This window comes from Caenorhabditis briggsae, assembly GCF_000004555.2.
Source record: "Caenorhabditis briggsae complete genome, chrX, whole genome shotgun sequence".
Classification (NCBI taxonomy): domain Eukaryota; kingdom Metazoa; phylum Nematoda; class Chromadorea; order Rhabditida; family Rhabditidae; genus Caenorhabditis; species Caenorhabditis briggsae.
Genome location: NC_013491.2, coordinates 8,698,887 through 8,979,584, shown reverse-complemented (window position 1 = coordinate 8,979,584; position 280,698 = coordinate 8,698,887). Strand labels below are relative to the sequence as shown.

The 280,698-nt window shown below is 38.1% G+C and overlaps 58 protein-coding genes and 1 non-coding gene across 59 annotated transcripts in view; 32 read left to right on the top strand and 27 right to left on the bottom strand.

The window, feature by feature from the left end:
* Cbr-ceh-18 overlaps nt 1-9,172 on the top strand; it is a gene marked incomplete at both ends in the record, with an annotated part of 9,342 nt that extends 170 nt beyond the window's left edge. Inside the window, 6 exons of the mRNA XM_002644391.1 lie at nt 1,153-1,307; nt 3,630-3,748; nt 7,675-7,853; nt 7,925-8,619; nt 8,666-8,983; nt 9,047-9,172. Coding sequence (XP_002644437.1) covers nt 1,153-1,307; nt 3,630-3,748; nt 7,675-7,853; nt 7,925-8,619; nt 8,666-8,983; nt 9,047-9,172 — 1,592 coding nt within the window. The remainder of the gene's footprint in view (nt 1-1,152; nt 1,308-3,629; nt 3,749-7,674; nt 7,854-7,924; nt 8,620-8,665; nt 8,984-9,046) is intronic.
* Nucleotides 9,173-10,393: 1,221 nt separating this feature from the next.
* Nucleotides 10,394-11,606, top strand: Cbr-ttr-48 (the record flags this gene model as incomplete). Its single annotated transcript, XM_002644390.1, has 5 exons — nt 10,394-10,485; nt 11,060-11,157; nt 11,202-11,274; nt 11,321-11,402; nt 11,457-11,606. 5 exons carry the CDS (start codon nt 10,394-10,396, stop codon nt 11,604-11,606), a joined length of 495 nt encoding a protein of 164 aa, XP_002644436.1.
* A 3,486-nt stretch (nt 11,607-15,092) lies between these two features.
* On the bottom strand, nt 15,093-16,260 carry CBG14295 (the record flags this gene model as incomplete). The annotated part of the gene is made up of 2 exons (XM_002644389.1): nt 15,093-15,542; nt 16,240-16,260. The coding sequence occupies 2 exons, from the start codon at nt 16,258-16,260 to the stop codon at nt 15,093-15,095; spliced, it is 471 nt and encodes a 156-aa protein (XP_002644435.1).
* A 16,924-nt stretch (nt 16,261-33,184) lies between these two features.
* On the top strand, nt 33,185-36,050 carry Cbr-fkh-9 (the record flags this gene model as incomplete). The annotated part of the gene is made up of 4 exons (XM_002644388.2): nt 33,185-33,424; nt 34,228-34,366; nt 35,536-35,814; nt 35,863-36,050. 4 exons carry the CDS (start codon nt 33,185-33,187, stop codon nt 36,048-36,050), a joined length of 846 nt encoding a protein of 281 aa, XP_002644434.2.
* Nucleotides 36,051-38,291: 2,241 nt separating this feature from the next.
* CBG14291 lies at nt 38,292-46,138 on the bottom strand (the record flags this gene model as incomplete). The annotated part of the gene is made up of 8 exons (XM_045239527.1): nt 38,292-38,492; nt 38,588-38,776; nt 39,018-39,152; nt 39,202-39,288; nt 39,341-39,481; nt 39,531-39,726; nt 39,775-43,888; nt 43,951-46,138. The coding sequence occupies 8 exons, from the start codon at nt 46,136-46,138 to the stop codon at nt 38,292-38,294; spliced, it is 7,251 nt and encodes a 2,416-aa protein (XP_045095383.1).
* An 869-nt stretch (nt 46,139-47,007) lies between these two features.
* On the bottom strand, nt 47,008-47,490 carry CBG14290 (the record flags this gene model as incomplete). The annotated part of the gene is made up of 4 exons (XM_002644386.1): nt 47,008-47,139; nt 47,186-47,250; nt 47,304-47,388; nt 47,437-47,490. 4 exons carry the CDS (start codon nt 47,488-47,490, stop codon nt 47,008-47,010), a joined length of 336 nt encoding a protein of 111 aa, XP_002644432.1.
* A 1,702-nt stretch (nt 47,491-49,192) lies between these two features.
* Nucleotides 49,193-49,609, top strand: CBG27657 (the record flags this gene model as incomplete). Its single annotated transcript, XM_045239526.1, has 2 exons — nt 49,193-49,259; nt 49,377-49,609. 2 exons carry the CDS (start codon nt 49,193-49,195, stop codon nt 49,607-49,609), a joined length of 300 nt encoding a protein of 99 aa, XP_045099497.1.
* Nucleotides 49,610-50,650: 1,041 nt separating this feature from the next.
* On the top strand, nt 50,651-53,041 carry Cbr-erp-1 (the record flags this gene model as incomplete). Its single annotated transcript, XM_002644385.1, has 10 exons — nt 50,651-50,713; nt 50,823-50,964; nt 51,010-51,278; nt 51,383-51,475; nt 51,544-51,582; nt 51,670-51,759; nt 51,808-51,908; nt 52,594-52,690; nt 52,744-52,845; nt 52,937-53,041. 10 exons carry the CDS (start codon nt 50,651-50,653, stop codon nt 53,039-53,041), a joined length of 1,101 nt encoding a protein of 366 aa, XP_002644431.1.
* Nucleotides 53,042-53,765: 724 nt separating this feature from the next.
* On the bottom strand, nt 53,766-55,200 carry Cbr-abu-10 (the record flags this gene model as incomplete). Its single annotated transcript, XM_002644384.1, has 7 exons — nt 53,766-54,041; nt 54,086-54,175; nt 54,221-54,274; nt 54,322-54,621; nt 54,662-54,820; nt 54,872-55,102; nt 55,159-55,200. 7 exons carry the CDS (start codon nt 55,198-55,200, stop codon nt 53,766-53,768), a joined length of 1,152 nt encoding a protein of 383 aa, XP_002644430.1.
* Nucleotides 55,201-58,177: 2,977 nt separating this feature from the next.
* Nucleotides 58,178-59,119, top strand: CBG14286 (the record flags this gene model as incomplete). Its single annotated transcript, XM_045239525.1, has 3 exons — nt 58,178-58,234; nt 58,514-58,810; nt 58,862-59,119. The coding sequence occupies 3 exons, from the start codon at nt 58,178-58,180 to the stop codon at nt 59,117-59,119; spliced, it is 612 nt and encodes a 203-aa protein (XP_045095382.1).
* Nucleotides 59,120-60,135: 1,016 nt separating this feature from the next.
* CBG14285 lies at nt 60,136-63,522 on the top strand (the record flags this gene model as incomplete). The annotated part of the gene is made up of 9 exons (XM_002644382.1): nt 60,136-60,189; nt 60,240-60,371; nt 60,640-60,759; nt 61,702-61,955; nt 62,019-62,100; nt 62,307-62,802; nt 63,057-63,141; nt 63,193-63,403; nt 63,448-63,522. The coding sequence occupies 9 exons, from the start codon at nt 60,136-60,138 to the stop codon at nt 63,520-63,522; spliced, it is 1,509 nt and encodes a 502-aa protein (XP_002644428.1).
* Nucleotides 63,523-64,815: 1,293 nt separating this feature from the next.
* CBG14284 lies at nt 64,816-65,104 on the bottom strand (the record flags this gene model as incomplete). Its single annotated transcript, XM_002644381.1, has 2 exons — nt 64,816-64,941; nt 65,051-65,104. 2 exons carry the CDS (start codon nt 65,102-65,104, stop codon nt 64,816-64,818), a joined length of 180 nt encoding a protein of 59 aa, XP_002644427.1.
* Nucleotides 65,105-72,911: 7,807 nt separating this feature from the next.
* Nucleotides 72,912-74,973, top strand: CBG14282 (the record flags this gene model as incomplete). Its single annotated transcript, XM_045239523.1, is given in 7 exon segments — nt 72,912-73,262; nt 73,281-73,329; nt 73,377-73,642; nt 73,775-73,843; nt 74,077-74,146; nt 74,424-74,573; nt 74,825-74,973. The coding sequence occupies 7 exon segments, from the start codon at nt 72,912-72,914 to the stop codon at nt 74,971-74,973; spliced, it is 1,104 nt and encodes a 367-aa protein (XP_045095381.1).
* Nucleotides 74,974-76,543: 1,570 nt separating this feature from the next.
* Nucleotides 76,544-81,065, bottom strand: CBG14281 (the record flags this gene model as incomplete). Its single annotated transcript, XM_045239522.1, has 12 exons — nt 76,544-76,692; nt 76,742-76,925; nt 77,430-77,779; nt 77,827-77,968; nt 78,016-78,129; nt 78,176-78,343; nt 78,919-79,261; nt 79,309-79,493; nt 79,514-79,625; nt 79,828-79,931; nt 79,958-80,094; nt 81,008-81,065. 12 exons carry the CDS (start codon nt 81,063-81,065, stop codon nt 76,544-76,546), a joined length of 2,046 nt encoding a protein of 681 aa, XP_045095380.1.
* Nucleotides 81,066-88,118: 7,053 nt separating this feature from the next.
* CBG27656 lies at nt 88,119-88,330 on the top strand (the record flags this gene model as incomplete). Its single annotated transcript, XM_045239521.1, has 2 exons — nt 88,119-88,128; nt 88,203-88,330. The coding sequence occupies 2 exons, from the start codon at nt 88,119-88,121 to the stop codon at nt 88,328-88,330; spliced, it is 138 nt and encodes a 45-aa protein (XP_045099496.1).
* Nucleotides 88,331-88,441: 111 nt separating this feature from the next.
* Cbr-fkh-2 lies at nt 88,442-90,021 on the top strand (the record flags this gene model as incomplete). Its single annotated transcript, XM_002644378.1, has 3 exons — nt 88,442-88,553; nt 89,246-89,647; nt 89,696-90,021. 3 exons carry the CDS (start codon nt 88,442-88,444, stop codon nt 90,019-90,021), a joined length of 840 nt encoding a protein of 279 aa, XP_002644424.1.
* Nucleotides 90,022-94,423: 4,402 nt separating this feature from the next.
* On the top strand, nt 94,424-96,082 carry Cbr-tag-18 (the record flags this gene model as incomplete). The annotated part of the gene is made up of 5 exons (XM_002644377.1): nt 94,424-94,518; nt 95,212-95,302; nt 95,561-95,808; nt 95,858-95,991; nt 96,042-96,082. The coding sequence occupies 5 exons, from the start codon at nt 94,424-94,426 to the stop codon at nt 96,080-96,082; spliced, it is 609 nt and encodes a 202-aa protein (XP_002644423.1).
* A 232-nt stretch (nt 96,083-96,314) lies between these two features.
* Nucleotides 96,315-98,280, bottom strand: Cbr-aex-4 (the record flags this gene model as incomplete). Its single annotated transcript, XM_045239520.1, has 8 exons — nt 96,315-96,377; nt 96,536-96,605; nt 97,134-97,235; nt 97,293-97,352; nt 97,406-97,523; nt 97,618-97,708; nt 98,108-98,210; nt 98,258-98,280. 8 exons carry the CDS (start codon nt 98,278-98,280, stop codon nt 96,315-96,317), a joined length of 630 nt encoding a protein of 209 aa, XP_045095379.1.
* A 773-nt stretch (nt 98,281-99,053) lies between these two features.
* Cbr-nlp-1 lies at nt 99,054-99,715 on the bottom strand (the record flags this gene model as incomplete). The annotated part of the gene is made up of 4 exons (XM_002644375.1): nt 99,054-99,113; nt 99,164-99,319; nt 99,367-99,558; nt 99,608-99,715. 4 exons carry the CDS (start codon nt 99,713-99,715, stop codon nt 99,054-99,056), a joined length of 516 nt encoding a protein of 171 aa, XP_002644421.1.
* A 7,841-nt stretch (nt 99,716-107,556) lies between these two features.
* CBG14274 lies at nt 107,557-111,282 on the bottom strand (the record flags this gene model as incomplete). Its single annotated transcript, XM_002644374.1, has 13 exons — nt 107,557-107,650; nt 108,015-108,094; nt 108,155-108,234; nt 108,338-108,501; nt 109,250-109,400; nt 109,447-109,543; nt 109,609-109,698; nt 109,746-109,821; nt 110,608-110,734; nt 110,781-110,864; nt 110,910-111,005; nt 111,049-111,190; nt 111,238-111,282. The coding sequence occupies 13 exons, from the start codon at nt 111,280-111,282 to the stop codon at nt 107,557-107,559; spliced, it is 1,326 nt and encodes a 441-aa protein (XP_002644420.1).
* Nucleotides 111,283-113,431: 2,149 nt separating this feature from the next.
* Nucleotides 113,432-118,750, bottom strand: CBG14273 (the record flags this gene model as incomplete). Its single annotated transcript, XM_002644373.1, has 9 exons — nt 113,432-113,650; nt 114,042-114,129; nt 114,180-114,342; nt 115,105-115,255; nt 115,484-115,620; nt 116,194-116,365; nt 116,413-116,511; nt 116,589-116,726; nt 118,409-118,750. The coding sequence occupies 9 exons, from the start codon at nt 118,748-118,750 to the stop codon at nt 113,432-113,434; spliced, it is 1,509 nt and encodes a 502-aa protein (XP_002644419.1).
* A 1,103-nt stretch (nt 118,751-119,853) lies between these two features.
* On the bottom strand, nt 119,854-128,079 carry CBG14272 (the record flags this gene model as incomplete). Its single annotated transcript, XM_002644372.1, has 7 exons — nt 119,854-119,964; nt 123,805-123,870; nt 123,914-124,030; nt 124,220-124,388; nt 124,759-124,881; nt 127,799-127,927; nt 127,979-128,079. 7 exons carry the CDS (start codon nt 128,077-128,079, stop codon nt 119,854-119,856), a joined length of 816 nt encoding a protein of 271 aa, XP_002644418.1.
* CBG28485 lies at nt 127,177-127,249 on the bottom strand. Its single transcript has one exon. It is a non-coding gene (tRNA).
* A 3,968-nt stretch (nt 128,080-132,047) lies between the features above and the next one.
* Nucleotides 132,048-135,825, top strand: CBG14271 (the record flags this gene model as incomplete). The annotated part of the gene is made up of 7 exons (XM_002644371.1): nt 132,048-132,149; nt 132,197-132,448; nt 133,145-133,909; nt 133,980-134,476; nt 135,113-135,288; nt 135,342-135,505; nt 135,664-135,825. The coding sequence occupies 7 exons, from the start codon at nt 132,048-132,050 to the stop codon at nt 135,823-135,825; spliced, it is 2,118 nt and encodes a 705-aa protein (XP_002644417.1).
* A 2,583-nt stretch (nt 135,826-138,408) lies between these two features.
* Nucleotides 138,409-142,697, top strand: Cbr-tag-278 (the record flags this gene model as incomplete). Its single annotated transcript, XM_045239518.1, has 15 exons — nt 138,409-138,432; nt 138,557-138,663; nt 138,760-139,079; nt 139,128-139,242; nt 139,289-139,744; nt 139,791-140,638; nt 140,681-140,829; nt 140,852-141,225; nt 141,268-141,369; nt 141,414-141,621; nt 141,667-142,011; nt 142,061-142,141; nt 142,189-142,343; nt 142,401-142,523; nt 142,571-142,697. 15 exons carry the CDS (start codon nt 138,409-138,411, stop codon nt 142,695-142,697), a joined length of 3,534 nt encoding a protein of 1,177 aa, XP_045095378.1.
* A 490-nt stretch (nt 142,698-143,187) lies between these two features.
* Cbr-tsp-17 lies at nt 143,188-146,236 on the bottom strand (the record flags this gene model as incomplete). The annotated part of the gene is made up of 8 exons (XM_002644369.1): nt 143,188-143,262; nt 143,853-143,936; nt 144,027-144,236; nt 144,701-144,814; nt 144,936-145,037; nt 145,898-145,972; nt 146,016-146,120; nt 146,168-146,236. 8 exons carry the CDS (start codon nt 146,234-146,236, stop codon nt 143,188-143,190), a joined length of 834 nt encoding a protein of 277 aa, XP_002644415.1.
* Nucleotides 146,237-151,160: 4,924 nt separating this feature from the next.
* Nucleotides 151,161-152,018, top strand: CBG14267 (the record flags this gene model as incomplete). The annotated part of the gene is made up of 5 exons (XM_002644368.1): nt 151,161-151,188; nt 151,236-151,380; nt 151,436-151,589; nt 151,638-151,766; nt 151,815-152,018. The coding sequence occupies 5 exons, from the start codon at nt 151,161-151,163 to the stop codon at nt 152,016-152,018; spliced, it is 660 nt and encodes a 219-aa protein (XP_002644414.1).
* Nucleotides 152,019-153,146: 1,128 nt separating this feature from the next.
* Nucleotides 153,147-154,404, bottom strand: CBG14266 (the record flags this gene model as incomplete). Its single annotated transcript, XM_045239517.1, has 3 exons — nt 153,147-153,270; nt 153,320-153,809; nt 154,317-154,404. 3 exons carry the CDS (start codon nt 154,402-154,404, stop codon nt 153,147-153,149), a joined length of 702 nt encoding a protein of 233 aa, XP_045095377.1.
* A 2,845-nt stretch (nt 154,405-157,249) lies between these two features.
* Nucleotides 157,250-157,879, top strand: CBG27655 (the record flags this gene model as incomplete). The annotated part of the gene is made up of 2 exons (XM_045239516.1): nt 157,250-157,293; nt 157,756-157,879. The coding sequence occupies 2 exons, from the start codon at nt 157,250-157,252 to the stop codon at nt 157,877-157,879; spliced, it is 168 nt and encodes a 55-aa protein (XP_045099495.1).
* Nucleotides 157,880-159,365: 1,486 nt separating this feature from the next.
* CBG14263 lies at nt 159,366-160,601 on the bottom strand (the record flags this gene model as incomplete). The annotated part of the gene is made up of 3 exons (XM_045239515.1): nt 159,366-159,489; nt 159,539-160,040; nt 160,514-160,601. 3 exons carry the CDS (start codon nt 160,599-160,601, stop codon nt 159,366-159,368), a joined length of 714 nt encoding a protein of 237 aa, XP_045095376.1.
* Nucleotides 160,602-163,026: 2,425 nt separating this feature from the next.
* On the top strand, nt 163,027-163,686 carry CBG27654 (the record flags this gene model as incomplete). The annotated part of the gene is made up of 1 exon (XM_045239514.1): nt 163,027-163,686. One exon carries the CDS (start codon nt 163,027-163,029, stop codon nt 163,684-163,686), a length of 660 nt encoding a protein of 219 aa, XP_045099494.1.
* Nucleotides 163,687-171,563: 7,877 nt separating this feature from the next.
* On the top strand, nt 171,564-174,774 carry Cbr-tag-52 (the record flags this gene model as incomplete). The annotated part of the gene is made up of 9 exons (XM_002644365.1): nt 171,564-171,755; nt 171,811-172,026; nt 172,505-172,688; nt 172,738-172,898; nt 172,948-173,124; nt 173,176-173,503; nt 173,557-173,637; nt 173,684-174,051; nt 174,586-174,774. 9 exons carry the CDS (start codon nt 171,564-171,566, stop codon nt 174,772-174,774), a joined length of 1,896 nt encoding a protein of 631 aa, XP_002644411.1.
* A 643-nt stretch (nt 174,775-175,417) lies between these two features.
* Nucleotides 175,418-176,519, top strand: CBG14259 (the record flags this gene model as incomplete). Its single annotated transcript, XM_045239513.1, has 5 exons — nt 175,418-175,444; nt 175,491-175,556; nt 175,602-175,685; nt 175,742-175,878; nt 176,318-176,519. 5 exons carry the CDS (start codon nt 175,418-175,420, stop codon nt 176,517-176,519), a joined length of 516 nt encoding a protein of 171 aa, XP_045095375.1.
* Nucleotides 176,520-176,805: 286 nt separating this feature from the next.
* On the top strand, nt 176,806-178,151 carry CBG14258 (the record flags this gene model as incomplete). Its single annotated transcript, XM_002644363.1, has 5 exons — nt 176,806-176,928; nt 176,980-177,091; nt 177,167-177,301; nt 177,563-177,668; nt 178,091-178,151. 5 exons carry the CDS (start codon nt 176,806-176,808, stop codon nt 178,149-178,151), a joined length of 537 nt encoding a protein of 178 aa, XP_002644409.1.
* A 2,307-nt stretch (nt 178,152-180,458) lies between these two features.
* On the top strand, nt 180,459-180,914 carry Cbr-snet-1 (the record flags this gene model as incomplete). Its single annotated transcript, XM_002644362.2, has 4 exons — nt 180,459-180,529; nt 180,582-180,681; nt 180,729-180,852; nt 180,901-180,914. 4 exons carry the CDS (start codon nt 180,459-180,461, stop codon nt 180,912-180,914), a joined length of 309 nt encoding a protein of 102 aa, XP_002644408.2.
* A 1,483-nt stretch (nt 180,915-182,397) lies between these two features.
* CBG14255 lies at nt 182,398-189,773 on the bottom strand (the record flags this gene model as incomplete). Its single annotated transcript, XM_045239511.1, has 17 exons — nt 182,398-182,705; nt 182,839-183,088; nt 183,135-183,408; nt 183,455-184,273; nt 184,319-184,447; nt 185,122-185,275; nt 185,322-185,430; nt 185,502-185,669; nt 185,733-185,855; nt 185,913-186,113; nt 186,159-186,324; nt 186,369-186,751; nt 186,781-188,612; nt 189,204-189,317; nt 189,365-189,490; nt 189,534-189,656; nt 189,704-189,773. The coding sequence occupies 17 exons, from the start codon at nt 189,771-189,773 to the stop codon at nt 182,398-182,400; spliced, it is 5,349 nt and encodes a 1,782-aa protein (XP_045095374.1).
* Nucleotides 189,774-191,172: 1,399 nt separating this feature from the next.
* Nucleotides 191,173-191,277, top strand: CBG27653 (the record flags this gene model as incomplete). Its single annotated transcript, XM_045239510.1, has 1 exon — nt 191,173-191,277. The coding sequence occupies one exon, from the start codon at nt 191,173-191,175 to the stop codon at nt 191,275-191,277; it is 105 nt and encodes a 34-aa protein (XP_045099493.1).
* A 2,909-nt stretch (nt 191,278-194,186) lies between these two features.
* Nucleotides 194,187-194,411, bottom strand: CBG27652 (the record flags this gene model as incomplete). Its single annotated transcript, XM_045239509.1, has 1 exon — nt 194,187-194,411. The coding sequence occupies one exon, from the start codon at nt 194,409-194,411 to the stop codon at nt 194,187-194,189; it is 225 nt and encodes a 74-aa protein (XP_045099492.1).
* A 770-nt stretch (nt 194,412-195,181) lies between these two features.
* Nucleotides 195,182-196,082, bottom strand: CBG27651 (the record flags this gene model as incomplete). Its single annotated transcript, XM_045239508.1, has 3 exons — nt 195,182-195,299; nt 195,731-195,802; nt 195,853-196,082. 3 exons carry the CDS (start codon nt 196,080-196,082, stop codon nt 195,182-195,184), a joined length of 420 nt encoding a protein of 139 aa, XP_045099491.1.
* Nucleotides 196,083-196,174: 92 nt separating this feature from the next.
* On the top strand, nt 196,175-196,427 carry CBG27650 (the record flags this gene model as incomplete). Its single annotated transcript, XM_045239507.1, is given in 2 exon segments — nt 196,175-196,231; nt 196,245-196,427. 2 exon segments carry the CDS (start codon nt 196,175-196,177, stop codon nt 196,425-196,427), a joined length of 240 nt encoding a protein of 79 aa, XP_045099490.1.
* A 391-nt stretch (nt 196,428-196,818) lies between these two features.
* Nucleotides 196,819-196,917, top strand: CBG27649 (the record flags this gene model as incomplete). The annotated part of the gene is made up of 1 exon (XM_045239506.1): nt 196,819-196,917. One exon carries the CDS (start codon nt 196,819-196,821, stop codon nt 196,915-196,917), a length of 99 nt encoding a protein of 32 aa, XP_045099489.1.
* Nucleotides 196,918-197,773: 856 nt separating this feature from the next.
* Nucleotides 197,774-198,780, bottom strand: CBG27648 (the record flags this gene model as incomplete). The annotated part of the gene is made up of 4 exons (XM_045239505.1): nt 197,774-198,010; nt 198,151-198,381; nt 198,495-198,632; nt 198,685-198,780. 4 exons carry the CDS (start codon nt 198,778-198,780, stop codon nt 197,774-197,776), a joined length of 702 nt encoding a protein of 233 aa, XP_045099488.1.
* Nucleotides 198,781-203,396: 4,616 nt separating this feature from the next.
* CBG27647 lies at nt 203,397-204,978 on the bottom strand (the record flags this gene model as incomplete). Its single annotated transcript, XM_045239504.1, has 3 exons — nt 203,397-203,588; nt 204,653-204,776; nt 204,848-204,978. The coding sequence occupies 3 exons, from the start codon at nt 204,976-204,978 to the stop codon at nt 203,397-203,399; spliced, it is 447 nt and encodes a 148-aa protein (XP_045099487.1).
* A 2,116-nt stretch (nt 204,979-207,094) lies between these two features.
* On the top strand, nt 207,095-207,613 carry CBG27646 (the record flags this gene model as incomplete). Its single annotated transcript, XM_045239503.1, has 3 exons — nt 207,095-207,196; nt 207,244-207,393; nt 207,446-207,613. The coding sequence occupies 3 exons, from the start codon at nt 207,095-207,097 to the stop codon at nt 207,611-207,613; spliced, it is 420 nt and encodes a 139-aa protein (XP_045099486.1).
* Nucleotides 207,614-208,346: 733 nt separating this feature from the next.
* On the bottom strand, nt 208,347-208,850 carry CBG14251 (the record flags this gene model as incomplete). The annotated part of the gene is made up of 3 exons (XM_002644360.1): nt 208,347-208,577; nt 208,632-208,753; nt 208,799-208,850. The coding sequence occupies 3 exons, from the start codon at nt 208,848-208,850 to the stop codon at nt 208,347-208,349; spliced, it is 405 nt and encodes a 134-aa protein (XP_002644406.1).
* Nucleotides 208,851-210,740: 1,890 nt separating this feature from the next.
* Nucleotides 210,741-212,255, bottom strand: CBG14250 (the record flags this gene model as incomplete). The annotated part of the gene is made up of 3 exons (XM_002644359.1): nt 210,741-210,907; nt 211,966-212,077; nt 212,127-212,255. 3 exons carry the CDS (start codon nt 212,253-212,255, stop codon nt 210,741-210,743), a joined length of 408 nt encoding a protein of 135 aa, XP_002644405.1.
* A 1,555-nt stretch (nt 212,256-213,810) lies between these two features.
* Nucleotides 213,811-216,809, top strand: Cbr-sax-1 (the record flags this gene model as incomplete). The annotated part of the gene is made up of 11 exons (XM_002644358.2): nt 213,811-213,861; nt 213,908-214,016; nt 214,064-214,203; nt 214,257-214,464; nt 214,992-215,146; nt 215,195-215,359; nt 215,409-215,526; nt 215,574-215,686; nt 215,733-215,931; nt 216,008-216,126; nt 216,768-216,809. The coding sequence occupies 11 exons, from the start codon at nt 213,811-213,813 to the stop codon at nt 216,807-216,809; spliced, it is 1,419 nt and encodes a 472-aa protein (XP_002644404.2).
* A 1,905-nt stretch (nt 216,810-218,714) lies between these two features.
* Nucleotides 218,715-223,666, top strand: CBG14248 (the record flags this gene model as incomplete). Its single annotated transcript, XM_045239502.1, has 14 exons — nt 218,715-218,966; nt 219,075-219,199; nt 220,126-220,276; nt 220,323-220,427; nt 220,486-220,605; nt 220,667-220,918; nt 220,968-221,356; nt 221,659-221,996; nt 222,042-222,569; nt 222,614-222,734; nt 222,779-222,895; nt 223,002-223,078; nt 223,464-223,545; nt 223,591-223,666. The coding sequence occupies 14 exons, from the start codon at nt 218,715-218,717 to the stop codon at nt 223,664-223,666; spliced, it is 2,733 nt and encodes a 910-aa protein (XP_045095373.1).
* Nucleotides 223,667-228,594: 4,928 nt separating this feature from the next.
* Cbr-gst-11 lies at nt 228,595-229,619 on the top strand (the record flags this gene model as incomplete). Its single annotated transcript, XM_002644356.1, has 5 exons — nt 228,595-228,727; nt 228,825-228,917; nt 229,050-229,165; nt 229,218-229,322; nt 229,452-229,619. The coding sequence occupies 5 exons, from the start codon at nt 228,595-228,597 to the stop codon at nt 229,617-229,619; spliced, it is 615 nt and encodes a 204-aa protein (XP_002644402.1).
* A 468-nt stretch (nt 229,620-230,087) lies between these two features.
* On the bottom strand, nt 230,088-232,505 carry CBG14246 (the record flags this gene model as incomplete). Its single annotated transcript, XM_002644355.1, has 7 exons — nt 230,088-230,181; nt 230,234-230,334; nt 230,383-230,641; nt 230,689-230,838; nt 230,885-231,024; nt 231,072-231,170; nt 232,272-232,505. 7 exons carry the CDS (start codon nt 232,503-232,505, stop codon nt 230,088-230,090), a joined length of 1,077 nt encoding a protein of 358 aa, XP_002644401.1.
* A 226-nt stretch (nt 232,506-232,731) lies between these two features.
* CBG14245 lies at nt 232,732-236,179 on the bottom strand (the record flags this gene model as incomplete). The annotated part of the gene is made up of 9 exons (XM_045239501.1): nt 232,732-232,825; nt 233,120-233,223; nt 233,441-233,549; nt 234,616-234,762; nt 234,834-234,980; nt 235,034-235,115; nt 235,151-235,178; nt 235,229-235,327; nt 235,955-236,179. The coding sequence occupies 9 exons, from the start codon at nt 236,177-236,179 to the stop codon at nt 232,732-232,734; spliced, it is 1,035 nt and encodes a 344-aa protein (XP_045095372.1).
* A 4,334-nt stretch (nt 236,180-240,513) lies between these two features.
* CBG14244 lies at nt 240,514-243,679 on the top strand (the record flags this gene model as incomplete). Its single annotated transcript, XM_002644353.1, has 8 exons — nt 240,514-240,743; nt 241,006-241,271; nt 241,321-241,676; nt 241,733-241,889; nt 241,938-242,299; nt 242,347-242,488; nt 243,131-243,212; nt 243,466-243,679. 8 exons carry the CDS (start codon nt 240,514-240,516, stop codon nt 243,677-243,679), a joined length of 1,809 nt encoding a protein of 602 aa, XP_002644399.1.
* Nucleotides 243,680-246,396: 2,717 nt separating this feature from the next.
* Nucleotides 246,397-250,194, top strand: CBG14243 (the record flags this gene model as incomplete). Its single annotated transcript, XM_045239500.1, has 12 exons — nt 246,397-246,489; nt 246,533-246,592; nt 247,284-247,439; nt 247,487-247,735; nt 247,906-247,999; nt 248,276-248,448; nt 248,493-248,805; nt 248,894-248,976; nt 249,021-249,244; nt 249,500-249,662; nt 249,711-250,046; nt 250,093-250,194. 12 exons carry the CDS (start codon nt 246,397-246,399, stop codon nt 250,192-250,194), a joined length of 2,046 nt encoding a protein of 681 aa, XP_045095371.1.
* Nucleotides 250,195-250,961: 767 nt separating this feature from the next.
* CBG14242 lies at nt 250,962-252,438 on the top strand (the record flags this gene model as incomplete). Its single annotated transcript, XM_002644351.1, has 6 exons — nt 250,962-251,023; nt 251,070-251,172; nt 251,567-251,680; nt 251,732-251,849; nt 251,896-252,060; nt 252,104-252,438. 6 exons carry the CDS (start codon nt 250,962-250,964, stop codon nt 252,436-252,438), a joined length of 897 nt encoding a protein of 298 aa, XP_002644397.1.
* Nucleotides 252,439-252,781: 343 nt separating this feature from the next.
* Nucleotides 252,782-255,631, bottom strand: CBG14241 (the record flags this gene model as incomplete). The annotated part of the gene is made up of 6 exons (XM_045239498.1): nt 252,782-252,803; nt 252,879-252,982; nt 253,033-253,251; nt 253,819-253,926; nt 254,518-254,641; nt 255,423-255,631. 6 exons carry the CDS (start codon nt 255,629-255,631, stop codon nt 252,782-252,784), a joined length of 786 nt encoding a protein of 261 aa, XP_045095370.1.
* A 1,454-nt stretch (nt 255,632-257,085) lies between these two features.
* Cbr-cgr-1 lies at nt 257,086-259,381 on the top strand (the record flags this gene model as incomplete). Its single annotated transcript, XM_045239497.1, has 9 exons — nt 257,086-257,186; nt 257,231-257,295; nt 257,342-257,535; nt 257,649-257,867; nt 257,914-258,024; nt 258,073-258,218; nt 258,796-258,865; nt 258,914-259,009; nt 259,232-259,381. The coding sequence occupies 9 exons, from the start codon at nt 257,086-257,088 to the stop codon at nt 259,379-259,381; spliced, it is 1,152 nt and encodes a 383-aa protein (XP_045095369.1).
* A 1,132-nt stretch (nt 259,382-260,513) lies between these two features.
* CBG14239 lies at nt 260,514-267,003 on the top strand (the record flags this gene model as incomplete). Its single annotated transcript, XM_045239496.1, is given in 17 exon segments — nt 260,514-260,615; nt 260,665-260,918; nt 260,970-261,157; nt 261,389-261,518; nt 261,566-261,788; nt 262,352-262,619; nt 262,659-262,786; nt 262,838-262,939; nt 263,257-263,703; nt 263,755-263,783; nt 263,798-263,981; nt 264,030-264,122; nt 264,565-264,700; nt 264,754-264,819; nt 264,882-265,000; nt 266,345-266,450; nt 266,831-267,003. 17 exon segments carry the CDS (start codon nt 260,514-260,516, stop codon nt 267,001-267,003), a joined length of 2,748 nt encoding a protein of 915 aa, XP_045095368.1.
* A 2,562-nt stretch (nt 267,004-269,565) lies between these two features.
* CBG14238 lies at nt 269,566-270,201 on the bottom strand (the record flags this gene model as incomplete). Its single annotated transcript, XM_002644347.1, has 1 exon — nt 269,566-270,201. The coding sequence occupies one exon, from the start codon at nt 270,199-270,201 to the stop codon at nt 269,566-269,568; it is 636 nt and encodes a 211-aa protein (XP_002644393.1).
* Nucleotides 270,202-276,650: 6,449 nt separating this feature from the next.
* On the bottom strand, nt 276,651-278,472 carry Cbr-ckc-1 (the record flags this gene model as incomplete). The annotated part of the gene is made up of 7 exons (XM_002644346.1): nt 276,651-276,723; nt 276,774-276,847; nt 276,893-277,041; nt 277,487-277,712; nt 277,756-277,882; nt 277,928-278,178; nt 278,344-278,472. 7 exons carry the CDS (start codon nt 278,470-278,472, stop codon nt 276,651-276,653), a joined length of 1,029 nt encoding a protein of 342 aa, XP_002644392.1.
* Between the last annotated feature and the right edge of the window lie 2,226 nt (nt 278,473-280,698).

The following is a 280,698-nucleotide window of genomic DNA, read 5'->3' as shown; positions in this document are numbered from 1 at the left end:
CCAACCAACGGGTCGGAGGTGATGATCGATGTGCTTCTTAGGTTGCAGTGTCGTGTCCGTGGAGCAACATTTTTTTATTGAGAGAAACGGGAATAGTTATATTGGGTGATAATTTTTTCTAGTTGGACGGCAGACAAGTTCTATAAAAAATTAGAATTGCTCATACTGTAGGTGCTCTACTAGGAGCATAGATTATACACGCACTTAAAACTCTAATATCTCAGTTTCTATGAGTGATATCAAAAATCTATCAACCGATAAAATAGTAATAATATTATGATCAATGATTTATCATTGAAAAATGTCTTGCTCTCTCACCAAGGGACCAAGATAATTGACCTTAAATTCTATAGGCGGCTTCTATTAAAGCAAATGTGGCAGTCAGATTTGCTAAGCACTAACTTCCAGAATTAGACAAAAACGTCAAATTTGAAAGAAATCACTAGAGTGGTTAGTTTTTTTTTCAAAATTTCCAGCGTGACCATTTTTGAGGGTACCTGTTTTTTTTTTAATTTGAAAAAAATATTTGTCATGAATGCATTTTATTCGAAACCGTTAGATTTTCAATTATCTAATTTTTTAACATTTTCAGAATAGGTTGAACATCTGAAAAGTCACGGTTTTGCTTTAAATTATTCTAAAATTAAATTTTAAGTTTCTTTGTTTCAAAGAAATTTTGAAAATTCTCTTCAACTAATACATGTGGTTGTATAATCGTGATCCGCAATCAAATTTTTCCAACTTCAGAATTTTCGATTTTTTCAATATTCAATCTTTTATAGATTTCTCTAATTTTCAGAAAAATTCCTATTGATTTTTAAAAATTAGCAATTAATTTTCAAAGTACATAACACACATCGTTATTATAACTACTACTCTTGATTCCTTGATTCACCTCCTTATCTCATACTATTCAAGTTCCTGTTTCTTATGAGATTTCGAGAATGAAAAAAAATCGCATCGTCATTCTTGATCAGTTTATTGATGCAACGCGGAAAAATCCCAACGAAAAAAAACTCTTCGCTTTTGCTGATGCTGCGAATTTGATTGACATTGCGAAAATGAGATAAAATGTTTAGATTTGCCAAGGGGGATCTTCAAATGAATTGGCTGATGTCGCACAACAATCCCATGTATTGTCCCATTTTTCAGAGTCCAATGGCAGCTGCCTTGTCACAGAACGTGTCAGTCCATCTTTGTCGGGTTCGAGTCGACGGAAAAGTCGGCCGGTGAAAAGGATTATCACAGAAGACGACGAAGAAGGAGAAGCAGAAGTAATCCAGGCAGCACCCGAACCGCCACCTCCAGTGGTGGTAGTTGAAGAAGTTAGTTTTATTGTTTTCGGTTTCAAACATCATTTGTAAGTAGGTGATAATGGTAATTTTTGAATCTTTAAATTTTGATAGCTTTCAAGAAGCTTGAAAAACTGCAATAATTTTGGGTTGAAGCTGAATCAAAGTTCTAGTCTTTATCATTCAATTGGGGCTTTCTTTTTTTTTACGAATTTCCTTTCTCATTCCGGCCATCAATTTGTCTTCTCAAGATTGAGCGCATAGAAAGTGTGGGATAATGCAATAAAGGGGTGACTAAAAAGTGGTAAGAAGCAAAGGAAGAGATGCGGGTATCGAGATAAGCTGGTTCGGGAGTTGGACCTTGTGCATGATGGGCAAAAAGTAGGACGAAGAGGCCTCGTGGAGTGCTCTGTTTTTCGTTTCCCAACCAATACTCATTTTTTTCAGGATTAGTAGTCTAGAAACTTCCATTTCAGTTGTTTTTTGAATATTCAGCTTGTGATATTTTGTGAATGATCCGTTTTGTTTCGGAAAAAATATATATATATGTTTTCAAAATATCTTTTGCTTGACTGTAACTTGTGAAAAAACTGTTCAAAATCTCAATATCTGTTGTTCTTCTGATTTTTTTTTTCAATAGTTGTCGTCATTCAAAATAAGTTCTGAACTATTTCAAAACTAAAAAAATTCAAACAGTCCTATCGATCAATACAAATACATATTATTCATATTTTAAATCCAATGAATAATATTCGCTAATCGGATTCAAACAAGATCACCGTTTTCGTATGGGTCAGTGCGCAGCATTTCAATTCGTAGTCGCCTAAAAAATTATTCTGGGAGTAATAATTTTCTCGTAGACCAACCACCCTAGGAAGAACAAAACTTGAAGTTGGCGGAGTCTCAGAGCCAATCATACAACAATATTTTTCAATGACTATCATGACCCTCCCCTTGCCGAGTAATTGAATAAGTAATAAGCATCGTCGTTTTGGTGGTGAAGATGAGAAGAAAAACGACCACGACGACGACGATGACGAAAAAAAAGAGAAGAGATCCTTTGGGGGCAAAGGCGACACTGCTCTGGCGGTCCATTCGCGTGTGCATGAGTGAGACGACCTCACACTGAATGACTCGAGTTTTCTTTTCGAGCCCTTCCACAATTTTGCTTGTTTTTCACATCGTTCCATTTCCATTTCCAGTTCGTTCTCCGTTCCTTTCTTCTTCATCTTTATTTTTTCAATTGCCTCTCAGATTTATACATGGGCGAGGGCGAATATAATTCTTGCTCGCCGAGTTCTTGCCCGTTCCCTTGAAACCCCCGGGTTCTTTGGATGGACCCTTGGCCTATTTTGGCGCGGCTCCCTCGCCTTTCAATGTTTTTTCTGGGAGCACCCACTCTAGCAGAGATTCCTCTCCAGTCCGCTTCTCGATGCAACATTTGTTGCATACATAAAACAGGAAAAAAACGCCGCGAAAAAAATAGCGAGGGAATTTGAAAAGTGAGAAGCTGCAAGTGTAGTAGGTCGTTTCTGTTTCTCATTGGGACCATCTAACGACTTTTTTTTGTTTTCCTATCCCACCCTTTTGCCTCTTTTCCATTCGATTTTATTCTTCATTTTGCAACACTATTTCCTGTAAGCTGTGGTCATTTGTCGGCTCTTTGAACCTCTTTGATCTTCGAAAATCCAACTGATCAGTCGAAAAACTATCCTTCGTATACTGATAACTATCGTTTTCAAAATTCCAAAGAAAACGAAGGGAAAAGGGTTATGGGTGAATATGCAAATAATAAAAGTATTGTATTTTCCCGCTCAAGTCATAAACTATTAAAAAGCAGAAGTGCCACGAAGGTGTCCATGCAAAACTGATTTTTTTCATTTCTCTGCATTCTTCCCCCTCCCTTCTCCCAGCTTCTTCCACACATTTTCTCGAGAGTGTTATTCTCAAATTCAAAGCTCTTTTCAATCCCATTCTAGTGATTGGATTTGCATGGGGCAAGAAAAACTGCTGCAAAATCAGGGGGCTCCCAATCAGAATGGAGTAGTGTGGTCCAAAACTTGTTCTTCTCTAGCTTTTTGCCCAAAAAGTACATCTTTCAAGTTCCCTCTCTCGTTTTCCTCTCAAAAACTCTACCCAACTATCTTCTTCTCTTTTTCTGATTTATTCTATATGGTGACTCTCTGGTTTTTTTTCTGCTTGGGATCCTTGTGGTTTTTTTCAGTTTTTAGTTGAGTACTACATTTTGAATTATGTATTTTTTGAGATGAATTGTACTCTCCTGGAAACAAACAAATATTTCCAGTAAAATTGAATATTAAAAATTGAAAACTTCAGGAAATTGTACAACCTCGGGAAGAAATAAAATGCCCAGCGATGCATCAGGATGCCGCGGAACCCTTACTGGCATCAATCACACAGTTCGTCAATAATGAGATTAATGAGCACAATCTACAGTGAGTTTAAACTTTTCAAAATTCTTATTGCACTTGAATCTTCAAGTTTATGGACTTTTGAATCTCCTTTTTCGGTTTTTTGTTAAAATGGAAATTTGATCCGTTTCGAAAAATGCGCATTTGCATATTCATTGAGGAATGGGAGCCGGATGTTTCAGAATTAGTACTACTTTTTCATAGAATGAAAAAAACGAAATAAATCAAGCTAGGGACAGTTTGAATTATATAAATATAGTAAAGCGAGAATATTTTTGGTTTTTCCAACTTTTCCCATTGAAATTCCTCTCCTGGGAAAATCCTATGCAATCTGCATTGAAATCGCCGTGAAAAAAATGGGGAAAAGACCGATTGCATTTTTGAAAATTAGTTTTTTTTTCTTAGAAGTTTTTTGGAGCGAAATCTTTGAATCTTGAGAGTTCGAAAAAATTTTCAATACAAAACAAGCTGAAAATTAATCCAAAATACAGAAATCATTAAATCTTTCCCGTTTATATTGAAAGGAACCTTTAAAGATCTTTTTGCTCCCGACTACTTTTTTCTGAAATTTTTTGTTGCTCTGCAAGTGGTAATTAAATAAGCAGAAGCCCCTCCTTACAAAGAAGACGTTTTTGCTGCGCTGTAAGAAAACCTCCCCGACATAGGGCACCTCGCACTAATTAAACGGCTGTACATAATTTTTTTTTCATTGATGTGTGTGTGTGTGTGTGTGTGTGTGTGTGTGTGTGTGTAGTGAAGTAGATTGAAAAAGACGAGGGCCGATAAAGAGCAAGGCGAGTAATCGAGTGAGAAATTATTTCAGCCATAAAGAATTTCCCTATTCTATTCCCATGCATCTTCACCCATTTGACCCGGGAGCCGTATGTGAGAAGTAATGTGTTAGTGTCTTCCTCTTCTATTCGAAATTGCTCATTTTTATCTCATCATCTTCGTTTGCTAGGTGTTCGGACAATTACTTAATTGTTATCCCAATAGATTCATAAGACGAAAAATACAGTAAATGCTCTGATAGAAGCCCAATTCCATTTTGAGCTTAACAATCTCAATTCCTTTAAAAGATATCAAAAGTTTGAAAACTGATAAATTCATCATAAATTTACCAATAATATATCAGTTCACAGATTTTTTATATCTCTCATATGAACTGAGATAATTGAGTTTAAAGTGCACTGATAGGGTGACTTCTATTCGAGCATCTACAATATGTTTTTTAAGAAAGATTCCGAACCCTCGTTTGACATAGGGAAATAGAAAAATTCTCAAAACCAGAAGGACCCTGAAAATTGAATATTCCAGTTTCTGGGAATTCCATACTGCTACTAAACAGGCGTTCACAAAATACTAATGACCCATTCATCATTCAAAATAGCTCTAGCAAAATTTCTCAGGAAACTTGAGACTTTGTCGTTTTTACCAAACTTTCTCGATTTTTTGAAAAGTTCGTGAATAAAAATAATCCAGAGACTACCGGATAAAAAACCAGTTAATTTGCGCGTTCCATTTTTAGTCATTTTCACACTCTATCGAAAATTGAAAATTGGTTTTGAGAGAGACAACTGAGGGGGGAGATCAGCATTTCAATCTACTACTCGAATGTTGAAGAGACAGAGAAAGTCCTAGTCTGAAATTTTGTTATGTATGTTTTTTTGGAAGACTAATCGGATAAATGCAATTATTCAGGGTTTATTCATGACCCCTTTTTTCATAAGTCTCTCACCGTTCAAATCCATCACGAACTCTTACTTTGACTGTTATTGTTTCTCCTTCCCAGTTTTACAACTGTTCTCCATACTAATTAAAGGTTCCAATGGCATAGTAAGAGGACGGAATGCGTTCAATTCCAGTTTTTTTTTCCGCTTCTCCTTTTTTTGCTAAATCAGATGCCATACATTTCGAATCGAGACCGATTCCGAATTCATGGATTCTTTCCTCCATTCTCACATTTCCTTCTCCCCGTTTTTCTTCTTCAGACCCAATCGTCCCCTTGCGTAGTTCTTTTTGCATTTTCATGACTAAATATAGGATGGAAGGAGAAGGTTTTTTGAAAATGTAGAATAATTACATCAAAAATTGGTTTGAGTACTCGACAAGTTCCCTTTTTGGTTCTCTCTCCAGGTGTGAAAGTGTCGCATACATTTATGCGGACGACGTCCAATAGATAGAAGGGAGTTCATCAAAAAACCTGGACAATTATGAAAATGGGGCCTCAAACATTACTGAGGTGACGGAAAAGAAGGCAAAAGGTGTTGAAAATATTGAGAATAGTGAGCGTGAAATGCGAAAATTCATAGAAAGTTGCATAAATGCTCCGGCTCTCCGACTAAACGACAATAAGTCAAGTTGGTGCGCACCCAACTGGATAGGACCAACACCTTTACATAATTGGCTCCCTTCAATGTTTCGAGCGGGCTTGAAAAAAGTTGTTGGTGTGGTGCCAAAAATTTTGGGTAGAAAAAAATGCGTTTGTTGCATTCCATTTGTCACTTTCCGCCATTTTTCGTGTCCTCCGTGACTTGCCTTTTCGTTTCGGAAATGAGTATTCTGCCAACAAGTCGAGTAGAGTCATTTTCTTAGTTAGAAAAACGTTGTTGGTCATTGTTGACAAAAGTCAACAATGAGAAAAACTCCGCGCGCTTACTTTTTTCGAACTTCGTTTTTATTCAACACTGAGCAATTAGAATTAGGTTCCTAGGCAAATGTTGACTTATGTTACAATTCTCTATGTTTGAATTTTTCAATTTTGCCGCATAACTAGAAACGAGACAACGAGCATCATAATTACAGTAACCACGGTTGGTTGAATTTGAACGCAGCGAATATATATTTTTCTGACTTTCGATACCTGTCTACCGATGCCCTCAAAAAATATTGTTTCGGGTTATACGTGCGTATGACTATAAAAAGGATGCGTCGTATTCAACATCATCGACGCACCATATACGAAAAAAAAATTAATGCATCATAATGCACTCTATCCACAATGAACGCAACATGACGGCGTCGTGAGGGTCATAGAAATGGGTTAGGAGGAACCTCTTCCGCATATTTATTGTTGGCCAAAACTTTGAAATTCATAAGAAATGAGATGTGACTTCTAAGTTGTCCCCCGGTTTTTTGGTTTGCGGTATACGTTTCTTTTTTTCCCTAAATTTCATTCCTGCCCGAACATTAAGCATCCAAACTTGGATCTGTGAATCAAAAGATAAGAAGCGTGTTCTCTGATTTGTGTCTACGAATTTTAATCCTCATAATACAACTTTCTTTTATTTTTATGAAAAGATTTATTGACGTCAGTTACATTTAAATTAGTTTCTCAAAAATGCTCAAAAGCCTCAGAAATCTGTTGCTGAGCTACACATTATGCAAAAACGTTGCCGAACTACTAAGATCATGAATATTTCAATGCACGCATGTGCTGCAATAAGAGCAAGAAGATTTTCCACTTCTCTAGTTGATCTTCAGTTACAGTTTCTGCTATTTGATACACTAAAAAATTTCTCTCAATTTCTTATGCCAAAAAGTTTCACTCAGTGAGCCGAACTTCCGTTTTTTGAATCATTTCGAATTTTGTGCATGCACTTTTTGGCGTTAGAAAATGTTGTATTCTATTTTCGCTATTCCCGCTTTTTCTTCTGAAAATATCAAAAAGAATCCGTTCCCGAGTTTTCTATGCATTTATTTTTGTGCGTTTGAATTGAACTGCGAAACTAAACAACAAAGAACAATACAAGCAAAAATTTTAATTAAATTAGGGGAACATCTTTTTTGTTTGACTAAAAGCATACGCATGATACGGAAGATTTTAATAATATTAGTTTTATTTTTTTAGAAGTCTCCCTTTCTTCTTCTTTTTTTCTGGTAGAACACCCCCAATTTTCCTTTTTTCTCTCTTGCTATCACTCCCTTGGAACTTCTGTTCGTTATTTCAGCGAAGACGAAGGCAACACATCAGGCGAAGTATTCACCAACGGCAACAACGTCGACGATATGGACCAAGTCCCTCTTGGGACAAACGACTTCCTCAAAAAAGTGGCAGAGTTACTACAGGCAAATGAGAGCGGGACAATAAATGCAAATTTTTTACAAGCACAGATAAATTCATTAAAAGGTGAGTATCATTTTCTATTTTTTTTATTTTGTGTTTTTTTCTGAAGAATCCAACGATAATTTAAGTTTCAGATACGGGGGAATCACCTCCTAGGACAACAAATGGGAATGGCTTATTAACACCTATAACGACACCTTTATCACCTCTATTCACATCACCAGAACAATTAAATACACCCGAGAAGTTGTTACAAGCAATGATGACACCTTCATTAGGGTTTTTGGGAAGTAATGGATTGGGAGCCACCAACACCGGCCTCCTCTCTTCTCCACTAATTGCTCCAAGCCCAACTCTTCTCCATTCGCTGATGAGTACTCCAAACACCCCAACAGCTTCAGTGACACCAAAAAAGGCAGAGAACAGGCCGCCAGTCGTAGCACAAACACTGAAAGCTTCGAAGAGGAGATTGTTCGACGACACCTCGAAAATCGAAGCCGCCAGCATGAGTGGAGAAGATAGAATTGATATGGATGAGCTTGAGGCATTCGCACAGACATTCAAGAAGCAAAGGATAAAGTTCGGTTTCACACAAGGAGACGTCGGTGTTGCACTTGGAAAGAGATATGGAACCGACTTCTCGCAAACGACCATCTCCAGATTCGAAGCTTTGAATTTGTCGTTCAAGAATATGTGCAAACTGAGACCACTTCTCAAGGAATGGTTGGTGGATGTCGAGGTGCAGATTGAAGGAGGAGCCACTGTAACAGATCTGATTGATAAGAAGACCCTTCACAACGGAAACCACCACACTCCTCATCACTCAGATGTAAGATTGTCGTAGAGATTTCTTCAAAATAACTTAAAAATTCCAGGCCCATGAAATTATTCACTCTTCCATCGCTTCAGTGAACGCTAACACCATTCTTAGCAGAGACCAACACGTCAAGAGAAGAAGGAAGAGGACCAATTTGGACATGAACCAAAGAAACGCTCTGGACACATTCTTCACCATCAACCCACGTCCAGATCATGATAAGATGACTGATATTGCCAACACTCTGGAACTCGACAGAGATGTTGTCCGAGTTTGGTTCTGTAACAGACGCCAGAAGATGCGCAGAGTGGATGAGCCAGTAGAGGGAGAGCTCCTTACACCATCAGTGAGCCCAGTCTTCCCACACATCTCATCGGTGAGTTTTTTTTCTCAGATTCATCTAGAATTTCCTATATAAATATAGTAGAAATAACTTCAGATGACTGCCATGGAACAAATCCAAGAGGCTGCTCGTTTGGCATCTTGCCAGGCTAGCAATGATGATAGTGATGGAACCTCTGGAAGTCCAGATGCTCCATCTAACGATGGATGCTCGGACATGTAAATTTCCCAAACTCTCCCAACCCTCTCTTGTCACATGAATCTCCACCTTCAATATTTCCCCACAAGAAACGTACCTCACCACCTCATCGTTGTTCCGGTAAACCCTTTTCGATCGTTCAAACCATCCACATTGGCTTTTCTTCTACTCATCTCGGTTGTCTCGTCCCTCAAGCATAACATTTTTGTTCAACACCAATAATTGTTTTTTTTTCGAACTCTTTCATTTCATTCCGGTTGATTTTCTTGATTTTTTCCCGGTTGCCTTTTTTTAAAAGAATAGCAGTATAATGCATTTACATCCTTTCTGATTCGCTTTTACAAACTACAAATTGCTCAGGTTACTCTTCTTTTGCGTTTTTCAATAGATCCCTCTCCTACTATATACCTTTCCCTATTTGGAACGGTATCGTTGCCCCCCCCCCCCCCCGGCCTTCTCTTCTAGTAGAACTTTCTAGCATTATAAAATTATTTTGAAATGTGAATATATGCTCTAAAAATAAAACAAAAAGAGCAGCTTTTATACTTCAGACGCGGTTAGTATGTTTTCTTTTTTTTTTTCATAGTTCTCCCTGCCATTTTTTGTCCCGTTTACAGCTTTTCTCTCGTTTTGCATTTCTCATAAACTTGCTTTTATTCTGTGTATTTCTGTATTATATCCGGTGAGAATATTTTCTTCCTAGGTTGTCCCCGTTTTTGGTGTCCCTTTTCTCTGTTCCCGAATTGTCCTGGTGCATATATAGTTCCGAAAATTTATGAGTGCTCTTTTCCCTTTAAATTCGGAGCTTTTTTCTTTTGATAGGGTCAATTTTTATGTAACTTTTCGAGAACAGTTTTGCCTTACAATAAATATATATTTCAACTGATCACTATTAGTGTTTATTTTGAAGAAGAGTGCTGAAAACGTCCTATTGACAGAACCATTGGTGATAAGCCAAAACGAGGTATACATCAATGTTTGGTCTGTCAAAACGGCACGAAATTAGCCTGATAAAAAGTGAAACGTACAGTTCGATCACCTCATTTCACAATTGTTTTCAATTTTTTCTCGAATCTTAAAGTTCTATTTTAAATGTGTTATTTGAGGAGCCTAAACTATTGATCGGGTTGAACATGTCAGGTGTTCAAGTGAGCATTGGTATCTTCTTCTCAATTGATCTCATCCAACACAAAATCTCAAAGCATTTCTCCCAATTCTCACGTATTTCAGGATTCTTCACTAGCCATGAAATTCCTGATTTTATTAGCTATCATTTTACAAATTGCGTTGGTTTACTGTGGATCGGAGTTAGATGTTCCAACCAATGTGCACAACAGGTATGAAGTTCAAACTCACACGGGAACTTCAACATCTTGTAATCATAGGTTTTAGTGAAAACTTCAGGATTGGTTGAGATCAGCTTATCTAGACAATGTTAGAAATTCTAGAATCCGTTCACTAGTTTCAGCCAAGTTACATGAGTTTCCGTACCAAACAAAGTGTTCTCAGTGCAAACGGAATTTTCCGAAAATGATTTTTTCAACTTTTGGGGCGTTTCAGAACATGAAATTTACTGTGGTGTAGTTGAAAATATCTTATTGCAGACATTTTCTCAAAATCAATTTTCCAAGTGTTCGAATTTCTTCTAGATAAATCAAAGATTAATTTGAAAATTTGAACAAAATTTGTAAAGGGTCTGAAATATAAAATTTAATTCGATTATAAGTATAACACAACAGTTTTTATAATCTGAAACGTCCTAGAATTTAGGATAATCGCCTTTAAAAACCTTTTTTGCACTAAAACCACAATTTTTGTTACTGAAACTGATGTAAATCGGCTGAAACTGGCGAAGGGATTCCAAAATTTTCAAAAGTGTCTGGGTAAGTTTTAGTTATTCGACTTTTTCAGGTCGATGTCCATCAAAGGGCAACTCTTCTGCGGAAGAAAACCATTTGAAGGCGCTAAAGTTCGACTTTTCCGTGTCTACCAACCAAACGCCGCTGATAGTAATTTTCTGATTTTTCTGACATTTTATAGTCTATTGTTTCAGACATCGCTGAACTGCTCGATGTAAAAAATACCTATATCACTGGAATGTTCCAAGTGGAAGGAGATACCTCCAGGTACGATATACTTCTTTCTTGATACTCTTAAAAAATGCACTTCTAGATTCCCCCGTACCAAGACAGAAATCCAACCATACGTTACCATCCATCATAACTGCAATATGAACAACAAAGAAACGTCGAATGTATGTTTAAAATTTTTAACTGATTGAAACCAAAACAACTCCATTTGTTTTCAGCAAGGCTACAAACGGATTGGAGTCCGTCTACCAGAAGACTATGTGACACTTGGTACCAAGGCCAGAAAGGTGTACGATTTCGGAAAACTCAATCTCGAATTGGAGTTTCCAGGAGAGACTCACGATACTAAATTCACATTTGCTGATTAAAATTCTTCAGTTTCCCTCTTGAATTTTTTCAGAATTCAGAATTCGTTTTATTTTTAAGTAAAGCTTTTCATTTTTCCCACAACAGTGTTGTTTACTCAATAACTTCCATGTTGTTGTTGTTTGCCAGTGACTTTGTTTTCCTCCTTTTTTAAGATTTTCTCAAATACATCACGCATGTCGCGATCAGAACAAGAAAAGATTTTGAGATTTTTCAGAAGGCCACACTTGAGAAAACAAGAGTTCTCACGCTGAGCTTCCTGGTGACTTTTTTTTGCGATCTTTGTTCGTGTAGCGGCCAGTTGAAACTGTTCATTTTATGAGAGTTGTTATTGCAAGATGTGAGGGTGTTTTCAAAAAATACAACACTTTGAAAGCTATAAAATCATTGCCACCGGTAGTTGTGCTTTGTGTTCCGGTTTTAGAAGACACAGGATACAATGAGTTTCTGGATTTTTTGAACATTTTTTTAAATTTCAAGCAAGTAAGGTTTGTTTCAAGCATTCCAATTTAAATTTTCATTAAAGCTTTCTCGTATTGTCATTATCAATTATTGAGTTTTGAGTTTTCGAGTTCAAATAATCAAAATTAGCATTTTCCAAGATTTTAGAAATTATTAAGTACGTGTTTAGAATTCCCGCATATACAGAAGGTGATTTTAAAAACGGTTGACTACGACATTCTCGAACAGGGATAATATTTATAAACAGAAGTTCAAAATATTTAAAAGGTAGAGAAAGATGTGAATATAATATTATCCATAAAATTCGACATAACCTCTATCGGAAGAGCGTGCCCTTCTAGTGCTCCAATGTATCTCCGGAACGCCTTGATATCAAGAGACTCTTCCAATACAGGTGTTACGGTAATTTTAAACTTCAAATTCAATGGTTTTCACCATTAGCAACAAATACTTTCAATCAATTGACTTATTGTTTTCGAAAAAAGCCAGCCGCGAATACCGTAATAAAAACTTGCAATCGTCACTACCGTAATGAACAATAGCCTGTCGTAAATACCGTAGTACAAAATAGTCAAACACAAATACCATATTCAAACTACCCCCACAGTCACAACTGGACAACAATAATCTGATTTTTTGAAAGATTTTAACTGCATATCGGTAGGTAACATTATGCCAAAGATTTTATCCGTTCACAGACTCTTGTTATCGATTGGAGGAATGGAGATAATTGAGCTCTGAGGATCGGGAGTGGCGTTTCTGTACCGTTAGTGCAATAATCACTGTTTCTGATTGTTTTCTATGATCAATCTCAGTTCCTTTTTTTCACTAATTTTGTAACAACATTAGTTTCAACTTCTGGAATATTATTTTCCTTTTTCAATATCCATCTTTGACTCTCTTACAGTTGTGTTCAATTATTCTTTTAAAATTTCAACCTTGGCCAATTTTCAAATGTCCCCTCTACCACTTTCGTTTCAATTTTCTCCAGTGCTCGAAACTAGAAAAATGTGTCATTTGGGTTTTGAAAAAATTTGGAACAAACACTTTGTGCTTTTCCATAGAATCGTTTGTTGTTGTATCATTTCTCCCACTCCCATCAACAGCTGTTGCTCTTCTGAAAAGTTGCGATGTATATTTTTTTTCGTTGCTCGCAAAAACTCATCTGTCCGGGCGTTGCTAAAAACAAAAGTCACCACTCGAAATCTTGAATTACAAACAGATACACTTGAGTCATCACACCTGACACGATGTTTCCGACATCTGAGTAGGTTCCCTGGCGCCATGCCAGCTAGAATATTGCTCCACCCCGATGGCGACAGTTGGTGTTGTTTTTGTTTTACCATCATCATCAGCATTGCAAATGTTCTGTTTGAAATTGAAGATCAAAGGACCCCGTGTAAAAGATGAAAAACGAAAACGGATAGGTGTAAGAAAGAAGAATTGACGACGTTTTCTCACGAAAAAAAAACAACAAAAAGCAACATCTGTCAAATTGTCACGCCATACCTATTTTTCATTTTCCACTTTTATTTTAAATACAATCCGCACCGTTTTCGGCTATCTATCTTCCTCTCTCCCTGCTACATTCCTCCACTATTTCAATTCATTTTCCCTTGCAGGGAATTGAAAAAAAGAGATTGGAATTCAGCAGGAAACTGTAGGCGTTTATATGTGTGTTTTGTCACATCATCAGTCTGCAAGAAAGAAAAAGAGAGATCAAATAGGGGAAAATACGAGAATGGGATAGGGCAAAACAACCCACCTGTTTCGGTTTACGATCACTTCTGAAACGAAACACAGTCGCAAGGTATTACAACGAAAAAGCTTGCGCACCGCAGAATGCAACAAAAAAAACATGACCAACCAGGTACTTTTGGAACATAAGTTCCGCATTCGTTTCAAGTCGCAATTATGTTTGTCAAAATAAAAAAAGGCTTTTGCCTCCACTTTTTATCGGCGTCATTAGGAAAATTACACTTGTTTAGGATTTGAGAAAAAAGTTCAGAGAACATATAGACTTAGAAAGAAAAAGTCACTTTGCATTACATATATTCAGTAATAAGATATACAAAACTTCATTTTCAGCTTATGTGTTAGCCATTTTCACCAGGATTCTTAAGCTCTGATGTTAAGATTTCGATCACTTTGAAAATTTTGAAGGGTGTAAAAAAGACATAGATAAGAAAATTTGCACTCACAGAATTTTTTAGAAATTCCTAGTTTTTCAGCTAATTGCCAACATTTGTCATTTCTTTTTGACCCGTTTCGACACTTTTTTCGACACGTTTTGCACTGAAAACGTGGAAAAAAGAGGAATCTCTCAGAAACCGGCAATTAGCTAAAAAACTAGGAATTTTTAAAAAGTTCTGCAATTGCAAAGTATCTTATCTAGGCCTATTTTCCACAGTCTGAAAATTTCAAAATAATTGGAAACTTGACAGCCGAGTATATATGAAAAATTAAAGAGAAGACCTGTGAAAATATACAGTAACTGTTTACTTTTTGATTCTTTGAGCTCTCTCCGCTCTCCAGACAGATTTCTGTTCCTTTTACAAACATATCCATAAATTTACCCTAAACTCCTGGAAATTTTTAAACCTAAATTCCTGGAAATTCCTTTCTAAGAATTTACGACTTCTCAAAATTCTGAATCTTCAATTCAATTCAGAAAAAATCAGACGCTGCCACCGAAAAACAAACATATGATACATTCTTGTCAAGTATGAATTTTCCTCTGAATCTGGTTCTGAATCTCATTAGTTTTCTCAGTTTACATGCATTTCCATATTTTGACATTTTCTCCCCGTGTGTTTACCCTTCACTCCTTGACTACCGGTTTGGATCAAAGCGCTTGTGAGAAAAAAAAATAGTTTCTGCTTAAGTTAGAAACATGTACCAAGCAAAATCTTGTTTTGATGTTGCACAAATAAGAAAATAATCGGAAACTTCTAGCACAACTACTAAAAATAGGTTTTGATACGGTAGAATGCAAAAGCTTAATTTGAAAATAAAATTTTGAGGTTCTAAGTTTCCGAGATTCTGATGTTCTGAGATTCTGGGCTTCTGAGATTCTGAGATCCGGGATTCTGAGATTCTGAGATTCTGAAATTCTGTGATTCTGAGAATCTGAGTTTCGGAGATTCTGAGATTTTGAGATCCTGAGATCCTGAGATTCTGAGATCCTGAGATTCTGAGATCCTGAGATCCTGAGATTCTGAGACTCTGAGATTCTGAGAAACTGAGATTCTGAGATTATGAGTTTCTGAGATTCTGAGATTCTGAGATCCTGAGATCCTGAGATTCTGAGACTCTGAGATTCTGAGAAACTGAGATTCTGAGATTATGAGTTTCTGAGATTCTGAGACCCTGAGATTCTGAGATTCTGAGATTCTGAGATTCTGAGATCCTGAGATTCTGTGATTCTGTGATTCTGAGATTTTTCTGATACTCCTGGAATCCGAGATTCTGAGATTCTACATATTTTGAGAAACATCTGAGCTATATCTGAGCTTTGTTATCCCATTATACCAAAGACCACCAGATCAAGTTGAATTTCAATCGTCATCAAAGACCCGACAAAATTATCATCAGTACGGTAGACAGACCTTTTGGGTAGAAAAAAGTGAAAATCTGTGATTGATGCCCTTGTCTGATTTTTCCTTATTGGCGCGTCAAAACACACAAAGATAGACTCACTCACCTGTCGACGCGGGCCAGACAGAAAGATACCGTTTTCGTTTGAAATCATCGCCTTCTCTTCACCCCCACCACGTCTTCTTTGCTTTCTCCTCTTTCATCCTTTGATGAATAAAAAGTGTCGAAATTCGGAATGGAAACACACAGAGTCTGAAACCTGTTTGAACCGCCCCATGAGATTCTAAGAAGATTGAAAGGATGCTTGTACTATATCCAATGCACTTTCACCTCCTTGGATTTTAGAGAAAAACATGCAATGTAGTAGTCCTTGCTTCACCTCCTCTCGAAAAAATGTCAGGATGAAGTAGACGAAGAAGATTGGTTTCGTCGATTGTTGTGACACTCCCCCCTTGCCTCGCTTTCGACAGTTTGATGATCCGAAACTTTCGCTCGCTCAACGAATTCACGGATTTTCGGTTGTTTCTCTATGTTGTCCTTTCACTTGAATGTAAGTCTGCGGTGTCTTGCACTCACCTTTTTCAAAAGTGTATCCATGTTTCGATCCACTCTCTCTTTTATCCCCCTTCACTTACCACCCAGATTTTTCCGATTCAAAGCAACCACGAACTAATAACAAATGCACTACATGCCTCCGCGCTTTTCGTGTGTTTTTTCTCTACCATCCACTCTGCCAGATAATCTACACTTTTGCTACTTTCACGAATCCTCCATCAGCTTTGATCGTTCGCTTTTTTTCCTCCTCTCCAACGCACTCTTCTCAATTATTTCCAAATGCTAATCGTCATCTAATTGATATACCATAGTTCCTCTTATCATGATAACCACAACACACATACATCGTTCTTATGATCGGAAATTGTTCGTTCCTTTATCAGTTTGATAACCTATTTGAACGTGTTCATCGATAGGACACAGGAAGTGGAGAATGTTGTTTCAAACCTTTAAAATTGTTTCTGTTTCCTTTTCAAATTCAATGTCAAATGTTTTGAAGTCCTTGAAGGATACGCCTGAAGGGGGTAGGGCTAATAGTTGCAATTAACCCTTCATACCGTATCTGATTCAAAACAAATCTCACATCTGTTTTCTCAATCTCTTCTCTCAGACTTGATCTGTATGTTTTCATTTTCACCTCACCGCACAATTACAGTTCAGTTCGGTCTATTCAAGCATGTACATGATGTTCGTCTCGAGGCAATATGCGTGCTTAATCTTTTTCTCATTCTTATTCTTCTTCTTAAACTTCACATCTACGTGTTGTTTGGAAAAGAGGAGAGAAACAGTCTGAACGCCACCTGACTCATCCTTGTAGTTCTGTTTTTTTTTTCATCCCACCTTCGTCGTCAAGGTTGCGATGCTAAACACGTTTATGCCAAAATAAACAGTTTTCGCTCTTCTGAGAAGAAATCCGCCGACACATTTTTGCTGTGTCTGTGTGAAGGCCTTACCATCCTTGAGAAAGTAGAGACTATTTTTGAATGTCTCCAGAAAAGACAAAAAAAAACTACATATAAACAAAAGGCGAGGTCATGTCGCATCGGTCCGAACTCATAATTCATTAGGCGCCCCTTTCTTCTCCTTCATTTTGTAAGACATCTGTTTTTTTCTTCTGGCTCCTCTTCTTTTCTCATTCATTAGACGCGCAACATTGTAAGACGCTTGTTTTTTATTTCAATGATCTCAATATATTATTGTTCAATTTATTATTAATATTATTAATCTTGATACCGTATACCTTCTGATTCATATGTTATGTTAGCACACAAACAATCATATTTTGCTGATCAAGCCCCTATTTTTCCCTGTTTTTTGAATCGTAACATCGTTATATGCCTCTAGAGCTATCAATCGTTCGTGTCCATTTTTAAACTTCTTCTAACGCACACAAATTCCTTTCTCTCTGATTTTTTTGGTTTGTATTCCTATAATTCAAGGAAACCGGCAAAACAGGGCCTGGCCCGGCCAGGGCCTGGCTCGGCCCAGCCAGGCCTGGGTTTTCTGAAAAAATTTTCGGGGTCAACTGAAAAAATGGACGATTTTTCTGTCAAGTAAAACACTTTTCAAGATAAAAAATGTCCATTAAAAAATTTTCAAAAAAAAATGTGAAAATGTTTCTGAAATTACAATTTTTTTTTCAAATTGAAGAACCCGGGCGCTGATTTTGCAAGTATGCTTTACTATTAACATTGAGCCAATTTTTCTCGATTCTTGTAAGACTTTTTATTATTTTAAAGTTCTCAACAGATAACTTGATTATCAGAATGGCAAAAGTATTTTGTATGTAGACCACTTTTTGGTATCTTCTTGAAGAATCGAGATAATTGAAAGTGTAAGGGCCTCAATACAATTTTTCAAAATTTTATAACATTGTTACAGTAGCTTATTGTATATTTTTAACTGTTTAGAACTTTTATTGCAAAAAATGTCTTTTATCAGCATTTTTCAAATACAAAATGATGAAATTTTACTAATTCGAGTTAGTGAATTCTCATCAATCTCATCTGATTTTAATTTGCTTTGGTTTATATCAAAAGTTAGATCAAAACAAATGATTTAATAAAATCTTCTGAAATTCCTAGGAACCAAAATTTTGGTCTCTCAGAAATAAAATTCATCAGACTGCTCTAATTCCTTTTTTTCATAACATTTCCCCCGATTAATCACATGTTAGCTTCTTTGTCAATTTCTTGCTAAAACTTCACATCGTTTTCTCTCTGCAATTTGTTATTTCTTATTCTTTTTCTGAACAAGGCGAAGCTTTTTTTCGTGTCTCTTCAGCATTCCCATTACCGGTAACCTGTTCTCTCTTCGCTTACTGTTGTTTTTTGTTTGTTGCAACATTTGTACTTGCCTGTACGGCTTGATCCTGTCTTTTCCGATCCAGGTACAAACTTTTGAGTCATTCCTCAGATTTCTTAGTCATCTTTCTGTACGAAAGTCCCTGGAAACGAAGTTTCACGTTGTTCTCAGCGCGACCGTATCGCGACTGTTGCGTAATACTTCCAAGCTTCCCAGGATCAAGTTTTTGTTGCTGCTGCTCTGCGCTGCTGACTATATATTATTTGTTTTCTGTAGCCACCGGCACAGGCGTGTTTGTCCTTTCGTTTTTCTTTCTGACGTATTTTCTTTGGCCAATTGTGCTCTATTTGTTTCTTTTCCGGTATTCGTCTGAAAAAGTTCTCTATGCTCGCGTTTCACGTTGGGACTGTTGATCCATTCTTTGAAATTGGGAGCCAAAAAACGGAGCAAAACACTCCAGGTGTGTGAGAGAGATGAATGGAGAGAAAATGTTGGTGCTCCGTGCGATTCACGTAAAATAGGAAAGGAGAGAGTTTCGAATTTTTTGCGCACATTGTTTAACTTTTGCCCTCGGCTGAGTAAACAAAACACGGTGCCATAACATATTATTGGCTCACTGATTTTTGAGCTTACAATTGCAAAAAAATATCAGTTGGAAGACTATTGTAGATCAAGTTGGATAGATCAATAGTTTTAAAAGTGTACAACTATCAGTTTGAAAAAAGATAACAATATATGAATTGAATTGAATAATACCATACTTGTCAAATCCCGGGTCAACAAAAACTTTTTTCCGGCCCGGGTAGCTGATTTCGTGAAAAATTTTCAGAAAATACTTGTTGATTTCCATCTCAAAAAAGACTTCCTGAGATTTTCTGCTCTAACTAAAGTATCAAAACTTTGATTTTTAATGAACATTTTGCGAAAACTTCGGAAAATTTCAAAAAACTTCTGAATTTCGAAATTTCAGAAACTGACCCGGGCCGACAGTGCCGGGCTTTATTGACCCGCCGGGCAGGGCCGAGCCGGGTCATGGCCGGAGAATTTTTCATTTTGACCCGGCCCGGCCCGTCCAATGACAAGTATGGATAATAATGGTCCCAGATAATCTTTAAAAAGTTGAACAATGACATAAAAAATTGCCAAAGATTTTGAAAAACGTGAACGAGAAATAGGGATATCGACAGATTTTGATAATTTTGAATCTTGAAAATTTAGATTTTAGGAAATTAGAAATTGAATGACTTGGACTCCCCAAGGAGTGTATGAACAAAATCTCAAGGAATATTTTTATTTGCCTCTCCACCTTTAAATCGAAAAATCTTTTAAAAACTTGAAAATTTTAACATCGCTTCGTGAGTTTCTTCTAAATTGATCTACAGTAAAAATCATTTTTGGAAGACAGTTTGAGTTTCGACTTCCACCGATCCATTTTGGAATTTTCAAAACATTTTCGATTTACAGTAATCCTTAAAATTTGATTCTTCAAGCCAATCATTTTTCCCACTTTCTCCTCTAAAACTCAAATTCGTTCCTAGGCCATGAAAAAGAATAAAAATCAAATTTCGTGAAAAACTCGAAACACCCACACATGGAAACAATAATATGCAACCAAAAAACAATGAAGCGTTCCCATAACACGACGTACACCGCCCCCATTCTCTTTTTTGAATATTCAAACAGTTTTCGAAGCTTTCTAGCTTCACTTGTTAGTTTGAAATTGATACTGTTTTGGTATTGGGAGGCTCCTTCTGACTCATATTGGACAGGACGTGGCGACCATTGCAATGTTTCATTGTTCGTTCAGGTTGACTGGACAAAACAAATTGAGCCTTGTTTTTTATTCTCAAAGTTTTCTAACACCTTCCCAATATTGATTCGTCTAGATCCTGATTGTGAGTCATAGATTAAAGTTGAGTTTTCGATCGCGTTTTAACTAGAAGTTGAACAAATTCCAACTAGAGTATTTGTTTCATGTTCAAATATCATTTCCGTGTTTTTAACAGGTAATTATGTTGTATATATGTGTGTTTCGAAAGCGATTAGTTTGATTTATGTGATTTGTAAGGGCGGCGAGATTGTTTCATGAACTAACTGTATTGTTTCCGCCTGATGACAAGTGATGGAATGTATGTAGATGGTTTTTTTTCACGGCTACTCTAGAGATAGAATATCTGTAAAGAAGATAAAAAATATTTGATTTGTTTCTTTTTTCTTTTCTGATGAAGGGGAAAATGATGAGAGGAACTTCACACTTAGCTGTTTTGATCAGAAATCACTTTGGACCCGATTGACTGACTCATTATTATCTCCCTGATGTGTTCAGCTCATTCCTTCTTTTTAGAAGACTCTTTCTACTTTTAATCCTTAGGCATGGAAAAAATAACCCCCCAACTTTGTGTATCAATCAAATGTAAGTACTTGAATACCTCCATCGATGACAAAAACAGTGTCGAAAAATCTGTAATTTTTTTCACCGTCGGTCTCTCGTTCAATGTTGCCCGATGTTCAACCTCATTTCAATGTTTCGAAACCAGTTCTCAACATGAAAAACCCTTGTTATTTTTGCTGTTTGTGTTTCAAAAAAAAGTTTAACAACCTGATTGGTATGACCGACCCCGAATTGACAGTTTTTTTTCCAAAATCGTCCCTCAGCGGTTAAAGAAAACGACCACTTGTTTTCTCACGTGATCATCATCAATTATTATTATTATTTCTTCTCCTTCCGAATGTGAAAAGACAGCGTACGGTTTGACACTTCAAATTATCATTTTCAAGCTTCTCTCTTTGTCATAATTATTTTGTGCTCCGCAAAACAAACTGTAAAGCGTTATCTGAGAACGACAGTATGTCGCCAACGTCTGAAAACCGGAAAAAGCAAGAAGTGTTTTGAAAAAGATGTTGGGAAGTTCAAAGTTACAGTACCCGTCATTCAGATATACAAAAACGTATTTTTCAGTTAATCTTAACCATTTTCAGAAGTCTTGAGCTCAACTATTCGATAAAAATTTTGGAGGGTATAAAACAGACCTAGATTAAACACTTTGCATTCACGGAATTTCTTAAAATTTTTTCGTTTTTCAGCTAATTGCCGATTTCTGAAAAACGCTTCTTTTTAGTCCATTCTTGTACAGAAAACGTGAAAAAAACAGGTCTCTTTCAGAAATCGGCAAATAGTTAAAAAACTAGAATATTTCAAAAGTTCTGCGAATGCGAAGTTTTCAGTCTTGATCTGTTTTATACCCTCCAAACATTCTCAATATGATCGGAAACTTGACAGTCGAACTCCAGACTCTGGAAATGGGTCGAAACCACCTAAAATCAACACAAGTAAACGTTTTTTTTTTCAATTTATTGACCGGTACTGTATACTGTATCTTAAAATTCGCAACAGTAATTCAGGAATAAAAAACACTAGCAATTAAAGGATTAACAATTTCATGAAGAAAAGCGTTCATGTTCACATTTTTTAAATATCCCAATATTCCAAAAAATTTCCTTTCTCTCATATGTTTTTTTTACATTCGACTTCCCCATTTTTCTCAAGCCTTTTGTTTGTTTTCGAGCATATGGAGCATGAGAGCTCACTAAGAAACATTTCGAAAAAAAATTCCGGCCACAGATCATCGCTACAGTAGAAGAGGGACTTTTTTCCAAACAATTTTTTTCTGCCAAAAACAAATTTTTTCAAAAATTCTCAATTTCTTTCTTTTACTATTACAAGAACAGAAGAAACTTCACTCTGAAACCACGAGGACCCTTTATTTTTGTGAAATCGGATACTTTGTTTGTTTCTTTCAATGCAATGTTTTCAAAAAACCAGAAGATACGAGCCGTTGTGCTAAACAAGGTGGTCGTGGAGAAACAATTTCTTGTTTTGAGCTTTTTTTTGTGTTAAGTCACTGGAACATTTTGATGATCTTAGGCACTCCCTGAATTATTAAATTAAATGTTTTTTCCAACATGTTTGTTGTGATTGAGGTGGTTTTTACATTATTTTCCGCGTAGGTCATGTTGTCATGAAAAACAAATGGAAACTATAATAGAACAGGTGTTTTGACATATTTTTTCCATAATTTTGCCCAAACATCATATCCGACCTCTGCTCCATTTCAGGTTCTAGATGTGGAGCAACTTTCTTTCAGAAATTTGGATTCATTTTCACATTTGTTTTTAGTTTTCTGGTAGGTCCAACGAACAGATAGGAACTCGATGCTATTCTCTCTTTTTGTTTTTCAATTCCTTGATCACATAGTTAAAGTTGTCGGATATCCGATATCATCAATCTTTATCAGTGGTCCCCATCCTTTCTTTTTGTTCGCATGCATGGAACGACCGCCTCCGGGACCCCCCCCCCCCCCCAATCTGCAACACCACGAGTCGTAGTAGTATTACACTGTTTCAAAAATTCGCTGTTTGTTTCGGGATAATTAAAAGCAGCAAAAAGAGATAGGAGATCGAAAAAGATTGAACAAATTTTTTTTCTTCGTGAAATTTGATGTCAAAATTTCTAGCTCTTTTGATATTTCGGTGTTCGTTTGCAAGTGAACTTCAAGACGAACAGACCATGACATTCGTTTCGTGTAATCTGTCTAGGATTAAGACGGTGTGCAGAATTGTTTGGGGGATTCCTCAGATAATCTGATATAAAAACAGAAGAGCATAGCATCTAAAGGTGTGTGTTGTGAACATTGAAGTACTTGAAGGATTACTGTAGCTAGTCTTTCGAGTTGTGCGTCTCGGTTTTATTTTGGCGATCTTAAAAAATAGTATTTTTTTTCGTAACTTATATCCTAAGAATTAGAGCATTCTCCATGGTTCATTCCAAAATTTTTATCATATATTCACCAATATATTATTGGTTTACGAATGTTTTATGGGGTTATTCAGGGAGTCGGCAAAAAAGGAAAACAACTCCGCGAAAACTCGGAGAGTGAACCAATCTGGCTGTAATTTTGGGGAAAACTGGAGAAAACTATAGGAAACATTTTGCCAAAGTTTGGGATCAAAATATCAACTTTGAAATTTTGTCTGAAATTCAAGCCAAATTTTCAAAGTCGATATTTTGATTCCAAATTTTGGCAATATGTTTCTTATAGTTTTTTCAGGTTTTCCCGAAAGTTTCAGCCAGATTGGAACACTCTCCGGAGTTTTTTTTTCCTTTTTTGCCGACTCCCTGAATGACCCCATTATATCTTTCACAGAAATACAAATGGAAATTAAATTTGACAGTTTGGCGCGCTTTTATTAGAAAAAAACATGGCATTCGCTATCCTTAAATTTCATCTACCGTAATCCCACAAGTTAAAAATATTCAATCATGGGACATTGTATATGCTTTCCATGTTATTTTTACACCAACTAAAAACTTCAAAACAGTGTGTCAAATATATTATTGCTTTTTTCAACAATAACAAATCGTGGTGCCCTTTTCAATTCATAACCACTTTCTATTCAATGTATCGAGCTCCATAGCTAAACTGTCCTCATTTTTTCAAATTGCGTTTAATGCTTTTCTCTTTCCTCTCCATTATGTTTGCTCTGAAACATTGTTACGCCAATAATTACAAACTGAAAAAATAAACAGTGTTTTTGCTCCAACTTTTTGTATTGTATAGATAAGCAGGACATGAAACATGTTGTTAAAAATACGCTTTTGTTTCCTTCCTTTCTACTACAGTAATCCATCGAGCAATGCTCAGTGAGCGAAAAAATGTTTGAGCTCTACTAGGTGGCGACACAATTCTGAAAGCTTTTCGAAACGGAAGCCCGGTTTTGAAAACATTGTGTCCTTCATATGTAGTACAAAGTTGTTTTTCAAAAGCGAGGCTTTTTTTTCAATTCAATGCCCCCAAGTCGTAAACTTAAGTACATGACATCGGGGTGTAGGACCAACATGTTTTACGACCCCATGGCAATCAACGTAATCCACAAATTCGCCATCTTGATCTTGAATCCTCTATTGAACATGTTCTTGTGAAGCTACCACGCCCCTTTTCCGGCTCAATGTCATTCTTACCCAGACCACTGGGACCACACGACTTTTGCTTCTGGAAAACTCGCTTCGTTCTTGGCAAATTGAATAAAGTAAAACGATGAGTACTGCCTGCTGTTCACCGATGAGACCCCATACAGCACAAAGAGAGGTTGTCCAGAATAACGGAACGCGTCCTTTGAATGCATGACGCTGAAAAGTGTTTTTTTGCGAAAAAACGTTTCTTTTTCTTCTTCTTCTTGTCCTTCTATTCCACTTCTTCTTTTTTTTGTGTGCTCCATTTTTGGGTTGGTTCTCTTTTGTCTCATTCATCCATGCATACATATTTTTGTGCACACCAATAGAACCAATATGTTTTTGGTCAATACGTCTCCAAATGCCGCTATTTTAGAGGCTCTTCAGATGTTTTTGTGGGAGCAGAAAAGGACCCTTCACTCAAAAAACGTTACCAGTTCCATTTGGAGACATGAGAACGACACATAGTCTTAAAATTTCTCTCTTGTTGATTTCTTAGGACTCATTCTATTTCTCTTTTCCCCGTTTTGGAATTTTTTGAGTTTTTAGGATAGCAATTCAAAACTGAAATTTCAATTTTGTTTCTAGTATGCTGCCCCATCTACCGTAACGCATACCCGCCGACCCCAACAAACACCACTACCAGAACTATTCTCTGTTCAATTCAAATGTTCTATAACAACACAAACACGGCGATCATGGCGGATCAAATCCCGCTTATATGGTTTTTGTTCTACAGTTTTTTTTCAATTTGAAAAAAGTATAATAATCCAAGCCAATTATTTTTTTTTCATATTTTATATTTCATAGATTTTTTGAAAAATGAAGAACGCTTTCAGGAACTTGTTGTTCGTCGGGAGAGTGTCCTAAGCCTATTAGGGATACACACATATACATACATGCATTACGTACGTGTGTTTGATTTTTAGAACTAGTTTTTTTTCCTAGTCGCAGGAATAAAAATACTATGTTGCAATTTTCCCTTTTACATGTCATCCACGCAGTCAATTTCCCATTCTTTTCCAGAAGTTGGAATGGTGTTTTTTGAATGTTTTTTTTTGTAGTTTTGATCTCAAAAAAGAAATTAAAAAGTAGAGATTTGAATTACTTCAAAGGCTTGACAGACCAAATGTTTTGTCCAGGTACGGGTTGTTTTTGAATGGCGTACAATTCATACTTCACGCTCCCTCCAAATCAACGCCCATTCTATATTTGCAACATGGAAGAAGCCATATTCTGATCTTCAAAAACACTCATATTATTTTTCCTATAGATAATCTGATTTCACTTGTTATTATTTGGGCGGAGTTTGTGTTTTAGGGATTATTAAGTTTGGAAGCCTAGGTTACAACAGAAATCACGGGAAGTTTTCTGATTTTTTCAACACCCAAATAGGAAGTTCTCAAAAGATACTTCGTGAAAATAACATTTCGCGGTTTTCTGACACTTTTAACGACTATCCTATCCTATCTCTTATTCTTGCATCAAATTCTCAAATTCCTCCATCGGCTCAAAAAGAACTTTTTTGCTTCGGAAAATCCTTCTACTTCTCAAGTGTTGACGAGCGCAAAAAAATGTGCATACATCTCAAAAAAAAAGTTTCTTGATCTTCAGCCGTTTCTTTTTTGACTAACAACACATAAAAAAGTAGAAGATGTTGAAGAAGAAGACGACAACGATGATGAAGAAGGAGAAGGCGGAAAAAAGAAACCCGGGTCCCCCTATTCCTAGGAAAGACTAGAGAGAGGGACGCCTATGAATATTTAACGAACTTTGCTGCGACGAAAACACAGTGCTTTTTCAGGTCCTTCCAAGGTCTAAAATGTGTAAATATCCCTTTTCTAGAAAATTTCAAAAATTGCAATACATCTGTGATTGGTTCAAGCCAAGCACGAGAACAGGTGTTCGACCTCGGCACTATACTAATCATGCCTCGATTTCTGATTTATCCAGCTGTAAGATGTACCATTGTATCAATTTAATAGAATTCCCACAATATATCTCTTATTTGTCATCCTTCTCATTTTGCTCCTCCTACAAAACCTAAAAAGTTTTCATTTCAAGTTATTTAGGAACGTCTCCTCTGGCCCTACAAACAGTAGCTGGCCAAATCTTGGATGTACATCACAATGTCGCCGACAACAAATCAGATTTTCAGTGAGAAGCCGCCGAGTATCCAGGTGGGCTTTATTTTACTGTTTTTCTTTTTCTTTTTCCTGACATCATGGAAGAACTAATCTAGAGCAAATTGTGCTCCTGAAGATGTTTTGCTGAAGTAATTAGTTTTTTGATCGCAGTCTCTGCCACTTAGAAGAAAAATAAGGTCAAAAAGCATTTCTGTGTTTTGAACTCATTTTCAGCTATTTAACGACTTATAATGAGTCTGAAAACGTATTATAATTTATGCTAGGATCCTAGAGTTTATTCTGGATCTAGTTCGGATTCTGACTCATGTTCCACAGTTTTCCACGTGTGTGCCTGTTTTTCTTGCGTCAACGGAAGGATCGGGGGAGCATTAAAAAATGTGTTATTTGGCAAAAATGTTTGTTTGTATTTGCGTCGAGTTGGCACAAAACGGGGCAAGTGTGTATGTATGTTTGTAGATGTTTGTATGTAATTGTGCTGCTTTGAATGCAAGGCAGGGCCTCCTATGAAGCATCGGCAGCCAGCAGCAGCATCGGTGCCCGTTTTCGAAAGTAAATAAATGCGCTTTTGCCGCAAAGGATAACACTTGAAAAAACCACTCCTAACTACCAGAAAGCCGAAAAAAACTTTTTCGCTCTCACTGTTCGAAAGGCAAAGTGGATCGTTCCAAAGATCTGTACGGTGATGGTGGCGGAGAGAGAAAGAAGAAGCCAGGAGACGACGTAAGAGGGTGAACTTGGAAAATTTCTAAGTCGGAAGTGGAAGAAAATGAAGACGACGCAATTTTCACACATTCATTGGGCGATGAAGTAGCAAAAATAGGCGAGAAGAAAAAAAAAACATCGTGGTTTCCGGAAATAACCTAGGTGCATAGAACAAGCTACTCGGTCATCAAGAATCGAAACCACTTTTCAAAGAGATTTTTTAGAGAAGTCATATCCTTCATTCATGTCTTCCTGGTAACGCTGTCAGATTCAGAAGGTCCCTTCCCTTTGAGCACATTTCTCGAAAAACATGACAAATGCATTGTTATTCAATAATAAATTCTCCCATACTCTTGAGAAACTTCTTCTCACCCCCAAAGTTTATTTATAGTTAGGTTGCGCAATCCGCCAACCATTGTTTTGGCAAATACAGTCTTGACGGGTTGGCAAACTTACTTACTTCTCACACTGATTCTTAACCACCACTCGATATACGAATACAAACACTTGAGACTGTGGTGGTTACGATGTAAGTAGTATAAACGCATTTTTCTTGTATTGGAACCGTTTTTTCTTATTTTCACCTAGTCGATACACCGTAAACAGCAACCTATTTGGGCCTCTGCCAACAATGTTCCTCGTTCATCACGCTCTGATCTTAGTTAACTTTGCGGCGGGTCTTCTCCTAAAGTTTTGCTATCTTCTTGCAGTTTTTTGATTCGGTGTAATTTCTCTCTCATCTGCCCACTCGTTTTTCACCTCCCACCCCTGACGACGTTGTTTTTGTTTCCGACAACTGTAGGTGTTTAAAAAAATACCCCGCGACGATATCATTTGGAACTATCTCTCTTTTTCCCTCACAGAGGATTATATATACATTTTTGTTTGATGGGCACGCATGGCACAGTATTCTTTTTCTCTGTTATTTTTATTTCAATTGATGTGACATCCGATTTCAAAAGTTCAATCATACTTCTATTTCGATATGATTGCACTTTGCCGCATTTTTTCACTTTTTACACCTGATAAGGAAGAAGTTTTGACAGAATCTTGTGATCATAATAGTGAAAGTGTTGATGACGTAGAAAATGAAGTTCAAGTGGTTCCAGATTCTTATAAATTGAAATAAGGCTACTGTAGCCGACAGGAGGCTTGAATACAAATCGCTAACATTGGAAGCTTCTCAAAATCTATGAATACAAATTAGGAGAAAGACAGATCCAGAATATTAGCATATTGAATTTCTGGATACCTACTATTATCATCAACCTGTCCCAAATCAGTGACGCATATCCAATGATGTTTGCCAATACAAATATCCGTTTTGCGTAGTTCTTTTTTCACGCTTAGGAGCGCAAGACACTGTAGACGGGCGTCGCCTAAGTACACGTACGGGATGAGGGCACACAGTTTTCCGCGTGGAAATGCGAGCGCGATGGGGCAATTCTTTTACCGCGCGGACAGAAAAAAAAACCCGAGGGCGCGGGAGAGGCGCGTAAGGAAGCAGCAACGGCAGCAGACGGCAAAGAGCGCGACGAGTGAGTGCCCCCGAAAAAACCGGGTTCTGGTGTTTCGAAATGTTTATTATTTTTTTTCAAGAAAACTGGTCGTCCCATCTGTCGCGCACTCTGAAGCCTACCTCATGTATTTGCCTTCTCCTCCCGGGCGCCACCCGCGCGGCGGCGCCCCGCCAATTGTAGGTAGCGCTTGAAACATTCCGATCCCGATCACGTTGACGGCCGTGAGCATCTGTGCTTTTGCTTATTTTCTCATTTCACATTTTATATGATTCTAGGATCTTCCGTTGACTTTCAGTAAAAGTCTTTCACCCTTTCCATGTTCTCATCAAAATAATTTCGAATTTCAAGCTTTTCTAGCTTGCTCCAATGTTTTCTCTATTTTTCCCAAAATTCCTCATCGTCTTCAATTTTTCATTTTTATGCTTCTCCTATGTCATTTTTGTCGTTTAACGTCGGTTTTTCGAGCTTCGTTTGCCTAGCTGGCGCCTCGACGGTTTGCACGTCAAAGCAAGCATCAAGTCGAGAGTGTTATCTGTTTTTCTGTTTCTTGTTTCTCCACTGTATTATTCTAAAACCGAGTTTCAGCTCGTGTGTACGTATGTAATCAGTGCTTTTTTTTCTGCAGCGAGGTAATAACGCAACATTTTAATGTCGTATTATCATCGCGCGATCGTGGACTGTGTCGCTATTTTCCCAAGCTGATAAGAAGTGCACTTTGTTTTTTTTTTCGTGTAATTCTTGTCTCTGATGAAAAACGCGTGTCTAGATGACGAAGTACGTTGAAAACTGAACTGTCCTTCTAGGTACAGTAACCTCAGGGCATGACAATTGAATTGCGAGACAGGCGTTTTTTTCCAGACACTCCCACCAAGAGCAACAGACCGACAATGGCAAGGATCTAGTGTTTGTTTTGTCGCAATATTTGCCAGATCGGACTGATTCACTTGACGTACGCCGATCCGTGGACTTTTTCTCTGCTTCTTTTCAAAAATTGCCTGCGAGTGAGAAAGAAACATGACAGAATTCTTACCTCCAAAAAAAGTGTCCTTCATCCAAAAATTTTTGAAAGTTCAGCAATAGTGATGTCATGTTTCCCTCCAGGCCCGACGCTTTTGTCTGAGTACAGTTGTCTAGCTGAATGTGTCAGAGCCACTGTTCCAACCTTCTTCAAACCAATGTTTTCTTTCTTAATTCTTCCAGACCTATGTATATTTTCAGACCTCCCATATTAATTTTACTCCGGAAATTTATCATTTCCAGCGCTGTTGATAAGCTCTAGTTTCTCAAATAAGCTTCCTAATCCTTGTTTTTTTTTATTAATATGATACTTTTGCAACAAGAATAAGCGTCAAGTTCGAGATCTTTGAGAACATCTAATTACCCAATTTTCGTTCTGCTTCTTCATTTTTTTCTTGTGTCATCTCCCTCGTTTTTTTTTCATACACTCGATTGGCGTGTTCTACGCTGCCTTCTCTTTCACCTGGCTTTTCCAAGTAGCGAACATCGGAAGAGATAAATTGAAGTGGGGGTGGCGACAACAGAAGTTGTTTTCCTTGAGGACTAGAGAGATAAACATCTTACTCTCTGGATCAAACAGATATAATTGCAGGAAAGACATTTTCGAAGACCATCCAGGAAAAAAACGGAGAGATAAGAAAAAGAAGGGGCTAAAAATTTGTTCTCCTTCCGTTCTTCTTTCGGGTCCCAAAAATTCTTTAATTAACTTTCTGTGGAACGACTAGGTTTACCCCCTAGATAGACCTTCTTCTTGAACCTTGCTTTTTTGACCCTTCGTCATATTTTTTGAATTTCGATTCCTCATAGTCCTGCTCTCCCCGCCCCTAAATAAAATTTGCTTCGGCAAAAACATGACCATCAAAAAAAGACGATAGAAACAAATTTTGCTCCTCCCGTCCTTTTCAACCATTTTTTTGTCCTTCTCCTCCCCCCATTTCTTTGAAAAACTTTTTTGTTCGCCTATTCTCTCGTGTTTTGCGACCCATGCGTGAAATGGGCGTGGCCGTCGCGTCCATCAGGAGCACAACAATTCCTCGACTCCCTTTTTTCTACATATGTGTTGTTCTCATTGTTATTTTTTTTCTTCTTCTTCTTCTTTTGGACTACTCCTCAGAACTTCAACTACACGTTTTTTCTCATTTTTCTTCCTTTTGACTTGGTCCTGTGGACCCACACCACGTTTTCTTCTTCTTTTTTTCTTCTTCTTCTTGGTTGTTTTTTTCTCCTAGGCTCCTCCCCTTTTTCTTCTCCTTTTTCGGTTCCTGTATTCTGGGATGCTCGTGGAGCAGCAGCAGCAACTAATAAATTAAATATTCATTGGATGAAAAAATGAGGAAGAGATATAGAAGGAATGGCCTTCCCACACACTATGATAGAAGTTCCTTATTCATTCGCGGACTGGAAGAGATAGAAAAATATATATCACTTTCTCACATCAACCCTTATCTTCTTTTCCTCCGAACTTCGATCTTAAAACTGGTGATGATGTCCTGTTTTTGTCACAAGTTTAAGTGTTTTGACATGTTTTTCTTACTATACTTACATCATATGTTTCTTCTACTTCTTATCATCAAACCTCTCAATCAAAAGCTGTAAACCGACTACAGTAACCCTAAATTGCGTCTTGTTTCCTAGGTCTTGTTTTCAAAGACTGGGGTTCGAAAGAAAAAATTTTTTGGTTAAAAAAATGCTCCATCGAAATTTGGACCTTTTCTGCTCCAGAATTTTCATTTATGTGAAAGGAAAAGGGCGAAATGAAAATGGAATAAACTGCGACAGTGGAGAGCAAAGAGGTGTTTTCGAGGACAAAGGACAGAATCCTGATGTTTTCGGGAAAGGACCATGTAGTCCGACTCCAGGCGGCCGGGGTCTCATTTTTCCAGGGGCTGTCACCCTATTTCCTTCCATCTGTTTTTGTCTGTTTGTTTTGCATTCAGTCAGGCATGTATGCACCCGCAGGCAAGCAATTTGAAACGTTGGTGGGGCTCACACATGGACACTGGGGTCCCGACGAGCAAAAAAAAAACTCTCCACTAGACCCCCAAGGGGTCATCCATATTTGAAAACAAAAACACTTTAGAGCGAACCACTGGACATTCGGATTTTCGATTCATATTGGAAGAAGGAGCTATTGCAGACAGAAGATTTTTGGATTTCAGAGTGCGAAAAGCGCCTGGGATTTTAGTGAAAAAAACGAGCAGCTGCAAAAAAGAAACAAACGTTTTATTGTGAAATGATTACAACTGATTTATGTCTTCAAAACATTCTGGGATTGCTTTTTCCTGTTTTTCTCGCCTAATCTATTTTTTGCTCTGCTTCTATTTTTCTTCATTTGCCAACATGTAGGGATAATCCTCATATTACTCTATTATCCAAACCAACCAAGATTTCATCCAGGGGTTACGGTAGCTGTCTCTAACATCATCCACCTGGAAAACTTTTCCTGTTTTTGTTTCGTTATGTTTTGTGTCGGATAAAACGGAACATTGGGGAGAACAAGCTTGGATAAAACCCATGTTTTCTGTTTTCTGTATGTGTTTTTTTGCTTCTCTCCGCCAATTTTTCAATTTCCATCCTATCCCTCCTTCTCTTCGGGAATAAAAATTTTCATAGAAAGGAAATGACCACGGAATGTTTCGAAAATTGAATTTGTTCCGCTCTACCAATTGGCTGTTTGGCCGTTTGAGTCCCGAGCTTCCCGTCGTGGAAAAAAAACGCTAAAGTTCTTCCTTGAAACATGCAAAGTGTTTTGGCTTCTTCAGATCCCAGAAGTAAGATTTTACAAGTATCTCCAAGTCCAGGAGGATTTTGAAAACATGCATAATTTATCCGATTCGTGATGTCACACACTTGGCACAAGTTTTTCGAGTCAAGGAAAAAAAAAGAAACTTTATCACTTCTCACTCTTTCCCCTAAAAACTTGATAAGAAAGCACAGCAGTTTTGAGCTGAAAAATCATACAACATCACTTTTTTGTATGCTCTGTTTCTGCACATTTTTTTCCGTATGCCAAGTCTCCGCCCATTTCGGCAAACTGTAGCAATAAGAGGTACTTGCTCAAAACATAATAACACAACTCCCACCAGCTCTCACACTTTCTCTTTTTGCTCTTGACTCGGTTTCATTCTCTCATTATCAATTTATTCTCCGATCTACGGAAATCAAAACTTTTTGATTTCTTTTTTTTTCTTTTTTGATTACTCATTGCTTATTCAGATGTCTCAACTCATTAACATCTACACTTATTCAAAGTTACTGTTTTTCAGATGGAATTACTGGCGTCCACCATCCAGATGCCCTCAGCCTCAGACGCAATGATGAACACAGACAGCTCGACATCACCTATATCATCACAGCCGTCACCGATTCAGTCGCCCCTCCAGACACCATTAGTAGCAGCCACATCAGACGGATTTGAACGACCCTCCCTATCCTATAAAGATCTTATCATAGAAGCGATAGATAGGAGTCCGGAAAAACGGTTAAAATTGAATGAAATCTATCAGGTATGTTGATTGATCTTCTTCAGAAAAAATTCAATATTTTTGCACTTCCATTCAGACTAAAGTAGGTGAATTTTGAGCTCTGGTAACGTTCAGAAAGACTGAATTACTTTTACTCGGTCTCCGCTACGGAAAGGGCACCAGAACTTTCGGACGAAAGACCCGTCTAGTCATGTTAGGACTAGTAGCAGCAGAATTGTTATTCCTTCCGTCAACTCCGTGTTTTTTTGAAATAGGAAGCTACCAGAAAATTCTGCACATACACACATATGTATAAACAAACACCACAAGTTTGGCACAAATCCACTAGTTTATTTTCCAATAAATCGAAAAACAAACACACCGATGCTGAAAAAACAGCGAGAGAGAGTGAGAGTTTTGAAACAAATCACAAGTTATTTGAGTGACAGAGAGAGAGAGCTCGATTTTTTTTCTATGTCAAATATTATGCCGCGACTCTTTAACCACAAAGTTTTTCCTCTCGTTCCAAAAACCCCTCATGATTTCGAGGCTGTTTTTCATCAAATGTTTGTCTAGCTACAGTATGACACAAGGCTCCGAGAGCATTGATGCAAAAGAGAGTCTAAAACGGCAAAATGAAAAAGGAGTTCGAAGTTCAGGCAACCATGTTTGCTTTTTCTTTTCCGTGTGTTTAAGAACCGAGTTGGTTGAAAAAAAATAGGCAAAAATATGAAAACAAACAGTGCTGACATTGCCAAAATATTATTTTCCCCCGAGTCATCATATTTCAGTGTTTTCCTGATGACTCAACCCTCAAACTGTGAGAAAACAGAGTTTCTTTCCAGGTAATCCGATTGCTGCACCCTTACTACAGACACCGGCCCGACCAATGGGGATGGCAAAACTCAATACGACACAATTTGAGCCTTCACGATTGCTTTGTCAAATTGCCACTCAAACAAACGTCTGCAAGCGGAGTTGTCGGTACGTGGAAATACATTCTCCCTTTGTTTTCATACACTTTTTATCAAAAACATACAACACGATTAGAATAGTACGCGAGGCCTACTATCAATTTGTCCTTCTTTATTTTTTTTCATGTGATTGTTTGAAAATGGGCTGATTATCAGCGAAGGGAAACAAGTGAAAAGGGAATTACACGGGGAATTGTAGGTGATATAGTGAAAAAAAATAGTGAAACCTTCAAGTGCGGCGGTAAAACTAAACAGATAGCAATGAGAAGCATACCTATAGCACAAATACTTTAGTTCAAGAATCACTTTGGGAAAAAAATGTTTTTCAGAGAAAATTTGTCTGAATGATTCATTAGGAAGTACATTAAATATTCAATTATTTTTTCCGCGTTCCAGAGCTAAAGCTCAATTACCTCTTGCCAATTTACTTGAAAATAGAAAAATGAGACAATAAACGTTGACCTTTCCAAACGACAAAACATGTTTTTAATTTACGAACCGAGGCAGCAGCTGCGATTGGTCCCAGGCTCCCAGGCTCCCTTATTTTTTTAGTATTGTGAAATGGATATGTGTATTGGCGCATGTCCATCCATTTTTGTAGTTCCAGGGTTTTTATAGATATATTTCTTGTGTTCTATACCAGGAAGTCCTTTTGGTCAAGGAGATAGACCAGTGTTTTTGTTTTGGCTGTTTTTCCTTCTTCTCGTTGAGAATTCTTCTTTTCTTTGTGGCGGGCTGATGTGTATGTTTGTTTACCAGTTTTGAGTGACGCCCCGATCTTATATTCTAAAGTTTCTTGGGTGGCAGAAGGCAAAGCAACAAACAACCAGCAAAAAGAACTGGAGTGGGACACAATAAAAAAAGAAGGGATTCTGAAAATGAAACTTGAACCTATTTTTTCTTCATCATCTTCTCCTTCTTTTTTTTATGAGCTCTGCAGGAAGGGTCAGTGAAACCCGAGAGAAGAAAAAAATACTCACGATAACATAAGCAACTCGCTTTTTGTCATCATCTTTTTCTAGTTTAGTAGTGGGCGCCGAATGTTTACTAGGAAAAAAAAAACGGATGGGGTCAAAAGTCGGGCCATGGCATTAAAAACAAGAAGCAACGACAAACATCATCTTGAATAACATCAAAAATGCATCTGAAAATATGAGGAAAATATAATTTATTTTTCAGGACATTTCTGGACAGTTGTACCTGAGCTTAGCGACAAACAAACACTCCGAAGGAGGAATCGTCAAGCACCAAAACCAGTCGCCAAGAGAATCGATACTACACGAACACTATCCAGAGATGATGGTAGCTCGGGAAGCGGAGATTCCTCTCCAAGCCCATCAAACCCATCCCCACCAAATGAGAATCCACAGAATCCATTGTTGCCAGGACTCAACGTTTTGGAACTTTTGAGCAATATGGATTACAAGGCTGGACTTCTTCAAAACAGCTACCGCAACAGTAAGATACTCAAAGCAAGCTTATCATTCTAATTATTCGATTTTTCAGACTTGGTCCAAGACAACCATGTTAACATCCAGAGCCTTCTTGCCAACACTTTGATGCAAATCAACCCACAGCTTGGAGCTCTCCTCTCTTTGGCCAATCTCAACAACTTGAACCAAAACCAGGTCCCAATTGGAAGCCCATCCCTCTCCCCAATCAAGACTGAGAATCAGTCTTTTCTTCTTCAGTAGGCACTGATTCTTTTGGAAAAATCATTTTCTATGCGTCGATATTCTTCATCATGTTGGTTGTGCTCCTTTTAGTTCTGCACATGCATTGATCTCGTGTTACCAACTCAAATCCTCCGTCTCATCGACCCCTATGAACTGAAATCATCGTTTGCTTTTTTTCTTTTTTCAGCCCTTTCCTATACCAACCGTCTCTTTTCTATGCACCAAGAGTCTTCTAGACCTCAATTTCTTTAATTAGTCTTCGCTTCTTCTCCCCATTCTTCATCTCAAATCCCATTCATTCACACAGACAAAACACAAACACACATCAGCAGTGTGGACCCTAGCGCCCCTAATACTTGTAGTTGAAACACGAGTCTCCACACGTACTCCTGGAAATAAGCCTGGAAATAAGTTGCTTTTTCCATTCAATTTACTAAATTAGTAACCATCTCCCATCCCCAATCAGCTCGTTCCAAAATCTCGCTGTGAAGTCATACCAATCCTTTACACTTTATCTCTTCTCCCCATCCCAAAAATCCTTTCTAGCTACAGTTCTTCTTCCTCTGTTTTTTCTTCTGCCTATCCTTATTCTATGAACCTGTTCCTTTTTTATGAACGCTTTCCTTCTATGCACCAGTTGCCCCTCTCATCTCTCTTCTTCTGTCTTTACTGTCATTCTTCAAGGCTTTAGCCTCACCGTTGTATGTGTCGATTCGAGTAGTATTAGTATACCCATTGCGACTCTATTGTGCTGAGTATCCATCGATTCACAACATTCACACCGATCTACTGAACTCCCCTCCTACCACTACATCATGGAATCATTGATTATCCACATACCCCTATTTCATTTCATCCCTTCCTGAATCAGATTATTATATTAGTCCCTTCTAAACCGTGTGAACTCTCCGTGCTACCGGTTCGATGCACCATCACGATCGTTTCTGAGTTTTATACCAAATCAAAATCATCAGATCCGTTCTTCCAATCAATTCCTATTCTCCTTTGTCATTTTTTTTCAAAAAACAACCCATTTTTCATCATCTTTGTCCTCTTTTTTCTCCCCCCTGAACCAATTTTTTTTATTTCGAAAAACTGTTTTTTCTTCCTCTTTAATTGTATTTCACAAAACCTTTTCTCCGTGCGGTTTTGTGACTTTCCTTTCTTCTTCCGTTTTTACTCGACTTTGGAATAAAATTTGAATACAAAATAAGTGGTTGTTGTTGTTGTGGTTGACAATTCCATTTAAAAAATAGGGAAGGACACAAACTCTTTTTTTAAGGCCAAAGAATTCTACTTGTTGTTTACAGCCAAAAAATAGAGATTCCTCTATGCGAGAACTCTGAACCTTGAAACTGAAAAATTCTACTCCCCGGAAGAGACCTTTCAATGTTCAAAAGTATGTTTTCAGAAGTAAAGGCGGCAAAAAGTACAAGTCTATTGTTCTTCCTTTGTTTCGCTTCACAGACAGACCCACTCATTTATGCACATACTCAAAAAAAGCTAGAAAAGTTTAAAAATAAACACAGTGAGCTCTGGAGGAGGGGGAAATGTACAGAAGTTGGTAGCCTAATAAAATTGCTACCACTTGCAGAGTAATTTTGCTATTTCATGAATAGCAAAAACTATTTTGCCTATTCTTCGGGTCAAAGTCACTAAATTGCCCATGACGTAGATCAAAAACGTGCAGTTTTATTTGGAAAAATAAGCACCTGTAGACACAAACATCAAATCTAGAAAGAGAAAAAGAGAAAGAAGCGTGTTTAACAGAAAAGTTAAGATAATACAATGGGGTTTTTGTTAAGAACAACATATACTAAGTTTTCAAAATATATATGTATACATTTCTAGTCATTCGAAAGTTTGATAAAAAAGCAGTAATAAAGTAAAAGTTTCAAATTTGAAAAAAAAAGAAACTTGTGGGATTCCTCTAGGCGACTAACGAAGGTGCAGTCTAAAAGAAAGCTTCAGGAATTAAAGAATTGATTTTTTTTTCATATTTATGAGGGAACTTCAACACCTTGCGAGCAAAGGTTTTGATGAAAATTCCAGGATAGGCTGAGAACAGCCAGCTTATCTTTAAACGTATGTAAATTTAAGAATCCGCTCGCCAGTTTCAGCACAGTTATTTTTCTGGGTTTCTCAGTATCTAAGACATTTTATAACATGCAATTCGTTGCTTTATATTGAAAGTTTACTGAAATTACATATTCCAGATTTTATAACACTTAATTATATTTTTATCAACTTTTGAACAAATCAAAGTCGTGGAGAATTCGAAAATTTGAGAAAACTTGAGAAAATATCTAAATATGAACTTTTACCTAATTCCAAGTATAGCACAACAAGTTTTGTGTTTCTAAAAATCCTAGAAACTAAAAAATCTTCTCTGTCTTGCACTGAAAACCGATTTTTTTGCACTAGAACTGATATAATTCGGCTGAAACTGGCAAGCGGATTCTGAAATTTTCAGGGGGCTGTTTTTACCTTTCCTGAAATTATCATCAAAATCTAAAAAGATGTTGAGGTTTCCTTGTCATTCAAAAAATGGTTACCTGGAAAGGAATAATATTTCGACACTTGAGTTCATCTTGATAAGACATGATATATCCTCCGGTAGAGTTTGATACCAACGGTCGGAATGATCCGAATTCACTGCCTTCTCTAGTCTCCACAGATCTTCCATCAAACATCAATGGAATCATGGCCTCGCATTCTTTGGATTGTGGCAATGCGTCAGATATCTGTAATCGATAACTCATTCCTTTTATGAAATTTTTTTTCGCTTAGATGACATTAAACTGTTTGCTTTGATTGCCAAATTGGGTACAGGTTGAGTCATTAAAAATACACCATATTATGTTTTCTGATTATTCTTTGATGATTTTTCTGATAAAGGCCTTGTTTTCGCAAGGTGCATGACGTCAAGGAAATTCAATATGGCGTGACTCAAGGAAACTGGAAGTTTGTAAGAAAGGGACTCACAATGGTTCTTCGTTTGTCCAATAAGTTGCTTCCTGCTTTCTCCTTCGAATTGGCAATAAATTGTCGGGAAATGAAACCATGAGATTCGGCATCCATTCCAGGTTTCCATCCATCTTTGTACTTAACATCAGCAGTCTGAATATTTTTTTAAATAAAATTCATTTTTGATAGTTCTAAGACTTGCCTGTCTTCTAATAGTTCCATATTCTCCATGTGGGTGGTACGTAGTTCCCTTTGCCAGCAACGGAATGATAGAGTTACTTTTACCTTTCTGAAATACCAATTTTCTGAATATGTGTACAAGTTTTCACAGCAACTCTTACATCCATCAAATTGAATACATGATGATCGACGACATCCTGATCAACAGCTCGTTTGCCACCAAACGGTGTCATACCACTTCGGTTAGCACATTTACTCTCGTCATTCCACAATGGGATTACTGTCTTTGAATCTACGGCTCCCTGAAATTTAAGAAAATAAAGTTTCTTTTCTGAAATTAATAAGACAAACCTGTACAAGTGGCTTCTCACCAAAGTTAATATCTACATTCGCGTCTCTGCTCTTACCAAAAGCTCCCATTCCTGAAAAATTATATTTATCAATTTTAGAAACATTTTTTGAAATAAAAAATCTATTGAACTCACCTTCTTGAGTAATCAACGCTGCTGTTTGCTCCCATGGTATAACGAATGGAATGTAGACTTCTCTGAAAAATTGATTACGTTTTTTTTGAGGTGATAGCTTCAAAACTCACAGTTCTCTTGGTTTCTTGGCATACCGAAGACCTGGTGGTATCCTCTCTTCCTTGTTCCTTTCAGCGATTGTTTTCTCTTTGGGTGGCATTGGAATCGGGTCCTCCATCTTCTTGATCGGTGGAATCCACTTGGGTGCCTTCTTCACTACCGGCTCTGGTGTTGGCTCTTTTTCCGGCTCTAGTACTGGCTTCTTCTTCTTCTTTGGTTTCTTTTTATGCTTTTTAGGTTTCTTCTTCTTAGGCTGATCATCAACTGGTTCCTCCTCCTCTGGCTCCTCTTCATCATCTGGCTCTTCAGGTTCCTCTTCATCCTCTTCATCAGGTTTCAATGGAACTGTGAAGTCGGCTTCAGGTTCATCTTCTGGCTCATCATCTAATTCCCATGGTGGTTTCCACTTCTTTGGTGCTGCTGGCTTTGGTGGCTCTTCTGGTTTTGGATCGGTTTTTTTAGGAGCATCTTTTGGCTTCGGCTTGTCTGTTGGTTTCTTTGCTGGTGCCTTCTTTGCAAGTTTTGGATCTTTAGACTTTGGTCCTCCAAGTGGATCGGCGGGGTCTTCAGAATCAGGCTTCTTGGGAGCTGGCATTGTGAAGTCGGCTTCAGGTTCATCTTCTGGCTCATCATCTAATTCCCATGGTGGCTTCCACTTCTTTGGCGCTGCTGGTTTTGGTGGCTCTTCTGGTTTTGGATCAGCCTTCTTAGGCGCATCTTTTGGCTTTGGCTTGTCTGTTGGCTTCTTCGCTGGTGCCTTCTTTGCAAGTTTTGGATCTTTAGGCTTTGGTCCTGCAAGTGGATCGGCGGGGTCTTCAGAATCAGGCTTCTTAGGAGCTGGCATTGTGAAATCGGCTTCCGGTTCATCTTCTGGTTCAGAATCCAATTCCCATGGAGGCTTCCATTTTTTTGGTGCTGCTGACTTCGGTGGCTCTTCTGGTTTTTTCGGAGTTTCTTTTGGAGCGTTTTTGGGATTCGGCTTTTCAGCAGGTTTCTTTGCTGGAGCCTTCTTTGCGAGTTTTGGATCTTTTGGTTTAGGACCTCCTAATGGATCAGCAGGTTCTTCAGAATCAGGCTTCTTAGGAGCTGGCATGGTGAAGTCCGTTTCTGGTTCATCTTCTGGTTCAGAAACCAATTCCCATGGTGGCTTCCATTTCTTTGGTGCTGCTGGCTTTGGAGGTTCCTCTGGTTTCTTTGGAGCATCTTTTGGAGCGTCTTTTGGTTTATCCGCAGGTTTTTTCGTAGGAGCCTTTTTCGCGAGTTTGGGGTCCTTTGGTTTCGGGGCGTTTACAGGTTCTGCAGGGTCTTCGGAATCTTTAGGCATCTTTGGTGCCGGCATGGTGAAGTCCGCTTCAGGCTCGTCTTCTGGTTCAGAATCCAATTCCCATGGTGGCTTCCATTTCTTTGGTGCTGCTGGCTTTGGAGGTTCCTCTGGTTTCTTTGGAGCATCTTTTGGAGCGTCTTTTGGTTTATCCGCAGGTTTTTTCGTAGGAGCCTTTTTCGCGAGTTTGGGGTCCTTTGGTTTCGGGGCGTTTACAGGTTCTGCAGGGTCTTCGGAATCTTTAGGCATCTTTGGTGCCGGCATGGTGAAGTCCGCTTCAGGCTCGTCTTCTGGTTCAGAATCCAATTCCCATGGTGGCTTCCATTTCTTTGGTGCTGCTGGCTTTGGAGGTTCCTCTGGTTTCTTTGGAGCATCTTTTGGAGCGTCTTTTGGTTTATCCGCAGGTTTTTTCGTAGGAGCCTTTTTTGCGAGTTTGGGGTCCTTTGGTTTCCGGGCGTTTACAGGTTCTGCAGGGTCTTCGGAATCTTTAGGCATCTTTGGTGCCGGCATGGTGAAGTCCGCTTCAGGCTCGTCTTCTGGTTCAGAATCCAATTCCCATGGTGGCTTCCATTTCTTTGGTGCTGCTGGCTTTGGAGGTTCCTCTGGTTTCTTTGGAGCATCTTTTGGAGCGTCTTTTGGTTTATCCGCAGGTTTTTTCGTAGGAGCTTTCTTTGCCAATTTTGGATCTTTTGGTTTTGGAGCACTTACAGGTTCAGCAGGGTCTTCTGAGTCTTCTGGTTTCTTAGGTGCCGGAACAGTGAAATCTGCTTCAGGTTCATCTTCTGGTTCAGAATCCAATTCCCATGGTGGTTTCCATTTCTTTGGCGCAGCTGGTTTCGGTGGCTCTTCCAGTTTCTTCGGAGTTTCCTTTGGCGCATCCTTTGGCTTATCTGCTGGCTTCTTTGTAGGTACTTTCTTGGCAAGTTTCGGGTCTTTCGGCTTAGGTGTACTAACAGGTTCTGCCGGATCCTCGGAATCTTCTGGCTTCTTTGGAGCTGGAACTGTGAAGTCTGCTTCAGGCTCGTCGTCTGGATACTCTTCCCATGGCGGCTTCCATTTCTTTGGTGCGGCTGGTTTTGAAGGCTCGGCAGGCTTTGGTACTTCCTTTGGCTTTTCCTTTGGTTTATCTTCCGGCTTCTTCGCTAGAGCTTTCTTTGCCAGTTTGGGGTCTTTTGGTTTCGGACCTCCTAATGGATCAGCAGGTTCTTCAGAATCAGGCTTCTTAGGAGCTGGCATGGTGAAGTCCGCTTCAGGCTCGTCTTCTGGTTCAGAATCCAATTCCCATGGTGGCTTCCATTTCTTTGGTGCTGCTGGCTCCGGTGGTTCAGCTGGTTTCGGCGCTTCCTTTGGCTTTTCCTTCGGTTTGTCTTCTGGCTTCTTTGCTGGAGCCTTTTTGGCAAGCTTTGGATCCGTTTTCTTTGGTCTACCAAGCGGGTCGGCGGGATCTTCCGTATCAGGTTTTTTGCTTGGTGCTGGAACAGTAAAATCAGCTTCCGGCTCATCCTCTGGTTCAGAATCCAGTTCCCATGGCGGTTTCCATTTCTTAGGAGCTGCAGGTTTAGGTGGTTCAGCTGGCTTCGGTGCTTCCTTCGGCTTTTCCTTTGGTTTATCTTCTGGTTTCTTCGCTGGAGCCTTCTTTGCTAGTTTTGGATCTTTCGGTGTTGGACCACCTAGCGCATCAGCTGGGTTTTCTGTATCTGGCTTCTTGCTGGCTGGTTTCGGCTTGTCGGTTGGCGCCTTTTTGCCAAGTGCTGGTGTTTTCGATTTCGGACCTCCTAATGGACCAGCTGCGTCTTCAGTGTCTGGTTTTTTTGCTGGAGCAGGTACCGTGAAATCAGCTTCTGGCTCGTCATCTGGATCATCTTCCCACGATGGTCGCCATTTCTTTGGAGCAGCTGGTTTTGGTGGATCCACAGCTTTTGGTGTATCTTTTGGTGGAGCAGTAGCAGGATTTGGCTTCTCAGCGGGAGCTTTAGTACTGAGTCTTGGATCCTTCGCAGTAGGTCCACTTACTGGTTCAGCAGGCTTTTCAGTGTCTGGTTTCTTGGCTGGAGCTTTCTTTGCCAAAACGGGAGTTTTCTTTACCGGTTCCGGCTCTTTGACTGGCTCAGCTGGCGTATCATCCTCATCATCGTCAGCCTCCCATGGTGGTTTCCATTTTTTCACTGGATTCTTGACGGGAGTCACGGGAGCTTCTGGGAGCTTTGGATCCACTTTTGCAGGTACTGCTTTCTTTGGAGACGGGTCACGTGGTTTAGCGGCAGCTGGTTGCTCTGGATCTTTAACAGGTTCTTTCACTGGCACGGCCTTTTTGGGTGATGGATCTCTTGGTTTTGCTGTAGGCGTCGGTTCTTTCTTCTTCAACGTTGGAACCGGTTTCTCTGGTTCTGGAGCAGCGACTTCCTCGGCTGGATCTTCATCTGCTTCCCATGGAGGCTTCCATTTTTTAACTGGATTTTTCACCGGTGTTGGTGGAACTTCTGGAGTTTTGGCTTCCGGTTTCACTGGTGCGACTTTCTTGGGAGACGAATCACGTGGCTTTGCAGGAGTAGTAGTTTTGGGTTTTTCGGACTCCGGCTTTACATCGGGTTTGGCTGCTGGAGCTTTTTTAGTTAACACTGGTGTTTTCTTCTCTGGCGCAGTTGCAGATACATCTTCAGCAGGTGAATCGTCGTCCTCCCATGGAGGCTTCCATTTTTTGACTGGGTTCTTGACTGGCGTTGGTGGCACTTCTGGAGTTGGAGCTGGTTTCGCAGGTTCTTTAGCTGGAACAGCTTTTTTCGGAGAGGGATCTCGTGGTTTGGCTGCAACTTTTGGTTCCGCCTTCGGAGCTGCCTTAGGTTTTACATCGGCTACGGGAGCTGGCTCTTTCTTTGCCAGTATTGGAGTTTTCTTTTCTGAAGAAGGTGGTGCTGCAACTTCCTCAGCTGGATCCTCATCAGCTTCCCATGTGGTTTCCATTTCTTCACTGGATTTTTTACCGGGGTAGGAGGCACTTCTGGAGTCTTCGTTTCTGCTGGTTTTGCAAGAGCTGCTTTCTTTGGCGATGGATCTCTAGGTTTTGCAGCAGGTTTAGACTTCTCTGGTTCTTTTGCAGGTGATGGAGCTTTCTTGGCAAGTGAAGGGGTCTTCTTGTCATCCACAGGCTTAGCAACATCTTCCGCAGGAGAGGTACTTGAAGCTGGTTCAGGTTTGGCTACAGCTTTCTTTGGTGAAGCATCTCTCGGTTTGACTGGGGTTTTCTCGGGAACCTTGGTAGATGTTGGAACTGCTTTCTTTGGAGAAGGATCTCGAGGCTTGGCTGCTACTTTTGCGGGTTCTGGTTTGGGAGTATCTTTGGGTTTTGCGTCAGCAGCAGGAGCCTTCTTAGCTAATACTGGAGTTTTCTTTTCTGGTGGTGGTGGCGCTGCAACTTCTTCAGCTGGATCCTCATCTTGTTCCCATGGAGGCTTCCATTTTTTGACCGGATTCTTCACTGGAGTTGGTGGAACTTCCGGCAACTTTGGCTTCGTTTTGGCTGGCGCTGCCTTTTTGGGAGAAGGGTCTCTTGGTATAACAGCTGATTTAGCAGGGGCTGATGGTGCAGCTTTCTTTGGAGATGGATCGCTTGCTGAAGGTTTAGTTTCCGGCTCTTTCCTCTTCAGCACTGGAGTTTTCTTTTCAGGAGGAGGCGGTGCTGCGACTTCCTCAGCTGGATCTTCGTCAGCTTCCCATGGTGGCTTCCATTTCTTCACTGGATTTTTGACTGGAGTTGGAGGAACTTCGGGAGCCTTAGGTTCGACTTTAACTGGTGCTGCTTTTTTTGGAGAGGGATCTCGAGCTTTGGCTTTCGGAGCCTCTTTAGGTTTTGCGTCGGCCGGAGTTGGTGTCTTCTTTGCCAGTACTGGTGTTTTCTTCTCGGGAGGTGGTGGTGCAGCAACTTCTTCTGCTGGATCCTCATCAGTTTCCCATGGAGGCTTCCATTTTTTCACTGGATTTTTTACCGGAGTCGGAGGAACTTCTGGAGTATTCGGTTCAACTTTGACTGGTGCGGCTTTCTGGGGAGATGGGCCTCTTGGTTTGGCAACAGGTGCTGGTTTGGCAGCCGGAGCTGTGGTTTTCTTCTCGGGTTCTTTCACTGGCTCTTTCTTTTTCAAAACTGGTGTTTTCTTTTCTGGAGCTGCTGGTGCTTTCACGTCTTCAACGGGAGCTTCATCTTCCTCCCATGGCGGTTTCCACTTCTTAACTGGGTTTTTGACTGGAGTTGGTGGAACTTCTGGCTCCTTTTTCACTGGTAACGCCTTCTTTGGAGATGGATCTCTCGGCTTGACAGTTGTAGCTGGTGTCTTCTTTCCAGGTTCTGCAACTGGTTCCTTCTTTTTTAATGCTGGAACCTTACGTGCTGGTGGCTCGGCTTCTTTCACTTCTTCTGTCGGCGTTTCATCTTCTTCCCATGGTGGCTTCCACTTTTTGGCTGGATTCTTAATTTGCGTTGGTGGGACAACTGGTTCTTGTTCTTTCTTAGCAACAGCTTTCTTGGGAGAAGGATCTCTGGGTTTGACTGTTGTTGCTGAATCCTTTTTCTTTAGAACTGGTGTCTTCTTTTCTGGAGCTTTCGGGGTTTCTTTCACTTCTTCAGTGGGCGTTTCATCTTCTTCCCATGGTGGCTTCCATTTTTTGGCGGGATTTTTGATTGGAGTAGGAGGTACTACGGGTTCTGGATCTTTCTTGGCAACTGCCTTTTTGGGTGAAGGATCTCTGGTTTTCTTGGCAGTCTCCTTTGGAGCTTCTGGTTTTGGAAGTTTCTCTTCCATCGGTTCATCTTCCTCCCATGGCGGTCTCCACTTTTTTACTGGATTCTTGACAGGTGCTGGAGACGGCGCACCTGGAGATACTGCAGGTTTTGTAGGGGCGTCCTTCCGTTTCAGACTCGGTTTTTTCTCCAACTTTGGTGTCGGCTTCTCTTCAACGGTATCCACTTCCATTTCTAGATCTTCTTCCTCATCAACACTCTCCCATGGCGGTTTCCATTTTTTCGCCGGATTTTTGATTGGAGTTGGCGGAGCCCGACTCATTTTGTTCTGAAAAATATCATGACGACAAGTGCCTTTGTGTTCCAGAGGTGATAGAGATACGAGAGAGCACCAGAGAAGAAGGACAAGAAAAGAAAAGCAGAGCTATATGAAAAGATTGATGGGTGAGAAAAAGCGATGAAAGGAATCAATATTCTCATGGATAATAGAGAACAAAGAGTTTCAAAAGATTATGTTTTTTGAAATTTGATAGAATAGAAACTAAATGTTTAAAGGCGAAGACGTCATGAAATGTGTGGGAACTTGAAGAATAAAAATTCATAACAAAGAAAGAAATTTTCAGATCTGGCTGTGTTCAGCATATCCGTTTTTTTTATAATATTCAAAATAAAAGCTTAGATTTTGAAATTTGAAATTTTTTACTGTAAAACGCTACTGTGAAACAAGACGGTTTTTTCTGTCTCTATCTTTCGGGAGTCGCAGAAACCACAAAGAAATACGAAGTTCTATGTGTTCTTAACCCCAAAAACAATAGATTCAAACAAAAAAAAGTAAAATCTAACCCGGGTCGACGCTCTTCTTTCGCATGAGATCATAAGGGCGCCCCCACACAAGCACGTTGAGCATCAGGCTCCTTAGTTTACACCGTGCCGTCGCCGTCTTCATTCCTGAGGAGAGAAAGGAGGGAAAGAAAATGAGCGAAAACATCGAAAAACAGAGAAACACCAAACGTTTTCGCTTTTTCTGTGTCCATTGATTTATCCCGAATGATGACATAAAGTGATATAACAACAACATACAATTTGATGTGTCGCTAAGACACGTGGCAATCAATAATACAGAAAAAAGACAACATACAAATAGGTAACACACTTGGGGGTATAGGGTATAGAGAAGAGAAGGTATATTTTTCAGTGGCCAGATGCTTCAACGGTTGTGGCATATTTGCTAGCATCATCAAGACGTTTCTGGAAGTCAGCATCTGTGTAGGAACGGAATGCGGACATATTCTCACAGTCCTTTTTGTTGAAGGGAATTTTGTTCTGGAAGTTTGCTCTATTTTCTTGATAAGCTTCTTATCAAACTTACTCCAATCTGGGATCCGGCAGAGTCGAAGCAATCAAATTGATATCCGGAGCACGATGAGGTCTCGTCTGAAAATTAATTACATTATAATATTTCCTTGAAATTTATTGAAAAAATTTACCATTTTCGTTGTACTCGCGGTTGTAAGCGAAGCAGAATGGTGGATCGTTGTACTTGCGGTTCTTCTTGATGACCAGAGTGAGACCCTAGATATAAAAAGCGATCTTATAATCCTTTCTGAGAAAAAACATTACCTGAACCATCGAGACGGCAAGAATAAGGAAGAGAGCGAAGGAAACGGCGTTCATCGCGCTGTCAAAACTGTAAGAATGATTTCGGGCTGGTCGGGGGTTTCCGACAGTTTTCCCACGCAAGCTGTTCAAACCATTCTCTTTTTCGTTTCCTTTTCGGCTTTTTATATTTCGATTGCCACATGCAAGTTAACACGTATTTGAACATCAGTTTTTTGCAAAAATGTTTGAGTCATTAGTTAGTTCAAACATCCCCCGGAAAGTCTATGTTTTAATCGGAAATGGTGTTTACGCGACTGTACATCAGGATTTCTTGTGCTACGGAAGCAATTAAAATTGTGTAGTAACTTTCAAACTATCAGAGCTCGTTCTTCTAACAAGTGGCAGTGAGGAAAAAAAAAGGATTGGATGAAAGTCACTTTTGTCGATATTTTCAGAAACAAAATTCAATATTTTTGAGTTCAACATATTATTGAATTCGTGATTGGAAATTTCAAATCGAAATACAGTATTTTTGCATTGGAAATGGTCTACTTCGAGTCTTTAAAAAATATTACAGACTTTTTGTTTCCGTTGCTCTGAAGAGTATAGAGTGTTTCATACAGAAAAAATGACAAGTGTTGCTGAACTTCTTATAAAAGTCCAATCTGATGAGATAATCTGTGGGAACCAAAAATGTGCAAATTTTAAAATTAAAACTGAAATGATTATGTCTTTGTGAAGCCGATCGTCTTTGAATCTGTTCAGAATAATTTGGCAATAATAAAAGTAGAGCTCTGAATTTGTTCAGTATACCTATTATCTGATTCTGACAAAAATCAGAAAGAAAACTAGAACATTTTTTCAGGAAAACATATTGACCATTTTCCACTGAAAAAAGTAGACATACATATAATTTCTTCTTTCATTCTTTTTGAAAGGAAGTATTGCAAGCTTTGTAGTTTATTGGTACTTTCAAACTTTTGAGCTGAATGTAATACTGAAACAGTATCATTTCTCGTTTATAAAAATTGCGAAATACTAGTTGCCCGAAAACGTGGGAATTCTGCAAATTCATTTATGAAATTATACAAAGTTTTTTTTTCAAAATTTTAGATCGGTCATCTCTTAATTGCAATCATTGAAATTTTTCATTTGTTGCCACCTATCTGGCAAAACAACTAAATGTGTTGCACACCACTTTATTGTACCTCCTTCTTGACATGCAAACGCGCTCTATTGTGTACGAATTATACGCTGGTGTTTTGTGTTTTCTCTTCCGAATATAATATTTTCGCGATTTTCAACAGTTTTTACATTATTTTTTCAAAATTTTCATATTTCAGACAAATTCCAAGGTCATTCTCCCTATTCAGTTTGCCGGTTGTCAATGAAGATTGGTTATGAGCAGAAAATGGGAATAGTCAGCATGCGTCTGCCACACCTATATATAAAAAACATGTTCACATCTAAACTTGAAATCTGTGGAACACGTTTCCAGTTTCCGGTGGAATTTTCAAATTGCTAAAATCAGAATCAGCAAACATTAACGAGGTTTGATACATTCTTACCACTACAACAATTTTCCTCGTTTCAGACCTTGATTTTCCAGATCGCATTCGGAAATCGCATTATTCGACTTCCGTGAAAAGGAGTAAAATTAACTCAAACCCATAGTGCCTACAGAATCAGACAACCGTATCGTCAGCAAGGAACGTAGCAGTATCGCTTAACTTCCACGTCCCAAATGAGCATGGAGTTGTTTCGTAGACTTGTCTGAATGAAAACACCTGGAAAGAGAAAGTATGTGAAAATGGGCCGGATATGGGATCAACCAAAAAAAACCGGTAAGCTTTGTTTTAGACTTGACTGCCTCTCCATTTTAAAACTACAGTCAGGCCGAGTACGGTTCGAGGGATTCAAATACACCGAAGGTCATGCGTACAGCCAACATTTTCTTTCAGGACACGCAATTCTGTGGGATGCACAACTCAGGGCGAGTTTACACGGATTCTTCACAAAATTTACTGTGCATGGCTTCAAACAAGGATTGTGCTTTGCTCGTGATCTGGCTGAATACGGAACAGACAGTCCACATTGGAAATCAAGTTCGGAAAATGGATGCTTTGGGAACAATATCTCCGATTCAGACTCTGATATGACTCTGTACAGAAAAAGGACTGGCCAAAACCTCTAAAACTGCAAATATTAGTCTTTTTTTTCAATTTTTCCCGTGCTATTGAACAGTAGAATCGAAAATTTTCATTCTTATCCTTTTCAATTTTGTTTTGTAAATTTTGCCAATAAAAATTTACAAAATTATTCCGTAATTAGCTTCATTTCATTCCATTTTCACAATCTTTCCCCGATTTTCCATCTCTTTTCTACGCGAAAACGTAACGCGTCAACGTTGTTTGCAGGCGCGTTTTGCGATTCGTTTGCACACTACGTGCGCCTCTCCTTCTATTCAATTACTCACCGTTTGTTGTTGTTGTCGATTGCTCACTACCGAGACTATTGTCTGTTGAAAATTTCTATTATGAAGATTATTCTTTGATATATTGTGAGTTTTTTATTTTCACTAAAGTTTTGTCATACTGAATAAACAGTATAATGCACGAAATTTTAGTTATTGCCAAGCACCAAAAAAGTGCTTGTCGGAATGTTTTTCCTCATTAATATGCTATTCAGAAACTTGAAATCGAATAAAAACTGCACTTCTCACAGATTTGATTGCATGTATAACAACCCCGTTTCTCACAAAATGTAACATCTTGAATTGGTGCTCAAAAGGAGAAAAAAATGGATGCACGAATGTTGAGAAAGATGAACGACCTCTTGCGGTTTTTTGTTGTACACGCATCTTTTTTCGTTTTTTTTTTTCAAAAATTCGTCTTCTTCACCACTTGTTCCGTCACTTTTCGTTTCCCGTTTTTCTCTTTAAAACGGCACGCGCAGTCGCGCATCGATTTTTTGTGCCTGCCTCATAGTCGGGCCCTTTCCTCCCCTCCCACCAACACCGACATTGCCCATCGTCTTCTTCTTCTTCTTCTTCTTATTCACCCCGTTTTTTTCCAGTAATGTCGTCCTCCTTTATGTGTGTGTGTGGATGCCCCTACGTGTGTGTGCCAGCAACCCATATTTTTCTGTTTTTGTCTCATCCTTTTTTTCCCTCGACCCGAGATTTTTTCCTCAGTTTTAAAACTTCCTTTCAGATTAGTGTGACGACGTCTCAGCCATGGATTTCAACTTCAAAAAGATTGCCAGTGATGCTGGAGGATTCTTCAGCAGAGCTAAGCAGGTTCGTTGTAATTGGCGGGTTTTCTTTTTTGGAATTCTAAGTTCAATTTCTTCAGTTAGGGCTTATATGGACTCCTATAGCTCTCAGAAATTCATTTTTCTTGTTTCAGCTCACCGAAGAAACTTTTCTGAAAGCCGAACGTACCGAACTAGACTCACATTTCGAGAATCTTCTCAAACGTGCCGATAAGACCGAGGACCATACCCGCCGTCTTCTCTCTTCCATAGAGAGTTATTTGCAGCCAAATCCAAGTTAGTGATTTTCAAAAAAGATTGCCCCTAAAAGGATTCTTGCAGCCGTCCGTATGGAAGAGGTCTTTTACGAAAAACTGGAACTCAAAAAAGATGGAGTTGTACGACAAAACAATCTCGAGCAACTATCCACAGCGATGACCGAGGCTGGCGAGACGTTTGGAGAGACCACCCCATATGGAACGGCTTTGTTGAAAGTCGCACAGACCGAGAGCCGACTGGGACAAGCTGAACGAGAACTTTGTGCTCAGGCCGCAACAAACACTTTGCTCCCAATCCGACGTTTTTTAGAGGGCGATATGAAAACAATTCAGGTGAGGGCTTTTAATGCATATCCGATTGGTGCCCTCAGGCCATTGCGCCCTCTCCCTATGCACCATTAATCTACATCCGTTTGTAATAAAAAATGCTATTACAGAAAGAAAGAAAGGTCCTCAATAGCAAACGACTCGATTTGGATGCATGCAAAAGTCGATTGAAGAAGGCGAAGAATGTGGATACTCAGGCAGTGGTGAGTATTTTAATTTGGGACGTAGTTTGCAATTAGGGAATCAAAAACATGTTCAAAAACGTTTTCAGACCAATAGTAAAACCTCAGGAGGGTTTACGGTTGAGCAGGTTTGTTCAGATGTTGTGATAGTTTCTTTTTGTAAAAGTGATTGGTCTTTAAAAAAACTTACCTATTACCTAGTTAACATTTTCCAGGCGGAAGCTGACGTGCGTGTTGCTCAGGCAGAATTCGATAAACAATCGGAGATTACTAAGTTGCTTCTAGAAGGAATTCAAACTGCACATGTAAGGTCTCCCTTCATTACGCCAATCTTCATCAATAATTCATTCCAGAACAATCAACTGAAATGTCTTCGAGACTTTGTCGAGGCCCAAATGTCATTCTACGCGCAGGCTCATCAACTCATGGCGGATTTGCAACGCGAATTGAGCGGGTAGGTTGTCAAAGTAGCCTCATTGAGTTTCCATGTCGCATGCGCCCATCCATCTCTATTAGAATCACCGTCGTTTCTTTTCTGTTGTATTAGCTGGTATGTGTGTATGCAAAAAGTTTCAGTTCTCTCGCTGACGACGCCTCGCCACTTTACTATGGAAAGCAAGATCAGTGATTGTCTACACCAACTGTTTGTTGCCATAACCCCCCGTGATTGTGATCTTGAGCTGGAGATTTGAATCCAAAATATACATATATTCAATTTTTTTCAACAAAAATATTTCACTTGAATCCCTATTTTCTCTTTTCGCAAAATTCAATTATGTGTTATTATATTCACCCAAGCCAATTAAAAAAAGACACGAGATTAGTTCTTCATTGTATTGTATGTAGCATCCCTTATCCTGCCCGGTATTTGATTTTAATTTTAGCGTAATTATTGTTTTTAATTTTAGCGTAATTATAGTCGATTGAATGACCCATTTTCGGATGTTTGTGTATATTTTCTTCTTTTCCATCTTTTAAAATTCTTCTGACAGCCGTTGACCGGCATTCTTTGAAAAACTAGTCGTCCTTATTTTTGCTGTGTGCGTTTTGTCTCCTTTCTAAGTTTTCGATTATAAAAATAAACGTTTCTGTCCGTGTTCAAACATGTGTTGCTAAATTACTTTTCAAATCCTTTTCAGTACAATGTCGTTCCGCGGAAGCTCTGCAATTTTGGTGAACAATAGCGGCGACCCGCCAAATGGACGAACGATGGCGGCGGCTATTGCAGCGGCCAAGGTTGGTTAAGACTTCAGAGAATAACAACTTCTATTGTTCTTTAAATTTTCCAGCCAAGTGGTTTGCTGCCCGAGGATCTTGGAACCAAACAAGCCAAAGTGATCATGGACTACGAGGCGGTGCTGCCTTCTGAGATTAGCGTTATTCAGAATGATGTGAGTCTCCTTCTTCAATTTTAAAACCAAACCTGGTGTGAAATGACGTCTCACAATCTCAAGAGAGTGAAAGAAACACCACTTATTGCAGATTCTCATCGTGTATCGTCTTCCCGGAATGGATGCCGAGTATGTGATGGCTGAGAAGGGAGGAAAGCGTGGAAAGCTTCCAGTCAGCTACATTGAGCTGCTCTGAAACAACGATGATACCTAATTTATTGAAGTAGATCTCAGTTCATGTGCCAAAAAATGTATTGTAGTAGTGAAAAAAAATAATTTATATAAAAGATCTCTTCTGCAAAATTTTCTATTCACTTATGTTTGCCATTCCTTCTTCTATTTAATTGTATAGGTGCTCTAGATTTTCAAAATGAACAAATGTCAAGAAAGTGTTCGACAAATTTGAATGAAGAAAAATCAGAAATGGACTAGGAAAAGTTCATCCTTTTAAAAAAACTTTGAAATTTCGAAAAAAGTTTGCTGTATGACTGTCTCTGGAGCATTACATGGTGGTACCAGGGATGAGAACTCGGAAAATGAGAACTGCTGCGAATAAGAACACGTACAAATAAGAACTCGTAAAATATAGGTCAAACCGGGATTTTTTTTTCAAAAATCTTAAAGTATTGTGAAGAACAAAACCATTTCGATAATAGCTTTCTAAAAAATTGGTTCCTAGGCCGGTAACTAGAGCCGGTAAACTGAGTGCTCATTTCCTAGTTCTCATTTGTAGCAGGTCTCATGTTCCAAATTCTCACCTCTGGAACCACCCATTCCATAACAAAAATTTGAATGAATTGAAAAATGCTTTATTTTAAAAAATGGCAATAATATTACCAAAATGTACAAATATAGGGTTATTTGGCGAAGAAGAAAAAGTTTTCAAATTTTCGAAAGACGATTGTCATGAGAGAGTTCGTTTAGGCGATCGATCGCTTGGCCTTGCGGTTAGTGTATCTGTATCTAAGGCAGCAGGTCTGCTCGGCGCACTTGACGTATCCACGTTGGCAGACGCATTGGTTGGCATCGCAGGAAGTAGTGGCGGAAGAGTACTGGGATTGTTGGTTCGAGTAAGAAGCGGTGCACGATGACTGGCATGCTGGCTGACAGGCTGGCACGCATTGGTTCATTTGTTGAGTCTGTTGAACCTGAACTTGGTAAGTTGGCTGAGCTGGCTGGGCGCAATCACAGGATGGCTGAAATGAAGGATGATTTGTATGAGAAACTACAGTAATGCTACCTGAGCTTGTTGGCAGGCGCATGGATCTTGTTGGACTGGAGCGCAGTCGCAGGCTGGCTGTTGTTGTTGTGGTTGGCAATCGCAGGATGGCTTTAAAATTTTGTACTGTTTAGTGGTATTTTTTCAATCAAGTACCTGTTGTTGCTGGCAGCATGGGGCTTGTTGGACTGGGGCGCAATCGCAGGCTGGCTGAAAAAAATGAGAAAATTAAGTTCATAAGATAAATAAACAGTTACCTGAGCTTGTTGGCAGCATGGAGCTTGTTGGACTGGAGTTGGTTGGCAGCATGGATTCTGTTGAACTGGAGCTTGGCAGTCACAGGCTGGCTGTTGTTGTTGTGGTTGGCAGTCACAGGCTGGTTGAGCTTGCTGGCAGCATGGATTTTGTTGAACTGGAGCGCAGTCGCAGGCTGGCTGTTGTTGTTGGATTTGACGGATTTCGATTTGAATGCAGGTCACACAGGATGGGTTCTGCTGACAGTCACAAGCTGGCTGTTGTTGAACTGGAGCGCAGTCGCAGGCTGGCTGTTGTTGTGGCTGAAATTTAAAGATGGAAAATTAAGAGTTATCAGTGTACCTGGCAATCGCAGGCTGGTTGTTGTTGCTGGCAAGCGCATGGATTCTGTTGTGGTTGACAATCGCAGGCTGGCTGTTGCTGTTGTGGCTGGCAGTCGCAGGATGGTTGAGCTTGTTGGCAGCATGGGTTTTGTTGAACTGGAGCACAATCACAGGCTGGCTGAAAAATGAAACTCTCAGTTTTAACTATCCTCAAAACTAGTAAAAATACCTGAGCTGGTTGGCAAGCACATGGGTTCTGTTGGACTGGAGCACAGTCGCAAGCAGGCTGCTGCTGGCAAGCGCATGGGTCCTGAGCTGGGGCTTGTTGTTGGATCTGGGTCTGGGTGTATTGAACCTGGACGTTAATGGTGGATTGTTGCTGACAGCATGATGGTTGCTGTTGAACTGGGGCGCATGAGCAAGCTTGACGCTTCTCACGAAGTGTTGGAGCGGAAAGAGCCTAGAAACGAAAAAGGTAATAAGTAAAATAAATGTAATAAAAAGTTTTAGACATACCAAAGCTACAATAGCCAGGATAGAAAAAGCCGAGCGGAACATGTTGCTGCTTATTGTTAGAGTATTGCTGAGCCGAGCTACTACTGACAACTCGAGTTGTGCTCTTCCTATTTATACGCGCCCGCCGGGAGGAGTCATGGCAAGAGGGCAAGACCGGCATGCGCAAGAACAGTTGACAAAAAAAAAGAGAAACCCGACGAAGGCAGTTTCAATTGTGCTTCAAACACAGATGAGTAGGTGATGATCGGATTAGAGCACCTCTGTGGGAATATGGTATATTGTGGGACTAGAGAAGAGGAATGAGTAATAACAAAAAAGTTTCGGTTGGATGCGGAAGAACGGTGTTCCCCCAAAAAAGTTTTGTTTGTTTTAAGAATGTGCGCAATTGTCGGATTACGGTAGTTTTGCACTATAGCCGAAAAAGGTGCGATTCACAGAATGGGAACTGACTGACAGTACTTTATGATCCTTCATTGAATTCATTCTTTCCTTTTTTCGGGGCTGAAAATTCTTTTTTATCTTTTTCCATTTAGACCCTCTTCCAGTAAATTTTCTTACAAACTTTTCAGAGTTTCCAGTTGTGTTCTCTATTTATTAATTAGGTGTTCCAGATATTTATTGGCGGTAGATGTTTTTTTTCGATAACTTTTCCAATTCTCAATAATCTGAAAATCTCTGTTTCTTTTCGTCCATTAAATTTTTTGAACGTTTGATTCATTTTTCATACGAGTTGCTACCTTTTTTGGGCTGGGACATTTCGAAAGTATGAAATTTTTCCGCCAACATAAAATTCAGTCATACTCGAATGCCAAGATTCAAATCTCAGGCAGAAAATGAGTTTAAGTTCATTCAAATATAATTACCCAGATCTCGTGAGTTTGACTTTCTGATTAAAAAGGAATTCCAAGTTTTCAAAGTGTTTTGCAAAGGATTGTAGTTGTCTTGGTGCTTGGTTGACATGTATGATTTTAGCCCTTTTGAAACCGACTTGCTTGAAGATTTGTCCATTTTTGATCGATATTATTCAGAGGGAAAAATTTATACTCCCGAATCGTCTCTTTTTTGAATTGTCTGTTCGCAAAATGTTTCCGATCTTCTTTGCTACTGTATTTAAAACTTTCTACGTGACTGTATCCATTCGAATTGAAATTTCAATCTCCGAACACTTCATGTAAAAAACTTCAAATGATGCGTTATGTTTGCCCTCCGGAATAGACCGTAAATAGAGATCCGCCGCGTCATAAAAGAAATACACATGTACTGAAAACTGGTTAACGCCCTCCGCCAGCTGCTGCTACTGAATTTGCCCAATCTTTCGTTGATTCTTTTCTCCACCAATAAACAAACATCAAGAACCCCAATTATCACATTCTTCATTACTCAGCCCCCCCCCCCTCACTCCTGAAAGAGTTGTATACCGGTTGACGGAGAGGGCAGGGGTTGAGTTGAGGAGATGCTGGATAAAAAAGTTGCAAATGTTTGTGAGAGCTTTTGAATAGCAAAAACGTTGCGACTGAATCGGATTAAAAGCTCAGGGGTGGTCATGTTACAGAAGAGGATCATACACGTACGTGAAGTGAGAGGAAGACCGGTACGTGAGCACTCATATGCTTCCCGGCTCTGTTTTATCAGTGTGTCGGCAAAATGTACTTGAGAGAGCTGCAGCCAAAGATGTTCGTTCTTATATGTTGACTGAAAAACGTAAAAAATGGACAAAGCACAAACCATCAGAAAAAAAAATAATTTTGGCATCCAAAATTAACTTTGATGAAAAAGGACTAAAAAGTCATATTTCGTGTTATCCACTGGAGTCCTACAAAATTTTGGAAACCTACAAAAGTGGTCCAGATTTGCTTGATTTGTCTGAACTTTTCAGAATATACTAAACAAAAATAGCTCTTTGTTTATATAATTGACAAGTTTCCTATATGAATCCTACCCATCGAGGTAAGTTCAATGAAGTAAAATTTACATTTTAGTGTTACTTTGAGGAATTTCTTTTCGTTTACAGACGGCATATCTCATATGAATGGAGTTTGGCAAAACATTTTCAAGCTATAAAAAAATTTTTTTTTAGAATTGTCTGACATTTTTAAAGCAACCGCTAAAATACTTTTTCAGGGCTCTAAAGTCGGTGTGTTTCTTTTGCAAAAATCGTGGCGCATTTTTGTCTGACACTGTAGCTAGATTATCAGTAGAATTTCGTATTGCTATTGTCCACAAACATGTTTTTTCGCAGAAACCAATAGTTCAAACTACCAAGATACAATTTCCAATTACGCTAGACAATATTGAGCTTTCTGAACTCCGATCTTTTTCTGAACTTTATTTGATCTCTAAAACATGCGAAAAAAACCGTCTGCACCATTCATCCCAACTCCAATTTTTTCGAGTTTTTTCAATCGAATTTATAAAGTATACAGTTTCACGCAAATACTATTCTGGATTTCTCGCTCTCCCGATTGCCGTCTTATTTGAACTATCCACCTATGAGCTAGTTGATGAAAAATAAGAATAGGAATTTTTGTGATTCTAATGAACGGGATAGTGGGAAAAATAGTAATGAGCAAGCAACAAGCTGGATAAGTATAGTTTAGTTTTTTGAGCTTGAAGTGCATGATCAAACAGAACTTTTGATTTTTTGTTCCGGTTTGCTTAAAAGAAAATTCGGAGATCAAAGAGTACACATTGACCTGGAAGATATTTAACTGATTTATTTTGAACTGGAGAAAAATATTGGGGCAAAATTACAAAACTTTTGGAAATTTTGAAACTGGGACACCTCGACAGTTTTTTTGCCAATTTTTTTTTGCATTGAATTTAGTTTGTTTTCCATTAAGCTACCCGAAAGTTCTTCTTAGAAAATTCTTCTCCGTACACTTCAGAATTCACGAAACTAACATTGATGACTAAGAATTCTGGATATATCCAGTCTACTACGGAAACCTTTTGTAAACATCATTGGCTGACCCTCGTATAAAACAGTTCAAAGCGGTGCGTGCGCGACCATAAGCTTCAGATGTTTCTATTCAGTACAGTACTAATATTCTTAACATCTACAGTAGTAGGATTAGAGGTAATATTAGTTGTTTAGTACGTGATGAGAATTATTTGCTTGATCGTTGAGCAGCCGCTTTGGCACATCTGAACAAGCTGTTGATGCTTGAGTCAAGATCATTTTGTGTCGGACAACTGGTTGCTAATTTTTGCAGAGATAATTTGAAAATAGTTTGGCTTTTTGAAAGATGCTGTTTTGAAATAATGTTCGAATCCAGTTTATTGTACCTTGGATTGATCAACTAGTGTCTGAAACTAAAAAGAAAAATTTTCAAGTTTAATATTCAATCCAATTCAGGAAAAACTTAACACTACCACCACAGCTTTGGCAAATGTAGGAGATGCTCATATCCGACAAAAACGCCAATTCGGATTTGGCGGTGGCTTCGGATTCGGTGGCGGTTTCGGCGGCGGATTTGGATTTGGAGGTGGTGGCTGCTGTGTCACCACAATGATTTGCTGCCAGATGCCTATTCCACCACCAATTCCACCACCAATACCAGTACCCATACCTGCCCCGGTACCTGTTCCTCAGCCAGTTCCGCAACCTGTTCCAGTTCCAATGCCGATGCCGATGCCGATGCCGATGCCAGTGGTATTGTAACCCTATTTATGACCCTTTTACCCATTCAAAAATGCTTTTTAGCCTGTGCCAGTTCCTGTACAAAACAACTGCTGTAGCTGCTGTATGCCGGTTTGTATGCCGGTTTGCATGAGAGGGTACCGACTAAAAAAAGAACATTTGTATTTGCTAAGTGGTTTTGTCATTTCAGAGGTTGTGGTGGATACGGAGGTGGTTATAGTTCTAGTTACGTTTCCGGTGGATGTTATAGTGGCGGAGGATCGTCGTGTGGCTGTGGAGGAGGTTTCGGTTACGGTAGGAGAAAGCGAGAAACATTGTTGAAGAAGAATGCGGTAGCGATTCAAAGGAAGCAGATTGATATGGTGGTCCGCGATTGAGTGTTTTAATTTATCCATATTTATGTTAGATTGTAATAAATGTTTTTTCCAGTTTCTAAATACGTTTCTAACTATAAAACTCCTGTGTAAGATCGAACTATAAAAGATCCGTCAAAAAGTGCTGGAAATTTTTGAATCGAAATAATTGAGATCGAAGTGCACGTGTATGGGTGACATTTTATCACAAAAAATGATACAATGTACGTCGTCTAATAGAAGTCTACCTAAACCTTTAACTGTGAACTCAATTATCTCGGTTCTTTTGAAAGATATCAAAAAATTGTCTGCTAAAATAGCACCAAAATAATGATAAATAAGTTATCAATTGACAGATGTTTGATATCATTCACAGAAATCAAGCTGGTTGAGCTCAAAGTACAAGTATGGGTTAATGTTCTATGCATTAACAGTTCTCTGAATTTTCACATTTTTTCCTGAAACTACTGCAAAATTTAAATTCAGGAAACAATTCCGACACTAAACCTCCATTTCCCCAAATCCGTTCCATATTTCTTCAGTTGTTCTTCAGCTGAACTCGATATAGTCTTTGCTTGAGCTCGTACATCCTTTTCCGTAAATTATATGTGATATAAAAAAGTGTATCAAAAAATGCTCGATGCCAAAAAGTGTCAAAATCCGCCTTTCTCCAATGGCGAGACACATATACCCACTTGAAAAATTGAGCATAATGACCAGGAGGGGCGATTTCCGGATATCGGTGTGCAATCAAGTGTTTGGCGACTCGATTCGAAATGGTGTTTGATGGGGGGCGCGAGAAAGAGAAGTTCACAAAAAGTGGCCGTCGAGGCACAATGCAAGTGTCAATCTCTATAAATATATGGGTACAAATAGCGGGAGAACTGACCACCGTGCCGGACATTATTCTCATAGTCGTCGAGACTTTCCATTGTCTTACCTTCTCTGATTGGCAGAAGAATTTCTATTACTGATAGTGTGAAAATGAAGTATCTTGTAGCTGCACTAGCAGTAGTTCAACTATCTTTAGGGGATGAGGTAATTTCAATGTAATGTTTTGACCTAATTAAAGTCTTGATAAAATGCAGGTCTCCACCTCCCTTCTCACTTCTCCGATTCTCAGAACTAACGGTTCCTCAATCACTCGTGTCAGGTCAAAGAGACAATGTTGTGCAATGTGCCCATCAGGTAACTGTGGATGTGGTTCGTGCAATGGATTCGTGAGTTCTGGATAGTTTTGTGTTCTTCCACTCTTCAACTTTTAAAGGTCACTTGTCCCGAACGGTGTCAACCAATGTGCACACAAGCTTGTGTTATGGCCAAGGTCCTTTGTTACCCCTTTAAGTTCTCTCAGTTCATTTTCATTTTGTTTTAGACCTCAGTTTGTGTGGAGCAATGCATGCCAAAATGCGATTCAGCTTGTATAAATTTGGTGAAATCGGTAGAGATCATTTAATAGGAATATGTATGGTTTATGATGTGTTGTAGGGACCGGCATGTGGCCAGCAGTGCATGCCACTTTGTCTTCCAGCATGCATTAATGCTATCCAGGGACCAACAGAATGTGCTCCACAATGTATGCCTTCTTGCTCATCGTCTTGTATTCAGGTGAGGAGTTTGGTAAAGTGGAGAACTACCGCAAAGATGCCAAAGCGTTAGCTTTGATGGAATGTTTTGGATTATTTTAAAGTTAGCACAATTTTCCCGCAAACACCGTAATAATTCCAATAGAAAGTCATCTTGAATTTTGAGACAGTTTTTCTCGTTTCCTGCAAAAGGTATCAAAAAGTGTTCAACTGATAAAATCTTTGTTATGATATCAAAAATCCTGTCTTTAGATAACTTCTTAATGTCTTCAACAAGAACCGAGAGAATTCGGTTCAAAGAGCAAGTTTGGAGCGACCTTCTATCAGAGTGTTTACGGAAATTTATCGCTGGTATTATGGAAAGCAATTTACCAATAATTCCAAAGAAAGTATCCTTATGATCATGCTTTGGACTGATTTATCTAATTTACTGTAAGAGGTATAAAAAATTGTCAACTATAAAAAAGCTTGTAGTATTATGGGAAGCATTTTGTCAGTTGACTGATTTTTGATATCTTCAACAAGGACCGAGGTAAATTAGCTTACAGTATAAGTTTTGAGAATAATACTGTCAGAACAGTGATTAGTGGATCCCTTTCATTTTGACTCACATGCTTTCAGAAAGTCGATGTTCCATAACCTTTAAATCACATAAGACCACCAAGACCTCTAGAATTCATAAAAGCTGAAACAACTTAAAACATTGAGTTGAAGACTAAAATCACTATAACAAAATTTTACCTGAAAACTATTTTGAAGTGTTTTAAACTAACAAAATGGTTCTTTGAGAACCTAATGCATTTTACTAAATTCATTTCAATTCTCATTAAAAAACTTCAGCCAGATGATCCCAAAAAACACACACATTTTTGTCCTCGAAACTAGAATTAAGCCGATTAGGGATTTCAATGTGGTCCAAAAATAGTCATTTTTATAATTTACAAATGTAAGCCTATGTTTCCAGCAAGTCTTCCCTAGCTGCCCTCAACAATGTCAACCTGTCTGCACTCCACAATGCATCCAATCAATTCAAGTAGCCATTCGCCCAACTTGTGCTCCGTCCTGCATGCCCTCCTGCTCTTCTTCCTGCATTCAGGACTATGAAATCAGTATCAAACAAGAGTCCTGCGTGTCTGCATGCATGCCATCCTGTACACAGTCTTGTGTCCAAGCAGTGACATGCAGTACCTGTACAAACAACTGTCCTTCCATCTGCACGTATGTTTCTTGACCTTCGTTTTTTTTCCGCTAAAAAAAATCTAAAACCCCTAATGTGTTCAGGCAAGCGAACTGCATTCCACAGTGTATGCCAAGATGTCTACCAACCTGCATTCAACAAATCCAAATTTCGGTTCCCGCACCAGTAAGTTTCAGGAAACTTGTTTTGCTTTTTTGAAAGTTTTGATGGGAATGTGGCTGACCAACTTTCAAAATAGACGAGAAATGACTCACTTTTTCCATTAAATTTTGGGAAATTGGGCAATTATAAATAATGGAAAAATGTTATGGGAAACTGAATCCTTTTTCTTTCAGCAAACTACTTTCAGCAAAACCTTGCTCTATTTTTAGATGCCACCACCCCCACGATGTGATTCAATGTGCATGCCATCTTGCTCATCATCCTGTGTTCAACAGTACTCAATGTGCCCACAACAGTGCCGCCCAATGTGCACCAACGCTTGTGTCACCAATCTCCAGGTCTCCAGACCTGTAACCCAGTGTCTTCCAGCTTGTATGCCATCGTGCACATCTTCCTGTGTTCAATCAATGTGTCCACAGCCGTGCTACCCAAGTTGTGATATGGGATGTATTCAACAGTACTCCGTTCAAATGGCTCCATCCCCATGCGCTTCTCAATGCATGCCTATGTGCGAGAGCAGTTGTATCGCTAGGGTATCACTACGAAAATTGGAAAGTTTCCCACATCACCAAGTTTTCCAGTTGTCGTGCGTCCAAACCTGTATGCCCGCTTGCAGTCCGACATGTGTTCAGACATATGCTCCGGTACCAATTCAATGTGCTCCAGCTTGTATGCCTCTGTGTCAACCAACATGTGTTCAACAGCGTAAGACTGTGTGATGTATGGGGGTTCAGAGTTCGCATGGATCTTACAGAAAATCGGATGCCTCAACCTCTACCACCTCCTCCCACCCAAGGGTGTCGTGCATGTCAGAATAGGGGATAAAGATGAATGTGGAATGCATTGGAATATGTATCTAACTTATGCTTTATACTTTATAACTGATAATAACGTTTTCTTGACAAATTTCTTAACCCGGGTTCCATTTATTTCCAGAGTTTTGAGCCAGAAAATTCCAGATGCTGAAGTTGTAGTCGCTTGCGGAGTCCCATGTCAGTGCCAGCCAGGATATGTTCAATGTTCACAAAACCTCTGCTGTTTGAAGTAATCCAATTTCCCATACATTTTCAAGTATCTCAACGAGAAAACTTTTAGATACAAGAACATGGCAGCAAAGTTTAGAAAACTTAGTGGCAACTCTAATAATGGTAATAACAATGGAAATGGCAACAACAGCAATAATAATAATAGCAACAATAATAACAACGAAGAAGAAGATGATGACAGTAGCAATGCAGGCAGTTACACGGAGCCAATGAGAGATTCTCCGAAAAGTTCGAAGAGCAATGCAACGGATTCTGAAGAAGTTTGCTTTATTTGAAAAATTGTAGTTCAATTCATATTTTTCAGAAAAATATTGAAAACAAGACGTTATCAGTATTCGCTAACACCCAAATGGACGGCGACTCGTACATGAAGGCTTAGAACCCGGGAAAACGTTCACAATTTAATTTATACCTTGTTTTCGTTTGTTAACCTTTTTGGCGGGTAGAGATTTAGAGACTATTTACTTGTACATTCGATAAAAATAAATTATTTAGATAATTGTGAAATAATATGGAGCATGAACTGATAAGAAAAGAACCGAACCGAATTTAGGTGGAATCCTGTTTAGGTTGAATCCAACTTTTAAAAATTGATTAAATCGTGCTGAAATAGAGATTTTAAAGATATAGATTCAGGTGATTGATAAAATTCACATTGAAAAGTTAAACTTGGTCTTTTTTCAATTAAAGTATTTATTTATAGTAAATAAAATCGTGATTTCTCTCATAGTGCCTCACTTTATATTTTCATGTTAAGCTCAATTATCTCTGTTCCTAAAAAATATATCAAACAATTGTCAACTGATAAAATATTTGACATCTTGTCATGAACATTTTCTCAATTGACAAATTTTTCATGCCTCTCACAGATATTGAGATAATTGAGCTCAGAGTGCAAGTATAGGAAATCTAGACTGTTTATCATTTTTTCTGTGAAATCAAACGATCTTATGATTTTCCATCCAAGCTGCTTCCTGTTTTTTTTAAAAACAAAACAACCCTTTGATCATTTGCACTGTGCATACCAATGTACAAAACATTTGAATTGATTTCAAATAGACAAAATCTAGCTGTCTTTATTTTTTTTCAAAAACGATCCACTCGTACAATGTCCTCGGAAGGCCTTGTAAGTCAACATGAAGGAAAGGCGGAAGGTGTTGTCGACCTTCAACCACACGTAACGTACACAACAACGATCAGCCCATCAACCTCGCGGGGCAGTTTTATTGTTCACTTTTCGAAAATCGGGGGGCCTCCGCCGCTGGCGTCTCCGCTGATTGCTGCACTATTTCCACGATGAAGTGGGCACACACACAAACATATAACACAGTGTAAATCGTCTCGCCCTGGGCCATTTCTCAGTTTCCCCCACCCGAGAAAAACTTCGACATTTATCTCCCCCCACTCAACAACACAATAAATAAATCGCTCTCATAGATATCGATTTTTTGAGAAAAAAAAAACAAGGAAGTTACATTTTTCATGGATGTTTATTATTGGGACCAAAATCGAGATAGTAGGATATAAAAAAAGGATAAACGCCATTCAATGAAATATTTTTTCTGAGAAAATAAGGCAACGGTGAATGCGTGGTTCGGGAGATTAAAATATGCAATTTTTTTGGTGGGTATGGGAAATCGATTTGGCATTTTTGGAAATGGTGGCGATTGATCTAAGCTCTGAAGAAGCAGTACCAGAGAGCGTGGATGATGGCTGGAAGGTAGAAGAAGAAGCAGAGGATGATGTTGACGGCGACGTGGATGTTGCAGTCGGATCCGTGGATGAAGATGGCAAGTGGCTGGAAAGAAATTGGATTGTGATACGTTATCAGAATTATTGCTCAATCGTATTCTATCTTTGCTTTTGCGAAAAAGTTTTCTAAAACATTGCTCATTCTTAAGACTTACTGGAAGGAAGATCGCGAGGATCAGCTCGATGATTTGCTGCATTTCGATGGCCATGATGCTCTGAAAAAGTCAAGTATAGGATGAGGAAGATGTCAGAATTTTAATCAAAGGAAGTGGAATTGAAGAGAAAGACATAAAAAGGAGAAGAAGAGCTCGAGAGCAGAGGAACTAGTTGAAAAAAGAGTCCAGTGCGGTTTTATACTATTTTCTTCTCTTGTTTTATCGCCCTCTGACACGAAATCTAAGAAAGATGAGACGACGAAGCAATGCCATCAAATAACATTGTTCGTTGTATTATATCTTAACTTTTCCGTACAAACATACACTCGTGGTGTATGCCTGTGTGCGCATGTGACCTCTAGAAAAAAAATGCTGCACCGGCTTGAAGAAGATGTATTACAGAAGAAGTGCACCATAGGGCCACAATGACAAGAAGAGGAGTTTTGAGGTGAGAAGACGCGCCCCCGAGACTGAGATGTGGCCGCAATGGGCGGAGTTCGTTTTGGGCGGTTGGGGGGAGAAAGAAGAGAAAAGCGAGGAGAGTGGAGAGAGAGAAAAAAGACAACGAGTCATACACACAACAAATCTGTTTTGTCAGTCGAGGAAAAACGTTATTCGATTAGTTTGATCGGCCGGAAATTATCGACATCAAAGGGGTCGCGTACTTTTGGAAACGGAAAACCAAAATGGCAAAAAGAAGGAAATTGAAGTAGTTTTGGTATCTAGACTGGTTTGGAGGAATTGAGAAGTAAATTTGAAATTGGAAGTGGCAGGTACAAACTTTGCTGAATGGTTGATACTATATTGGAAGGTTCTAGATCTTTGGCAGAAAATCAAAAAGAGAAACAAAATGAATTTGAGAATCCAAGGTTGAAATTCGGAATGTCTGAAATGAATACCCAAGAGAATTAATCAGAATATAGTCGAGTATTTTAAAGAGCTTATCATCGAAACAACAATTTCAACATTTTATGGAATGAGAGAAACTGGATTCTATGGCTTCCAGATTTTTTGTTGGTCTATTTAAAGCGAAAAAATTTCATCATTTTGATTTGTTTTCACATTTTCCTGCTAAGTAATCACAAATCACCAGAAATCCTTGAGAAGGGAACTGTTTATATGTTTCGGTTTGTTTCGAAATTTCAAAATGTTCAGAACAAAAAACCAGTTGGTTTTATGACCCCACGATGATAACAACGCGTCATATTTTTCTAGGGAATTTTCGTTGTCGAGTTTCAAGTTTGAAATTTTTTTTCAACATTTTGATGGAGTACTAACAAAGAGAAGGCAAAAAAATAAAGTGGCAAGTAGCCTCGCAAAATGAAACAGCTGATTTTATCCAGCTTAGTAGTGTCTCGCAGGATATAATTATGTGAAAAGGTCTATGAAAATTTTTCATTTCGCGAGTTTTCTACTTTTAAGCGCACGAGTTTGGTATAAAGTGGTGCTATAAGTGAACAAAGATTAAAATAAGTGAAAAGGAGGAGGAGATGAAAAGTGAAGATAATATGATGGTGTACTCCTTCTTTTCCTCTTCCTGAGCAGCACGTCATGCGACTTTTTCGAAAACCTATGGCTCACAACTCAAATACTCTATGACTGCTGTACAATTTGTTTTGAGAGCGATTGTAATACAAATACGCAATTTTGATTCACACAACTATCTGACTACCAATCGGGATCGGTAAAATTCATAACTCAGTTTGTTGTATTTTATAGATTAAGAAATAAAAGAATGAGAATAAGAAGGAAGAGAACAAGGGCAATCGAAAAAATAAAATGGAAAACGACTGGATGCGAATTTCAGTAAGGTGGTAAACTAGAATAACAAAATAGAAGAGAAAAGAATGTGGCATCATTGTTAGTAGCAAAAACACAACTGTTGGAACGTGGAACAAAAAATATATACGTCGATGTGAAAAAAAACAAGTAACTTGATACAAAACAAGTCAAGGATTTCTTTCTCTATGTTTTTTGATAGCTCTACCACAGATTCCATTAAAATAAAGCCATTGAAAGAAAAATTAGACAAAAATTCAGCTAGTTTGGTAGGAACTGAATACAAAATGATAAGAGATATTGTTTACCATAATAATTATCATTATCACAGTTTGCAACGTGACTTTCGATAGAAAAAGGGGAAATGGAAACAATGTTAAGAGATCAATAAGCATTAGTATTTTAAGAAAAAAAACTTTTGAAAAAGATGGAAAGAGTACAAAAGTAAATAAAAAAGCTTCTGTTGATTATAGAAACCGACTTTTAGATTTTCTGAGATATACACTAATTAAATAAACGGAACCTGGCAAAAATCATATGTTGCCTGTTGTGGAAAAAAATGGCTCTTTATGACAAGGGGGGGGGCCAAGCGAAAAGGGTGGGGCGGGCCAAGTCAAAAGGGGGAGCCCATAGGTAAAAATGTGGACTAAGTTGAGATTTACCAATTTTTTCAAGTTTTGTGACCGTTTTCATTAAAATTTCGAAATTTGAACACTTTTCACAATTTTTGGAAAATTTCAGTTTATGTCATTTTTTGCATATTTTTTGTCTATTTTTTTGTTACTAAGCCTGGAAAAATCTGAAACTAGTTGAATAACTTCAAATTACACAGTTACAATTTAAAAAAAGTGTTGTCCATACAAAAAACCGGCCTAAACTGAAATTTTTTGAAGTGACAAATTTTTGTGGGAACAAGCGCAAAGTACGAAATTTTTATAGAATCATTCGAAAAACTTGAAACTTAGTCCAAATTTTTACCTATGGGCCCCCCTTTTAACTTGCAAAGAAATGAATAAAGAATGCTTTGGATGAAAACTGTACTGTACTAAATCTGTAAAATCTGCAAGGTCTGCAAAATCGCGCACGCACGACACGCCAGGAGTGTGTTGCGAAACTTCCTGTTCACCATGAAAATTCATAATTCAAGATAGCTTCTAACCATACTGTACACCTATGCTCTTTTAGAAACAAACACCGATAAAAATAATTCACGTTTTTATTCATTTCGTTGTGTGCACCCTCAAGGATTCTGCCTCTTGTCGAGCTCCTTAATTTGCACCCTCTACGTTGATTTTTTGAGGTGTTTGTGACATGTATTTTAAGAACGAGAGATTTTCGGACAATCCTCCAAGAGAGTTTTCTTCCCGACCTATGATTCTGGATCGATTGATATAAAAATTTCAAAAATTTTGGAATTAGCGGATGCCCATTTCAATTTTAGTAGTGTTGAGGGATTTTCGTAGATTTCAAACAAGAATCGACCTAATTTTTAGGTGAGAAATTTAAAAAAAAAACAGCCGGGAATATAAAGGGGTACCTTCTATAGAAAGATCCTTCAGAGCTACCCTGAAACAATGAAAGGGCCGGCCCTTCTGATAAAGTTTTACGGTATATTACTATCAACAAAACCAGAACTTTATTTTTCATTTCACGGCAGGAAAAAATATAGTCTTAGTTCTATTATAAGTACATAATTACAATAAAAAAGCTCTTGTTTTGCTCAGTTTACTTCAAAATTTTCAGGTAAATTGAAAAAAAAAAATTTTCACGAGTTCAGAACTTATTTATTAAATCTGAAGCTGACCAATCCTATTCACATTAAATAATTCGAAAAATTCTCATCAAACACTAAACATTTGAAAAGTGTTTGTAGAATTTCCCTACTATTTTCTATTTCTAGTGTGTTTAGCCCGATGCCAACATTTTCGGCCCAATTGGATATTCAAAATAACACATAGAAAGCAATTCAAAACGAATTATAAATGTTTTTTTGATCCACTCTATGAATTCTCTTTTTTACTCTATACTTCTACTCCATTTTTCAATTTACCAGTCGCAAGTGAAAGCCGATCCTGGATGTATTTATGGGAATATTATGAATTCTTCTGTTTTGCAACTAGAGAGGGATACAACGACATAAATGGAATATGAGGAACGTGAATTAAAAACAGGGGTAAATGAGCCAATGTGGAAAGATAAAAAAGAAAAGTTAAGCCAACGAATTGTGTATATTAATGGCTCTCCTTATCCTTCTACCTCCCTGCTTAGGGAATATTTGAACAGCTATCCATATATGTGGCGGTTTTAAATAGATGATGGATGAAAAGATGAAAAAATGAATAAATTCGCAATATCGCAAACTTTCATTTTGAAGAATCAAAGAAAATCCAAGAAAAAAATGCGAATTGCAGCGAAAATGTTGAAGAAAATGAAAAAGTTCCGGAAACCTTGCATATAATACTTTTATTGCATCTTCTTTTTTCTCTGCTACGTCTGAATTTATGAATTTCACGTTTCATCTTCAGTGTGAAAATAAGCCTTCTTCGAATTGAGATGAGTTCGCAGAATTCCCCAAAGGTCATCGTTTGGAGAATGTTTTGTGTTCTGGAACGGAAACAGAATGTCGCACTAATTAGTTATATTTCCATAAAAAGACCATCATCTCATATTTGAAAAAAGATATTCCGTTCTTTTCATCAAATCATTATTTCTTCGGGAAATTATCTTAAATGATCTCACAAAATTCTTTCGTATACTTGCATTTTGAATTATATTGGTTCTCATAAAGAATTCAATAATTCTGTCAACTGATAAATCGTTAGTCATGTTATCACTCACACTTTTTTGATATTATTTTGGTTCTTTCGAAAGATAACAACATATTTTTGACAAATTTGTTTATCATAATGTCACCAATTCATCAGTCGGCAAACTCTACATATCTTGTACAGGAATCGAGATAATTTAGCTCAAAGTTGACGGTTTTGTTGTTCTTCTATTAGATGAAATACGGTATACGGTAGCCTTCTATTAAAACATTATCAGTAACAAAAAAATGTGAACATACTTCTTTTGCAGATGTAATTCAGTTTTGAAACCGAATATAAACTTTTTCAGTAGAACAAACCCCGTCAATTGCTTCAAAGTTTCAGTTTCTCTGAAATTATAGAATCCAGTAAATTCAAGTGTAGTTTTTCGATCTACCTGAAAAAACACTTGTTGATTGAGATTGATGAGAGCAAAACTTAATCGTCGGAATTTATGATTTCCCAGAAGTCATATTTCTCCTGGAATAAACGTTTTCCTGTTGCCATAAATCATTCGGAAAGGCTGTCATAAACTTAACCACCAGAACACTTACAAGAACGTTTTTGCTGTAGTCGGCTGGGTGATTTGTACTGGTTTTCTAACCGGGGTTCAGTTTTTGATTTTCGAAAAAAAAGGGGGAACCAATTTACTTGAATTTCAAAAGATTCGATTTACTGTGAAACAATTATGTTTTGATTTTTTGAACTATTCAGATTTCGTTTCAATTTGAGTTTCATGGATTTCCACTTTGAAATCCTTTTATTGTCTTTTATTGGTTCATGAAAACTTTAGATTTTAGATCTTTTACAAGCACTTGCTTCACTGATTTCCTGTGGACTATTAACAAAAAAACCACATGTTCCTGGTACTCTGATTTTTCAAAAGTTTTAAACCTAAATTCGTCTCTGTCAAATTAAACACCAACCATCGGAAACCACAGACAAAAAGCCATTTTGATTGAAAGAATAGAACCGAGGCCACCAGTGAAGAGTAAATAACTAACAGTTTGGGGCAAAGAAAACGCGACCATCACCACCACTGAATTCCTTACTCGTTTGTGCCCATTTCCTCAAAAAATGACTGACGTTCTGTAAAGCGGAGAAGTCAACAGTGGTAAACAGTTTTGTTGGCCATGAACAGTGGGGGTAACAAAAATGTTTGTGTGTGTGTGTAGGTGAGTAAGAAAGACAAAAAAGTTGGAAGTAAATAACACACCGTTCGGTAGTGTTATTTCCATGAGAAATTTTGAAAATGGAAAAATTAGATCAAACTTTGAAAACTCTTCAAATTGAAAAACAAACCCATGAAATTTGATATCCTCAAAATTTTAGAATAGGGTCTGATTTTAAACTTGTCTTTGGTTGTTGGAAACAAATTTGATGTTTATAAAGTTTTTTAGATCATATTCGAGAATTGAAGTTAGTGTAGAATGTTTTGTTGTTTAAAAAAAATTTAATTTTCAATACTGTAAATTCTTTAAAACATGCATTTTGACCTTAATTGTTTTGCAGTTTCTGCGAAATGTGAAAAATCTTACAGCTAATAAAATGTAAGTATTTTTGTGAGCAATTGTTTTCATAATTTATAAATTTTTATATTCAGATCAGAAATCGAGATACACTATCGATCAATAATATATATATAAAAGATATTTCTAGTTAATTTGCTGCAGATTTGACCATTTTCAAGAGTCTGGAACTTGACTGTCATCAGTTTGTCTTCCTGTCTTTGCGAATGGGAATATCGTTTAGAGAATGTCTTTCAAAAAGGGTACAAATTTAAGTTGGTCAAAAATGCCGCGCAAGCTCTTCGTACTCTCTCAAAAGTATTCAAAAATGATTTTCTATTAAAGAATTAATGCCGACGTTGGTTTGAACGTTTTCTTAATGGTGATGAAAGCTTGGAAGACCGTGAACACAAAAGTCGACCAAAAAGCATTGACAGTGAATTCCTGAGAGACGAAAACGAATCGGATCCTTGTAAAACGACTTGAAGTCTTGCAGAACCGTTTCCTTGTACTATTGGTACTATCGAAGACCATTTTCACGAATTGGAAAGTTGAACAGGTGCGGAAAATTTGCGCGGGTGTTAGCGACAAGTAGTCGATAATTATGGCAAATAGATTTTGAATTAATATTATCTACTTTCTTTTTTATAACAAAATTAATTGGTCATAAAAACTACCATTATTTTCTAGCCAACCTAATAGAAAAATTAGAAGAATCATGTGAACAATTTTAAACCAAGGTATATTTTACACACTCTAAATTTTTAAAAGTAATCGGAAATTTGACAGTCGAGCTCCAGGTTCCAGAAAATAATCAAAATTACCTGTAATCAACGGAAAAATAAAGTTTTGTATAATTTTTCCACCGGTACTGTTTAGAGACATTTGAGGTCAAAGCAACATCTAAATGTAGGGTGTTGTTCTATTAGAGTAGTTACGGTAATTCACTTGACAAAAATTAGGCAATATGAAAGTTTTCCAAAACTTCATTAAAAGTTGACGTAAAATAACATTTCTCTACGGTAGCTCACAAAATCAATTTTAAACTTTAGAAGACATTTAATAAAACGTGCGTCATTAAACACCAAAAGAATGACTTAAAGCGACCAAGGTTTGAAGATTCATTATGATTTATCGAACTTGTTAAATCCTATTGAATGTCCGAGTAAGTTTTAGCTGAGCACTGAACAGTGAAACAATGAAAAAAAATCAAATGAAAAGTTATTTCGAGTCAAAAATCCCAAATAAATCCCTTAACCCCAACCATTTGCTGTTGAACATTTCCACATGTGACGAACTCTCCAATATTTTCACGTTCCTTCACTGTTAGTCAGTTCCTTGCGACTGTTTGAAGAAAAGCTGACAAATCGACCAAACTGATCATTTTCCAAAACGTACGCCACCGCACCAGTAATCCGGTGTTAAACAGTTTCGTTGAGGTTCTCTTTTTTTGTTTCGCCAACTACCTCCCTGTCGTTTTTTTTGTTTCCACGTCGCCCCAAAAACACATACGGTGCTCTCTCGATTCCTACTACGCGTTGGTCGACTCCCTCTTCTTCTACTACTTCTTCTTTTTCTTTTATTTGTGATGAGCTTAGTGCATGTGTGCGCATTTACCAAGTTCACCACAGTAGAGGAGGCGAGGTGGGCGTTGCCTACAGAACGAGAAAATAAAAAACTGTTCGTGGTATAAAAGCGAGGTCAAGGTCACTTCCAGACATTACATCAGCTCAGCTCGTCTCAGCTCAGCTTACTTCTTTTCCAACAATGGCTCCTCCAACCACCATTCCAAACGTGTTCATGTCTGATTTTGGTCTCAATACCGATGACATTAAGTACTTCCATATGGATTCCCATATCCAAGGACGTGGACCAAACCGTCTGAAGTCACTCGATATCGAGGGAAGATGGATCCTTTCTGGAAAGAGCATCCCATTCATTTCTGCTGCCTTCAACCATCTTGAAAGACTTAACGACGCCCAAGTACCAATGAGAGATATCACCGAAGAACCAATCGATGCTATCGGAATGGTCGGATGGACCAAGTCATCTGCTCCAGCTGAGGAGCCACCAAAGGAAGAGAAGAAGATCCCAAAGAAGTTTGTCCTTCAGCCACCAGTCTTTGTGGAAGACGAGGTGCCACCAAGTCCAAGAGAAGTTGTCCCACATCGCTCTGCTGGATACGGTAAGACAAAAATTTTTGAAAAACATTCACTTTTTTCAATTTTACAGGACCAGCTCACCACAAGAGAAAGCTGTCGATCCCAGATCGCTCGAGAAGCGTCTCACCAATGCCAATCGAGGCTCCAGGACAAACCGTCTACGACAAATACGCTAAATACGAGAGACACCGCAAAGGTTACTTTTCTTCCGATTCTGACTATGAAAGTGGTTCGGATTTTGAATCCGACGAACTTAGACTAATTGATTGGGAAGGAAAATTGTGGGCTCTAGCTGAAACCAAAGTAACCTTGATTCGAATTGTAGAAACTGAATATGTCCTATAAGACTAGATTTAAGGACTCTGAACCCCACTATTGTTCATTGTTATTGTTAAGACTTTTGTTTAAGCTAATAAATTTTTAGGACTCAAAAAATCACTTGACTCTTACAATGAACAACATTTTCAGACTCGATCACCAGATACGGTACCAAGTGGGGAGATGCTGGATACGTTTCGCACAGCCCATCGCCAACCGGTGAGATTCATGAAGAGTACCATCGTTCCCGTCAATATTACCTTTAAAATCACTACCAACTTTTTCTTTCCCCTTGAGTTTTTTTGATTCATTGAGTTTCGCTTGCCCCCACTATTTTGACATACTTGCTCAAATGCACTTTACCATGCTCAACTCTGTAGAATGAAGAGATTATTAGCTTATCGGACTCCTTTGTTCTTTCTAAACACACTATAAAAATATGAAAATTGCAGGTGACGAGGGACAAAATCCACCACATCGCACCCAAGCTCTTTCTCCACGCCCAGCTTCCAGAACTCGCCAGTACGACAGTGAATACAACCCAGAATTTTTGAAGAAAGGTATGTGACTAAAGTCTAAAGCAAACCTAAAGAAAAAACTTCTAAACTCATAGCCATTAGGTCATGTGCGCGTCGTCGCTAAATAGTAACATTAGAAGAAATGTCAACAGTCCATTTTGCGTAATTTCTCAAAAGTTTTTTACTACTGCCCTTCCTTCCAACTGTGCCAAATGCAAACATTCCATTTGTCAACCAACCGAACTTCGGAAGCAGCGGAGCGAAAATAGAATAGCTTACAGATTCGGCGAGCAGTGCCAACGAACTCAAGGTCTTGACGAAGAACATTAAGGGAGACAATGTGCCATACAGAACCACCGGATATGGTGCCTACCATGTGAAGAGACAGTATGATTTGAGCCCAAGATCAATGGGAAGTGATTATGCGACCAGCAGTGGGTAAGTAGAAGCAAGCATATGTACTTGTCGACTGGCTCATTCCGGGTCGGCACGGGCCTATTCATTAGTCTTTTCAAAAATGAAATTTTGGGCAAAACATCATACCAGATGATAGAGCTTGAAGAGCTCTATAATCTTCAATGAGAATTAGCCAGCGTTGAAAGCGGAATCTCATGTTTTTGAAAGGTTTCAGATAGTGAAAAATATACCATTCTTCCTTCATCAAAAATATGAAACATTGCAGATCTGAGCAATCGTCTCCAGTCCCAGCTAGACGCGAGCGATCAGCTGATGAGATCGTTCTCACTGCCTATCACGCATCCAAGACCACCGACTCCCGTCCAAGACGTGACAACTGGATCCGTCAAAACTAATCACCCCCGGTCCCCCTAAACATACAGTAATCCCCTTTTCTAATCCAGAATTTCAGACGAACGAGTTATCCTCTCTATTCTCTACCCAAACCTCGCTTGTCGCCAGAAACTATGTACAAAAGAAAATCTCTCGTTGTTCTAGAGATGATGCCCTCCCCATTTTAGTGATTAGCAGCTCCCCATCATTTTGTGTGCACCGAGCATAAATGATTGAATCACTGAATGTCCATTTCGCGTCTCTCAAGAACAATTACAGCGGTTTTTCTTCCATCGTCATGCTATTCTTTTACAGATTACTCCATGTACAATATGAGTGTAGCTTATACTCCTTTTCATGAGAAACAAACCCAATTAACCATCAAACATAAAATTAATCAAACTGGGATTTAACTTGGTGACAGCTTTTTTGGAGTAAATATCCTACAGTAATAAAATTTTTATAAACATACAAATTTTTATTGTTGTTTTGAATTCCAAAAAAGAACCGTAACCAAAGAGACTGCCAGTTGAGTGAGAATGCCGAGTTTTGACAAAAAAGGTATCATCCGACAAAGCACAAGTAATGAGGAGAAACTAGAGAATGAACAATAAATAAAATAAATAAATGAAAGGACAACAGGAAAAAGAAAGTGAAATAATGATTTGTGATATTATGGGATAACTGAAATGAGATCAGATATCCTTCATCCGGTGATTGGTTAGACGATATTCTGCTTTACTGGTGATGAACTCCAAGGACATCTAAAATAAAGTTGAAATTGCTAAAAACCAATAAATCCAAAATTTTTTTTTAGATTTGCTATTTTCTCCTTTATCCTACTGTTGGGTGCTTCTAGGGCATAAAGCAGAATTGTTAGAGCCACAATCAATCAAACAACTATAAATCTAATTCTGTTAGCCACAACAATTAAACTGAGACGGACACGAAAAATCCCAAATCAAAAAAAAACTATACCAAGTTCAATAAATTGCCCAAGCTCTGTACCTCTGTTTATCTATCAATTGAAAATCTGATTTTTTTGGCTGAAAAACTGCAAAAATTCTATTCGAAATTCAAGAAAACGTTTATTACATTAATTCACGAGCACAAGTGTGTAGAGCCGGAGAAAGTGACATTTACAAAAAACACCAATGAATTTTTTTTTTGAACACGTAGCGAAGGGAAAAATTGTGGGTGGAGAAGCATGCAATACATATGTTTGAAAATGACAATAAGTTAAAAATTAAAATATGTAAACCGAATCACTAGAATAATTATGACTTGATTTTTTGAAAAACACAACATTTAGAAGTAGGTCAGTGCCGCAAGCATGCAACCAATTAAAACCGGTCTGTTTCCGAGAATTTCTTCTCAATTGTTTTGTTGAAGAAAAGAAATAATACAATACCATGATAGCTGACTAAAGGAACACCGAATATGCAAGCAGAGAGATAATATGGAATGATAGCAACGTGCAATAGATGGATGCATGCAAATATAACAAAGGACAACACATAAAATTTGTCGCAAAACTTAAAAACGGAGATACGTCGGCAGCCAAAACTCAAAATCAAATTAAAAAAGAAACAACAGCCCCCAGCAAAAATAATCACAGTTTGAAATCGTTTTGATAATAGAAAGTTTTCCAAAACTTTGATCTGTTCTTCCGGTATTTGCAGTAGACAACGATCAGCGCCACTCCGATCAACGAGAGCCAGATGAAATACCAGTGTGTGCGGCTTGATTCCGGAATATTGTCTAAAACAAATTTTTAAAATGTTTGAACAGAATGAGTGATTCGAGATACCGTATCCATCGATATCCTTCCACGTTCTTTGTGGGCTGGCGTCAAGAACATTTTTCACTTTTTCGTTGGCTTCTAGTTGATCAACTTTTCCAGCGTGGACTTGGAACTTGGGGTTCAGATGACGTTGACCAGCGGAAAGTGTCTTTCCTTCCTTGTACTCAACCACTTTGTAACCAGGAACGTTCTGGAAATATCATATGGTTAGATATGTTGACCAATAGCATTCTTGGTAGGACCAAAATTATTGACTTTATGGTTTAAAATTGCTGCAACGTCACTTATTTCATTTTCATTTCCATATTTGGTATTCATTTATTGTCATAATAGCTTAAATCCTTTCTTCTAATTCCGATTTTGATATCAAATACAAGTTTCAATTGGTTTTTCTCATAGAAACCCATATTTTCGTAAACGGGAGAAAAAATTTTCTGCGCGTCAAAAGGCGGCGGTCCGCAATGCGCCATCACGGTGTTAACACAGATTGTGTATTTATTACGTGTAGCTATTTTTCACTAATCTTCAGCAGGAAAACTGCCTTCACATGGGAATTTCAGACGAATTTGACAATTTTTGAAAAAGGAATTGGTCTCCTGAGCTTTAGAATAAAGTTTTTCATACTTAGAACAAAAATTTTCCAGCTCTTCGAAGATCAAGATCGATTTTTGAAATTATTCCTCATAAAACTCACTTCTGCTGGATCCGTTTTGATATTTGAGTAGTATTTGAATACGAACGGCAGCGCCTTGGCTTCATCAATTTCTCCATTGGAGTCGTAGCAGTCTGGGCAAACCGATTTTGGTGGGAACTGTTGCTTTTTGAAGGATGGATCATCGGTCAACGAGCCGGACAGTCTCTTGTTCACGAAATTGTGCACTCTCCACAACCAAGCATACACATCTTCAGCTCTAGTGACCAGGTGGAGCTGATTCTTCTCAGCCTCCTTGGTGAAATTCTGCGCACACTCGGAGCAACTCAAAAAGTGGAAGATGAAGGCACGGAACGGCTCGAGCACGTCGATCACTGGCTTGAAGGCGGTATCTGAAATATTATAGTGATCTTTTCTTTCTTCAAAATAAAATTCTCACTGTGTTTTTCCTGTTTGTAAGCTTCTACAGTAATCGTATGTGCCAATGTCCAAAGTCCACATGTGTATCCTCTAAGATTTGGCTTGGATCCAGCACAAGCCATCCAGGTGATCTCTTTTGGAAGTGGGTTTCCGAGAGCTTGCTGAAGAATGAATTATCATTAATCACACAAAAACCTATAAAAATCACTTGAATCTCATCGACTTTAGCCGTCCATTCGTTAGCCGTTACAACTGAACGAAGTTGGATCCATTCGTCAAGACGGAAGAACAGGCGACGCATTGGTGTGGTTCCAGGGGCATACTGTAATTCATTTGTAGTCAATTTATTGATTTATATACATTTGTACCTTCTTCAAAGTATGCATCCATTGCTTCAATGCGGCCAATGGCTCATCTCGGATCTCCTCTCTTCTTGGAATCTCTTTGTACAGCATGTAGCTCATTGCACTTTTCAGATCAACGAGTTGCACTTCAAATTGGTTGTTCAGTGGATTCGACGGTGCGGCGATGACAGGCTAGAATAGAAAATTTTCTGAATTGAGAGAGGAAAATTAAAAGGCTCTGTGAAACAGGGGGAGATCTCAGATTTTCTACGGTGGATTAAGGTGCAGGAAGAGTTAACCACACCATGCTATCCACATACCACGAAAATTGCTTTAATTTGTCTCAAATTTCGCCAAAATTTGTTCCACATTGAAGCCCAATTCTGAATTTTTGTTGTAAACGTTTTTTTTTTAATTCAAGTGCAAATGCTCTTTGGCATACATGATAAATCGCTTCAAAATTGAAATTATGAGCCTAACTGCATACAAGATGATAGAGGATCCCAATACAATCTTCAGTAAAAATCGTTCTGCTTCAAAATTGATTTTTAAGTTCGGGCCGGCAATTTTTGCCCAGCCCGACCATCAAATGCCGGACCGCACCCGGTTACTGATTTAAGTGCTGGAGGATTTTTAGTAGAGGTTGTACAGCTCGCCGAGCTCTATCTGATTTTTTTTGCCCACAATTTTAATTTTGAAGCAAACCTTCAGCCGGCCCGCCGACACATATAGTTTTTTTGGGTAAATAAACTAAACTAAAAACATACCGCTGCGTTCACTGGCTGAATAGTCGGACTTCTTGCAGCAATTTTGTCTCCAATCAACTCCTCAACTTTCTCCTGCACATCTAACCACTTCTCAATCGGACTGCTACTCTTCCACATTGGCTCAGCATTTCCATTGGAGAACAACAGAGCGTGCGCACCGCCATCGGAGAAGAATTTCAAAGCGATTTGATGTTTCTGCTCAACATAAGCAACCTTTAATGCATTGTTCCCATGATAGTTGATCAGGTTGGACCAAGCAATAACAGATGGACTATCCTGAACAACGATTGCAAGGTATGGAGTGCTTCCGATGGATTTGAAGACGTCTTCGAGGGTTGTCGAGCTGAAACTTCTATTTTTCCAAGAGCTATGAAAACGAAAAGATCCTACTCTGATAGCGGAAGGAAAGTTGGCCAGTTTTCCGGATTCTGTCGTTGAGCATCCGCTTGAGCAAGTCCAGCAATGTCGTGAGCCAGCTTATTGATATCATACTTGTCTCCGCTATACTTCATACCGTCGTCTTTGGAGGCTGAGTTGTATTTGAAGTACTGGAATAATTTTAATTCAGATGATGACTCCAAATTCCTGGTCTTACTCTAAGAGATGGGTAGGAGCTAACAGAGTGCTCTCTGCAGAGTGGCATGTTCTTGTCATCGGCGCAGTTGACGACCGTAACTTGGACCAATGGAGCCCATTTTTCGAGCTGTCTGAAAAATGAGTTACTTATAAATTAGTTTTTTTTTGTTTTGGAATTCCTAGCTGTCTTTTCTTAGGTTCATTATCTAACGTCACCTAATTCTCATTATTTACATTGCCTAGCTCCGTTGACATGTGTAGGAAAAACGACGAAATTTTAAATAAACACAAATCGTGTAAACAACGAATTCGAGATCCGGCACAAAATCTTACTTCGCGAATTTCTTAAACGTAGGTGCGTATCCAATACAAGCTCCACACCATGATGAGTAGAATTCGACGAAATGTGCCTTTTTCTGGAAAGATATTTTTTTATTCTTGAGTGATTCGGATTCGGACTCACCACTCCATAGATTGCTGGATTGAACGTGTCGACGTCAAGTTCGAGGATCGGATCGTCTTTATCGTAGAGTGATTCCCCATTTCCCCGTCCGGCACTGACCGCCAAGATAACTACCAAGACGAACAGCATAAACACTCCTGAAACGATAAAGAACTGCAAAAGAGAAAGAAGGAATAAGAAGAGCGTCACAAAAAAAATAAGAAACTTTTTTGTAATGTGGGAAACTGGAATACAAAATAGGACGACGGTGATGATACGATGATAAATTTTGAGTCACACTTTCTCTTTTCTTGTTAGTTACAGAATCAGTCCAAAATGAAAAGAAAAGTAGTAGAGAGAAAAGCGGATTTGGATGTGAGAAACAGCGAAACGCGTGTATGTCTGTGTGTGTTGGGATAACCAAAAAAGACAAGAAAGAAGAAGGAAAATTCGACGGACAGGGAAGCAGCGGCTAGTTGCGAACAGGTTTTGAGTGGACAAGACAAGCTATGGTCGGCTATCTCGAGCGCGGAAGAAGACATATAACGATTCTTGTTTTTGTTTCTATCAAAGGAAACGACTTTTCATACTAAAAATTATAAGTTAAAAGAGATCGAACAAAAAAAGGTTGAGACGAGAAGGCGAACGGGCGGGATAGACGAACCTGAGTGATGATGATTCACAATGGGGTCACTCAATAATAGTCCTTCTCCCGACCGAGACCGCACTTATCGGCCCGCCGCGTCTTTCAATATGTGTTTAATGGGAGTCTCTGCCCAACTGTCGCAACCGAAACCTACATGACAGGCTGATGCACGGTTGGACCTCTGTCCGTTTTAATCAGAAACAAAAATAGAAAAAAGAAATCAACTGTCGTAGTGTGAAAAATCGACACTTTTGTTGCTTCTTCTCCTTCTTCTTCTCGTTTTTCCTTGATATGCCAATAAAATTTGAAGTGAACGGAGAACGACAGTGTAGAAAGCGGGGGAATGCGCGCGCACACGATCGATCAATGGGTGGCCTCTCTTTTGTTTTTACTCGCAACCTAATATAATAAGAAAAGTGACCTACCGGCTATAATGGCGGCGATGCACACACTCTTTGCAACTCCTGGCTCCTTCTTGTGCATATGGCAAGTACCCTGAATTTAGAAATAAGTTGAGAGGAGCAATAATAAGAAAAAATGAAGAACAAACTTTGATAAAGTTAATTAAAAACGCGAATAGGCTAATAAATGAGCAGTTTACGCGCACGTGGAGGAGAGTCCGCAAAACGTCGTGGCGGTGTTTGCACAGAATACGCAGCGTCTTGGAAGAGTTAATGAACTCAATCTTTGCTGCCTACTTTATTTTCGAAATTTATGGCAAGATGGGAAAAGAGATCGACTGAAAAAAAATGTGCGGATTGTTAATGAGTTTGGGTGAGAAAAACATATTTTGAAGCAAACAAAAAAAGATAAACAATTGTTTTTCAACTATACTTCACAACAATCACAGTGCTTCAAACAAGGTGCAGGGCACAAAAACAAAATTACTGAAATGATAATTCAACTACTATTGGCATACGTGCAATGTTCCTGTGAACCTGCAATAATACAATTTCAAAAAGGAAGAATAAATTGAAAAGAAATGCTTGTTATGCATTGAATCCAATATTGTGAGATATTTGACGCAAGCGGAGTATTTGAGATTTTTTAAAAAGGAAACTGGACAAAAATATGACACCAAAATAGCATTTAACAGTTACAGAAAAAAGAAAAAACGACTGTTTCCGAATAAAAAATAAGAAATTCTACCAGAATTTCAAACGCAAAGGGAACAGGAAATTTTCGGAGCGTCTCAAAATAATATTCAAAGACAGATAAAGTAAATTGTAGATAACGATCGGCATAGGAAACTTGTTTTTGGCTGCTTGTACCCTTTTGAAAAATAAAATTCGGAGAGCTCCTGAAACTATGGATTTTCGAGCGAGTAATTTTTGATAAATTCACTAATAACAGTGTGTTTGTTTTAGTAGGATTCTAATAAAACATACATGTAAGAAAGGGCTAATTTCAAAATGTTTCATTTTGTTTTGTTAGTTCCAACAACGATGTAAAAAACGTTAGAAAAGCACAAAAATGCATTGTGCTTCATTGAGCCTGTTAATTCTGTTGGGGTCTCAAAAAAATTAAAGTTTATCGCCGTATTTAACAGAATGATGGTTTATCTGATATAATGACTTGTATTATGATTATGTATGTATATCTCCATGTTATATTGACATAATTTTATTTTTACATTTTTTAACCAAAGATTTACATCTGTTGTAAATCTGTGAGTAGAAAAACGGACGCACTCGTATTTATACAAGAAGGTGTATTTGCTTTATTTATTTTTTTGGTCCTTTTTTTCTTGGACTTTTTGACACCAGAGTATTGTTTTCAAAACATATTCGCTTCCGAGTGGAATTGAACCTTGGATGCTGAGATTGAAATTCAACTGCTTTATGCACTTCACTATTTACATGAATAATACTATCAGATGATTATTATATAATCGATTATTGAAATTTTGAGGAACTGTCGCGTCTTCAAAAAAGTTTAAGTATATAACAACCAACTGATAGTATTATTCACGTAGCCCTAAATAGTGAAGTGAATAAAGCAGTTGAATCTCAATCTGAGCAGCCAGGGTTCAATTCCACTCGGAATCTCTTTTGAAAACAATATTCTGGTGTCAGAAAATCCAAGAAAAAAATAACTAAAAAAATAAAGCAAATGTACCCTCTTGTATGAATACAAGTGGGTCTAATCACAGATTTACATCTGCTGTAAATCTGTGATTAGGAAGGAGAATAGAAAATTTAAAAATCAATAAGTTCCAATCGAAAACCCAAAAACTTCTCATAAATTTTCTTTATAATGAATGAATGATAAAACTCTGGTTTTGTGCTTCTTTTTCCACAGAATATTATGGGTTTTGAAATATGCCATCTTATTCTGTATCCCTCCCATTTTAATATCAAAAAATGATTTTCTTTGGACAAAATAAAAAAATTTGAAATTAGCCCTTTCTTATATGATAAATAGTAGTTTACAAGCTACTTGAAACTACCACAAAACTAAAGCTGAACTTCGAAAGGTCTCAATGGAAAAGCATTTTATGATTTCTTGTGAGATTAGAATTGGTTTGAGAAAACAAAACTGTTAATTTTCATGATTAGAGTTAAAACTTTCTCATCCAAACGATGATAAACTAACAAGAATTAATGAAACTCGCTCTTATGCGCCACCTTTAAAGTAAAATAAGGAAAATGGAAAACATGGAAATTTTGAACTCCATCAAATTCAAAAATTCAAACTTTTGATAAAAATTCATTGAGGGAGAAGGCGCGTTTCTCAGCCTCCTCAGGGCAATTGCCTTACGTACATGTGCTCAAAAATAGGTCTAGCATGTGACAAGGGAGATTTAATTCAAATTTTTCGAAAGAGATATTCAATTCGAAAATCAATAACTTCTACTTAAATTAAATCCAAGTGAACTTGCTTCTTAGAAAATGTCTGTAATATAAAATTTCGTTGAATTTTTAAAGTAAAACAACAAATTTCATGTTCTGAAACGCCCGAGGAGTGGATAAATTCGCTTTTGAAAGTCACAGTTGTTTACTTTTCGATACTGTAACTGATATAACTCGGGTGAAACTCGCGAGCGGATTCTAACAAGTTGTAAGTGTTTAGATAGGTTATTCTCAGCCTATCCCAAAACTTTCATTAAATTCTGAGTTCATGAACAAGGTGTTTAGATGCATTTGTGAGTTCTTGAATTTTATTTTGTTGCTTCTTCGCATTTTTTAAATTCTCAAAACAACTATTTTTTGAAATGTTTTCAAAGTTTCATGTGCATGAACTGAACATTTTCTTGAAAAACATCAAAATAAATTTTATCTTTTTCATATATATGCATGGCCACTTGAGCGGTACCGACTCTAAACTTACAAAAAATCGTGAAATGTCTTGTCGTCCGATCTTTCCGTGTGTAGCTATAATTTTGTGGATGTTTTGGATAGCCTGCATACAAGGTTTCATCAAAATCTCAGGGTGATGTATGGAGTGGTTCCCGTATAAGTAAGGTAACAACGTTGTTTATACAGTTTGAAAGTGATAGTGATAATCAGACTGCCTGAAACGAAAGTAGCTGCAAAAATATGCGATAGAGGTGAGTCCTTGTCAATATGGCTTCGTAGCTCAGCCGGTTGCTGTATGGAACCTAAAGTATTCCGCCCACAAGTTCATCTTTCCAAAAAGCAGTTAAGAGATTCAAAAAAAACCGTGTTTCCCTTGTTGGAAAAATGGAATTTAATCAGCACCAAAAAAATTGTTCACGGACATTAGCCTGATATAAAACCAGTTATATGTAGAAGAAACCTAAAGTATTCTTAACTTTTTCTTTTTTTTCAGTTTCCTGACATATGCTGTACCGTTTACAAACATTTGCAAGATTGTTGTTCATTTTTGTTTTTTCAATTCCCATGCGAATTTTTGTTTTCATAATATTGAGAGTGTCAGAAGAAGGTTAAGAAACTTCTAAAAGTGCATTTATGACGTATCTTGTCTTCTGAAATTCACTGGAAATCATTGGTTCATTAAATATATGTCTGTTCATCCTCTTATATTCAAGAATAACCAAAGTTAGATTTTTAGGTCTTGCAACATCTGAGAGAACATCTGAACCTATTGGTGAGAAGCTTACACAAATCCCTTCCTATTGTTAGAAGTACCTTATAATCCAATCACAAATTAGATTTTCTCTTCTGATATTATTTATATCTCTGAAAATGCTCGACTTCCGAGCAGCACACTTCCTATGCTCAGTTTTTTTCCTCTCTGTCATCAGGCTCGCACTATGTTTCACGCTATAAATAAATAATAGCATTATCTTCCAAAAGATGTATACAAAGTGTAGCATTATAACAATTTCTCAATTCATTTTCAAAAATATTTGGTCCGTCCCCCTTTCTCTCATTTGTGCCTTAAAATCAAACACACAACTTTATGTATCCACATAAACTACTAGACATCAAGGAGGGACATATATGTTCATCGCGGCAATTTCACACTTGTATGAACTTTCTTTGTGAAAGGAGAGGGAGCCGGGAGATGGACAGGTTCCTCCTTAAAAGAAACCGCAATAAACTTGGATCCAATATGGATTATGATGTGATACATAACCGTTTTTCTTCCGCTTCAATCATCAAGTTTGTATAAGGCATTCAATGAGTTTTTGAGGGACTTGCGGCATCTTTCAATGTGATATTTTTCATTGTACGAGTGCAAAACAGAGTTTTTTGTTTGTCAGTACATGTCCCTCGTTTCAAACATCGCATTCGAACACTGTGTCCACTCTGTCCAGAATAGTGTCCACTCCATAAACCCTAATTTACAATTGTGCACGGCTGTTTTTAGTGGAGAGGAGTGCCAGAGGTTTTATGGTTACTGTAGTTGCTAATTTACAATGATGAGGTACCAGCAATTGCGCAACAAGTGGCAAATTTTTTTTTGTTGAGAAAAAAACGGATTTTCAAAATTTCATCAAATACATTTGTACATCTTTTTGAGTCATCCATCATCAGATGTACTTTTTATCCGTTTGTCTTGAAATTGACGCTCCTGATGCATTGTGAATTGTATGGATCATCACCAATGTTTACGAGCCTTGAAAATTGACGTCGTCACCTAGTTTTTGTATTCTTCTTTATTCTTACGTAGCATTAGAAGATTGGAAGTGAAAACAATTTGGTGATGCTTGTAATTTTTCTGGATTTTGATAACTTCTAGTCGGTTTCTTCTGGCAAACTTCCACTTTGTACTTAACACACCTAACCTTATGATGAATGACGCCGTTTTGATCAGTTTCTAGTTGAATTTATAATGTATATAAAGAACGATTTTTCCAAGTTTTTTTTTCACCTTTTTCCCACTCATTGGTTCTTTGTGGAGGAGCTATTTCAGAAATTGCATCTCTTTTTCTTTCAGAGTTCTCAACTTTTAATCTCCTGTGCATTGGTTATAATGTTGCTAAATCCCTTTAATCCTCCGTTCTCGATTCGCAAATCTGTCTGATCCAAATTATCCGTTCTTAGAAAAAAACGTCTTTGAACGCTTTCAGAAGTTTTTCTTGATCTTACAAAAACCTTTTGAACTAAAAAAAAGTCGGGTTTACACGTTGTCATTCCCCCTCGTCGTAGAGGGGAACCAATTTTAAATTTGACCGGTCGGTCCCACCCGGTCAAGAAATTTTGAAATAATTCTGAAACTAGAATAAGGGAGTGAATGTTAATATGTTTTTGTTTCATTAGAGGATATTCAAATTCAAATATTCATAGGTTACTTTTTTGGCCGTTTTTCGAAAACTTCCACCTGTTACCGGACCGGCCCAGCATCTGAAATTTATGTTATTGTATACTCTCCAAAAAATTGTTACAAAATGTCTAATGAAACGGGAAAAATGACAAATATCAAAAGTCAGAAAATTTCAACAAGACAAGGACGCCTACAATGTACAAAAACTAACCGTAAACAAAATTAAAATCTAAAAATATTTCCGTTGCTAACGGTATATAGATATAAATGAAACTGATGAGATATTTGATTTAATCTGGAAACCTCCAAAAACAGTAGGAATATCGACACCCATCAATGTTCCCAAACAAATCGTTATACCTAACTAGCAAGTATGTAAGTATGATCCGCTACTGTCAAACGTCATCTGTCTTTATAGGCATTCATGCCTTCCGGGATTATTGGGTTGGCACCTAGGACAATAGGTTTGTGAAGAGTCACTTAGTTCAATAATATGACGAGCAGCTGAATGGTGTCAATCAAAACGAGTTGTTGCGAAGTTGCTCATCCGGGCTAACCGCAGCGTTTAGATAATCTTTTCGTTTGTTTCGACTCTTCTGATATCCACATACACAAACTATTTGACCTGCGGGTTTCGATATTTGAAACTGTGGCTCTAGTTGGTCAGATGTCTTAAGCTAATACGTTTTCCAAAACATCATATTTTTTGTTGTTTTACAGTACTCCAAAATATGAAAACTTGCTGTTTGTATTAAAACAATGTGTAAAATACATTAATCCTTTAGATTATGTAACTTGTTGAAAAATTGTGTTAGTACAACAGATCAAACTACCAAGTTCCGTGTTGGTCAAGAGTTTGTTTTCTCATCTTTTTTTGGATAATTAATTCATTTGAGGCAATAATTCTAGAGGTAATCAGTGTGTAGCTCACTTGAGATTTTTTTTCCTGAAAAAAAATTCTGGTTGGTGCTGTCAACATCACATGGTTTAGATAAAGTTGTTAACGATTTTTTTTGTTGAATTTTTGAGCTGGATCACAATTTTTTTTTGAATTGATATTGTTCTGAAGCGATTTATCACGGAAAATAACTAGATTTAAGAATTCTTCATACCGTATTTCCTCGGTTAAAAAAATGCAACGCCTTTTTTACCTCTGAGCTCAATTATCTCGACTTATTTGAGAGATTTCGCAAATCTGACAAATGATAAATTGTTTATCCACTTATCACCAACATTTTATCAGTTTGCAGGATTTTTGTATATCTTTCAGAAACCGAGAAAGTTTTTGTTCAAGTGCGAGTAAAGAAGTCGAGCACAAAATTTCAACTTTGAATTCATATCTAATTCCCTGCAAGATTTATGAAAAAGTAGCCAACTGATAAACTGTTTCCGATATTACGATAAACAATTTATCAGTTGACTAGTATTTTTTATACACAGGATGAGATATATGGGCTCAAAAATGACTTTTCGGGTGGCACTCTATTAGATTGTTCACGATATCTATTCTTAAGGATATTGGTTACATCAACCACCAATCGGCTGATTCTATATTTATTTTCAGTAATATTTTTATTCTTGATTATCTTTTCTTCTTTCAGTTGATTCCATTATAACTGATGGTGTTCAAAACTCTGAAAAATCCCACACTCTTTTCATCTTTTTTGCTTACAATCGTCAGAAACATCACCGTCTAGAACACATCTGACCAAATTTATGCACGTTCCAATAGACATAGCCGTTCAGACAGACAGTGATATTCCGTTTTGTCACGCTTAACTGAACACCATTCCTCCCTTGATTTCCCCCGATGAAGATCAGAAGAAAGGCGTGTACATACCTATGCATATCGGTTTCTTCAACACCTTGCTGCTCTTCATATTCTTCATACAACACCCGTTTAACACCTTCTTTTTTTTTTCGGAGGTCACGCCGGCATCGTCTTTCAAGTCAAAGCGCGGGGTCCCTTTCGCATCTCACCTACCACTACCATCTTCCCCCGCCAGGCCACGCCTCCACCGAGTCGGCCGCGTTGGCCCGCCCCTCCCACCTAAGACACCCATCACTTTTTCGTGTTATTGTTTCCATACCAAATTGCTTCAGTATACCAACTTTATCAAATCTCCAGTTCCTGCTCCAATAAGTTCCTCTACTGGCCCTTAATCATGGCTCGATTCTCCATCCTGGATCTGTGTCCAGATCTCGTCGAGAAGGCAATGAATGTTCAGAACGGGCTGGTCTCCATGCAATCAACTCTCCAGCTTCAGGCTCAGAAAGGTTTGTGGTTTTTCAGCTATTAATAGTTTCCTGCTAAGCGCGTCTTTTTGTTCCATACATCGTTTCTAGATCCTGGCACCCATGAAGTTCATCCCCAGATTAGGGATACTCTGTCTGTATACTAATCCTTAACTTATCAGTTATTTTTATTCCCATTGTTTGATAATTTTTTGATATTAGAGTGCATAGATGTGCAAAGATACTAAATTAGATAGATCAAAATGGCTTGCTTCTAGGCTTCCTAGATACATTCAGTCAGAACCTGTTACCGTAACCCCGCTATGTAGTGTTCCTCCCTCTTCTCACCGTTACCTATTTTGAAAGCGCGGCGACTCTTGTTATATTATTATGATGATTATCTGTTAAACATGCATCTATATGTGCTTCGGGGCTACTGTAACCGGGGCCCGGTGTGTTTGCCCCTGGAGCCCCTCCGCACTTGTTGTCGTCGTTGATTGATGTTTGCCATCGTTCTCGTTTTTCGTATCAACCCCGCTCTAGCCAATGCTTGAATCTTTCGCCCGCTCACCTAAAATGACAGTAGGACCGAGGAGAATCGAGTCGCGGCGGTGGCCACCACCAGCTGTCATGTTGTTGCGGATTTGTAAACCCGCAGCTCGTCAAAACTCATAATCTCTTTGTTGCACCACATGCTCCATTTCCTACCGTAAACCAAATCTTCTTATCTGCAGATATCAACGACCCGTGCACATCAATCGACTCCACCACTGACATCATGTCCAATCCAGCCAATGACAACAGCGATTATCTTTTAGACGAGAGTGTTGACGATGAGAGGTCGGAAAGTACTTCCAGCAAGGATTCGAAGTCACCATGCTCTAACTCGTCTGATGACAAAAAACCAAGCTCCCCGAATGACAAGCCACCATTCTCATACAACGCCTTGATAATGATGGCTATCAAAAATAGCCCGGAAAAACGTCTGACCCTTGCTGGAATCTACGACTACATCCTCACCAACTATCCATTCTACCGGGATAACAAGCAGGGATGGCAGAACTCCATCCGCCACAATCTCTCACTCAACAAATGTTTCGTCAAGGTTCCAAGAAATTTCGATGATCCAGGAAAAGGTAAAAAATTAGATGTTAGAGCTTCGAAAAATACGGTCTTTTTTTCAGGCAACTACTGGATGCTCGATGCCACTTGCGAAGATGAGGTTTTCATTGGTGGAGCTACTGGAAAACTTCGTCGTCGTCCTTCCACACTATCTCGTGCCAGAATGGATGCCTACAAGCAGTACGGTGCCGCCGCTGCCAACCTTTTCCCATACTTCAATCCCGGCCTTCCACCCATGCCACGTACCCCGTTTATTACCACTCCCCCCACTGCTTTCCTTCCTCGACCAATGATGCCAATGCCAAGTTTGGCTCCGGTCTTTACTCAACCCGAGCTTATCCAAATGTATCTTAACCAACAGCAAGGCTTATTCGCTAAACTACAGTAACCCGCGTCCTCCTTTCTTGTTAGCTTCTCATATAGTTCGGTGCCCTTCTGTTCTATGCCTTAACTTATTGTTTCCCATTTTTAAATTCTTAAAAAAATAGTTATTCCTTGTTGATCGGGTAGTAGAAATGCAATGAATTCCAAATTATTCATTCTCTGAGCTTCCCTTATTTTTTCAATCGCATGTTAGTTGTATTCTCTTTTATAGATCTGTGTTCGTTGCTTTATTACTTGTTTTACCATTCCACGCTTGTATACCAATTTGTCTTCTCATATTCTTGTCGCAATTCTAAATGTTTCCAAAATAAATCGTTAGTCACATTGACTCTTCAGGTACCGATATTACGTAATCTAGCTGTGCATCGGTGTTCCTTATGTGCCTCTGGCAGCTGCTAACACTGTTTTGTTTTTAAAACGCCGACTGTAGATTGAATCAAAGAAGAGAAATAATGACTGTATAGTAGAATCAGATTGCCGGAAACAAAAATAATCGTTTTCTTATTAACAACCAATCACAACACATCTGTTACTTTACCTGAGGTGGTCTTGACCCCTCCCGAGGGCTAAAAAATGTTTATAATCTACCTGTATCAAGTTTCCTACCATCTCCTCCGACAGAAGCTTAAGAAACTATCTGCCGCCAAAAACCCGGGAAAAACGGCTACTGTTACTATAACATAAACTTTTTCGAGAGTCTCCTCACTGCGCGGAATAAGTGGATTCAAATTTCAGGACCCCCACGCCGACAGATAGAGACAGTGATATCAGCAACAACATCTGTGTGGCATATCATATTGACATTCTTTTGGAAGCAATCGGCCGACCTCAAAAACTGAAGGTAAGATTTGGTGTAAAAGTCGGAAGCTTCACCGGATTGACTCCAACTGCGGTTGGATGAGAAGAGGCTGTCGGTGATGATGATGATGACAACAGCAGGTGCTCCTCCGTTCTGCCAGTCAAACCGCAGAGGGCCAATAAACCTGTGAGGCAGAGAGGAAGATACAAATTTACAATGATCGATTGCAATTGGTGGTCCATCAGAACTGGCATATTTATGATTTTGGCACTTGTTTGTGGACCGGAAATCCGGGGGAGGGGAGTGTGTTTGTATGTTTACCTCATTTTCATTTTCCACAAAATTCCATTTATGTTTATTTTGAGACTTCATTCCATCCGACTTTTGTTATGAAATTAGATGGATTAATGAAGTGTGAGAAGGCAAAAGAACATGAGTTTACGTCTTATGGTCTCAAGTTGAGAATTTGAAAAATGTGGGTGGTGGCGTTTTTCCATTTTCCAGAAAGGGATAGTGACTGTAGTCCAACATAAATATGACTATACACATAAAGTGGATGACCCCTCATACTGTACAAGGCAAGGAGGCAGATGGAGAGTTGTGTAACCGAACAAGGCGTGCTGCTCTCAACACGATAAATCTTTTCATTGGTATATTGTTTGGAAAAATTGTCTAAACATCTAAGCCAATGGGTAATTACCGAGAGGAATACGTCATAAGTGCCTGTTGAGTGCTGGAAGGAAAATCAGAGAGGACTGAGAATAATCGGTAACCTAAAAATGGATAGACTAGAGAAGTGAAGGAAATAATGGGAATTTTCTGAGAACATCACATTTTCAGATACTGCTTGAAAGTGTTTTTACAGGTTTGAAGCATCACAAATTGGTACAACTTGGAACAGGTAACCTAATAATGGATGGACAGGAAAAAAGTGTTGAATATTTTTGAATACTAGTTTTTTGGGACTTTTTATAACAATTTTTTACTTGCAGACATAGAAGGATAAGATAGTTTTTTACAAAAAAAACGTGGAAATCAAAATTTTAAGTTTTTCAGTTTCAATACTTCGAAAACGACTACGATGTTAGAAATATGTAAACCTTCGAATCAACCAAAATTATCAAGGTCTTGATTTTCATATCATTTTAGGAATAGAATTTAAAACAAACTAAAACATTCCTGTTTTTCAAATTTCCTTTCACAACCATTTACAAACACTTGAACAATTTTCTCCTGGGAATCTAGAAACCTTTATCCTAACCCTACTTACTGTCATTAACTTGTCATTCTCGCATGTCTTCTAGCAAAATATTATTCGAAGATTATTTAATGTGTCTGATCCTAATCCTTCCGTTCATCTAGTTACAACAATTGAGAACAGGTGCTCTCAATTCCCGTATCCAAGTAACATTCAAGGGTTACTGTAGCATATTTTGAGGAGTTCGAAAGGGCAGGTTCATTTACCCCAACTGTTCGACAGATGACGATTGGGATGTGCACTAGGGAGAATGTGCCTCATAATTATATGATGTGTGTTTGTTACTTCGAAATTGAACAACAGCTTTATCGGCTTATATCGATACACTTGCTCGTTTGTTCCCAATTAGCACTAGCAGCTCATTCGGGATGTTATTGTAAAGGGTGTGAATGACTGCTCGCACGGGCCTCTCTTCAAAACGGTGTCAAATTTTTAGAACAACGATGGGAATAAGGGATCACATGAAACAGAGTCGCGGTGTTTGCACAAATTCCTAAATAGTAATTCTTTCCAGAATCGGTTTCTGTTAGGTAGGTGTGAACGATTAATAAGAGGACGGCTAACTATAATCGACCGTGACGAGGACAGATGGTAACACCACGGGAGGGTACTAAACATCAAGGGTACATTATGAACATAGAAGGAACCTAGAAAACAACTACGAGAGAAAAGAAATTCGAAGAAGCTTGAAAATCTTTTTGAAGAAATAACATTATACAGTATTATCATTTATAAAGTATTACTGAAAGATTATCGACTTCATTATTCGTTCAAACGGTCAACCTGGGATATATTTAAATTACTGCAAAATTTTTTGGACTAGTCTTAACATTTTCAGTTCCACTAAACAGAAGTAGAGATTCGATTTAGTAGTTGACAAGTTATTTGTACCATTCAAATGAGATATACCGGTTGAAAAACTTTAACATTTTCAGAAATCCATTGTATTCAGAGTAGTGACGATTTCTAGCGATTTACATCATCTGAATGCATTTTTACACAGAAATTGTTAACTTCAAAATTGATGTTTTTTTTTTCTTGTTGAGTAGACCTAAAAATTTGCAGTCTCATCTATCGAAATCTATCAAATTTCTGGAAATTCAAAGTGGGTTGTTTTTAACAAAAATATTAGAGATTTATAAATTTTTAGTCTGTAACTTTTGAATAAATTTTTGCAATAACCATTTTTTTGTGTAAATTCCAGTTTCAGTCTTATAACATCAGTTTCAGAACCAAATCGCATTTTCAGTACAAAACAACAATTCTCAAAAACAATTTTTTCAAGTTCTAGGACGTTCAAGAACATATAATTTGTAATGTTATTTTTAGAATCTGATGAACCTTTATATTTCAGACATGTTCTTATTTTCTCAAATTTTCGAATTTTCACAATGAGAGGTTTATGTGAAAGCAAAAAAGAAGAAAATGCCTTAAATATTAAGTTTCGTTTGATTCGAAAAAATATTATACCGTTCGTACTCACCCTTGTAATTTTTTACCAGATTAGGCAAACTATCTAACTACCATAATCCTCTAATTTGTTCACTTCTCGTTCTACATTGTTTGCTCAGATGAGCCGACAAGGATATACTAACTAATCGTGGTCACTTGTCGGAGTATTACGCAAACTCGGGCGGTATAGGTTACTGTCCGCGCGGCAGAAGTCAAAGGATACGGTAGGAGGGGCGGGGGCGGTTTACCTTTGAAAGGCAAGGAAACACGGGTATCGGTAGCTTCTTTCAGTACATGAAAAAACGTCATTTAGTGTGTGTCCCAGGGATTTTAAAGATTGCGTATGCACTTTTTTCGGTTCATCGTCGGCTTAATTCCTTTAACATGGTTTTAAAAGTGGATTGCGTGCTGAGTTTGACATCTGTTCATATTGTTATTTTTTCATCTTCAACCTCTTATTACGACTAACACCTCTTTGTGGTTAGCAAAAATTCTGTATGCAAATTGTCTGAAGATGAACAGATCTGGGTACCATGTAATTATCCAACTAACACCCTCGGAGTCTCAATATTGTGTTGTCGGCGCATCTTGATTGTCACAGCAGGGGTTTCAGTCCTTTTTCTCGTTACCGCACTCACACATGCTCTTCGATCCAAGCACACATCTGCCGACGGAGAGTCGTCGAAAAAATATCCGTATAGATTGGTTTCATGTTCTTGAGAAGAAAGGAAAAAGACGGACGTATCTATCTGAAGTGTGTTTGTTGTGTATGAGCAGCCAGCTGTTTTGGTTCCCTTGGGCGCAGCGCGTGGGTGTTTCTGAGACCAACCTCCTCCATGCCATCGGGGCCCAGGCGACAGGAGCAAGAGAGCGATCAGTCGAGACTCAACCAGTGCGATGCCGTCCGACGTGGCTTTCAGAGCCCGTAATCAGGTATGCTTGCCGAGATCCAGATCCGTCGAACGATTCGGAACTGTTGGAACACTAACCAGGTATGTCGGTTGATGTTGTGCTGTGAAATTAGGGTAACTGGGGATAAGGTGGCTCCAATAATTTGATAGTAACGTTTTGATAGTGATTTTACAAATATCGATTGAGGGATAAAAATGTGTGGAAAAAAATGTTCTAAAATTTTTTTAAATAATCAGGGCTCGTGTTTTCTGAATCTTCAAGTCTGTGAGCTGAAGTAATTTTGTATCGTCATTAAAAGTATTTTTGAATTGAGTTTTGGGCCAGAAGAATGCTAGTAAATACCGTAAACACTCTAATAAAAGACCACTTTATACTGGAGCTCTTTTATTATAGGAGATATAAAATTTTTGTCTATTGATGAAATTTTTGTTATAACAGTACCAAAATGTATCATTTCATACATTACTGAAAATTCCTACAAAAATGTAGATAATTGAGGTGCCCATTAGCTGTAAAATCTCACCGAATTCATCTTGATTACTTTAATGAAAACCACAAAACGGTCAAAGTATTTTTGACATTTTTATTGTTTTATTGAATTTTCGATATCTCCAATATGAAATGAGAAAAAAAAATCATATCCTATTTATCAAGCCTTCAAAAGTGAGTTTTAGGAGTATTTCAATTGTAGTACTTTTTCTCTAAAAACCCTAGCTTGAAATTTTGACTAGCGAAATTTTATATTTTTTATTTCCCCAAATATAAACTTCCAGAGTGACCTCTGTTCCAAATCTCTCCACCATCCGTGTCGGATCCAACTACCGTCCATCGACTCTTCATAAGTATCGTCGTGACTACGATTCAGTAAGTGATTACTATATTACAATAGAGATCAACAATTCAATCTGATCCATTCCACTTTTTGCTGCCATTTTTCCAAGAAGAGATAGAAAAAAGTGTTGGCATCCTTCTTAAAAAGTGTAATGTTCGTTGCAATTGTCGTCTCTCTTTCCCTCTTTTTCTTCTTCTTTTTCTCGATCCACCTGGTTTTTGACGCTTGACGGATATATTTTCCCAACAACAAACCAGAGAAATATCAATAGGAATTTCCCCTTTTTTTAGTTGGATGACGCAGCCATCGATCGTTACACCTTCTACACTCCATTCTACTGGCAAACATATCGCTTCGCCGCTCGTCGTCAACTTTATGTGGACCCAATTCCAAACAGCTTGGGACACGAGTACGCTCCATTCTGGTCCAGATACAAGTGGTACACCGACTGGCTCAACCCAACCTACTGGAGACGTTATCGTGACCCGAACTACGATAGACCACTCTGGAACAACTGGAGACCATGGCAATACGACACGTAGGGAAAATAAATCAGGATGAGAAAAAATTAGTAAATATTTTTATAGCAAGAACGTGAAGACTGCCATCGACTTGTACAGAAACGGATGCATTGATTTCAAGACTCTGGATAAGAAATGGATTGAGCCAACAGCTTTGGGACGTCGTGGAAAGGATTGGTCCGATGTCTACCTTCCAGCTGGTGAGAAAACTTTAAACATCTGATCATAAACCTTACTGAAAAATTTTCAGCACGCTACGGAGCACACCGCTACTTCTACTCGTTCTCTTGAACTGCCGTGCAGTCCTGGAAAACAGCGAACAACGACCGTACACTCTGCTTTGAACTGACCAATTTTTTGTATACTGTGATGAAACATTATTCATTGCTATTGGTTTTTTTCTACTTTAACTTTTAAACTTCTTATTGAAAGTAAATAATGCAAGTCATCAAATATTTTGTTAACTTATAGTAATACCCATGAGAATTTTGCCCGTGGAATGCTCTTTTTTGGCCAACACGGCTTAATGCAGCAGTTTTTTCACCTTGTCGTTGACACCTTCCACGACACAATCGTTTGTTTCGGTCTGGAAAAAAACCAAAACATAATAACTGATAAGCAGATGATTTGCGGGACAAAGTGCAAGACTATATTGGGACGCGACACGTACCAGCTCTTCGATTCTGTTCAGTTTTGGTTCCTGTATTTTGAGTTGAACGTGCATATCAACAGCCAAGTTTTTACAGATTCAAGCCCTTGATCGATTTGCATCAGATTACGCTCTAATTCGTCTTCGATTGTGTCGCATGTTAATCTGAAAAAAAGAAACTTTGACCCCTTCAAAATCAATTTGAGAACGTCGATACCGGACAATAAGGTTATTATAAAAAGACGTGTTTTTCAGTTGATTTTTGGCCATTTTGAAAATTTTCAGAAGACTGGAGCTCGACTGTCGAGTGTTTCATCGCTTTGAAAAGTTTGGAAGGTGTGAAACAGGACTAGATGGAAAACTTTGTATTCATAGAATTTTTTGATAGTTGCTAGTTTTTCATGCCGATTTCGGAAAGACACCCCTTTCTGGTCCAGTTTTGTACTGAAAAAGACGGAAAACAGTTATTAGAGAAGTCGGCAAATAGCTTAAAAACTAGGTATTTTTGAATAATTTTGTGAATGCGAAATTTTCAATCTAGGTCTGTTTTACTACCTCCAAAAAGTTCAGAGTTATTGGGAATATGACAACCGAGCTCCAAACTCCTGAAAATGGTCGAAACGGTCAAAAATTAACTGAAAGTTACGTTTTTGTAAATCTTATTGACCGTTAGTGTACATATATAATACAAACCTTTTCATAAAATCCCCGGTTGACTCCCTTCTTTTATTAGAGCTCCTAAAAATCACCGTGTTGCTCTCTTCCTTCCTACGCAATTTCGGACTCGTCATTTTCCTGAAATACACTGTTTCTATGCAGGCCACTTGAGACAATAAAAAGTTTGACTCTTACTCCAAGACTTCTTCCTTTATGATGTCACGCTCGCGTTTTCGAAAATATTTGAATGGAGCGCTGAAATAACAACATTTCATTATCGTGTTGTCGCAAAAAAATCAGTGACCAACCAAAAAATTCGGAAAATTCCACAGCCACAGTAATGCTCCATGGCGGTGATGTTTGTTGAGACTACATTCAGGTCGTCGATCACTTTGCTGAGATTCTCTTCGATTTTGTCCAATTGTTCTGAAATTTATTGATTGCGGGTTTGTATAGGGAGTGAAAATGATAAGGGAAGCGCAAAAACTCGAAGAATGCCGTGTTGAACTATTGAACCCACCATCCTGGTCTTCCAGAGCAGCTGTAGTTTGGACCGCATCTACGTTCATCTGGTCCAAGTCCTTGATCATCTGAATACTGCTTTCCAGACTCTGAAAAATTTTTTTCCATTACCTAGAGGGACTACACAAATAATAATCAGCTTAGAACATCGGAAATTTATAAAAATTTCAAACTTAATTCAAAAAATTCTGTTCATCGGTAATATTAATATTTCAAAACCACAAAACTCATGGTGGTTGCCACGAATTAGGTAACATATCATCATGAAATCTGCCTCAAATTTTTTAAAAATCTTCCTGCTCCCAAGAAAATTCCCCAACTATCTAAAAACACCCTAAAATTCCGGAACTGACTGAGCTCAAAATAAGACTACATATCCACACATTATTAATAACATATGCTGTCATTTTCAACACCTTAATTATGCAAAGACAAGCGGAAAAAACGAAAAGTGATGTGATTTTTGTTTTATGTCTATAAAAACATACTTGCATATTTAATTTGGCAATCTCAGCGTCCAAATCAACCATTTTGAGTTTGATACGTTTTTGAACGATTTGCTCGGTGGGGAGAACAACTGGTTCGGGAACGCTGAACTTTGAATATTGTTTTGAAAAGTAGAAAAGTGGTAAACTTACGAGTCTAAAGTTTTTCTGACCATTTTGAAAATAGTTCAAATAAAAAAGGTTTGCTTTCTCAGAGTAGTGATGAAACGCTGAATAGCGGAAATGTAATCAATAAAAAAATGTTATCACAGATGCTCTCTCCACAATCTCTTATCGTAACTGAATTCCAATTTAATGAATTCCTCCTCCTCTCTTTTCCTCTCTTTCTTTATTTTTCCTTTTTCTCGGTGACGCGCAGTTTTTACAGTCGAAACACATTAAAAAATTATCAGTGTGTGTCCGGAAAACTCTAGAACTGTTTCCTTTGCTTTTTGACATCAAATATGTGACCGAGTTGACCTATGTTTTGTAACATACACCTCGTCACTTTTTTCCACTGACTTTTCTTTCTCAAAGTGCACGCAAGAATATCATCTGATTGCTAATCCTGTTAAACAAATCCGAAAGCACTTTCAGAAAAAAGATGCGCCGGATATTTGGTTTTTGAGAAGAACAAAACAACTCTGCAGAAAGATTCTTGTGGATATAATATTTTCTTCTCTTAATTAGTCTTTAGCTCATATTCCAACAGATTTATGTTTCACACCCACGCACTCTTTCTTGTTCACAAAAACTTTATTAACTAGAAGAAGATCTTTTCGTCAAGTTGGGACAGTTGAAATTAGGGGAAGAGGGAAACAGAAGGAAAAATTCACAGGCGAGGAGGGAAGGAGAAGATGGTTTTTTGGTTTTTTTTTGTTCAACGAGACTAGTGTAGAAATGAAGACAAGAAAGCGAATGATCCGAATTTGTGATGATGTTCTCTTGTTTAACGACGTCCAAGGCCGACGAAGTAGTTCCGAGCGTCCACACCGTTATACCCGACAGTCTTAAAATATGAAAATTAAACTTTGAAATTTCCCGTCTTCAAAAACTCACACTTCTCTTCCCGAAGCTCATTCGGAAGCTGTTTGGATCCAAGTTGACTCGCTTTCCGAACGACATGCGGAATGCGTTAGCATCCATTCTCTTCTGCTCTGGCTCCATCATGTACTCCTCATCGGCAGCTCCGTCTACCTCACTGCCTGTGAAGGCCTGCAAAAAGAGAACAATAAATGCTTCAACTAATTAGGTCAACTTACTGAGCGTTTCCCGAACGACATTCTGAAGGCGTTGGCGTCCATTCTTTTGGCCTCCTCGAATTTGCCATCATCGTACATCTCGTTGGTCTTCTCCTCCTGAGATTCCTTCTGCTCCACTGAACGCTTTCCAAATGACATTCTGAAGGCGTTCGGATCCATTCGCTTTGCCTCAAATGGAGCATCAACGGATCCCTAAAGAAAAATAAGATTCTCAGAAGAAACAACTCAGTCTACAACTTACGCTTCGCTTTCCGAACGACATACGGAACGCATTGGCATCCATTCGCTTTGGCAGGAAGTCAGCCCCGCAGATCACAAGAATACAGGCTAATACGAGACAGGCTTTCATTGTCGTTGCCTCAAGTTGATGTCTGTAAGACAGCAAAATGAAAATAAGGATGGAAAATGAAAATTTCGGGACCATCCCAAAATGGGCGTGGCGTAAAAAAAGGAGGGGGTTGAACTTGGGATAGTTTGAAAAATGGGTCTATTCCGCCGGGGAGGGGGTGGGGCTAAAAAGTGGTCTGGACTTTTGAAGAGGCACCAAAAAAAGCACAAAAAAGATAGAAAATAGAGAACACGGACCGCTGGGAGATGTAAGAAAATTGAACTACGGTTTTTGGAAGGAAGGAATGAGACTCGGCATTTTTTGCAATCGTTCGCGGAAAAACCCATCCAACGGAAACGAACGACATCATGCACTTCCGGAAAAGTCGAAAGATAAGCAATACTTTAAAGAAAAGTGACGAGGAAAAAGGAAATAGATCCTGGAACCAGCAACTACAGTATGAAAATTGCCAATCTGTTGTTTACCTGCGAGAGGGTTTCTGAGAATTCTAATCACGACTCAATCTAGCACATTCAAACAATATTGGATTGGAAGTAAAGGCCATGTATTAAAACTTATTGGCACCGGGTTTCTCTAGAATTGTTCTCAAAGAACCAAAACAGGATTAGGTTTCTGGCACATACGCAATGGTGTTTGATATTTTGTACCTTATGAATTAGTTTTTCTAGGTACTGGGAGATGAGCTGAAACAAGACATGAGGACAGAAAAAAAAAATTAATATGAATGAGGAACGAGAAGTGGAATATTGTATTGACTAAAAATGAGACTAATGACTAAAACATAAGACAGCGGATTTTTCGGATCTCGCTGAATCGCCAATTTTGGACGGTGTCTCTAGGAGATATTCAAATGACTTTTCATAGTCTTTTGTCTCATCACCCAGACAGAAAAAATGAAAAGAGCCTGTGGGCAGTATTGACGTGATCTATTTGGTATAATCACAAAAAACGCACAAAAGATATTTTGAGCAATATTTTAAGCATTTTGAGCTTACATACAATCATGATCATTAGTAAGAAAGAATAGTCACTATCTGATTCATTTGTAGTAAAAGGATTAGCTTACTACTCAAAATTGAAAAGTGCTGACATGCTTTTGGTGATCACTCGGAGTGTTTTCAAAACTATTGGGAATAGGTGGGATGTGAAACTAATTAGAGCCTACTCTTCTCTAGAAAAAGTGCGGGTTTCCGGGACCATTTCCGTTAGATAATTGAAACGGTGAGGACTTTTTCTTCCTGGATTAGAATTCTTCCGAGAAACTGTCTCTTCTCAAAATTACATAATCAGCGCTACTGTGGTTTTGTATTTTAATGCGTGGAAAGGATAACAATGATTTTTTCGGAAGTTACTTTCTAACAATACTATTGCAATAGAACGCTGAGATAAGAGATATGATAATGTTAAGTCAGGAGGTCTGGAAAAACAGCCGATTAGTGTGAATACAAAACTCAAAAAAAAGGAGAAAAAATGCCTAAAAGATAGTGTCACGGGCTCTCTAGCAATTAGTTTATCACTGTGAGTCACTAACCTACAAAAAATTGTAGAAAAAAATTTGTGATTAGATTATTTGATATGAAAACAAGAACGAAAAATAATAATGAATGTAATTGAATTGTATTCCGGTAGACGCGAAGGAGAGGAAAAGAACACACCCATTCTGATGAGTGATGAGATTTAGAAAAAGGGGGTGGAGCCTCCTCGCTTAAGTTTTTTGGGAATATTCAACAGGCATAATCCCTGCCAATGAGGTGTCCTTTCAGTGGCAATGGATCGAATGACGAGTGTGAGTCAAAAAAAAGTTAGATGGCTAATGAAGAAAAGGGAGGAGAAGATCACAAATGAAAAAGAATGGAATTGGAGATGTTGGCACTTTCTGAATGAAGCCAGGATAGCTCATGATGGGTTAGTCTTGTGCTTGATCTGCTAATTGTTTAGAATTTTCTAAAGAAAATCCTAGACAGAACACAAACTCGTCACTTTTCTCAGCTACTGGATGGAATGATAGGTTCCAAAACTTGCGAAAAGTGTCAAAACCAGAAAGTGTTGTGTTATGTATATGTGAATGTGCACTGACTAACAGGAAGAACGAAAACCACATTTATTAAAGGTGTCAAAGTCCACAACAGGGGATGAGCGTAGTTCACGTGACTCTGATAGACACCTCCTGGTCTTCTGAATGGACGTCGTGATGAAGGAAAGGAGAAGAAGAGTTAGTCGAGTAGTAAAAAGGTTTTTGAGAAAAGAGCACAAACTAGCATTTCTTTGCTCTTAATCCAGGGCGGGCACACTCACAAATTTCGTTCTAATGGCAAGTTGGATACTGACGTGAGAAAAAATTTAGAAGCCTTTATCAATGAATCAGGAGTAATAGCAGTTGATTGCAATGTGAAGTTTTGGATTTCGGAATTTGGAATTTAGCCTTGAATAAAATCACGTTGATCAGTCACGAGCAGGGATCAACTGGTCGGTGACTTTTTTTCTTTAATTTTCATATCGTGAGAAACTGAAAAGTAGCTCTTTTTCAACTTGTTGAAAGTTCAAAATTCCTCGATTTGAGGAACTATAAAATATGATTGACTTATATCATACTGCAAAAAGTACATGATTTTTTAAATATTAACAAAGTTATCAATTTACCACCGGCTGCAGAACCCGATTAGAGCAAAAAAAATGAGATGACGAGGTGTTTTCCGTCTGGATGGGGTAGAAAATGACCGGCTGAATTAGAATGATGGACCCATTTTTTTGTCTTTCTCATTTTCTATCCTTCGGTGTTTCAAAACAATGCAACCCCCTTTTTTGAGAAGTCGTTAAAACTGAAGTCTCATTTTAGGAATACATTAAGAAAATTAGTTTTTGGGTCCTTCTTTTTTGGAAGCTTTTTTTGGAAAACGTGAAAATGAAGTTCTAGGTTCAAAAGAAACAAAAACTAGTAGGTGAGCATTTTTGAAAAACTAAGAAACTTTCTAAAACAAAAAGAAGAAGGGAGAAACGCAAAGAGAATAAATAATTGCGTTATTCAAACTCGAATTCCTTCTGGTTCCTGTTTTTCTTCCTTTTTCTCACTCCCTCGAATCAATTTTTGAGGTTTCACCGAAGAAAAACATAAGGAAATCAAATCTGTGCTTGGATAGTTAGATAAAGTAGTCTGGTGAGACAATGATTTCATCTTTTACTTTCTTTTATTTTTTGTGGTCTTACTCATATATTCCTTAAGAAAATAGTTCTGTCTGGTGACCGCTTCTCTAATTTTTTGTTGTAGGGGACAGGAAGATCTTTGAGCTCTTCGGGAAGAAGAACCTAAATTCCGAAACTAAATGGAAATTGAAAAAAAACGCATCACAAAATACGTCAGTAGACAAAAACCAAGGTAGACAAATGTCCTATTTTGGGAATAAAGGATAATGCAATTTGAAAACGGAAATGGGTCGGATTTCATTTTCCATACTATTTACAGCACAGTCTAGTTCTTTATTTTTGTTTTTGTAGCAGGTGTATCCTTTTGGCATATTTACCAAATAAGAAGGGCCTTAGGAACAAATAAGAAAACTAATATTGTGGACTTCTCTTTGAATGTCAATGTTGGACAGAAAAAGCTCAACACCTTCAAACCCAGATTTTGATGAAAATCACAAGACCAGTTAAGAATATACTATTTGGTCAACTCTGAACAGGTTCATCTGATATGAGTTTCAGTACCACAAATCTTCGTTTTCAGTGCAAACAAACAACTTTCGAAGAAATTTTTTTCTAACTTCTAGGAGGTTTCAAAATATGAAATTTCTTGAAAATCCTATAAATCCGAGTGGTGGGAAAATTCAAAAATTTGGAAAATGTCTGAAATGTGAAATTTCGTTGAATCCTAAGTACAACACACCAGAATTAATGTGTTTAAACGTACCATAAGAAGAAAAAATAGTCTTAAAAAATTGCAGCTTTCGAAATGAAAAGGCGATTTTTAGTACTGAAACTGATATTACTTGACTGAAACTGGCTAGCGATTTCTTACATTTTCAGAGGCGCCTAGATAGGCTATTGTCCTATCCTATCCTTAAGTTCAGCAAAAGATGGGTTCACAATGTGTCGAGGTTCCCGGTTTGAGAAATGAAAATTACAATGTTGGGACATTCGAAACCTTAGTGATCTCTTCAAATGTTGGTGGAAAATGTTTGGTGACTTTCAGATGCAAAAAAGCAATCACGAGGTGCGGGGGAAAAGGTTTTGTCTGGAAAAATTTGTCTAATCACACCTTATTTCAGATACATTAATTTGTATTTCTAGAAGCAATTATTCGTACTGAAAACAAAACAAAGCATATTCAAACATTTTTTGTATTTGTTTTTTGAGAATTCGGATTTGTTTCTTTCATGAGGATGCTTTACCGAACGTCTGCGAAAACTGGGACCAAAGTTAAAACATGGGAAAGCGTCATAGTCTTGGTCTGGAAAGCCGAAGGAAAACCCAAGAATATCCCTCTACCAACTTGTCAGTTTTTGTTTTGATTTCCGGCTGAGACATGTTTGGACACAGAAATGCGTGGGTTGTTGGCTCGGTGGTCTCTTCCAAATATCACAAGTATTCGGAGAAATAGCTTTCATGCGCACCCTGTTTTTTTCAAATTGTGTGAGAAAAGTTTTGTCGAAATATGGAATTTCCAACAACCGAGCATGGAACCGGAGGAAAATTTTTGGATCATGATACCATTACACAAAACTAGACAAGCAACACTTGAGGGTCAATGAAAAAGGAAAAAAGTGCTTTGCGATGAAAAATGCACTCAGATATGAATGACAAGAAGTTATGGGGTGATTTTTGAGCGCACTTTAAAATTGTGAGGTTCAGAAAGTCGATGAAGAAGATCTAAATTCTTTCCTGTTATACTAGACATGCCGGAACTTCCCTCTACACAATGACACCCTATTCCAGTTTTCTTTGTGCCTTGTTTCAATTCTCTGACGTCATCCAGGATACGGTGCTCATTTCCTGTGTTTGTGAGCCCCCCATTAATTACACTCCTTGAGATAACAGACTGACAGGATAAAAAATGGTATACTTGAAAGTCATATATGAAAAATTGTTGAAAGTCTAGACGAACGCAAGTCTTTAAAAAAATATTTCAAGAGGCTACATACGACGATCCATCAACGAGGAAGGAATTGCGGATTTTTTTGAACTTTTCCAGGAAGAAAATATGAAAATAGGAGCATTCAAAAAATACTAAGTGGGTAAATTCGGAAACAAAATGAAAAGAGAAAGCGTTCCAAACAGTGATTCTTTGTGTCTTCAAAAGCCAACATTCATCTTCAAAGCAAGAAACTTGCCAGATTTAATTTCCGAGCTGATGCAAAAGTGAGAAGAAGGAAAAGGGAATTTGAAATGTACAAAAACCCTCCCACGCCTAACTGAATACTATAGGACCAAGGAGAAAAGTTAACAGGTCTTATGGATGCTTGTTAGAATTTTGAATTATCAAGAAATAAAAAAAAAATGAACCAGGAAGAGGCCAATTCCGAGAAATCGAAGGTGAAACGTCAAACAATGGAACGTCAAAAGCTTGCACGCCCCAATTGTGATGATGAATTCAGGATAGGATAGAAACAGCCCTAGTTATTAGGTTGGCGGGAAAGTCTTTGTCACTCTGTTTGTTTAATCACTGTTCTCGTATATGGAGGCTGTGTATGATATCGACTCTAGTGAATAACAAGGTGATAAGAACCTTCCATATAAACAAGTCCCCATTTCCTTCCCTGCTCCTCATCTGTAATTGAAACGATATGTTTGTTCCCACTGCTATTCACATCAGACATGTTTTGATTTACCTCTTCCTATCTCACACCACGATGAAGGATTCGGAAACTTTCTTGAAGAATGTGTACAACACACATGCCCCTCACTACAATACTATTCGCAATTGGTTCCATCGTTTCGAAAAAGATGACTTCTCGCTCGATGAAAAGGATCGCTCTGGGAGACCCCGTGAGTTGGATTTGGACAAGCTGAAGCACGCATTGCAATCGGATCCATTTCAATCTAGCCGTGAACTAGCTGTCACATTCGGAGTTCACCATAGCACAGTCCTTGAAGGTTTGAAGTCTCTTGGAATGAGAAAACTTTTTGGTCGATTCATACCTCATCACCTGACTCAAGCCAACCTTGACCGCCGAGTCGACGATTCGATTACTCTTCTCACTCTCCACGCGGGCGATCGATGGCTGGACCGGCTAATAACCGGAGATGAGAAGTGGGTCTTCTACGATAATCACCACAGGAAATCCCAGTGGGTTGGAGAAGGAGAGAGCCCACAGGATGTCCCAAAACCCGACCTTCATCCGAAAAAAGTTATGCTCTCTGTGTGGTGGGGAGTGGACGGCCCCATCTACTGGGAACTTCTGCCCGAGGGCAAAACAATAACTGGAGCCTCTACACTACTCAACTACGAAACCTCAAGAAAGCAGTCGACCGTTCGGCCCTGAAAGACAAGAAAGTGTACTATCAACATGATAACGCTCGCCCACATGTTTCGAAACAAGTGAAGCAGGAGCTGATGGGATATGGATGGAATGTTCTCCCTCACCCCCCGTATTCTCCTGATCTTGCTCCTTCCGACTATTGGTTATTTGGCGATATGACACGTGCCTTCGAAGGAAGAAGCTTCAATTCCCGTGGAGCGGTCGAAGCGGCACTCAAACAATACTTTGCCTCACGCCCGGCTGGATTCTACCGCAATGGAATCCATAAATTGAGGGAACGTTGGAGACATGTTGTTGATAATGATGGACAATATAATTAATTATTCGGTTATTTTTTCTTTGAGAAATAAACTATTGAAAAAGTGACAAAGACTTTCCCGCCAACCTAATATATAAGTTACAGTACTACAACCGTTATTTCAGTGCAAAAACAACAATTTTAAAGTTTTTCTCATCCTCTGGGACGTTTTAAAACATGACATTTGTTGTATTAAACTACAATTGGACAAATTCTCATATTTTGGACAACTTTTGAATTTGCTTTATTTATTTTTAAATTCTATCGAAGTTGTGGGTAAGTTCGAAAATTAGAAAAACACGCTTTTTATCAGAATCTGGGGTTACAAGGTCTGGACGTTTTCTTGTAATTGAAAGCTATTGCTTATACATTTCTGATTACTACAAAAAATTCTTACGGTAAACTGAACTACTATAAAAAAAACTAAATTTCATTCAAATTCAAAACTTTGTACTCCTATGCTATGAACTGAAAACCATTAAGTTCAATGATAATTGAAAAAGCGAAGCGTCTTTTTCCCAAGTGTCTCTTTTTTTCGAAAAAAAAAACAACTGCCTCCTGTTCTCATGTAATTGACACATTCACTACGTTTTTCTATTTTTCAAATGAGCACAGAAAGGAAATCCCACTTTTTCATTTTGTTTTGACTATTTGGTTAGACACACTCAATCAAAAAAGAAAAGAAAGGAAATAAAAACCCGAAACAGACCAAAAAGAGTAAAACTTGTCAGCGGCTTGATGCTTTTGATGCTCATCCGGGAGCTACACCACTCCTACTGTCGTCATTAAATCCGTTTTACTCTATACTTTTATTGAATTTTGATTTCCGGTGAATCCGGGATCTTTGAGAAATTGAATGAATGGTTTTTGAGAAGGATTAAAAAGCATATATGGATTGGAACTTTCAAAAAGCAAAAAGACAACGTAAAAGTTGAAAAAAAGGAGAAAGAAATCATCTGAAAAGTTATTGATGACGCAAAACGCTTTGCTCGAAAAACTCATAAAATCGGAAAAAGAATAGAGAAAAAGGGGAGAGGATAGGATAAGAGGGGTATCTTGAAACGGATTGCCTATTCTGCAACATGTTCGCAAAACTCGGCCGATGTGTATTCTTCTGAATTGAAGTACTTCGTTTTGAGTTGACGAAGCAGTGCCCCGTCGTCTCTGAAAAAATAATTGCTATTCTAAGAATTTCTACTTATTTAAAATTTCTAAAAATGTTTCCTCGTTGAATCTAAACAATAGAAATTATCCTCTTTTGTTTTTTTACTCATTCAATTTTTGAAAAACAAAAACTGAACTGCGCTCCTTTCTTTTACCATGTAATATTTCAGGTATTCCATTCATGATAGCGTTACCTGATCCTTTAGAACGAGGACTTTGACTTTTCTCAGAATGAAAATATGGAAGTATTTCCACTAGGTGGCACTCAAAAAAAGGTACAAGTTTCTAGTAGATCAAAACACGAAGGAAAATTAATGAATGGAAATCTGGTTGGTCGATGCTCTAGAAAATTCCAGAAACTTACTCTGGGGGAGCCGGAAAATGGAGAACTGGTGGTGGAAGCTCATTATTCGAATGGTGTTGATGTGGGCTTCGTTGAAATAGCTGAAAAAGAAAAATAAGTGTTTGTTAAAGATTCATTCAATGATCCTGAAATTCACTAACATGTGTTTTGTGCTCGATCGGTTGTGGTTGGCTCGTTCCTGGTTGATCATTGATAACTGTCTCTCTTGGTGCTTCCAAGTCTGGAAAAACAGATCCTGATCTTTCGAATAGATAATCTTTGCAAGCCTCCTCTCGTCACTTTTTTCTAATCAAAAACTGAAGACCTGCATGTGTCGCACTTACCGCGATTATCAAGGACAAGGAGGTAATTGTTGCCAACGGTCACAATCTGACTCTTATGTTGAAGTACACTTCCGATCACAGAGTTCGGTGACGGATAAGAGGGGTAAAATGTGTGAGAGGTTGATGGAGAACGACTAGAGCTGCTCGGTGTGCTTGGTAGGGTTCTAAAATTATTATTCAAGGTGGGGTCCGTTTAAAAATGGTTTTCTTGAAATTTCGTTTAAAGAGGTCCTCGAGATGTTGAACCTCTAGGGCCTTTCGTTGGTGGTGCCACATCGCTACCAGCTGAGCTCTGTTGGCGCAAGTTGAAGCGGCAAGCGATGCATGCCGTTATTATTTTTGAGAACAGAAAAATCCTGTTAACTCTTTTAGAGCTGATTTTTGTTTGACAATTTTTCTTCAAGCATACTAGGAAAAATGCAGTCCAAAGACCGGTTTAAGGTTTTTTTTCAGGTTCGTTTTTAGACAATTAAAACTTTATATGTCATATAACTAGGTGAATACTACAAGATGCTGGTTTTTTTCCGTTTGAAAAATTTACTTCATATTTGAAAAACGTGAGAGATCGCAAAAATCGCTAAAGATCGCGAAAAATACTGGGGCAAAAATGTTAGCACACGGCTTACAACATTTTTCCATACACAAAGTGCAGTGATGATTTCTATTTTACTCTTCCCGGTAAAAGTCAGTTTAGGAAAAGCAATGTACCGGACTTCTTCATCCCTTTTTTGCCAGTTTCAGTCGCTTTGAAAATACATTTGAAATGAAGCAAGAGTTATCTGGGTTTTTGAATTTGCTGTAGTTTATAATTGACCCCGGAAGTTATTTTCTAGTCAATCCAAAATTCATTTTCGTACTTTATCAAACCTAATTCACTTTATTTATCGGAAATTCAATTTCCCGTCCCCTCACCTTGGCAATGTTCTCCGTGCATTTTTCGATGATGTAGTCGGTTCAGTCTGAACATGAGTCGACTTCCTGATGTGTCTCTCTTTGGCTTCTCTTGCCTCTTCCTCTTCCGCCTTGCAACGAAACTCGATGAAATCTGATAACTCGACATACCCTGAAACAAAACACAGATTTTTCAAAAAGTCCTTGAAAATGATTACCAGTGTTGTTACTGTAGGTGACTCGGAATCGGTTGGTCATTGCGTCCACATAATTAGCATCCATAAGTCCAAGACTGCGGCACAAACTCTTGTTAACCTGCAAAAAAGCAATTAAGCTTTTTAGAAAACTTGTTCTGGGAACTCATTAGTTTTTGAACAGACCTCGAACGATATTTTGCGATAGGCTCCAACATAAGCACAAACTTTTGGCTTCATGTAGTGAAGTACGTTCAGTGCTGGAGCGGCGTTCACCTGTATTACAACTCGGTGAGATATTAAGTCTGGAATTGAAATGTTACCATCATATTTTTGATTTTCGCAATTAGGATGTACTCGAAGTTTAGCTGTCCAGAGACTTTTTTGAAAAACGATAATCTGGAAAAAAGTTTTTTTGTTTAACAATTTTTGGCATAATTTAAAGTGTGAAAAATGGTCATAATCGAGAGACCAAATTTTGAAACTAACAAACATTTTGCAAACATTGACTGTCAAATGATAATAATCATATAAAGCAAGATAAGGGTTATATTAGGTTGGTAAAAAAGTAATGTGCGTTTAGTAATAATTACTTCGAATTACAGCCGGCGTAGTTCTTCAAGTTAGGTATCGAAACTTTTATCATACGTTGGCGTTAAGTGACCGCAAATCATGGAGAAAAGCTCTCTGATTGATGTCCTCTTGTTTTAGTTTTGCATGATGTTAAAAGGAATCAAAAACGCGCATTACTTTTTTACCAACCTAATAGTAGTGGAAAAACTCTCGTTCCAGTGCTAGTCTTGTTTTTTCTTCATTTTTGCTTCAAAAACCGTACTTGCAACAAGCCGGGCCAAGCAGGGTTCTTTTAGTTCAGAGTTTTCTTGGTCCCCAAACCGACTTGGTTCCGCCCAACTTTCCAGTATTTTTTTTCTCAGAAAAAACCCTGATAAATAAAAAATTCATACAGCATTTCTTCTAAATAACAAGTTTGCAAGATGAAGTGTCATTGATAATATTTTTTACAGAATTCGGAACATTTCTAAAATTCAGATTTTTTTTTCAAATGTGAAAAACCAGTTTTGGAAAAATTTTTCATGACTCCAAAATATATATTTTCCATTGAAAAACGAAAGAATCATTTTTTGTCCAGACTGTACCTTCCGAAAAACAACAAATCCGACCTACTTTGTGACAATATGCGGTAGAGGCATCCGTGTGCTCAGCATTCTAGCTCCGGACCATGTTTTCCACGAGCTCGTGAACTTTGGAGTGTGCATGTGCTCCATTGTCTTGTACGCAAAAACCATATACCCTAGAATTTTGATAAGTTTCGATTTCTCAAATAAAGATTCGCTTACCATTCAAATTGCTCCCCGTTTCATACTCTGGAAGAAGTTCGCACTCGGGACTGCGAGATATGGTTTGAACGCTTTTGTAGAATCCTGAAAAGATACCTCTTCCGAGTTTCAGCAGTTTTAATTGCTCACCACAAGTTTTCTCATTCTCCTCGGGTGCCACAATAATGTTTCTTGATAGATTTGTTTCTCCTCTGGCAAAGACAATATCTATATGGGGATATTCGTCTGAAAAATCATAAAGTCCTATAAACTGGAAATTAACACTCACATCCTTTCTCAACGCATTTTAGTTTTTTTACTGCGATTCTTTCTAGAGTAGGATCTTCCAAGCGGTATGAGAATGGAAAATTGATTCTTTCATCAGTCTCTTCATTAGTCATCAAACTGATATGGATGAAAGTCGGCAGGTTCTGGAGACATTAAATGGAAAATCAAAATTTCAAAAGAAACTACTCACCAATCTATCATGGGTATGAAAATGATCCGTAGAATAAGAAATCATGACGTTTCTTTTTTGGAGGCAGTGATGTTTGAAGCAGTGAAAAATAACCGCACTTCGAACTTGTTTTAAATCAATCAGGCACTGGGGGAGGCAAAACGTGCTGGCGGGAAAGAAGCTCCAATGCTTGAATTGCACAGCTCACAAACAAGGACAATTCGGTTTTGTCTTTTTGCCAATCATATCCGTTTCACATCCACACAAGAGAGTGACACCAACAAAAATAGGTTGGTCCAAGGAGTCGGGTGGAGTAAAAAAAAAGAAAGCTCCCGGACAAACAGAAAAAATTGGGAGGAAATTAAAAACGCTCAGAGTGAGATCTTATTTGACAAATGAATATGTCGTTTCTCACACAGAACAGAATAAAGGGAGGAAAAAAAGATGAAGGGTGTACCAGTCGATTTTTCACAAAAACGCCAGTATGGTCAGAAAATGTAAATGAGCATTCGAGAAGAGCGAGGAAGAACAATTGGGTGTCGTGCGAAATAAACGGAGCATGGGAGCTGAATGAGTGATGTTTATGAGGCAAAACGTTGACATAAAGATGGAGAGATTCATGGATGGAAAAATACGGTAGTTTTGGGAAACGGGAAGAACGGAAAAGAAAGAAGAAGAGCTGTGCGTCGGGATTCGACTCTTTCTTTTAGAATTTTAGTTGCGAAAGATTTTTTTTGGGAAACCAGGAGAGCAAGGGATTTGAAGAAACTCTTCCAATCATGAATTGAAACTCCAATCGGAATATTTCCAGAAATACTTTTTTTTAATTGAGAAGGTTACTTTAATTGAAGTTTTGGTTAATTGTGAGAGTTTCTATGTCTATAAAAGTTAGATGTTTTTAAATGAAAGTTCGTCACGTTTTTTCAAAATGTTAGAAAACTGGGAAGCTATCTAATTCACCCAATTATTCCGAAAACACGATGTTTACAAATTCTCAAAGTATGATGAAATCCCGAAATTTCAAAAATCTGAATGTGTAATATTTCAAATCTTTCATTTTGCACATCAACACTGCATGCGATAAAAAGGAAGATTCTCGGGAAAGATTAATTGTTCAGCGTTTTCTTTTTTTGTGTAAATTCCAAATTATCAATTAAATAATTTTAACGTGTCGCCGTGTTTGTGGAAAGTTCAAACACTGACAAACTTTTGATTTTCTGAAGAAAAGCATAACTGTAATTTCTTTGGCATCAAAAACGTTTGTCTTCTTTTTAGATGTGATATTAAGCAATTAAAAAAAGAAATAGGAAAAACTTCTTGGGGAGGAATAGACTTTCGAAAATTTTGAATTCAAATAGGAAAAATGCGCTAATCTGGAAAAAGTCGCTAAATATAATCATGCAAGTTTTGTTATTATGATGTGTTATTACGAGATTTTTTTCAAATTCTTTCAAAATGCGTTTTATTTTGTTTGATAATAAACTTCTGACTTGCTCCAAGAAGCGAGTTATAGTTCACAAGAGAGCTTGACTTTACATCTCGAAATCTAATATTTTCAGAACTTGAACATTTCAGAACTTCCGAATGATAGAGTGACAAAGCCGAAAAATCTGAAAAATCTTGATTAAATGAATTTTCACCACAGTCTTTGGATTATCTGTAAACTTTAATTTGATTATCCTTGCTTATCAGTTATCCGATGATTTTTTTATCAGACTTTTTTTTTTTTCAGATTAAAAAAAATTTCATATCAATAAATTTTCGAGAAAAGACAGGAGGAAAGAAATCAGAAAAGTTCACAAAGATATGGGTAACTTGTGAATATAAAAAAAGAAGGAAGCGAAAAATGAAGACGTTTGATGAATGACGAATTGTAGAAATTCGAAGAGGGGGAACATATAAAAAAAACTTACGAGGCTTACGGTATACACATACAAAATCAATAAGACAGAGAGAGAGAGAACTGATAAAATTTTGGGGACAAACACGGACGAATGAAATATTACAGGGACAAAAAAGAGAACGATCAGAGGGGTCGAAGAAGTGTTTGATTTTGAGGACCAGAAATTTTTGTGTTTGGGATTTCTAAATATATTGTCACCTCGTACAATATGAAACTACGGTGTGTCACTGATTGCGACACCGGCTTACTTGTATAATTGAAATGACAGCGGGAATGAAAAAAAATGAAAAAAGATGAGTCAAATAAAAACTGTCAATCGTCTCTGGCTGACACCACTTGCTCGCTGATCTCAGCCATCGCGGTCAACGTTGTGCTGATCCATTGTTGGAGAGTTGACTTCTGTTTCCTCTCACCCGTCGCTGGGGCTCCTCCAGCAGCGCCTTCCTGATTTTCACCGTTTGAAGTAGATGCGGCTGATGGTCTCGACTTTGTGGAAGTGTCAATCATAACATAGTAGTCTTCATCCGGTTTCTGTAATTGATTCTGTTAGTTTAAGCAGTAAAACATTGAATGGGGTTAGATGCATAACAATTATTTAGAGAAACGACATGCAGCATTTTTGAATTAATTTTCGAGAGAATAAAGACAAACTCGATTAATGAAGAGTTAATTTTGCAAGAAGTTTCAAACCACACTATTACCTTCTGTTACATTTTTCCTCTTTTGTGGATTCGAATTATGATTTCATACAAGACAATAAAATAGTCTTATGTGCAAAAGTGATTTTCTAACATTTCATAAAGCAAGTGGTTTGTAGGAAAGTTGTGGTTGAATAGGTGTGATGGATAATATAGGATCTGTGGGGGAATTGTGTGGGTGGTGGATAACAACACGACGATTATCAGTAGTAGGGAACCGCTACCTTGACTGATTTCAATAGTTTCTCCTTGACCAAACACTTTCGCATGTCTTTTGCGCTCCATCGATCCTTGAATCGTGGAGTGAGGGATCTAAAAACACTTTTTAATGTTTCCTTCCCTTTCATGTTTAGTTTTCTCACTTTTTGAACAGTTTCAATGCCTTCTCAGAGAAAGGATTGAACTTCTTTGGAAGTGCTGGGTTCTTCCTCTTCAGCCACTGCTCCCACTCCCAGTACGGTTTACACATAATCGATGCCTTCTGCCATGGGAACTTTCCCTTCATGCAGTAGAAGAAGATGATACCTGAAACAAAAACATCAGATGTTTTTTCTTCCGTATGTCTGCAGAATAGGATTTCCGTTGTAACAGATGACTATTCACGTTTTTTTTGACTTCCTATCTCTCAAATCGTCATTTATCTTCAACGGAAGACGCCGCCGCCAGAGTCACCCCGGAAAAAGATGCAATGTGTCTATTATTAGTTGCAGATGCAACTATTTTACGTACGGGGTCCCATCGGAAACTGGCGTAGGAAGCGACGCTCTCCCGACCAATGACGTCAATCAGGGCTCCCAATCAAAATAGAAACGACGCTTTGGTAGCGGCGGGCACACAGGTCATATTGAGGAACACATGTCTATCAGATTTCGGTGCTCCTCATATTGAAAATGAGAAGAAGAGATAGGGCAAAAAAGACAAAAGGGAGATATGTGTTTTACTTTTTGCACATGGCGACCGAGCACGCGGCAAGTCTCAATGACCTTTGCACAACTTTTTGGAGAATGAAGATCGAGAACAAATCTTGAAAAAATGAAAGATAATTATGTCCTGTACCTTGATCATCAAATCTTATCAAACAACTCGTGTTTAGTCAATTAACGCCTAGTTCTGTTCTATACGTGACATAAGTCAACAAATCCTTTGATTCTGTTCCGAAAACAAACCACAAAAACAATGAGCTATGTCAAGTACTTCAAGCCGCCTACTTGTTAAAACAAAAGTCGTTGAACTACTCATAAAAAATGATGTCAACCTTTTTTCTACATTGCAGAACACCGCTCTTACCAAGTGCCCAAATATCGGTGCTCTTGTTAACCACCAACTTCTCGTTGACGACCGTGTCGCAAAGCTCGGCGGCATGATAGTTGTTAACGTATTCCAAATATTTGACAGTGGTGTCAACTTTGCGGGTCAGTCCAAAGTCGGTGACCTTCACCTGAAAACATTACGTGCAATAGGTAAAAAAGATCCCCTCGGATTGTCTTCAAATTTTTTAAGTATTTTTTCCTAACAAAACGCGTGGCCGAGCACACTTCCATTGTTCTATTTTTACATAAACTATTCTTACATAAATTGGACACCTTTCGATGACGTTTTACACCTTTTCTTTCTTGTTTTCTTTCAAACAACACAAAAAAACGTTTCCCTGTTAAATTATACAAACCTTTGAGTAGTCGTTAGCATCGAAAATGAGGATATTCTCGGCCTTCAGGTTACGGTGGACCAAATTCTCGTCATGCATGAATTCGATGGCGGAAAGGACCGCAGCGAAGACCTTCTTGGTGTTAGCCTCTCCAATTCCTGAATTCAATTATTTTCAAAAAAGCATGTAGAAAAAACTTGAGAGATCTATGCTTCTTCAAAAAATGGACATGAAAAATAAGTGTCTGACTCAAACACGCTCAAAAAACAATAAGATTTTTGATCATCTTTTCCCACACAAGAGGACCTCTCACATCAGACATAAGAAGAGGGAATGCCGTCTCATGTCTTGTAATTGAAGGGTCCTTTTTTTCTTTTCGTTTGTTTTTTAATTCCCACACACGAAATTTGGATTTGAGCCAAAAAAAATTTTAGAGATCAAGATCAAATCAACACACACGTTTTTTCAATAAAAATCCCCCCGGATCTCAGGCACACAAGGTCAAACCCCGGAATCCCATTCATTCTCATTTCAATGGGAAGAAGAGGCATGAGAAGGAAAAGATGGTTCTGATGTGTAATGTCAGCTAAGATTCCCATAAATCTTGACAAAAGACCCTCTCTTGATGCCTCATGAGAAAGAGAATAAAACAATTTTTTTCGCCCCGTGAGTCTTTGCGACAGATGCTCGGATTTTCCCCATCAAAACCTATAAGTTATCTACACACTGACCTGCTTGGTTGGTAGCTTCGACGGCTTCACGAAGTGATGCTCGTGGGCAGAATTCCTGGACGAAGAAGTAGGCCGTGTCATCGGAAGACTGGAACATTCCTTCATAAGTGTCGATAATGTTCTGATGTGGGGACAGGAAGAATGAGTAATTGTACTCCCGAACAAAGTCCGTCTGAAATCCCATGGTTAGAATTCGTTATAACAAAAAATATATATTACCTGTTTGGTCTGTGGACGTGGGAAGAATTTAATAGCAATCCGATGTTTGGACTGTTTGTGTTCTGCGAGTTTGATGTAACCGAATCGACCGGTTCCCAACTGGAAATAATATTGAAAATATTATTTTGAATCTACAGATTTTCGAATTCTAGTTACAATAATCCTTTTCAACTCACTTGCTTATTTACAGTGTACACCGCTTCCAGATCAACCTTCTTGATGGGTTCCATAGTGACGGAGCCGCGTTTCACAAATAAACTGTTTCGTCGTATGGTACTTATGCGATCGTCTTCACTGGAACACGCTGGCACATTCTGGAATAATTCTAATTTTTTTATTTGGCCAAGTCAGTCATGCGACACGTAGTTGTAAACGGGAAAAGCAATTTAGAATAGGCGGTAGAGGCACGGAAAAAAACTCGGGATCTCTCTTTTTTTGTCTGAATTAGAGTCTGGTGCGCAATCTTCCCAAGTATTTTGGATTTTTTCATCCACTCCTCCTCTTCTTTTCTCAATTTGAGTGACCCGCGTGGCACAGCATCCTCGACGACAAACCCGACGACCCGTGTTTTGACTAGTAGGAGTCGTGTCGACGTTTATGGATGATGTAAAACGAGCTGTTTTCAGTGAGAAGGGTCTCCAGGGGCGCTTTCGAAAAGATTGAATTAGAACAAGTTCTTGGAAGACCGAGCAGAGAGAGAGAGAGAGAGAGAGAGGAGGGGGGGGGGGGAGGAGAAGAATACATATATTCAGAAGTACCCAAAAAAAGAAGTTTCGAAATTGAGTCACTTGTTCGGATCATTGGTCAGTCTCGCCTTTGAACATCGCTTTTCTCTAGTGGCTTCAACTCTTTATTAATAAGTGTCATTTCTCTGAAACCATTGAAATTCTAAAACCCGGATGTAGGATTTGAGTGCATACATACCACGCTTCTCATTTAGGCTTGAAAATGAAAGATCCCAGGTCCCGAAGAACATATTCATCATTCATTCACGGATCATATTCTCACACTCTGTTGTTGGAATAAAAACATCTTTCAGAAAAACAGACATCCAATCTTGTCTTAAATTCACCTAGAATCCAAGGTCCCAACCGCTAGTTCTCAAACTCACCGTACCCCCTATGTTTTCTTTTCTCATTCCTCACGGCTATGTTGTGCTACTTAGTTTCTCCCCGAAGCGTCCAGAGACTCTCTCGGACCCACGACAATGACGACCCGAATCATATGACAATATCAGTTTTAAACTTGACAGACTTCTTAAAAACACTTGAAAACAAGAAAAGTGAGGGTGTAAAGCAATAGAGCAATAAAAAGGAGAGACATGAAAAATCATCGAGCTCCAGAAGAAAAAGGAAAACTCGAACTTGATCTAATTGTCGTCGACTTTCTTGGGACCAAACCCTCGAAGAGAAGAATAGAGGTGATGACATCACTCAATTATGCCTTTCAGAGAGTTTGAAAAAAAATGGGCGCAAGAAAAAGAAGACAAAAATGGGCGGGAACAAGAAGAATAAGTTTTTGGCAGAAAAAAAGTAGACTTATTCTTTTTTTGGCTCATGAATAAGCGTGAAGCGCCAACATGGAAATGAACCTAAAAAGCTGTTGGAAAGAGGAGGAGGGCGCTTTTTTGGAAATGGCCCACTAGAGAGTTGCCACAACGTTCCATGTAATAGAAATATTTCTGGTTTCAGGCTGTGGAGCACAAAAGTTGGTGCGAGCCAGTGCGAGCCGCTGGCACTTTTTCTTGATTTTGTTGGATTTATGACAAGAAACATGCATTCTATGGCCTTGTAGGACGACGCTAAAAATAGAGTTTTGTAACTAGTTGCTCGGGAGGGCATGTATTCAGGGGGTGAAGGAATGCGGAACCTATTCTATTTTCAAGTATCAGATGATGATCTTCGAATGGCTAACAAAACTGACAAGGGACCAAGGCGAACATAAAAAACAAAAAAAAAACAGACATGTCCACATTACATGCATACAAAAACCTTACAATATCACTATGAAGATGAGCTCGATTGGCGAATACATGAGTCTCTGTTGAATTCCGCCTTAAAGAACTTCCAGGAGTGTCCATCGAGCTTTCAGATATTCTCGGTTGCCTTTTAGGACTTTGAGTTGCATTTCGCGGTTGATGATTTTCCATTTGGTTCAGAATTTCTCTATGATGATGAGCACTTTCACTTTTCCTTCTTGTTGGCGTGCCATTGAACATTTGAAATACTTCCCGAGTCTTCTCAGGAGTCATATCATCTTCTTCTTCTACTGGTTCAGGGGTGGCTATAGTGGGACGTCGAATAGACAGACGATTCCATACACGACCAAGGGTCTCCATATTAACCCAGAAATGTTGAGGATAGTAGGAGGAGAAGCCAAAATAATTTGATGGGATCCGTCGGAAAGAGGATCAAGACAGAAAATGGGACTATGGGAGTCAAACGGCTAGAGGGTGCAGGAGAAAGAGAAAAAGCATTTTCCCGCCCGGGAACCGACCCGCCGCCCGCCGCCGTCGGCTCCTCCTTCCCATCCATTGGTTTTGACATTGACACTAACACAAACACATATCACAATCAACAATGGAAACCGAATGCTCTTCACTTTTCTGCATGTTAAAGTTCACACAAAAAAAATGAGTTTGACGGGACGATGTATTATTTTTTTCTTTCTTGATCTTTTTTGAAAACGCCTTGTTCATTGAGGCATGTTATTATTCTCTCGGTTTGGTAGAGAACTGGAATGACGCAACTCTCAGACTTCCATGAATACTTTTTTTCTGGGTGTGAAAAAAAAACGAATTATATAAAATTTTGAAAATATACCAAAGCATTTTTCTTTGGTATATTTTCTCAGTTTCAAAAATGCAGAGTTTAAAAACAACGCGAAATGAAGGAGAAGAAAAGATGCAAAAATAAAAGACATGATAGATAAGAATAATGGGAGTGTTGAAACTTCTCACGTGGTGGTCCCATCTTGATGACGTAGTCTATATGTATAGTTGTTCCAGAAAAGGAGGAGTAGGTGGAAGTGCATGAAATGCAAGTTTTTGGAAGGAGGCTCAGGCTCAAGGGAGCATCTTCTGATGAAAGACGAGAAAGAAAGTTTTTTGGAGGAGTGCGCACATCCGCATTGGAAACAAGGAAAAGCTCGGATGAAATGGAATACGAGGATATTATTTCATTCCTTTGAGCACGACGACGACATCGCTTGTTTTGAATATTCTGGAGGCCGAACCTTCGGGAATTGACTCCAATCTCCACGGTACGTTTGGCTCTAGGTGGAATAAAAACTTAGCGTTGTGTCTGGCGCATTGTGTCAGAATTCCATATTAGAGCACTTGAGCAGAAATGAAAGAAAAGAAAAAAATGAAATAGTGAAAGAATATAAATTAAAAAATAAACAGAGAGATGCTATATACATTCCGGGTCATTGCACACAAAGTTAATAGCTCCTCATAAAGAAGAAAATTATGAAATAAAGAGGAGTTTGTTGAAGACCTCCATTATAAGTTAGGGTCACTTTGAAAAGAAAAAATTGAGAGAAAAAATGTTTCTGAATTTTTTGAAATCGTTGAACTTTTGTCAAGAGACTCACTGCTCTGCTACTTGAGTTCAAAAATGGTTGAGCACTAAACCATCAGAGGGAATTGTCGAGGACCTACTCAGACAAAACGTGTGACCCGAAAGAAAAAATTTTTGGTTCTGGAATACTTTTATCGAAACTTCAAAAAGCTACGGTAACTGCTGAAAAACAAAAAAGATCAAGAATCGCGCTAGCTGTCAGAACAGATAACACAGTGGATCTGACGTCTTCTCTTCTTCCTGGAGTGTATTCAGATGATGTGAAGCATGATGATGTAATAAAGGAACCGAAAATAAGCATCTTCCTTCTCGCGTACCCGGGACAAATCACGGTTGACAGAATGCGTCTCTCGGAGAAAAAAGAAGTGATCAGTTATTCATGACCACCGTATGAAAAGTGATGACCCGGGTTGGAAAAAAAAATGAAAAAAAGTTCTCACATGATTTAAAGCTTGAAGAGTTTTCCGCTAGTTTTTAAAGAGGGATAGAGATCTTTTTGTGAAAAGCACTAACTTGTGTGAGTGTGAGTGAAGCAATAGAATAATAAACTATGGTGAGAAGCTATAACTCGAGACTTGAAAAGTTCAAAGAACTTGTACTAGTTGTTCTTTGTCGGAAAGGATAGGCAGATGACGAGAATACCATGAAACCTGTATAGGAAGGGCTTTCCTAACTTCAAAATCTGAGCCAATTTTTCCCAGTTCCTGTCAAAGTTCCTCACAAATTGTCAACTGATGAATTTTTTATTATAACATCAGAATTGTTTTGTCGGTTGGAACATTTTTAATATATTTGGAATTTAGATAATTTCAACTAAAAGTTGACAAGTTGGGTGGTATTCTATTTGACGAAGTACGGCATAATGAAAAATGAAAAAAATAATTTAAAATTTTCAGGTTCAGAGTTTTGAGAAGCTTCAAAAAAGAAGTACCCCACAATCTGACATTTAGTGGTATTTGAATACAAAGAGCCTAAAGATTCAATGTATTAAATAACGGTGCTTGAGAAAGGCGAAATCGTCAAATTACATCGTAAATGTGGGAAAAAGATTTGCTCCTCACCACTACGAGTTTCTTACCGCTGGAAAATGAGCTTAGCAGCAACAGGGGAGGGATAAGGCGGCAGCAGTAACCCCTAACATCCGAATGGTGCTTGTTCAAACAGTTCAGCTAACTTGTGAGATTGAGAGCCGTTTGAGTTTTGTGTAGACCACTTAACAATACCCGACACAGAAGGAGGATCGACACAGGAGAGAAACAAGGAAAAAGTCTCCCGGGGTCTATAACATTGTCCCCTCCAATTGTGGTTGCTCCGCCTTTATTGTCTTTTTGCGTGTCAAAAGATCATTTGGAAGTTCTGAAAGGGGGAAGGGCGACAACACTGAATTGTTTGGTGTTTGGGCAATTTGGGAATTTTCTGGGATTCTGGTGACAATTATCAACTTAATTAGTCTAGGCCAATTTATAGCCTATTTTCGTCAACAATTATTTCAAGTTAACGTTTTTGAAATTTTTTTTAGTCAAAAACCAATTTAAAACATCAAAGTGGAACATTTTTTCTATAGTTGATCCATCCACTTCAGTAACAGATATCGATGAGCGAACAGAAAAAAAAAGTTTAGATATTGTAAATAGAACCAATGGATACCAATGGACTTACCTACGCCACTTGTAGATCAAAAATAATCTGGCAATATTCGGTAAATAAAAATAAAAATGCCACCAGACGCCTTGAAAAAGACTGTGTATCCCGAAAAATAAAACAAAATGAGCTCGATAAGTTCAAATAGACCTCAATGTGAATCCTCCGCGTGATTTGACCTATACGCGCGTCATTCGATGTTTGCCGATTTTTGATCTACTTCACACCCAACTGTTCATCCTTTCTCCTTGCGGTTGGAAGAAAAAAAGAGCAAAAATAGGACCATTGAAAAGCAAACTAAAAATGAAATATATGAATGGATTAGAAGGTCTTTCTTTTTCCCGTCCTCCCCCTCCGACCATTGCCACCATCAAGGAAGCAGCCGCAGTGTGGTCGTGCCGTTATGAAAGAAAAGAATGTCGAACCGGCAGTTGATCAAGAGGTAAGACCCGGGCGGACCACCGAAAAAAAACGTTCATGGGTCCAAAGTACTGCCACCTACGCAGTTATTTCAAGGTCAATTGTACGTGGGGACAAGTTGGCAAACAGAAGAAACTGTTGTTGATTAGTAAGTATGAGAGAGTTGGAAGGATAAGATAACCCGAAAGCTAAAAATAGCTCTCAAGAAGCGTTCAAATTATAAAATCATCCGATGTCGAACAAAACCTCCCTGACTGTTTAGATAAATAAACAGATGTGGGTTTTTTTAACTTTTAGGACGTTTCAGATCATGAAATGTGTTGTGTTATTTTCAGAATTGAATGAAATTTTGTATTTGAAACATTTGTTCGTCAGTTTTTTCCTAATTTTCAAATAAATCTGTCACCCGATTAGTTAAAATATCCGAGCCAACAACTTTATTGATAAAATGTTTGAAATAAATGAAATTTCGTTCCATTAGGCATAACAAAACAATTTTATGTTTCGAAACGTCCTAGAAGGCAGTGTGTGCTATCGGTACGGTTTCGGTGAATTTACCGGTAAACTACCGGTAAATTTACCGAAAACTACCAGTAATTTCTAGGAAAAATTTCTGCTTTTTTTCAAAATTTGGAACCGCGACGTTTTAGAACTGCGACGTTTTAGAACCGCGACATTTTTGAACCGCGACGTTTTTAGAATTCCTCGAAATTTTTCGAGAAATTCCCCCCCCCCCCCCTTTGTCTGCGCCCTTCTCTGTGTGTGTGCGCCTCCAAATGAGGGCTCGCGCTCACGGCTCCATACCTGGCTTCAGAAAAGAGATAGAGCTTTCTGATCTTCAGAATACGTACTGTCCGAGAATCCTGAAGACGTCCCGAGCCACTAAAACTTCCATTCATCATAACTCGGTTCATTTTTACGCTAGAGAGTTTATCTTCCCACCATTCGAACTCTCTCGCCAAGCTAACCACAATGAAATTCACTTCAGCACATAAAGTAGCCGGAAAAAACCATACTTGCTAAAAATTCCGGGATGAACTCTCTAGCGTGAAAATGAACCGAGATATGATGAATGGAAGTTTTAGTGGCTCGTTACGTCTCCAGGATTCTGGGCCAGTACGTATTCTGAAGATCAGAAGGGGAGAAGAAAGGGTCGTTTCTCGAGAAATTTCGAGGAATCCATTTCTTGAAAAATTCCTCGAGGAATTCCTCGAAAAATTTTTGTTGAAAATTCCTCGAAAATTTCTCGAAAAAGGCATTTCTCTAGAAATGTTTATTCGAAAAGACACACTGATGTAGTCCTCGAGGAAAATAAAAATTTTCATCGAAAATTTACCGGTACCTTACCGGTAACTTACCGGTACAATACCGGTAAATTTTCGGTAGTTTTCAAATTTACCGGTAGGTTACCGGTAAATTTCGGTAAATTTTTACCGGTAAATTACCGGTAAAATTACCAAAAAAGCCGTTACCGGTAAGTGACAATCGGTAGTCACACACTGCTAGAAGGTAAGAAAATGGTCTTGAACATCACAATTTTAGGTACTCAAACTGATATAACTTGACTGAAATGGGCGACCGGCTTCTAAAACGTTCAGAAGTGTCCAGTGAATTTTTAACCTATCCTCAGATTTTCATCAAAATTTGAGTTTACAAGATGTCAAGGTTCTCTTATCAAAACATTGGAAAAAATTATGTGATCATATCCCCTCTGAAAAATATTATGTGCGAGGTCAGAAAAACAACGAACTTTTTGACGAAACGATCGGCGGAACGCATTGCGAGTGGTTTCACTGAACGAGATTGACTTTTTCATCTGCAATTGTCTAGTTGAAAATAAGTCATTAGTCACAGATCACCTTGACAGTTTCTGGATTTGATTTGCACGACATTTCTGGACTTGGAACCAAGAATTGTTGAGTTGAACGCGTGCTCAGTGTGGATGGACTGGCTCTTCGGAACACGTTTAGTTTCCTCTGAAATAAGAAAAAACACTTTTGTGTTTAAGATTGGAGGATAACCATTCTCAAAAATGCGATTGAGTTGGTTAATTGGATGCACAAAGAAAAATCATCTCACACGAAGGCTATTTCAAGAAACCTGACCACTAACTAAGAAAACCGCATTTTCAAAAACGATTTTTCAAAAAAACTAGAAAATCTTACAGTGACTCTTTGTACGCTTACTCTGAACGATTCTCGCCACCCGGCTGATAAGCTTCGAACAGGTTTTTTTGAATAGCAAATCGATGGAGATCGCTCGGGTTCCGGTTGTGACGATGAGCAAGGTAACTCAATTGGAATAGGGGACTCGATACCGTAGGAGCTGTATTTTCTGGAAAGGAGAAGAATATAAGTAAAAAAAGAAAAAAGGGGAGAGGATAGCAATTATTTTCATGGCTTTGAGGTTGTCAGAGCGTGACGACTAACTTTATAAGGGTAAAGTGCTAGCTTTTAAGAGAGATGTCTCGGTAGAGTCTCATGTATCTTCAACAAATTAACTTAAAAAATATTATAAAACAGGGAACCAAAACACAACTAGAGAGAAGTATAGGAATACTTATTTTTCAGCTTCAGATCAACTGAAACTGAAAATAAAAATGGAAACAAATGGCACCGAGCCCCGCGTCAAATCCCAAAAACAAGAATCAATCCGTAACATTGGATTATGACACTTCTTGTCAATCCACGGCTCATCTACGCACCTGTGCTCCTCGATTCGGCGCTCAGCCAAACTGCAAGCAGATTGACGTCGATCATCTGCTCCCAACGTGTCATGTGGTTTGAGACCGCTTCGTGGGCTTTCCTCTTTTGGTAGCGAGCGACGGCTAAAATTTGTTCTCATTTTAGATTAACAATGATTTTGTTTTCTCAGCATCATCGTTTTGTTCTGGGTAAAAATATTGTTCATGAAGTTTCATCACATATAATATTCATCGGAACCTTGGGAGAATTGGCGATGATGTAAATCTATTCGATTTCTGGACCTAATTGTATTTTTAGGTTACAGAAACCAAGGAACACATTTTTCATTTTTGGTTTTGTGTGTTTTTAAAGCAAATGTTATCTTTACTCTAATTGAAAGCTGCAGTGTATTTGAACTTTTATTTCGATTACCATTTTCTAAATGAAAACACGGAAATATATCAACTGGTGAAATGTTTGTCATAATATCATCAACGTTTTATTAGTTGACACATTTCTGATCACTTTTTTTGAGGTAATTAATCTCAAAGTGCAAGTATAGGGTGACCTTCTGTTATAGTGTCTACGGTATTTCAAATGTCACGTCAAAAGATATTTAAAAATGTTTTAGTTAACGTTTTATGTATTAGTGAATAAAAATAACTTTTCAATAATATGGAAACCCCACAGATAGAAATCTGGTGTACATTTTAGTTTACACTTTACCGTAATGGCTCTGTAAAATCTTCGACAGTTAAGCAAATCGATGTCTTAGGCAGGTTTGGAGTGCTCACAATCATTATTTGAATAGGATCAGACGTTTCTGACGCCATGTCTTCCATTCTTTTTTGTTCGCAAATATTCTTTTACCCCCTGAGCCGTTGATTAGGTCGTTAGGGGGGTTGAGCCGACAAATGGGGTATTTTCACCCGAAATTGGAAAAAATGGATCTTGGCTTTCGGCGACTTTTTCCACTTTAAGCTTAGAACTGCACTGAAATTTTTTTCAATCTCTTTTCGGTTTTTTTAATCACGGTGGTAAGAAAAAATGACATCATGAGAACACACAAAGCTTATGGATAAGAACGCTGGAATTGTAGGAAAAAATAGGAAAAAAAACAAGGAATACTCAGCAAAAAAGGAGTTTTGAACAAAAGTGTCATTACGCACTTTATGTTTTGGGCACAACATTCTTAGTTATTTCGAAATGTTTCAGAGATGTGACATAAAGAAAAAAGAAGAAAAGAGGAGTGGGTGAAGTACGGAAAACCGATGGATTACTTTTACTAAACCAAGACACACTTTGATTTTTGAATTGTTTCCCGAGAATGGGAAAGTATGAGACATCAAAATGGAGACGCGACGTTTTTCAAGTATAGGCACAGGAAATATCACAACTTGAACATACGAGACACCTCTAAATATCCTCCTACTACTTGCGAGGAGCATCATCTCTATCTTCCTCTTTGACATGCCTATTTTCGACAAAATCATCGCATCATCATCATCAAGGAAAACATTCGTCAAAGGACATATGTGCACAGATATCAAAGAAGTATATTCTTCCGGTTTCCTCTTTACACGCAATTCTCAAGTGATTTCAATGTGAATTTTTCATGAATTTACGCAGAGTTGCGCGACTTTTTTTGAAATAAAGTTTTTGCTAACTATTTTGGAAGTTTTTGGAAATTCGAAAAAGAAATCACAAGACTGTAAACTCGAGAGAAGTAAAACATAGGTATGGGTTTACAGGAGGGGTTGTGTAACAAAACAGCTCATTAGGAGTCTCTCTTGTTTTTACTATTACTAACAAAATGCCCGTGTTGATAAGAAAAAACAACTGACTGGAATTTTTTGAGCTTTTTTCGTACAAAATATGTTATTCGAACCGATTCTTCGTTCATAAATATTGGAAAGGTTGGGGACATACAGTATCGGTCAAATCATTCTCATGTATTTTTCGTTCAATTTTCAGTCATTTTGACCATTTTCTGAAGTCTGGAGTTCGGTTGTCAAGTTTCCAATGACTTTGAAAATTTTGGAGAATATAAAACAGACCTTGTTTGAAAATTGCATTCACATTTCAGTTTTTTGCCGATTTCTTAAAAAATCCTCCCATTTCGGAATGTTTTTTTAAAGCTGAAAATAGGACAAAATAAGTGTATTTTAGAAAACGGTTGATAGCTTCAACGTAACGTGCTTTAAAACATTCTATGTATTCTAATTCTAGGTTTGTCTTACACCCTCAACAATTTTAAAATGATTGGAAACTTGACTCTTCAAAAATGGTAAAAATAAATAAACTGAAAATAAATTTTTGTTTATTTTATCGACCGGTAGTTTACATTAAAATGGGATAAACCCATTAGTGAAACTCAAAACGTTAAAATGTTTCAATTAAACCATTCCACAAATCCAGAAAAAAGATTCAAAAAAGCTTGCTCCCGGTGAGGCTCGAACTCACGACCTTCAGATTATGAGACTGACGCGCTGCCTACTGCGCTACGGAAGCGCTGAGAGAGACATAGACCGATGGCACTTATTTACCAACCACGAACGCTGGTTTGTGTGTGAGTCGGGTCGGCCGGCCGCGAGACGGCTGGCGCTCTACGTCTCTTCTATAACAGCAGTTATCCTCCATTTTTTGGAGCGACGTTTGAAATTTTGGGGCAAGTAGTAAAAAAGAGAAGAAGAAGTGAATAGGAATAGGAAAGCATGAATGCTATAAAAAGGTATTAGAAATTCAGGGAAAATTAAATTGCATGAATGTTGGAAACCGTTTTTTATTCGACGAAAGGTCGGTTATAGAATTTTTCAGTTGGACGCCCTCTAGCATCATTTAAGTCCCAAAAATAGAACTTGAAAGCAGAAATCAGATGAGATCAAAACTTTGTAGCTCTAAAATTTTGTTTTTGAAAAAGATTTCCAGTTCACCAAATGTGTAGTAAAATTGCTAAGTTATTCACGATGAGAACCATGTGATCAACATCTTATTTGGACCACTTGAAGATGAGAATGCTATCACGTCGTGCCGACAGAGGAGAACATAAAAAGCAATTACCGAGAAGTATGACGACGAGTCACGGGAGGACGATCAATGACTCGGTCGACTTTAGATGGAGTATGGAGGGCGTCTACCAGCTTCGTAGCTTGTTCATGGCTGGCAAGAAGTTTCCGGACATGATTGGATCTGAAACAAACACATTATATAATTAAAAAGCTATCTGATTGTTTCTCTGACCTCAATGATGGCGCAATTTGCCGGCTGCTGAGAGTTGTTCTTTGCAAAAGAGCGAGCTTCTGACGATCAGTCCGAATATGGGAGCCGGCGGCTCGCCTCATTTGCGGAATGAAACAATTATTGGATTTGGACAGATATTTTTTCCCAATAACACCCCACTACTGGGTGAACTATCTATGAAGCCGAAACGGTTAACGCTATTTCAATGTTTGCGTTCTTTTGACAGTTTCGTCGGGAGGTAGAAAAACTTCAAAGATAGTTTTTAATTGCCCAAGTTTGTTGAGAATCAAGGGTTCTGAAAAAAAATAAGCGTGTGGAAAGTGACCTATAAATGAGCTAAATCAATATTTTTAGGCCAGAGCGAGAACCAACGGAAAAACCAAAGAAAGCCCATTTTCGAGAGGGGTGACCTCAATTCATATGAATGAAAGGAACCCAGGGTTTTGGGGAGTCGTCATGCCCCATTTTATTGCCGCCAATTAAATGAACGATGGTTTTGGAGGTCTCTTCGGGCTCTCAGATTTTCTTCCCATTTTCCGTTAAAAGGCGCGAGGAGGACGTCCTCCTTTGACTCATAAATCAACAGATGCATTTTCCTCCAATTTCGGGTTTTCCAGGTCCATTCATCTTCCTCACATCCATCAGGATAGGATGGTGAGTGCATCCGTAACTCATGTCGTTTTCACGGGGACTTTTTCCTTGAGAGCACTCTCAATTTCTTCCTTGGGATGAGATTGGGAAGATGACGTGGTGGAAATGAAGGAGGAACAAGGGAGGGTCTCTAAAAAAAGTGATGAAATCTTCAATTAAAGTTGTCTTTTAAAAAACCGGAGTTTTGTCATTTCTCGAAAATTAATCAATTTTCTTAGATGACCGGTGTAACATATTGCCCTCTGTTGTTCCTGAGAAAATTATTAAACTTCCAGTTTCTCGTTTCCGAATTTAAATTTCAGCCTGAAAATTCATGGTGAAGTTGGGTAAAGGCAAAAGAAATCATAAGTTACCAGAAAACTGTAGCTTTCTGAGTGATCAGAACTGATTTAGATTTTTTTTTCGAACGTTGCAAATTTCCTTCAACTACCGTAAACACTCTGATAGTATACACTCCAAATCGTCAATTGTGAGCTTATATATTTTGTTTCCTGTAAAATATATAAGAAAACAGTCAACTGATAAAATGTTTATCATAACAGAAATATTCCAATATCAGTATTTTTATTTGAGATTGAAATTTTCAAGCTTTTTGAGATTTCTGCTTATTTCGTAGGATAGTTTTCTAAAATGTCACTTTTTAACGGATTTCCATAAAATTTTCAGAATTTCTAGGCATTTTTTCAAATTCTTAGCATTTTCGGAAAATCAGTTTCCCAGTAAATTGGATAGAACGTTTCATTAACTCCTACTTGGGACAAGTTTCATGAAATGTGTAATATTTGCCTAGAAGTGGTTAAAAAATTTTTTCCAGGGAAAACTTTTTTACTAAGCTTTTTTTCTATGATTCTGCATAAAGATTGATTTTTCATTTCAGATTTTTACTTTCCATGAATATATTTTTTAAGAATTTGGGTTTGATGCGTTTGATGCATATTGCGTGACTCCAGATGTGTCATCTATTCTTCTCGTCAGTATTTTTTTCAATTTTTTTTCCAACAAAGTGGCAGTCACCATATTACAAAAAAACTATGAAGATGTGTAAGATTTTTTTCATATTCCTTCACTACTAACAAGGAAACAGTCTGAATAGTCCTATACATAACAATTGTGTACGCGGCCCAGAAACATGTGTTGCGAACTGCTCTCTTTTTCGTTTTTCTATTTGCCCATTTTTTCCATTGTACCAACTTTCATGAGTGTCGTTGTCGTTTCCACTAAGACCAACTAGACAAGAAGTAATATTTTCAAGAATTGAAACATGTTGAGAAAAGAATCACATGAGGGTTCTTCTTCTTCCTTTTTTTAGTTTAATGTGGCAATCCATTTTCCATTTTTCAAATTGTAATGGTGGTGAATGAATCATGAATTTTTTTCCCAACTTTTTTTCAATCTACTCGCGCCTATCCGGTTTGTGAACGGTGTGACTTCCTTCCTCTCTCTCATTTGCCAAAAATGAGAATTTTTAGAACTTACATTTCCATGGGAACGTAATCTGATAATCTTTTTTCACACTTGATATATCATGCGGTTCTCAAGAAGTATGAACTTTCTTCACTTTTCAAAAATTCATTCGTCTTATTCTTGAGTTTCTCCTTCAAACTTTTCTTGTGAGATTCGTGAAGTGAACAAGAGACTGTCGGACAATATGAAAGGAAAAAAGAAGATAGATGATTATCACATGTGGAATGATTCATTGGAAAACCATTTCGATTTCTTGTCATCTTCAGAAAATTCTTTACTGGAAAAATAATGGTAGACATCAATTTTCCATCCCATTCGTTTTCGGTTTCCAACTAATCCGTGTACTGTCCCCATCCATTTCCTCTACACACTTTCGTTCCCCTCGAAATGACCTTGTCACAATATTTACAGGTGTGCCGTTGAATGAACAGACCGTCGTAGGACAAGAGACACACAGTACTGTTCAACATGTGTTTAATTGTTTACGGGGGGTCCCTATTGTGCGGCCAGCGGGGTAGGTCAAAAATCAGCTGTCCTTGTGAGCCCGTTATGTGTGTGCGGGTGAGTATGTGCGTGTTCGTTGAGCGGCTGGGGGTCCCCATTGGAGTGCGCACGCTCACCACTAAGAAAACGGGGGGTTTTTTGCGGCGCTGTTTGTGGGTGTGGGTGTATGTGTGTGTGGTGCCGTCGTTTGGCCGCGGCGGCTTGTGACGGACCCTCGTCTTCTGGATTGCCCGCTATCCGTCCTGCTGCCCTTTATGTGTCCATCTCTCTTTTTGCTGTTGCTCGTTTTTTTTCGTTGCATTTTAGTTGCAATAAGGCTCTAAGATTTTTCTAGAAAAAAGGCTAAAATTTTAAAGTATTCGATTTTTAGAATTTTAGAATCTTATTGACTCATTTCAGTGCTAAATTTCTTTTGAAATCTTCCAAAAAATTTTTTCCTACCACGGTTTTTTCAAATTGTTCGGATTCGATTGCTTTTAAAGGTCAATCTCTCCATTTTTCACTTTCATTCACCCCTTTCTTCTTACTTTTGAGATTCCCATTAAGTTTTATAGGAGTTTCACTTCATTAAAAAATAAGAAAGTAATTAATTCTTGAAAAATTTTAAAGCTTTTGAAAAACAAAATTACAAATAATTCTGAGAATAAAGACACCCACACATTTTAGAACAACAAAATATATCCTTTTTTCTGATTTTTGTCGTCTGTTCATGTTTACACTGAACGTTATTGGTTCCAATTTTTTTTGAATCTCTTCTTTTTTTTTTCATAATTTGTTTTTGGCGTGGACATTTACTAATAAAGGCCAACATCTGTCGAACAACCACCCCCAGCGGCCCTCGTTAAAAATATATGATCTTGTCTCGTTTTGAATTATGAATTTCCGCTGGTCGGAGGTTGAGAGGGTGCGCTATTGTTTTTATGGGGCCCCGTTTTTCATTTTATTGTCTGCTCGTCGTTTGGAAACCGTGCTCTTCCGTCCTTGCCTCCGTTAGTTGCAACATTTTCGATTGAAATTTTTTTCTTGCTTCGATGAATCACGTCCTTCCCCGCTGAGGAGGAAAGCTTCGATGTTTCTTCCGCTTCTTGGTTTTTGTAGCAGCAACACTCCACATTGTTTCATATTCCGTTCAGACTTTCTTTCAAATGAAAAATGAAAAATAGAAAAATTTAATAAATCTTGTTTCATTCCAAGTTTTCCATTCCTTAAGAAATTCAATCAAGTCTTCGATGCATTCCGACATCAAACAAAAAGTCAGAAAATAATAATCGATTTTTCTAGGCTTATTCTGACAATGTTTCTTTTTTTTATGCTTCCTTCTCTTTTTCCTCTCTTTCTTTCCGGAAATCCTCATAAAGAAATTGAAACACGTCATCAATTCACATCCGTCCGCTTTCTCATTGGTATTCAAAGCCGCCGTCATTTCTTGATGTTTCTATTTTCAGGAGTGATGAAGCCGGAAAGGTCTCGGAGCCAAAACCAGAAGACAGAGTGCGTACGACCGTTTAATCTGCTGGAACAAACTGTATACAGACGAGAGCAGTTGGAAAAGGTATTTTTTTTAGTTTTCATGTTTTTCATAATTAAAAAAATTTTCAGATCACATTTGCCTATCACAACTTGTACCGTCTTCATCCGTCGTATACCAAAATGGTCTCCGAGGCTTTTAGAACGGGAAATCCGCTGCTCCTCTGGAATTTTGAGAACGATTGCTTGTTGAATTCACATGAATTAGATGACCTTATGAAGAAAGAATGCAGAAGCCACGACGACAATTCACATTCTAATCCTGGCATGGAACAGAATGGAAAGAACAATAATTTGGTCAGCACGTTGGACAAATCATACAAGGTTAGTTCGTTATTTAATTTTATGATTTCTTGAATTAAAAATGTTTATCTACCCCTATTCTCCAGAAGCGTCATTAAAAAGACATTCCATGAGTTTTTGCTAAATTTTTAAAGAGCGGAGACAAAAACGGAACGTTTATAAAACCACTAAAAACACGCTGAAAAGATCTTTTTGTAGTTCTAAATACGGTCAAAATAGGCCTAAAATCGGCTGAAGTAGGCTGATAATAGACTACAATTAGTTTGAAAAGGGCAATCAAACAGCTTGAAAATATGCTGAGAAAAACATTTTCAAACTGATTTAGGCTAGCTTTCAGCTCATAGTTTTCAAATTCCATGAGAAACTAGGGTTCCCTTTCCTGAAAATATGATTTCTGGACCGTTTCGAATTGTTTTTAGGTCATCGCGAAGAGAAAATATTGCTGGAATTCTTAGTGAGAAAAAATCTCCAAGCAATGAGACAACTTTTTCTCGATTTCTTATAAATACTAAAACATGTTCAAACGACATTTGTTCGAGATCATGATAAACGTTATATCAGTTGATTACTTCCTGAAACCTTTCACAAGACCCAAGAAAAATTGGTTTACAGCTGACAATCAACAACATTTCTATTAACGGATACATATGTAGGAGGTTTTTCAAAAATTCTTGAACCTGTCTACAACTTCATGATTTAATCTAGCGACTTTTTCAGCCTTTGCCGCTTCCAAGCATCGCTTCAACGTTCATGAGAACCGGACCACCTGTCGAACTACTACAACAAGCTGTTCGAAACCCACTACAGGATCAGACCACTGTACAAATGCCTAATAATCAAAACTGTAATCAACAAATTCAACAAGCACCTACTCAACAGTATTACCAAGGAATACAATACATGTCGGATCCGCATTTCAATCCAGGAACTGCCAACCAATATTATCAATATTTTCCAACTGGTATGCCACAAAATCACACCCAACAAGGAGTGAATCCGCAATTTTGGTCAACGGCACCTCCTCCTCCAGCCAATTATAGTCTACCTCCACCGAACATGATTCCTCCTTCTATGCCAATTATAGCGCAGCAGTTCCCACCACAGCAGAATCAAAATATGATCATGCCGACTACTGGAAACTATTGCACCGTTCCACAAATACCACCGCCAGTGTATACGATAATACCACCACATCAGAACTATGCACAACAAGCTCCAGTGAATACAGTAGCTCCACCGATGGTACCGCCGCAACTTCCATCACAAAATTATCAGCCAACTGGGTATATGGCTCCAGCTTCATACGTCCAACAAACTACATCTGCTCCACCACCCTCTCATCCACCGATTGCCGATCAGCCTATAGATCCTAGCCATCCAGATATTGTCTACGACAGTAATGGATTTGCTTTTCAACGGATGGTAGTTAAAACTACGTGCCTTGTTCCGATTCATATGGTTTCACAGTTCAAGTCACACCAGGTATGTTTAAATATTGTAAATGTTACAGACACTCAATAGAATCTTCTAACGGAAAAGTTCGTGATTTCAGAGTGAATCTGTCGCAAGTGATTTGGCGGAGTGCAATGATGACGAGCTGCAAGATTTGGAGTCGGAGTTTGAAGACGAAGATGGTAGTCAAGAGAGGCCCGACGACGCGGACACTGGAATCGAAGACTGTGGCACTTTAACACCAGCTGGATCGCGAGAAGCGGGAATCGGGTCTGTGGAAGAGCTGGATACTTCCTTTTTGGATGACACTGAAACCACGCTCACGGAAGGTACCGATGCTGACAACTTGGAATCAACTATCGTAGAGCTGGAACACGTATCAGAGACTCCTATTCCTACACCAATGTCACAGAAAATTCCTGAAGTTGAAAGTCATGTTGAGAAACCATCGGTTGAGCAAAGCTCTCATGAGGATCATCGGCAAAACTCTCAGGAAGGTATTAGGCCCGAGACTCCAATAGCCGACCTCATGAAACTCACTGACAATGCGCAGCCGGCTGAAAATCCATGGAAAGTAGTAACATCAAAGAAATCCGCGTAAGTATTTTTCTTATAATTTTGAGCTTACTTGTAACGGGCCGGGCCGGGCCGGGCTTTTTCCCGAATTTCGGAGGCCCGGCCCGGCCCGGCGGGCCTGTCATTCCACAAGTTTTGAAATTTTCAAAAAACACATAAGGGACCCTTATGTGATTTTTTTTTCGATCAAAAATTTTGTTCGAGTTTTTTTGATATTTTTTGATCAAGCAGACAAACAATCCAAAAACACAAAAAAATAGAGAAAATTGTATTGAGAGCTCAAAATTTGACTCAAAATGACAAATTTTTTGCTACCGGGCCTTCCGGGCCTTTAAAATTTCCTCAGGCCCGACACGCGCCCAGGCCCGGGCTTTGGCGGGCTGGCCAGGGCTTTCCCGGGCTGGCCCGGGCTTTGGCGGGCCGGCCCGGGCTTTGGCGGGCCGGCCCGGAATTTTACGTATGATTTTAAGGACCATCATTACATTTTCTGTTTGCTGTGGAAATCAGAGTTTAAAAATTTTCAGCCTACTGTTCTCAGCCTCCACTTCTCGTCATCACCCCTCTTCCAAAACGTGCTGCCAAAAAGCACAAAGCTGAAGTCGCGCCAGGAGTCGTGAATATTGATGACGTCCACCCGTCACCGTCCTCTTTTACCAGCAAACAAAAGTTGACAAAGAAACAAAAACGCATGCGAGAAGCTGAAAAAGTCAAACTATTAGAGACAGATGATGCTATTCTTGAAGCAGCTCTAAATGCTAACAAGGAGTTGTTGGCGAAAAAAGCGGTTTCTGAAGCAGCTACGGTTCCGAATAAAAGTAATAAAACGAATAAAAGTAAGAGAAAAAACACACTAGGCTTCAAATATTACAGTGATCGTTATTTTCAGAGAAACCTCAGAAAGTGATTGTAGAGAATGTGATGGTATCGGCTCCTAAACCACCACTGATTGCTCCACAGCTTATGCATCGTATCCGGACAGCGATTTCAGTTCGCGCCAAAATATTAGAACGTGACGGATTTCCAACTACGCATGCTCATGAATTTCGCCAAGTATACTTTACGAAAGTCAACGAATTCGAAAAAATCATGTTGCCGCTGCAGATGATGACTTGCCAAGAATTAAAGAGTTTATTGAAGGACGTCTTGCCTTTTTCCGACAGGTAACCTGACATAACTTTTTGAAAATACATAATTACTCAAAATTTCAGCTCCCACCTGCCGTCGGATTCTCACGTATCACAATTTATGAAAATTTGTACGTAGATCTTCCGAATGCTCTGAAAACTGAGTTACGATTTTTGATGAACATTCCTGCCGACTCCCATAATGATCTTGAACAATTAGAAGATGTTTTCATTAACTTGTTTTAGAAATTTGTGATGATACTTGTACAAAACCCGTTCAATGACCCACCCTACCGGTATAATAATTCATTTTTCTCGCCCTGTTCATTTATTTCGTGTCATATTTCATTATGTATTTATATTACGATGTATTTCAATTTTCATTTGGATATATTATGATGTATTTATGTATTTTTTAATGAAGCTGTTAACTTACATTTTTCAGTTTCAACACTTTTAAAAATAAAAAATGTCACGCAAAAAGGGAAAAAATCGCGTAAAAATTGAAAAATTGAGTGGCACCCCTCAACCCATATAGCGCCTCAGTTTTTTATGACGTGGGTTTTTTTGGAATAATTTGAGAATAAAAAAAACAACAAGTAGTGATCCGCCAACCCCCCCCCCCCTTCTTCCCTTAAATACCGTAGCGATCGCGCACCCCCATTTTTCACATTTTCTAGAAATTTTCTTTGAAACCTCCTAACTATTCATTTTAGTCCGTTCTGGCTAAATCTTTTTTTGATCGATAGCAAATCTCTCTGGCTACGCGGTTACTAAAAATCGTCAGAAGTTGTACTGTTTGAACCGAGATATGATAACGAACGTACAAAGGCATACCATTTTCAGGGTTTTCCGGTTTTTTTCTGCCGAACTAGGGCCTAAATCAAAAATCCGGCTTTCCCATTCAATGCGTAATTTTGATGGCTACAATTTAAAAAAACTGGATTCGCTTGAAAATTAAAAGAGTTAATAGGTTTTGAGTGAAAAATTAATGAATTGTTTTGGGGCACATGTTACAGGGCCGAAGGCCCTGTCCGGTCTGTTCGACCGCGAAGGGAGAACAGACAAAACCTTGAATCGAACGTACAAAGGCATACCATTTTCAGGGTTTTCCGGTTTTTTTCTGCCGAACTAGGGCCTAAATCAAAAATCCGGCTTTCCCATTCAATGCGTAATTTTGATGGCTACAATTTAAAAAAACTGGATTCGCTTGAAAATTAAAAGAGTTAATAGGTTTTGAGTGAAAAATTAATGAATTGTTTTGGGGCACATGTTACAGGGCCGAAGGCCCTGTCCGGTCTGTTCGACCGCGAAGGGAGAACAGACAAAACCTTGAATCGAACGTACAAAGGCATACCATTTTCAGGGTTTTCCGGTTTTTTTCTGCCGAACTAGGGCCTAAATCAAAAATCCGGCTTTCCCATTCAATGCGTAATTTTGATGGCTACAATTTAAAAAAACTGGATTCGCTTGAAAATTAAAAGAGTTAATAGGTTTTGAGTGAAAAATTAATGAATTGTTTTGGGGCACATGTTACAGGGCCGAAGGCCCTGTCCGGTCTGTTCGACCGCGAAGGGAGAACAGACAAAACCTTGAATCGAACGTACAAAGGCATACCATTTTCAGGGTTTTCCGGTTTTTTCTGCCGAACTAGGGCCTAAATCAAAAATCCGGCTTTCCCATTCAATGCGTAATTTTGATGGCTACAATTTTAAAAAAAACTGGATTCGCTTGAAAATTAAAAGAGTTAATAGGTTTTCAGTGAAAAATTAATGAATTGTTTTGGGGCACATGTTACAGGGCCGAAGGCCCTGTCCGGTCTGTTCGACCGCGAAGGGAGAACAGACAAAACCTTGAATCATCTGATTCCACTGAGCCAGGACCGAAGGCCCTGCATCTGATTCCACCTAATTGCGCGGCATAGCCGCGCCTAGCGGTGTCGGCCGTAGGCCGAGGACGCTAGTCTTCGCCCAAATCAAAAGGCACAAAAGCAATTAGTTATTTTCATTTGTCTTCACTAATAGCCCCTTTGATATTCGTACACTTTTCAACAGCCCCTTTCCCGGGAGGGTGGCTCAGTGTGATACATCGTCACAAATTCATCGAGTATCCTGTCAACGTATCATATGTGCACTAGTGTGTATGTGTCTGTGTGCGTACTCATTATCTGATGATATCGGCCGTCTGATGTTTCCTCCTAAACACCGTCCATTTCGTACTCATCGCCGCCGTCGCCACCCTGGCTGGCTAGTATCATGTCGACTACAAGGCGCAGGACAACAGTTGGTCCGGCGTTTTCTCTATCTCTCATATCATCCAGGCTGAGCTGCTCGTGTCTCGAACAGTTGCTCCGAAGTGGAAAATGCCCAGTCACTTCTATATACCTCTGTCTCTGGTCGACTCTGAATCACTTCTCTTTGATTATATCAAGAGATAGCCTTTCTCTCTTCAAGTAGTTTCTGTGTACCAATTTCAACTTGTTTTATGTCTTTCCGGTGAGACTATTTTAATTCGAACCCATTATCTAAGATTAAAGTTTTTCTGTTGGATTCTTTTTAGACTCTGTTATTTTTATCTTTCTTTTCTGTCTTTTCGTGAATTTTTTTCTTTTTTCTCTTGGTGAACAAATTGAGTGAAAAATCAACACGTGGCAGTTTTGCACATGACCGTATCTTGCTTCATTATTATTACCGATCTCTGAAACTTCCATCCACTTACTGCATTCCATTTCGTCACCCGTAATCGATTCTTACACTTTTCTGTTCCAGCGCACTTCGAGAAAAACCAATAACCATCAATATCCGAGAGGGCTTCCCAAGCCCTTTTCCAATGTCAGAGCGCCTTCGAGAAAGAGTGAGTAATTTATGTTGTTTGCCAATTACTTGTTCCGCCTACTTAACAGAAAAAAGTTTAGAAATGTTCTGCTTGAGCCTAACTTCAATTTTTATTCATTATGCAACGCTATCCCGTATTTCAGCTGGGTTTATTATCCGAGGAGTTTGATGGAAGCCTTCGATCCGCCTCTCCATCCGGTAGTCGTTCTCCACGAAGAATGAGCCGATCACCGCGACCTCACGGAGCTCAGTAAGTTGTGTTTCAATGATTAGTTAAGTTAGTTTCACTTACTTCAAAACTTGAAACCTGATATCCTATCTCGCTTAACTCTACACCCTTTCACAGTGAGCCTGCAATCGCTGTGACGCGGCCTTTCGTGAGACAATCCCATCCGGAAATCGCTGCATGGCCTGCACCACCGCCAGCTCATCAATTGAGTTGCTTATCTGGAAATGTTCGAACACCGGTTGGAGGACCAGCTCCACCTTCCCCAGTTCTCAGAAGAGCACCGAGTGGTCCGATATCACCCTCACCAATATCACCAGTTAGCCAACATTCACGTGCCAGCTCCAAACATGACATAGACAACACTTCGCTTCTCACAGTACTCAAAATGTCTCATGTAGCCCGAGACTCATCAAGAAACACATCTAGGACTAATTCTCGTTTGTTGATATTATTAAGAAGGTAGGGTTCACATAAGTTCATTTCAGCCCAGCCTGCCGGTCGTGAAACAGAGCTCAAGCGAAAAATTCAAACTCTGGAAGAGACTGTAGCAGAATATGAACGACAAAAAAACAATGTAATGGGTACATTCAGTGAATACAGGTAACCACAAATCCTATGCGACATTGTTTCCAATAAAAATGTTCAGAGAACGAGTTGCTGAACGAGAACGAAAACTAGAAGCCGAGTACTCCAGTAAGATCATTGCATTATCAGAGGAAGTGTTAGGTGCTAAGAAGGACTTCGAAGCAAGGATGAAGAGTTTTCAAGCGCTACAAGACAAGTTCGAGCGAGAAAAAGAGCAAGCCTTGGAGAAGCTGAGAAAAGAGCATCAGAAGGAAATTCAAGTTTTGGAGCAGAGATTTTCAGATACCCAACTGCTCAATCTCGAACAGAAATATATTCTTGAAATTCAACGGTTGGAAGAAGAGCGTAAATCTTTGCGATCCGAAAAAGAACGACTTGGAGAGACTTTTGAGATGAAGTTGAGACGGGCACAGTCTCTGTATGAAACCGAGTTGACTGCTGCAAAAATGCTGTATACCAAGGAACTGGAGGCTTTGAGAGATCATGAAGAAGCACTGAAGGAAGAGCTTCTGGCTAGGTAACTTTAACAATGAGTCACAATGTACAACCCCTGTTTTTTTCAGACAAGACGAGTTTCATGATCGTCTTCAAGAATTGCAACTTCAATCCAAAAGAAGTCGCGAAGACCTGAACTCTTGTAAGAATGAGGTTACGGCTCTAGAGAAGAAACTTCAGAACAAGGAGAAGGAAGTGCAGGCGTTGACTAAGGAGCTGGATCAAGTAAAGACTGAGACGAATGACAACATTCGGCGATTGACAGCAGTCACTTCTGAATTCACAGAATGCAAACATAAATTCCAGCAACAAGAGGAAGAATTAAGACGGAAAGCTCGATTGCTCACTGTTGTTGAAGCTGCTAAAGAGAAATTGGAATCTGTGATTTCCGATTTGCAAATCGAAGTGAAGGCATTGAAGAACAAAGTTGAATTCCTTGAAACTGAGCGAAGAAACCTTCAAAGTCAAAGCGAAAGCCAGACTCAACTTCAATCATCTCAAGTCAATGCTCTTGAAGCTGTTCTTGATAGTGTAACCAAGGAAAAGGAGAACACGAAAGAGCACTATGAAAGTCTCCTTCTCAAAGAACGACAACAAGCTGAAATCAGAGAGCACGCGATGAAAAAGGAGTTTAGTTGCAAGTTAAATGAGTTGGAAGAACAGTATACCAGTCTGAAGGAGGAATTGGAAGAGTCGGCACGTCTTGATAAAGACGAGCTTCGCGAGTCTTCGCAGATTGAGATTCAAGCTTTGCGAACCGAGAAGAGTATTCTAGCTGCTGAAATCAGAGTGTTGACTCAAAAGATTGAGGATGAAGAGCAAGATGATATCACTGAACAGCTCGCGAAGATTGTGGAGGACACTTCTCAACTGACCAGGACTCTTGAGGAATACCGAGAGAGAATCACTGGAAAAGGTTAAAAATTTTTTGATTCTTGATTTTAACTCACACTATTAGATGCCGAAATCATGACTCTCCGAAAACAACTGGAGAAGGAAATCACTCACACCGAGGATAGGAACCGATTGTTGCAAGAGAACACACAGAAAGAGCTGGAAGATCACAAAGAGAAGCACTCCGAGACTGTACGCGTTCTTAATGCTGAGGTAATACATACATAAAATCTAGATAGAAATCAAACTATCTAAATTTCAGATTGACCAGTTCAAGAGTGCATTTGAGAACGAGAAGGAGTACGGTAAGGAGAAGTCCACAAAGATTAGGGAATTGGAAGCTCAAAACAAATCACTATTCAATGAATTGGAGAAGGTCAAGCATGAAGCGGTGCAGTTGGAAGCTTCAAATTCTGGAAACGAAGAGCTCCAGAATGAACTTGAAGCTAAGAACAAGAATATTGAGTCTTTGGAGCAAGAGGTTGCCAAACTCAATGAGAAGATTGCTGCTCAAGAGGCGAGTAAGAACAATGAGTTGGAAAAGACAATTGCTGAACTTGAAAATGACAATAGCTCAAAGACAGATCAGATCGAGAAGTTGCATTCGAGGTAACTCAAAAGTTTCAGAACATTTTTTAGTACATGTTTCAGAGTCAACGAAATGCTAGAGCAGGTGGGCAGCATCCAAGAGGAGTTGGTGAAAAAGAATGAGGAAATCAAAACTATCACCGCCAGATCAACTCAACTAACTGAGTAAACCACAAGAATAGCAATAAATATTGAAACAAATATTTCAGAATCAATATCACTCAAGCCACCGAATCGAAAGCCAAACTTGAATCTGTCTCAGAAGAACACGAGGAGGAGATGAAGAAATATCAAGAGCAAATTGTGGAAAAGGAAAAGGAAGTGTCAACCAAGTCTGAAAGAATTGGAGAACTTGAAACTTGCTTGAAAGAGCGTGAAGTAGAGCTGACAGACATGCGAAATAAGCTTGAGGATATGGTACACTTCTTAGTTGGGGATTCAAACATCTATTAAGATTTTTAGACCCAACAGTTGAACGAAGAAACGACAGTGGTGCTTTTCGACAACTCCATTCAAGAGAAAATAAACGAAAAAGAGACAGCGATTAGCGAATTGACTCAGAAATTGGAGTCAAGGGATTCTGAAATCGCCCAACTTCACGAAGAAATGAATAATCAACAACGACAGGCTGAGAAGAAATACGAGGAAAAAGAGACGCTGTTGAGAGAACTTAGAATGGAAAAAGAGCACTTTGAAGCTGAAAAGGCAGAGCAGCAACGAATTGAGGCTGAAGTAGGAAACGTTTTTCAATTGGAGCATGAAGCTGAGTGGAAGGAGAAGGTTGAGAATCTAGAGACTGCTCTTCAGGTATCCTGAAAGATCAGAATAGTTAGAAAATCTTGAAATATATTTTCAGAGAAAAAACGAATTAATCCAACAGCTACAAGAACGGCTCACAGATGAATCCACATCAGAACCTCATATCAAGAAACGAATGGTAATTTAATTATTTCGAATATATGTCATAACAGTTCACATTTCTAGAGCATCACTTCTCATGGTGTCTTTCAAAACTTTGTAAGCCAAATGAAAGATAAACGAGAAGAGGCTAGTGAGAAACGGACCAGAAAGGAAGCTGAAAAGAAAGCAGAAAAGGAGAAGGAGAAAGCTGAAAAGGCAGCTAAAGAAGCTGCTAAAGAGTGAGACAGATTAATAAAAAAAATACTATTCAAATTGCAATCAATTTTGATTTTCAGACTGGCCCGTGAAAAATCCCCAGCTCGCGCAAAGTCACCATCCATTCTAACCAGATTCCGTGATCGTAGTCCTGCGAAATCAAAGTTGGACAATCTGGAGACGACCGAATCCACTTCTAGCAGGTATCAGATCAGAACTTTAGAAATAATCTGAGTAATCTAAGTTTCAGAAATTTGCTCTCTCCTTTTGATGCTGAGAAACGAATGGAACGAAGTTCTCCATCACGACCACTCTTCAGCAAATCGTCCAAGAAGGAAGGTTCCTCTTCGGAGAAACGACCCGCTTGGAAATTCTAATCTCACTCAATTTTATTTTTCTCTGAATCCTCTGTTCTCAATTTTTACCTTTTTTACGACCCTGTCGCTCAAAAAACCTCAAAAAACGTTTACCTGTATATTTCATGCGCTCCTACAGACACCAACAAACAGATCATGGCACAATATCAATTCACTTTTTATTACTTGGTTGCTATGACGTTTAGTCAGTGGCTTGCAAATGAATGATTTATTATACTTTCTCGTTTGCGTGATTCGTAAAAATAATTCAAAGGGAGATTTGTAATTTTCAACTTCGATAAATAAATGGGAGGGCAAGAAAAATTAGAGAAATGAGTAAGTAGAAAAATAAAGAAAAGGTGTGATAATGATAATGAGAGGAACCATTTGAAAAAAGAGGAAATAACCCTAATCAGGGGTAGAAATAATGGACGAGAACACAAAACATTTTCAAAAATGTGAAAAACTATAATTAGGTCCACATTCTCTCGGTTGATCATCAAAAAACTGTCTAATAATCTTCTGGAATGACATGGTAGATGTGAATGCGAGAGATTAGGCAACATGAAAGACTGATTCCAAGCATCTGAAAATTTTGTTTTGTAGTTTTCGTCTTTTAGGATTTTTTAAGCAGTGAAAGAAAAAATATCGTATTTCCTCTAGATGCCCATCAAAACCATCAAATTCAAGCTCAATTATCTCAATTTCTAGTAGAGATAACAAGAAAGTGTCAATTCATAAAATGTTTATGATACTATGAAAAACGTTTCATCAATTGACAGATGTCCGATATCTCTCAAAGAAATTGAGATAATCGAGCTCAAAGTACAAGTATAAGACGGTCTTCTATTACAAGGGAACTGCAAAACCTTGTGAACTCAGATTTTAATCAAAGTTTTAGGATAGGTTAAGTTTATCCAGACACTTCTGTAAATTTCAGAGTTCTCTTGCCTGTTTTAGCTGTATTGTATCAGTTTCAGTACCAAAAATCGTGTAGAATCAATAAAACACTTAGAATTCGATGAAATTTCAAATTTCAATGATTTTCTTCATACTAATTTTTTTCAAGTTTTCGAAATTTTCTACCTTGGGATTATTCATTTCACCTAAAAATCTGTGTTTAGAAGGTATTGAAGTTCTCCTGTTAGAATTTTTACTGTATTATGAAAATATTACCATAGTCAGTGCTGATCCAAAACCAAAGCCAACAAAAATCCAAATCTGCTCATTAAACCATGACATAAGTCGATCGCTGCATCCCTGAAATCACAAAATAAATCACTATTTTCCGACTTTCTCAATTTTTGAGTCACACCAAAAAAAAATCAAAGCTGTTAGATACACACTCACAACAGTGTTCACAGATGTTGTATATGGTGATGATAGGTAACGATATGTTATGCACATCGGGTCAATGGGAACCGGAGCCCATGCTCTTCCGGCCTGTGCTTGCTTGCAGCAACTTGGAGGGACGAATGATCGGGTTCCTCGGAGAGTGTTTGTGATGTACCAAAATGAGTCTTTGTAGTCTAGTGGCCCTTCTCCTCCGCAACATTGGTGCTAAATTGGTTAATTGTTTTCTCACACACACTGAGTTTTTGATAGATTTGATTATTCTCTAATTCTCCATCGATTGTCACCTGACACTCACTCAACACACCTTCTATCAATAGAACTTCAAAGCTTATTACATCAGGTTTCTCATTTCAAAATGAAGAATAACGGCACGCACTTTGCACAACAACACACTCAATTCTCTCGTACCACTGGATGCCTCCATTGTCTATTAGCGCCGAACTGCTGACAACGAGCATAACTTTTAGCGAGAGGGTTCAACGCCGATGCGCCCATTATTTGTGTACAACATGACACCGGAAACAGTGGAAGTTCCATTTCTTCGGATTCCATGGCACCGGACTGCGACCAACGACTACCGATATAATCGGAGGGACCCAAAGAACCACAGCACCGTTCCTAATAGAGTCTATGTTCAAATATTGTACGCAAAAGAATTAGAATCTTACATAGAACTGAAGTTTGTCAATGAACTGAGTGAGAATTCTGTTCTCTGGCTCATCAGTCTCCACGCCATATTTGGATTTCACAATCTCTCGCACATTCTCTTTAAGAGAGTAAATCTACAAGTTTAGGTTTTATTAGAAAACAAAATACTTTTTATGAGACTTCAGTGACAATAGACGGAGAACTGGACGGTTTTGAACAACGTGCAAATGTAATTTACAGGAAAACAAAACTCACATAAAACTGGATGGTATCCATCAATGGCATCACCCAACGATCACGAGAATAACGATTGGCGGTTAGGTTTTTCAAGTACACTTCCATATAGTTGTTAGAGAACTGCAAACGGACAATAATCGAGAAAATTAAAAATGCCGTTTTCCCTCTGACAGAATTCTAGCCACAAATTTTCATTTTTAGTTCAATTATTTTGGTTCCTCAGAAAAATATTGAAGAAATGTTAACTAAACAAATCGTGGGGATATTATTATTATCTAACTTTCATCAATATTCACATGTTTGATTTATTTTATAAAAACCGATATACCGCATTTTCTTCAATAGAAGCCCATGCAAACTGTCAACTTTCAGCTTGATTACCTCGGTTTCTATAAATGCTATTAAAATGTTACAATTGATAACGTTTTGGATATTATGTTGAAACTTTTTGGCATATTTCGAAGGAACTAACATAAATGAGCTCAAAAGTGAAAGTTAAAGAAGTAATTCTATTAATGTTCAAAGTTATATAAACACACAGTGCAAATAAAAACCTTATGTAAATAATGATTATGTTGGATTACTGTAAAAGTTAAAAAAACATGGAACACATTAACAATCATCACAATGTTTTCTCGAACTTCTAAAAGAAATAAAAACAAACAGAAATTGAGGAGATTAAAAACTAACTAAACGTCAAGAGAGAGAGAAACAACTACCGCATTTCCTCTGCTAAAAGGCAACCGATACCGTCAACTTTGGGATCAATTATTCAGATTTTGTCAGAAGATATGAAAAAATTCGACAAATGAAATATTGGTGATATTATGATACATAATTTATCAGTTGACAAATTCCTAATATACTTCAGATGAGTCGAGATAATCGAGTTAAAAGTTGATAGTGTGGGTGGGTTCTTATTAGAGGAAAAATGGTAACCCAGAACTGAAACCAACACAAAAAACGACAAAATCACTCACCTTGTCTTTGTAGAATAGCGACAGTGTTCCCATTGCAACATCAGCCAGAAAAGTGCAGATCAGGAACATCACGAACTGAAAAAACCCTGTAACTTTATAGACCAAGAATTAATCTCACCATGAGCAACAAAAATCGACTTCTATTCACTGCACCACACAGCCCAAGGAACCCGACCAACAGTTGGGCACATCCACAAACCAATGAGACATATGCAGAGGCTTTCTGAAATTTTTCAACTCAAAATACTTCTGAAATTTTCTAAATCTCACCAGCAGTGGGTCATTTTCGGAAAAGTGCACCAAGTCCAAAATATAGTTCCGTTTGGGATCCAATAACATCCATAATCCAAGGAAAACGTGAGCAAGGGCAGATATCTGATAAAATTACGGTTATCAATCTGGAAATAAAAAGGTTGTTTACTCACCCAGTAGTATATGGAGAAGATAGAAACTGCTACCCGCAGGCAGTTCCCACCATCTCGCTCTGTTGCCATACGACAGTGCTTGTGAGCAATTCTATCTGAAATAGAATTTTTAAACTCACTTAAAATGAAAATCGAGACAAAAAATAATTGAAAATGATGATTCACAAGTCCTCAACACGAAATTTTATACAACTGAGCAATAGGGAAAATAGTTTTGTTTTCGAATAGAATTGTAGAGATAAAGAGTGCACAGACAGTGAGACAATCTGATAGTGTGACCCATACAAGGGTCAGCCTAGTAACATTCAATCAATATAGTGCAAATAAAAGACCAAAACATATTTCTTCTTGTTGGATAAATCAAACGGTGGCGATGGAAATTTCAAATTGTGTCTCGCTGGATGCCGCCCAGGCACGGAAGCAATAAAGAGTCCAATTGCCGTTTGAAACTCTTTCTCTCTCTCCGCAAGCCGTTGCCAACTGATAAATTGAAATCACACAGCTGACCATTCGCCACACATACACCAACCAAAAGAAAGATGCACCCGCAGACACGCAAAAAGAGTAGAAACGAGGGGAAGATGGGAAGAGGTAGAGCATCTACCTGGCAAACAATTTCTTGACCTCTTACTATGCATCATCTCTCTTGTGTGAACAAACAGAGTTGAACGGAAAAAGGAATACATTGGCACCGGCCCGATGACAAATACGAAAATGGCAAAATGGCTGTTGTTAAAACAAAACAGTTAAGAATCGTTAACTGAATAATCTTAGACTTTTGAAAAAAAGTTAAATTCGTGATTCTCTATTTACAGGCGCAAAAAACAATGGCAATGTTATCTGGAAGACTAAACATGATTGATCTTTTTACACTTTCTAAATTCGCTCAACATTTCCTGGACGCTTCTAGAATCCTTCTAACGCTTTCGAACCAATTCAAATTCGGTTTCATACCCGAAGTTGGTCATCTTAGGTAACAATTCATTACAGAACATCAGCTTTAGTCTTGAAAATTACTGAGAAATAATTAAAACCCACTTTCTCGAGAAACAATACCATTCAAAACCTTGTAAAGTTTTGAATTAAAATTTTTCTGATGTTGTATCGGAACAATCTTTGCTGTTATATCATTTCAAGATTCAGTTATTGCTCTAGTTTCCACCCGTCTGTTTCCATTTTCCTCCTTTCCAACGAAAAAAGCAGTGTGCGCGAGGTCACCAGCAAATGCGCTCATTCGCACTGCTACTTTTTTAACAAATAAAACAGGATTTTCTCAGTTTATGGCCTATTTTCAGTCAAAAATTTAATTTCTTCGAAATAATCATCCAAACTCAAATATTATTAATCATAATTTTCTATTTTCAGCAAGAATGTACATAGAGTCAATGCGTTTTCTTCGTTTCCAAGATTTCATCTGGTCAAATAAATTTTACATTCCTAAAAGCTGATTTTCTGGTTAAAGTGTGATTGATTCGCGGGAAATAAGGTGAATTTTGTGAATTACTAAAAATTGAGATAATTTTTGCTGGCTATTTCATAGAACAATGGCTAGAAAAACCCATATTTGCAAAGAATGTTTTGAGAAATTATTGATTTTTCCAGGTTTCGTCAGCCGATGGATCTGCAACAACCGATGGAACTTCAATAAAGCAATGAACTTCCTTGACGAGAATGCCGAGAGTGTGTTTCTCGATATTTGAGGGTTGTATGGGAGTTTTCTAACTCGCCCTCTGATGATGCTTTCCATTTTAACTAAATTGGGCGGATCGGAAGATGGAAGCTAGGATTCCACCACCAGAACGGAAAAGGGTTGCTCCGAAAATTCGAGAGCATGTCGAAACAACGGGAAATGGGAAACCAGCTGAAATCAATTAGATTTTTGCTTTTCTTCACCACTACTCAAAATTAAAAGCAGTCTTACCAAAAGGACTAGTGAGACCAGATAAGAGACATTGACAACACATCGACGTAATTTATCTGACCCCCGAACCTCAATTTTCAAATTGCGTGCAACGAGCTGATGAGCGACGATTGGGTGTATTTTTCAATTTTACCAAAGATTGATCGATGTCGTTTTGCCTGGCAAAAAGACCTTCAAGTTATTCAATCAAAATGACAACCAGTTATAAAATAGAAAAAAGAACTACTGGCGAAAAGTACTGGCGAAATGTGAATCTCAGGTAAAACGAAAAATTTTCTATCAGAAAATCCCATCAAGCAATTTACAGGTTCGCGTGTAAGGCGTTGTCGAAAAACTTACAGACGAGATGGCCTTAGCATACTGGATTTCCAGACTACCAGCATCGGATGGCAGTCAACACTAGAAGTCAGCAGAACAAAGCTATTAAAGGCTGCCAGGCGAAACCAAAAAAATTACATAAAAATGCTAATGACATTTGTGCTGCGTTGATTGGGCAAACTAGATCCTCAGACGTCACAACATTTTAAGAAGGTTGCGACGTAGCTGGAACTGTAATTGAGGAAAATGTCAGTGTTATGCGAATTGATGGCTGATGAACAATATGAATTTAATTGTTTTCTTCTGCACTGCTCGATGGACACTAGAAAGATGGTTTTTGCAGACGGGTGACCGCGATAATTCGAGAAGTTGCTCTAATTGTGAGTTCGATTCTGATTGATATTAGTAAGCTGAAAATGAGAGAAATTTTTCAGACACTGGTCTACTGATACTTCGAACTTGGTGTGAAACAACCTCTCTAGATGCTAGCAATTTGGGAATAATCAATTTTGGGCGTGAAGGAAAACATATGATGGAAGAACTACAAGATGCTTTCCAAACTTCTATTTCGGCAATCACAACATTATTTACCGATGGACCGAGGGAGATGCAAGTTTTGTCGAAAGTCGGAATTTCGCCATTTCTTCTGATGTGAGTTTTTAATCAAAAAAATCGTAAATTTTTACTAATTCAGGCAGACCAGTGCTATCATTTGTCAACAAACGTATTCATTTGTAGAGACGATCAACCGACAATACAATTTCTGAAAGTCAACAGCAGTTCGGACATTTTGCAAATGACAAGATGTTTAAGAAAAAATCGAATGTGTTTATGAACTAAAAGGTGGATACCTTCTTCTTGGTTTCGAAACTTGGCAGGAACAGAAACTTTTATTCATCATGTTTGTCATCATTTTTGTTGGAATTTTCCAATTTTTCGTTGATATACATTTTTTCATAAACGATTCCATTATAAACCATGTTATGAATAGTGAAACTACATGTTGTCGAAAGCCACATTCAGATGGATTTTGATTTGACAGGCGACTCTGCAAATCCTGTATAAAGCAATCCACTGACTAAAGAAGGCACTGTTACAAACGAAAGAAAATCCACTGATACCCCCTATTTTGACGACCCTCCAATCAAAAAGGAAAAACAATTAGAAAGTTAGGATACAGTTAATGTGATTTAAATTGAAATATCCGAATTTCAGAAGAAATCTCCCCTCCAATGGACAGAAGAGTGTTGAAAGACAGACTCGCCGAACTTCTAGAAAAACATACTCACGAACTGCTTGATATTCAAATCGCCAGCAATAACATAGGAATATATTCGTAATTATCCAGCAATATACTTGGATGAAGCTAAAGTGTTGACAAAAGGACAACCGTATGCCTATGTCAAAGAAATGATTCAGTTATTTGCTGTTGCCATGGCTTGGCCAGACATCCGTGGACCTCTCGAACAAGTATACGTTATGCCGACGTTCGAACAGGTAGAAATCATGATGAGTGAACGACTTTGTTACATTCGTGAAATACATGAGATCCTCTCTGATATTTGGAAGACTGTCATAGTTCACCGTGGGAAGCTATCAAAGCCAAGGGAGCCAACGAGATAGCGGTAAGACGCTAACAAGAATAAAATTGATAATTATAAGTTTCATTTCTAGGTGAATGCTGAACAAATCAACTTCGACAAAGATCATCCAGATAAAACGATACGAGAACTTTGCAAGGCAATTGACAAACAGGATACTTGAAAATGCTGAATAATTTTTTTTAGTTTGTGTTGTTTTTGTATTGAAAATATTCAGTTTTCCCATTGTTTTTTTCTTTCAGATTAGTTGTTTTGTTGTGAAATGTGTACTGTTTTTTTTTAACTTTGCTCCTGTCTGAAATGAATCTCTCGAAAAATTATCTGCCCAAAATTGGATAACCGTATTTTTGTGAAACATAAAAAGCAGTAAACGTTCTGATGCGCGCGCACGGCTAGTCCAGAAAACGCGCTCTATCGCACTGCAAGTTTTTAAATATTAGTTCTTCATGACATTCGCTTTTCGTCTGTTTCTCTTTGCTTGAATTTCTAGCTAAGTCAAAACGGAACTCATTTAAAGTATTTTCATCAATTTTCAGGAAGAAATGCGATCAATCCAAGCATTCCATCCACTCCAAAGCCAAAGAGAAGTTTGTAGTCCAAAAACCGGGTATCCAACTATTTCTTTGAGAATTCAGTCGGAAATGGAAGAATGAGGCGAAATATATTTGGACCCATAATTTATGACTGGCGTCTTATTTTCTCTTTTTTTAATTGAAGAGAATTTCGCCAAATCTCGCAAAATTATTGATTTTCAGTTATCGCCGACAATGAAGCTGTTCTATATAAAAGTTATTTTTATTTGGTATTGTCATCCTGACCACATTTCTTCCGCTCTCTTCGGTTTTTTTTTTGTTATTTCGACTGGTCAACAATAGATAAGAAAGTGTCATCAATATGTTGTTTGATGTTCGGTTCTGTCTTGTGATTGACTGATTTTATTTATTTATTTATCAGTTTCCATTGAAAACTTTCCAATCACTTTTCGACGAAAAACGACAATGGAAACGCCATCAATCGATATTCAAAGTGAGTTTTATTTTTCAAAAAAACATTTGATTTCAGACATTTTTCAGATATTCGAGCACAATATGGAAATACGTATCTTCTTGAAGAAAATCTCCCATCAACAAATCCATTCACGCTTTTCGATATTTGGTTTCGTGAAGTCGCATCGGAGACAGGCCTGACTCTCGAGGAAATCAGCCCGGTTTGTGTGTCGTGGGAAAGTGGGTTTCTCAATGAGCAATTATAATTCATAAATGTTGCGTTTTAGGGAGCTCCGTCCATCGTCCAGAATGGTTCTGCTGAAAGACTACACACCAACCGGATTCTCATTCTGTTCAAATTACTCTAGTCGGAAAGGAAGTCAATTGGATGAAAATCCAAATGCTTCTATGTTGTTCTACTGGCCGAAAGTCAATCGTCAGGTTAATCTAACAAGATCGAATTTGAGAATCACATTAAAAATTTTTCAGGTTCGCGTGGAAGGTGTGGTCGAGAAACTTCAAGACGAAAAGGCCGTTAATTACTGGAACCAAAGACCACTTTCTAGTCGTATATCATCCAAGTTGAGTGTTCAATCTGAAGTGGTTCCGGACAGACAGGTATTTGTTTGACAATATCTGAAATTGAGCTAAAAATCCGAGTTTCAGTACCTAGAAGCCAAGAGAACGGAGCTCATTGAGCTAGCTGAGCGTGAAGGATCCCATGCCATCACGAAGCCGGATTCTTGGGGAGGATATCATCTCGTTCCAAGATACTTCGAATTTTGGCAAGGACAATCCGACCGTCTCCATGATAGAATCGTGTTCGAAAGAGATGTGGATGTGTGGCTCCTCAAGAGATTGTCGCCATAATAATGATAATAATTACATACATGCGTTTAGAATACATTTTTGTGGAGAAAAGAAACGAATTCACGCATATCTTTTTGTAAAACACTAGTCACAATCATAGTTTTGTTCTCAAGTTTGCTTCATCTGTCTTTTTACAAATTCGAATGTGAAAAATTGCAAAAAATGGTTTTTTAGCCCCAAATCTCATATTTTCGTTTCTAACTTTTTTCTAAGTGAACGAATTCACGCATATCTTTCTGTAAAACACTAGTCACAATCATAGTTGTGTTCTTAGGTTTAACAATTGCACCATGACTACGAGCATTCTCAAACTATTTCCTACCAATTTCAGCTCAAAATTTCACCCAGGTGCAAAGTTATTCAGGATTTATTCCAAAAACCTTAAAAAAGACAAAAACGTCCGAACATAAAATTTTCTAAAAATTGAATAGAGACATCAATTTTTTGTGCAAGCTGTCAATTTCAACTGTTTTAAGACTATTTCAACAAATTCCAACAGAACATTCTCACTTTATTATTCAAATAAACATGAGATTTTCTGTTTTCCAGGGTGGTGCTGTAGTTATGACGCGGTGTGCAGAGAGACTTTTGGTTACTGTAGTCCTAAAACACTTGACTGGCATTTGTTACTGGGAACCTATAGGTTTTTTGGGATGCTGAATCTAATGGCATCAGCCGTTTTTCTCCACAATTTTTAGTTTTTCTCAAAACCTCGAAAAATGGCGAGAGCAAGAGAATTTGTGAAAAAAAATTTGTTAGCTCCGTCCAGCAAATTAGAAGCTGAAATTCTATAATACGTGTCATTGAGCGTAATTAATCACGGTTTATTCAAACAGAGCAAATATTGTTAAATACAATTTCAGCCAAAAAGTGTAGAAAATGGCGGCGATGAGGGGAATAAAAATTTTGAAAATTCACAAGAAAAAATAAGCAAAAACGAATCCAAAAGACGAAAGAAAGAAGCTGAAACAAAATTTCAGGAATTATTTTTAAATTATTTTGATAAAACACACTAAAGAGGATTATAGTTTACATTAAACAACATTCAAAGTGGTAATTTAGGTCTAAAAAGATTTGAAATTGAGTCACAATAATGTACAATAAGCTACAATATTACAATATACCAATTTACCGGTTCCACACAACAAACATGACGCGGTCAAGTACTTCAACTACCTTCAGTGATGCTAGGGTACCATCTGGGTGAATGATATCAAAAGCGTTAGTGAAGTCATAATCACAATTGAACTCACTGAAATACAATATCTTAAAATTGAGTAAAAAGATTTGATAGATCTTACGTGAATTCATTAGGTCTCTCAACACTTCCTTTGGGTTGCGCTCCAACCCTTGAAAAATCAAAATTTTGAACTCCTCCGTGTATTTGAACATCGATGAATTTAATATTTTTGACGCCTTTTCCCAATTGATCTTCACTATTTCTCCATTTTATAATCAAGTCTTCGACGTTTCGCGTTGTAATACGTGTCTTCACTAGGCGCATTAATTGACAGTGAAGATCTTGGAATTGTTCAGCGTCAAACCATCGAAAGTTTTCTGCAACAATCCAATCTGAGCATTGAAGTGTCCCGTTAAGAATACATCCCATCGTGTTTTCCGCCTTGCAATATAATCTCCTGGTGCATTTGACTTTTTCCATCAAATGTATCATTTCTCGATTGATAAACTCTGCATCAATTTGCAACATTCTTGTTTTTTGGACACACTCCATAATTTTGTTCATATCCATTGCACCGAAAACACTCGAATCCCACAGTTTCGCGTTCACATCTATAATTCGGACTTTAAAATTGGGAAAGATTTCAGAGAGATGGGAAAGGGTTGAGCGCAAACAAGCTGATCCTCGGCGTGAGCAGTGAGTTTGGAATTCAGAAGTTTCATCGTGGCTTATGTTTTTGTTCAAGCTCGATTCAATTCTGAAAACGAAATAAACAGTTTAACAGTATTGTCATGCAATAGTTATTTATTCCCAAATTTTGAAAATTGATTAAATACTTACCGAGTCGGAAATACATTTTCAAATGAAAAATGCGGGTTTCGTTTGACTGTGACGTAATTTCCAAGTAGCCACGTGAAAGAAGACGTTATTTTTCTTGGATTAAAAATGAATATTTTGAACTCTTGGTCCATCGTAATATCAATCAAAAGAGGGAAGCGTTGACAGCTACCAACAATCTTCTTGCATCTTTTGGACACCAAGGATAGTTTAATTCTGAATTTTCAAAAAATTTGTTCGCATGCAATAATAACTGATAACTTACAGCTCTGGAGGCTCACATAGTTCTAAGATATCCTTTTTTAAATGCCATGTAAATTCCAGAAATGGAATGCCTTTCGGCGGCGGATTCTCTGATAATGACGACATTTTGTGAAGTTTGATAAGATGAGAATTTCTGAAATTGACTGTTTCTTTAAAGAATCAAATATTGTTTTAAAACAAAGCTCAAAAAGATTATTGCAGAATATGAGGCGAAAGAAACAAGGTTGGGAAACTGAGAGGACAGTTAGGAGGAGAAAACAACTTTCAGAATTTATAATCGAACTTAAATATGCGCACATTCGGTGAAACTTCATAAAATTTTGCAATAGGTTTTGCAACAATTTTCCGGAAATTAAATAAACTTCACGAAATTTTCCATTAAAAAACGCGGATTCGACTATGTGGTCCAATTTTGTTGAAATCTTTCTGTGAAAATATTTATAAATGAATTCAACTTCGTATACCACGTTACCCAACTGAGGTAGTCGAATTTCTCGCAAAATCTTAATCCTCCCTTCAATGTGCTCCTTGGTCGCCTTCTACCTGGATTATCTGCCACTAATTACTATTTTCAACTGAACGCTCATTATCTGCCACCGAGCCTTTTAATGGAGTCTGCTGCCTGATTCAGTATTACTTCCTCTTATTGCTTTCTCTCTTCTTCAAGCATAATATATGAAATGAAGGAATGGTTGTCCTATCGCGTAAAGAAGAGCAAGGGAATGAAATCTTTGAGATCCACAAAAGCCGATCGTTCGATGATTGGAAAATTCAGGAAACCTTGAAAATGGGAGGGATGAAAAAAAAAAGTTATCGAATTTGCGAAAGTAAACCGGGCGCTCGATAGTAAAAATAAGATAGAGGACGACAGCTGTACGCAGAGTGACATTAAGCGTTGTACACCGTTACCAAAATCTTTCAAAAAAGCGATAACGAAGAAGGGAATCAAACTCGATGATAACCATCGATTTCCTGCTAGTTTAGAAATTAAAAAATCGAGTCTGAAAACGCAGAAAAATAAAGAACCATGCAATTTGATGAAAACGCAACACGGACATATGAATGAATGAATGTACCCAATTTAGAATAGAAATATTCAAAATTTTGCTTCCATTTAGTGGAACTGTAACCTCAAACAAAAAAAAACGAAAATGAATTCACGAAAAGACACAGCTCTCCAAATCGTTGAAAATACGTATAATACGAATGAATTCCGTTTTGTATACCACATGACCCAACCGAGGGAGTATAATTATTTGCAAAATTTCAATCCTTCTATCACAACCTTCTTTTTGGTCGCCTTCCACCTGGATTTTCTGTCGTTAATTCATACTTTCAACCAAACGCTCATTTTCTGCCTCCGAGCGTTTGAATGGAGTCTGCTGCCTTAATTGTTAAGGTAATATCCTCCTATTGCTTGCTCTCTTCTCCAAGCATATTACACGAAATGTGGAAATGATTGTCCTTTAGTGCGTGGAAAAAAAAGGAAATTTGTGGAAAAAAATCATGAGCTCCTCCCAACGAATTCGAAGAATCTAAAAATCCACAACGCTTTGCTCTCAAGTCCAAGGGATTCAAAGTAATGCGGTGACTGACTTGCATTCAAAGCATGTTGACGGAGTTTTTTAAATCGATAGCGTGACTGAAAATATTAGTTTTTATTCATTAATTGTAATTTTATTTCTTTTTTTCTTAAAATTTTGTTCTTGGCAATTTTGAAATTTGAGCTTCTCACTTTCGAATATTGTTTCTCAAAGCTGTTGACTGTTTTTTGGGACAGACAAAAGCGGCAGTCTAGTGTCTTTTCTAATTGGTCATTCTCTCGCTTACTCTGAGTCGTTACCACATTTCTTCGATCTCACACACTATTTTTTTATCACTCTTTTTCTCTGCGTTGCAGCACGGGGCAAAGTTTCTCCTGCTGGCCATCATTCAGTCTTCCATGGTTTCCATCTGATTTCGGAGACCTTTTAATCTGATTTTTTTCGATAGCTGTTCAACTAATTATTACGAGACACCTGTCTGATTTGGAGTCCTAATGATTTTTCTGATTTTTCTGATTTTTCTGATTTTTCTGATTTTTCTGATTATTCAATTATTGTGAAAGTAAGTTCTGACGTTCCTTGAAATTTTTTTCATAATCGCATTACAGCCGAAACTACCCAAAAGAAACGACAAATCCAACCTGCGCAGCACGTTCGATCTCCAATAGGAGTGGGAGAACAGCAAATCCATCAGGTTTTCCTAAATTATTTATCCGTAAAGAGCTACACCGCCAGGAAAAAGAAACGATGACGGCAGAATTTTTGAAAATTTGTTAGTTAATTAACGTTTAAACTGAAAATTTATATGAACTTTAGGAGAGATCGGCCCAAAAAGAAGAGAGCATTGTGAACTTGTCCTCAGAAGTCAAGGAATCAAAAATTAAGATCAAGAATGTCAGTAAGGATTTTGAGGAGAAGATGGCAGAACTTCAAGAGGGGCTGAAGAATCAGAAGTATTTGTTGGAAGAACAGAGGTTAGCGAATTAATATTGAATTTCTTCTATTTTTTGTTTTCAGAATTCTGGAGGTTCAGAGTAACCAGACCAACAACATCTTTTGACAGTGCTAGCGAGAAAAGAGCAAAGGTCGATCCCAATGTTAGAGAAGCAGTTGGAATATGCAGGTATTAAAATTAGAATTAAATTCCACCTTTTTCTTGAATATCGTAGCTTAGTCGCTAGCAGCGCAGCCCTTTTGATTACAACTTTATCTCCTCGTTTAGACCATACGCGCACTTTGAGCCCAATTATCTCGGTTCCTTGACAATGTAAAGGATATTAATATCCTTTCAGTGTGATTTTACATTACCATAATATTCCCCCAGCAGGTCATAATCTCAGTTCCGCATTCCCATAGGGAGAGCACAAAGCCCAAAACAGTCACGGGTGATAGGAAATCGCAGCGGGATGACACATATGCGGAAACACCACATTCTCCTCTCAGCGCCTCCGTTCTGTACACACACTCTAACGTTATTATTTCAGATCGTTCCGCAAGCTCCTGGAATGCCATCACATCATCGATTAGCAGCTCCGCTCCACGCCCACAGAATTGATCCACATAGATAACGCCAGTTTCGATTAATCAGGGCTTTTCCTTGTATTCCATGTCTTATTGTAATTTAGGTCTTAGACCAATTTTAAATGAACCATTGTTAATCTCACTCAAGCGTTGAACTCTCACTATACGGACAGTAACATGAGCTGCGTTCCATAGAGCAAGGAAAACCCATTGGCTGGAGTCTTGGGTCCGTATCTGGGACAATTGACGGATGAGGTGAAGGGTGAAATAAGAGTTTGTCTCGACAGGTCCAAAGACATACTGCTACTGTGATCAAATGAGCGATGGAGGAATGGAGGTGATTTTGAGAATATTAATTCTAAATCGCAAAAAATTTACTTCATATAGTGAGAAAGGCCAAGGGTGTAACAATAAATTCGGACGTTGAGCAAAAGATCATATTCAAAGCCATGAAAAAGATGGTGGACGAGAAGTTGAACAGAGTGACGGAAGAAAGTATGGAAAATTTCGAGTAGTTCACGATTAAAAGAGATAAGGACCACAACGTTTATGAAGTTGAAATAAGAAATAAGTTCCGATTCATCTTCCACGAGTGCTTTCAAACGAATCTATTTTACTGTTCGGATATAAATGATAAGCATACTCAATAAATTTTGTATCGTTCACCGAGAATTGCAAATCCTTCACGCTTTGCTTAGAAAAAAAGTATAGCACTCTGGAGAATATATTTTCCATCATATTTTCATCGCAACGCAAGAAAGAATTCAAGAATATCTGAACATGTTTAGAAATTAGTTTCGAAATCTGAGACACTAAAGCTGTAGTGTTTTTTCAACGAAAGCTATCAACCAAATTAAAAAAACTGTTTTATAAAACAACCGATCCGGGTTTATTTTTATAAGATAAAACAAAACAAGAGAAACAAAAATTACGTTAAAGTTCAAAAATTTACTGCATGGTTCAAATTTTGCAATGATTTTCAAGTTTCCAGACAAAAAAAAATCCTTCGGTTTGAAAATATTAAATTTGTAAAGCATACGAAATAGTTTATTTTTCCGTTTCCGTTTTATAACATCCTTTCGAATATCCCATTAACATTACCGTATCCTAGGAGACTGAGGGGTAAGAAAACTGTTGTTGCTCAACCGCTTCTTAACTTGACTTGTCAGAGATTATGCAAAAAAAAGAAGAAATTTACCGGATGGGGAAAAGTTAGAAAGGTTCGCAGAGAGGCAGCGAAACACATATGCGAGAGGTTCTATACAAAACTGGTTCCGATCTATGACTATCAACCGACCAGTGGATAGTTTTGCGCATAATTTTCGTTTTGGCAAATGTGAAAATTGTTGTTCTCAGGCGGCACACATGTACCAATGGAGCGTGCACTTTTAGAAATGTTTTTCAAGACAAGTTCTTTAAAAAAAATCATCTTCTGCCCTATTGGCTTTTGTATAGAAAATTCGAACAATTTTTTATGCATCGATTTTGTAATGACACAAAAAAACCAAACAAGCTTTTTTGATTTTGTGTGATCAAAATAAGTTTTTTTTTTTTTTGAAAAAAAATGGGCCAGGAAGATGGAAAATATCGATGTATCCATTACGTTAGTATGCATAACCTAACTCCATAAAAACTCCGAAAAGCATTCTGAACAAATCACATTTTTTAAAATAAAATTTTCAATAAAAACGATATACAGCGCGTCTAATAATGATTAGACACCCCTTGTTCTTGTGCATAACTCAAAAACGAAAAAAAGATATTAAAAAACTGTAAACGCCATTCGTCTTAAAATTGAAAAATACTTTAGGACAAAAGTAATTGGGTTGGTCCGTGCGGTGAAAGTAAGTCAACTTGAAAATGTGTCGATTTCAACCGTCCAAAAATGATAAGACACCTTTCGAAAATCGTTCATTTTTTGAGTTTTTGAACAGTTCAAAAAACGTTTTTATAAGTACTAGAAAACATCAGCAAATTATTTCGATATTACGATCCTCAAATTTACTGATCCCAAACGATGAACCGAACGTGGTCAAGTCCTTCAACTGCCGTCAGCGATGCTAATGTGCCATCCTGGTGAATGATATCAAAAGCGGTAGTGAAGTCATACATCACGTTGAAGTCCCTGAAAAGCAACATTTCGAAATTTAGTAATAAGGTTTGATAAAATTCACATGTATTCATTTGGTCTCTGCACTCTTCCTGGTGGTTGCGCTCCAACTCTTGTGAAATCAAAGTTTTGAGCTACACCGTAAACTTGAACTTCGAATAATTTGATATTTTTGACGCCTTCTCCCATTTGCTCTTCACTATTTCCCCATTCTATAATCAAGTCTTCAACGTTTCGCGTTGTTATACGTGCCTTCAATAGACACATAGATCGACAGCAAAGATCTTGGAATCGTTCAGGATCGAACCATTGGAAGTTGTTTGCATGAATCACATCTGAGCATTGAAGTATCCCGTTGGATATGCTTCCCATCGTGTTTGTCGCAGCAGAATGAAATCTCTTGGTACAACTGACTTTTTGCATCAAGTTTATCATTTCTTTATTGATGATTTCTGCACCAATTTTCAGGAATTCTGCTTCTTGAACACATTCCAAAATTTTCTTCATATCCATTTCACCGAAAGCACTTGAATCCCACAGTTTTGCATTCACAATTAAATTTCGAACTTCAAAATTGAGAAAAATTAGAAATAGGTGGGACAGGGCTGCGCGCAAACAAGCTGTTCCTCGGCGTGAGCAGTGGGTATGGAATTCGCGTTGGCCTATGTTTTCGTTGAAGCTCGATTTAACTGTGAAAACAAAAAAAACAGTTCAACAGTGTTTTCATGCAATACTTATGTATTCAAAAAAAATTTTTAAGTGCCTACCGAGTCGGAAATACGTTTTCAAATAAAAAATGCAGGTTCTGTGAGATTGTGAAGTAATTTCCAAGTAGCCACGTGAAAGAAGACGTTGGTTTTATTCGATCGAAAACGAATATTTTGAAATCGTGGTCCATCGTAATATCAATTGTAAAACGGAAGCGTTGACAGCTACCCACATCCCGCTTGCACCTTTTGGACGAAAAATTAATTCTAAATTTCAATTTTGTCTACATTCGATAATAACTGTTAACAAACTCACAGCTCTGGAGGCTTACATAGTCCTAAGATTTCATCTTTTAAATGCCATGTAAACTTCAGAAATGGAATGCCTTTTCGTCGCGGATTCTTTGATAATGACGGCATTTCGTGAAGATTAAAATGTGAAACTCTGGAATTGATTTTTTTTCCCCAAAAATTTGAATATTGCTTCAAAAAAAGCTCAACAAGATTATTGCAGACTCAAAGGCAAAAGAAACAAGGTTAAATTGGGAACTCAGAGGACAGTTGCGAGATGAAAACACTGGAAACGTAGAGACTTTTCAGCAGGAGATTTTGTCTTTGCGCTGCCATACATAGTCCGGTAGAAAAGAAAAAGAAAGAAAGAACAGAGAGCTGGAAAATATGCTCAACAGACCGAGAGCATTGAATCGCGTCCATCTTTTTTTACATTTCTATTTTGGGCGGAAAGGGGCGGGACATCCCGAGATTACGGTATCTAAGGCTGTTGCCCGATCTTTAGTCGGAAATGATCTCGTCGGAAATTACGCAACAAAACTAGCCGTCCATTGGAAGGAGGGAGGTTGGAAACGGGGAGACGCAGAGAAAGACGTGTATGGGGATCTCGATACGAGACTGGTAATCGTGAAGGGCGATTGGGAGAGGCCGTGAGTAGTTTTGCTCATAGTGTTCACATAGAGCACAAGGAAGGTGTTTGTTGGGTATCATTCGATTGTACCAACGCATCAGTGGTGTGCACTCAGTGAAAATTTTTAATGAAAAGTAATTATTACAGAAATTACGTTTAGAGAATGAGAAAACCATGCTGCAAAAAAAGGACACAACAATTTGAATTGCGGGAACTTTAAAAAGCATACCGGTACCGGAAACTTGAGTACATCATAATTACAGGATACATTACTTTTCGGGTTTTTGGAGAATTGAGTTTATTTCATTCTGGGAAATGAATTTCATTACTTTTTGGTAGTATTAATTGGGATAGACAAAAAGAAATACAGGATTGTTTGTAAAAGTTTCTGAAAAGAATCATTTCCACGCAATCTTAATATTTTCAATTTTATAATAACACGTCTGGTTTTGTAATCCATTTGCTCTCTGAAAAATTGAACATTGAAGAAAAACATTTATCTGATATTTAACGTTTTGATATCTAGAAAATATATTCTGCCCATCCTTATTTGTCCACGTTAAACCTTAACAGTGCTAACCTGAAACCCGATATGACTCTGATTTCAGTCATAATCCATTCAGCAAAACAACTTTTATTTTATTCGTCGCGGTAGATGTCCTAATCCCTAATCCAAAGGTGTGAAACTCGGTAAGCCTCCTTCTCTAATCCCCACCAACCCTACTCATTACCCTTTTCCTGGCGGTAAACTTGACTTTAACGTTGTCCTAATAAACAAAGAATTTGGATTCTCTAAAGAGCGCTTTGTCTAGTTGTTACCCAAAAAACAATCCTCCTCCCCTAAAAAACTACTATCTTCCGCTTTTAAATCTATTTTTTACCGTATCTCTAACACTTGATCTACTAAACTTTTCTAATTACCGAACCCATGCCAAATGGTCTCTTCTGCCGAACCCTGTCTGACGCAATTCTTACCCAAACAGTAACTACTGCATCTGGTGACGCAATTCAAGCTATTGCGTGAAATGTGACAAATGGAGAGAGAATCTTCTTTTCCGATGTTAGCGCAATTTTAGTTCCCATACACTGGTCCAACTGAAAATGTTGGATAAGTGAATACGGTATGTCTGTTCTGGTTTTGGTCCACTTTCCTTTGAGTCGTTCGAGTCTTCATGTCTTTTTTCGCAAAATATTTTTCTTAATTTTATGTGGAGCGAAGAAGCGGAGCCGCGGCAAATTTATTAAATTAATTTCTCAAAAAAAAAAGGCAAAAAAAAAACATTTCTATAACGAAATTTTGTAATCAGAACAAAATGACAGCGCCAATTACAAAAAAAAACTTTTCAAATTCCGCGGGATTTCCGATTTCCCAATTTGATCACTTCCACTTAACATACAAGCAAAAGAGTGGTTTTCTATCCAAGGAAATACGATATTCTATATCCTCGTCTCGTGGATACCCATTGTCTATGTCTCATAGTCTGCGCACTGTCTCTCGCAGAATTATGGTCCCTTCGTCTTATGTTTTGCTTTCCTGAAACACCTGTTGTCATAGGTTTTGTCCTAGAACGTCGCTTCCATCAGGTTGCCCGTTTGATGCCCTCCGTTCGCTTATTTCTCTATTGTGTCTTCTTCATGAATGCTCTCTCGACCTCTGATTCTCTTATCCATGTATAATACAAAGACTTAGATGTGCAGGCTAATAAGTTTGTGCCGGGAAAAACACCTATTTGAATTATTATAGTTGTTTCTTCACTGTTTTAATGCTAATTTCTTTTTTCTTCTTTCGATTGACAGTTCTTTTTATGATAAAATTCTGTGATAGAGACATTTTCAACGTATGATTGTTATTTTCTGTTCACATCATCGATCTTTATCAATTCTAAACTCAATTAATGTTTTTCAAATTTATAATTTCTTCAGATGGATAACAAAAACCAACCAGCCCAAGTTTCTTCAACCCAAAAGAAGGTCAGATTCGCGAATGATGTCCAACTGACCGATGTAGAAATTCGGAAGAATGTGAACAAGCTCATTGATAAGCACGAAAAGGAGACATATGAAATTCGATGTGCCCATGAAACCATTCACGAAATGGTGAAAACCGGAGCCGCTCCATCGAATTTCATGAATATCGCAAAAGTCTTGCTCGATGGAACTCCATACGCTTGCGCCAAAGAAGTGCTCAAGCTTCATATTGCTGCGACTCAAGGAGGTAACAAGGATCAATTCGTCTTCGAATCGTTGTGTGTCCTCGATTATGGCCTCCGGAGAAGACGCAAGTTCATCAACGAAATTCGTCAAACTCTTTCCGATCAGCTGGAGGGATCTGACAATCGACAATTTCTGGCTCTTGAGGCCAAAGGCGCTACTGAAGATTTGGTAAGTGAATTATTTCGTGAGAACCGATCGAACAATTTTGCGTTTCAGATTCAAGTGGCTGTTGAACGAATCGAAGAGGAGTTCAAATGCGGTTCCTGCCCGGATCCTTGGACAAAAATGGTCAAGGTAATCGAAGATCACGAAGATGGCAACACTACGAGTTACCCGGTATCGCCACTTGCCAAAAAGTCCTCGGATTGATGAGTTTTCTGTTCCTGTTTCGTTGTTTCTCTTTTGTTCTTGATGTTATGTTGTGTGTTTCGGGACTGTTTTGAAAGATTTAGTTCTAGAAGTTTCTTTTTTTTTGTTAATGAATGTATTAACTTCAGTGATTTTTTCGAGGCGGAAATTTATTTCGAAGGTATTTCAGGTGCAGGAAAAAATGAGGTTTAGAAGGAAACAAATGAGAATGAGGAGCGGTGTGGAATGAGATGTGTGGATGAGAAACACGCTTGCAAGCTAGAGTTTCCGAAAAAAAGTGAAAATGATCAAAAGTTAATAGAGCAGAATATGGGATATGTATAAACTTGATAGCAAAATTTTCAAGAATTATCACTTATTTCTTTTATCGTTAGGGAAAAAGTTGGAAAATTTGAAAAAAAGAGGCATTTTGTTTTCAATAGTTTTTGGGGAAAGGAAAAAATTATGAGTGAAGAAACCGAATTTGAAGTAAAAATAATGACGACAGCAAATTGAAATTAGAAAGGGGCTCAAAACAAATTGGAAACCAATTAGCATACGCTCAATTTGCTTAATTAATTTTTACAATTTTCAAGAAAATATCAAAAACCGATGAATTGTAGGAATTTTGAAATGTTTTCAAAAGAAAATATCAAAAATCATACTTGGAGTCGTTTCAATCCCACACGAGAAACAAAAACGATTTACTAATTCCGAAATCTTCGATGAGAACGGTGGCCCGTTTTCCTCCAGTACCATCTTGTCTAATTGCCCATCCTTTCGTGCAATCTTGGCCGCTTTTGTGAATGTTGGGTTTTCCCGATGCGTCCCATGATGCTGTGTTCAGACCTCGGACAATATTGATAACTGGAGTAATTACGGGTATATACACTTCGTTCACATACAGCTTTCGAATGCTTTTTGGTCCTCCTTGCGTTTGCCAGCGCTTCAAAAATTCGTTGATAGTGTAGATGCTGATTTTAGTGTCTTTGATGGATAGACTCTCACATGTCATTCTTGTTAGGTGCTCCGGTATAATTTCGATAGCGTATGTGATGGCTGCTTCTCGATGAAACATTGGAAATGCTTCCATACCGCTTGGTGGCGTTGCGAATAGCTCAATTTTTTGCAGATTGTTATACTCCGACTGCAAAAAGCACAATTCTTCTTGGGACACAAGATGTCGGCAAATTTTAAACCCAACAAAATTCTTCAGATGACAGAAGTTAATGGCTTTGTGAACGGGTGCGTCTTTGCTCGAAAATTCCCTGATATACTTCTTTTGACGATTAAAGCGTTCCCTAACCATAAGTGATATATACTCGAGCCCGTCTTTTGCGTTTTGAAAATAAAAATTGCACTCCAGTGGGCTCATTTTAGATTCTCTGAAAATAAATTTTTGCAACCCATACTTTTTCTTCTTCATTGATAAACTCACTCAAACTTGGCTCATGTTTCAGGAATATTGTTCGCCACTATGTGTAGAGTATAGCTATGTCCATTGTAAAATTCAACCCCTTCTTAATCAGGAGCAAGGTACAGCATTTGGGTCTCGAGATTGAGGATCTTCAGGTAATTGATCTCGTCCACAATTTGAATTCTAAACACAAATAAATGTAGACCGTCTGCTAAAGTTTCACTTACAATTCGAAAAGCTTTTGTTCCGAAATTCTTCTTCCCGTTTCTTTGCCCGTATTTCATGGTCCGACAGGAAGAAATTTTGAATAGCTGAGAACATTTTTCGGTAGTAGGAGTTTAATTGAGAATAGCAATGGAAAAAATAGAAAAAACTGATATCGGGTGACTGCTGCAGTTTGAAAATGAAATTCACTCTGATTGGATAGACGTCAAACTAATTGAGGTAGACAATCGCACTTGTGCGTTGACACACTATCCCAAAGGGGCGGTAGCTGAAAGAAAAAGTCATCCGAAATTTCGGAAAATATGAGATTTCGACATAAAAAATCTAATGAACTACGCAATTCTTATACGTAATTAAGGGATTTAGAATGACACGAAAAAGTTTTTTCCCGAAATAGACAGAAATAGTTTTGCTAATGAGTCGTCTTCTGATATGAATAAAATATTGTAATGAAAATGTAATGAAAATGAGGGTAAAATGCTTCTAGAGGTCCGGAAAATAGACCATTCAAAAAAAAAGACAAAATTTTCGAAAAATGAGTCGGCTCAAAGCTTCTTTCGGTATCAATTTTTTTTGTCAATTGAACTAGGAATAGTAGAAATATGAAAAAAAAAAAACTAAAAGACGATACTTTTTGAAAATCTGATTACGTGTGTGAAACAAAAAAAGGAAAAAGAGTCAAAGTCATGAAAGGTGTATCTATTTCATTCTGAAAATACAGTGCTCCACAAAATGATGCTTCCACTCTTCGCTTGCACTGAAACACATATTTAGGTCAATGTTCGTGAAAAGGTGTCAACATGAAAAATAAAGGTCTCCCTTCAAAACCTAAGTTCAAAAAGTTTGGAGCCATCAGCGTGACCCGGAAACGAGAAACCGGAAAAATTCCGAACATCACGTTTTGGCCGATCCATAAAATGATGCTTCCACTCTGAAAAAGTGAGATTTTGGAGGTTTTTGGGCTCTGCGGCTACCTTTTGAAGGTCTGAATTTTAAGAATTTTGAGATTCTCATCTCCGTACACTGAGATCTTAATGCAGGTTTACTGAATACCGTATTCCGGATGTCGGATTTCCGTAATTCCGGATTCCGGAATCCAAATTTCCGGAGCCAAAATTCCGGATCACGGTTTTTAGATTCTGGATTATGTGTACTGGATTGTGTGTACTGAATCTTGGAATATGCACTCCGGATTCTGTATTCCGGAATCCGGATTTCCGATACCGGTTTTCCGGATCAGTTTTTTGAATGAATTCAAATGTCACGAGAATATGGTATTCAGGTTCTCTTGACGAGCAAGAATTTCAGGAAGTTTCCAGGAGGTTATGAGAGTTTCTGACATTCTGAGGGATTCTGAAACAACTTGGGATTTTGAAAGATTCTCCAGGATTCTGAGAGACTGTCCCGGATTCCGATTTGACTACCAAAACTGTCCAGAAGAAATTTCAAAGGAGATGACGTGATGATATGAACGGCAAATTTATCGGAAGGTCCGATCAAACTGAATTTCGTTTCCAAGAAGATGAACGGATTCGACAGACGACTCTTCGTCGCAGAATTTTGACTTTCATGAGAAAAAACAAAAATCGGTGATTCGTCTTCATAAACGATGATCTTTTCGATGGTCGTGGTAGTCAGAGCGGAATCCGGGGCAGTCTCTCATAATCCTGGAGAATCTATCAAAATTTCAAGGTGATTCAGAATCCCTAAGAATGTCAGAAACTCTCGTAACCACCTGGAAACTTCCTGAAATTTTTGCTCGTCAAGAAAACTTGAATACCATATTCTCGTGACATTTGAATTCATTCAAAAAACTGATCCGGAAAACCGGTATCGGAAATCCGGATTCCGGAATACAGAATTCGGAGTGCATATTCCAAAATTCAGTACACACAATCCAGTACACATAATCCAGAATCTAAAAACCGTGATCCGGAATTTTGGAAATTTGGATTCCGGAATCCGGAATTACGGAAATCCGACATCCGGAATACGGTATTTAGTAAACCTGCATTAGGATCTTAGTGTACGGAGGTGAGAATCTCAAAATTCTTAAAATTCGGACCTTCAAAAGGTAGCCGCAGAGCCCAAAAACCTCCAAAATTTCACTTTTTCAGAGTGGAAGCATCATTTTGTGGATCGGCCGAAACGTAATTTTCGGAATTTTTCCGGTTTCTCGTTTCCGGGTCACGCTAATGGCTCCAAACTTTTTGAACGTAGGTTTTGAAGGGAGACCTTTATTTTTCATGTTGACACCTTTTCACGAACATTGACCTAAATATGTGTTTCAGTGCAAGCGAAGGGTGGAAGCATCATTTTGTGGAGCACTGTATAACGTTTGACTAAAAGCGATAAGCGAAGCGATAGCACTTGTGCGTTGACACATTATCCCAAAGGGGCGGTACTTACAAGAAAAAGTCATCCAAAATTTCTGAAAATAAGAGATTTCGACATAAAAAAATCTAATGAACTACGCAATTCGCATACGTAATTGAGGGATTTAGAATGACACGAAAATTTTTTCCCAAATTAGAGAGAAATAGTTTTGCTAATGAGTCGTCTTCTGATATGAATAAAATATGGAACAATCTAAAAAAATACCTACTGAATGAAAATGAGTGTAAAATGATTCTCGAGGTCCGAAAAATAGAGCACTCAAAAAAGGCGAAATGGGCCAATGAATCAGCTCAAAACTTCTTTAAGTTTCATTTTTCAGCCAACTGAATTAGATACAGTGCGGTCAATAACTGTAGGACACTTCTCGATTTTGGCGGTTCCAGGAGAACGGGAAGAGATATCAAAATTCTGTAAACGCCATTCGATTCGTGATAAAAAGGAACCCTAGGGAACAAATTTTTTTTAGGTACAGTTTTACAAGTATCTCAAAGAATTTTCATAATTTGTCGACTTTCCAAATCATCATTTTTCCCATTTTTTTTCGTAATTTTAGAAAAGTGACTCAATATTTGGAACATCGCAGTGTCTGTACACAATCAAGGCTCTAACTGCGCACCCAATACCTTAATTAGATTCTCAACATCATATTCTCTATGTTCCATGACCGTTCTTTTTGAATAGTTTGAATTTTTTGACAAATTGGGCCACTTTTACAAAAATACCTAAAAATTAGGAAAAAATGGAAAAAAAAGATGATTTGGAAAGTCGACAAATTATGAAAATTCTTCGAGATTCTTATAAAAATGTACTCGAGATACTTATATAAATGTGTAAAGCACAAAACTGAAAATTATTTCCAGTTTAAAAGCGAAAATTCGACAAAAAATGATCAAAATTTCGAAATTTTCAGGGGGTCCAAATGATATTGACCGGCCAGAAATAGGCCTTTTTGGTGGTACTTATACGGAAAGTGGTAGAATCATGAAAATTTTTCCCCCAGGGTTTCTTTCTATCCTGAATAGAATGAAGTTCACAGAATTTTGATATCTCTTCCCGTTCTCCTGGAACCGCCAAAATCGAGGGTAGTCCTAAAGATATTGACTGCACTGTATAATGGAAACATGAAAAAAAAACTACAAGACAATACTGTTTGAAAATCTGTAGATTACGTGTGTGAAACGAAAAAAGTAATGAGTGTCAAAGTCATGAAATTTATATCTACGTATTTCATTCTGAAAATATAAAGTTTGACTGGGCGATAAACTGATTCACTTCTCATTTTCAAGTACTGATTTGATTGAAAATGAATTAATAAAAAAAGTTCACATTGAATCTCTAAACTCCGTAAAAACTGTAAAATTTGCAAAACGACTGAATTTGAAAAGCAAATCCGATTTTTTCCGAGTTTGGCGCTATTTTAACTATGTATCTTTGTTAAATTTCAATGAAAAAATAAAAAAGTATTTATTTTCACACTTTTTTCACTTCTTACTTTGTATTTCACATTTAATTGTTTTTTATCGTCAATTTTAGCACAAATTTGTTGATATTTCGGAAAATGTTCGAAAAAATCGGCAAAAAATAAATTGACACGCATAATGACCTAAAATACGTTTTCCCTTTTGAACAGCATTCGGACTCTCATTGTATTTCACCGACACATTTCGAGACATTGAGATTTTTGTTGATAAAAGTGTGAAAATCTATACCTTTTGAATTATTGAATGGAAAGTTCGCAAAGTTATATACTTGAAATATCGCGCTTGAAAAAATAGGTCATGCTTACCAAAAACAGTCTTTTTGCAATATTTTTTAACGGATTTTGAGTCCGAAAATTTCGGCTTTTTTTATGAAAAATACTTCACGCCGAGCCCTAATGGACACCGCATTCGATAAAACCGTAAATGCTTTAATAGAAACCCACCATATACGGGGAAGTTGAGCTCAATTATCTACGTTCCTGTAAAATACATGAAAAATCGGTCAACTAACAACATATTGGCTATATAATGATGAACAATTTATCAGTTGACAGATTTTTGTCATTCCTCCTTGAAATTGAGATAATTGAGCTCGAAGTCCAATACCTGGTGGGCTTCCATTGAATTATTCGCTGTAAATTAGGCTTGAGGAGTGTTCAAAAACGTGTGTCTAGAACATCTAGTTCAAACAAATATAGTTGTTTTGGTTCAAATTCAACCGATATCGATATAAGCCATTCGCTCAAAAAATTATAACTGGATTCTTCACGTGTTTTGAACAATAGCCTTTAGAACTTCCCATAGTCTGGTTTTCATTTTCTGTATATGCTGTCGATTTTCAGATGTTCAATTTGTTGAACTTTCCGTTTATTTTACTCGGGTCAAACCAAAACCGACAATTTCGAGTGCACTTTTGACTGGTTTTCTGAACAGCACTGTCATTTTACAACAACAATTATCGTTCACATGTTCAGAACATATGTGATATTTTCAGCGATCTAAGATTATTTTGGCTTGAAATTTTCCGAATGGAAGCTGACATTTTTGCGGTTCATGGTAAACAAAAGCGGTTCTCTGTGAAATAAGAATCTGATTATGGCTTATTTACGGGTTCGTCTTCATTAAATCAATATTTTTAAGAGCTATTCAATTTGAAATTCCCGGTTCTCGGAATTTTTTCCGTTTTCCTGTTGCCACATTGTTCCCAGTGTTTTTCCAATTATACAAATCTTCTCATTAATCTACTAGTACCAGTTGGCAATCTCTTACGACTATGCAAGCTATGCGTCCTTCATTTGAATAATTTGTTCCCTTCCCTCCTCCTCCGCATCGCATATTCCTCTTCTAACACTTTTAAAACCTGCCAACTTTCTTTTACATGACATTTACACATAAAAACAATTTTATTGGAATTAACAAAATCCCGCGCCATTAATCCAGGTGTTTTTTTAGTTGTGTTTGTTCTAGTCATTTTTTTCAGTCTCGGAACTTGAATCACATCTCATGTGAGACGATTGTAGCTTTACATTCATAAAATTTCTTTTAGAATGATTTGTATTCATATCGGACATACATATAAAAAAATTTGTTTGAGAAGGATCAGAAGAGCTTATTTTTTCTTGCATTCTCTATTTCTCCAACTCAATCTTTATTTATTTTTTTCTACAATTCCTGCTCTTCTCACACTAAAAAAAATTCCCATTTAATCAAATCCTTTGTTTTCTTTTCACTGTTCTTTGTTCTTCAGTTTGTAACCTACTATACAACACTGATAATTTTTAACACGCTGATAAACATGTGACAGTTAGTGCTTTCTGTTGGAAATTTAAGACATGTGCTCTTTTTTTGTTCCGTATCAGCTGACATATATTTTCAAGACTCTCCAATTCTTCATTTTCTGTCGTTCCTTTAATACTATGCATATCTTTTCCTCCCCCATCTTCTTCATCTCATCCCGATGGCGATAATGTGTGTCATTGCCTTCCCTTTCTGTACACAATCTTCGTTCTTCTTACATGACATTCGATCATCAACCCCGTCTTACGCAAAATGTCCTTGCGTGCCTCCTGTTTTTTCCGGCCTCCCATTACACGGTTTACCTCTTGTGTGCGCACAGACAGTAAGGACGCGCGAGGCCCTCCCAAACGGTAGCAATCGCGCTCCGTTGACACTCCGCCAATTTGAATAAGAGAACGGGGCCTCCACTCCCCCCCGGACGACAGTGTTGTTTTTGTGTGCGTTCCTCAATACACCTCATTTCTCTTGCTGCCCCTCGGCGTTCGCGTTTTTTTCTTTTCTGTTTACTGACACTGCTCAGGCAGTAGTTTTTTCTCTTCCTCTTTCTCTCCCATTATTTTCTTCGTTTTTTTTTTCAGGTGATGCATGCGAGCACGCTGCCCAAACCATTTCCAATCGTGGAAACCGACTATCTCCAATTGAAATTGGACAGTTTCGCGAAATTCAACATGGCGAGGATGTATGCAAATGAGCCGCAAGAGAAAATCAACATCCTTCAAGAGATTTACGACACCGAGCGTGCCTATGTCACGTCGTTGACCATTGTTGATGAGGTTAGTGGCCATTTTTTATGGAAAAAAAAATCAGGGATTAATGCGAAAATTTCAGATTTTCATCAGCCAACTCGACGTGATGTGTCCCAAATCTCGAAAATGCTTTCGCGCCATGTTCGGAGAGATATCGGCCATCGGCAAGACACACCAAATCCTTTTGGAACACCTTCGCACCAAGCCAATTGCCGAGGTCTTCTCGAAATTTATGCCTTTTCTCAAGTTGTACACCAGCTACGCATCACACTATCCAAATGCGCTGAAAGTCCACGCTGTGAGTACTTAAGTATTTTGTGAGAATGGGGTAAAAAAGCTTTCAAAAAGCTAAAACTAGGGAGATGAGACAGAAGAAGACTCGACAGTGGTCCTTTCCCCTCATGCGCCCGAGATATCGATTTTTTCATAGGTACCTTTTATGTGTATAAAAAGGAGGGTCCGTTGATCCAAGTACCAGGAAGGGAAAAAAGGAAAAATTTGGTTCTCATTTTGAAGCTGAAATGTCGGTTCTTTGAAGAAAACATCTAAAATTGAAAAATTAGGTTTTCTAGGTCATAATTTGATCCAATTTGTTAGCTTTGGCCGGCCCGAGCTAATAAAATTATTAAAAGTTTCATTGTCAATATGGTAATAAGCTGAGCAAAAGCTAAAATTGTCGAATTCGGAATGCTGGGTTGTTTTTCATTCCCTGACGACTCAAGGAAGTCTACCACCAAATAACACTAACGATTCTCCAATAAAGTCTTAATTTTCAGAAATTGATGTCTCGCAGTGACTTCCGCAAAGCCATCGCCTCTATAGAAGCCGAACCAAGTGTCGAAGGACGCCGACTCCAGGCTTTCCTCATCATGCCAATCCAACGCATCCCTCGCTACATTATGCTTATTCAGAACTTGATGAATTACAGTACCGATATGGATGACATGAGAAATTTGTATAGTAAGTTCTCTGTAAACTTAGAATTGATGTCTAATATTGGTAATTTCAGAAGCGTTGTCTGGAATGCAAGGACTTACGGAACAAATTCAATCGTGCATGCTGGCTTATGAGAATGGTGAGCGTCTTTTCGAGATCCAACTCAACTTTGGATTGGATGGACATGTTCTCGAGCCAGGACGTGTGTTGTTGAAAGAGGGAATGTTGTACAAAGTAAGTATAATTTTTGGCGTGCGGACCGAGATAACCTATTATCTGACAGAGAGAACTCAACGGAACTGCCAACTATCAGGAGACCGCGGTCTTTTTGTTCAACGACATCATTCTCTACGGAACCAAGAAACTCAGTGTGATGCCACTTTGCAAGTACGACCCATCAGCGATTCTCTCACTCCGTCACTGCATTGTTCAACTTGATGACATTGGTGGCAGCATTTTCGTAAGTTATTTCACCATCACAGCTGAAAACTAACATTTCTCTTTTTTTCAGATCCGTTGTGGAGACGTCGGCGTGGATTTCACTGCCTACTCACTGGGAAGTGTCGATGAGTGGTACAATGACATTTGCGACGCTATTGATAACGCCAAGAAGCTCCGTGATACGTTGCGCAAAGAGAGTTTCAAGCAAAAGGCAATCGTTTTTGATAGAGGATTCTGGCAGAAAAATCGCGATCGCCTTCGCAACACACTATCCAACGATGTGATGCCACACTTGAATCGTGTCCTCTCGAGAAAGAAGCCACTTCCGAAACTCGGTGAGAATGACTTCCTTCGTGGGCAGTGGACTACTTCTACTATTGCATCCAACCGCAAGCGCCGTGAGTTTGTATAATTGAAAAGAACCAGGTTTCTAACTAATTTCCAATTTCAGAAGTCTTTGAAGACGCACAGGGTAGCGATATAGGAGGCATTGGATGGGTTGTGTCGGCGTCTCCACCAAAACGCTTTCGCCGTAAGTTATCATCATATCAGCTAGAGTGACGTTTGAATATTTACAGAAGTGTACTCCTATGAGATCGACGAACCTACCAATAATGTCGACGAAGGGACGGACGTTATCGAGAAGCTAGAAATGAGTGATGTCACTCTTACACAGCCAACTACTGTATTGCACCCAATTGCTTCCATGCACAACCGTCCATTGCCAAGCTCGATTGACGAGAACTGGACTGCAGAGTTTGATTGGACTGAAGATGAAGTGTTTGTGCGAGAGAACAAGAAGATTCGTCGCGTTAGCAGTTACGATGAGGAGGATCGCCGTCGTCGCAGTCCAGGAGGTGTCCGCCGTCAGGTTGCTTCCGCACCACCCAAGCAACAACGTCGTCAACTCGCAGTCGACGATATTCGCAAATTGAGCTATCAGCAGGTATGCTTAACAAACTTATGCGAATATCACTCTAAAAATTTCGTGTTTTTGAAAATTTTCAAGAAATCGTCATTCTGGTGAAAAATAATAATTGGAGCTGTGGATGAGAAACGGTGTTCGTGGCTAATAGTCTCACAAAGACAATTGAAAATATTTGGTTTTCCGGATTACTTATCTCAATTGTTGTGCGTTTCCAGTCAACTTTTTTCCGAATTGTTTGGCGAAAAATAGCAAAAAACTCAACAAAAAGCAATGAAACTGAGGACGTAAGTACGGACAAAATTTGGCTCTTTATGACAAGGGAGGCCTAAGTCAAAATTGGGGCCCAAGTGAAAAAACCTTTTCTCATGGCCCCCCACTTGTCATAAAAAGCCCAAATTTAGGCTAAGGTAGTTGTAGTTGTAAGTCTTTTGGCTACTGCCACCGGTGTTTCTCTTTGACAGATCCGCCGACATTTTTGAACTGGTCTAATGATGGTTTTTGTAAATCATGTAACCAATTTTCGCTTTTACATTTATCATACCACTGTTTCAGCGCACCTTGGAGCCATTCAACATGATGAGCGACGACGACGACTCCGACAACGATGAGGACGACATCGAGCTCAAAGTCAAAGGAGAACGTCCACGTCCATGGTGGGAAACCGAGTCAGCGCCGCCAGTCATTAAGAACCAGAAGATGTCGCTCATCGACTCTGTTCGCAATAACTGCTCCATCATGTGAACAGAATACCCCAATATTAACACAATCTATGTCATTGCCTGAAAACACCCTTCACGCTTTACCTAATTTTTTATGATTTACCTTTTATCATTACTATTCTTTTTAACTTCTAATCATGGCACTTGATCTCATCAAAGTCATATAAATATTGATTCCCTTTCCAATAAAGTTATATTCTTGTCAGTTTTTTTTTCAATTAATAGCCTTGAACTGGACGGCAATCTTCGAAGCTATCTAATGAGAAATGGCTTCATCAAACAAAAAAAGCTCATCAACACGACGTGTTTGTTGTCTCTTCTCTTCCAGAGTCTTTGTACCTAAAACAATTTCACAAAGGATGATTCACGAATCACAAGAACATCAAAGCAATTGTCTCTTCCTATTCCTCGAGTTCCTTTCATTGAAATATGTGTGATGACAAATTAAAGTCATCCGTGGTGTTGGCTTTATGACCCCCAGGGCGCATTGTGGCTTACGCAAATTAATCGGACCCGTGTTTTTACATGCGAAACGACATTGACGCCTAATTGCTCAGCTCTTTTCCTTGTATTCCCCCAATAAGAAGACATAAAGTCGTTTTGGCATCAAATTAAACACCCATTCTTATCCGGGAGCTGTCATTTTGTATCCTATTGGTTTACCCATGGCGTCGAATTCGGCCACGGCATCGGTGAGTTCCCTTGGTAAGATTCCTTGGTTTATATATTAATTTTTAGAATTTGCCTCACAATAAGTTTTCCTACGACTTCTTTCATTCTTGGCCTAACAATAATATCAACTCCGTAAGTCTAACATGAATTTAAAATCGTAATATTCTCTTATTTTAGATTACTGAACTGGTCCCAAACATCAAACCACCAACAAAACGAAACAACCGACCGACCAAAAGGACAACTTTCACATCCGAGCAGGTGAAAAAATGGCTCTTGGCATTTTCAATTATTCATGTCAATTTGTTCTGTTTAAGGTCACACTTTTGGAATTGGAATTTGCAAAGAATGAATACATCTGCAAAGATCGAAGAGGTGAACTCGCTCAAGTGATTGATCTGACGGAGTGTCAAGTGAAGACATGGTTTCAAAATCGGAGAACTAAGAAGAGAAGGTAAATCATACAGGAAAAACGTATTTTTCAGTCGAATTTTTTGTTATTTTGGTCATTTTCAAGAATCTGTAACTCGGCCATCAAGTTTCGGATGATTTGGAACTAATTGAAGAGTTTAAAACAGACCTAGATTGAAAACTTTTCATTCGCAGAATTTTCGAGACCTCCTAGTTTTTCAGCTGTTTGTCGATTACTAAAAAATACTTTTTTGCTCGTTTTTGTACAGAAATTGACAAAAAAAAACAAATTCTGTGAATGCAATATCTTAAATTTAGTTCGACATCCTCCAAAAATTTTAATTATTGGAAACTTGAATGTCGAGCTCCAGACTCACTGAAAATGACTAAAATGGCTGAACACTGAAAATTTTTTTGTGTTTCTGTGAGACCGATACTGTAATTGTCAGCCTTTTCGAATCTAAAATTACTGAAACTTTCAGGTGCAACTCTCCTCTCCGAAAAAGTCAAATCATAAAGTCCGAGGACCGCTCTCCATCCCCACTGCAATACATAGCACCCACACAACCAGTGCCTAATCTTCAATCGTTTTTCCAAGGATGGCCCACGCGTTTCCCGTACCCATTGTCCACTGATTCTCACTACAATAATAATAATCATGATAACAATAATAAGAGTGCTTAATTGTGTCTGTACCGCCGGAAATTGGATTCCTATTCTTGTCTCTGTTCTCGAATTCCAATAAAACTTTTTTGTGCTTTCTGAGTCATTAAGAAAAGTTTTGAAATAGGTCTCAAGGTTTCCGCAAAATTTAATTAGTTTCAATGATTTGTTGGGGGACAAAGAAATACCCGAAAAGATCAATGATTGGGGGTCACTTTAAACATCATGTTGACCATTCCGGCGTCTAGAAAACAGGTATTTAATGGACGAAAAGAACCCATCAGTACCCTACGTGCCCCAGTGAAAGATGTTTGTGTGGTCTGCGGCTGTATTGATTTTTTCTTCTGTTGTCCCAACGTTTGCCCAATATGGATGCATATCAGAGTTGACATTTGGCAAGGCTTGTCCTCAAAACAAAACATCTACTAAGGTACCATAACATATTCGCCATACCCAAACATTTTTTTCTATTTTTTCTCAGTGGTTCTTCGACGCCAAACTCTCATTTTGCTACCCATATCAATTCCTTGGTTGCGATGAAGGATCAAACTCTTTTGAGTCCAGCGACATTTGCCTGGAATCTTGTAAACCAGGTGAGAATAATTGAATTTCGCTTTTTCCAGAGTCTAGAACTCTAGAGTCTAAAATTAGAAAAATAAAATTTTCAGCCGACCAATTTTCGTGCGGTGGAAACACTGACGCTGATGGTATATGCTTTTCTCCAAGTGACAGTGGATGTAAAAAAGGGACGGATTGTGTGATGGGAGGGAATATCGGATTCTGCTGCAATAAGGCTACACAAGGTATGTGGACCCGGAAGTAACAGTGCTCTTTACCCTGATTTCGTAATTTTGCTATTTGCCCAATCTTTCTCGGTAAAGTGAATCGAAGCGAGAGCTAAATTCCATGATGTGCAATATGTATAGTTGATGCGTTGTCAGCACGAGTAGTACATCACCAGTTTTCTCGAGTCTAAAAACTCTTTTTTTTCAAAAAATTTCACGCTTCGCATAGATAGTGTCTAGTACTCATCAGAATGTATTTTCCACATCGCCACTTTTCAGATGAATGGAACAAAGAGCACTCGCCAACGTGCTCCAAGGGAAGTGTAGTCCAATTCAAGCAATGGTTTGGAATGACTCCGTTGATAGGCAGGAACTGTGCACATAAGTTAGTAATTAACACAATTGAAAACAGGCCCAAAAAGTTTTATATATAGTTTTTTTTCTGGAGCCGATAATTTCGCATTAACTGCATTAGATAGGATAGAACTCGACTAGTACTACAAAATGACTTTGTTTGAAACACTGTATCTCGTCTATTAACGAATTTACAATTCTTAAAACTGTGACCACGTAATTCAAAAGGTTTCTGGTTTGTAACATCGTTCATAAACAAAATACCATTTTCAAAGTAGCTTTATATTGTAGTACTTTTTGAGTTCTATTTCAGTTGGTTCACATATATGAATTCTGAAAAAAAAAACTATTGATAAGTCCGCAAGCGCCAGCCAGGGCCTGTTTTTCAAAAATGGTAATTAACATCCTAAGTTTTTTCGGGGAAGTCTTTCGTCATATTATTCATATTTTCAGATTCTGTCCAGCTGGTTCAACTTGTATCCAAGGAAAATGGACTGCACATTGCTGCCAATAACTTCTTATTCTCAACTCCCCATATAATATGTGTATATAAAAAATAAATGATTCTAGAAAAGTCAAGTTACAAGAAATGCGTCAAAGTGTGTCTCATAAGTAGACATCTAGCCTGAGGCAATCCAGACGCTTTTTCTAGAAGCTTCTGTAATTGAGTTATTACGCTCGGAGGTTTATTCTCACTTATAGTGCCCTAATCTCAATACACATGTACCAAGACTTTTGACCGATGTATGGAAAGAACATTCCCGGAAGTTTATGAGGATTTTTGAAAGAAACGTGATGAAAAATGCAGCATTTTGCAAAACTCTATGCAAAATCCACAATAGTTGACCTCAGGCACAATAAGTATTATCCCATAAGAGCAAAAGAAGATGAAAGACTTTTTCACCATCATTCGCTTTAATTAATGTGAAAAGTTTGCTCGTTTGAATTCACAAGAATATGTATGTTTTATATGTACAAAGAAAATGTGTGTTGTGAGAAGGGCAACTGTTCTTGGGATTTGTTTTCCTTTTCACTTCACTTCTGAATAATGAATCAATCCGTAGTATGATCTACGAGTAAACAAAACATTTCGAAGAAGGATCTTACAAAGCTACTCGGGAGTTATTAGGTTGGCGGGAAAGTCTTTGTCACTCTGTTTGTTTAATCACTGTTCTCGTATATGGAGGCTGTGTATGATATCGACTCTAGTGAATAACAAGGTGATAAGAACCTTCCATATAAACAAGTCCCCATTTCCTTCCCTGCTCCTCATCTGTAATTGAAACGATATGTTTGTTCCCACTGCTATTCACATCAGACATGTTTTGATTTACCTCTTCCTATCTCACACCACGATGAAGGATTCGGAAACTTTCTTGAAGAATGTGTACAACACACATGCCCCTCACTACAATACTATTCGCAATTGGTTCCATCGTTTCGAAAAAGATGACTTCTCGCTCGATGAAAAGGATCGCTCTGGGAGACCCCGTGAGTTGGATTTGGACAAGCTGAAGCACGCATTGCAATCGGATCCATTTCAATCTAGCCGTGAACTAGCTGTCACATTCGGAGTTCACCATAGCACAGTCCTTGAAGGTTTGAAGTCTCTTGGAAGAGAAAACTTTTTGGTCGATTCATACCTCATCACCTGACTCAAGCCAACCTTGACCGCCGAGTCGACGATTCGATTACTCTTCTCACTCTCCACGCGGGCGATCGATGGCTGGACCGGCTAATAACCGGAGATGAGAAGTGGGTCTTCTACGATAATCACCACAGGAAATCCCAGTGGGTTGGAGAAGGAGAGAGCCCACAGGATGTCCCAAAACCCGACCTTCATCCGAAAAAAGTTATGCTCTCTGTGTGGTGGGGAGTGGACGGCCCCATCTACTGGGAACTTCTGCCCGAGGGCAAAACAATAACTGGAGACCTCTACACTACTCAACTACGAAACCTCAAGAAAGCAGTCGACCGTTCGGCCCTGAAAGACAAGAAAGTGTACTATCAACATGATAACGCTCGCCCACATGTTTCGAAACAAGTGAAGCAGGAGCTGATGGGATATGGATGGAATGTTCTCCCTCACCCCCCGTATTCTCCTGATCTTGCTCCTTCCGACTATTGGTTATTTGGCGATATGACACGTGCCTTCGAAGGAAGAAGCTTCAATTCCCGTGGAGCGGTCGAAGCGGCACTCAAACAATACTTTGCCTCACGCCCGGCTGGATTCTACCGCAATGGAATCCATAAATTGAGGGAACGTTGGAGACATGTTGTTGATAATGATGGACAATATAATTAATTATTCGGTTATTTTTTCTTTGAGAAATAAACTATTGAAAAAGTGACAAAGACTTTCCCGCCAACCTAATAGATTAATCAAATCCAGAGCGTCGTGAACAATAGGTTGGAATTCGAACCGCTTGGTTTGACGTGTGTTCTGTTGATCTGATCCGAGTGACACATCGTATTGACAAAACTTTATTATCAATTGTTCATGAAACAAGCTCATACAATAGTACACATTTTCTATGTTTGAGCATTTCCTCCACGTCACACGCAAATCAAGAACAACTGTCTAGAATTATCTACATCACTTTCAATTCTCAAAAACAATATCACTTCAATGCACTCCACTAGATTTATTTCTCTTCCCCTCTCGGAATCTCGACATCTCACAGAGAAGCAGTTGTGGGCGGAGCTTTATACGTGTGTGCCCCTAAAAAAATGGGGCGGAGCCAAGAGGAAAAAGTCAGTAGATAAAAGGGCCGGTTCGAGCCGAGAGATCTCACTCTTCATCACGCTCTCTTCAACAAGAATGGCGCGCTTCACTCCTCTCCTTCTCGTCCTTTTGGCCTTAGTGCCACTGTACTACTCATTGGATTGCAGGTTAGTTTCTGAATCTTAGATTAATTATTTTTAAGTTGCTCCGTGATTCTAGAAAGTTCTCGTTCGCACCTGCGTGCCGCGGAATCATGCTGAAACGGTCCGGTGGTCACCCGATGGTCGTCGACCAATCTCAGCCAATTCTCGACAACGCTGTGAGTTTGATTGAATAGCATACGAGTAGCTAACTCTCCTATTTCAGAAGGCTCGCGAAATCCAGATGATGGAGCTCCTCATCCGTAACATCGAAGACGAGGCGTTGATCGCCAACTCAGACTGCGTCAGCATGTCCTGGCTTCGAGACCGTCTTGTGAACGCCAAGAACGGTACGTTGAATCTAGTTAGAGCTTTTAATTCATTCAGTTATCTTTCAGAGTTGCCGCAATGAGCCTGAGACTTTTTATTATCAGAATTCACCACCACCTACTAACACCAACACTGTGAGATCAAACCCTATCCTTTATTTCAACGTGAGCCCACATTTTTATTCTTTCGAGGGAGGACGATGATGAATTTGCAGCACTACTATGTCAGCAGTTCAAGAGCCACACACACAACAACAACAACATTCATAAATTCATTGTATCGCGTACCATCACATGACAGTCGTTCTTAATGTTCAGTTCCCCCCTGATAAACTTTTTTCCACTTGTCGCCGTATACCCTTCTTGCTGTCTTGGTCATTCCTTTTCTCTCCTTCTAACACAATAAATCTGTTGAATTCAACTAAGAGTTTTTAAAGGAAACATTATCGATTAAAAAAATCAAGTCAATAATTGGAATCATGGCTCGAAACAAAGCCAGAAGTCTCATGAGAACTGGAATTCATTTTTATTGTTTGGTCAGAATTTTATAGGAATCGTTTCAGCTAGTTCTCCAAATTTGAGATTTGTATCATATTCGTTCTAGGTTAGGGTACCGGTTGGAAATGTGTAAAATTTCGCCTTTTTTGAGTAGAAAGTGGTCAACTTCGAATGTCTAAAAAATATAGTAAACTTTGTTAGATAACAATGAAATATTTCAGTCTTATCTGACAAACATGGAGATTGAAAACTCAAAATTGGCGGTACGGTGAGAATTTTATTTTCCGACATTTGTTTAAGCCAGGTAAAGATGATCTCTTTTTGGCGGAAACAGTACTTGTAGTTAAATTGTACTTCTGATTTTTCTAAAAGTGGTGCGAAATTTCGAAATTCTATTCGTTTTTTTTTTCTGACAAGACATACAGCTGTACTTGATAAGTGTTTCTGAGTAACCTTGAAAAAACAGCTGCCAACAAATCGAACGAATTATTATTGAAAATACCGAACTTTTTGACATTCGTGAGCACACCACGCACAACCATCTAAGAAAGGTATCATAAACGATTTCTCGGCTTGCGTGGCACACAAACAAAAATTTCATCTGAAAGAGGATTTTCATTAAGTTTCTAGATTTTCATTTCCCATCGAATTCAAGAAAGCTTCTTCGAAAAACAACCCTCACCACGGACATTGATCACCACACCAAACGTTAGGGCCCAAACTATATCGTCATGGAGGTCAAAAATCCTGAAAATTTTTAAAAACACTTTTTAGAATTTCATTGTTTATTAGAGATCGCAGTGGGTACAAAATGAAAAAAAAAATCGAATGAAGGACGTTTGTATGACGGGTAGAAGAGGGGTTGAACTTAACAAGTATGTTCATTACACGCGTTTTGTGACTGAAATCTTTCACTGGGCTTTTAAAGAAAAGGGGTAAGATGAGACAATGACGGGGAGGAATTCAGTAGGTTTGAATAATTCATGAAAGCACTTTTTCAATATTAGAAAGACATTTTTGTGACAATATGGATGGGGAAAGTGAAAGAATATGGAATGATAATGGGGGTCACATGCGCTTATTTGGATTCCACCATAAATCTTCTTTCGGCGGTTTTTTGGTATCTTCCGAGGGATTAAAATAAGGAGAACTCCAGAAAGAAGTGGGCGAATGAGATATTAGTGGGAGCGAGGTGTTGGAGAAGTGACTGTCACTTCGGCGATGTCTGGGTTGTGGGGAGGTCAAGGTGGTTCTTGCTCCGCCGCGGGATGGTGTGATTGGAGGCAAGAAGGTTGAGGGTCCAGGAGTGTCTCGGTACGGGCTGATGTCCCAATTGGGTTTCAATGGTTTGGACAGGTCCCCAACAGATTTTGCAGCTGAAATTATTTGTAGTGAAAAAATTCACTGAGATCAAAAGTTTCTAGAGCTCATTAAAATGTTATGAATGAATGCTTTGGAAAGCTCCAAAATTTTGTTTCAAAAACATTTTGACAAAAACATTATACACACCTCGCAAAGCATGTGTAGGTGTGACTCGACTGTTGATTCTCGAACATGACAAATCACGAGCTGATCCGGTGACAGCTTTCAGCTCTTGTCTTCTGATTGCAATTTTCCGGCTGATTACAGAATGCCTTGTACTTCTAGAAGTCAGTGAAGAAGGCGTTTCATCACCACGAGGAGTTGTAGCCTTCGAGGCAAATTTGCTACTATGTCGGCTGCTGTGAATGCTGGATGCAGAGGGAGCGGCGGAGCCACTCTGAAAAATGAGCAGCTAAAAACTATTGGTTCCAAAGTAATGATACCTTGCTAGGCTTTTTCTTCAGCAATGCGCTTTTCTTTGTTGGTGTTTGTGGATGGAATGGGGGTTTCGTATTTTTCATCTCTGTTTTATGCAAATTTTCCATGGACCTCTGCAACGTTACATCTGGAATCTCTGGTGAGCTAACCACTGGATGTGGATGTCGTGCAGGTGAAAGTCTCGGAAGGTCCACATCAGATGTCTCGTCGGCTGCTTCGATAACTTTACGTCTGAAGTTGTATCGTGGACGGGGAGGTGGTGGTGCTTCGAGGAATGCTCTGAAAATTTAATTTTTGTATCTGAAATGTTGTAAGGTTTTATTACCTTGTTGTTGGTGGACACGATATTGAAGTATCCTGTGGATATTCTAGTGCAGCCTCTGCGGCGATTTCAGCGCTTTTTTCCGATATACTAGACAGTGTTCTTTCTGGTCTCCTCCTTCGCACATATTTTCGATAGGGATGCACCGGATAACGCATCGGGTCTTGCTTCATTTTCTCCAGACGCTTGAAGAATGCGATTTCAGGATCACTCTCATCTGTCGATGGAATTAATTCACTGCCACCAGCCCCACCACTTCGTCGTAATAATCGCTTCTTGTCTTGGAGAATTGTTTTGGCTCCTAGTGGAACAAACACTTCCGGCTCCTCATTATCCTGTTCACCAATCTGCTTCGCACTGCCCACACGCGAATGCGACGTGCTCGGGATTTTCGACCGACGTGATGACGCACTCATGGGTTTCGCAGACGATTTTCGGCTTTCTGGTTTTTTAGGAGTCTCTGGCTTTTTCGGAGGCACTGGGATGATATCAGAATCTTCTGCTGGATCGACAGGAGCAGCTGGCTTGATTACTTGAGATGCTGGATCTATCACAACTTTCTCCAAGTCTTTGACGAGCGGGGTATCTGATTTAGGGGACAGTGGCAACTCAATTCCACGCTTTGCCATCTCGACCAGCAACGCTGCTTCCAGAGATTTTTCCAGGGTGTCTGCAATCGGCCTATCCTCAACTAGAACCCATGGTGCTACGGGTTCTTTGGATGGTCCTTCCCCAGAATCCGGTCGGGACGGAGACACATCTTTAGAAGTGTGAAAATTAGTAACTCCAATCATATCTGCCAGTTTTGAATCGGTTTCTTTTCTGAAAATTAGTGAAGTCGAAAAATCTGAATAGGAATGAATTTACAATTTTGTTTCTTCTTGCTCTTCCAGGTTATGTTCGATCTGCTCTGCAACAGCGGCTGCTTTCTCTTCTTTGGTTTCCGAAGGATTAGGTAATGTCTTCCCTTCCTTTGAAACAGTCGGTGGTGGTTCACTGTAAAATGAATTGAATAGGTTTTTAAACGATATTCTTCTCACGAAACAACTCCAATACCTTTTGAATACAGATTTTATGAAATTTTCAAAATAGGGTTAGAATAGCATATCACTTGTGAAAATTTTAGAACGCCGCTCGCCAGTTTCAGCCAAGGTATGCCAATTTCAAAAACTGCGTTTCAGTGCAAAAACAGCTACTTGCAAATACGATTTACTCAACTTCTTGAAAGATTTAGAACATGAAACTAATTGCGTTATTCTGAGAATTCAATGAAATTTCATATTCCAGATATTTCTTCAACTAAAATTTTTTAATTTTCGTATTTTCCCACCACTAAGATTGGAGATTAATTCAAAACTTCAAAAAATTATCTGAAAAAATGTCCAGAACATGAAAATTCGTTTGATTATATGTATAACACAACGAATTTCATGTTCTTGTCATCCTAGAAATTGAGAAAGTCCGCTTTGAAAATTGCTGGTTGTACACTGCAAGAATGATTTTTAGTCCTGAAGCTTTAAAAACTCGGCTGATACTCACGAACAAATTTTAAAAGTTTGCAAGGGGACTAGATCGGTTATTTTTAAGCTATCCTCAAATGTTGTAGATTAACAAAGTGTTTTCTGGGTGGACAAAGTGTTCCCCTGTCCGAATATTGCCCTCAAACTAACTCTGTCTTCTCTTTGTTGGGTTTGGCTGTGAACGTTATTGCAGAAGTGTCTGACTTCTCTGTCCTGACAGTTGGTATTGTCTTCGCTGTCCTCGCAGTTTCAGCTAACCTTGCTTCGAACATTTGTTCCAAAGAATCTACGCTCGGTTTTCTCTCTGTAATCCATTCGTGACTAATTTTATTATATATTACTTTTCCCACCAGTCAGATCAGATTTCGAGTATTGTTGTCCCAGTACCCGATACGTCTCCCAGATGGTTGGCTGCACACCGATTGAATGTGATGACGCTGGTCTTTCCGCTTCCGGCACCTCAAAAAACATTTCCTATTCTATTTCACCGAAAACACTCATGTTTTGTTTTTTGTGTTGCTAGTACTAACATGTTGTTCGTGAGGAGCGCTGCCTGCTCTTTTTTCGTTGCTCGAACCCGCGTCTTCTAAATTTGTTGTTGAAGCATTTGTAGTGATTGGGACAGGAAGAGGCAGTGGTAAACTGGGAAGTTGAGGTGCGTTGTCGTTTGCGGAAACAAGCGACACAGAGCTTGAGTTCTAAAAATGGAAATTTTAAATGATCACGGCCCTTCAAGTGTTTATGATGAAAAAAAGATGTACCTTCTCAAGAATCGGCGTTTCGATTACTCCTACGGGTGTCGGAGGCTCAGAGTTCGTTGATAGTTTTGCAAGGCTATTGACTTTTGGCATTGACTCAGAAGTTGACAATTTCGGGACCGGGAACTAAAATTTATAAAAACAACATTTGAAAATAAGAAAGAAAAAAGAAAAATTTTTCACCTCAGCAGTTTCTTCAATAACCTGACTCATATCTGGTGGTCTTGAAACTTTCTTCCGCCTGAAATCAGCTAGAGCGAAAGCACTGGCAACTGATGTGGATCCTTTAGCACTATGTTTCAAGCTCTCCGCAAATATTGCTTTCATATGAGGGAGACGTTCACGGTTGGGGTCTAGACTTTTGGCGGCTTTCGGTCCAATGACCTTAAATCAGAAAATTCTTTGTCTTGTCGAGATTTTGAGAATTACCACTGTTTGTAAGCCATCTGCGTTCGCTGGATGAATAGCGATTTGTCGACAGCATCGGTTTCGACAAAGTGCATAACACAAAATGCAGAATAGTAGTGATAGCATTAGCGTTCCAAGTAAGAATAACAACCAAACAATCAAGCAGATTCCCAAAATCAATATGCAACTGAAATATTTTCTGGTACTCTACCTTTAAATCTCAGAACTCACTCAGACTCCTCTGGAAACCCCTCACAGGTTCTACCGTACCCTTCAGACGTGTCTGTGGTTCCTTTCTTGCAGCGACAGGCATATCGGAGATTTTCATTGTCTATAACACAATCCGAGTAGACGTGACAGTGATTGAAATCGGAATCAGAGCAGAGACTTGAACCAAGTGCTGAAAAAATAACTTTTAAAAACGAACGAATTTCGAAATCACCTTCAGCGGTAACATTCAAAGTGCCTGGCTCTCCAAAGGATCTGGTCGTTATCAGTCGGTTCACTTCCTGCACATCACATTCCTTACAATCAATCGTTGCAATTAATGCGTTTTCATGCTCCGAAGAGCGGATGCAAGATCGGTAGGATTGAGCAATCTGAGAACTCTTCTTCTGAATTTATAAATAATTTTATGTATTACCTTCTGGTGCAATATTCTTTGCTTCTGCTCAAACGAAGCTTTGTCGGTGTTACAAATGGTTCCAACATTAACTTTGATATTCATTAGTGATAGCGTTTCTGAATCAACCACAATTAACTTTGACGTATGGCTAAGTGACTTACCTTCACAATTACCTGTTCCTGAGTTTCTTAACTGGCCATTAGGACAATCACAAACAACATATGTCCCAGAGTCTGACATTTTTGAGAGACATTCGTCGATTTTTGGATCTCCAGTTTTTACAGTCGTTGTTTGTAATGTTGAAGAGGATACAGTACTAGCTTCCGAACTGCTTGATGCTGTAGAACTACTGGAAGGCTCTAAAGTAGACTGAGTTGTTTGAACTGTAGGGCCAATGTGAATTATTTTGTCGGATCCGGTAACTGATTCCGTGCCACTTTCGATTCCTGTTCCGCTCCGTACACCTTCTCTGTCAGACCCCGGCAAATTTTTCTCGTTTTCCTCTACAACTCCATTTGGTCCAACGTGAATGATCTTTGATCGCGTTGTTGTTGCTTTGCTTGATTCCTGGTCCACTTCCTCTTTCTCACTCGTCCCAGGTCCTGGTACTTCTGGAGAATGTGTAGGTTGTGGTGTCAGTGGTTTCTCTTCGATGAAGCCTTCTGGTTTTCTGGTAGCTCCTGGTTTTAATGAAGGAATCTGCGTTTGAAGATATTTGTCAACTTCTGTCTGAGGAATTAGAGTTGGTAGCATTCCACCAGTTGGGCGTGTTGTGTGATATTCTGGCATGTTTGGGAAATGTGGAGATGGAGGTGAGGTGAAATAACTTGGGATTGTTAGAGGCCTCCGTGTTGGTATGCTGGGCAACACACGGCCTGATATTAGAGGGACTAATGTGTCAACGATTCCTTTGTTGGGGCTTTCTCCATATCCCGATTCGTTTTCAACAGGTTCTTCACTAGGTTTGGTGATTGGGCGAAAACCAACTGGTCCAGCAGTCTGGAACACACTTGGAGCAAATGTGGCCGGTGGACGTGTCGGTAGATCAAATGGATTTATTCCTGGTGGTGATCCTCCTCCTCCCCTATCCCCATAGTAATCATCATCATCTTCAGGCAAATCCACTGGCTTTTTTGGAGTCACAGGTCGACTTATAATGATACCCGGTCTTATAGGTGGAATCTTGGCGGAACCCCCTTCCTCGATAGTCGGGTAGGTAATCGGCGGAAGTGGACCTTGATGATGTGAATCCGGTGTGGTGGTCACAATTGGAATTGGCCAATTGTTTAGAGGTGAAGGCGCTGCAGTGATGGGTGGCAAATCTGGACGTCCCGGAAAGATGAGTGGTGCTTGAGGGAATTGCGTTTGACTTATGGATGGGATTGTGATTAGACGAAATGTATGAGATTGGGTTGTGGCATCTGTGAGAGGCGGAAGTGGTGTTGATGAGTGTGATGGAAAGAACTCTCCAATTGGTTCGTTTGGTTTTTGAGAACTAGTTACTCTCGAGATCTCAACACCAGATGGAACATTTACTGAAAAGAAATCCCCGGGTCGTGTCTCTTGCTCGTTGGGAAAAATTGGGAAATTGCTCAGCGGTGGTTGTGTATTTCCTGAAGGTGAGGATGTGATGAAAGGGTACTTTGGTGTGGTGTGGTCCATTGTTCCTTCTGATGAAATCGAAGTGGACGGGACGAGAGATGCGGGTGGTTTTGAGCACATCGAGCAACCTTCCACATAAAGCGATGGATGATCTTCAGGTGGTGGTGGGATGGGTTTTGGGAGAAACAGACCGGTCTGGTTACGAGCGCAACGATATGCATGTTCGAGTGGCATAACATAGTTTTCATCTGAAAAAAAGGAATATTTTTGGGAAAATCAGATATTTTATGAAAAATGAAGAGTCCCAGTCAGCCAGTTTTCCGTCCGCTGAATCAAACTTTTTTTCAAATTTTCTAAGTTTCAGAAATCCGTTAATGAAGTCAGTGATCCTAGTTTGAAATTTTGAAAAATAAAGGTAGCAAAAATGGAACTTGTTACAAAAAAAGCAAATATGAAAACTATTATATTGTTCATTCTGGATTGAATCTTTAGAATACTGTCTACTTTTTCGTCTAATATTAGAGCTCAGTTGTTTTTCACACTAGATATAAAAGATTCAAAATAGAGATATGAAAACTTTGTCAACTGATTAATTATTTATCATACTATCGCCAGTATTTCATCAGTTGAAAGAATTTCGAAACCTTGCACAACAATCAAGATAATTGAGCTAGAAGTTGAAGATTTGGTTACCCTTCTATAAGAGAAATGATGGTAATTACGTTTAAAGTGCAAATACAGAGAAGAATTCTATTAGACAAGTTACCGTACTCTAACTAATTAGAAATTCATTTTTTACAAAGAATTTTCGAACTTCTAACGAAAGGTATACCACACACCTTCATCACTTCCATCAATACAATCCTTTTTTCCATCCAACAGCCATTCCCATAAAACACATTCTCCATAACCCTTACACGGAAACGATGTTTTATCAGCACATAGCTTTTCTTCTGAAATTTTTGTCTTAACTTGAGAATCAGTTAAATTTTTGACTTACTGGATGCTGAACACCAGGGTAATTGTTTTGTGGACCCGTCACATTTTGGATATAGGATACATGGAAATGCATCTTTGTAGTCTGCACAATACACTGGACCACAACTAACTTGACCGATGAAACACCCTAAAAATTAAAAGTATGAGTTGGAGAGAATTCTTAAACTCACATTCATCGCTACCATCCATACAGTCTGGTTTTCCATCTCGAAATTGTGAAATCGGAACACACTGACCTAACCCGCAATCATAATCACCCGACATACAACGTCCTGGTACCCTCATTCGAATTGCTGAACAAAATTAATGTTTCTCAATTAACTTGAGAAAAAAGACTGACCATCATAGGATAAAAACTGCGAAAAGGCAAAAATTGGAAAGACGACCAAATATAGAAAGACGGTCAGCATGGAAAGACTGGAACTGGTTACATGTGTATTCGTGAGCAGACAACATCAGAATGTCTCACTCATCCAAAACTTGTGATCTTTCGGAGAGTAAGATCTGAAAATTTATGTTATTTGAACAATTGCAAAAAAAAAGAATAAAGGTAATAAAGAAAGATTCCAACTATACAACAAGGGAGGACAAGAAGGAGGAGAAACGGGACAGGAAAAGTATAAGCGAGCAATTAAAGTGCACATATAGATTTGGAACAATTGGGTCTCAGTGTCCATTACATGCTGAGCAATAATAGCCTGCATTGGAATGCGTCAGTAACTATAGTCGGGTAGCGGTGAGTTGAAACAAGAAAACACGAGAAGGATAAGAGAGACAGAAAGAGAGCAGCGCCGCAACCTCCGTTTCCGATCATTTTCCATCAATCTTTTTTGAGTTCTTTTCTTATAAAGAACAAATTGTGAGAGAGTATGAGTATAATTTTTTTGGGGAAAAGAGAGGGGACAAGGAGACAAGGGCCTATTTTGCGAAAAAATATTTCCAGCAACATTTTAATAGAAAATTGTTTCAGATAGGCACAAAATGTATTCTTTTAAGAAATCAATGGTGACGGATCTTTTTTTTGGGCATTTTTACGTTTTCACAAAAAAATACTACAAGATCAGGTTTGATCTACCAAGTAAGGTTTTGATCTGGTAGGTCTGAAACAAAATTTTGAAAAAATCGGGCCGGTAAGCATACAGATACAACTGTAATGCAGATAAAATTTCGTTAACGCTCTAGTTGAACGAAAATCTATTAAACGTTGAGCTCAATTATCTGACATTTTATCAGATTTTTTTAATTTCTCGAAAGAATTTGGATAATTGAACTCAACGTGCAAGTACAGTGTGGCCTTCTATCAGAGTGTCTGCGGTAATTAAACAAAAAGAAAAATTGGTAAAAGTTTCATATCAAAATCAAATACTTAAAAAAAATACAATATATGAATTTTAAGTAACGTGAGTGAAAACGTGATTGGTAATCAAAAAGATCGATTTCAAGTTCATATCTTGTTTGAAAAAAAGAAAACTTCAGTCATTTGAAGCAGAAGAATTTCAAAAAAAAAACACTGCTCTCATGAAAAAAGTGAAGAAGTTCATGAAAGTTCTTGTCTTCTCTATAAGCGAAAACTTTGGAATTCCGACTAACCGAAAAACTGCAGACTTAACGAGATTAAATTTAGACTTCAGTGGTCCCAAAAACTGAAAAAAATAAGGTCAGTGCACTTTCGACGAGACTACTAGTCGAACAATGCGACAAGTTGAGCATGATTAACGCAAAAAGACACAGATAACACACACAATTGTTGGTATTCGAACAAAAAAGTATAGTTTTGGGTAAGTGGGCAGCAAAAGAATTGATGACCGCATGGACGCTTGGCTTTCCTCCCTACAGAGGTGCGCCTTTTATGCTCTTCCGTTTTGTTGGGAGGGACTGGACCCATTGCTGACCACTCAGTCTACCCCCCAATAGCTCACTTTGACCTACCTCTTAAAATTTTCGTCTTCACCGGGCTTCAATAAAACCTACGTAGCATTCAAAAAATTATAGGGTCATGTTGAACAAAGGTATGAACCTCTCGTTATAAGTTCATTGAAGAACATCCTGGAGTACCTTAGAAAGTGTAATGCTATTTAGTATAGTATGAAAAAAGTTGGAAAAAATAACAAGGCGAGTCAAAAAAGACATAGACTTCCGGTACAAGTATACATTCACATATATACATATGAAATATTTTTTGGTGGTCTGGATATGAAGAAATACCTTGACAAAGAACATGACAGGAAATCGAGCAGAAAACTTGGGAGAGATGCAACTTGCAACTATAGCACGATCCTTAAAGATATTTGAGGGCTACTGGAATCTTTGCCACGTCATAAATATATGAAATTCCAAGCTAGTAGACCTATAGTCAAACACCACAAAAAAAGAGTGTTCAAAAAGAAGTAGTTGACAGCTATTTATTCTTCCAGACTCGAGTCCCCGGGAACTGACCGCACACTCCCCACCTATTTTCTCCGTCCCTTCTCCCCAACGTCCACTTGTAAAGAGAAAGGTCCTAAGAAAATTACCCTGAATGTCCATTCAAAAACTCACCACCAAGCGATTTTCGTATGTATACATTTTCCTTTATTATGTTTTGCATTGCGATTTCGTCAATTTTTTTCTGGGTTCTGGGCGGAGCTAAAAAAGCACATGATTGCTTGTAGTTCGAGAAACTTCTTTTTTTTTGTAAAACAGTGAAGAATCGGGAAAAAAGGAACAAATTCATATATTGGCAGTTAGGTAAAGTTGAAGATCAAACAACTGGTCCACTCCGTTCGGAAGATGTCTCCCATTCCAATGCCGATAGGTCGTCGATCTCGTGTGCAGCTGTAAAAATTGAGTGATCAGAAAAAATCATTGACTGTAAAATTTGAGGAATCATAGAAAGATCAGAATATCTGATTATACCAGTTAAAACTAGACTGAGGCTTGAACATTTGGAATTTTTTAAAAAAATATATTAGGTTGGCTAATAAGTCTTTGTGCACTTTTGTTTTCCTCTTTTCTCTTAATTAAGCTAGAACAATAATATAAGAAGTATTTTCAAAATTTTTAATTCTCGAAGAAATAAACAAAAATGGTCCAAATTTCTGTAATTCGTCACAGAAAATACTAAACTACTGATAAATGTCATAATCGACATGTTTTTGTTCAGAAATACTTTATTTCAACGCAATCATGAGAAATATGGTTTTAATTACATTATTTCTGTTTATTTTCAATTTTTGTGAATAGTTACGTGATGCACAGAAATCGAAGGTTTCGAATTCTGGGAATTTGGAAATTTTACGTGATTCACTGAACTCGAACGGTTCGAGTTCTGGGATTTGGAAATTCATGTGATTCACAGAACTCGAAACTTTCAATTTCTGGTATTCTGGAAAAGCATGGGGGGTAGGGATTCAAGAAGGGTCGTGATAAAGCAAAACGAATATTAGGAAACTATCGTTGGACTTGTTGTTTTCCATAAAACGGATCCTTCGAGCTTGAAGATAATTGTTTTCCATGGGAGCTCTATGTTGGCTGAAAAACTAGTTGAAAATTCTGAATCGTATTGGAAGGATTAAAGTAAAAATTGTTATTCGAAACTTACTATTGTCACATACAGTACGTTAGGATGAAATTGGTTGAGATGGTGGAAAAATGTTGTTCAAAAGCTATAAAAGATTCCACTTGGTGTTTTGAAAAACTGGCAACGCTGATTTTCAATGATTTATCGTCGAAGAAAACTGAAAAACTGAACGTCGAAGAACACTCAGTTTTCTTCGACGGAAAATCAATAAAAATCCGTGTTGCCAATTTTTCAAAACTTTTTCAAATTTTCAAAACATCACGTGGAATCTTTCATAGCTTATGAACAAAACATTTCCACTATCTCGATCAATTTCATTTTAAAGTACTGTATGTGACAAAGGTCAGTTTTAAGCTTTGCATTTATATTTTTACTTTAACCCTTCCAATGCGACTGAGAATTTTTAACTAGTTTTTCAGCCAACAGAGAGCTCACATGGAAAAATTATCTTCAAGCTCGAAGGATCCGGTTTATGGAAAACAACAAGTCCAACGATAGTTTCCTAATATTCATTTTGCTTTATCACGACCCTTCTTGAATCCCTACCCCACCCCATGCTTTTCTAGAATTGAGTTCTGTGAAAAATCCCAGAAATTGAACCGTTCAATTTCTGTGCATCACGTAAATTTTCCAAATTCCCAGAATTCGAAGCCTTCGATTTCTGTACATCAAGTGTTCTTTTTTTATCATTGAATAATATATATTTGTGTATCGAAAAAATTCTATTGCAAGTACAGGAAATACTACTCGAAAAGGCTTTATAGTTCTTTATGTAAATTTGAACATTTTTTTCGCTCCGCAAAGAAAATGCAAAATTACTGAAACTTCACAGAAATTTTGGAAATCGAAGTGATTTGGGATGAAAACTGAAAATTTTGAAAATCGCTCCATCTTATATGTGTGTAACCGGATATGGTATATAAGATTATAAGGTTGTTCACAATAACCATCATTTTCGCTGCTCTCATTCCACTTGCGAACGGGATGCCCCTTTTGATACCCATTGTTTTTGAGTGAAATTCCTGTTTGATGACGTCTACTAGCTGTTTAACGAAGTCAAGGCATTGGGCTTTTCTGTGATGGTTAGTATATATGATCCTCTTCGTGTCCAAGGTGATAATATAATTCAGCCGCTAAAAGTTCCCGAGTAGAGTAAGAAGTTGCATGCTCATGTTCACTCGCCGCTAAACATTAAAACAAAATGGTGAGCTATCCGCTGTCCAATTTTTCTGTCTTTCCCAACTTTCATTTTCAATAGTGGTTTTCAATAGAGTGAAATGGAAAAATATTTCTTCGTATTTCCAAAATACAAAATCTTTGTGAAAACACTTCGAAATCGAATAATCTCAGCCATCTTTTTCGCGGACGCCAACAATCTGTCAGCAACTGTTTCTCTCCGAAATACTCTCTTTTTCTTCTCTTTTTTCATTTCTGGCTCAGGCTTCTCGGTTTCGGGAATAGTTGAAGGTGGTGGTGTTGAACAAACCATTCTGGAAATATTAAATTTAGAGTGAACAAAAATGAATTAGATATGAAGTTGAAAAATGAAATTATACAAATAAAAAGGTCTTAAAAGAATATCAGATATTCAAAATGTGTTTTTTTCAGAGAAAAAATATTCTTGGATAGAACCCATGATATAGTTCCGTTCGGAAATATAAGATCATATTTGTCAGAACGAGATATGAACTATAAAGGATGGTTGGGTGGTGGATCATAAAACAACATTTGGTGTCAGCTGACCGTCGGCCAATTTGAATACACCCTCGCTCGCATGTGTGTAGCAGTTCTATCCGCATTCGAAGGTCCCGTTCGTCTGTCTGGCAGTTTCTCTGTCTGCTCTTATTATGTAGCGTAAAAGGTCACACGATATTAGTCCGTCCTGGCTTATTGAGTTCTGCATCCAATTCGGTTGTCCTCCTCGTCATTATGAAAGTGTGAACCGATAGTGAAAGCGTCGAGACGGCCTTCTCCGTTATGATTTCAATCTCAGTTCGGCGAAAATACGTCATTGGATGTGTGTTCTGTTGAATGTTCTAACACAGACATGCATTCCTTACATTTTTCTTATCATCATTTATCAAAAGTAGAAAGAGTGAACGAGAGTTTGTCACCAACAGACACAGCAATTGACTTTGGGTTCACATTAAAAGATTTCAAAAGTTAGGAAATGAAAATTAAGAGAAATCGAGAGGATAAAATTAGTAGGTTGTTCACACACATACACAGAAAAAAACGGGATGAATATGTTATATCCATTTAATTTTTCTTCTGGGAGGAAGACGATCCCTGCGATGAGCTGGAAGTCCCGGAGGTAGATGCCTTGGTCATTGCTGCTTCCTTCATCATATTTGAAGCTCTTTCTGGGCCATACTTCCTGTAAACGAAACTTATTGAAAGTGTTTTGCAAACTGATCCACTGATCCCACTACTGGATGGTTTCACATAGATAGACTATTCTCAACGTAGCCTGAAATTTTGATCAAAATCTGAGCTTACAAGGTGTTCGCTTGTAAATCAAATCATATCTATGAGCCGATCTTCTTCAACAGAGAAATTTTGGTTTAATTTTTTTCTTGGAATCTCACCGGTTCGTCGAGATTCCAGTAATTTATTGAAATTGAATTAAATAGTATCAATAAGAAATTACAGATCAAGATACAGTAATACTTATGAAACAAGGTATACTTTCAAAGTGAGAAAAAAAAACAAAACTTGTTTCTAATCGGTTCTGAACAGGCTGATTTATTTTTACTGAACTTTTTTTTTCTAGAAATCGACTCTTCTCTTTTAGAAATTCCAACTCACTCGCACAATTCCATGTACTGAAGACACTCGTCAATATTCTCCTTCTTATAGCAGGCTGGACAGTATCCTTCTCTGTAAATTTACCAACTTTTTCCTTTTTTCAGTTCTATCTTTTTTATCACTTCATCGCAACTCCCGGAGCTTTGTGTCCGCAAACATTGTCCAAATCGATTGGCTTCTGGAAATCGGTGTTCAAAAAATCCTGGATCACTTTGATTGCTGCGGCGTGCTCCGCTTCTCTTCCCGGCATGGGATTGGTAGTGAGGATCTGTTTGGCTTGTGGGAACATCTGGAGGAAGTATGGTGGAAGTTTATTAACGTCGATCTTTGGTACCTTGTTTGTAGAAGCCATCTTCTGAAAACCGAATTTTGGGAAAACAAAAATAGAACAGTAGGTGGGAACCAGGAAGATATTATTATGATCAGAAATCAAAAGAACAAAAAATGATTGCTTCCCTTTTTAGGAGAACGAAAACAAAAGTTTTTCTCTGTTACCCGCCGGTGAAACAAGCAGGCGATGAAAGTGACACAGAACCCATGGAACAATACAATCTGGAGGTGTGGTCGTTCTCCAGTCAAAAAAGATGTCATCGAAATGAAAAAAAAACGTCCTCCCACTCGCACTTTTTTCCCGATGAAATGCACTTTTTCCCCCTCACCGAGTTTGGTGTCAAAATTGACATACAACACGGGGTAGGAGAAAATGAAGAAAACCCGAATCGTATGATCGAGCAGTGAATAAAAAAGGAATAAACACCTCTACACGAATCGTAAGATTTTTACGAGCAGGTAGTTGGTTGTTATCATTCAGTCATATAAATGATAATACAGATATTTGATGTGGAAGGGAGGTGAGAGATTGATAATTTTTTTTGGCTGTACTTGGCGCCGAAATTCTTCAAGAAGAACAAAAAAGGAGGAAGAAGGAACATCTTCAAGTTTTTTTTTGTGTGGCTGGTTCTGTATCCGTTTTTGTCGAATTCCAATGTTGATCTAAGAGATGAAAGATATGAATCTGTCTGTCACCAAAATGACGAAAAAAGAAGAAATCTTTGAAAATTTTTCTCTGTTCCTGTATAAATATGTACATGTTGTCTCCTTTTCACACTTCTTCTGAACTTGGATCGGTTTGGTTGGTTGGAATTCTAATCAATTTAGGCACTCTACGGAAACACGGCTTCATATGAGCCCGAAAAAGTTTGCGAACCTAAGAAATGTCTACTGGACTGATATTGAGGCCCTAGAGATTCTCTAACATAAACGTCTGATCTTCCAGCTGACAATCCAGACGGTTGAACCGGAACTGACCTTAAACGGCGGCTCGCACTCACCCGATGGACCCAGACAAAGTAATTTTGGGAAATTTTGATTCGAATAGTGACAGGCTATTTAAAATATGATTTTTGTTTGACTGGATTCACGTTTTTCGGGTGCCCAGCCACTAATTCCTAAAGTGGTCCTATAATGTTACGCTTGCAGAAGCCTATTTTTTAGCTTTTGTTCCGGCATCCGGTCAGTTTTATGAGTAAAATTACGAAAATCATGTTCCTGGGGTAATTCTGGATGCTGATCACAATTCTGCTTTTAGATTTTCAAAAAATTGCGATTTAAAAAAGTTATAGCTAGATTTCGGGGTGGCCCTATACTTATGTTACGCACTGTAGGTACGCATCACAAATTATTCCAAATGAAAGTTGGCTGGAAATAGAAAAGACAGCTCCTCATTGTAAATCATTTCACCTCCTTTCTGAATTTCAAAGCATCAAATTTTATTCTTACCATGAGGTCAATAATTGACATTATCTTCTGGTTAGATATGGAAGATAATGTAACCTAATTTCTAGATTTCTAGAAAATGCTAAGATGACTATGAACTGCTGACCATCAGCGTCAAGCGGTGTATTTATATTGTTTTAGGGAGCGTACCAAGCGATAGTAGTCAAAACCTTGATCAATGTTTTATAGCTTCTGAAAGATATACGAGGACAACAATGGGTGTAAAAAACAATATAAATCAACAAAAACAAACAAGATCTTATGAGATTAGTAGTTGGTTTCATTTGCCTCTTGTTGTTGAGCTTGCTGTGTTCCTTCGTCCGCCGAAGATTTTCGCTCATCCGCGTTCTCATGCTCGAGCATCTCGAGAGCTTCACGGATAGATTCCCTGATGCATCTCTCACAAGGGTTGCATCGAGCGACGTCGTTGTTCCCATTTCCCACTTGCTGTGCTCTGTCGTCTGCTTCAATAACTTCAGCTTTTTCTAAAGCAGCAGTTGAGTCCTGCACGAGTTGAAGTACATCCTGATGATCTCCGTACCACTCTCGAGCCATAGCCAGGGACTTTTGCTCATCCGCCTTCGCATGCTCGAGTATTGCTCTCTCGAGAGCTTAACGGATAGATTCCCTGTTGCACCTCTCACGACGTTCGTATTGAGCCACGTCATTGTTTTCCTTTTTTTGCTGTGCTCTGTCGTCTGCTGCAATGCTACAGCTTCTTTTAAAGCAGCAGTCGAGTCGTGCACGAGTTGAAGTACATCCTGACGATCCCCGTACCACTCTCGAGCCATAGCCAGGGGCCTTTGCTCATCCGCCTTGGCATGTTGGAAAATTGCTCTCGAAAGAACTTCACGGCGACGGGTAGATTCCCTGATCTACATCATACGACGGTTGCGTTGATCCACATCACCAAGAAGACCTGGAGAACAAGATTTTTGATAATGTTTTGAGTCTATTGAAATTCGAAAAAAAAAGCGAAAATTCTTACCTCCTGGAAGCTGAGCATTAACTGGCGGAGGGGGAAGGGCTTCTGCCAGGCCATGGCTGTTTCCATTGAAATGGCCTGGGTTGAAGAGCGCTGACATATCGATAAACATGGACGAGACGGGAGCATTGACGGAAACAGCTGCAATGGAATATTAGAGTTTCGACTGTTTTCGAATTATGAAATAAATTACCTTGCGTTGCCTCGTTCGCATCTTCTGTTTTAGTGGCAGCATGAATCTCATGTCGTGGCTCAACAGCAACGTGACCAGCTCGCTCAACGGCAGCATTTGCTACTGCACCTTCTGAAAATTTAATTGAAAGAAATGACTATATCAAATCGGTATACACTACCGGTCAAAGGTATATTGATTTTACATGTTCAAAGTGGAAAATAGTTCAAAGTCTTAAAAAAGTAGCTCGGAATAGCTCCATTTTCCTACAAATTTTTTAAATCACCAATCGAGAATAGAGCTAAAATGTTGTAGTTGACAACTACTTTGTGCATATTTATCCAAAGATAGGTCGCTCGAAACTAACCGAATGCTAAAAATTGCAGAGACTGAGTTCAGAGTTGTGAGATTTTCAGAAGATGTATCTAATTTCTCCTGCGAACTCTTGAAAATTTTGAGAATAGATTAACAAGGGAACTTCAACACCTCACAAACCCAGATTTTGATGAAAACTTCAGGATAGGTTGGAAATCGCCTATCTAGACATCTTTGAAAATTTTAGAGTCCGCCCGCCAGTTTCAGCCGAGTTATATCTGTTTCAGTACCAAAAATTGTCTTTTCAGTGCAAAAGCAGCGTTTTCAAAGACAATTTTCTCAAGTCCTAGGACGTTTCTAAGCATTAATTTTTTGTGTTATACTCAAATTTTGATGAAATGAGATATTTCATTTTTCTATCAAAACACTTTTTTTCAATTTTCGAATAAATCTGGAAAATTGTCAAAAAATTCAAAAATAAAAAAATTGTTTAGAGAAAAAAAATGAAATATCAAATTTCAAAAACTTTGAGTATAACACAAAAAATTTATGCTTTTAAACGTCCTAGGACTTAAGAAAATTGTCTTTGAAAACGCTGCTTTTGCACTGAAACGGCGATTTTTGGTACTGAAACTGATATAACTCGGCTGAAACTGGCGGGGGGATTCTAAAATTTTCAGATATGTCTAGATAGGCAATCTCCCACATATCCTGGAGTTTTCATAAAAATCTGGGTTTGTGAGATGTTGAGGTTCCCTTGTAAAACTAATGTTACCTTGTTCTCATGAGACTCATCCTTTGTGTCGTTGTTGTTTGGTGATTTGATGCTGAAACAGGGAAAAAAAACTAAGGTTACAAATTAGAACTCAGAAAGACACTTTAAAAATTGCATTTATACTTCATTACTAGAAGAAAAGTAGGAGTTCAGAAAAACCAAAAAGATCATCCAGGAACCCTCATTCATTTCTAAGGTTCTCAGAAAATCTTTTCAAAATTTAGACGCTCCTTTTGTAAGTCCTCATAGGGAGAAAATGAAGTTTCGAGAACACAATATGCGGCTGTCTTGCTCATCTCTATTTCTCTGCGTCTCTTTTCTCTCACTGTACAAGCAAAAAGGTCAGTAGACATGGGATCGAACTCATATTCGAATGTGTTATTGAACGAGAGATTGGGGGAATAGAGAAAGTTTGAAGTTTTGACCATAGCTTTGTTTGTTTCCAATATTGTTGAATAATTTCTTTAGTTTGTGATGTTTCAAAAAGAGAGCTTCAAAACAAGTCTACACATGCTTGGATTGATGAAAATTGGGCTTGGGGAAGATTTAAAATTGGTTATTTGTTTCCGAAAACGGAAATTCTCGAAACAAATCATAATTAAAATTATTTTGAAGCACTGAACGTTTTGAACTACATCTCTCTATAATTCCCATTTTCGAAAATTGAAAACCTCATTAGATCTGAAAACTTGACTAATCAGGCTTTGCCATGAAGTGCTAGTGTTGCACACGTGAACGGTGAGACTTTGCGGGAGCAAAGTCAAATATGGAATTAGAGCTTAAAACATGTATTGATTCGACAGGGTATGAAGAGAGGAGGTTATCTTTAGATAATCCCGACGAACGAAGCGGATGGCTTCCCAATAGCAGATCTTCTGCAGACTTGCTCAGAGGAAGATTTTGAATGCCGGCTGCGTATGGAGGTGTTCGGTGCCAATTGGAGAATGATTCCAACCCTTTCCTTTCATATCAGTGAAAATGAGAAGTCTTATAGGCACGGCATTCAGTGAAAATCGCCCAATTCAAAAAACCATTTTCAAATATTGAACAAAAAGATAGCCCCATGATTTTTTTTGTGCAGTTTGAGAATGTCGTAGTTCTACTGTACAGCCGAAAAGTATATCAAGTTTTGCTTTTTCGAATGTAACTTTCTTCAAAATAGAGCTGAGGAGTCAACCTTTTTTGTAAAATGTAGCAAATAATTTAGGAAACATGATGCAAAAGTATTTTCAATTTGAAAAAAACGTGAAAAATGTATCAAAAAATTCACTTTTTTGGAAAATTTCGGATTGTTGGACGCATTTTTCAAAAATCTGGAAAAAATAGAAAATGATCATGAAAGTAAAATATAACGTTTTGAACGTGACCACAGAGATTGTGTCTTACTAATACCTCATTGAAACAAACTCCTGCGTATGGTATGGACGTTCAAAGTGTCAACTAGAGATTTCCGGATTTTGGGCTTGTTTTACCATAGTTCCACTATTTCAAATGATCAATATTTAGTAGTTTCTATGTTTTTATCATTTTTCAGATGTTATTCTACAATATCTGATTATTTCCCACTCGAAAAGGTATTTCTTTAAGCTCCAAACACTGAAATTACAAACTGTGAGACAACCCAAAACAAGCGTCGGGCTCACTTTTAGTCATTCTGGTAATGTCGGGCCCACTTTTAGTCATTCTGGTAATGTTCTGGTAATGCCTGGCCCAATTGATCTGTTTTCTTTTGAAGTCCAAGTTATAACATTCCTGTGTTGGGTCAGATTGATAATTTATTTCTGAAAATGATGGAATCTCATGTTACTTGTCTTCAAACAGTCTCAACAACTCCTTCTTACAAGTTTACTGTTTGATGAATGGAGCACTCGAGAACAGAAATTGAACCAGTATTCTGTTTGATCAGTATTCTACTTAATGAAATCTGTTTTGAAATGTTTTTTTTTTGCATTTTCATGGTCATCCCTGAATAGGAAATCATGTTTTACAGCTTCAACTTCACTCTCATAAGTAAAGTATTTGTTGCAAAGTTGTCTAGCGTCTTTTCCCCATTTTCGTACTGTTTTTATGTCTATTTGTCTCCATGGCTGCATTTTCTTAAATGAATATCTCAGATCACGAAGTCGACTATTTTGATGATTACATCCAAGTCGAACATAGAGTTTAAAAAAAGTTGGTCAGAACATATTCTGAAGTTATCTGGCGTCTTTGATAATTGTATTTCTTCGATTGCTCTGGCTGAACGAAATCTGATTATATTCGACTACTTTAGCAGTTGCGAGTGATAGTAAAGTTGAAATCATTGAGATATGTATCTGTATAAACTTTTTACCTGAAAAACTTTACACGTTCCATTAGATTTTTTCGAGAATTCTATTTCGGACTACAATAACGAAATATTCCGAACCAAAATAACATTCGCGCTCTATTGTGAGCGTTGTGTATGCGTTTTTGCCTTGCACGGCACACACGGGCCAGCGAGAGAAAAAAAGAAAGGGAAAAGAAAATGAAATTGTAGTGTTATTTCTGTGTGTACGATCAAGTAGGACGTCATCTCTGTGGATGCTAGAGCCAAACTCCGTCCAGTGCAGGATAGCGAACCTGCAGCCGCTAGAGAAATTTTTACTAATCGAATATAGGATGGATTTATGGAAGTTTTTGAAAGTGTGTGAGACGTTTTCTTGGAAAGCGTTTGTACAGATAACGGTAGCGTCCGCCTTCGTTCTTATATCCCAACTGCAAGCCGAACAAAACCAATATTGATAGTTTCAAGCTTCACGGCTTTTTAGAGACTAGAGAATCTAGAACTATATATTTAGAGACTAGAAAATCAAGAACTAGATATTTTTGAAATTCAAGGTGTTCTAGACGTTTCAAGTTTGTCAGAATTTTATTTTCTACTTCAAATTTGTACAATGGAATGCAAAAAAAGAGAAATTATACAAAATCATTATCACAGTATCTATAATTAAATTACTTTTTTGAGCACAAATTGCACACGCGAAATACATCTTCTGGCACGAATTGAACTTGTGGAAGAAGGAGCGCATCTGAAAAATTGTTTCAAGCAATCGAAGTTAGAAGTTCTTTTTAACATCGTCAAAATTTATCAGCTCTATCCCAGAAGAGTGGTCCAAAGCTTCATGATAACAGTCAGTTCCAAAAAGACATCCCAGTCCCTACTCCGACTACGGTCCAAGGCCGCTCTTCTTGGCTAGAGTCAATATATCTCAGTTTCTGAGAAAAATATCAAAGAGTGTTAAACTGAGAAATATTTCTAATTATATGATAAACATTTTGCCATTTAATCACGTTCCGATATTATGCCAGAAAGCAAAACAGATTGATTCAACTTAGGCGAAAGCTTCTTCGTCAGGTTTTATCCTATCTGTCTAAAAAACTCACATCAGACTTGTTGTGAGCCAAGATGCACTTCTCAATCACAACGTTGACACGATTCCCAATCTCTTGAGCTCCTCCTTCAGATTCTTCTTGGATCCTCTTCACATTTCCAGGAATCGTGCTCGATAGTCGCTCTGATTTACGGGGCGTTCCGCTCTGTGATCATATGGCTGGCTGAAAATGGGTTGTTTTGAAGAAAAAATTGATCGAAAATTGTCAAAATTACAAATTGATCCGTGAACTAGTTCATGATTTCCTTCATAGTCACGAAGAGCTTTCCTAGTCGTTTCATCATAAGCTGGAAGAGACCTCTGATGAAAATGAGGTGTCGAAGTATCTCAATGAAAACGTCCGTGATGTGGTAGCAATACTTTCCAAATATGGCTGGTATCGGGTTTGAACGGAAGGTTCTTGGAATGTTCATTATGACGAACTGAAAAAAATTGTGTCAATTTTAAGTTTCCTGTATTTCCAGCTCCTTGCCGTATCCCAACTATGAGTCATGTTTCTAAATAAATAGAAGTAAGACATGAAATCTCAAAAAAAGTGATTTTGTCGTTTTGTTTTTTTTTCGATTAAATGATTGATTTTCAAAGTTCAGAGTTGACTAACATATCTGAACCCGCTAATATGAGAACAATGGGTTGTCAGATTTGTTCACTCACCTTTAGAAAATCAATAAATCTTCAGAAAAATACAATAGAAATAGAAATTTCCAGAACCCTTTCATTCATAGGGTCCTTGGAGATTACTAGAATAAAGTTTGATATGCAGAAAAATTGAAGAAGTGATCCAGGAACCCATTCATTTTTAAGGTTCTCTGGAAAATTCTTTTCAAAACTGAGACGTCTATTCAGGAAGTCGTCTTAGGGGCCAAATGAAATGGCGAGGACACAATATGTGTGGCTGGCTTACTTCGGATGTATTTCTCTGCGTCTCTTTTCTCTAGCTGTACAAGAAAAAAATTGGTCGTTGAAAGTCAGCACTGCTGACTCAGCAGTCATGGGAACAATCTCGAAATTCGTCATCGAAGTCAAATATCTCATCGAATGAGAGATTGAAGGAATAGAGAAAATTTGAAGTTTTGACCATAACTTTTTTCGTTACCAAAATTTGAAAATATTCTTGTTAAATTAAAATGTTTTGAAATAAGAGCTTTAAAATAAGTCTAAACATGCTCAGGTTTAGTAAAATTGGATTTCGCTTCTAAGACGACTATGATGTTCCAAAGACGGAAATTCTTCAAACAGATCGTTATTACAATTATATCGAAATGTCACAAATTTCATCAAAATAACGTTGAATGACATGACAACCTAAATGGAGAGAAGAGGCAAACAGTAAATGATTTTGAAGTCTGAGGCGTTTTGAATTGAATCGACAAGAGGACCATCGAGACCGAAAGACACAAATAAAGAAATTGTGTTGCTTCGATGGAAAAGGAAAACCAGAAAATAAAATCAATGAATATATTAACTTCTTTCAAAAGTAGTTTACCTCTGTGCGAATGGAAACTCTTGAAGAAAATGGAATCCGATCACAGAGAGGGAGCAATCTCGAATATGCCATTGTCGCGCGACGCGGTTTTGGTGCGCCAGGAATCATCGGGTGTTGACCAGCACTGGAAGCAATCTTTTTTGGCTTCTGATAATCAAATGTTTCTGATACATCAACATTTTTAGTTTCACTTACAATAGAGAAAACTTTTTTGGTGGTGTTGAAGAAGCGCGACACACGACTACGGCAACGATCTTTGCGAGAAGAACGTTTTGGAGTCGTGGCGTCAGAAACAATAACTGAAATTTCGTGAATGAAAACCTCATTTTGAGTTTAGGAAGTAACATAGTCTGAATGTTGTTCTATCAACACATTACTATTTTTAAAATTCAAAAATTGGACAATTGGGTTTGACATGTCGCTTGTCCACAAAAAGAAGAGAATGTCGAAATTTGAAAAAAATTCTTTCGATTTTTTCAAAACAAGTGATTTTTAGAAACAACATCCACCTGAAAATGATTTTTCAACATTTCATTACTATCATTTTCATAGATTAACTTGTTCTTAATTTTGCTTCATCTGTCTTTTTACAAAATCGAATGCGAAAAATGGAAAAGTTGGTTTTTTAGCCCCAAATCCCAAATTTTCGCTTCCAACTTTTTTCTAAATGAACGAATTTACGCATATCTTTCTGTAAAACACTAGTCACAATTATAGTTTTGTTCTAAAATTTGCTTCATCTGTCTTTTTACAATCTCGATTGTGAAAAATCGGAAAATTGGTTTTTAGCTCAAAATCTCAAATTTTCGCTTCCAACTTGTTTCTAAGTAAACGAATTCATGCATATCATTTTGTAAGACACTAGTCACAATTCAAGTTTTGTTTTAACATTTACTTGTTCGGTCTTTTCACAAAACTCGTATGTGACAAATTTGAAAAATCTGTTTTTGAGCCCAAAAATCGGAATTTTGCTTCAAACTTTTTTCAGAGTTATCGAATTCACGCATATTATCTTGTAAAATGTTAGTCACAATCATAGTTTTGTTCTAAGCTCTCGTTCTCATCAGTTGAGTTGTGTGAGCAAATGAAGCCCAAGAACAACAATTCCAAGTTATTTTTTGTGAACACCGTGATCAGACTCCCTGATCATTCGGTGGTCATATATGCAAGCTAGTCTTGTAGGGAGACTCTTACACACACGTATTTCTCTGTCTCTCGGTCACTCTAACTTTTATATATACAATATCCATCTGGTTTTGTTTCGTGACCTTCGAGCCACCAGAAGCGATTGCGCAACAGGAATATGCTCTCCCCTCCTCCTTGGTATACTATAGTATTATTAGGATGTTCGAAAAGGTGTTATGGAGAAAAGAAGGGAGGGTAGGCGGCAAAAACGTAATTAGGAGTTAGCAAAAGCAAATCAGCTAAAACCAGGATTCATTTCAATATGCCGCTAAAAATCTTTTAGATAAATATTTGTCGGAGAACCTGTCATCAATAACTGGAAAACCTTTTACGAAAAAAAAAACGATGTTGTGAATGTCCATACGACGTTCGATCTCCTTTCATCGCTTTCAATGTTATTTGACCATTGATTGAGACAGCCCAGAAATGTTCGGAATAGCTTTTTCGGAATTTTTCGGAATGTCGAAAATTCCGATTTCCAAAATTTCGGAAAATTGGAATTCTCCGATTTTTAATAGATTGGAAATTCAGAAATTTGGAATTTACTGGTTATGTGAAAATTCGGAAACTCTAAGTATTCCGATTTTAAATTTTTCGAATTTTCGGAAGTTTCGGATTTTTCAAATTCGAATTTTAAAGCAGAAATTCCATTTTCCCATCACAAAAATGCCAAAAAAAGTTATGATAATTGACAGATAGATTTCGACAGCGCAAACATTATCAAAATAATTTTTGTTCAAGACCCGCAAGCGTGTTTTTCTTGACATACCGTAATCCAACAATTTCTAATACCGAAAAAATGCTTCGGAAAAATTTCGATCGGAATTGGATTCCGAAAAAAGTTTTCCGAGATATTCCGACCGGAATTTTATTCCTATTTCTTTTCAGAAATATTCCGGTCGGAATTGCATTCCGAAAATGGTTTGAATTTTTGGAATTCCGAATTACGAATTCCGTTCGGAACATCCCTGGATTCAACCATTGATTATCTTTTTTTCCATACCCTTTCTTTGATCTCTATTAACTAGACCAAAAGTGGACACATATACGAGCCAACACGTGGGTCACTCCTTCTCGATACATCCATCACCATGATGCTCCTTGCCCCTCCCTCGTCATAACACTTTCCTCATTCTACCTCGCCTTTGTGAATGGTGAAGTATTCATTTGCTCTCAATCCCTTCCGAGTTCGGACGGTTTCTTGCGCGTGTTCTTTATAGTTCTTTTAGTATCTCTTTCATATATGACATTTCAGATATGCTTTCCAATTCCACCGCTCCAAAGCGTTCTTCTCGCAAGGATCGTTGTCGTCGTCGTGTGTCTCGTTTTTTCAGCACCGTGAAACGAGTTTTTTCTATTGTGAGTGAAACTTAAGAATTCAATGTTTTTTTAAAAATAATTTTCAGAAGACAAAAGAGGCCGCACATCCACTGCTTGCCGACACCCCCATGATTCCCGGTGCCCCCAAACCTCGCCGCGCGACTATGGCATATGCAAGATTTCAGCCACTCTGCGATCGCCTCCCAATTTCACCAGAATATTTCATCCGGCCAGAGGTAAACATTATAAATGGAGAAAAGTTGAACCATTCATCTATTTTTTTTCTAGGCCTTCATGGCCCAGCCAAGCAACACGGTTTCCCTCAACGTCTCGCTCAGTCTCAATGATCCGTCAGTTGATTCAACTGGAAATTCCTCTGACGTTATTGTCATTTTCTGTTTTTGTCTTTTTTCCATGTCGGTACTGTTGGCAATCACTATTATCTCATATTTCTGAATTTAACTGCATGGGCATCCTATTTTGTGAGAAGTGAGAAATAAATTTGTTTTCTCTCACGTACATTTTTTGAAAAAACCAAAATCGCTTCTACTCAATTTTCAGGAAAATACCGAACCGTTGAATTATGCATGTTTTTACAGAAGAAAAACTGTGTTAAAGATGGTTACACCCGTCTTTTCGTCGACATACTCCGATAATCGTTATATTGTTTATAACCCTTCCTACTAATAGGTGTATCAAGTCATCACCGTAACACGTACAGAGCAACTGGCAATATACGCAACCGTCATATCCTCCTTCCCCCTCTCACCCTTTTTCTATGACGTAACCCAACACATCTAATATAGTGAGGATGTGTTTCTTTTAAAAAAGAAGTGTTCGCGAAGATACGGTAGATTAGGAAAATGAGTGTGGAGAAGGGAACAATATAAAAAAGTTGTTCGTTTCATTTCAACTTTCACAAAGGAAAAGGTCATTTTCCAGAGATGCATTTCTTCTTCTGGTTCGAATTTTTTCGTTAAACTGGATCAAATTGTCATCTCCATTGAGCCGAATTGATTTCGTTGTCAAGAGGTTATGTCAAGAGGTTAGAAACACCAAAAAAATTAATTTTTGCAAAAAATGTGAACTAAAATTAAATATTTATTCATGAAAGAACAAACGAGTTCTGTGTCAAAAAAAATTAAAGCATTATCAATTATAACAGATTACCTAGCTTCGGTCATGTTATTTAACTGGTCTTGGCGCGAGTTCTGAACCTTTTGTAGAATTCACGGAGTGCTTTTCTCTCGTCATATTTTGGTGTTTCTACTTCCGCGCTTTCATCATCATCATATCTCTGTACGCCCTGGTGCAATGGTCGGATAATGCTCCCAAGTTTCTTCCTTGGCCGAACAGGGAAAGCGGCTCCATTTTCATCGAAGAACATCTCAGCGGAGTAGCCATAGCTTCTAGGCCAAATCTGAAATCATTTAATGAATTCTTTGTAGATTCTGATGTAGTGAAAAAACCTTACAGGCTCATCTCCTTTGTAGCCAATTGGTTTGGGAATATGGTACCCAAAAGTGTCGGATTGATCTATTGTTTCTCGATTTATATAACTGGTATAAACATTCGAAAGAGACAGTGATAGACATTCTGAAATGAAAACAGTAAAACAGAAATCGGAAGTAAGCAACTCACCTTGAAAGAGAACAGTAGTTATCAGTGGTAGGTAGCTGATTACGGAAAGCATTGTATGAATGAGAATCTCGGCCTAATTCGCTTGGTATTTATAGACTGGTTTTGTAAACTGGACTAATTAAAGGCAAATATGAGTGGAGGAAGGGCGTACGTCATGACCTGACGGTCTCTGAACGTTTGTCTCTCATCTTTCAGAAACCGAATGCAGTAGCAGCAGGCAGATATCTCTGTCACCCTGCCTCGTTTTTGTTGATTGATAATGTTTTCCTCATCATCTGGGAAAACGATAAAAAACGAAATCTCTTTTGAAGACTTTCCGATCTTTTTTGAATCGGTGGGAAAATGAAAATGCCATTTTTTAATGTTATCAAATTAGAACATGATGTCATTTACAAGTGCAAAATTTGATTGAACGTCGGGAACTGCATTTTCAAAAGAACAGTGAACAGAGTACATTGTGTTGAAGACCCAGAATTCAAAAGTAGAGAAACAACGATTCAGTCGTTTGGGTTCATACATACCGTCATTTGTTCAATATAAGTCAATTCAAACCCTCGACTTTGAGCTCAATTATCTCGGTTTCTGTAGAAAATATCAAAAGTATGTCAACTGAAAAATTAATTGTCATAACATCGCCAAAATTTCAGCAGTTTACAAATTGTTTACAAAATGAGCTCAAATTTGATTGCTTGCACTCAAACAGTCAAATTTGAGCTCAATTATCTCCTATCAGAGATATCCAAATTTTGTCAACTGATGAAATACTGGTCATATTATGGAAATTAATTCAATAGTAGATAAATTTCTGATATGTTCCACGGAAATCGAGATAATTAAGTTCAAAGGTGAAAGTTTGAATTTTATAGGGGGAGATACGGTATATAAGACACTTTACTGGTTTTCATTTGAAAAGTTATATTTGAAAATCCAAATGCCAAATAAATTCGAAGGCACAGATCAATGTGAGACAATTTCGTGTACCAACTAATTAAATTGTATTTCTTTTTTTTTCAAAACCTTCGAAACGAGACTGAAAAAAAAATATAATATTACCAATATTTTAAATATAATATTACCAATATTTTATCAGTTGACTAAATTTTGAAATATTTTACAGGAACCGAGATAAATTAGCTTGAAGTTGGAAATCAGAGAGTTCATTATTTCAGATTTTTCAAGGTGAACATTGCTTTCCAAGTGCAGGGATTGCACTTTTTGGGCGTTTTGACATTCCCAAACAGAAAATTCCAATCCGATTGTTTTAATAACAAGCATAGCTTTACACTTTTAACCTAGCTCGTTGAAAAATCCGCATGTTTCAAACTCTTCTTGCGGAAACAGTTTCATCACACTCCTTCCTTTACTTTCACTATCATCTATTGAACTTTGGAAGTTCGAGTATCACATCTTCTCAACACATTACACTTTTCTGATCAAGCCTTATCAGTCATGCTTGAAAATCTCGAATTAGCCGATATGAGTGTAATATCGTTTATCCCTACTGTAAAATCTTGTATTTTGTTGTAATCTTGTTGATAGCAGCGCAAAAAATGAAGATATTGGTTTTAAGAAAAACTATCCATCCTATTACAGAAAACTCTATTTATCGGTTCATTTGTTTCTAATGATATTTATGTTATCTTGTTATCGAGGGGCCAACGGGCAAGAACTGGTATCACTGTGATGATGAATTGTTCAAATAGCGTATTAAATAAGATTAATGACAGTCATCTCTCTCCAACTGCTGCACCATGTTTTTTTCTTGTGTATGTACATACATCGACAGCTGATTTATTACAGAAAATCAAGTGTTTTATGAGAAAAAAGGAAAAGCACAGTGCGATTGAGAAATGAGATGAGAAATGGTGGGAGATAAAGCAAAAAGGGAAATGTGGTGTGGGAGTTTTGAAAGACCAATGTCGGAAAATTAGGATAATATTGGTTAGTCATCGTTGCTCTCTTCATCATCGTCGTCTTCTTCAAAAAACCACCCGTCGGAGTCCATGAGCAGCACGATTGACTTGACAGTTGCTTTTTCTACTGAAAGTTCAGAACCTGAGTGTGTCGAAAGCTCTGCTTCAATAGGCAATAAAGCAATAACACGTTCAACTGTAATTTCGACACTTTTCAAGCATTTTTCTGGTATTTTGAAAAAAATTTTTTGATGAAGGAATGGTATTTTTCTGAACTGCGGATATTCTGAATTTTTGAATTACACAATAGATAGCAAAAAATGTGGATATTCGCATTTTTGGAGAATTTCTATTTACAGAATTTTCGGAATCAGAAAATGTTTCTGAATTCTCAGAATCATTTTTCGAAAAATTTTTGAAGCGCGTTCAAGAGAGCATTACTTTTTCGCTTCATTCTTTCTTTAAACTCTAGTTTTTAATCGCAAATTTTTATTCATAGTTTCACTGATAAGATGAGCAGGTTTCGATATACTTTGAGATCATTTGTCTAGATTCCTGAGCATGATATTGTCAAGGCGCAAGTCTTCGCCTCAACTTTTCCGATCTAACTGATAAGCGTCTCTATAAAAAAGTGCTGCCAGTTAGTTTCGGGGCGCTCTTTTCTTTATCATTTTGACTTTTGTTTAACATTTGGTTTTCTATATTCTTGAGTTATTTGATGTAATAAAGTAATGGCTTAAAAGTGTTAAGTACATATCATGAAACACATTCATAAGTTCTCCTACACAGAATTAGGAATTACAGTTAGTTGATTACAGGATGTTGGCTATCCGTAAGGATAATGAACCGCCAATAATCGTTTTGTAATTACAATATCAAACATTTGTCAACTGATAAAATATTGCTGAAATTCTGTTTAATAACTTATCAGTTGACAAATTACTAACATAACTCACAAGAACCAAGATAATTAAGCTCAATGTTGAGTTTTATGCAGCCTTTTTTTAAAGCAGAAACGGTATTCTTAAGCAAAAGTAGTATCTTATATTTCTGGCAGATTCGTACGCTTAGAACAGTTTTACATTATTTCAGAATTTCGTGGAGAAAATTTAGTCGTGGTTTACCTTCCATCTAGTGAATTCTCACTTTGAGCGGCAAAGAAATTTGAGTTTTGCGACGTTTTCAAAATTGTAGCTGATTTTTCAAATTGACGGTTCCTCAACAACTCCGTTTATTGAAAAACCCATTACTCACCAACTTCCTCCGCAATTTCAATCTCTTTCTCCTTCTTCTGTTTCTGTATTTCCGCATTATGTTTTGCCTCCTCTCCAGCATTCTCATTTTCTTCGTTAAATTCATAGTTGGACTGAAAAGTTTTTTTTTTGCTTTTTTTTCTGTTCTCATTTGAAACTTACTGGATACATCAACCCGGATCCTTCCATAACTGCCTGGTGTAAAACTGAGAGTACACTTCTGTTTTCCTCGAATTCAGTGGTAATTGCGGCAAAATGATCATTGACAGCTTCTTTCAACGCATCTTCCATTAGCAATAATTCTAGAAAACTCTTTGGTCAAGCTATTGGAATCAAAAAAAAGTGGGAGCAGAAATTGGCAACATATTTGTCATTGAAAAAAGGGTTTATAAATAGTCAACTAGTTTTTTTATTAGTTCTTTTGCGACTAATCGGAGCACATTGTGCACTGTATAGCAATAGAAGTGATGTCATTACCCGACTGGTCGCCTACTAACTCAATACTCACAAGTATAAATACTTAGAACGTCTGGTAAACAACAACAAGACCACTAGCCGCGAAAAAATGTAAATCGTATACGTATGTTGCCTCCGATTGCGGTGAGGTTGAAAAACAGGAATTCCCTCCACAATAGAATAGATTCTTGTGGAAAATTTTGAAGAATACATTTTTCTAGAAAAACGACTTACTAGGATTAACAACAATAGTTTGTTTAGAATAGTCTGGAGATGGTATACAACTTTATGATCGTTTTACAACAGGAACAAGGTCACACGAAATGGATAATCTGAGGAAATCGGAAAGGGATAGGAGGCAGGAGGTACATTTTGAACTAAAAATAATCTTTATCATGAGTCATTAAGACCCTCTTGCCTTATCATATCTTTGTGACCATGGGAAAAAATAACGTTTTGTTTTTTTTTTCATTTGTAATGGTGGTTGATACCAAATGAAGAGATTCCAATACACCCAAATGACATTGAATTTCACTTTTTCGGAAACTAGATTCTTTCGAGTAACTGTTTTTAGGGAAATCAACGAAAATAAATTTTTCAACACGCCTATCTGTTCGGGACCAACAAGAAAAACCATTCCACTGACCACACAATCCAACCCGGCTGTCCGTTTTGTGTCCACCTCAATACACACCCCCAATTCCATTGTTCTCCCGATGAGTATGTGTTGTTGTGTGAGAGTGTGCCCCCCCCCTCCGCACTCTCTCCCCCTCTCGACAGCAATAAATGTCGTCGGGTGTGATGCATTGTGTGCAGCCGAGGCGTGGTGTTCTCATCACGTGTATGCACACGACGCGTTCAGTTCTCCAAGATTTTTTGTTTTATCGAGTTTTTTTTTGAGAAAATTGGCGCTCTAGGGTAAAAACTATTCAAAAACGTAAAATTGTGTAGTTTCCTCTGAAACTCGTTGCAAAAGATGTGAATAGTCTTCAAATCGCATAAACACCATTTGTTCGTTTCTGCTTCCGTTTTCCGTATTTTTCCACGAAAAGCGACAAAAGTCAATTTTTTCATTTGATTATGACGACCAAAACTTTCCAAACAATATACTAAAATTAAAAACTATTCCTCACAAAACGGTCGCAATCTATGAATTACTGTGTATGGACTCTTCCAACTAGACTTCATTCCCTACAAACCACAAAATTCTTTCCAACCCTATATCTAGAAACTTTTAGTATGTTATAGTCACTGGCGTAGTTAACCTCCCCTAATGTTTACTCGACGTCTATTCCACCGCGCACACTTTCTCTTCTCGTAAAACACCCTTCTTGTCCCGTTCTTCCTTCTTCGTATTGAATATCGATTTTCAGGTTGAATTATCTCAAAAATGGGTGATGTTGCGCCAGAAGTCGAGATATCACAGTACACTAAGGATAAGGTGAGTATTCGAAACACTTATCAGACAAGAAAAACGAAATGTTCAGGCGAGTTGCACAAGAATTTCAATTGAATCCTACTACTCGAAACGTGTCACACAATGCGCCGAACGCGAGAATCGTTTGAAAAAGTTGGAGGAGGATATGTCTGCGAGAGGTAATACAAAATATATAGACAAGATTTGAGAAAATGAACCGTTTAAGGACTCAGCGATGACGAGAAAGACGAGAAACGCAAAATTCATCATTCCAAGGAAACCGACTACCTCCGTCTTAAACGAACTCGTCTGACGGTTAACGACTTTGAAAGTCTTAAAGTGATTGGTAGAGGAGCGTTCGGAGAGGTAAACCACAGCCTACCAATTTTCTTTCTTTTCAAAAAACGCCGAATTTGCAGGTGCGACTCGTTCAAAAACACGATACCGGACATATCTATGCGATGAAAATTCTTCGCAAGAGTGAAATGGTTGAGAAGGAGCAAACGGCTCATGTTCGTGCCGAGAGAGACATATTGTCGGAAGCTGACTGTGATTGGGTCGTGAAGATGTACTACTCGTTCCAGGACTACTCGAATCTATACTTGGTCATGGAGTTCTTGCCCGGAGGTAGGTCACACTTGGCTAGAAGTTCAAAACAGAGCAAACCACGTCTTTTGTCATACGATCGTGAATAAGCTGCACGATTGTCGGGCCGATTCCGGACCGGCACCGGCTGATAACTCTTTCCAAAATTGAAATTGTGAGCAACTAGCATACAAGAGGATAAAGGTCGGAGAGCTTCACAACCGCCAGTAAAAATCGACAGGCTTCGCAAGCTTTAAAATGGTCTGGGCAGGCCTTTGATAACCTGGCAAGCGATATCGACCCGCAAATGTCGACCCACACTAGGGTACTGATTGAAATTCTGGTTGATTGTTTCCAGAGGTTGCAGAGCTTGCCGAGCTCTATCATCCGGTATGATGTTCTATCATCCGGTATGATGTTGCCCACTGTTTCCTTTTGGAAGAGAGCTATTAGCCAGTCTGTGCCGGCCTGGAATTGGCATGTCGACGAATACCTTATCTTTAAAACAGTTTCTCTAAACCTAAAATCAAATAAATTTATCTCACATAACATTCATCTATTATTTCCAGGTGATATGATGACTCTACTCATAAAGAAAGACACCCTCACCGAGGAAGCCACTCAGTTCTACGTCGCCGAAGCCGCGCTTGCCATCCAATTCATTCATAATCTCGGATTCATACATCGCGACATCAAACCGGACAACCTCCTCCTAGATGCAAGAGTTCGTCTTTAACTGATTATTGCTAACCTTCTCATCATATTCTTTCAGGGTCATGTCAAACTGTCGGACTTTGGATTGTGCACTGGACTTAAGAAATTCCATCGCACCGATCATTATCGCAACTGGCCGGTAACACTTCCACCGGATTTCATCTCGAAACCGTTCGAATCGAAGAGAAAAGCGGAAACTTGGAAGAGAAATCGCCGTGCATACGTGAGAAGAAACTAGGATCATTATTCAAGGATTTGAATTTTTATTTCAGGCCTACTCTACCGTTGGTACTCCCGATTATATTGCACCCGAAGTCTTCCAGCCAAATGGATACACTAAGAGTTGTGACTGGTGGAGTCTTGGTGTGATAATGTATGAGATGCTTATTGGTATGTTAAAACTGTTGTATTGTTTCTCTCAACTTGAATTTTTTCAGGATATCCTCCATTCTGCTCTGAACTTCCACAAGAAACCTATCGGAAAGTGATCAACTGGCAACAAACCCTCGTCTTCCCATCAGATGTTCCAATTAGCATAGAAGCCAAAGCGGTTAGTAGCGCCAGCTACAGAAACTCTTAAAATAAGTCTTTTTCAGACCATCAAAAGATTCTGCTGCGAAGCCGAACGCCGTCTTGGCAATCATGGAGGACTCGACGAGATCAAGCAGTGTCCATTCTTCCGCCGAATCGATTGGAATCATATCAGAGAGCGTCCACCACCGATTCGCGTCACTGTGAAGAGCATCGATGACACATCGAATTTCGACGATTTCCCGGATGAGGACTTATCTTGGCGTAAGTATTCAAGCTATGAATTTTTGTGTCATAAAGTCGTTTAGCAGACAATAATAATAATAAGAAATAGCTTTAGCAACATCGACACTGATCCGTCCTGAAGAGCAGCCTGGCCGGCGTGGAGAGTTCGTTGATTTCACCTACAAACGCTTCGATGGTTTGACACAGAAGATGCGGTATAGCGACTTGAAGAAGGTGAGCTTTTAAATTTTTCTGTTAACTCACTGTTAACAACCAGGAGCGATGTTGTTCACCGAAAAACTCAAAGTTGATAGAATAAATAGAATAGAAAATACGACTCGGAGAATTATGTCAAAATTCGGTAATTATGTATGAAAAACACCGGTAGAACCCTACAGATGGCATTTTGAGTCAAACTTTTCAATCAACCTGAGCAGAATGCCACAGGCCGGATTCGGGGGTGTGCGGATTAAAGTTTTTTGAAACTTGGAGATCTGTGGATATTTCGAATTTTCAAAAATCGGAACATAAATCCACTAAGAAGCAAACCTATCTTTCAAAATTTCCAAACTTTATTCCGAAAATATCAGGTTGAAATTTCAATTATCGAAATTGCGAATTCTGTCCCACATAGCCGGATTAAATTAAAAAATGTCTTGAAATCGGTCTGGTCCTGTCAAAGACCGCGAAAACTTTGCACTTTAGGAATTTCAGAAACTGTTCGAAAAATTGACACTTGCGTGAGGGCGGAGTATTGTAGCGCTTGTTATTAGTATAATTACGCTTGTTATTAGTACAATTATGAGACCAGATTGTGGTTAAGTATCCTTAGCTCGGGAGAATTATACTCAAACTAACATTTTCAATTTTTTCAGCAAGCTAAGAAGAACAAGAAAGGACAAGGAAGTTCCGACTAAGTTTCATTCCATGCTGTTCTTGTTGCAACCAAAGAATTTTCATATATTGGAAATACATCAAAATATGTAATATATACGGACATCATGATGCCCTTTGAAAATCCTGCCTGAACATATTTTTTCATTCTTCTCTCTGTTCAATTTGATTCCGAAAAAATTGTTTCTCTCTCTACTACAACCACCCATATTTGTGGTTTCCCCCCATGCACTTAGCTTTATAGTCACTGCGTTTTTTTCACCCTCTCTCTCTCTCTCTCTCTACGAACAAAAATAACTCTGCACCAGTATGTAACAACAATAAATAAGTTGTGTTTCTTCTCTTGCATCTTTTTTTCTCCCCACACTTCCGTCTGATCATTTTTTACTTGTCAGATCTGTGCGAAAGGCAGGAAGAGGGTCCCGAGTTGTTGTTCTTCTAGAAATCGAAACGTTTCGCCAAGAAGAAGACTGCTGTAGGAAGCTGGGATAAGAAGAAGAACACAATATATTACAACATACACACACAACCGATGCCTTCTCATTATAGCTCCCGAAGCATCGGAGGCAGTAGTGGGAAGCTGAAGAAGAAGATATGTTCAGATGAAAACGCGACTAACCTTTCGCATCGCTCTCTCGGTTTCTCGTCGCTCGAAATTCTTTTTCTCTTTCATATCTCCCTCCACTTCATTTATTGTTTCGGCACAAACCTGCCAATGATTTGAGGAAGACGATGCCAGGTGTGTGCATCCGCGCCGGTTTTTCTTATCCTCGACGGGCGGGAGTATCGCTACTCATTTTCGTTTTGAAATTTGTTGAGAGAAAGTTTTTTACGCTCGTGTTGAGAAAAATAGTGTATAACCAGATAGTTTACTTCTTTGAGATGGATATAACTGTGTAAACCACACGAGAATGTATGGGAAACGTGTAGGATTAATGAGAACCTGATATTTTCAATTATTAGGTTTATGTTGCAGATGTAACAATGGTTGGAAATATTGAACAGAGCATAGATAATTATATTAAGATTTTTCCAACAAATTTGAGAATCACAAAAAACTATCGAATTTCTAATTGAAGCCCATCCAAAACGTCAACGTTTAGCTCAATTATCTCGATTTCTGTTGATGATATCAAAAACTTGTCAACTGATAAATATTTGTCATTTTATCATCAACAATTTATTAGTTTACACTATTTCGATATCTTTGACAGGAATCGAGATGATTTAACGCAAAGTGCGTGTATAAGTGGTCCTTTATGAGAGAAATACAGTATATTAAAATCAATTTTTTTGGAAACAATCACATAGCACAAAAACTGAAACATTGAGGTTCAAAAAAATAATAAAATTAACCGTAATTCAAATATGCATTTTCTTCATATTCATATATTCCCAATTTAGCGGCAAGATATCATACTGTATCTTCTGGCAACTTCAAAATATAAACTTCACTTATTTTTATTGTTCTTAAGAAAAAAGTATTCAATTTCCAATCGGGATACTGTGTGTATGTGACCAGTGAATATCAGATGTCTCGTATTACCCCCACTCACACTTCGCTCATCCCCAACAATATATTGACTCAATTGATTTTCTTTGTCACCTTTCCTCCCATATCTATCTTCTTGCAGATTCTTTTTTTCTCTTTGCTCGGCCACAAACAAGCGAAACTTTTTTTTTGTTACGGGATCCTACGCTTCAAATCATCACACTTTTTCGAATGTAGTCTCACAAGGAGGGGGCAACTGATCTTTACCAATTTTACTAGTGCGATATCGAATTCAAATGTGTAGAAAAAGAAAAGCTTATAGTTTTATTTGCACATCGGTAGCCTCTCGAAAAGCCTTGAGGTTGGGTGGTGGAGGTTGAAATCACTTATTGTCCCTGGCTCTTAACCCAGCCCGCCATTCCATTTTTGCCCTAAAATGATGTCGGAAGAGCGTTTGGAGGCGCTTCTAAAAAGCGCGAAACTCCGTGCCAAACAACTTCAACAAAAATGTATATCCACTTATCAATATGCCATTCAACTATACACTGATGCCATTGAATCAGAAACTTTCGCGACTTATGGCCAACTTATTCTCCCAATCGCCGTTATGGTATCCGTAGTGCTTACTATTCTAATCTGCAGTGTGATTTGGAAGTTATTATATTACATCAACTTCTTGCAAGGTCTCGTTTTGAAATCGAACATTTTGAAACTCTCAACCTAACCAGATTTAATTTTTTCTTACGGAAAATTCATAAATGTCTATTTTCCAGTTTTGGGTTGGCTGTTTGGCGAGATGTTGTGGGTGATCCTCTCGTGGGGTCTCGTCGCAGTTCTCTGCTATTTTGCCCTCAACCATCTTGGCAACACCACCGGCGACGCCGCCAACACATCTTCCACCTTTGGCGGTCTGAATGCCGGGTAAGTAGTTTTGAATCTTGAAACAGTGTAGGTAGAGATTTACCCTCGGAGCTCAAGCATCGAGATTTTGCTCGAGAGATCTTATTGTTCAAATATTAGACACAAGAAAATAGAGGGTAAGCGCGTACTTCAACGTCTCACCTTTTTGAACATGTTTTTCGATCGAGGTGCAAGAAAGAAACAGAATAAAAATGACAAAGTAACCAACTTTGAGCTCTTTAGTAGAAAATAGTTGAGTTTGAGGTTCTAAGAATAGGCAATTAATTTGCAGGGTACAAAAATTTTGGGGTCATTGGGGTACAAAGCGTTTAAGAGTTGCAAAACCCTCAATTCGGGGATGCAAAACACCTTCAAATATTTGAATTTTGTACCAAAGAATTTCGAATTTTTTACCCTCCGAATTATTTGCCAAAAAAAGTAGGGCAGAATGTTTCGATTTATCTGGGATTTTCAGAGCACATTAAACTAAAATAGAGTTTCATTTTTCTAATTGGAAACTTTTTTGTGAAAATCCAACTAAGAAAGATACGTTTGTTTTCAAGAAACATAATTATTCATCCAGGGCTTATTACGAGTTTTTCGGCAACTTTTCGCTCACAAGCGACACATACCACAAACTCTGAACTACTTTTCAAACCGTCCAGTTTGAGCTCAATTATCTTAATTTCTGTGAGAGATATCAAGTTTGTCAACAGGGAAAACAATTGTAATATTATAAAAAGTGAATCTTTGATTGACAGTTTTTTGACATGGTTTACAGGAATCCCGATAATTGAGCTCAAAGTTGACGGTTTGGGAGGGAGGGAATACGATAGTTTGAACTTTTTAAAAAATTGTAAAATTTCGGTTCTACAAATTTGCCAATTTTCGACTAAAAATATTGAATAAAAATATTTTTTGTCGTGTACTGAAAATAGTTATTCTAGAAAAGGTGCAAATGGCGTAACTCATAGCTCAAGCGGCGAATGGTCGAACGAAATAGTTTCATGGCTTTACTCAAACTTCCACAAGGTACCAGCTCCAATGGATGCATGGATCAAGTCTCTGAACGAAGCTGCTAAAAAAGTCACTTCTCCAGTAATTACCTATTCCCTCTTCAATTTTCAAAAATCTCATGTTACAGACAAAGTGTGAGGTGCTTTTCGAGGGATTCGGAGATCATAGTGACGTTTCACAACCACCAAAGATTAGCAATGTTCGCGTCGAGCATGGCCCTAGAGATCATCTGGTATGCATATTTTTTCGTTCTTCAGTTTCCCATCCATTCAATTCGAATCTTTTATTAGACCGTCCGCTCGAACATCCATCTGCCGTGTGTTAAACTGCGGTTGGTTTCATCACAACGAACTCCCGAGAGAATGATTGTCTCGAATTACGACGTTTCGATTGTGGATTTGAGAGGAGAAGTGAGTAGTTGGCGAAATTGTTTTACGAAATAGAAACGGACCAATAAAAGTGTCTTTTCAGGTTGAGTGTCGTATGGCGTGCATTGCGAATCAATTGTATCTCATGGGATGTTTTAGTGGAAGGCCTGAAATGGATATCGAGTTGAGAAATACTGATCCAAGTGCTCAGTATCAAGTCTCGACTCCGATGGTAGAGGAAAGTATCAGAAGATGCCTGTTGTCAGCGGTTACCAATATTAATTTGTCCGAGGAGATGCCAGAAGAAAGAAATACATTCGCTGATACTTTCAGCAGAACCATCTATAACCCACCGGTAGGAAAATTCTATAATCAATGTATCTTCATATTTTTCATGGTTTCAGACCCACTCCCCAGCCGGAACCATGCGCAACTCTTATAACAACTATGATCAACAACAGAATCTTCACGTCGACTCTTACAACAACCATTCGAATCACAGATCCAACAGTCCATCAGGAGATGTTCCTGAAATGTTCAAGAAGCTTAACGAATCTCATGTAAGTTTTACAGAAACTTTTCTGAATCGGTTTTTCGGTTTTCAGTTGATCAGCCCATCCTACAACAGCAATTCTATTCCGAACAAAATGAGAATCAAAGTTATCAAAGCGAACCGTCTTGGGAAGGAAGTTTCCCAGCCGTTTGTGAATGTTGAGATGGACGAGCCCGCTCAAAAATACTCAACGACAAAAGGAATCAATGCTAATCCGTACTGGGAAGAAACTTTCGATTTGTGAGTGATTGAAACCTAATTCAAACAAGGACAAGATATCAAAAAGCGGATAGCTGATAAAATATTTTCGATAATATGGTAATTATTTTGTCAGTTGATCACTTGCTCGTATCTGTTACAGAAAATGAGATAAATGGGCTTAAAGTCAACGAGTTGGGAGAGAGGCATTCTATAATATCAGCGTAACTGGGATACTTTGGATTTTTTGCTTTAATTTGTTTTTTTTAGTGAAATTTCTCCAGAAATATATATTATTACGCTCACTGTACTAATAATTTTCTAAATTATTTTAACTTTTTCAGTGACTTGACCCCGGCCACAGAAGAAATCCTTTTCGAAATCTACGAAGGAAACGACAAATTCCATATAAACGATGATGAAGGATTCCTTGGCCTTGCTATTGTCAACTTTGAAGAAATCAGAAGAAGTGGAGAAACAGTTCACTCTTTGAAACTTCAAGGAAGACCATATCGAAAAGACGCCATCTCTGGGGACCTCACTGTTCAATTCGATTTCTACTATGATCCCAATCTTCTCACCGCTGGAAAACTCACCGACACTGTCAAGGTTACCAATCCAAATGGGTCGGAATTCCGAGAGACATTGACAACACACAGGCGACCAATATATGATCCACATGGTAGGTTTAAAAAACCCTCACGTTAAAAAAATCATAATTTTACAGACAACTTTGATGGACACGAGCCAATTATCCCATCAAAAACTACTACTGTCACAGTAAAGACCGTATCACAGACATTGAAGGAAAAACCGACTATCCAGTCTGTCCATGGATCCCTAGAAAACGCAATCGATCCAGCTACTCAGAAAATCATTGAACAGCAGTTGAAGAATGACCCTAAGACACGTGAACTTGAAGCTAAACTTCAATCTGTAGCTCAGAGTATGTCTGCATCCAGCACTTTGGACCGACCATCAAAGAATGGAAACAATGGACAGAGCTATCGTGATCACACTGCCCCACCAGAATTCCATGAAGAATTGGATGTCAGACAGAGTAGAGATAAGAATAAGAAAGCCCCGACCGAGAAGAGAGATCGCTCATTCTTTGGTGAGCTTAGAGATCGATTGAGTGGTAGACGAGGAAGAAGTCAGAAGAGGTCAAAATCAGTGGATCTGGAAAATAATCAAATGTTGGAAGAAGCAGTTTCTCTTCCACCATCTCGTGATCCAAGTAGGACCAGGTACACAGGTGAGACTTTCAAAAACGAAGAGAACACTTTTTACAATTTTCAGTATCCACGAATGACAAATATCGTGAGACACATTCGGTTGGTGGAAGAAGTGGAGAATCTACCAAGAGTTTATACCAGCATAGTACTCTTATATTAGAGCTGGATCATGAGAAACAGCCAAAGTGAGTGCTTCCTTGAGAGCTAAACAAATCAACGAATTATTCAGATACTTCTTGATCCCTCCAGCAATGCTCAATGAGCCAGCCGCGGCGAGGTTGATGAGAAAAGGGAAGAAGTTGCACATCTACAACGATCACACATTTGTGGCAGTCAAAGTTAAAGGGTAAACATTTCTCTGCTGTCTTGTGTAATGCTCATTTTGTTTTGTGTCCAATTTGGTCCTGCGTCTCATTTTATGTTTGTTTTCCAAAACACGATACTAATGTTAGTTGCAGCGGAGCAACGTGCAACGTTTGCCAGCAGCGGATCAGAAGCAGTTTCTCGAAACAAGCTTATCAGTGTAGAGGTGATTACATGATTACATTACAGGACGAAAATTTATCATATTTTTTGTTTTTCAGTCGGATATAGCTAACTTTGAAGTCCTGAAGAAATATTCCAAATTTTTCGATTTGTCTGAAAATTTTCGAGAACATTGAACAAAAATAGGGCTTCAATTTTGTAATTGACTCATTTTCTCTGCAAATTAAATAAAACAAGAAAAGGGGGTTCGAAGAGACGTAACTCTATTTTTAGAGCTATCAAAAGTTTAGCATTTTCGGCACTTTTTTATTTCGACAAATTTTTTAAAAGATTTCAGAGAAGACTATTTTCCTCTTGAAAAACAAAAATATGATTTTATGTTGTCCGATTTTGTACAAGAATAACTCATTTTCAATTGCTCACTTCAGACTGCAAAATGGTGTGCCACAAGACATGCCACTATAAAACCGACGCCTTCTGCACGCAGAGTACTGTATCCAAACTGCAAATGTAAGAAAGTATTTCTAAGTTTCCTGTATAAGTTTTTATTTTCAGTGCAAAGGATGTGGACTGGGCACACTACCTTAGTCATTACCAATTAGAAGAATTCATCTCCAGCGAAGGACTATAAAACTATGAAAAATATAAATCAAAAAATATATTGAAGAAACAATTACGCTTGCCGTCTGTCATTCATTCATATTTTTCTTAATTCTCGATTTAGAAATTTTATCAAAACTCATACCGAAAAAAACCTCAAAAACCTACTAGTTTTGCTCAAAAACTTTTTTTCATATATTTTTAGAACCCAAAACACCAGAATACAATTTCGTTTCACCTGTCCCTCAACTTGATGAATAACTCCAGCAGAACTTTTCAGTAGTCAGAAAATTTCTTATTTTTGTTTGGAGTAAAATTTTGTTGTGGTTATATTTTTCAAAAAAAAAAAGAAAGAAGAAGAAGCATTTAATGAAATATCATGATTTGGAATAAATTATTTGCAAGGTTGGCGTGTTCTGAGTAATCTCCTAAAAAAAAAGTTTCCTAAAACTTTTAGTTTTGAAGGTTCATGCATAACGCCCGAAGTTATTCAAGTAAATTTCCAAAACAGACGTACACACAAACACAGAGACAGACAGACAGAAAAGTTTCCATAGCCATCCATAATCATCATACTCATCAATCTTCAAAGAAAGACACAAGTTTCGTTGGCCAAGTCGTATCATGCGATGAAAAAAATTCTTTAATACTGAGAGCTAATTTGGGCGTCTTATTCCTTTTTGTGTTCTTATTTCCAATAAAGACACACGTCCCCTCACTTTTCCTCTTGATGTCATTGTGGCAGTCTGTCCGTTTTCTTGCTTCCTTGTCGTTTCTACCCGGACCAGAAAAACCTTGTCCCAAGCTCACTGAATTATTCCAAATTGAGCGCTCTTGTCCATATCACATTTCCCCTGTCGTTCAAAGAGCCAACCACGTTTCTTCATGTCTATCCGTTAGAAACCCCGCGCGGCGGAGCAAGGAGCCTCGCGCCCCATCATCGTATTCTGTTTCATTCGGCGTTTTTGACACACGTCGTCTTCGTGTGCACTCCAAATTGTTTCTTTTTCTTGTTTTGCATGTCTTAGGAATCTTAGTAATTGTCTTTAAAATTTTGTTTGGTTCTTTTTTGAAAACTAGGATATCACGTGCTGCGACAAAACAAAAATTAAAAACTTAAAATTCAAAAAAAAACTTATTTTTTATCAAATTCTGACAATAGTTTTAGAAACCATCAGAAATGTTTCTGTTGAACTTGTAGTTACTTCTGAATTCAAGAAAAAAAATCAAGTTTTTTGTGAAGCTACATATGGTTGTCGGAAAACTATGCCAATTTGTTTTCAGATCACAACACATTTCAAAAATCGAATAATCAATTCAATCTGTTTTTGTGCCAAAATTTACACGAAAGGCCAGGTGCCCCTCAACAAATCAAACACCACCTTCTTTCACGAACCAATTTTTTCAAATTGGACCCGAAAATAATTTTTTTTGGCACTTTGACCAACGACAATTCTTCTCACTCTGTGCATAGAATGTTTTGAAATTTTGAAAAGTTTGACTGTGAAAAGATATAAACTTCTTACGTTAGAAGCATACAATGATCATCAAAAGGCATTAGGTTGTCCCCGAGCCCACACTTCTTATCAGCATGCATTTTTTGCGTGTTTTACAAATTTCAATATTTTCCTTTTACGTCTTGCAGTTCCTAGTTCCCTTACACACTCAAAAAGTCTCATTTCCACTGACAAAGATTCACCCTCTTGTTTGCATGAGCTTTAGTGCGGTGTATCTCTCAAGTTTCTGAAATGTGCTCATCGTCAAGGCTCACATATCCTTTCGCATCTTCCTTCCTTCTTAACTAACGTAACAGACTTCCATTCTTTAAAACGTAAGAAAAAAAAACTTCTGTTAATCTCAAAGGATGAATAATTTGTCAAGTGGACCTCTTCAAAAGGGCCATCTTCATGTGGGTCTGACTGTCTATTCTCTCTATACGTCCCAAAAAGATATAATCTGTTTGAGAAGTTTCACTTTTGACGAGACGTTGACTCCTGAGAGCCCTTGTCAAGTAGGCTTCAGATATGCACACTAACCCTTCCTCTATTCTTTTCTTTATTTTCTTTTTTTCCTTTTCATCACATTCCTTTTTTTGGAAAGATTTGAAACACACATACTCATGTCCTTTTTTCAGTGCAAGCTCCATCTTCCTGAATTCCTCCCCTTGGTGAAATTTTCTGAGAAGTAGTGCATTCATTTTCTTGAATACTTGAGTGTTCTAGTGCTCGGACTTCATTTACCCAGATGGAGAAGACGCCCCACAACCATTTTTTTTCCATCGAACTAATGGGTTTTCCAGGAAAACCGGAGGGAAAACTGCATAAGATGAACGAAAGTATTTGGTCATCACGCGTCCTGACTAAGGTGACGTGACCATCAAGAAAATTAGAATGGCATCTTGTACTAGTACGGGAGCCTAGATTTTACTAGCAGATTTATAGGTTTCGGGCATGCGGAACAAAGGGCAATATGCCTTTTCTCCCCCGGAAAGCTAATAAAAATCGGTAGTGAAACGAGAACTTAACTACTGAGGACGAGATACGCTAGACAACCATTTTTGTCTCACCAAACCTTATTTTTCAGAAAAATATCTTGAATATTTTCAGTAGACATCAGACATGCTTCTTTTCTCATTAATTATTTATAACCCAAAAAATAGGAACTAGATAAGTTACGATGAAGTTAAGATGGTCAAAAATTTAGGTGTTGATTTATGAAGAGGTCTTTAATTCATGGAAAAAGTCTGATAATTTAAGATCAACACCAAGAATGTGCATATAAGTGGATTGAAATTTTTCGTAACAGGACTTGTACAGAATTTGCGTTTTATCAAATAAAAAGCTGGAATTCCTGATAGTCGTGCCACTCAAGAATTATCATTCTGCACTCACTGTTATCAATTTTTCATTTGATTTTTGTTTGTTCCAGTGCTCAGGAATCACAGTGCCGGCGAATAAGATACACAAAACAGATTTTCCAGATGATTTTTGGCCATTTTGATAGTTTTCAGGAAACTGTAGCTCAGCTGTCAATTTTCCAAGCGCTTTGAAAAGTTTGGAGGATGTGAAACAGGCCTAAATCAAAAGTTTTGCATTCACATAAGTTTTTGATAATTCGTAGTTGTTGCTATTTGCCAATTCTTGGAAAAACACTTTTTACACGTTTTCAGTACAAAAACGGGCCAAAAACGGGTGTCTTTCAAAAATCCTCTAATAGATGAAAAACTAGAAATTTTCAAAAAATGCTGTGAATGCAAAAATTTTAACCTAGATCTGTTTTTCCCCTTCAAACATTTTCAAAGCAATCGGAAATTTAACAGCCGAGCTCCACACTCCTGAAAATTGTCAAAATGGCCAAAAATTTTCTGAAAAATACGTTTTTGTGCATTATATTGACCGGTTCTATATTTGGAATACAGTACTTAGAAAATGTTTTTTTTTGGAGTAATTAAAATAATAATCTCCTGCTATTTGTTTTTTTTTAATTTTCTACTTTGATCATCTGACATGTGTTATGCATATATTCTCAAAAGCTCAATTTTTCCACTTCAAATAGGTTCATAGCGCGCCTAATGATGTCAATTTGTACATACATTTGAGCCGATGAAGTTGGCAAAGGAAATCCCCATTTACACGAGTAGAACAAAACATTCATATTTTCTAGTTTGGTTTTTTTTTGCCTGACCCGACAAAAACTGAAAATTCTGTATAGACATTTTTAATCAGGTTGTTGACAGAAGTAACACAGGAACTAGATTTCACTGAAAAATAACATCACAATATCTCTTTTCTCATTTCCGACGGCTTTTCCGTCGGAACTCTTTTTGGTTCTCTTTTTTTTCTTTGTAATTCTTTATTCTGCACTTTTTTTTCTAACCAGAACAAAGCTTCCTAGCTTCTTCCTACGTCAGAAAGACGACGATGTTTTTTTTTTTCAAACTCATTGTCAGAATAGTGTTTGCTCCTTTCTTTCCTTCTTCTTCTTCTTTTTTTCTACTTTTTAGTTTTTCGTGTTTTTTTTGCCTTTTCGAAATTTTCCGCAGTGAATGATTTCGAAGAGAGACTTGCTTAAAAGTCGACAACCTCTTCTCAATTGGAATTTAGAGAAAATAAAATCCAATCAACGGCTTATCCTTCTCGTCAGCCAACTTATACCTTTTTCTTCCAATTATTTAGGTGGGAAAAGGGTGTGGTTTGAAGCACTCCGAAAAAAACAAGAAGGAAGAAGAAAAGGGGTGGTGCTTGGTGGGTGAGCTTGTGCATGGACATACACGTCAGATTGAGAACGAGACCCCGCCCCGGGTTTTTCTCGTTCAGACACGCAAGGGGCGCAGTTAATTGAATTTCGCACCGGCGCCTGCCCGAAATCATTTCGGCACTTAAAAATTGCATCTCACCACGCCTTCCTTCTCTCTCATTTTCTTCCTTTTGAAACTCTCGAAATTCATTGAGACTACATCTCTTCTTTTTCTCTCACTGGTGTTTCTTTAGCTTTATTGATTTGAAATAGAATTTAGTAATATTGATCTTGAAGTTTTATATACAGTAAGTAAGATATTAGTAAACAAATTTTTCAGTAGATTTTTGGCAGTCTTTCAAAAATCGGTAAATTGCAGAGAGACTAGGAACTTAAAAATGGTCGAAATGGCCGAAAGGGAACTGAAAAATAAGTTTTTGTATATCTTACTGACCTACTGTATATTCTTTTTTTATTCTGAGTTATGCTGCTTTTGTGCAATGTGTGGCAAACAATAAAAAAACCGGATTTTCAAATGTTGAATATCAGAAATATCAGAATTTTACAACTTTACCAGGTATTATTCGGTTAAGGAAATTATAAAAATAAACGAACCTGAATTTTTCTACCTTGTCTAAATTTTATTCCTAGTCGGTATATTTCTTACCATAATTTTGAATTCCTTATTTTTTTGTATACCTTGTCACATGCACTTTTCCAGCCATGGCGGAGTACAAACTTCAATACTTTAACATGATGGGAAGAGCTGAGCCAGCACGGCTCATATTCGCCTACGCCGGCGTCCAATATAAGGACGAAAGAATCGAAAAGTCCCAGTGGCCGGAAATTAAACCAAGTGCGTAGGTTTTCTTTTTCGGAAAACAATCTGGTTTTTTGTAGGGTTGACGTTTGACTCTAGGAAGAAAATTTCCTATCTAATTTTGGGATTTCAGCGACTCCACACGGAAAACTTCCAGTTCTCCATGTCGACGGGAAGCAACTTGCTCAAAGCCGTGTCATCGAGCGCTACCTCGGCAAGGTTTTTGGTGAGTGAGAGAAAAACATGTTTGTAAGAAGAAAAAAGCCCAAAGGTGTCTAATAATGGGGGCTTCAGGGAACGGCTATTAGCCGGAACCTGTCAGTGGAAAAAAACACCTCTGGGAAAATATGTTTTACAGGGCTCGCTGGAGAGAATGAGTGGGAAACTGCCAAGATGGAGGAACTTCAGGCGTGTGTTGAGGATTTCCTCATCGAGATCCAGCCGTGGTTCAAAGAGCAGGACAATGCCAAGAAGGTATGGAATCTGATACTCCGATGACAAATAGCAAATTCTGAGATTTGTTTAGGTGGAAATCTTCAAGCAGCTCATTGAGAGCACCATCATTCCATTCATCACTGCGTTCGAGAACATTCTAGTTACCAATGGAACCGGATACTTCGTGGGAGACAAGGTAGAGTACTGTAAAATATGATTGCTCTTTAGAACGTTTTTGGATCTCTGTAGTTTTACATTTATTTTCAGTAACAATTGAGAATCTCTCACTTATCTTACACTATGTTCTCATAATAAATTATTCTAGATCTCCTACGCCGATCTCGCGATCTTCCACATCTTCTGGTTCATGAACTCTAAAATCCTTCCGGGAGCACTTCGCAAGTACCCAAAGCTCCATGAGTTTGTTGAGAAGATTTCTGCGATTGACTCCATCAAGCAATGGATCAACTCTCGCCCAAAGACAGAGGCCTAAATATTGTCTTATCATTTCTCAATTCAAAATCTCTCTGAAAACTAAAAGTAAATATTTCCAAAGAATTCTAAAACGCTCTAGTGATCAAAATTCAAAACTGAGCTGTAGATTTTTGATCTTAATTCATCTCATCTGCTATAAAATCTATTCTGCTTTAATTTGAAACGAAAATGTATTTAAAATTCTTTTCCAACCCCAACCAAAAAACCTATTTTTCCTATTTTCATCCGATTTACAAATAGGCAACTGTAATCCGCTACATTCCGAATTCAATCCTTAATCTCTTCCAATTCTCGAACAAGATTCTATTCCTTTTTTGACACAATTTCACAAACTGAACGAATAAAACAATATGCATTTGGGAATGCAAACTCTGTTTATAAATAAATTACCTCGTACAAAACACAAAAGGATCTCAAAAGGAACTACAAAATATAATTAGAAATCCAAAAAAAAAAAACGTAAAACTCAGAATCCTGGTGGCAGCTCATAATGAAAGCGGAGAAAATCGTAGTAAAACATTTTGACGATGAATTCAAGCAGGTATGGGGATTTCATGAGTCTGAAAATTTGTTAATTTAAATGAAATGGTGAAATTGTTCTCACAGACTTACCTAGAGTAATAGAAGCGTTTAGCAGGTGTACCCGTTGTTGAATGACTTGATTTTTTGTAGATAAGCTCGTTTTTGATGAACTCGATAGATTTTTCCGGAACCTGAAACCGAACTTTCAGAATTTTGTTAACACGAAAATAATTTCTCACGTTTTGTCTTTCTAAGAGGTCTTGAAGCTGTGGGACCATTTTGTCCTCTGCGTTTCCAGAGTATTGGATAAACTCGAAAAATTCAAATTCCTCATTTAGGCCGCAGTGCCAAACTTGTGGGAAGAAATGAGCGTCTTCCATTGTTCTATGCGTTTTCCGTTTGTACGAAATCTCCATGAGCCGCTTATACTCGGTTTCTATGAAACAGGTCATGTTCAACCCACATCCATTGCATTGTGTTTCATTCTTCAATGCAAGTCTAAAAATTTGAAATTCCACTTTTGAACCAAATATTGAAAATGGTACCTAACACATCGATCTACATAACCAGAAACAAATCGATCGATTGGATTTCGAGTTACCATTGAAAATGTCCAGTCATGTTTCACATACGAAATGTTGAATGCGTCGCGTACCGAGTTCACACTGGAGAACTCGTTTTGGTTTTTGCATAGTCTTAAAATCGTTGAGATTAACTACACCTATGCAGTTATTAATCTACCTTCCGCTAAACTCATCATCGAAACTTCTACCGGATTTTTCATACTGGGTTTCATTGTACAGGTAACACATTGCACCAGTCATCATTGTAGACATGGATTTCTGTACGACACAGTTCACCATTTTGTATTGTGGGGCAACCTGGGAGTGCAAATTAAACGGTTTGAAATACAGGATAAGTCAGGTACTCTAATCATTGTCTCATATCTACGGTTGAATGGTGCACAGGCTAATTTCTGCTTGCAAAGGGCCTTGGCGGATATGTTCCGACTTCTTGGTGGGAGATCCTGGAAATTTCAAAAATTAGAAAAGTAAAAAAAACCTTACATAAAATGACTCCCAAGTGTTACCCTTGAAAAAAATGGAGACCTAGATGGTTGGAAAGAGCGTAAAAAGTTATCTTCGAATCCAAAAGGAATTGTTGATAAAATTTTTTTTGGGGAGTTATGGCCCAAAACGTACCAAAAAATGGCTATAGGACAACGAGTTCAAAGCAGCCAAGTGCCAAAAATCGACTTTTTTTGGCATAACTTGTGTGAGCATGATTTCCCCCGGGGTGTTGATATGTTTCTATAGTAAATCAAACGTGCTGAATTCAATGGTCATAATAAGAAAAAAAGTTAACTTGGGATTTTTGAGATATTGAAAAATTCTTCGGTTTTTTCAAAAAATCAATAATCCAATCAATGGGAAAAAAATCAAAATTTTTTTTTTTCAAAAGAACAATAAATTGTCTATTCATTTTTTTAAAATCTTTTACGCTCTTTCCAATCATCTAGGTCTCAATTTTTTTCAAGGGTAACACTTGGGAGTCATTCCATGTTAGCTTGTTTTTGGTCCATGTAAATTTAGTCTGTAACATTTACAGTAACTGTCAAAATACTACTGATTTTATCTATCAATGTCATGCTAAAAGATATAGAATACCGAAAAAAAATCCTTTCATATTTAATATACCGTAAAACCTGTAATAAAAGGGCTCTCACACTCTCAAGTTCGAGTAAATCAAGAGGCATTATGCAACACATTTAAAAAATTATCCAACTGACAAACCACTAATGATATTATGATAAAAAATTTATCAGTTGACAATTTTTTAAATATTTTTGTCAGAAACCAAGCAAATTTGTCTCAAAGTCAGAAGTTAAGGAGCCCTCTATCACAGGGATTCTAGAATGTTCTGGTCAATCGAACGATTCTGTAATACATTCTCAAGAGTTGATAATTTCAAAAATAAGTAAAAAATAAATAAAACTAGAAACTCTTGTCGGTATTGTACCTTAAAAATTCGAAACTTCATTAACAAAAACATTTATTTCGAAAAACTATTGTTACTCGGATAACTCGGAATTATTCGGAGTCATAGAATATGGAATTTTTCCACTTACATGAGAATTGGCTTTCACAATTTCATTCAGGGCAAACATCCTAATCTGCTCTGCCCTCATATCACGAGATTTCGGTGCTACCAACATTGTTGCACTCTGTTGCTCGATCGGTTTCACATACAAATACAGAAATAAAATACTCGCAGCCAATGTTAATGGGATCAATGCTACTTTCAAAATATACATACCGTCGATTTCAACTCTTTCCGATGAGTCTGATTTGGCTGAGGACATATTTTACAAATGACTGAAGTTGTACTCATCCACCAAAACGATCGAAAAAAGAGATTTAGTGTTAAGTCTGTAATCTCTATGATGTCGTAAAACACAATGGGAAACCAATAAAAAAAGTTGTATTATATTCAGTTCATAGTTTGATAATTGAAGATCAAATGATACAAGATATGAATTATGACACTTTTGATAACTTCAGGAACGTGTTGTCAAATTTTTTATACTTCTAGAAGCCCTCGGGAAATGGGTAATTGAGGATGACAAAGTCGTGGTAGAACATTCTTACAACATATTCCATTAACAGTGGATTTTCTCGCAATCTGCAAAAACAAATTGAAGCGCCCTTTTTCGTTGTTTTACATTCTAGAATTTCACAAAAAGACGGCGGGGTCAAGACCACCCCAATGTGCATCACCATCACCCATTACCGCACTCTATTTGGACCCCCACTAAAAAGAGTCGAGAAAAGTGGGCGTGTCGCGGAGAATAATGTGGTGATTTCTAAGATGCCACTCATTTCCGCTGGTCCCCTCCGGAATTTTCTTAGGTCACAAGTTTGTCAAAACTCTACGGACTGCGTGAAATCCCATTTTGTCTTATTTAGCATAAAATACCTTTTTTGATAGAACTCTCGTGCTGGCGAGTAGGCAGTTGTATGTGTTGTTTTTCGATTCTTGGTGAGCTCATCTTCAATGAACTCTAATTCGTTTTCAGGTACCTGAAAAATCAAATAATTCCTAATAGATTTGTGACAGATGGGAGCAAAACGTTTGTGAAAAATAGGTCCCACCGTTCACACTACATTTCTATTTTTTCAGACTTCCGTTATTTTTACTTAGTTTCACTCTAGTGAGAGAAAAGTGGCTTCATGATTGTTTATGTTCCAAAACAATCCATTTTGCTTTTAATGAGTAGCTGCTTTTAAAGAAACTAACCCCTTGACGTCGGGCAATTTTGAACAAGTCCTCCATAAGTTGTTGAGATGGGTCACTGGAATATCGGATGAATTCGTATTTGTGCCTCATTGATCTAATATCACATCTCCTGAAAAACAATGCGAGATGAATTACGGTAGTTCAGAAAATGATTTCCAATTGTTTACGAAAACAGTAGAACCTTTTTTCAAGTTTTGAATTGTGTGTTTTTTGTATATTACTAAGACTTTCAAAATCAAATTCAAATGGAGTTTCTATTTTTCAAACAAGGTACCAATACCTTGAAAACCCAGATTTCGATGAAAATTTTAAGTTAAGAGTAGTATTTTTCTTGCTAAACAATGGTTTTCAAAGACGATTTTTTCAACCATATTTTAGAAATTTTCTCAGCTTTTTTTTCAATTTTCAAATGAATCCTAGTGTTCGAAAACTTCGAAAAAATGAAAAGAATTTGAGTTAATGTCTGAAATCTCAAATTTCGTTACACTCGATGTATTAAACTTCGATTTTCTGACATTATTCGACTGAAACCAGCTAGCGGATTCTAAAATTTTCAAATGTGCCTAGATTGTCTATCCTTACCCTATCCTGAAATATTAATAATAATCTGGGTGGACAAGGTGTTGAAGTTCCCTTATGAGACTTTTAGAAACCAATTGGATTATTTGGCTTTTTCGTGACTAATGCTGAAAAACAATCTTGAGAATTTTCATCCACCGTTTCAAATCTTCCCAAGTTTTACATATTTCGTCTGAAATCCAAGAAAACAAGGAAGATTCTTTACTAGATGTTCCAGAAATCTTCCTGATTTGAATTCAGTTGAATGGAAGAAAACTAAGGAAATTGGATTTTATTCAAAAATAGGACTTTGATGAGACAAAGACATTTTGTCCCGCTTTCTTCATCTGACGCAGAAGTTCTGTTATTTTTGGGAGTTCTGGATTTTCTCATGTTCATTTCGCTATTGAATTTATATGCTATCTCTCTAACATAATTGAGCTTTCGAATTAGCCGAAGCCGTTTAGAGTTCCTTGATTCTTTAGATTATATTCCTTCATTTTAAATCTTTCTCTCATTTTTTGTCCCAAAGCGTGAAGTAGATATCATCCACCAACAAAAAAAAAAAGAGAATCTCAATAATTCACGAGAATCCTTCCTTTTAGTATTCGTCTCACCAGTTTTGCGGATAAAAGTGTCGATCTTCAAAAGTGTTTGTGAGAACCCCTTTGATGGCTTGCTTTTTGAATCTCTCATACTCGCTCAAAATGAAGCATGTCATATTCTTATCGCACCCATTGCACGGACTGGACCCTTCCGCCACTCTGCAATGACACAATAAAAGGAAGTGAGAAAAGAGTTTGAAGATGGGGGCATTTTGGACTTTTAAACAAACCTTATACATCTATCCACATAACCCGATACGAATCTGTCAATGGGGTCGCGGGTAATCATTGAATAACTCCATCCACCCGTTTGACTAACATTGTACTTTTTTTGAAGACTTTTCAAGTGTCGAAATGTGTTGTCCCCTCGGCATAGTCTTAAATTTTATAGTAGGAATACACTCCCGGCGACATTGTTTTTGAAACTCACGCAGCTTTATCCCACTCTGACATGTTCATCTGCTTGTCAACTTTCAAATAGTAATTTCGATTGTACAAGTAGCACATAATACCTGTAATGACTGTAGACATACTTTTGTGAACACACAGTGAGCCATTTTATAATCCGGCGCGACCTTAAATTGAGAAGATTATTGTGATCTTTGTCGTAGTGTTTTGTTCTCACTCTGTATCTAGTCTCGTGGCGCATAAACGGTCGAATACAGTGATCTGTGTTGTTGCAAAACTCGTGGGCTGATCCGTTTAGAACTCTAGGTTGGATTGTCTGAAAAAGAGTGAAATGAATTTGAACATATTTTAAGGAAACAGTGTTTTTTGCCTGAGAAAGTGAAGATGGAAAGTAGAATGAATTTTTAATTTTTTTATGGCTATAAAAGTTGATCGAAAACTCAAACTCATTGGGGAAGAATTTTCTAGGCCACCGGCTGAGCTATGTGATTGCCGTCAATCTACACACCAGAAATGCACTAACAGAAGACCACACATTTTGAAATAAAGCTCAATTATCTCGGCTCCAATAAGAGATATTAGAATGTTGTCAATATAAATTTAATTATTTGGCAACGGTCAAAGATCTCGAAAAATTATCAACTGATGAAACTTTTGCCATAATATTTTACCAACACTTTGTTCATGGACAACATTTTGATAACTCTTGTTGAAGCCGAGATAATTGAGCTTATTTCAAAAATTTTGAAAAAATTGCTTTCAGAATTTTCTGCGTTTTTCAAAATGTTTTTATTTTCTACTATCTGATTTTGATGTCATCTCTAAAAATCCCTAAAACTGCAATGTTTTTATTGAATGGTTTCAATTTTTGAGATTCAATAGTCTAAGTTCTAGTAAACTGAGAAGTCAAAAAAGTTATGAAAAAAAAATAATTTCGACTCACATCAGTGTTTTGCTCAATAATCTCATCCATATTTCGGTAGAGACTAAAAAATGTTTTCAGCTGTTTCTGCTTTTTCGGTGGATCCTGTGAATCTCCACTTGTCACAGTATATGTTTCTGATTGCCTAATATAGCGAGTATAAGAATGCATGACTTCCGTTAAAAGAATTGCAGCACCTAGTACAAATAACACAAAGCCCAGTATTCTAGGCACTAGATGGGTCATTCTTGCAGGTCTGGGAGTAGTGAAGAATTTCAGTATTTCATTCCGAATTCTCCAGTGGGCGTTACCAAAACGCTCTTTGAAAGTAGTTTAATCCCATTTTTGGTATTGATCTATTGAGATCAGGTACAATTATGAATGGACAAAACGGCCGATAAATCTTTCACCCACGTGAAGCAACCCCTCTTCCAAAAAGGTTTTGAATTTTGAGTGGGGATTAATAGTTTAGTTCATGTTCTCTCACAATAAAATTGTCTATTGTGTTGATACCGATCTTCATAGACCATTCTGAGTAATTTATTTGATCTTTCGCTGAACAAAAAACAAAAATTGAAAAGTCCCAAATCGGTTCTTTGCTTCAGTGTTGGCTTTTTGGCGGTGACAAAAAAGGACAAATGACTCGGAACTCAAAGTTTCAATTCCCTCGGAACAGTTAAGAGACACCAATCCATTTCTCACCAGGAAAAAAAGAAAAATGGGAAAACAGCAAAATGTTGCGATTCTGGGCTCTGCAAGACATGTCCGAAAATGTGTCGTCTCTTTCAACGAAAAATTTGAGGGAGAGGCTCCTGATTTTTCTCCAGGGACCGGTTTATCACCTACTTCGGTCACTTCATATTTTTCAAACAGCGTGTGAATGTGAGGACCGTTAGTTTTTTTAGATTGGCTTTTTACACGTGGAACCTATGGCGATGAAAAGCGAACGGCAGTTTGAATTTCAGAAATAACAATTTTTCGCCTATGTGTTCGTTGTTTTCTATTCTATCACAACGCATTTGACCTTAATCTGTTTGAAAAAATCTCGACTCGTCTTTCGTTTCGTTTTTTCTTCTTTTTCTTTTTGATTCAAATTTCGAACACGTTTGGTCCCAACAGACAAGTTTGTCACAGAGTCTTTCTCACAATTTGTTTCTCATAACTCTGCGACATTTTTCTCTTTTCTCCGTTTGTTCGATTTTTTTGCCGACCATGAGACTATGATAATCAAATTACCCGGTGGGTGATTCTTCTACTAGTAGGCGTCCATATTCCTAACTTCCGTGTGCACTTCTCACTGCTCCAGGCACATCTCCATTCCCATTTAATTGGTGTTTTGACAATTGTGGTTTTTGAGTGCATCGAGAAATTTATACTGGTTAATAAGATGTTCTAAGAAATCTTAGAGAAGATCTCTTGTTTTTTATTTTCTTTTTTACAAAGTTTATGTTATCCCGAAAAAATGCCGTTGAAGTCAAAACCCGGAACAAAATCCAATCCAGGTTATAAAAGATATTTAGTGAACCAAAGGGAACCCGGAAAAAATTTTTTAATTTTTCTAAACATGGCCTATCTTCCGTACTCGATCTATGACAATTAGGTGATTTTTGTTTTCCTGGTTAAAAAAGCATGAGCCTTCGAATAAGGTCATGAAAAAATCCAATAAACGCGTTCAAAAAGCGAATTTCCTCGGAATGAGCAACCGCGACCAAGCAATTAGCTCTCAATCGCTTTTTCGTTACACTTTCAACAAAAAGGATTTTTCTTCGATTGGGGGGTCAACGCGCATCCCAAGGACCCACACGATTTATCATGTGGGTGAATCGAGAGGGTGTCAGGTGTGCTGAGTTGGAGCCCATTATCCCTCGCCTCAAATCATTGGCTACCATTAATTATTCACAATTATTGGCTGGGAGTCCGTGCGTTGACCTGAGAGGTGTTATCTGATTGAAACCGACTTTTTCGTTGAAGTGATATATGATAATTGGTATTTTTTGTAATATGAGCGTTGTACTTCTGATAAGAAACGCAGATAGAGAAAGTTAGCGTGGAGTACGAAAAACTACTCAATTAACTGGTAAATTTATGACTGCTCAAAGATTTTTTAAAAAGTGTGATCGGGTCCGGTATAAGATAGTGTGCAGAAAATGGAGAGGGGTTACTATAAAATACCGACCTTCTGGGAGAATAGATTCGGACTACCTTTCTCCGAGAACTTTCTTACTAAACGTCAGAATAACTGCAGATGATTTTTTGTGAGTTTCTTTTGAACGTCATGGTTTCGATAGTTCTTTTTTCAAAAATACCTCTATGTTGCTTTTAGGATAGTTTTTTTTTAAATTTTGTACCAGCTACTCCGTTAAACCATCTCAAGTTTTTATTTTTCAAAACTGGTGTCATTTGTAATTTTCTGATGAAAACATTGTCTTGAAATTTTTTGCAAATTTGAAAAAGTATTAAGTAATTTACCGATTTTTTGTCGTCTCATAATTGGATATCTTATTTTTCAAATCCGCTCTCTTCTTAGAAAAAGCAGGCAAAGGTTTTTTTCAACCTTAAAATTAAAGCTCTATGTTTTTTCGTTGAGAAAATTGAAATTTGGATGTCCTTAATACAGAGTACATATTTTTTGTGAAAATGCTCAAAGTTACAAAACCAAAATAGAGATTATGTAATAGACTATTCGTTTGTAGAAATTTAGTCTACAGGAAGAAGAGCGCGAAGCCAACCAAGTTTCCGAATTTTTCAAAATAATGCTGTTTTCAGAGACAATTTTATACTCTTTATGTTTTTTGAAAATTTTACCAGGTACTATATTTTTAGTTTTCTATTACTATTATTGTATTCATTTTTTTTTTCAAAGCATCAGGTCGATTCACAAAGCTTTGGAACATTCGAAAATCCAGTTTTTAGCAACTGAAGTTTTCACATGAGCTCTTCTACATCTTATTATCATGGTTGGGTAGACAAAACGCAAAGAAATTTGAGACGTGTTATTTTTTAACATAAAAATAATATGACTCTGTTAAATTTGAAGATAATATGCTTTTCTTGGTCAATTTTTGCATTTATCCCTTATAATTGAAAATTAGATATTAAAATCTTTTGCGGCAGCTGTTCATGCCGAATGGAACTTTGACACTATTGTTTTTTGATGATCTCGCACGTTCAATATGACCTCCGTTTCTATTTCCATGTCTTTGGGTGATAGATCATGTTACATGTAGCTGATTGTATGACTAAGAGCAATGTCATGTCTTTTTTCAAGATTCTGAAAAAATTGTGAAAACAAATATACTTTTTGAAAAGTGAAATAGTGACAAGAAGCAGCTGAAAAAATCCAAAAAAATTGAAGTTGATGAGAACGTATATGTTTTTTTGCCCGTTAACAAAAATTTTTAACAATCGGAATTTCATCAATTTTCAATTGGATTTAAAAAGAAATCTTTATCCTGTTCAACATACCTCAAAACACAAGGACCAAATTTTCCAATTTTCTTTATCTCTTTTTTCTCTTTGACACCTTGTTAATAATCTCCCGAATGACAAATTGTTCTCACCTTTTGACATCTGAACTTGCCGACATTTTGGTGCATGAAGTGTAAAGGATGAGATCTCTCTTCATCTTGCACTTTTTCTCTCGGAAGAGGAATCCAATTTGTTTTCAATAAGAAAAAAATTGATTTATCTTTTCTTTTTATCCCCCTCCCCTTTTTTCCTCCCACTGACCGTTGATTTCTCATTCATCCGGGCCTAATCTATAAACAAATTTTGTCGGAGCGTCCTCGGGACCTCTCAGTTTAACTGAATTGTTCGGAATTTTGCCGCTTTTTGTTTCATGGTTTTTCTGTTCTGAAAAATACGCATACTATTCTTGAATTTGCATGTTTTTTAAGTTCAACCTCTTCTTTTTAACTCCATTCCACAAGAAAAAACCTATTCTTGGTGTAACATTGAGTTGCAATGAGCTGTCACATTATTGGGACTTTTCTAAGATGCGAAAAAAATCTTTCGACACGATGGGGTCATTTGAAGTGTAAAGAAAAACTATTAGGCATTTAAATTGAGATAACAACGTTTGTATGTTTTTTTGTTGCCCAGAAATTCGCAAAAATAAGTGATGTGTTTTGGCTTAATTAAAAAAGAGTGTGTATATTCAAACTTATCCCCCGGAACAAAAGCAACTAGATAGGCCAGATGGTGGCATTATAATAATTTACTAGATGGAGCGAAGCTCTATGCAAGAAGAAAATAATTGAAAGTGAACTCCGTCTTCGTTTTCTCCTACTCCCGTTTTTCTTTTCATGGAGTACCTCTACTTGTCCGCGCTCCTCCCCCTTTTTCTGCTTTTTCAAAGCATCATCCCATGAATTGACCTCCCGAGGACCTCGGCCACCATTTTGAATATACTTGAGTAGAGCAAGAAAAAAAAACCCCTAAAAAGGAAGACAACAAATATTTGATGGATCTTCAACCCTCTTCACATTTAGCCCTCGACACAATTGTGGCTCATTTATCTTGCTGAAAAAACATTTCTCGTCGTGTTTTATTCTCCTTTAAATTGTCTGATATTCCTAATCATGCAAGAGAAACAGGAGCGACGAAGTACAATCCGAAGGACGAGATTCGATGAAGCTAGCTGTGTAATGTATATGAATGGAAATCGTCCGGAGGCCACAGTGGTCAGGAGCAACTCGCTCACACAAAGTCAATCCATCAGCGAGTCGGCTGAATCTGCGATTCGAAAGCTCAAAAAAGAGAACCACTGCTTGAAAAAGACGTTATCACGGAGGTGGTCCGGCCGCAGCAGGTTCGTGTTTTTCGATTTTATATCCGGTAGGTGGTGCAAACCTTGTTAGTCTAGGCGTGTCACAAGTTTGTGTTCGCGCTCACATTTTCTTCGATGCCCCAAAAAACTTACGTCCCCCTCTTGTAAGTGTTTTCTATCTTTGTTGGCTTATATTGAATTCACAAAAACATTTTGAATAATAGTATGACTATTGGGCAAATTAAATATTCACCTGAAGATTCTACATAGGACTAGATTTCTCTTTTCATTTGAAACTTTACAGAGCTTCCACAAGGTCCCAAGAACCAACCGATGTGTCTAGTTTGAGTGATGAATTTGACGACAATGACGACAGTCTGTATCTTCTCCGAGAAACATCCACTCTCCATGGCCTACGTGATGTCATGCTATCGTCATCAGGTCGTCTCCGAATTATCTGGGTCCTGATTGTTGTCTCGGCATTGTTCATGACTTTGCAAGGATGCCATCAGATTATAAACGAGTATCAGGCGCGGAGAATTGTGGTTTCTTACTTCATACAAGAAGCCCGTGAGATAAAACTTCTAGAAATGTATCATTTTTAATCATTTTTTTTCAGCCGCAATTTACGTCCCTGATGTTGTATTCTGCCCGTACAATCGATTCAACCGAACTTTCCTTGCACAATATAACGTGTCATTTGAGCTCGCTCAATTTTTGGAACTTTCATTTCCATCTATAGAGCTACCCTTCAAAAATTTACAAATCATAACCGAGGAGATTCTGAAAAAAATTGACCTGCTCGATTTCCAGCTAGAAGCTTTATTAGCTCGACTGGATATGCCATTTGTAGAATTTATTAAAAAGGCTTCATTGAGCTGTGAAGCGTTTTTCAAAGAACCTGGAAGATGTGATAATGTTACGGAGATGATGACATCTGCTGGAAAATGTTTTAGGTTGCCGGGATCAAAACAAGTAAGTTTCTTACTAGTGAAAATTTACTAGTGAGTATGATTATGGTCATTGTTCAGGAAGCTAGCGGGTTCGGCAACGGAGATAGGTATATTATTGATCTACCCGAAGAATTGTATCATCCTGGAATCAATCAAATGATCAACAGTGGTGTCATTATTAAATTGGCTGAGCGTGGGCAAGGGATTGATAACGATTTGACTTTCCTCCCGGCTGGTATTATAGTCAAAAAATTGTTGCCCGGCATTAAATAATTTTTTTCAGGAGTCCATGCTATCATGCCTCTGCTTGGAACTCAATTCGAATTCATGAATGATCCACCGCGCTACGAATGCGAAGAAGATCCACACGGAAACTACAGCCGCGTCCATTGTTATGAAGGATGTCTGACTTCTGATGCACAAAAAATTTGTAAATGCTCACCCGCCGCCGCTCACGATCCTGACCATCCGAATAAAATTTGTACTGCCACACAACTCTATCACTGCTTCTTCCCGCATCTTTTCACTGATGAGGGAAAAGTTCCAAAGGAAAAAGTTGACAACTGCAAGAAAAACTGCAAGGCGCCGTGCCACTCATGGAGCTATAACAAACAAGTTAGCTATTCCAATATTCCATCTGAAGCGGTAATTGTTTTTGTTTTTGTTTTCAGTCGACTACTATCAAATTTCAGAGTAGAGAACTGATCCCTGAGGAGGAGTATAATAAGATGAAGCGGCGGATTATTCTAGATATTTATTATTCACAATTGGACTACACCATTATTCGACATGTTGTTGCCATGCCACTATCCAGTCTTATCGCTCAAATTGGAGGTGAATTTGTTTTTGAAATTTTGAGAGTATGTTGCACCTGTGAAACCACAATTCTGAAAAATAGAAAAACTAGATCGATGGAAATTCTAGATTGTTACATTACCGGTCATTGAGATATACGAAAACGTACCTTCCATCTTATTTCCGGGATTTTGGCTGTTTTCAGGAATCTGGAGCTTGGCTGCCATGTTTCCGATCACATCGAAAACTTGCAAGGTGTAAAATAGACTTGGATTTGAATTTTCGCGTTAACGATCATTCGAAAATTCCTATTTTTCAGTCATTCGCCGATTTCTGAAAGACACATGTTTTTTTTCACGTTTTCAGTTTTCAGTATTTAAGATATCGGAAAATAGCTGAGAAGCTGGGAATTTTCAAAAAATTATGTGAACATGAAGTATTTAATCTAGGTCTGATTTACATTTTCCGGATTTTTCAAAGTGATCAGAAACTTGATATCCGAGCTCCAGACTCCTGAATTTGCTCAAAATGGCAGGAAATCAACTGAAAACTATGATTTCTAAATATTTTATTGGCTAGTACCGTAATCAGTAGTCTTATGAACAACAATCTTCAAACTTTTATGACCACTTTTCTGATTGAAAATTTTTTCTTGGTCGTAATTTATCATCATTTTTTCAGGTCAATTTTCCCTTTGGGCCGGAGGTTCCCTGATTTCTCTCTGTCAAATTGTCATCTACATTTCACGATTTTTAGCACACAAGTACGTGTCTTAAATTATCATTTTGTGTGTATGTGTATTAACAAGCGCGATAAAAACACTGCTGCACACTTTGCTGTTGTCACTGTACCTCTTTCATCACTTTTCAGGTTTTTACGGTTTTATCGAGTGAGAGAGTGAAATAAGGAGAGAGTGAAAGCCATAAACATGCATCTGATAGCCTTTTCTGAAAAGAACATTTATTTGTACTGGTAATAACATGGGAAAACCCCGAACACAACAAAAATTTTTACAGGACCTGCCCAATGAAACCAAAGAAGAGGCGGACCAGAGAAACAAGAGACGATCAGGAGTCTCGTCATTGTCGTGATGTTAGAAGGCGTCGACGAAGAGAGAGCCCATCCAGTGCCAGATCCGTTTCTAAACCACCGAGCAGTAATGGAAACGGAAAAATTGTCGATATGGAAGTGGTTACCACTCGCACGTCGGAAACTGTGCCGCCCCTTTGACATGAGGACTGGACTTGTCAAGTAGCAACCGTATAGACTCTTTTATCATAAAATATATGTGTGCCGCGTGGCAGGTCCAGAAATCGAATGTTGGGAAAGAAGTTTTGGTTTTTTTCCTAATAATTTTCTAGCGTTTGGTTTCAGGTACCATCGGTTGGTACTATCCTCTTGTCAATCAATTTTAAAATGGAAAAATCCATATTTTTATGTTTCAATTTTCAAATTCAGTGTCATTGATTATTGACCCGTTGTTGTTTTGGAGTATTTCAGATTCAAAACCACCTAAAAAGACTCCCTGACTTCAATTGAGCCCTAAAAATTTCTTACTTTCATCTGTATCCTTGCCAATAACATTTCCTTTGCTTAAATCTGTTGTTCAAATGTTTTTCATCTTTCCAGAGCCTTCATCCCAATGCCAGTACCCTTTTTCCCGTTTTCTTCTCTTTGCTAGACTTGTATTAGATGGGTTGTTTTTTTTCTTTAGATATTATTTTGCAAAAAACTTTTGCAAAAAACTATTATTTTTGCAAAAAACTATTATTTTGCAAAAAACATCAAATTGTGAAAAATGTTATACTCTCGATTTTATAATTTCTCGGTTCAACTTGAATTTCACCTTTTTCTCAATAAAAGCAATATTTCATTTTTCAAATAACTTTGATGTTTGCCACTACAAGCAAACATAAAAATTCTGAATATAGTTTTGAATATATTCAGGGAAAGTTTATCATGTAACACTATCGTTTTTCTTCCCTTCGTTTTGCCTAGCTCGTGCTTTTATCAGTTGAAAGTAGTGCCAACAATTTTATAGTTGTACAGTTTTATGAACTGCATTCTAGAAATCGCTACGGTATTTTTTTCTCAATTTTTCGCATATTTTTTGAGCTTGTGGGTTTTCCTGGGAGCCAAGAACGGTTAATTAGATACGCAAAAACGCAATTTTCAGTTGATTCTCGGCTTTTGTGTTCATCTTCAGGAGTCTGGAGCTCGGCTGTCAAATTTCCGTTCATTTTGAAATTGTTGGACGGTGTAAAACAGACCTAGATTGGTAACTTTGCAATAATCAAACCCTTTTAAAGCATACTTGCAAAATCAGAGCCCGGCCCGGGTTTTCCAAATTTCAAAATTTTTTTCAAATTTTTTTGTAAAAGAACTACACTCTTATCTTGAAAATTTTTTTTCTTTTCAGAAAAATCGTCCATTTTTTTCTGTTAACCCCCAAAAATTTTTTGAAATACAGAAAACTTTTATTCCAAAAATCCGGGCCGGGGCTTGAAAATCCTGAAAAAAGCCCGGCCCGGCCCGGCCCGCCCGGCCCTTTGCAATTATGTTTTAAAGTTCCTAGTTTTCTAGTTAATTGTCAAAATCGGAAAGAAACCTTCTTTGCCGGTTTTCGAACTGAAAACGTGAAACAACAGGTGTCTTTCAAAACATAACAAATAACCAAAAACCTACGCATTTTCAAAATATTCTGTGGACATGAAGTTTCAAACGCAAATCTGTTTTACACCCTTCAAAGCGTTCGATGTGCTCGAAAACTTAAAAACGGAGCTGCAGTCCTGAAAATGATCACAATGAACGAAAACAATATGAAAAATACGTTGTTGTTCGTTTTTTAACCAGTACTGTAAATCTGGGCTTCTGAATTTTTGACAAATTTTTCTAACAATTATTTGTTATCATTTTTGTTTCAATATATTAATTCAGAAGAGTATTTTTTTTTTGGAAAATCTAGAAAAAACTCCCAGTACAAAAATTCCTAAACTAGACCCTCAAAATACGAAATTAAACAAAAAACATACTGTAAACACAATTACTTCAATTTCCATATCTCAATTCCACATCTACCCTGTCTTTAAAACTTTCACTAATTTCCTATCCAACAGTTCCGTAATTTATGGTTTCAAATCGAATCGTTTGCCTCATTATTGGTGTCTTTCAGATGGTATCTATCTACTCAGATGTTTTTTAAATGACCTTTTAAAAATGCCGTCTTCTCTTTCAAATTAAGTTGTAAACTCCCATTACTGTAAACCTCTAAAATTGAACTATTAAACCCGCGCGTTTAAAATATGACCACTAGAAACACAGAAAAGCAATTCGTCCATCGTGCTAGCCTCACACGAATAGAACAATGTTTTTATCCCTCCAGTTCACTCTATTTTTTATTTTGTTCTATTTTTTTACTCGTCAATATAGTCACCCTCTCCAATACTCTCATTCTGTTGTACGGAGAGTGGGGGTTTTGTGTTAGCTGCATACAATACGTATGGCGCCTGACGCGAGAAGGTGTAATGCGTGGCACATGCGCTGATAAGGCACAGTTTTGGCAGGAGAGGCCGCTGGTTGTGGTGCTCTTCATGCCATTGCCGACTTTGCACTCCATTACAACTCCGCAATACTTCTTTTCACACACTTTCTGCTCTTGTCTTTTCCCGATCTTTCGTCGCGGTCAATCACCATTTTTGAGCAACTGGACTCATTCTGTTTTTGCAAATTTTGTGTTCCATATTTTATGGGGTGTCAGTGGGAGTTGTAGTGAGTCATGTAACTGATCGAAGAAACATTCCATATTTAAAAGGTCTCCAAAAATTACCATGACTCACACTGTTCACTCTTCCAACCTTGTTTATTTCTTCTCTTATTTTTTTCTTATATGCTCTTCATGTTCTTCTCACAGTTCACTCTTTGTTTTTAACTGCTCCATCTCTTCAGACATGTCACGAAGTGGGGCTGTCAGCATCAACTTGGATGACGTTTTTAGCAACCTTCCAACATTGACCACTGGCGACAATTTCAAGTCGTCCGAGGTTTGTCTGAAACCACTGTACACAAATACACCAGCATGTTTAGGCCGGAAGTAGAAGCCGTAAAACAACTGCCTCAAGTGTGTCCACTGTGAGAGAAGTTCCTGTAAGTGGTTGGGGGCAAAAATCGTAAACTTTTTTTTCGAAATTTCAAAAACGTGAAAAAATTGAATAGTTTGAAGAAGCTTAATTTTTGGTATTCTTACTTTTTTTTAATGTTCTTCTAAACTGGCTAACCTCTTTACAGAAATCTTGTACCGATTTTCTCTAATACGAGCCCACTCAAACTGTCAACTTTGAGCTTGATTATTTCGATTTCTGTGAAAGATTTCAAAAATTTGCCAATTGATAAATTATCAATCATAATGCCACCAACACGTTACATATGTTGGTCAATTTTTGATATCTCATACAAGTATTGGAAAAATTGAATTTAAAGTTGACTGTTATGGTGAATAAATGTGTACATTTTTCGAGATAAAAATTGTGTTTTCATTTTCACGGTCAAAACGAGGATCACCGAAATTTTATGATCAATCTTTGACTGCATTTGGAAACTCGTATATCAACATTCTTTTCTAGTTATTGTGGGCCTCGAAGATGCAGAAGCAGTTTCATAGATTACGGTAACACTCGTTTTGTCTATCTATATGCGGGAAAAACTGGGAAATATGAGCTGATTCCGACCTTGCAAGCCTCTTAGGTTGTTTAATGGGGTTTTTGATGCGGTACAAACAGGGAAATTCTGAAAATATCTGTTAATGGTTAAATCATTGACACTATCTGAAATTTTCTAGATCGGGAATGGAGTTCGCTCGAACACTACCTCCACTGTTGTTGGCCACCATCAACATCATCAACAAGCAGTGTCTGCACCACCACCACCGGTCAACGCAACCCCAATTTCTCACTACTACGACGCTACTCCAACTGCTGACCCACTTTTGGATTCGGTAAGGTCCCCAATGGCCAACTTTCAAGAACAGACAATTTCTTCCAGATTTTCTCCGCTGTGACTCTCCCAACTGTCAATCTGAACGGAGGTCATGACGATGCTCTCCGTCACCTAGACGAAGCTCTTTATGGAGAAGACCACGAATCCATCGTCAGTGAGCCACCATTCCAGGCCCCGAGTCATGTTAGCTCGTCACATGTAACTTCCCATGTCAGCTCTCATGGACACAACTACGCCAGCGCTAACCACCCACAAAATGCTTCGAGCGTAGTGTCCAATGGTTCTGCCGTCAAGGTAAGCGTTTTGAAATGTTTTATCAGGTAAGTTTTGCTCGCTTGCAGAGAAACGCTGCCGCCCGAACCGCGAGCCTCATTGTAAACGACATTTTCCAAGACCTCGATATCGCTTCCCAACCTTATGCATGTATTTGTATCATACTTCTTTGATTAACTTTAGTTTTATAGCACTACGACGCTTATGGATCTGAGCCCCAACCGGATTACGAGGATGAGAAAAGTGACCATTTCAATCTTCATCATCAATACCCAGTGAGATCTGGTAAGTTGTGCTGAAAGGAAGAATTGAAAAGAGAACTGTACATTAGATGTTTTTTGTGGAGGGAGAATGAGTCAAGCTGTGTTGAGTTGTAAAACGAGGTGTACACCTTTGTTATGCACACCTAGTCACACACATTTTCCCTTCCAGTCTGGTAAATGTTCGACTATTTTTACATTGATCACATGGGTAGGTACATAATGAGAACTAAGCTGTTTGTTCGAGTTAGCAAATATTGCAAAATGATTTCTGAATTTCTAAAATGTATATAAATTCCAGTGCCCATCAACCGCGATCGCTCGAACACCCTCGACAGTGCTGCATCGTTTGCCGAGAGCCGTTTCGGACAATTCGACGTCCACGACGACCATGACCGTTACAATGGAGAGGAAATCAACCTCCATCATAACGAAGTTGCTTACGAGCGCCCAGAAGCCACTCACGTTTTTAGCGTAAGCGTCTTAGTTTCAACTTCTTTTCTATTTGTTTGATTTAGTCCCCAGGAAGCGTCGTATCTCATCACACCCAGGCTTCTTTCCATACTGGCGGAACTCAGAAATTGAGAAATCTTCAACGCCAAGTCGAGGATGCTCGTCAAAAGAAAGCTCAACTTTCTCACCAAGTCGAACGCCAACGCGCTGACAACGACCGAGTAGCTCATGCTAATTTGGCTCGTGAGGCTTCACTTAAAGTTCACAACATTGGACAAGGAGCTAAGCCACTCGGTTACCATGTGCGCTCTTACAGTCATGATCATCATGACCATCATCATCATCTTCCACCGCAGCCAAAATCAAGTCACTCTTCCAGTAAGTCAGTTTAGACGTAGAAAATTCTTTTGGGCCTTGGAATTTCTCTATATTCAAAAAGAGATCTTCAAAAACAACTTAATTTCAGAGAGCGTCGACTCTAGCATCTACGAAGAGGAGGAAGTTCGTGTCAGTCCACTCGCTGCCAAGCAGAAGGCTTCTGGAGAGCATGTTTGTGTTTTGTTCTCTAACCTGATATTTTATAAGTTTTCTAGATTGCCAATAGCGGAAAGTACGAGCTCATCGTCCCACAATACTATGTTGTTGAAAACTTCTCCAAGAATGATAAGATTAACAAAGTCATTATTGGAGGAGACGCTCCAAGCAGCGACGATGACAAAACTCTTCTCTTGTTCGGACCCGTCGGATCTGGAAAGACTTCTGCTATCACTAGCATGATGAACTTCTTGTATGACATCAAGAAGGAGAACAATTTCAGGTATTGTAAACGCTCAGTAACCCATCCTACACGAGCACTTTGAGCTTTATGATATCGGTTTCTTCAAAAATATCAAAACCCTGTCAACTGATAAAATCTTGATTGTAAAAATATCAACATTTCATTAGTTGACAATTGTTTGATTTTTTATGGGGGCCGAGATAATATAACTCAAAGTGCGCGTTTAGGGTGAGATACAAGAGCATATACGGTATACACGAACATTGAACAAAAATTCCACATTCTCAATTACAGATTTGTTTTGGACGAACATGTGAACGCCACCACTGGGCTCACCGCCTACGTGTTCAACAACACCGTTCTTCCGTACAACGTCACTGTTGTTGACACGCCTGGAGTCGAGGACCGAATGGGAAATAAGACTGTTTCTAGGCTAATCAAGCAATGGTTTGAGAAGGTTGTAAACTCAGAATTCTTTGAAAAATAACAAGAAATCTTGTTCCAGGAGCTTTTGGAGTCTGGAGCTTTCCGTTTGGATGCGATCTCTATTGTCCTGAAGCACGACGAGAATCAATTGGGATGGCCATTCATCTATGAACTCGCTGATGTGAAGAGAATGTTTGGAGATGACTTGAAAACCAATGTGCTCCCAATCATTACCAATTCTGAAGTCCTCCCACAACCCATCGCCATTAAATCGCTCACCCAAGCCAACATCTCCTTCCTCGAGTACTACAAAGTGAACAACTCTGGATTTGCGCCACTCCCAACTGGAATCTCAAAGCTTCAACATAACCTCTACTGGACTCACGGAACGGCCTCCTTGGAGAATCTTTTCAGAGTAAAAATTGTTTGGAAATTTTTTGGAAATTGAAGTTTTATTTCAGGATTTGCAAGAAACCGTCCACCCACTCGTTGCCATTCTCCGACACAACAAGGGACAGAAAGTGGAACAGGCTCCAGTGTTCGCCGACAAAGTTTTGTATTAAAGAGAATAAATATTTTCTCAGTAAAAAAATTTCTTAACGGTCTTCAGTTAATCTTCACTCACTCAGTTTGTATTTATTGTTCGGCTTATCACCCTCAAAATATCCATCTTTTTATTATTCTCCATCTTTTTTGATTCGATAAACAATCATTTTATTTTTTTCTAGAATTTTTGTGGTTGCAAAATGTTTTGATTCTTGTTCAAAATATCGAAAAATATTTACATGCCATTCCGACTTGTTTTTTTTTCTTTTCTTCAATTATAAAAAGCCTTCTGATTTCCTCTTAATCCTCTATACCTTTTATTGAAATTCGTTTGCAATGAATGATTTTTTCCAGAAAACGTAAGACAGTGCACTATATGACGAGTCATATAAGCACAAAACTTTTTTCTCGTTTTTCTTGAATCACATAAACCAATTCTCCAATTCCTGATTATTATCGCTACCCGATACTCTCGTTACTCCTTCCCCCTCGTCATTGAGTAAACACTCTATTTGCCCTCGTTTGGTCTATTCTCTATCTCCCGAGGCACAATGCAAAACAAAGAAACGCAGGCGCATAAAGAGTGGAGAAACGACGCTCCATGCAGGCCGTGTATGACTCAGCGCACCCCTCGAGTCATATGAAAACGCTGCCCTACCGCCATCACGCCATTCTTGACCAACGCTTTTTTCGGTGATTCTTTTGATTTCGCAATAAATTTTTGTTGACTGGTTGCTTATAACACACCAAATTTATTCATTTCCCTTCATTTCAGCAATAAATCATGTCGCTCAACACGTCTCACACTCCCGATGGACACGGAATTTTGATTTATAACGGAGAAATGTGAGTTATTGTATTTGAAAGTTGAGAGAAAATAATTCGATTCTAGGATTCTCCTCTACACGACAAATATAAAGCTGAAGTTTGAGAAGTACAACGTTCCAGCGTTCAAATCGACAAAGTCTGGTGCTCTCTACCTCACGTCGCATAGAGTGAGTTTTTCAAAATTGCAGATTAGGCGGTGGTAAAATACTGATTTCGCAAGATGCGCGTTGTTCATATTGTGAATAATTAGTAATAAAAATATCGCCAAATCTTCGAATTGTGGTAATATCGGCGTTTTGTCTCACTTTGAGAAGAGAACCTTAAAGAATCGGCTTTTGGACGGTTATTGGCCAGGCTCTGGTCGGAAGCGGCTTTTTAGGGGACCCATGTCTGATTTTGGTATGATGAATAAAATTGGAATAATATGTGGCCCGAACCTTGTCATAGGTTTGTTGGGCTGTGACTGGCTCTAGCTTATTCGAAATCTGACAAACCTTCGACCAGAAGTTGCCTGCGACGCCCGAGATATGTGCCGTGGCTTCTAGAAAATTGATTTTTCAGATCATCTTCATGAACGACAATAAGAAGGACGAGTTCAAATCTTTCGCAATGCCATTCCACTCGGTCCGCGATGTGAAACTCGAACAGCCGCTTCTCACTCCAAACTACCTCAAGGTTGGTACACTTTCACATTGTAGTGTGACCACGACCAATTCGTCTTTTCAGGGATGGGTTACACCGATGCCAGGAGGAAACTTTGAAGGATGTCCTGAGTGGCGTTTGTCGTTCCCGAAAGGAGGATGTATCGAATTCGGAGAGGCTCTTCTTCGTGCCGCCGATATGGGTGAGTTGCGAAATCTCATAATAATCTCATAATAGGAACTATTCAGCATCTCGTGCTCGCCCGTTCGCTGCTCCACCTGCCTACGCTCCGGCTCATATGCAGCAGGCGTCAGCCACAACGTACTATGCAGCTCCACCAACCTACTACTTGGTGCAAGGAACGTATCAAGGATTCCAAGCTCCGACAAATGTCTTCCCAGAGCGTCCACCAGGTAGGGATTTCTAAGAGAAATAAAATTACCGATTTTTTTCCAGCACAAAACGTTTATGTCTACGATATGCCACCACCATACCCAGGAATTGGACAAACTAATCCCTACCCAGCTGGGCAATTCCAACCAGTGGGTACTGTTCCGTATTCAAACATTGGCGCTTACCCTGGACAACAGCAACAGCAGCCAGGAGCACCATACAACCCATATCCCACTAATCAGCCACCGCAACCTGGAATGAATATTGGACAAGGAGCGGGTCCAAGCAATGGTCTCCCAGCCTATAATAACATTCAGCAACAATCCACTGCTCAACCACCAGCCTACAATGCCTATCAAGAGGCTCCACCACTTCCTTCTAAGAATGGACCATTGTAAATAATTAATTTTTCATCCGACACGCTTTGAAAAAAAAACTTGTAAAAATGCAAAAACAGATTCGTTTCCATTTTTGTGTTGATACCCAACTAACGGTGACAAATTTTCTTCTCTTCTTCTCTTCATAAATGTAATTATTTGGCATTTTATTTTTTTTCAAACAGACAAAACAAATTATCTGAAATTGCAAACATGGGATTTAACTGAACTGAGCTGCTCTCATCGTACTTTGTTACATATCAAACAAAGTGCAAAAGTCGGCGTCATTGAAAAAAGAGTCGGAGTAGGAAGAAAGAACGTATCGTGAATGTTTTGATCGCGATGATGGGGAATCGTGAGTAGGTTAGTAGACGCGGCCGCCAAGTCTGAAAAATAGTTTTTATGCTTAATTATAAATGAGCATGTATGTCCTGAATATGAAAAGAGAAATTAAGAAAAACCTGTCGAACCGGCTAGAGTAGGAGTAGTTTCCGCGGCTGAGAGATGAGGAAAGGTTGAGCTCCTTCTCACGGCGAGATGCCCAGGTGGCTGGAGAGAGCCAGTACTAAAAATGATACTTTTTCAGAACAAGCAGCTTTTGATTGTGTAATCTACCTTCGAAAGAGTTCCCACGGTCATACATCTCTTCTTGTACATATCCAAAGCATCATCAACTGGCATGTATCTCACATAGCTTCTGGTCGAGGCGATCGGCTTCTCGACACGTTTTTGGTAGTCCGGGCGGGTGAACAAAGAGGTGTTGTAGGCATTGAGCTTTCCCTCGAGCCAGCGTTTGGTTCCAATGTCACGGATTCCAGAGTGACGCGAGTAGACCTGAAAAATTGATAGAGTACAGTCAATAAGATATACAAAGACATTTTTCAGTATATTTTTTCAGTTGATTTCTGGATATTTTGACCATTTTCAGAAATCTGGGGCTTGGCTATCATGCTTCTGATCGCATTGAGATCTATGGATTGTGTAAAACACATCTAGGTTGAAACGTATTCACAATAGTTTTTGAAATTTTCCAGTTTATCAGCTATTTTCCCATTTCTGAAAGGCACCTGTTCTTTCACAAATTCAGTACAAAAACAAATCGCAAAAAGGTCTCTTTTAGAAATCGCCGGATAGCTGAAAAACTGTGAATTTTCCAAAAATTCTGTGAATGCAATGTTTTCAGTTCAGGTTAGTTTTACACCCTTCGAAAATTTGGAAGTGATTGGAAACTTGAAAGCCAAACTCCAGACTCCTGAAAATGACCAAAATGGCCGAAAATCAAGCCTACCGATTCCGATTGAGTCAAAATTCCGAGTCCAGTGTCGGTGTTTCCATAGCTGTATCTGACGTATGGGTACCTAAATATTAATAATTCTCATTAGCATCTTCAATTTCTTTCGCTTTACTTGTCAGTGTAGTGTGGAGTGCTGCGTTGAACTCCAACATTGTGGAATGGTGGAGTCTTGGTGAGCGCGGTGGCGGCCAAAGATCTCCCGAAGAGAGATCCTCCTGGAAATAATATTGCAATGTGTTTTGTTTTTTCTCATCATAAAAATCTTATAAATCTTGTAAAGTCCCATGCATCAAGAACAATGTTCTCACTCTCATCTCTACATCATCTCATTTTTTCTTGGAATTGAGAAAATCGCGAGAAAAACGGACAAAGCGTGGGTGTGAATTGAGAAAACGAAGCAGGCAGCTGGCAGGCTCTCTGAGGACGGCAGATGAGTGGCGAAAACGATGAGCAACAGAAATTGCATTTCATTGGAAGACCATTCCCACTGTGTTTTCGTTTTGGTGCAAATTCGAATACAAAACAGAAACAAAAACAAGGTTTACTCTCTTTACTTGCAATGATGACAACAACAACCCGACACATATGAAACAAATCCTGAATGGAAGATTCCAGAGAAAATAATTATTGGCAAAGAATTGGATGTTAATTTGGGAAAGGAAAAGAAAGGAGAGAAAGAGAAGTGTCATACAGCTAGAACACAGAAAAAGAAGCCGATGACTCCAATGAAAACAATGAGTATGATAGAGCACGCGCTTTCAATCAGATAAGAGGATTGCCTACCACATTTGTTGATGGAACGAGACATGTAGCCACCGCCATATCCGTAGTCGGGACGAGAGAATCGGTTGGCCGAGGTGGAGCGGGACACGCCGGAGAACGAGTTGGATCTGGAACACTTTTTTTTTATTCGACATTTTTCGTAGTCCTCTTTTTTCTAATTGTGGCTTTATTTTGGCCTCTTTTTTTTGAATTGGCTTCATTTTTAAATGCAACTTACATTGTTTTTTCAAGGATCCGAATTTCGTTAAAGAATCTTAAATCCTCGAACGATTAAAAGACGTTAACAACAACACTATTTGGAGATATTAATCCAGAAATCTGTTTGAGAAAATTTTTTAAACAAAATATTTTTATTATGGATTCTGTAAAAATATCCAAAAGTGACTACCGTACATCTTTATAATAGAAGCTCGCTCGAATCGATAACTTTGTGTTCAATTATATTGATTTCTGTGAAAGATATCATTAATATGGGGAATCGAGATAATTTAGCTCAAAATTTATGGTTTGGGTGAGCTTCATTACAGGAAAAAAAGGTATTTTTTATTTTCGTGATCACAGATTTACTGTAATTTCATCATTTTTGAGCTTTGTTTCAAGTGGATAGCTCGGAAGTAGCATTTTTCACAGTTATTTAATTAACTGAATAACCTATTCAATTAACTTGAGAATAATCCCTTTTATAGTTCGCATGAAAATACGTCCCCAGATCCTAATCAACGTTTCTAGATTCATGTTTTCAGTTATGAACTCTTACCGATTGACCATCAAACCACATGTGTCTTTAGTCTTTCGTTTAATTGGTTAGTTCAAATTTTTATTAAAAATATAACTACCCCTGACTACACTATACTATAAAGACTTCGTCATTCCCAAACTCCTTATCTCCGAACTCTATAACTTTTGATCATTGACCCTTTCTCCTTACCTTTTCATTGCAGATGAACGAACATCGCTCCTAGAACGGGTGAGTGGCGAGATATGGTGGAACGACGGTGAGGTGAGCAATTCCATATTTCGATCGTCTGCAATAATGAAGAATGCAGAAGTGAAAAAATAGAGCGGGTGCTCAACTAGTGGTGGGGGGGGGGGGGACGAAAAAGATTGTGAAAAGAAACTGGGACACAACGTTGGCATTTTTACACTGTACTTCGTGTCTCTCGAAGAGAAGAAGCAACGGCCGCTGCTAAAAAATTGAGAGAGACCGAGGATGAGAAAGAGCAACATAAAGATCCGCGGTATCTCTGAGTGGGAGCTTCAGGAGAGAAGAAATTCTCCTGAGAAAAAAAAGAAGAAGATGCAAATAGGAAACCATAGATCTATATGGAATAAAAAAGGGTTTTTTGATATGCAAATCTGGAAAGAAGGGTTTGTGCAAATTTTTTTTCGACAAAATATCGAACCTGAAAAATTGTTTTGAAAAAAAAAACACAAAATCTGCCACAATTCATTTTTGTTGGCTTTCAAAGACAAATTTATGGCTAGATACAAGTTCGATGCGAGGTACACGCGAGCCATTTTTTCTTCTCCTCATTCAGTTTCCTAGAAACGCTCTCAGAGCTTTTTTGTCTCACAAGCCACATTTTCCCTTTTACAGAAAATTTCAACAAGATTTGTAAAGTTAGATTTTGATTCAAATTTCAGAATTGGTTAAGAAGAGCCTATCTCGACATTTATGAAGCATTAGAATCCGCTCGCCAGTTCCAGCCGAGTTATATAAGTTTTGGCACAAAACATCTCGTTTTCAGTGCAAAACAGCGATTTTCAAAAGCGACTCTCTCAACTTCTAAGACGTTTTAAACAAAATATTTCTTATGGTATACTCAGAATTAGATCAAAGTTCATTTTTCAGACATTTTCCTTTGAAAATTTTCAATTTTGAATTGTCGAATTTTTCCACTTGTTTGGGATTATTTCGAAAATTAAAGATTTATTTGGAAATTAAAAAAGAAACAATTTACGACAGACTGTCTGAAATATAAAATTTCTTTCAACAACAAAATTTCAAGTTTTGAAACATATTAAAAGCTGTGACAATCATCTTTGAAAAACGCAATTTTTGAAAATGAATATGGGCTGAAACTGGTGAGCGAATTTGATATTTTCAGAGGTGTCTAGGTAGGCTACCCTAGACCTATTCTAAAATTTCCATTGAAATCATGGTTCACAAGGTATTAAGGTTTCTTTGTTAATGTTAAAAAAAAACTTCAACTAAAGCATGTTTTCAAATTTTCAGTAATTATTGATATCATCTTTGCTGTCTGGTGTACTCAAAAACACCGAGCAGGTTTACTTCAACAATGTCGGCAGGCTCTTCAAGCGCTGGTTTGTTTTTTTTTCAGTATTTTAGATTTCTCCTTCAAGTTTTAGTCTCCCAAAATATATACTCAAATTACTAACTCACACATCAACCAACGTTTCATTTCGAATGGTTTTTCGTCCATTCTTTTTTTGCTGATAACGAGAAAATTGGTCAATCACACAATTTCGACAGAAAAAAAGTTTATCAGTTTCCCCATTCAGATGGCTTCACATATTTAAACATTTGTGTTTGTCTTTGATTTTTTTCTTAAAATAATTAATTTTTAGACATGGTTGCTGAGAACCACTATCCACATATCACCGAGCTCACGGAGCATCAGAAAGATAAGATTGCAGAGTTGAGATCAAAAACTAAGGATATCTTGGCGACGTGGGTTACGTTTTCCTTTGACTGAAAAAAATCTGCCTTTTCAGATATCCTGAATATGATACCGATTTCTCATTGCTGCGTTGGTTGATGGGATGGGATTACAAAATTGGTGAGCTCATAAAATATTCAATATTTTTTAGACTCTCGTCTTCCAGACGTGATCATTCCAAAGATGCGCTACGCCATCGAAACATTGGTGAATCTTGGAATGAACAATCACCAGACAACAAGCGTCGAGCAAATAAATAAAGACATCAAGAAGATGTCAGCTGTCGCCGAGTACTTTCCAGGAGGTATTATGGGCCAAAGCCGACGAGGTGATGTGGTCTACATGCAAGCAATGGCAAAGGTTCGTATTTTTGGGACAGAAGTAGGAATTCTTGAAGTTTTTGAATAGAAAAATAATTACGTTTTACGATAATAAACTCTTCGAAACAAACAAAATCTTGAAATTTTTTGAAGGCTCATCCAAAAACTTTGGTGAAAGCTGGTCCCACTTCTCAACTCTTCCAACTTTGTATTTCGGAGACTGAAATGTCTTTCAAAATCATCCGTAAAACCGAGGCAGAAACCCAACGCAAAATGGGAGTAATCATAATCATGGATCTCGATGGTTTCAACATGGACTTGCTCTACACGCCAACACTCAAAGTGTACATGAGTCTGCTCACTCTTTTGCAGGTAAATTATTTACTTGCACTTTTACTAGTTTCACCGATTAATGCAGAACATTTTCCCCGACTTTGCTCGTCGAATCTTTATTATCAACTGTCCGGCGATGATGTCAGTGGTTTATGCGATGGTGTCGCCGGTTCTGTCCTCGCAGACGCGTGAGAAGGTATCCACTACATTTTTTTTCGAATGCATCAGTTTTTGTATTCGACAGGTCCGATTCTTGGACAAGGACTGGAAAAATCATCTGATTGAGGAGATTGGCGAGGAGAACATCTTCATGCATTGGGGAGGAAACAAGAAACATGAACATCCGTGCGGAGATATCCGGATGGGAGGAAAAGTGCCCGAGAATCTTTGGTTAGTGTTAGGAGGACATGGTTTGGGGGAAACGTGGTGGGACAGATTTTTGAAAGTCCGAAAGCACATTCACAGTAAATGCTTTGATATAAATTCATTCAATGACATTATTTGAAGCTCTATTATCTGAATTTTTGAAAGAAAAACATCTAAAAATGATAAAATTGTTTATAATTTGCATTTTGTTAATTTTTTGGATATCTGCTACAGAAGTTTAGATCCATTTGAGCATCCACGGTAAGCCTTAAAATTTAACTCCAATAACTTTCAAGTTATCGAAAAACCTGTTATAGAAGGGTAACTATACAATCAATTTTGAACGCAGTCAACGCTATTTCTTTTTTACGATTAAAAAATGTGTCAACTGGCAAAACACTTATGGTATTATGATGAACAATTTATCTGTTGATAGCTTTTTGATATCTTTGACAAGAACCGAGATAAAGTGAATCAATGTTATTTGAGAATATACAATTTTCTTCAAAAATGGTGATACTCTGTTGCAAACAATTTGGTCATTTGTACACGCAGAGTTTTTCACAATTCAAAATTCCTATTTTCCATCTTAATTTTGCAGGTACAACGACTCTCACAAACTGGAAGTGGACCGTACCAAAATCTCCGTATCTGCCAGATCCAAAACCGAGGTAAAACTCTTTTCATATTTTTATCCTTCCCCAATTATCACGTTCCAGGTGAAAATGTACGGTGAAACTGGAAAGCACTTCCATTGGCTTTGGCGTGTTAGCAGTGGCGACATTGATTTTAGCATCGAGAAAGACGGTCGAGTAGTCAGTTTTATTCAATTTTCTTCTTATCATATTGACAACAAGTTTTGCATGTGGACAAGAGAGAGTGGTCAGCAAAAAAACCTTTTTTTGGTTTTTTGTGATGATTAGAAGACACGGTTTTGCTTATCAGCTCAGGTTGCAAAACAAACAAAAATTTTCTGTACAATGATTCGGATTTTTGCTCAAAACTTGATATCATGTTTTCAAAAAATTTACTTCCAGGTATGGCCAGTTTTCCGGTGTCTGACTGAATTCCACCCAGAGATTGGATCCTTCAAGATTGAGGAGACCGGAGAGTATGTGTTCATTTTTGACAACTCGCATGGAAAGCTTTTCGGGAAAGATGTCAAATACAAAATCATTTTGGAATAATCATAATTGTAGTTTTCCGATGTAATGTCTTGAGGTTAACTCAATTTTTTCTCTTTTTGTGTACTGTGTGATTTGGGATTTTGGTTGTGAATATATAAAGGTGTCTGCTTGGAAAGGTTAGAAAGTGAAACGTCGTTGATATCGATTAGCACATCCAGAAGACGAATTGAACTCTTCCATTTCCCGCGTCGAAAGTATATCCGACCCCGACTGCCCGCATCGTGTCTTCATTCGTCTTTCCGTTGTTTCCTACATCTTTTAACCGGGTCAATCAGACAAGTTTCGCTTTCAAAAGAAACTTTTCCTCCTTTTCCTGATTCACCTGTGACCAGAGTTTTCCTCTTCCTGTTATCGGGAACTGTGACCCAAAAAAAAATCAGAGTATCATTGGATGGATAAAACCGATTTATTCCTTTTTTACCCCAGTCGTGGTTCCTAAAGTTGCTTCTTCATTCATTTTGGAAAGGGATTTTGGTTTAGCATGTCTCAATGTCAACTAGTCTGATGAACTTGTTCATCTGAAAGTTCAAAAGATTATTTCGAACTTCCCATAACGCAATAATGAATATCATAAATTCCAATACAAATGGAAATTCTAATCTGAGTGAGATATCAAACAATATATATATATATATATATATATATATATATATATGCCATCTTTGAATTTCCTTCTTCTTTATGAAACTTTTCAAATCGGTTCATCTTGCTTCTCCTCGCCCTTCTCTTCATCAGTGAAAATTCCACGATTATCATGTGTTTACGCGGAACGCGCACAGTTAAATGACCGCGTTTAACCGTTATCATCTCGATTCCGCGCCGATCCTTCTCGTCTGGACACATATTTCCATTCCCGGGAGAAGCGAAAACCGACATCATCATCTCATTTCACTTAGCAGAAACCGACGCGCACGCCCTAGGGCACCCACCACTCGCCCACACTCTCGAAAACTTCTCACTCCGCCTTTCTCTTTCGTTATCTGTTCATCCATCTTGTTCCCCCCCAAGTCTCCTGTTTTTTTTCTGTCATCCGTATCCTGTATTAGCTCTTTTTTCGACAGTTTTACGATCCTTTAAAAATCGCCGCGCGTCATTTGCCAATCAACTCACTTGCCAATTCTTATTTGCAGCAATGAGGCATCTGTTGCTTCTAACCTTGGTATCTACCGTAGCCGCCAAGAATGTTTTTGTGTCCTCTCCATTTGATAATTTTAGAATAGAATGTCCCAAACGAGTAAGTTATTTTTAAAATTCTATTTCTTGAGAAATTCTCTTTTATTCAGGCAGCTGCCACCGAGTTATCAGTGAGAATGGTAGAATCAGTTGGTCAGAAGCGTCAAGATGTGGTATTTGATATGTCGTGTGAAACCGTTGAAGACCTCTATCCATGGATCAACATTCCAGTTGGTGTTTCTGACATCGAACGCGAAGATTGCCACTATTCTCAAATGATCGACCCGATTCTTGACGAAAACACCACTTTCACATGTGCTCCAAGAGAGTATCTTGCCGGAATCACCCGACTTTCCGACACCAGGTACTAAATTAATAGTAACCAAACAGCAACTGTTTCAAATTGCTGCTTCAGAATCCAAACAATGTGCTGCCGTCTGAGATCTCGTGATGAGTTCAATTGCAAAGATTTGGTGTTTAACAAACCTATTGGACTCACCAGAAGTACAGTAATCGAGCACGACAACCAACTCATCCACGCCATCAGAATTGAGGAGAGAAACTATGTTGTCAGATTCTGCGATTTGGCTCCTCGTGCAACGGGTTAGTATTTTCGCAGAACGAAATTCGTACTATTTTGCAGCTTTACTTGATTATCAAGTTTCAAGTGTCCTCTCATTTCTCAAAAGTGTAATTTTTTGAGACAAGCTAAGAGTTCGTAAAAAATTTTCGACATATGTTCAACAGATGTTGAAAGTAGCTTTTTTTATTACGTTTTTCTTGTGACATCTAGTGCATGGAGGATTCAAAAAATATCTCAAGGGACCATTTCAGCTTCAATCCTTTCTGATGAGAAAATCAGATCAAGCACACCTGCAGCGACCACTGAGGAAACTCCAGTATCCCAGGAACTGAACGAGAATTTGGAATCGGAACAAAAACTACAGCAGAAACAAGACCCACTGTAATTTATTTGTATCTAATGAAACTTTATATTTTTGATTGTTATAGGAAAATCGTGAAACAGCAAAAAGGATCGTTTGAGTCAGCGAGTCCAACAAAATTGAGAGTTCCCATGCATCCACCAGCAAGAGTCAAGGCTGCTCCAGTGGTTGAGTTCCAGGAGCCAGCTCTTCCACTTGTTGAGCTCCCATTAGATGCTGCTGATATCAGTGAAGCAGATTTAGAGCCGCTTCCAACTCTTCCGCCAGTGACAACCCGTAGACCATCCACAGTAGGTTATCGAAAATCGAAATTCTAGCTCAAAATACAGTACCGGTCAATAAGATATACAGTAACATATTTTTCAGTTGATTTTTGGACATTTTGACCATTTTCAGGAATCTGGACCTCACTGTCAAGTTTCCGATTATTTCTAAAATTTTGGATGGTTTGAAACAGTCATAGATTGTAAACCGTGTATTTGCAGAATGTTTTGAAAATTTCTAGTTTTCTAGGTATTTGCCGATTTCTGAAAGACACCGGTTTTTCACTTTTTCAGTATTTAAAAAGGTGAAAAATGGGGTTTCATTCAGAAATCGGCAGTTAGATGAAAAACTTGGAGTTTTTCGAAAATCCTGGGAATTTGAAGTTTTCAATCTAAGTATGTTTTACCTTTCCCGAAATTTTCACAGTCATAGGAAACTTGACAGCCGAGCTCCATATTTCTTAAAATGGTTCAAAAACCAATAGAAAAACACAATTTTGTGTATTCAATTAACAGATAAAGTATGTAACTTCATTCCTCGAAAATTGACAAATTTTCGCTTGTGTTTGAAATGTTTCAAAAAAATGCAGGTCTCCTTGGCCCTCGTCACTCTTCCACCAACTACCACAACCACCGAAGAAGTCCCTGTCGAGCAAGAGCTGCCTGTCACTGAGGAGCCAATTCCAGACGAGGAAACAACATTCCCACAGGAAACTCCAGTTTTCAGTCAACAGCTTGTCGAGGATATTGTGAAGAAAATTGGATCTGCACAGTCAGAACAAAAGGCTGCACAAATATTCCAGCAATCTTTGAACAAGCTTTTGCAGAATGCAAACGAGAAACCTATTGGTATGAGGAGTAAATAGAAAGTTAGCATATTCCGAACATAATTTCCAGAGCCTGTTCCACGCGCCGGCCCACCAGCCGCTCGACCACCAACACCACAAAACTTGGAGAATGTGAATTTCGAGAATGAACAATTCCCACAGCCAGCTGGAAAGCAGAGATTCTCGAAAGAACTTTTGGTGAGTCACTTTTACTGGGTGGTACCGTATTTTATCAAAGATTTCTTAAAGCCACTGAGAAAATCTGTCGATGGAGAAGACTTCTCCAACCTGCAACCAGTCAATATGGAAGGACGTCGTCGTTCTCCAATCAGAACTCACCGACCACATGTTGTAAGCCTTGATGAGCTTTCTGAGTGATTTGTGTTATTATTCGGTTTCAATTTCGGTTTGAATATTTTGTTTTTGTCCGGTTTCCACCTCCACCCAATTTCGGTTCACTCGTCCCTTCCCTGTATGTATTTATTTTTTCCACACATCATCACAGTCATATTTTTCTTGGTGTCCATACAAATTTAATAACTTCTGATTGCACTTGGCTCTCATAATAAACTCCCACAAACGCGTTTTGTTATTCACGAATTGTTGTGACGTTTTTTCTTGAGTTTTGTTGCCTGCGCAAAAGAAAATGGTCGAAAAATTGAGTTAAGGATATCTGGGATTCCGACGAAGACGACGAGGCAACCGATAAAATTGTTGCCGAAATAAACGGATCCGTTGAAATGCATTTTGAGACTACCATGCCGCCAAAGAAGGTGGGCTGTCTAGTCCGGATGATCCGGCTAAAACTTAAAATGTTTTTTGCAAGTTTTTTTTTTCAGATTGTCAAAAAGATCATCAAGAAAGTGATCAGAGCGCACAGACCAAGAACCACCACAACAGAAACTCCAACTACAACTGAGGAACCTAGTACAACTGAGGAAGTGACAACTACCAGAGTGACTAGACTAAGAACTCGTCCAACTACCACTACAGAAGAGCCAACCACCAAAAAATGTCGAGTTCTTTCTTCAGTTCTATGGAGCAGAGAGACAGACCCTCTAGAAGACAACATGCAACTCCAGAGTATGATTTTCAAAAAATCCATTGAGAAATCTGTCTAATTCATAAACTGATCACACACATCATAGGATATTAGGAAATTCCAGAAATCACATTTCAAGTCAAAATCAAAATCGTATAATTTTCTAGACCACGCCGTTTCCGTGGAAGGACAACCACTCCATCAGCCCGTCGTGATCTTCCGGTGACCAGACGAATTGCTGAAACACGTGCCAACCAACAAGATAACGCTAGATACATTGATGAGGAAACTCAGTTGTCTCCATTTGATGATCCAGTTGATGAGATGGAAGAGTTGAAAACGACGACCAAGGTGAGCGAACAGGAAATGAGATGATCTGAAAAAGATGAGAATCTTCAGCAACCAGCTCCATCTGAAAGAAAGAAGCCAGTTGAGGAGTCGCCAAGAATCGAGTTTCAGGAGGATGAAGAGTTGGAGGATGTGATCAGCAAGGTCAGAAGAGTCAAGAGATTTTCCAACAGTGAAAATGTGATTACTGTAGAGTAGTAGTTTCAAACCCAATAATTCACATGAAAGCAAAATATTCGTCCTTGTAAACATGTTGCTCCTAATTTGGTTTGAGTTTTTTTTTATTTCACAAATACCCTAAACTCACTAAAACAAGGCTACGGTATACTTGAAATTCGAGCTCAATTATCTTATTTCCTGTGACAGATAAAAAAATTGTCAACTAATAAAATGTTTTTCATAATATAGTCAACATCTTATCAGTTGACATATTTTAGATATCTCTTATAGAAGTTGAAATGCTTGAGCTTAAAGTGCAAATGTGGGGTGGCTTTTATAAGGTTGTTCACGCTAGCTATCCTGTCCCTATTTTTCAAAATCATACTTAATTTCTGACTTTCATTGTACTTATAAAGGTTTCATTTAGCTCAGCGCTCGTCGAGGTGACATTCGTCGTGCTCCAGTTCGCAATAGTTTTGCCGAGGCTCAATTTGCCGACAAAGTGTCACTTCCACAAAAGGACGGCGTGAAAACCCACATCCCGCGGAACGGACTTCCAATTGGTGATGATCCATTTTGATCTACTCTGCCCTTTTTATAAACATGTCGTTTTCAGCTATGGACAACATGGACATGATGGAAACCATCTCAATGACGAATCTGGACGGATTTGATTCAGAAAGTTTGTGCCTGGCACTGCCTAGATTCTCGTTTTAGCTCGTCGCCTCAATGATCATATTCCAGCTTCGAAATCGGATAATGCCGGTCAGAACCAGAAACATGACGAGAAGAGCTCAGAACGAACAGGCGGGAGCCAAGAAGAAGAGGAAGAAGAATCCGAGATGATTGAGATTGACAATCAGGTGAGGAATGCATTAGGATAATCCTGAAACGAATTGCACTAATCTGAATGTTAGCTCCTTCATTGGTTTTAAACCCCCGCATCCCCATCTTTTTCCATATTCCTATTTTTTTGCATCATTTTTATGTTGTTGTCGTAGAGGAAACAAGAGGAAACAGTCGAATGGTCATTTTTAATCCTTGCTCCCCCTCACATGTGCGTGCAGAAAAGGATTCCAATTGTCATCAACAAAAGATAATTAGGACATATCGAATAATATGAGAAACATCCTTTTCAACACAACTACGCATATGAAAACAACAAATATGACTATATGGGAGAGCTAAATTTTTAATAAGACGAGTCCGTGACGTACGTACAGCGTGCTTGGTATGATGACTACCGAAAAAAGTGCTACAGGAAAAACAACAACACAACAGGAGCACAAAGCTCACACGGAGAAAATTGAATAGGCAGAAAAACCGAAGGGTTGCCGAGAATTTTTGCATACTACGTCATAATGAGTAACCAGAGGGTAGACACGAGAAAATCCAGTGTGAAAAACCGGATACTACATCCTCTAATTTACTTGTCGTCACAAGATGGGTTTCTTGAGAAAAAAGGAACAGAACAACCAAAAGAACGAGAATTTGAAAGATTGAAGAGCACTGTAAAGGCATTGAACTTGATGGCAGATTCTTTGAAGAAGAATTGGCAAAATAGAAATTAATTTTTTGAATACCTGAGCTTTTTTTGCAAAAAAATTCAGTGATCAAACGAACTGATATTGAAAGGAAAATTAAAATCGTATCTCAACATCGAAAAACAAAACTGAAACTCTAGCTTCCGAATATACAGTACCGGTCCATAAGATATACAAAAACTTATTCTTCAGTTGACTTATGACCATTTTCAGGAGTCTGGAGCTCGGCTGTCAAGTTTCCGATCACTTTGAAAATTTTAGAGAGTTTAAAAAAACAAGATCTTTTAATTCCCAGAACTTTTTAAAAGTTTCTTTTTTTTAACTATTAGCTGATTTCTGAATGACACCCCTGTTCGGCTTCTTTTTTTTGTACTGATAACGTGAAATAAAAGAAACAAAGCTGAAAAATTAGGAATTTTCCAAAAAAAATTAGGAATTTTCCAAAAATGTGAATGCAATGTTTTCTATCTGGGTATGCTTAACATCCGCTAAAATTTTCAAAGTGGTTGAAAACTTGGCAACCCAGATCCAGACTCCTGAAAATAGTCAAAATGGCCGGAAACCAACTGAAAGACCTGTTTTTTTTGTGAATTTAATAAACCGATACTGTAGATAAGAAATATATTTCCAGTTTTGAAACAAAACTGATTCACATTTTTCCAGATCCCTGTCACAACCCCAACCCGTGCTACTCGTCCAACTACTACCGCTTACGACCCCAACGCCTTCTATCATACCCCAAGGCCCCGACCAGCTAAGAAAGAATCAAGTAAGTTGAAAAAACATCCCCAATTGATTTTAATCCAGACTGCTCAGCTTAACCTCGTGCCTCTTTTTTCGTATAGTCGAGCTTAGAATTTGTTAAATACAGGATTTTGTTTTTCACATCTGTTTCCAATTATAACTTGGGAAATCAAACGTCTATTGTATAGTTTTTCTGAAACAATAACCGATTTATCCCTTTATGAAAGAAACGGATTATTGAACATTTATTCAATGTGTTATTTCAATGTGACTAATGGTGCAAAAAAGATAATAATCCGCGCGGCTGAAACAAGATTATTGCGGATTGCAGTACATGTGAAAAAATATAGACGACAAGGAACAAAAAACAAGAGATGTATGGGATAATAAACACTTATCTTACAGTTCTTCGATTCTGCTCCAAGGACTCTGCCATCAGAGATCAATCCAATATGGTAATTGCGTGTGGGCTTGATCAAGATATTTGGACGCCAAGCCGATGTCCCGAGAATGCTGATTGCTTCCCATCACATGACAGTCTCTACAGAATTTGTTGTCCTGTACACCGAGCTGGATGATCCGTTACTCGAGTTGACAATAATAATAATATTAATAACTTGCTCTCCCTTTAATAATACTAACCTTCAAAATGGGTTTTCTCGAACACTCAAACGTGCAATTATTCGTTCGTTATTATCAGTGTTCCAGGTCAATAAGATTGACATACTGTACCAATAAACAATGATATTTATATACTTTTGTTTTTCAATAGTGGTCATGTTATTTTCAGCCGACTTAATGCATCTTGGTTGCTCATCTTTTCACTAACTAATTAGATTTGAAGTTCTATATTTGGATTTGAGCCTGAGTCTTCAGGCATTCAGAAGCAAAATCGTGATCATTGAGTTCTCGATTTTCTCTTACAGACAAGACAATCGTAAACTTCAGGTGTCTACAAACTACATCAGAATATTTTCGGAAAACTAAAATGAAATCAGAGAAGTGAACTCTCTATTTTTTGACTAGTATCGTTTATTTGTTTGTTCACCCCGCCACTGACTATTCTTAGAACATTTTTCCTCAAAAAAAACTACGTGTCTGGAGAACGTGCTTCTCCATAAACGACTTAATCGTGGGAATCTGGACCCAGACGTTTTTCTATGCAATGCGCAAAATAACGTCATCTAGTCTGAAGAACACCTGTTGAATGAAAAAAAAAGAGTGCCAAATCTCAAACTTCCGGACACCCCGCAGTAGTTTTGTGAAGAAAAGGTCAAATATAAATAGTTTGAAAATTTTTATTTGGGAAAAAATTGAACCGGATTTGAAAGAAAAACTACGAAAAAACGGAAGTTCGAAAATAACTTTTCAAAGTTACTGGTTCTGAACGACTAATTTTAGACTTTTAACCAAAAAAAGAAATGTATTTTGGATTTCGGATAATGGACTTTTTTGAATATACAGATCTATTTGGCTTAAAAAATAACAATTCTTTTTGATTGTTTTCCTCCTCACAATTCCGGATTTCTAGCTTTTCAGCTGATCTAAAGAAATTTCTCGAAAATTTTTATTGCACTTTCCCCCTGTTATAACACAAAATCTGTAAACACTACACCACAACAATGACCAGAGCATAGTTCATGTCTGAAAAATAGAAAAAAAACAATTCTGAAAAACTAGATTCATTTTTCCTGACTTCCTTATATGTTTTTTTTCTTCTCCTTCTGCCACACGTCATATGAATTAAGTCTTTCGCCGACCGATTAACACATGCTTCATCGCCGAGCAGCCGAGACTAATTTTCCTTGTATTTTTGCATTTGAGTGTGACTTTTTGTGTTCTTTTTTCATGCCGGAGGAAGTGGGTGGAGATGGAAAGAACACGTATTTTTTGAAGAATGATGGAGTAAAAGGTTCGGATGATCATCTCAAGTTAAGCCCTACAAAGCTGCAGGAATTAGGAGTTTTAAAACAAGGAGAGGTAGTTCTCGAGTTTATTCGTGGACCAGATGAAAAAACAAAAATATCACCTGCTTTTTCAGGAAAATGAAGTCTTGAGATCGAAAAACAAATTTAACAATAAAAGAAACAACTAAAAGCAACTGATAATATGTCAAATCAGAGTCCAATTCGGTCAATAATCCTTGAGGTTTCCTTTCTAGAACTTTCGGAGCCGGAATTGCCCATTTTGACACATTTTTGAGCTGAATTGAGCTGGTTCTCCGGTTTTGTCGGGTGGGTATACTATTTCCTGCACAAGCGACCGATCCAATCTATACAACTTCTTTTTTGTTGCTTTTTTGTCGGAAGACTTGGTCCCAAAATAAGTTACACTGGTTCGAGTTTTGAATAGAGATGAAATGTGGGGGTGAGAGAGACTAAAATGTGTTTTATTCGCTCAGATATTTTCTTATTTTTGATTCGAAGGTCATCTGAGCTGATTTTAACATCCAATCTGGAAAATGGAACGCTAGGGCAAAGTCATTAGACTGAAAATGTGGATCTATGATTTCAAAAGATTTTCGATTTCACAACTTCATGATGACCCAAAAGTTCTGGAAATATTGAAACATGTTTACTCTCCGCAAAAATCTCGATTTCTATCTGTAAACCTGAAACTGATCGAGTTCTATGCAGATGGAAAACGGAATTTTCCGAACAGCTTCAACTAGGCGCGACTAATTCGATCTCCAATTTTTTAGTCAGAAAAAAAGACAGGCGAAAAAATGGAAACAGGAACATCTGCATGTCGTCATGTTTTTATGATTTCTCACTTTTTTTTCCTTTTGCAAAAGAGGAGACTTATCTACATATTTCAGAATGAAGCTTTCTGAATTTTTTGTTCCTGAAAAATAAGACAACACTTGAACAGGGTTTTTTTTTCAAATTTACAAGCATTTATTTGAAGACCAACCCAAACAAAAAAGGAAATGTATCCAAATGGTGTGATTGTTTCATAAAAAAAAGAGAGAAGGGGAAAAAGGACCACCAACAGAAATCACGAAAATCGGGGCATTTTTACAAGAGATGGGGATTTCAGAAAACCAGTAAAAGAAACAAAATCGTTGTAGAGAGATAAACAAAAAAACTGAACTGACGAGTTATGAAAAGAGAACTGACTAATGAGAAAAATATAGTAGATCACACGATTGGGAAGCAAAGACAAAGAATCGGGTTACTAGATGGGTTGAGAAGGGCTTTAGTCTCACGAACAGCTTGGGCGGGGATATATTCAACTTGATTACGAGATTGACACAGAAGAACTTTCATACGCATTGCTTCAGCAAGATAAGAATGATTACTGCCAAACGAAGAGCCAGAAGACACCGACGCCCGACGTGGGAACATTGTTTGGACATGGTGACTGACCGAGAATTTGTATGTGGCACGCTTCAGAGCTTCCAGTGGCTGAGTAGTGTCTCCATCCATGTTACGGACCAGGCAAAGGACACGAGACTTGGCGATGGTATGCTTCCAGATGAGAACTCCAAGAGTCATGAGTCCAAGATCGTGTTGTGGAAGACCATCTTCGAATAGTTCTTGTGGAATATGTGCAGTTTCGAATACTTCCAAGTTGACACGCTCGTCGAATTTGGCCAAATAGAGCATTTTACCGTTTCCCTCATTAGGTGGGCACCGGCGGGAGCTTAGAACATAGTCATAGTAATAAATACCATTAGCAGAGGCTTCGAAAACAAGGTCTGATGAGTTGATATCAAAAAGGCCGGAGTCTTCGGCAAGTTCAATGATAGACTTTCTCGGCTGAGCCGATAGCATTGTTGCAGTGTGGTGTGGATGGGATGGGGAATGAGGAGAGAAGAAGCAACTGATTGGGGCGGGTCTTGAATTCGGGTCGGCTCCGCCCCACCGTTCAGTTCGCCTAGAGCTCTCTTCTCCTTTTTGTGTCTCTCGTTTCTCTAGCCAAAAAGAGGCGTGCGCGGGGGCCGTCCCTCTTCGTCTCGAATAGTCTCTCGCTTTTTTTCGCATCTGATGGGCACTAATAAACAAGGATATGTGTTTAGTGGAACAGAAAAAGGCACGACTAAGAAGTGTCCTTTTGTTAAAAGGAAAACGGGAGAAAAAAAAAGAATAATGGCAGGTTTGGAAGGAAAAGTCGTAAAATTTAGCTGGGAGATGAATGAAATGTATAAAGTCGCCGAGGCTAGGGTGAATGACATTTCCAAAATTTGCTTTCACCAGAATGGATTTTCGAATTTCGGGTGAAAAACAACAAACATGGTTGAAAGAGTTTTTTAGAGGAACCGGCGGCTCTCTGGAAACGACCACCGGCTTTCTAGAAATGACGACGCTCATCAGATTCGGGAGGAGAGAAAAGTTTTGTGTTCACTAGATTCTCAGCCTCTGAACTCTTACTTGTTTATAATCTGACTATTCAGAGGTTTTTTTCAGAGATTTGGAACAAGCAGCTATGTGGAAAGTGTCCATTCCATCATGAATAAGTGATAGAAGAACATTCTGGAACCTATGGAGTCTGAAAAATCATTTCCTATGCAAGAGGAAGGGACCATTCATCATTTCACCTATCATTTCGTCTTCTCTTCTTTTATAGCTTCCTTCCTTGGGCTACTTATTTTATGATCATGCGCGAACGGGTAACTGAGCGAAGCCTCCCACGCATTGACCAATCTTCCAGATTTTTTACACAGAACCAGTCATTTTTGCAGTCAAAGTCAACAATGAAAATAGATGATCTCGGGTTTCAGGTCAACTCGGAAGCAGCAGCAGTCGTTCTGAATATGTGGGTGTGGTGTTGATGTGTCTATGGTGTCACTTTATGGGACCATCAGCAAAAAAGTATTTCCTGCGCTTTTGCACTCATTAAAAAACTTTACTCCAAAATGGAGATGACGCCATTTTAAGGCAATTAAACTTGTTATCGGGACCAAAACACTGACACGGAGTTTTCTATCCGTTTTCGCTTCTTTCTTGTTTAGAATGCTCTCCTAAAAAAAGTGGTGTAGTTTTTTATATCGTCTTTTTTTAGGCGGGGAGAGAGAAGATGAATGCCGTTCTCTGAGAATGAATATATTATAAGCGCCTCCAGAAATAGAGGCTCTAAAAATTTCAGCTGTTTCCTCTCTCTGGAACAAATCTGAAAAAAACTATGTTGTAGTGTTTGACATTAGGTATACGTGTAGGTTACCGTGTTCTCCCCGAGAAAAGGCACTATAGTGAAAAAGTTCTGAATAAGTCGCAAATTGAGTTATGAATCCCATCCTAGTCACTGAAAAAAAAACCTTTTAGGATTAACCACAACTAACTTAAATATGCCTCTCATCATGGACAATTTTCCCGACGTCATTGATACGTGGGACTCACAAAATCAGGGTCAGTACATCAATTATGATTCGCAGATTCCTAAAAAGACTAGGTCCGTAATATATGTTGTTTTTATGCTGAAAAAAATGAACGTCATTTTTTAACAAGGGTACTCGAGGGTTTCCGTTTTAAGAATCTGTTTTTTTTTGTTGAGTGGGGTATTCCTGCAATAAGGGATCTATTTTTAGAATAGGATAATTGGGCTCCTCTTTTAGAAGAATCTCTTGAAAAACAATAGGAGACGGGGAATGGGACCATGTTCGTTGGTTTATACAAACTTTGCCTTGAGAAAACAATTGCTTAGGTTCAAAACAACCAATTCTTTGAATTTCATGAAACTGATAGACAATTTGATTCTCAGTTGTTTTTTTGGGAGCTACACAATATAATTTTGGATTCATTCATCATCTCTATCTCAAAAGAAACAGATCATATACTCATCATGCACTTCCCCTTCCTTGCAATTGTTCTAAATGGCTTCTTTTGACCCAAATCTAGTTTTGGCTCAAATCCAATTCCTCCTACGCTAGAAAAAAGGGGTCTTAAGAAAAAAAAAACCAACTAAGATTAAAATTAAAAGCTTTTGCATTTGTGTCATCACACATTTCTTCCCACACTTATTTTCGTCTCCGCAGAACGCTGAAAATAGACGTACTTAATCTGCAATGAGGGCTTTCTTTAGTTTCCCGCTGTCTTGAAGTTTTTTATATACGTAGAAAAAATGAGTGTATTTCAAAAAGAAATGATAATCCACGTGCATCTCCCCTCTTTTGTGACGCCTTTGATGATTGAAATAGAATCTTGATAACCTAATCAGAAGCCATTGATGCGCACGCTTCTCATCTTCATTGTCAACGGAAATGAGCAGGATAACACGAGGGGATGTTGCTTGTCAGGTACGAAGCGTACCCATCAATAGGGAAGGATGTGCGTTCTTCCGTTATCGTCATCAAAAGTATTATATTGTTGGAACTGGATAACAAAACAATAGATGGGATCAGCTACGCAAGTTCGTGCAAGGTTTGCAGGGTGAAAATGATTCACACCCTGTCAAGTTTTTGACATTTTTCCAGGGATGATTGGCTAAATTTAATGGTCCAGCACTTTAGGTCGTGAGGTCTTTTGCAAATCTGAGAAATCAAAAAGAAGATCTTATTTTTCTAACTCAAGACCAGGTCACCTATCTCTTTATTCATTCATCACGATTTTATAGACATGGTTTTTGATGTACTTCTTCTTCTTCTTCATCTTCTACTTCGAGTCAACTTGTTTTTCTGGGTGCTCATTTGTCATAGACGGAGTCGATCAGAAGGGACAAATGTTGCGTACCAAAGACTGCCAAATAGTACAATATTCCTAGTCAAATTCACAATTTCCAGTCACATTTCTGGTTACATACACAATCTCTCCTTATTTCCTTGACTCTCTTACGAACAAGAATTGTACCACATTGACGTATTTCTTCTGATTCGACGTTCACACTGAACAATGTATTCTAGATTTAGTTTTCTGAAATTCTAAGATCTGAAGCTCGAAGTGAAAATGATGGGCCTTCGGAAAGTAGGATACGAAGAGATATGAAGATGTCTGCAACATGCCATTAACAAAAAAATAAGGAGATGTTTCTCACAAAAAAAACAACATTGCCGAATTCCCGGATTTTAGAACAAGAAAAAATGAGCGGATGTCCCGTTTTTTTTTTTGCAGGAAATCTTCAATTCTTAGAATCCGGTTGGATTTGGAAAATGGATTGAGTGAAATACAATATGATAGAAAAACTCATTCCAAGTTTTTTTGAAGAAAAGTTTGCCAAAAACAAACAAGCAAATAAAAATTGTACAGGCAAACAAATGCATTTCAGGCTTGAAAGACAGATATGTTTCAGAATGCAAAACACCCTGAAATTCGAAAAATGTGAAAACAACTGAAAAGTAGGGGTGTATTCCAGTATAGCCCCCCGAAACATTCCAATATAACACCCCTGGCATAAATGTTGGGATACACCCCCACCCACCATCTTTCATAAGGTGGGTGGGGTTCAAAAAATGTTTTTCCTGATTTTTTGCCTGAAGATCAAACATACGCAGCCAAATTACGCATAGAAAAACATGTGTTATTTATCGATTTTGAACCGGTTATTTGTTAGTTTTCTTTAGATTTCCGCGTTTTTTCTACTTTTTTTCTCAATTTTCCCTGATTTCTGGTTTATATTACCGTACATTTTTTGTCATTCTACTAGAGAAATAATCATTTAATGCCAGTCCCCAACAAAAAATAGGCTTAGGCAATAACGGGTAGAAATGTTGAAGGTTCCAAATAAAAATAAGCTTAGCACCCTAAATCGGAGTATACCTTGAAAACAAGACCCCTAGAAATTTTTTAAGATTTCAAATAAGCCCCCCCCCCCCCCCCCCATCATTTCAATATGACCCCCTCCCCCGCAATCTGTTCGAATCTGACCCCCCACACGGGGTGGTATTCCGAAGTTTCCGTTTGGGGGTGCATATTGGTTTGGTGTGGGGGGGGGGGTTATAATGAAAGATTTCCACGGATTCCAATAACTCCCCCCCACCCCAAATTAACGGTGGGGAGATATTTTGAACTGAAAAATATTCCCCCTCCCCCCCCCTGATCATCCCATTTTGAGACCCCACCTTTTTAACCCCCCCCCCCCCCCCCACCCACTTTTCAACGGGTTGGGGGATTATTCCAGTACGTGGGGGGTCGTAACTGTGTGTGTGGGGGGGGGGGGAGTATAATGGAATTTTCCCAAAAGTAGAAATTTTCTTCAGCGTAAAACCTATTTATTTTTCTGTATTTTCATGATAGTGGTGACATGTCCGGCATCGAAATATTGCAGTTACGGAAAGTGCCATATTTTTGTCTCAATTGGACCAAGTTGATAAACTGATGTTCATTTTGTGTATTTTTCGTGTTTCTTCAATATATGTAAAGGACCTAAATTCGAAAACGCACGAATTTGAAAAAATGAAATCAAGAAAAAAATTGATCGTGAAAAATGGAATTAACCAAGGACAATAATCTAGACAGAACACATTTTGTTCCTCTTTCCTTATTTCAAGTGTTCGTTTAGTTCCGGAACGTAATTCAATTTAACCGATCTGCATAATTATCAATTAGACAAGTTTCGAAATTTGTAGTCGGTCGAGTTTTTTCTCTTCTCGGCTTCGCTCCAGATGAAAAGTTCGGTCCTTGTCGCGTCATTTTCCAAGAGTAAACCATCTATCAAAAGGGACTCATTATTTTGACTTGTTTTGCATTCAGATCAACAACTCATTTTCTAAAACGTTAATTGATGCATCTGGAGACCCATCTCCTCTAAATAGTCTGAAAAAACAAGAGTGCTTGTTCTTTTATGCATATCTTCCAAAAATAGTATATCGCTTCTCGAAATTCTATATTTTCTGACAGGGAGTTATTTTTTGAATTCGAAATTTAACGATTCCATTTCATGACTAATGCACGATTTTGAGAGGGAGAAGATGTTCGTCTTCATGACATCCTACGTCATCAAAAACATTGAAGATTCCGGGATGCGTTTCCGCTGCACGAAGTCATCGTTTAAAATTCAGCAGTCAAGATTGCGGACATCACGCAGCGATTGAAAAGTTAAAATTAGAAATCCAAGTTGCTGGAAGCAGTCAAGGGGAGATTGATTAAAACTTTTTGGACTAGTACGAAAAATGACGAGTTTTATGGTTGTACATATCTTGCGTCAAAAAAACTTGTTCATTAATTTTTCGAGGGTCATACTCCCGAAATAGATCTTCTGGAAGTAATAAGCCGGAGCATCCACTTCTTTGGACCCTGAAAATGTTAATTGGGGAGGTAGTAATAAGGGTTTTGTTTCATTTTTCGCAATAGATAGCCCTACACTCTAAATGTAAATTAACAAGATTGGAACTAAACTAGACTAAAGGAACGTTTGTTCTGAATCGAAGATCTATGAGAAGGATACATAGATCTAATGGACCCAGTGACATTTTGTTTCTCGAATTTGCGGACATTTATAATGTTTACTCATCCAGTCTCAAAAATATCAAAAATAATTGATGGGCCACGTGAGAAAAACATACATGTTTATACCTCCGATACAAGGAAAAGGTGAAAAATACATAGAAAGTTCGCGAAAATTAATGGGTTTACTGTTTAATGTTTTCAACATTTTTGTTAATTTTTGAATTTTAACAAACAGAAACTTTGAAGAAAATAACAATGCCATTTGGGAAAAATCGTAGAAACTAAAAAACTGAATGAAGGGAAGACAGGGCTTCAATTTTTCAGGGAACTTCGAATTTTTCCAGTATTTAGAGGTGACTCATTACTGTTACTGACTACATAAATAGAGATAATAACCAGAAAATAAACATGTCTGATAACATCTTATGATAGAGCCTTATTAATTTTTCAGTAGAGACATTCTGGAAGCTTCCAGCTGATTCAGAGCAAGATGAATAACTAATTATTTATCTTTATGTGTACCCAGACTTTTTTTGCACAGAGTTTTTACACTTTGGTCCACCCGACTACACTGTGAAGAATATTTCCAGAACAACGACTGATAAGAACCAACCAAAAATTTGAAACTTTGAACTTCTCATAAAAACTTCCCATTTCAATTTTTGTTTTTTTTTCTTCTCTTTTTATAGACTACAAAAAGGAAATTTTATTTCAAATGATGACTATAAGTGTTGGAAGTTGGTTATCACAGAATCAAATGGTACTACAGAGGGAATGTGGAAAATAGGGAAAATAGGGGATTTTAGAAATCAGAATTGGTTTCTAACCTGGGAGGGGTACATGGAAATTATGGGGAGGGGCAAATCGAAATTTATAAAAAAATCACAACAATCATATCTTGCAGATTAATGATGGTTGACGCTACCAATGTACTTTTGGAACCGTTTCTCATATTGTTCGTAGCGAGCGTGAGCGTAGCTGAAAAACATGAAAAAAGTTTGACATTCCAAAATATTGCTCAAACTCACGTGAGATAGTCAAAGTCGATGGTTGAGTTTTGAGCTTGAACAAGGGCCCAAATGGCCCAGAAGAGATGAGCAGTCTGAAATTAAGATTTAGAGATGGAAGTATCGCAAAATGTTCTTACAGCTTCGAACAACGGAAGATGTTTGTACATTGCTTTCATGCGAACGTCGCAGTGATTTTTGGAATCTTTGAAGTGAAGATAGTCGTTGATGAACAGCCATTTCTCGTCCTTGGTTAGACATTTTGTATAGTCTGGGGTGCCCTCGACTCCTAAATTTGTTTTTAGCATTAATAAGAAATCAAGAGCTTGGAGTATAACTGATTTAAAAAAGCTCCCTGATGAGGGAACTTTAACCTCCTGTAAACTATGGTTTCAATCCAAATTTTCATTTAAGTTAAGAATAGCCAATTCAGACACTATTGATGATTTTAGAATCTAGTTTCTCTAACAAAAATTGCATTTTCAGTTAAAAATTTCAATCACGATTGAAATTTTTCTCGTTTTTTTTCAAATTTTCGAAAAATCAAATTGTTGGAACAATTTAAAAATTTGGAAAAAAATTTTTGGCTGAAACTGGGGAGCGCATTGGAAAAATTTTAGAGGTGCCTAGATAGGCTTTTTAACCTGTCCTGTATCATTCAAAAAAAAAAACGTGGGTTCACAAGGTCTTTGAGGTTCCCTAGCAAAGAAAATTCATAAAAGTGATTATCATACCTGCATATTCACAGAAATGGTTAGCAATATCGTACAGAGCATAGTTTGGGAAGGCGTACTCGTAGTCAATGAACTCGATGCGTTTTGTCTCCCCATTGAACACAATATTGTGGACCAGCAAGTCGTTGTGACAAAAAGCTACCGGCTCTTTGGATTTGATCACTAGCTTCTCGACCTTCTCGATTTCGGCGGCAAGGTTTTGTGGGAAGTTGGTCACGAAAAATTCCTGTAAATGATTTTCCAGTTTAACCTTTTCTTTTTCTTCTGACCTGTTTTGTAGCATCCTCGAATTTCGGGTCTAACTGTTTCAAGAATTCCTGCATCTTTTCGAACACCAGTGTCTTTCCATTGGTCGGAACAGAAGCGTGAAGTTGGGCGATTCTCTTGGCAATGTTCCTGAAATTTGGACTTGTTTCGACTATTTTTGAAATGCAAACAAACATATGGAAACGAGAATCTCTCATCTGCTCGATCTTCAAACTCTTCCCCTCCAGAAATCCACAGATGAGTCCGTTGTTGAACTTTCCGTAGAGGGGAGCAGCGAATCCATGTTTTGCCAACTGTCTCCACGCGGTCACTTCATTCTCCCGGTCAATAACCTTGCTGGTGTTGTGACCAAAGACACGAAAGATCACGTGTTCGGTTCCGAATCCAGCGGAGAAGATTTTGTTAGTGATGCCGACTGAGAAATACTGAAAAAAATTGATAAAAGTTAATTGGAATTGAGAGACGGAAGACAGTTGTATACTAAAGTTTTCTTCCTTTTTAAACATTATCGGACTTGTTTTTAAACTTTCAAAAACAGAATAACCATTTATTACAGTAGATCTTTCGAAAATTCCCATTTCGAGACTAACCTCGAATTTTATCTCGGATGAGGTCCATTCAGGTCTGAGTTTGGCTAGAATTGCACGAGCTGAGTCCTCACATTCCGTTTGACTAGTAAGAGACAGATCCTCGTTGAAAGTTTGAAATTCAGTAGCCATACCTTTCTCCACACAAACTGAAATAGGATTATTTTAGTATGATGGTATTTTTTAAAATGAGAATTCTTGAAAACTGATCAAAAAATCGAAAACATCTATCTTTCTTCACTTCTCTCTCCCTCTTCCCCTCTCACTGTCAATCTAATCAACAGACATTAGAACGGAACGATAAGACAAAATGAATTGAGAGAGACAATAAAGAGGCAACTGGAGAACAGGTGTAATAAAGAGAGACGCAGTCATCCAACGTCGTGTAAAGGGCACTTTTATGATTCTCGATTGTTATCGCAATTTTTTACTCGATTTCAGACTTTCTTCTTCTTCAGCACTCCGAGCTTTTTTTTTCTCAACTCATGTGCCCAGGCTGTATCAGTGTGTCCGTATTCATTGGATTGACGTTTTGAGAGAATAACATTGAAAAAAAGGACGAGTGAAGAAGTAAAAAGAGGAAGCGATAGGGAGTGAAGGAGAATGAAAAAAAAAGAAGTGAATGTGGGAAAATGAGATGATGAAAAAGAAGTACTAAACCGAAAAAATGTCCCACGGAATTTCTTACTGGCAACCAAACAACCCAACCCTGTTAATTTTTAAAAGTAGTTTGAGTATTTCAAAAAAGAAGAACAATGATGATATTAGGGGTTTGCAAAATTAATTCGCGTCAAGTTTGGTGTTTTGTATCTCACCCAAAACAAACGGTTTGTGTTCAATTTTTTTGTTTTAAAAAGCGCGATTTTGGGCTTCATTTTGTTATATTATATTGCTGTTTCAATTTGATTTCTATGAAAAAAACATTCTAGAAGATGTCCGACCAAAAATTTCGCCTTCGAGCATTTTTGGGGCACCAATTTAAGGAAGGAAAATCGGCTGCCGAAGCTCACCGCTCACTTTCTCCTGTATTCGGTGAAGAAGCTATATCCGAAAGTCAGTGTCACCGCTGGTTTCAGCGCTTCAGTAGCGGAGATGAAAGATTGGAAGATGTATCGCGCCCTGGTCGTCCAGAGCAGGTGGACAACGATGCCTTGAGAGCAGCAATTGAAGTGGATCCTTGCCAAACTACTCTCAGTCTCTCGGAGCAGTTCGACTGCGATTTTTCCACAATTTCCAGACATTTGTATGCAATCGGAAAGACAAACAGATGTGGAAAATGGGTCCCTCACGAGCTTTCCGATTCGAACAAGGAAAGACGTGTTGAAGTTGCCAATATTCTGATGCGCCGCTCCAAAAATCGTGGTTTCTTCGATTCGATTTTCGGATGAGAAATGGATTCAGTGGGACAATAATGGGAGAAAAAAACAGTGGCTGAGTCCTGGCGAGACCCCGAAACCGACTCCAAAACCGGACATCCACGGAAAGAAGGTGATGATATGTGTCTGGTCGAACACACGAGGTCTCGTGCATTTTGAACTTCTGAGACCTGGTCAAACGGTGAATACGGACGTTTACAATGATCAGCTGGACCGTGTGGACCAAGCTCTCAAACGCCAAGGCGTGGACACTTCGACAACACTCTTGCTCCATGACAACGCTCGACTACACACTGCAAAAATCATTCAGCAGAAAACTCAGGAGCTGGGCTGGGAAGTGCTGCCTCATCCGCCATATAGTCCCGATTTGGCACCATCGGACTATCACCTATTCCGATCCATGCAACATCATCTGGCCGAGAAAAAATTCGAAAGCGGTGAGGAAGTGCAAATTTGGGTGGCAGACTATTTCGAGTCACAGCCAGAGGAGTTCTTCAAGAAAGGCATCGCTGAATTACGCACACGTTGGCAGCAAGTAGTGAACAATAATGGAGAATATCTTATTGATTGATGATCTCTTGTTTTGGTTTTACAATAAAAGGAAGTTGCATCAAAAACGCGCATTACTTTTGCAAACCCCTGATAATTGAAAAATAGGTTTTAGATTTCTTTGAAATTTTTCGGCAACTCTAAAAATTGGTAATTTCAAAAATCGACCAAACTTCATTAAATTGCAATTCGAATGCTAATTAAGATAACACAAACCGGAAATACACATATTGTTAACTACGGGATTTTTCCATACTTGAAAAAACGGCATGAGTCGTTGGAGCCAAAATTTTGAAAAATTCATATTCAGAGAGTGAGTTGGATTTTTGTGTACTCATTTAGATATTCTTTGTTGTTCTGAATTCTCGACCCAAAAAAAACTGGGCTGAATTTGGTCGTGTTTCAAATTTCAAAATGATTACTACGAAAAAAT